General features: G+C 35.6%; 29 protein-coding genes, 3 long non-coding RNA genes and 2 other non-coding genes across 77 annotated transcripts; 14 read left to right on the plus strand and 20 right to left on the minus strand.

Annotated features, from left to right (window-relative positions):
• Window positions 1–8225: 8225 nt before the first annotated feature.
• On the plus strand, window positions 8226–10607 carry EMB1796 (Pentatricopeptide repeat (PPR) superfamily protein). Its single transcript, XM_018118567.2, has one exon. The coding sequence runs from the start codon at window positions 8394–8396 to the stop codon at window positions 10353–10355; it is 1962 nt and encodes a 653-aa protein (XP_017974056.2). The 5' UTR covers window positions 8226–8393; the 3' UTR covers window positions 10356–10607.
• A 2123-nt stretch (window positions 10608–12730) lies between these two features.
• Window positions 12731–16021, minus strand: LOC18605771 (E3 ubiquitin-protein ligase SINAT5-like). Its single transcript, XM_007038988.3, has 3 exons — window positions 15187–16021; window positions 13566–13952; window positions 12731–13260 (listed from the first exon to the last, which is right to left on the minus strand). Exons 1-3 carry the CDS (start codon window positions 15451–15453, stop codon window positions 12898–12900), a joined length of 1017 nt encoding a protein of 338 aa, XP_007039050.1. The 5' UTR covers window positions 15454–16021; the 3' UTR covers window positions 12731–12897.
• A 721-nt stretch (window positions 16022–16742) lies between these two features.
• On the minus strand, window positions 16743–23384 carry CLPX (CLP protease regulatory subunit X). Its single transcript, XM_088804723.1, has 15 exons — window positions 22588–23384; window positions 22141–22202; window positions 21523–21623; window positions 21063–21146; window positions 20438–20484; window positions 20009–20083; window positions 19855–19932; window positions 19585–19641; window positions 19273–19343; window positions 19084–19183; window positions 18882–18986; window positions 18442–18504; window positions 18203–18325; window positions 16979–17134; window positions 16743–16899 (listed from the first exon to the last, which is right to left on the minus strand). The coding sequence occupies exons 1-15, from the start codon at window positions 23176–23178 to the stop codon at window positions 16828–16830; spliced, it is 1785 nt and encodes a 594-aa protein (XP_088660849.1). The 5' UTR covers window positions 23179–23384; the 3' UTR covers window positions 16743–16827.
• A 1082-nt stretch (window positions 23385–24466) lies between these two features.
• LOC18605773 (uncharacterized) lies at window positions 24467–35707 on the minus strand. Of its 4 annotated transcripts, none has more exons than XR_016025360.1 (13): window positions 33146–35707; window positions 32185–32312; window positions 31859–31958; window positions 31370–31502; window positions 31205–31268; window positions 29476–30244; window positions 28045–28371; window positions 26937–27557; window positions 26776–26848; window positions 26608–26693; window positions 26168–26287; window positions 25789–25874; window positions 24467–24979 (listed from the first exon to the last, which is right to left on the minus strand). XR_016025360.1 is itself a non-coding variant. In XM_018117984.2 (13 exons), the coding sequence occupies exons 1-13, from the start codon at window positions 35696–35698 to the stop codon at window positions 24967–24969; spliced, it is 5058 nt and encodes a 1685-aa protein (XP_017973473.2). In that variant the 5' UTR covers window positions 35699–35707; the 3' UTR covers window positions 24467–24966. The 4 variants fall into 4 exon arrangements, 3 of the variants coding, with proteins under 3 accessions (XP_017973473.2, XP_017973472.2, XP_088660852.1); XM_018117984.2 differs by having other exon boundaries at window positions 25789–25859; XM_018117983.2 differs by having other exon boundaries at window positions 24467–24999; window positions 25789–25859.
• A 430-nt stretch (window positions 35708–36137) lies between these two features.
• Window positions 36138–36209, plus strand: TRNAQ-CUG (transfer RNA glutamine (anticodon CUG)). The gene has a single exon. It is a non-coding gene; the product is annotated as a tRNA-Gln (tRNA).
• A 296-nt stretch (window positions 36210–36505) lies between these two features.
• Window positions 36506–37107, minus strand: LOC18605775 (tyrosine sulfotransferase-like protein). The gene has a single exon (XM_088804780.1). The coding sequence runs from the start codon at window positions 37105–37107 to the stop codon at window positions 36718–36720; it is 390 nt and encodes a 129-aa protein (XP_088660906.1). The 3' UTR covers window positions 36506–36717.
• DMS3 (defective in meristem silencing 3) lies at window positions 36506–42200 on the minus strand. 3 transcript variants are annotated; one of them, XM_088804778.1, is made up of 9 exons: window positions 42048–42200; window positions 41175–41318; window positions 40879–40993; window positions 40197–40434; window positions 39590–39781; window positions 39174–39494; window positions 38467–38692; window positions 37237–38344; window positions 36506–37143 (listed from the first exon to the last, which is right to left on the minus strand). In XM_088804778.1, the coding sequence occupies exons 1-8, from the start codon at window positions 42066–42068 to the stop codon at window positions 38315–38317; spliced, it is 1287 nt and encodes a 428-aa protein (XP_088660904.1). In that variant the 5' UTR covers window positions 42069–42200; the 3' UTR covers window positions 36506–37143; window positions 37237–38314. The 3 variants fall into 3 exon arrangements, with proteins under 3 accessions (XP_088660904.1, XP_017973165.2, XP_088660905.1); XM_018117676.2 differs by having other exon boundaries at window positions 37237–38350; XM_088804779.1 differs by lacking the exons at window positions 36506–37143; window positions 37237–38344 and having other exon boundaries at window positions 38604–38687.
• Window positions 42201–42842: 642 nt separating this feature from the next.
• On the minus strand, window positions 42843–60197 carry GMI1 (gamma-irradiation and mitomycin c induced 1). 2 transcript variants are annotated; one of them, XM_018117673.2, is made up of 37 exons: window positions 59642–60197; window positions 59482–59514; window positions 59230–59316; window positions 59086–59141; window positions 58405–58488; window positions 57599–57671; window positions 57079–57134; window positions 56881–56986; window positions 56656–56724; window positions 55671–55757; window positions 54541–54591; window positions 54107–54236; window positions 53927–53988; window positions 53731–53859; window positions 52834–52924; window positions 52693–52727; window positions 51965–52040; window positions 51692–51874; window positions 51343–51501; window positions 51197–51218; window positions 50950–51058; window positions 50743–50850; window positions 50176–50496; window positions 49954–50063; window positions 49536–49713; window positions 49308–49416; window positions 49093–49187; window positions 47808–47906; window positions 47476–47542; window positions 46693–46778; window positions 46317–46598; window positions 46106–46240; window positions 45903–46017; window positions 44258–44471; window positions 43954–44145; window positions 43523–43843; window positions 42843–43253 (listed from the first exon to the last, which is right to left on the minus strand). In XM_018117673.2, exons 1-37 carry the CDS (start codon window positions 60017–60019, stop codon window positions 42983–42985), a joined length of 4779 nt encoding a protein of 1592 aa, XP_017973162.2. In that variant the 5' UTR covers window positions 60020–60197; the 3' UTR covers window positions 42843–42982. The 2 variants fall into 2 exon arrangements, with proteins under 2 accessions (XP_017973162.2, XP_017973161.2); XM_018117672.2 differs by having other exon boundaries at window positions 50734–50850.
• A 4236-nt stretch (window positions 60198–64433) lies between these two features.
• LOC108661088 (uncharacterized) lies at window positions 64434–68409 on the minus strand. 8 transcript variants are annotated; one of them, XR_016025067.1, is made up of 5 exons: window positions 67596–68329; window positions 66819–67412; window positions 66432–66652; window positions 65997–66085; window positions 64434–64614 (listed from the first exon to the last, which is right to left on the minus strand). It is a non-coding gene; the product is annotated as an uncharacterized LOC108661088 (long non-coding RNA). The 8 variants fall into 8 exon arrangements; XR_016025068.1 differs by lacking the exon at window positions 64434–64614 and adding an exon at window positions 68336–68409 and having other exon boundaries at window positions 65919–66085; window positions 67596–67716; XR_016025070.1 differs by lacking the exon at window positions 64434–64614 and adding an exon at window positions 68336–68409 and having other exon boundaries at window positions 65919–66085; window positions 66819–67458; window positions 67596–67716.
• Window positions 68410–72368: 3959 nt separating this feature from the next.
• LOC148763825 (uncharacterized) lies at window positions 72369–76337 on the plus strand. 16 transcript variants are annotated; one of them, XR_016025331.1, is made up of 5 exons: window positions 72369–73036; window positions 73135–73230; window positions 74219–74261; window positions 74347–74456; window positions 75416–76337. It is a non-coding gene; the product is annotated as an uncharacterized LOC148763825 (long non-coding RNA). The 16 variants fall into 16 exon arrangements; XR_016025339.1 differs by lacking the exon at window positions 74219–74261 and having other exon boundaries at window positions 75416–75488; window positions 75771–76337; XR_016025337.1 differs by lacking the exon at window positions 74219–74261 and having other exon boundaries at window positions 75416–75483; window positions 75771–76337.
• A 4041-nt stretch (window positions 76338–80378) lies between these two features.
• Window positions 80379–84372, plus strand: IQD21 (IQ-domain 21). 2 transcript variants are annotated; one of them, XM_007039007.3, is made up of 5 exons: window positions 80379–80610; window positions 80955–81053; window positions 82072–82365; window positions 83026–83391; window positions 83514–84372. In XM_007039007.3, exons 2-5 carry the CDS (start codon window positions 80973–80975, stop codon window positions 84132–84134), a joined length of 1362 nt encoding a protein of 453 aa, XP_007039069.2. In that variant the 5' UTR covers window positions 80379–80610; window positions 80955–80972; the 3' UTR covers window positions 84135–84372. The 2 variants fall into 2 exon arrangements, with proteins under 2 accessions (XP_007039069.2, XP_007039068.2); XM_007039006.3 differs by having other exon boundaries at window positions 80380–80610; window positions 83511–84372.
• Window positions 84373–84971: 599 nt separating this feature from the next.
• Window positions 84972–92749, plus strand: SS1 (glycogen/starch synthase, ADP-glucose type). Of its 2 annotated transcripts, XM_007039008.3 has the most exons (15): window positions 84972–85532; window positions 87543–87901; window positions 88077–88154; window positions 88254–88378; window positions 88973–89054; window positions 89253–89426; window positions 89720–89801; window positions 90145–90236; window positions 90326–90388; window positions 90471–90560; window positions 91067–91191; window positions 91268–91376; window positions 91467–91522; window positions 92007–92046; window positions 92254–92749. In XM_007039008.3, exons 1-15 carry the CDS (start codon window positions 85193–85195, stop codon window positions 92410–92412), a joined length of 1974 nt encoding a protein of 657 aa, XP_007039070.3. In that variant the 5' UTR covers window positions 84972–85192; the 3' UTR covers window positions 92413–92749. The 2 variants fall into 2 exon arrangements, 1 of the variants encoding a protein (XP_007039070.3); XR_016025111.1 differs by lacking the exons at window positions 92007–92046; window positions 92254–92749 and having other exon boundaries at window positions 91067–91145.
• Window positions 92750–93240: 491 nt separating this feature from the next.
• Window positions 93241–94787, plus strand: LOC18605780 (SNARE-like superfamily protein). The gene has a single exon (XM_007039010.3). The coding sequence runs from the start codon at window positions 93576–93578 to the stop codon at window positions 94356–94358; it is 783 nt and encodes a 260-aa protein (XP_007039072.3). The 5' UTR covers window positions 93241–93575; the 3' UTR covers window positions 94359–94787.
• A 2040-nt stretch (window positions 94788–96827) lies between these two features.
• Window positions 96828–101318, minus strand: TAP46 (2A phosphatase associated protein of 46 kD). Its single transcript, XM_007039012.3, has 9 exons — window positions 101029–101318; window positions 100826–100948; window positions 100505–100591; window positions 100210–100314; window positions 99927–100088; window positions 99050–99085; window positions 98873–98944; window positions 97788–98068; window positions 96828–97563 (listed from the first exon to the last, which is right to left on the minus strand). The coding sequence occupies exons 1-9, from the start codon at window positions 101122–101124 to the stop codon at window positions 97317–97319; spliced, it is 1209 nt and encodes a 402-aa protein (XP_007039074.3). The 5' UTR covers window positions 101125–101318; the 3' UTR covers window positions 96828–97316.
• A 4101-nt stretch (window positions 101319–105419) lies between these two features.
• On the plus strand, window positions 105420–109606 carry LOC18605783 (Ribonuclease P protein subunit P38-like protein). Of its 2 annotated transcripts, none has more exons than XM_007039013.3 (4): window positions 105420–106153; window positions 106491–107702; window positions 107932–108845; window positions 109118–109606. In XM_007039013.3, the coding sequence occupies exons 2-4, from the start codon at window positions 106514–106516 to the stop codon at window positions 109454–109456; spliced, it is 2442 nt and encodes an 813-aa protein (XP_007039075.3). In that variant the 5' UTR covers window positions 105420–106153; window positions 106491–106513; the 3' UTR covers window positions 109457–109606. The 2 variants fall into 2 exon arrangements, with proteins under 2 accessions (XP_007039075.3, XP_007039076.3); XM_007039014.3 differs by having other exon boundaries at window positions 107935–108845.
• Window positions 109607–116699: 7093 nt separating this feature from the next.
• On the plus strand, window positions 116700–118624 carry LOC18605784 (uncharacterized protein At4g00950). The gene is made up of 2 exons (XM_007039016.3): window positions 116700–117549; window positions 118302–118624. Exons 1-2 carry the CDS (start codon window positions 116965–116967, stop codon window positions 118377–118379), a joined length of 663 nt encoding a protein of 220 aa, XP_007039078.3. The 5' UTR covers window positions 116700–116964; the 3' UTR covers window positions 118380–118624.
• A 262-nt stretch (window positions 118625–118886) lies between these two features.
• Window positions 118887–120448, minus strand: RKD4 (RWP-RK domain-containing protein). Its single transcript, XM_007039017.3, has 3 exons — window positions 120363–120448; window positions 119745–120267; window positions 118887–119051 (listed from the first exon to the last, which is right to left on the minus strand). The coding sequence occupies exons 1-3, from the start codon at window positions 120446–120448 to the stop codon at window positions 118893–118895; spliced, it is 768 nt and encodes a 255-aa protein (XP_007039079.3). The 3' UTR covers window positions 118887–118892.
• Window positions 120449–123678: 3230 nt separating this feature from the next.
• LOC18605786 (protein ABIL2) lies at window positions 123679–128212 on the plus strand. 4 transcript variants are annotated; one of them, XM_018116701.2, is made up of 10 exons: window positions 123679–124088; window positions 125013–125146; window positions 125743–125825; window positions 125938–126088; window positions 126508–126607; window positions 126714–126806; window positions 126898–126964; window positions 127045–127157; window positions 127299–127417; window positions 127658–128212. In XM_018116701.2, the coding sequence occupies exons 2-10, from the start codon at window positions 125051–125053 to the stop codon at window positions 127826–127828; spliced, it is 993 nt and encodes a 330-aa protein (XP_017972190.1). In that variant the 5' UTR covers window positions 123679–124088; window positions 125013–125050; the 3' UTR covers window positions 127829–128212. The 4 variants fall into 4 exon arrangements, with proteins under 4 accessions (XP_017972190.1, XP_007039080.2, XP_017972191.1 ...); XM_007039018.3 differs by having other exon boundaries at window positions 123692–124088; window positions 127060–127157; XM_018116702.2 differs by lacking the exon at window positions 123679–124088 and adding an exon at window positions 124108–124366.
• A 493-nt stretch (window positions 128213–128705) lies between these two features.
• LOC18605787 (transcription factor) lies at window positions 128706–130426 on the minus strand. Its single transcript, XM_018116911.2, has 4 exons — window positions 130230–130426; window positions 129929–130001; window positions 129765–129820; window positions 128706–129075 (listed from the first exon to the last, which is right to left on the minus strand). Exons 1-4 carry the CDS (start codon window positions 130280–130282, stop codon window positions 128961–128963), a joined length of 297 nt encoding a protein of 98 aa, XP_017972400.2. The 5' UTR covers window positions 130283–130426; the 3' UTR covers window positions 128706–128960.
• Window positions 130427–131461: 1035 nt separating this feature from the next.
• Window positions 131462–135817, plus strand: LOC148763826 (uncharacterized). Its single transcript, XR_016025329.1, has 2 exons — window positions 131462–131638; window positions 132946–135817. It is a non-coding gene; the product is annotated as an uncharacterized LOC148763826 (long non-coding RNA).
• LOC18605789 (alpha/beta-Hydrolases superfamily protein) lies at window positions 132098–137262 on the minus strand. 2 transcript variants are annotated; one of them, XM_088804687.1, is made up of 11 exons: window positions 137009–137262; window positions 136716–136914; window positions 136300–136382; window positions 136021–136121; window positions 135408–135503; window positions 135044–135097; window positions 134284–134432; window positions 133478–133595; window positions 132956–133094; window positions 132566–132743; window positions 132098–132474 (listed from the first exon to the last, which is right to left on the minus strand). In XM_088804687.1, exons 1-10 carry the CDS (start codon window positions 137124–137126, stop codon window positions 132580–132582), a joined length of 1221 nt encoding a protein of 406 aa, XP_088660813.1. In that variant the 5' UTR covers window positions 137127–137262; the 3' UTR covers window positions 132098–132474; window positions 132566–132579. The 2 variants fall into 2 exon arrangements, with proteins under 2 accessions (XP_088660813.1, XP_017973813.2); XM_018118324.2 differs by having other exon boundaries at window positions 133007–133094; window positions 137009–137260.
• A 4583-nt stretch (window positions 137263–141845) lies between these two features.
• On the plus strand, window positions 141846–146876 carry RCF3 (RNA-binding KH domain-containing protein). The gene is made up of 8 exons (XM_007039025.3): window positions 141846–142925; window positions 144199–144672; window positions 144948–145196; window positions 145379–145633; window positions 145865–145944; window positions 146130–146238; window positions 146339–146465; window positions 146572–146876. The coding sequence occupies exons 1-8, from the start codon at window positions 142212–142214 to the stop codon at window positions 146589–146591; spliced, it is 2028 nt and encodes a 675-aa protein (XP_007039087.3). The 5' UTR covers window positions 141846–142211; the 3' UTR covers window positions 146592–146876.
• LOC18605792 (Tetratricopeptide repeat (TPR)-like superfamily protein) lies at window positions 146788–151451 on the plus strand. 3 transcript variants are annotated; one of them, XM_018117829.2, is made up of 9 exons: window positions 146788–146919; window positions 147778–148017; window positions 148291–148567; window positions 149264–149414; window positions 149541–149763; window positions 149849–149940; window positions 150115–150250; window positions 150645–150976; window positions 151152–151451. In XM_018117829.2, coding segments are annotated over exons 1-9 (1704 nt in total). In that variant the 5' UTR covers window positions 146788–146917; the 3' UTR covers window positions 151403–151451. The 3 variants fall into 3 exon arrangements, with proteins under 3 accessions (XP_017973318.2, XP_017973317.2, XP_007039088.3); XM_018117828.2 differs by lacking the exon at window positions 146788–146919 and adding an exon at window positions 147287–147535; XM_007039026.3 differs by lacking the exon at window positions 146788–146919 and adding an exon at window positions 147288–147535 and having other exon boundaries at window positions 148294–148567.
• Window positions 151452–152125: 674 nt separating this feature from the next.
• PTAC7 (plastid transcriptionally active7) lies at window positions 152126–154241 on the plus strand. 2 transcript variants are annotated; one of them, XM_018117830.2, is made up of 4 exons: window positions 152127–152264; window positions 152361–152411; window positions 152502–152567; window positions 153771–154241. In XM_018117830.2, exons 1-4 carry the CDS (start codon window positions 152202–152204, stop codon window positions 154104–154106), a joined length of 516 nt encoding a protein of 171 aa, XP_017973319.1. In that variant the 5' UTR covers window positions 152127–152201; the 3' UTR covers window positions 154107–154241. The 2 variants fall into 2 exon arrangements, with proteins under 2 accessions (XP_007039091.1, XP_017973319.1); XM_007039029.3 differs by lacking the exon at window positions 152502–152567 and having other exon boundaries at window positions 152126–152264.
• A 529-nt stretch (window positions 154242–154770) lies between these two features.
• Window positions 154771–158159, plus strand: TAP38 (thylakoid-associated phosphatase 38). 2 transcript variants are annotated; one of them, XM_088804148.1, is made up of 11 exons: window positions 154771–155232; window positions 155346–155474; window positions 155607–155712; window positions 155900–156010; window positions 156200–156279; window positions 156395–156448; window positions 156652–156768; window positions 156891–156945; window positions 157070–157102; window positions 157197–157243; window positions 157652–157823. In XM_088804148.1, the coding sequence occupies exons 1-11, from the start codon at window positions 154910–154912 to the stop codon at window positions 157689–157691; spliced, it is 1095 nt and encodes a 364-aa protein (XP_088660274.1). In that variant the 5' UTR covers window positions 154771–154909; the 3' UTR covers window positions 157692–157823. The 2 variants fall into 2 exon arrangements, with proteins under 2 accessions (XP_088660274.1, XP_017973977.2); XM_018118488.2 differs by lacking the exon at window positions 157652–157823 and adding an exon at window positions 157841–158159 and having other exon boundaries at window positions 154772–155232.
• A 1122-nt stretch (window positions 158160–159281) lies between these two features.
• LOC148763827 (uncharacterized) lies at window positions 159282–160154 on the minus strand. The gene is made up of 3 exons (XM_088804509.1): window positions 160030–160154; window positions 159864–159916; window positions 159282–159708 (listed from the first exon to the last, which is right to left on the minus strand). Exons 1-3 carry the CDS (start codon window positions 160088–160090, stop codon window positions 159592–159594), a joined length of 231 nt encoding a protein of 76 aa, XP_088660635.1. The 5' UTR covers window positions 160091–160154; the 3' UTR covers window positions 159282–159591.
• Window positions 160155–163128: 2974 nt separating this feature from the next.
• On the minus strand, window positions 163129–167551 carry LOC18605796 (importin subunit beta-1). Its single transcript, XM_018118138.2, has 3 exons — window positions 167388–167551; window positions 164403–166814; window positions 163129–164297 (listed from the first exon to the last, which is right to left on the minus strand). The coding sequence occupies exons 2-3, from the start codon at window positions 166808–166810 to the stop codon at window positions 164099–164101; spliced, it is 2607 nt and encodes an 868-aa protein (XP_017973627.2). The 5' UTR covers window positions 166811–166814; window positions 167388–167551; the 3' UTR covers window positions 163129–164098.
• Window positions 167552–169072: 1521 nt separating this feature from the next.
• On the minus strand, window positions 169073–173588 carry LOC18605797 (ARM repeat superfamily protein). 2 transcript variants are annotated; one of them, XM_018118036.2, is made up of 3 exons: window positions 173443–173588; window positions 170387–172807; window positions 169073–170275 (listed from the first exon to the last, which is right to left on the minus strand). In XM_018118036.2, exons 2-3 carry the CDS (start codon window positions 172792–172794, stop codon window positions 170077–170079), a joined length of 2607 nt encoding a protein of 868 aa, XP_017973525.2. In that variant the 5' UTR covers window positions 172795–172807; window positions 173443–173588; the 3' UTR covers window positions 169073–170076. The 2 variants fall into 2 exon arrangements, with proteins under 2 accessions (XP_017973525.2, XP_017973524.2); XM_018118035.2 differs by having other exon boundaries at window positions 173410–173575.
• A 1301-nt stretch (window positions 173589–174889) lies between these two features.
• On the minus strand, window positions 174890–176638 carry LOC18605798 (Calcium-binding EF hand family protein). The gene is made up of 6 exons (XM_007039038.3): window positions 176155–176638; window positions 175899–176001; window positions 175698–175763; window positions 175462–175617; window positions 175283–175379; window positions 174890–175198 (listed from the first exon to the last, which is right to left on the minus strand). The coding sequence occupies exons 1-6, from the start codon at window positions 176636–176638 to the stop codon at window positions 175070–175072; spliced, it is 1035 nt and encodes a 344-aa protein (XP_007039100.1). The 3' UTR covers window positions 174890–175069.
• Window positions 176639–180597: 3959 nt separating this feature from the next.
• On the minus strand, window positions 180598–183877 carry LOC18605800 (acyl-CoA-binding domain-containing protein 2-like). 2 transcript variants are annotated; one of them, XM_018118513.2, is made up of 6 exons: window positions 183198–183877; window positions 182603–182708; window positions 182383–182483; window positions 181417–181508; window positions 181207–181304; window positions 180598–180906 (listed from the first exon to the last, which is right to left on the minus strand). In XM_018118513.2, the coding sequence occupies exons 1-6, from the start codon at window positions 183701–183703 to the stop codon at window positions 180730–180732; spliced, it is 1080 nt and encodes a 359-aa protein (XP_017974002.2). In that variant the 5' UTR covers window positions 183704–183877; the 3' UTR covers window positions 180598–180729. The 2 variants fall into 2 exon arrangements, with proteins under 2 accessions (XP_017974002.2, XP_007039103.3); XM_007039041.3 differs by having other exon boundaries at window positions 182383–182486.
• Window positions 183878–185524: 1647 nt separating this feature from the next.
• On the minus strand, window positions 185525–189591 carry LOC18605802 (O-Glycosyl hydrolases family 17 protein). Of its 3 annotated transcripts, XM_007039045.3 has the most exons (4): window positions 187559–189591; window positions 186491–187467; window positions 186003–186318; window positions 185525–185839 (listed from the first exon to the last, which is right to left on the minus strand). In XM_007039045.3, exons 1-4 carry the CDS (start codon window positions 187689–187691, stop codon window positions 185817–185819), a joined length of 1449 nt encoding a protein of 482 aa, XP_007039107.3. In that variant the 5' UTR covers window positions 187692–189591; the 3' UTR covers window positions 185525–185816. The 3 variants fall into 3 exon arrangements, with proteins under 3 accessions (XP_007039107.3, XP_088660270.1, XP_088660271.1); XM_088804144.1 differs by lacking the exon at window positions 185525–185839 and having other exon boundaries at window positions 186235–186318; window positions 186453–187467; XM_088804145.1 differs by lacking the exon at window positions 185525–185839 and having other exon boundaries at window positions 186235–186318; window positions 186412–187467.
• Window positions 189592–192112: 2521 nt separating this feature from the next.
• TRNAG-CCC (transfer RNA glycine (anticodon CCC)) lies at window positions 192113–192183 on the minus strand. The gene has a single exon. It is a non-coding gene; the product is annotated as a tRNA-Gly (tRNA).
• A 1940-nt stretch (window positions 192184–194123) lies between these two features.
• On the minus strand, window positions 194124–196691 carry LOC18605804 (Tetratricopeptide repeat (TPR)-like superfamily protein). The gene is made up of 4 exons (XM_018118214.2): window positions 196480–196691; window positions 196057–196181; window positions 195176–195422; window positions 194124–194370 (listed from the first exon to the last, which is right to left on the minus strand). Exons 1-4 carry the CDS (start codon window positions 196598–196600, stop codon window positions 194147–194149), a joined length of 717 nt encoding a protein of 238 aa, XP_017973703.2. The 5' UTR covers window positions 196601–196691; the 3' UTR covers window positions 194124–194146.
• A 3459-nt stretch (window positions 196692–200150) lies between these two features.
• On the minus strand, window positions 200151–205626 carry LOC18605806 (Transducin/WD40 repeat-like superfamily protein). The gene is made up of 8 exons (XM_007039050.3): window positions 205369–205626; window positions 203618–204918; window positions 203400–203490; window positions 203093–203250; window positions 202945–202996; window positions 202260–202339; window positions 202074–202167; window positions 200151–201891 (listed from the first exon to the last, which is right to left on the minus strand). Exons 2-8 carry the CDS (start codon window positions 204791–204793, stop codon window positions 201359–201361), a joined length of 2184 nt encoding a protein of 727 aa, XP_007039112.2. The 5' UTR covers window positions 204794–204918; window positions 205369–205626; the 3' UTR covers window positions 200151–201358.
• Between the last annotated feature and the right edge of the window lie 4655 nt (window positions 205627–210281).

Consider the following 210281-nt stretch of genomic DNA (forward strand, 5'->3'; position numbering starts at 1 on the left):
TAATTATCATAGTAACATGCATAGCTTCATATAATAGTTTTCAACATGGAATAAAACACATATGAACATGCATAATATGATATCCAAATGAATTGCCATTTGACATTTTATCCATTTAGTACTTACAAGCATTAACTTCAACACGTTTTTTATGGGACCAACTGGGGCAAAACCCCAAACCCGAATCAAGACAATTCTTATGAAAATTATGTGAGATTCCCATATTGATGTTTCAGCTTCGTCGAAACGTCCTGTACATACATCTCCCATCTTTATACTGTGTTGTCGACTAAGTCAGCTATGTGTTACTCCAAAAGTCCGCAGGAACTGATATTTATACAATCTAGTAATCTGGAAAGATTAAAGCCGTATCACTCTCTTCAAGAGCAAGTGGGCGACTCTCCTTCTCTGTCAACGTCAAGAGTACTCTAATTTTCAGGATGGTTTACGTCCGATACATCTAATTAATATTTCTTCACGTTTTCCGGCTGCTACTTTACTATGACTTTGGAAGCTAGGGCGATTGCAGAACTATTGCTTTTACTGTTTTTTCTTTCTTTGAAAAATCAGATAACAATAAACTTTGTCATTTCCATGTCTTATTCAATATTCATTACTCTGCATATCTAAGATGATGGACTGTGAATCTGCGTTTTCAAGCAAAATAAAAAATAAAAGTTAGGACGTACTGGTAACCATGATTTAATTTGATCATTTTTGTTGGATGAAGATATTCAAGTTTTGATTTCTCAATGGAGGATGTTAGTTAGTTAGTTAGTTATGATATTATTTATAAATTAGATTTTATTTGATAAATATCTTTTTTTTTTCTCATTTGAATAGAAAAATTAAATATCAATTAATTAAACAAACATATGTGAAAACTTTTGCGTTCACCTCGTCTCTTTGGGTTTCTCTTGATACGACCAGTTGCATTGGCAGCTCCCCGATCATAGTAGCAGCCCGAGCACCGCCGTCGGCCCTATCATCAAACGTGAATAAAATGGAACTCCAGCGCTACGTCTTTTTGTCCAATCAATTGGGTGGTAGGGTCTCTTGCCCCAAAATCCCAATAATAATGTAGTGGCGAAGTACACCCCTCTTCCTTTTTTTAATGGCCATATCTGTAAAGCAGAGAGAGTATTCAACTGAAAACTAGGTGATGTGAGAGTCCGAAATCTCACAACTAAACGACCTATCACGATCTTGATCATATACAAATAATGTATTAGTGGACCATGGAAACTGTTTATTTAATATCTGGAAAGGTGGTGGGATCAACTATCGATAAAGATTGAAGCATCGTCACTCCCTTATACGCCAGTGGGCAGTAGAGTCGTTCTTGCTCTGCACCGATAATGTATGTTTTGACCTATGGAAATTACCGGATGTAATTCTATTCTGCACGTTGACTTATGATTTGTGAGGTTTTCTTTTAACATAATGTCTTAAAAAGTAAGATTTTTTTAATTATTTATAAAAATTAAATTAAATTTTATTTTTTTTACTTTCAATCAAATTTCTAAACTCACATAATATTAGTATTGATGTAATATTATCATGGTCACGGAAGATCAACTTATTATATCACTATTCATAATAAGAAGTTAACATATTGTATTAACATCACATAACAAGTGATGTTTTGATTAACAATAATTAATCAATTATTTATTTATTTAAAAAATTATAATAATCTATTTGACTTAAAATAAAATTATAAAAACTAACGTAATAAAAAAATATTTATTTGAACTGAATAATTTAAAGACTCTTTTAGGTATAATTTTTGAGCTTTTAGAAAGTAGTGTTTTAATTATCTTTTACGTTTGTAATCCAACACACTTTTTTTTTTATTTTTAAAAAGATAACAAATAATAATACTAAATAAATAAGACATAATATTCCTTTTATCTCTTATTTATTTAACTATTTATCTTCTTCTCTTCAATACTTTTATACTTGATATTTTTATTTTTCTATAATTCACATTTAATTTCATGTTTTATACTTTTTGACATAAAAATCATGCAACACAGTTTATAAAGCAATATAAAATACACTAAAATAAAATTTTAATTTGTAAAAATCAAATAAAAACAAACAATATAAAACGGAGAAAGTGATAATCAAAAAGAGTATTTGAACAAATGATACATTATAATAGATTCTTCAAATTTATTGTGATACTGAGTCATTTATGGTGGAGCCATTATATGTTTTCTGTATGTATGATCAGAACCAACCCTTGTGGCTAAGCCATTCCCCCTTTATTCCTAAGGAATTTTGATTCATTTGTTTGGTTGAAAAATGATCCAAGGAATAGCCATTCCATAGGAATGACTTCTTCAAAATCCTTCAAAACCAAAAAATAGCTAATACCACCTTCCTCCATGGTATTAGGTATTCCATAGTTGAGGAATAAATTCAAAAATTAATAAAGATAAAAATACCCCTTACAAGTTTAAAAATTTACAACTTTATTAGTATAAAATATTATTTTTCTCTCTCTCCTCTTTCTCTCACTTGATTCCAACTTTTAATAAAATATTAATATTAAATTATAAATAAAATATTAATATTTAAATTATCAATTATTAATAAAATAAATTATAAATTATTCCTATTTAAAAACAAAATAAATTAAAAATAAATAAACATAATATCATTTAAATTAGATAAACAATATTAATAATTAAATAATCAATTATTAATATTTTAAATAAATTACCAATTATTAATATTTAAAAAATAAAATAAAAAATTAATCATAATAATATTTAAATTAAATAAAATATTAATATTTAAATTATCTATTATTAATATTTTAAATAAATAAAATATTATTAATTTTCAAAAATAAAATAAAATAAAATAATTGATCATCATAATATTTAAATTAAATAAAATATTAATATTTTAAAATATAAATAAATATTAATATTGAAATTATCAATTATTAATATTTTAAATAAATTATCAATTATTAATATTTTAAAAATAAAATAAAATAAAAATTAATCATAATAATATTTAAATAAAATAAATATTAATATTTAAATGATTAATTATTAATATTTTAATTAAATTCTAGATTATTAATATTTAAAAATTTTAATAAAAAAAAATATCACATAAATAATAAATGATGTTTTTGTCTTTTTATTTTTTATTTTTTTCTTATTTCAAAATTATTATTACCAACCAAACACTACAATAAGTTATAATAATTATTTATGTCTTATTCTCTTTGTCATATCAAACTAAGTAATAACTATTCTATTCTATTCTCAGATAATAATTATTCTATTTTATTTCTGTCTATTTTATCAACCAAACATAACATTAGAGCGTCTAAAGGGGGATGTGAAGGAAAATTAAGCACGTGAGACCGACAAAGAAAAGGAGGAAGGAAGAGAAAAGAGAGAGCTGTGTCTGAGTGTGATGAAAAGACGAGGAGCCAAGTCTGATAGAGCCACGCGTTTCTGTGGACGGCAAAAAGGATAACATCTCCACGTTGCACGTATGTGTTGCTTTAAACTTTCATGCAAACACGTGCGACTCGCCCAATTCTCCATCTCCATTTGTACTCTTCAACGTCCACTTAACCCCTGGGCATGAACAAGGAAAATATCTACGTTATGAAATATAATTTAGAAAATAAGTAATTATCTTAATTTTTTTTCTATTAACGGGAGCACCGTAATGTTCAAATGACTTAATGGAAAAACCCACATCTATTAAAGGAAAACTTTAAAAGTAGTAGGACATATAGAATTTGTATGCATAGATTCGTAAATTAATTTGTTTGAACTTAATTTCTAATCGTAGGTCAGCATTGATTATTTAATAGTTTTTCTAAAGTGTTAATAAGTTAAATAACAAAATTGCATAATATGACAATTCTCTACTGTAATTAAGCATGATACACACCTTACTCCTTGATTCAGATTGTTGAACATTATACATTTCCTTTGTTAACAAAGCAACACTCACATAATAATTAATTATTGAGGCCAGTGCACTTGGTACTACAGAAAAATAAAAATGTCAACCATTCATGTCACCAATCCACTGGTGTGTCAATAGATTAATTATTAAGAAATTGGACAATGGAGTTTAGGCTATTGTTTCCCCACATTCAAGAAATTAGTGGATTGGTAAGTTTCACAAGTTTTGCTTTTGATTTTCAAAGTAAGATTGAGTTTGTTCCTACAAGATCTCGGAATTTGACTTTTAATGAATCTTAAATAATTAACGGTGTCTCCACAGCAACAAGACAACCAACAGTTGATTTGATGTAAAGGAAAAGCGAAAAAGAATCACTAGTTTAGGACCCCCAAATGATGGTGCACTTTTTCAGCTTTCCACCTTTCCAGGGTAGTGTTTTCCCTTTGATGATGTGGATCTCTGGATTAAACTCATAATTCAATGATGGAAGATGAATCTCCTGCATGCATATAATATAGAACTTTAGATTAATTAATTAGCAGTTCATGCTAAAATTATTGTCGAAGCATTCTCTGCACCTACCAATTGACCACCGCAGGTCCGCATGCAGCTATGTGTTCTTCCTTGAAATAATTTTAAAGACCAAAAGAACGAGGATGGTGTTTGTTTAAATTGAATAAATTAAGGTTTTTTGTTCCTCAATGATGCATGGGATGAAGTATAAACCAAGCCACAAACTTAGAATAGAGCTACCTCATGTGAGTCATGTCATGACTGTCTCGGTAATGAACTGTCGAGTATTCCCTCCTCCTTTTCAAGTGCCAGGACCAAATAGTTGTGTTTAATAGTGGGGTTTGAATTTCATGTTTGGAAACTAAAAAATTGAAGATAATATTCATAAATTAAATAATTATATTAAAATTTTAATATTTGATAATAACATAAAACAACTAAAACAATAAAATTTATATGAAAATTATACAAATAAATCTTAAAAATTATTCAAAAGAATCAATTTTAATAATTTACTTAAAAAAATTAACTAGTATAATTATAAATAATGTAATAATGATAATAATCTTAATTTCTATATAAATTTAAGAACAAACAAAAATTAACAAATACAATAACAAAAATCTCAATGAGATGTAATCTCCTAAAAAATATTAAAGACTACCAACAAACAATTCAGTGAAGAAACAATTTTTTAAAATTAATCACAAAAATTAAATACAAAATAAACAATTCAACCAAGAAGCAATCTCCGAATAAAAAACTTAATTGTTCACAAAAATCTAAACAAAGAAAAAAACACAACTAATTTGTAAGAAAACAATCAAGCAATCTTTAAATAAATAAGTAATAACTAACTTTGGATGTTTAATCAAATTGCTTTCAACAAAAAAATAGTTAAGACAGTAAATCCTAAATCAAAATATCAAGTAGAAATTATTAAATAAATAAAAAAGTGAAAGTTAAAAATGTTAAAAATAAAATAAGTAAATAAACCAATTTGATCAATTATCATGACATGAAAATTGAATTACTAACTAAAAGCTTTTTACACAGAGAATGCTGGCAAGTCAAAAATAAAATAAAAAAAAAAATTTTTGCTTCTACAATATTTGGTAAAAAAGAAAAGAGAGTAAGTGGTGGTTGTGAAGTTTTGAAAAGATGAGGTTTTAAAATAATTATATTGCAATTGGTTTTATCATTATTATTATTATTTTTAAAAAAATGCAATTGATTTTATTTTAGTCCTTTTTAAATTAGTTTTTGACTAATTGTGGTGGGATATTTCACTAAATAAAAAATTATTATAGAAGTAAAATTATAAAATTTCAAAAAAATATGTTAGAAAATTTGTAAATTTTTTGTAAGGATGAAATTATCAAATATTTAAAAAATAAAAACAAGTTAAAAAAATTTAAAAATGATTGGAAGGGTGAAATTATAAAAAATTTTAAAATAAAAATAAATTAAAAAATTAAAAATTATCGGAGGGGCGGGAGCCCCACTAGGCCCCCCTTTCCAGCGTCTCTGGTGTTCAATTTGAAACGGAGATTGGTTGTACCGGGCTTTCTGTCATCGATCAATGTGTCTGACATGATTTCGTGAGGACAAAAATTAAAGTCGTGTTTAATCATGTAAATTCGTTAGCTGTTGGTGTTTGTCTGTCGGTGACTTAAGCGTCGCCAGATGCGATATGGAATATGTTTTCTTACTCCATGAAGGCAAAAGTTTGATCTGTTCTACTACTAAAAAGAATGGTTTTAATTAGAATTAATTATCTTACTTTTGCAGGTGAAATGACTTTTATATATTTAGATTACCTGCAGGCTTCTTCATATATGAATGTTGTGTTTTTGCCTTTTCTTTTTGATAAGCGAATATTGTTTTTGGCTTAATCAAAAGTATTTATTATGTAACAAGAATTAAGTTATGAAATTAATAAACATTTAACAAAACAAAGGACAGAGTTCTATACACATTCAAAACTAAATTGATAAAAAATCGTCTAAACTAAAGATGAAAATAAAGACCAAACATCAAAAGAGTTACAACATCATCCCCTTAACACTTGTTACAAAAAGAACTCCAAAATACTTCAACCAAAACACCCAGAAATCTTCAATTCTCCTTTGCTTGTATAATATAATAATACTAATAATAATATCCATTGAATTCACATATTAGTGTAATAGAAGCAGCTGGAACCATTATTCATGTGACAGCAAATCAAGCAGAGGTCGTCATCAATATGAAGTTATGATACAAAGTCGTGCATGACTAGATGAATTTATCGGTAGGGCAACACGAGATTCGCTTATTTCACAGCTCACGCCTATCCAAATCCAAAAACAGGTGCCTAACCGGGGAACCGCCTGCACAGCTCAACGCCGGTCCGGAGGCTGTTGCTTCCCTAGCTAGTTGAATTCTGCACATAGTCATTGGGTTTGGGTGGCACCTTGCATGTGACAAAAATGAGACTATTAGAAAAATATCATCAAGGCTTTAAAATATCCTTGGTAGACTTTGATTTGCCATAAAATTTGTCAACCCTATATTAAAGTAATTGTCCAAGTCCCTTTCTCCCACCTCCCTACTTGCTAATTTATCGCATTAATCTGCTGTGTTTCGTCTAAGAAGACAATTTTCTACTGAAAGAGATGTGAGGGGGGGGTGGCCAAATACAATTGCGTGCACACGTACCTTAATTAAGCAATTCCCGTGCATTTGGTGATAAGAAAATCATATAATCAATGTGGGAATTAATAAATTAATGCCAAAGTTCAACTTGGTTCCCTTTTGTTTATCTCCTATTACGTCATACTTGGGCTTGTTCCGTTCATAGTTTAATTATTTGGTGTTTATCTTTTGAGCATGACTTGTCTTAGTAATCAACAGTCGGTTCTCTCCTTAATTAGTTTAAGTTTGAAAAATCATTTGTCCATTCTTTCCCTTTCGACAAATCTAGCTCTCCCTCCAAGAGATGGATAAATTATCATATAATTAAACTATGATGCTTCTCTTAAATCCTCCTCAAACATTAAATTTTTATTCTTTTTGAGATTCACACGTCATATAAGCACCATATGGGACAAAAGTTGAAGATACATATACATTATATTAACTTGTTGATTGTATAGCAATTTTCTAGCCTTTAAATAATTCATATTTTTCTTCAAAGGGAACAGTTCCACCTAATTATTATTATTATATATATGATTTCCGTATTAAACTTTGATTATAATTCCTTGTGCTTATCACACAACTTTATACGCTTATGATGGCTAGAGATGATTAACTTCTCTTATGTTCCACCTTGAATGGTTATTCTATAACTCGTTCTAAAAACTTGGAAAATTTTAGAATTAGCTGCCCTCTATGTGCCATGACCCATGAGACAATCAGATTCTTCTTTTGTTTGAGTTAAATTTGTCAAGTGACCTAACTCTGTTGAATTGAATCAAACTTACTTTTGGCAGAAAATGAGTTTGAATTTAAGGCACATAAGACTTCAAAATTAGGAGCATTGTTTGGATAAGGAGGCGTTAGGAAGGGTGGGTTGGCAATCCCTGGAAGTTGGGCCAGAGCCTTGTTGGTTCTTACACTAAATCTAATGCACATGGCCCAACTCTATTGCAGCCTTCGTTTTGTACTGATCAACCAATGATCTTCAATGTCGCATTCTCCTTTTTAGAAGGACTGATGTGTTGTATCTGTATCATCGCAGAGTTGGGCCAGTGCTAGTTCAAAGTGTGATGGACTAACACCGTGGACCAAACACGTCCTAAACCCTAATCCAATACTCATCGCTTCACCACCCTTAAACCCTCAGCAGAACCCCTCAAATTATCGCCACTGAAATCCCCCCATTTCCGTTTTCCCCAATCAACAAAACAGAAACCCTTGGCTTTCCTCTCTTTCGCCTCACAGAAATGGCTCTCTCCAAGCCAACCTTTCTCACGCATCTTCAAAATTTAGCCAAACGCCACCACCGTTCGCCTCCCTCCTTCATTACCTTCCGCCACCTCTCCTTCAACACCCCAGAAGAAGCCGCCGCCGAACGCCGCCGTCGCAAGCGTCGCCTCCGCGTTGAACCTCCGCTCTCCTCTGCCCACCGCTCTAAGCAGCAGGCACAACAGGTGGCCACGTCAAAACCTATTCAGAACCCTAACGCCCCCAAAATCCCTGAACCCGTCACCGTACTCACCGGCAACCGCCTAAACCTCCACAACAAGATCTTAAAACTCATCCGTGAAAACGACCTTGAAGAGGCCGCTCTGTACACGCGCCATTCCGTTTACTCCAACTGCCGCCCCACAGTTTACACCGTCAATGCCGTCTTAAACGCCCAGCTCCGCCAATCGAAATACGCTGATCTCCTCTCCCTCCACCGCTTCATTACCCTAGCCGGAATCGCCCCCAATGTGATTACCCACAATCTTATTTTCCAAACTTATCTTGATTGTAAAAAACCAGATACTGCCCTCGAACATTACAAGCAGTTTAGCAATGAGTCCCCGGTGAATCCTTCTCCTACTACTTATAGGATTTTAGTGAAAGGGTTGGTGGATAATGGTAAATTGGAGAAGGCTTTGGAAATGAAGGAAGAAATGGTGGAGAAAGGTTTGGCTCCTGACCCTGTTGTTTATAGTTATTTGATATTGGGTTGTGCCAAGAGTGGGGATTCAGATGGGATTTTTAAGCTTTTTGAGGAGTTAAAAGAGAAAAAAGATGGGGTTTTGGAAGATGGGGTGATTTATGGGGGTTTAATGAAAGGATATTTTATGAGGGGAATGGAGAAGGAAGCTATGGAGTGTTATGAAGAAGCTTGTGGGGAGAATTCAAAGGTTAAAATGAGTGCTGTTGCTTATAATTATGTTCTCGACGCATTAAGTAAGAATGGGAAGTTTGATGAGGCCTTAAGGTTGTTTGATAGGATGAAAAATGAGCACAGTCCTCCTAGGAGATTAGCAGTCAATTTGGGAAGCTTTAATGTGATTGCTGATGGGTATTGCGCAGAAGGTAAGTTTAAGGAAGCAATGGAGGCTTTTAGGTTAATGGGTGATTATAGATGTAGTCCGGATACTCTGTCATTTAACAATTTGATTGATCAGCTGTGTCAAAATGGACTGTTGGGTGAAGCTGAGGACCTTTATGGTGAAATGGGCGATAAGGGGGTTAACCCTGATGAGTATACTTATGTTTTACTGATGGATGCTTGTTTTAAAGTGGATAGGATTGATGATGGGGCTTCTTATTTTAGAAAGATGGTGGAGTCGGGTTTGAGGCCCAACTTGGCTGTTTATAATAGATTGGTCGATGAATTGGTTAAAGTGGGGAAGGTGGATGAGGCAAAATCATTTTATGATACGATGGTGAAAAAGCTTAAGATGGATGATGCAAGCTATAAGTTTATGATAAAAGCACTTAGCGACGTGGGGAAGTTGGATGTTGTGCTGAAAATGGTTGACGAGATGTTGGATGATGAAAGTGTTGATTTTAATGAGGAGTTGCAGGAGTTTGTTAAAGAGGAGTTAAGAAATGAAGGGAGAGAAGAGGATTTGACAAAGCTTATGGAGGAGAAAGAGAGACTGAAGGCTGAAGCTAAGGCTAGAGAAATTGAGGCTGCGGAAGCAGCCAAGAGAAGTGCAAAAGCTGCCGTCTCTTCTTTACTTCCATCTAAATTGTTTGGGAAAAAAGAAGATGAATCTCAGTCTACTGCGGCCAATGAAAGCACCATTGAAGCTGCCTCTGAAGGTGAAGTGCAAGCACAAGATGGGAATGCAGGGCCTAGTGAGGAAGCTACTGTTATAGAGTCTGTTGCAGCAGACTCAAATTCAGTGGGTGAAGCTACTGTTGCAGATTCTGGTGCTGTTGATACAAAATCATTCTGATCAAACGTGGTAAAAAAGTGACGACAAGAACGAGAGCAGGTAAATAGCTCGATGGTTTTGAAATGAGAAAGTATCGTCTTCTGTATTCCGTTATGGACACAACATTATCTGCTTGTCCAATCAATCTATTTGTAATTAAGGGATATTGAAAAATCAGGTTTTGATTCACTTCATAGTCTCTAATTATTTGTGGGAATGCGGGTTGAATAATTATTGAAAATAGCACAACTTTTTTCAAAAAGTGCTGCAGATTATATGTTGAGCTCCCTCTTTTTAGTACAGAAATAGTGGCATAGCTTGTACTTAATGGTGGCATTAGAGCCCCCAAAGAATTTTCTTTTATTTTGGTTACCAAGGTCAAAAACTGAAGATAAAATCTTGTTGGGCTTGATAAGTACGTTTCATTTCTACAGAATTTCAACCAGTTTTTTCTTTTGAAGTTGTCGAGTCCAATCCCGAAGTGCTGAGAAATCATAAAGTTTTGAGGGTGAGCAAGGGATTTGATATGCTTTCAATTTCATTGCACCGAGTGCACATATACCCAATAGGCCAATACTTATTCCCCCAGGGTAGAGCTTCTTTCCAAGTTCTCCTTCCAACGTTTCCAAGCATCCTAGGAATTCCGTTTTTGCTTCCTCTTGCATTTCTTGATTTTGTGTGGTTATTAGTTGGTAATTGGACGAATGGGATAGGCCCTCTGTTAGCTCAGGGACTCGATTTCCTATGATCAGGCTTTTGTCAATTTGAGTAGTTAAGTCCTTTTGTAATTCTACTACTCTTCTTTCCATAGCTTGATACGTCCCTAGAAGTCTTTTATCTACAAAATTCAAAACTTGTTATAATATACAAGCTTTTGAAATTAATAGAATTTCTACTTAAAAAAAAAAAACATTATTCATAGAAATAGAAAAATAGGACTTAACACGATGTTTGTCAACATGACTACCTATAAAAGGAAGAGGGAAGTAATGGGGATGTGTCGTTCCTAACTTCATCACTGTATTGAATGATTATCAGGGACTTGCAAATGTAGCGGACTCTTGTTGAACAGATGTTCTTCATTGGACACAGCCCATTTGTTAAACCTTCAGACTAAAAATATCAAAAAGCAAAAAAAAAAAAAAATGCTTGTTCTAGTTCAAGGTATTTCGGTCTCTTATTTATAGCTGCCATTCATTGAAGATGCACGTAAAGACTAGGATCAGGGACCAACCTTGGTCTCATTGCTTATATCCAAACTCCTAAAAGTTAATTCTTCTTAATAAAACAGAAAAATGGCCAGCTGAGAAGGCCATTAATAGGCGCAGTCCCTACTTTTACCGTATGAAAGTCATGAAGATTCTAATGTCATAGCTCAACCCATTTCAAAGGAATAAGCATGTTTACATAGTTGTAAACAAACAGTCCATATCTTGCTAGACTTGCAATGCAAGCAAAACACAATTAGAGGAGGGGAAAGTGACGAAAGTGATGGAGATTGGAGAGTAAAATTTTACACGGGTCATAAATCAAGCCTCCCTCATTATAACAATCAAATGATTACTCTTAGAAACCTGTTATCATCTGAGTTGCAAACATGAGAGAGATCTAACAACCAATGCATTGCCTTGGGTTCCAACTCAAATTGGCTTTATCCCCCTCTGAATCGCATGCTGCAATCCGTCTCTTACTGCACCGCACTCCGCTGGTGTACCGGTACGAAGTGCCTAGATTCAGTTTCTCCAAAGAATTTAATGTGATGGGATCAAGGTAAGTCATCTATCTGCAACGGGTTTGTAAGCCCAGTATTGTACCATATTTATAGCTAAAATTTTGGATTGAAAAATTGCACCGCTAGAAGACTTTTGCTTTAAGTAAACTTGTAATAAGTAAAAAGACGAGAAGCAGTCTAGCAAACAACAATATTTGGGGGCTGCAGAGAAGGTGTACTGATGTTTTCATCAGTAAACATGGGGAAAGGAGCTGTTGGTTTGTTGCTACGGATGGTTTTGCAGCAATAAATGGATTTGATGGCAATCAAAGTAATAAACTGTCTTGTTTAAGATTTCCAATGTCTTGGTCTAACTGCGCAGGGGTGACCCGGAGAGCATGGAAAAAAAAAAAAAAAAAAAACCTGAAACAAAAGATTTCATCAAAAAATTGCAAACTTGCAAAGCTGCACAATGAGCCAGCTAAAAATTTTATAAACCATTTAATCTGGATTTAAACCTAGATTAGAATTAGTCATTTATAGATGTTTTAGGAAAACTTCTTACTTCATCTCAAGCTGGCACATTTTGAAACATCACCAAGTGTAAACAGCTAGAATGACAGGATGAATGAGCTATAGTCAAACTGGTGCATCAGTAAATGGTCATATTATTGCAAACACAAGGTTAGGGAAGAAAATATACTTATTAAACATTTCATAGAAGCTGAAAACTTTTCAAGCCTTCTGAAAACTTCCATCCATTATAACATACCAGAAAGGGTTGGCAGAGGTAGAACACACAGCAGAAAGCGTTCAAAACAAATCAAGTAAAAGTTATCAAAATCAATTCTCTCAGCTACATAAGTTGGGTATGCACACACCAGCATCTGGATTTTGTTGTTCCTTCCATATCCTTCCAGTAACCCTAAGCTTTAGCTCCTTCCTGTCCCCACCAGAGAAGAAAAGTGCCATGTTACGTTGAATAATTAGACCATCATGGCTGTCCCTGACTTTCCGGTGACTATCACGGATGCTACGTGGAGTACCTTCCCATATAAGTTTCCGGCCATTTGCTCCAACCTCAAGGCTGTAGCTATAGTTCCTAGCCTCAATCTCATCACCCATGAAACGTAGAAATGCCATGTAGACTGGGGCCATGCCCAGCTGGAAGGCTTCAAAGTGAAGGCAGAAATATTGACCAAAACAATGGAAGACCTGACAAAGAGCAGATAAGACTTTCAGGCTCATTTTTTGGAAGATAATGACAGACCAGAGAATTTTATTTCTAGGAGAAAATAGTGTTTCTTTTTTTCCCCCCTTTTCGATGACAGAAGGATGTAATGCAGTTTTCTTCAGCTTGTTACAATCTACCCCATTGTATATGACCATCCATGAAATTTCTCATTAAAAGATGTCATGGCTGAACAATAGGGCCCTTTTTATTTTTTCTAACATGTAGTGGGCCATTTATTCAATGGTTTATAAAATGGTAAATGCTGTATAAAAATTACAAAACTTACTGTTAGCATCCAAGTAGCATTTTCCACTTCACGGGGGTTGGACTTCACATAACGATGGTTAAATGTGCAGCCAGTGTGCATGTCCACCTTGTGGTCATCCCTCAGATGGGCAACCAGGAAAGGAATATCCCCAACAACAGAACACTCTGATCCAGCATATGGACAACTGTATGGTCTGTAGTTGCAAATTGCCTCATGTTTGAGTTTGCTGTAATAGGGAAAGATTTCTGGGCATCCTAAATTGTAGTATTTGCAAGGCAATTCAAGGGATTCTGCCACCTTCTCCAATGCTAAACATCTAATATCACCAAGTTCCTGTCTACAAGTGGGGCACCGGTTGTGTACCCTTGTTTTACATGTAGAACAAAGTGTATGTCCATTGTGGCACTGCAAAAAGCTGTATTGTTAAAGAGAGCAGTTTACCTTCTATTATTTACAAATACCAAGATTAAGCTCAGAAAAATTTTAAATTCCTTCTCATTGTTATTATTTTTCTTAAGGTTTTAAAAGGATATTGCAATTAACCATTATTAACAAGCACTGAAGTTTATTATCATGATTCTTCACTCTTATATCATCTACCATTGCTATCTAATCAAACAAGAAATTAGAGATCTCAGGGTTCCACTCCAACATCTCCTATATAAAAGCAAGAAAAAACAAGAACATTCAAACTATCCCAATATTTTTTGTCTCTCTATTTGTTAAAGAACAACAGTTCAACAAGCAAACTTCCAAATCCAAAAAACATCCTGCACCAATCTGAAATATTTCTTGAAAGGATTCTCAATTTAAAAAGTAACTGATTCTCCCCTTTAGAGTACAGCTTGCCCTTTTCCCTCGCCATCTATCTTGGTGAAGTTTGCAGGCAAAAACTTAAAACTATTTCCAAGTTTTCCCTGAAAACTTGAATCAAGTGCTTAGGAATTGATTTACTACACTGTCCATGTAGCACTTCTTAAGGGAAATTACTATTCCAATATCTAAAAATAACCACCTCACTATCAAACTCAAACATGCAATCTAACAGTTTTTTTTCTCACAGAAAATATAAGCCACGACTTGGTGCTTCCACACAGCGACTGCGTATTAGCAGCAAATCAATCCGATAATGGCTAAATCCAGTTTAAAACAAAACTCACAATCCTCTATCTACATATGTTACATCATACGTAGTCCATCATTCCTTTCAAGGCATGAACACAAAACTAATTTCAATTTTACAAACCATGCTTATGACAAATTCATAACATTAATGAAGAGCTCTGATTTCGACCACAGCATGCTAAAGCAATATGTATAAAAATCTATAATTCATGTTAAAATTGAAAAGAAACCATAATATAGACAATGCTTTCCATAATAACAATAATAAAAAAAAAAGCGGGGCTTAAAAAGGAATCTAAACTTAAATCCAACCCAGAAAAAATCTCAAATCAATTTCTTTCTTAGCAACATGAAATAAACGAAATCCCACAGAAATGCACAGCAAATCTATTCAAACACTCGATAAAAAAAAAAATTTTGAACAAAATCAGCCAAAAATACCAAAATTAACAACAACGAAAGAAATGAGAAACCCCCAAAATTGATATACAAAAAAAGCATGGTGAAAACAGACCTGATGAATTGGTGGGTACATAGAATTGGTACAAACAGGGCATTCTAACAATTCATGGACGCTGGTAGCCGGAGCGATCGCCGTTGGACCCACAATATTGTTGATGCTATTAGCATTGGCGGTGTTGTTGGTGCCATTGTGAGGCTTTGAAGATGAGAATTGATGGTGGCCCTGATGAGGGTGTGGATGGTGCAGATTATGGTGATGGATCTCATCCTCATCCATTCCATCTGTGGATGACACACACTCAATACTATCCAACTCCATTCATACACTCCACCCAAAATCTCAGATTACTATTTATTTAAAACAGACCCAAAACAACAAAGAAATTTACAAAATGAACGGTGAACCCCCAGTCCCACCCCAATTTTTTTTTTTTTTTTTTTGCTTTTTCCTGTCTCTCTTCTTCTTCTCTCTAAATTTTCTCTTTCTTTTCCTTTCTCTCTCACCTTTTTTTTTTGTCTGAATTGCAGAATAGAGGAAGAAGAAGAGAGGGAGAGAAGAGAAAAGGGCTGATGAGAGAAAAGATTTGGGAGAGAAAAGACGGATTCCAAAGAACCAAACAGGCCCGCTTTTCTCTCTCGTTAAAAAGAGGTTCTTTTCTTCGTTGGCTCTTTTTTCTCTTTCATTTTTTCTTTAATTTTTGTTTTTTGTTTTTGTTGGTAACACAAAGTCATAAATTTAACATAACATAACACCTTTCTTTTCTATTTCTTTCTCCCTCTATCTCACGTCTATCTACAGTCTCTCTCTCTCTCTCTCTCTTCCAACATTTGGGTTCAAAGTTTACAGATACAGAGCTTGAAATTCAAAGTTTTCAACGGGTAGATGGAGAAGAATCAAACGGTACTGATTGGGTTAGGATTATTATAGAGATAAATAAATAAATAAAAGAGAACAAGACACAACAAAGATGCTAAATTTTATTTTTGTGAAAAACAGTTTTAAGGCAAACATATTATTATTATTATGCGGTTTGCTTTGCTCCATCTACTCTACTCTACTCTACTCCACTCCACTCCACTCCACTTATTAACAAGAGTTTAGTATTTGGATATTTCGTATGTACTCAGTTTCTTAAGCATGTATATATGGCAAAAGGAGAACAATGGCAACTCATTTATTTTTCTTTTGTGTCCTTTTTTGATAGGTACAAGTCATGTCAGTATAATAATTCTACTAGTTTAAAATTTGCTAAAACAAAGTAATAATGAGGCATTATAAGTTTGTGTATTATAATACGGGCGTTGAGGTTACTCTGCAACTGCGTGATTATTGATAAGCTTATTCCCATCGTGGCACAAATCATGACTTGGTGAGGGCGAAGGGTGTGCAATCGAAGTCTACGTAAAATCGATGCCAGACATGAATCATGATTTAATTGGGTTTGCAATCAATACCACCTTATGTGTATTTATCCATAAATAGCGCTCATACAACACTGAATTTCAGTCACTGCATTACTGATATAGCTGAACTGAGGTCAATCAATATCCATAGGGAATGGGGTTGCTTGCTAATAAGGTAAATTAAAACTGCATGTTTCCAAGAAATGATAGTAATTGCATGTATCATCTATTAAATTAATGTGAGCTTATTCTGTACAATGAAGTTACATCTACAATTTCATCAAATTGATCACATGCTGGCAACTACTGAAGGCAGCTCCGTTTCCACCTCAGGCTCCCCATCCGATCCCTCCGCAGTTGTCTGCAACACAGAATTGTAAGTATTACCTCCTCATCTAAACGCAATAATCAGATACAAATGTACCCAAAGTCGTATATACCTCCAAGTCCTTCGATTTTTGTTGTGAAAGGTATCGGTCCAATGCACCTTTACCATAAAGAATCTTAGCCCCAGTTCCACGGCCTTCAGATCCAACGGCCTCCTCATCAACTACTACTGCATCTATTACATCATCACCAGTCCTGACATCTGGAATCTGCAAGTAGAGATATAATAAAATCCATGAAAATAAAGTTGCATGTCTCTTAAAAGCAATTGGTCCACAGCTAAATTGGATTCAAAGAGTCACCAGACGAAACAGAGATATAATCTAACCTAGTCACACCTTGCTCTAAATTGAATGTAGGCAGATGTTCATGTTTGTTTACCCCCAAAACCAAACGTTTAGCTAAACTTTCTGCTGGATTTTGCAAAATCTCCAAATGCATGCCCATGAAAGCAATCAAGCTGAGCAGGAACATGCCACGGGTCTTGGTTTAAATGGCAAAGAAGTTGGGCAGGGGGAGGTGCTAGTTTGGAGAGGAAAAAAGGTCATTAAACAGTCATGGTCCCACTAGAGTGGGGTCCATAGAGGGATGAACTGGAAATGGTCCTTCCATTCAGAGGACATATCACGGTAGTGCTCAAGTCAATATAAGGCCAAAGCACACGTAACAAGATGGTTTTAACTGTCCAAAGCACACTGCTCTAGATGGCAGGATATATAGCGACGGAAACAGAGAATTCCCATTGAGAAAGGCCTTCTTAGATCCAATAAGAGAAGTTTAGGATATAATTCTAATCATGACCACTGCTCTGATAGCTACCAAAACTTCCTTATTTTTTCTGCTTGGGTAAAGCAACATATTTATGCATTCAGGCATTCTTGGACAACATATAGAGTCCTATTAAAAACAGGCCATATCTAGCACATTGCTCTAGATGGTAGGGACTATAGTGACAGAAACTGCAAAGTCCCACTTAGAAAGGCCATCTTAGATCCAATAAGAGAAGTTTAGGATATAATTCTAATCATGACCACTGTTCTGATAGCTACCAAAATTTCCTAATTTTTTTCTGCTTGGGTAAAGCAACAGATTTATGCGTTCAGGCATTCTTGGACTGCATATAGGTCCTATTAAAAACAGGCCATATCAAGCATAAATCAATTTTAAATAACTTTTTTCACTTGATTACAGATTCACTAACAATGGCTTCTGCAACACCGGCACTCTATGGTCTTCATAGTCAACAACAAAAATCAGAATAGCACAACATAGCATACCTCATACATGGAATCCATCAAGATATTCTCCAAGATAGCTCTTAAGCCGCGGGCCCCCGTATTTTTAGATATTGCTTTTCTGGCAATTAATTTCAAAGCATTTTCTGTGATATGCAGTTTGACCTGAGGGAAAGAAGATCAAAGTGAAATCAATTGGCTGTACATGATTGCAGACAAATTAAATCTACTGAGTATGAATGGAATTAGCATTCCAAAGTCAGGACAGAAAACGAACTTACGCCATTCATTTGGAACATCCTTTTGTATTGCTTGCCTAGGGCATTCTTTGGCTCTGTTAGGACCTACAAGAGTATTGGTGCTAGTAAGAGTCATATACGAAGCTGAATTAAACAATTGCATCACTGTGCAAGAAAGGAACAATTTAAAAGAACAATAGTATAACCTTCAAAAACCATAATCAAGAGAACAATTTGCATAGATCATTAATCATCCATTACATGTTTCTAAAAACATGTTGAGAGATAAAGAATAATGTAACACAAGGGCACCTTTTATTCATGAAACCTAATAAAAGAATTCAAAATTTTGACTGCAAGAGTGTCGGCAACCAGCCAACTACTTCCTGCCATTCTTCATCATCCCACAATAAACTAGTAAAACATTATTAGAAAAATATAATTTGCAGACTTGAGAGCACGAAACAAAGTAAAACATTCACCTGAACAAGTTGTTCTTCAGTTAGAGCCAATAAACTGACAAGAACCGGGAAACGTCCAACAAATTCCGGTATCAAACCATATGCAATGAGATCACTACTTTCAACCTGTCAAACACCAGGGGTTCATATAGAATGTGAGTATCTTCAATTGTTATGTCTAAGCTACTTACAATAATCATCTTGAATGTTATGGAGCACTTACAGACTCCATTAAAGTTGATGCCACAGCAGCATTTGTAACACCACCAGCTCTCATGTTTGCACGCACTGGGGCTCCAAAACCAATAGAAGAATCTTGACGTCTGAAATGCATTCAAGAAATTTTAAATTGACATTGGGAAAAAAAAGTTAGCTGTATTTTAAAATTAGTGGACATAAATATTGGTATAACCTTTCTGAAATTGTTTTCTCTATATCAATAAAGGCACCCCCACATATGAAGAGTATATCCTTCGTGTCAATCTGTGAAAAAGTATAAAGAAAATCATCAATAACAAAGTGGTCCCCCATAGAGAGGGAAATGAGTATGAAAATACAGGACCCAGCAAAATCAGTCAAAGGTTTTGTCATGATGAAATCATGATAAAATCTTGAAAATAACAGCCAAATCAATATTTTATCCATGTGCTTGACATAGTTTATACTTTATAATGTAAATAAGTAAACACCCATGAAACACTGTTACTACTCTGAGTGTGTATACCTGAATATTTTCACCTCTAGGATGCTTTCTAGCTCCCTTCTCAGGAACATTAACAATCTGGATCATAAAAAAAGGCTCCATGGGTCAGAACAGTGAACCATTTATTAAGTCAACCCAATTAACTACTAATTAGAATGGTGATTAGTCGGTTTATGGATTGATCTGGCGTTTATCCATAACCAGAGACAAGAATCCTAAAATCCGGTCCCACAGCTTCCGATTGTCATTTAACAGTATAATACTTCCACAGTTAGTAAACCATGCACTTACTGTTCCTTCTAGCATCTTTAGTAATGCCTGCTGAACACCCTCCCCAGACACATCCCTGCTAATGTTAAGGCTCTCAGCCTGCATAGAAAGAAGAAAGAGATGAATAAAGAGCAATAAAAGCAAACAGAATTTTGCAAAGAAGAAGGAAAAGAACCTTTTTGGTAATCTTATCAACTTCATCAATGTAAACAATGCCCTGTTGTGCAGCTGCAACATTATAATCAGCAACCTGAAAAGGTGTATAAAAGAGGATTCAAAAAGCGATTATTAATCAACAACAGGCTTAAAGTACAATCCCAACATATTTCTCATGATAAATAAGAAGTCCCATATACATTATGCTGGCCTCAATGCAAGTGACTTTCATATGCTACTCTAAAACTTTTCACATTTACTAATACTACTTTAAAGTTTCTCATATGAAGACCTATCTGATGCCAAGTTTATATTCCTCCATCAATAATAAAGCTAACTTCAGAAGAGATAGAAAATGAATGCCGTTAAAAGGTATTGTCAAATGAACAAATAGTTGCACTTCAAAGCATTTTAATTCATTTAGAATACATAAGGCTCTCGAATTTACCACAAGGAGCTTGTATAATATAGACTCGACATCTTCACCTACATACCCTGCCTGCACATAGCATAAAGAGGACACAGCTAAGTTCCACGTCACTCTTGTATAAATAACAATAAAATTTCAAATGAAAAGGCATAATAAATAATGAAATATTTTCATAAAACAGATGAAGAATAAAAACAAGAAATTACACTAAAACATACATTCACTCTTAATTTAATCAAATAAACTGACAAAGAAATGGCAAAGGGACAGGGACATAGAGAGCATCAAACTCTGGTATTAAATAGTCCTCCACATAGATCCTTAGGCTGGGAGCAGGGAAGACAGTACAATTATAGGGAAAACCCAGTTTCCTTTCAATGTCTATGTGCTCCATTGAGCAATTTGATCATCTTTGTCAACTAAATTTTATCTAAATAATGTTCTTTTACACTGAGAAGACAAATAAAGAATCCTAGAAGCACATTTATAGAAAGGAAACCAAAATTCCAGGACTAATGAAGGTTATTAATTCTTTAGTGCACAGCTAATTAAATGATAGTGAAAAGCACCACAAGAGAAAATAAATTCAATTAAGCAAGAAATTAATAAGGACATTTAATCACAACAATCCAAAGCCACCAACTTGCCTGAGTCAAGGTAGTTGCATCCGCAATAACAAAAGGAACATTCACAAAGCGAGCCAAGGTTTTCGCAAGTAATGTTTTCCCTGTCCTTCAAACAACGTCAAAAGGGAACATGTGAGACTAGTAACACAACATAGAGATGATTATAATCCAATGAACATTGAAACTACTTGAGCTAACCTAAACTGGCTGGTAAACAATAATAAGATGACAATTTTAGTAAAAAATCAGGAGTGAAAGTGGAGGTCAATGAATCCTCACACCTCAATTTAAATGTTAAAATAAAGAGGAAGACATTGTGATGAATTAACAAAACTGCAACTCAATCAAAGAAAATCTCTCTTGAAATGAACCTATGAGAAACAGTTAACAATCCCTATGAGAAACAGTTAACAATCACAAAGTGGAAATATAGAAATAGAATGCTCAATTCTCACACCAAGTATGATAACAAATTACCTGACCCCGTCGGGCCCATTAAAAGAATGTTACTTTTCTCCAGTTCCACTATATCATCATCTAGTACATCCGCTATATTGCTACCTGAGTCTCCTGCAGGCCTAGCTTACCAAGAAAACATGTTAATAACAGATATTCCCCTTAATGAACACAGTATAAAGAGCAGCAAATGCAAAGACAGACACAAAAATATGTGCACATGAGAATAAAAAGAAGCTGCCACCTTTTGAAAGTTGACACTGTTAACACAAAGCTATCCTTGATATGCTCCAAATTCACTAAACAATACTGGTACAGCAACTGACTGTCGCAACCAATAGGAATAGAGCATAACTAAAGATCTTCAATATGCTAAAAGTTCGTGCACTTTGCTATGAAATTTCCTTCTCTTTTCTCTTCTTCTTCTTCTTCTTCTTCTTCTTGTTCTTTCTTTTTCAAAATATTTAAGCATTCTAAATGTTTCATCTTATTATGTAATCATAATGTTTCTGGACATATGCAAAACTGCATGTCTAACAATTAACTACCTCAACCATCTGAGAATGTTACATGCATAGCAATGAAAAGAACGAACCAGATTAAAACAAGAACTGCATATGTTGAAGGTACTAAACTAACCGCTTCTGTAATGACTCGTGGTATATTCTCATATAGTGGTTGTAAACTGCCACGGATAGAACCTGCATTTATGGCATAACATTAGACCAGAACACAAAATGTAAAGGATTTTTACATGTAGCTTCAAGAACAGTGTGTTTTTCGGTTTTTACCACCTCAACAACTATAAATTATCCGCCACAATTGGCAGAGTGTTATATTATTAATCCTTATGACAAATGCTCAACATAATTCAACGTCTTCATATCAACACAAATTAAGATAATGATATGCATAAAACTTCAAAACTCTCAAATACCATTAAGGAACCAATCAATCAGTGCAGATTCTAATTTCTAAGTACTTTTATCGCTTATAGTAGCCCAAACCAAAGATCATTTTTTGGTGAAACAGAGTAAACTAATAATAATAAAAATCCCAACGCCAATAAAACATGATAACCATCACCTTCTTTGCCCTCTCCTGCCCAATCACAAACTTATCCAACCCTTTACAAATATCTTTCGGAGTCGGAAAATTATGCCCCAAATTGGATCCACCCCAACACCCATCCTTTGAACCCGGCCCAAACCCGCCTCCAGAACCTGTACTCGCCCCTCCTCCCCCTCCAGCTCCCCCTCCACCACCACGGCCCAAATTCACCCCACTAACACGAATCGCAACCCCATCCCCTGGGGGCTGCCAAACCTCTGGTGGATCTCCATAAGAGCTCAACACCGTACAATTACTATAATTCAATTTCTCTCTCAATTCTCTATCGAAATCTTTGTTTAAGCCGCGGGAATTTCTCCTAATATCCAATAACTGGGAACCCTTTTCGACGAGTTCACCCCGAAGCGAGACGGGCTTGAAAGAAGTGAAGTGATAAGGAGTGTTAACAAAGTGGTCGTCCCATTTGGTACGGTAGGTAGTAGAGTGAGAGGAGCTAGCCATGCGACCACAGTGCATGTAATTGGACAGGAAGTGTCTGAATTGAGAGACCGTCAACGAGGCTGTTTCGACGGAAGGTTTGGATCTGAGTGCAGCAGCCGCAGCCATGGGAAGAAGAAAGATAAACAATTCAAGGGAAATTTGGGGGCAACAAAGATAGTAGATTTTAAGGGTTCATAAGAAAGGTTCTTTCAATCAAGGGATTTGAGAAATAGAGGGTTGAATTGAATTGGGTTATTCTTAGATTTTGGGATTATCATGTGTACGAAAAAGAATTCTTTGCTAGAAGGAGATAAACCAGGACGAAGAAGAAGTGAAGAATAGATATATCTTACTCGAAAGGATTAAAAGAAAAAAGAAAAAAAATCAGAAAATATCTAATTACAGAAGAGGACAGTTGAGTTTGGGAATATCTGTCTCTATGTTGGGGGTTAAAAGGGTAAGTTAGAGACTTAAAAAACGACGGCGTCTAAAACACTTAAAATAAAAATAAAAATAAAAATATAATGAAAGATATCGAAATTTTTATTAGCACAAGATAGCAGAGAAAGATATCTTTGTTGAATATAACGTTTAATCCTTCAATTTTGATAAAGAAGTTTTGGTATAGGCTTGGCTTGAGATTGCCTTGACCACTACCAGGGCTGCATATTACCCTTTAAAGATTTGTTCTACAGATATGGGCAAAGATATTTACATCTTGTTGAGGTTCAGTCTGATAACAAATAGTAAGGCCTCTTAGGGTCTATTTTGCATTTAATAATGAAGGGCCAAACGCCTTTCTTACTAGCAAGGGGACATTCCCATTTTTTCAATCATCGATCGCATTTGCCAACCTTACGTTTTGGTCCAAGCTTACAGGCAAGGAGACTAGGATGCTAGGATCTATATCTTTTCACATGATTTTTAAGGATCTTTTTACATGATTTTTAAGGCTTATCCCCCACTAGATTCTTTTTCCTTCAACCAAATTCAGTGAGTTTCTTGTCTTAATATGACATTGACACACTAACCAAATATAAGACTGCAGACAAAAGCAAAGAATAAGGGATGAAAAGATGGAAGACTCTGAAAATACATGGTAGTAATGTAAAAGACACCCTTCTCATACAATCACCCCTACATCCAAGAAATGAAGGCTTGTATTTGGGCAGGTTTGACACAAAAACCTGCTGCAGAATGCAGCAGAAATAGTTAACATCCAAGCCTGCTGGAAAACTTAGTTAAATTGTAGCAGAATTTGTTACTGAAACCTGCTCTTAGAATATCTGCAACTACTTTCTTTTGTGGGTTGGGATTTTATGGTGGGCACCCACCAGCCACAATTAGGCTTGCTTGTGTCTCCATTGGATGAACTGCAAAGTGACAGAGGGCCATCACAAGCCAACAAATCTAAGGCCCAACAAGGAAACACAATCTTATATTAGATAACTTACTAATGTTTACATATCAAGTGAAGCATTGAAGTTGCAGGTAACTTACCTAGTCACCTGTCATATAATTACTAAAGTATCTATTTAATAATTTCTTTTTTTTTTCCTCATGTCTAAAACAAATGTATGCAGACTTAGATAAAAATTCCTTGCTGTTAGCTGTTATAATATAAATAGCCCAGTACTGAAATCCATATCTATAGTCTCTAAAGTCCATTGCAACCGGCTTTGCCAATTTGTCAAAAGATGCTCCGATAAAGAGTAGCTCTATAGGCCAAGCTGATGTCTGATACCCTCCCTACTTATCTAATTGTTTACCTCTATCAACTTCCGTGGGAGGCTTTACTATTGCCATCTTAGAATCAGCAGAAAGAGCAGCATGTTTATACCAATCAACAGGCACATCCCCCAGTGCATTGGCTTGGCAGATGCTTTACACCTCCATCGCAATAGGAAAAAGTCTTTAATGAAATCCCCTTGTCAATGAAATAAAAAACTGAAATGAAAGTAGTAAATCCTTATTTTCAAACATATGTACAGTGTTAATTTCATCAGTCTAGTTTAAATTTTACAAGCTTGATCCAATACATGCAAAACTGACCAGGATGTTCTTTCCAGCCCTGCAACATAGATGCATGTGGCTTAGCTTAACTTCTGTTGTTAAAACTCAATTTCCAGAAATATCCTTGTAGGTGTGTAGTCATAGCCGCTTGGCATTGGGTTCACAATTGAAAAGGCAAGCAAAGGGTTCAAGCTTTGGATAACAGAGAATAAAATTCTAATCAAGAACCACAAATACCTCATTTCACTATACAATCTCTGATCAACCTTTCAAGAAATATGATGGTTTTATTCATCTATTCGATGTTAATAATGAGCCAGATATATGTTCATTTGCCCTTGTTCATTAAAATGAGTTCTTTGCTTTTATGTTGTGATTGGTTCAGTCATAGAAATCCTCTTTAATGGTTCAATCCCCGTCAAATTCTGGTAATAGCAAGCTTCAAGGAATCCGCAATTTTATCAGCTAATGAAGTTCCCCCTATTAATTAAGGAAGCTCTAAGGAATCTGCATATTTTCTCTGATGGTGAATACTAACTAAGAAACAGCGGAGAAATACTCCAGTCAAAACATATTCATTTGAGTTAGCAACTTCACATGTAGCAGCTGCTTAAAAAGACATCTAAAAATTATGCTAAGTCTCCAAACATATTATTTCCGAGAGTTAAACTAAATTACAATCATCAACAGGAGATAAGAGTTAAAGAGCAAACTTGACCTTACTTGAGGTTTGCACTCAGTTTTTTGGCCTCACTTACTGCAAGATTTGCAGCATATATTGCCATCTTCTTCACCTATACAAAGATTACCTTGCATGAATAAGAAACATCTTTATATTTAGTAACTAAAGCAGTCAAATTTGCATGGAATTGAACACCAAAAGCATGACAGAAAGATATGAAATCATGTTCAGTTGACAAACATCTAAAATTTTGTCTCATGAACATCAAAGCAATCTTTCTAAGTAATAATTAGCACTTTGATTGGACAGCTATATATTGCACATTAGTCATCACTTGTTTTATATGACTGAAGAGTAAAATTAACTTAATATGTAGGACCAGATAAATTAAGTGTTGCCTAACAATGAGTCAATTAATACCTCCAATTTATCTTCCTTAGCTCTATGGGTTTTGGGGAGCAAGCGGAACTCTTCTGTCAATCGGATGCATTCTTGCACATTGTCGGGGGACACAAAATCAAGGGCTACTTTAATGCATGACTGGAAAAAAAAGGTAAGATTGTCAACTTGAATAAGTAAAGCCACATCGCAAGGTTAATGAGATCTAAGCTGAAACACTGATAGTGGTTATAATTTCAAATGGATCTACAATACACCTTGCCTTTGAAATAAATAAATTTTTGTAAATACAGATCAGGGTTTGAGTTTAGACAGTCAAACTATCTCAGAGAAACATTCATCTGGGTGGAGGACAAACCACAACCACATCACGTAAGAAAGCAAATTCAGGTAGGTTATCTAGCATTGCCATGTAGCAGGCTTATCAAAAACAGGCCTACTGAATGCTGGAGTATCCTTACCTGTCTATTTCTTACTTGATGTGGGCATCCTGCAGGAATGAAAACAGCTTCACCGACATGTTGCTCAAATGTCCAAGGTTCAACATCTGTGGAACAATTTGCTATTAAAAAGGATAGAGATGATTTAGTGTGTCATGAAAAAGACTTTAAAAATAAGCAACTTCTTACTGAACTCCTCCTTCAGCTGCTTTTTATGTTTCTCACTGAGATAAAGGGTCTGATCATGAATAGGATGAATAACCTAAAGCACATGGAGCACATCAATTTAAAATAATTTTCCTGAAGATATGATCCCAATGGGCAATGGATGAGAAGGCAATGATACGCACAGAATTTACAGGAAGGTTACTTATGTGACGGAATTCTTTCTGATGCTTCCGTAAGTATTCAATTAACTTAGGTACATCCTCCCTACGGAAAATATCCCAAACAGCACCACCATGTGCATTGTCTGAAGACGGATTTTCTGTAACAGACTCTCTAGTCGTATTTGTATCAGGTCTTACAGACCCTAAATCCTCATTTTGATTAAGAGAACCTCCCTCAACGGTATTATGTGTTTGCCCTTCTATGTTGTGGTTATGTTTTTGATTACACATCATTTCCTCAATCATTCCATGTTTAGAATCAAGCTGATGTGTAGATTGAAGTTCTCCAATGGCAGCAGAGTTGGAGCATGTATCAACACCTGGCAAGGAGAAACTACACTCGGCAACATCCTCAATCTTGCCTGCCAAATTGTCTAGTTTTGCAGAATATTCAGGATTCTTGCTTCCACCTTTATGAGGTCTCTTTCGCCGCTTTCTTCCCAATATCTGTGACACCTTCCGTGTCTGACCACAGCAGCGTGGATGCATGTTTTCAGCTTCATATTTCTTCTGCAATTTATCTATGATTTTAGTCTGCCATGGGGGAATCTTCACATCAGTCGCATGTGTCAGCACATTAACCTACATAGGAGAAAGAGAAAAGTTACACATTCCTCATCTGAAGTGGCAGAAACAGAAACAGGAGAGAAATATTAACATCGAAGTAAAATGACAAATTACATGTTGAGAAATTATCCAAATCTTAAACAGGTGAGGAAACAGAAAAGCTTCACAAACCTTTAATGGGAAATAACAAGTGTCCTAGGACACCGAAGATGTATTATTGGCAAGTCAAATAATACATCAAGGAGTAGTTTGAACATTCTCCTAGTAATTAAATGCCAAAAGTTATAAGATCAATGGCATTATGAATGTGCATGCTTCAAATCTGATCAAAACACAGGAACAATTTAAGAAATTGCATTTCTCATATGTAAATCTTAATCAACTAGTTGGTTCTGTCAAAGGTAAATGAACAGAAGAATAGTGATGGAAAATATCAATACCATGGTAGAAGGCAATCATGTGATATACATTATCAGTAGTTAATGTAAAGAGTATTACATACCGCATCAGAAATGTCACAATGTAGTTTTGTCACTGAATCACCTCTGCCAAGTTCTTTCAAAGATCCATAAGCAATGTAAGTTTTGGGCCCCAAATCCGGCTTCAATACAGCAGGAAGTTTGGTAGCAAGATTTAGGATACCGGAATTTGGATGAGTATAATCTTTAAAAGGAAGCATAGCAATAAATTCAGCACCGTGCCTTGGCAAACACTCTTCAAATGAATTTGATGCAGGCCAATCCTTCAACTTCAACATCTCTGGCCATCCATTCCTATACCTACGACCCTCCAAGTAGCCTTTGAAGAACCGCCTTATATTTATTTCAACCTGTGGCATCCAGAACAGACAAACACATAGTTCACATGCTAGGTTGTGCAAAATTACTTTTGGCATAAACCATAAGCCAAGTAGCCTTTGAAGAACCGCCTTATATTTATTTCAACCTGTGGCATCCAGAACAGACAAACACATAGTTCACATGCTAGGTTGTGCAAAATTACTTTTGGCATAAACCATAAGCCAGGTGTCACACAAAGTAGCAGGTGACATCAAAATATTTGCAGGCATATGCAGACACACAAGACAGACACAAAAGCACAGAAAGTACTCAAAAGGAATTAAAATCTAAAAGAAATCTGTATACAACCAATGATTCTAATAAACATTATTACCAATGATATTTCATTTCCTGCTCCCCTCAGCCAAATGTCTTAACAAGGATATGTTTAACTGAAAACCCTTAGATATGTATATACACATAACGGGGTACTCATAGACAGAATCCAAGAAATATCCCAGAAATTAGATAAGTAGAAGTAGAGGACAATGGAGACTGGAGTTTGATACAAAAAAGGCAAACAATAATGAATATGAGACATGCTACGCTAAAATTATGATGTGAACCTTGCCTCTGTATACAAACCATTCACCAGTGAAACTTCGTTTAGTTTTTGAGTCATTGATCTAACACGCCAACAAGGGAATGGAGAAGAGAATACCAATGAGAAAGAAGCACCCATTGCCCTTTAGGGATGAGTATGTATGTCACTATTGAAACTATTAAAAACAATGAAAATAAACATATCTTCTTAGCTTCTTATCTTCAGCTCCATAAGCACTAGGCAAGGTAAAACATGACCTTCACCAACTGACAGCATAGATGATGAAGGCTTTCATTATTCAATTGAAAAATGCTATTCAATAAAAGCTAACACTTAATCCGTTAATAGCGTGTTGAAAACCATTGACCAAATATCTTACATATTTATCACATTACAAAAATAAAGTTCTGAATGTAGTTATAAAAAGTCAAGATGTTCTTTAAGCATAGAGCAAAGAAGGAAAGTGGGAACTTAAATTGGAAATGGTAAACGAAAAAAAATCATGGAATCACCAAAGATGCCTTTAAACATGCAAAAGGTGAAAAGGTACCTCACACCAATCCAAGCAATCAATTGCCTTAACCCTCTTTGCCTCCTCTTTTAATATCTTTTTTGCACCAATGAAAGCCCTCCACATAACCATCGGTTCCCAACTAAGACCAGAACTTTTTTCAAGTACATTTCTAACAATAACAGGTTCACCTCGCATCCAATGCATTTGAAAATGCTGAATATTATCGTCTTCCAACTGGATAACATTCGGGCAGTACACAAAATTGTCATGACTGTTCTCTCTATAAGCTGCCTGCCTAACTTCAAAATTGTCTGCTTCATTTCCTGCAGAGCTGCTGGTATGACACATAGAACACCCTTCAGAAAACTCAATATCAGGTAACTGAAAATTGACAGTAAGTTCCTCAGCATTCTGAATCAGTTGATCAACCAAATTAGCTCCAAAGAAGCGTCTTAGTGAAAGTGTCTCACTACCACAACCGCCCCTTCCTTTTGGAGGACAAGGAATCCTACCATCTGCCTCAGCTCTCCAATCAAGAGAGTTACATGACATGCCAGATGTGCACTCAGTTGACACAAGGCTCTTCCAATCACGTCTTACCGTCACTGTAGGAATCTGGTCATCTGAATCTGCACCTTGACTATTTACTCTTTCAACAGACTGCTGGTGAGAAAATTTTGCTTCATTACCTCCAGGCTGAGATCCTTTTCTAATTTCATGACAACATGTGATACATAGATCATAAGAACAATCAGGATTTGGGCAGCTTCTATGGAAATTGACTATGGATGTATTGCAATTGTCACTGTCGCAGAAGGAGACATTCATAGAAATAAATATCATCAAAATATGTATTGCCTTTTAACACTAGGAAAAACAACAGATATGGCTCTAGTACAATTCATAGCAATACTAAATACTAAAAATTATTGAATATACCCAACAAATCCAGTTTTCTCCGACCAAGAAAGAACTATCACCAAATAATTATTTCTAACAACACAAACTTCCTTTAAAATATCTTTAAAAGCAAAATTAATAAATACATGAAAATACACAAGTCAACAGAAAATAGCAAAAAATGTCAACAATGATGCATGCCACTAATATACAATTTCTCTAATCCAAAGTAACGATCATTAACAAAATGATGAGGTTTCTCAATGGCATGAATTGGTTTTAATTTCCACAACACAACTTAGGACGGGATCAAGGAGACAAGCAAATGACAGAATATGGGCTAAGCTACATCAATTAATCTCATCTAATCTGCAATATCCTCGGCCAACCTTTTTTTAATCTGATCCTACTTGTCAAAATATAAGATAATGACATTAATTACTCTTCCCTAAAATAAGTATTGTCAGAAAAGACTATATGTCCTATCCTCTTAACATACAACCTCATCTTTCAGAGCCACATCCACCATATTCCCTACCACTTTTTTATCTTAAAAATTTAGAAAGACAAAGCTAAACTGCAAATAACCATGGCTCCAAAGGACGGCTTCTGTTTATACAGAACCAGACATCAGTTGTTCCTTCTGTACCAATTTTAAGTTTAGAAGAGATTCAGTCTCATTTATATTAAAGCAACGGAAAATTAAGATGGTAAAGAATGGTAGTTGCTTCCAAGTAAATAACTTGATGGTCCAATAATTGCATGCCATGTTTAATAAAAGAGAACAAAGATATCAGATGTTCAATATAAAAAAAAAAAAAAGCCACAAGTTTTTCCTTGAGCATCAAAGAGCATGAGATGATACCAATAGACCCGATCATCATCATCTAAGACAGATACCATTATATCTTGTTCTGTCAATTGCACACCTATGGAAAAATAAGGAGGCACACATCACTTAGCATTCTGAACCATCCATCTACTATAAAAACCTAAACTTAAAGAAAGCAGTCATATCACATTATAGTACCACGTATACTGGTTTCCAGCTCTAACTCAGCATGTTGCTCCTGTTGTACATGCCGAAGGAGAGGCAGAATTTTGTGTAGCAAATAAAGCAACTTTTGCAATTTGATACTTGTATCTGCTTCCTCATGCTCATCCTGTCAAATTAGCAAGTGCCAGATGGCATCAGAATGTATACCAGGAGAAATGTTTAAAGGTGTTCGAACATGGTAGACAAAGACCTAGGAAATGCTAATGTTAGGAGATCTGATTTTATGGATGATTTCAATGTCAAGAAGGGGTGGGGGCAAAGTGAGAACATGAGATAAAACTATTGAAAAGGTCCTTGCTCCTATTGATCTTACTCAGGTAATGGTCCTGATAGAACATTATGCTGGAAATCAGAGCCAAGTATTCGGAAAAGACTTTGTCGTTGTTGGCATTAGAATGTATAGCCACAAAAGTTTAGCAAATTCAACTGAAAGGAAGAAGAAAATTAATGAAAGGCACATACCATGACAACTAATTTCTCCCTAAGGCATAATCTGCAATTACAATTGCCTCGACAAAATGGACAAGCAGCTTCTACTTCCTCTCTTGTTTTCTCTGGATACCTAATACAATTCATTTGCATTGGCATTAAAACCCTAGGATAAGATCCCTTTCATATTTACAGAACAGATCAACAACTAATCAACGTTCAACTGTTCATGAAACAAAGGTCTAATGAAATATGGAGTAGAATACAGATGCTAATTGAACCAACTTAACTTCCAAAGGCTGAAAAACTTAACTGTTCTTCCAGATAACAAGAAAAAGAACTTCACAAGATCTCATTACCATTTTGCAAGGCACTCATAGCAATAGCGTTTCCTTTTGCATTTGGAACAATTGACAACACTCCTATCAGTCCTCCAGCATTGGTGGCACATCAAACCCCTCCGCACATGCTTCTGGCTGGTATCATCCTGATAAAGAAATCAAGCTATAATAACATGCCACCAGAAATTGAAATCAAGACATTCAGTCACTGTGATTTCACTATAAAATTAAATTGAGACAATTGAAAAGAAAGTTTTAAAGTGCAAATAACTTTTTCTGTCATTTATAGATAAAATTAGTATTCCTCCTTGCTTCATAACCAATGCTTATACATTGATGGGGGAGAAAATAGCAAAATCAAACTATTTGGAACCGCAAAGAAGCAGAAATATTGCAAGAGATGCCCGGTCACTGGCCTCAAATCTCTTTTTAGGCATTTTAGCAAGGAAAATGAAGTAATTAAACAGCCCTTATATTATCTCTTCTCATCTCATGCCACTCAAAAGAAATGTGACTTGCCCTTACAGCAAGGAACCTATATACACCCACCTCAGAACTCCCCAACCAGAACAAAAAAATATAAAGAGCGGGGGTGGAGATAGAGAGAAAGGGAACAATTTACTCCCAAGAAACTATCACTGCAGCCTGTTCAAATATTTTGGAAACTTTCTGTGGCACTCAGAAGTCATACCAACTGTTCATCCCTTTTCTTTTTAGTGTTTGGCTTTCCTTTTGGCAACAGGGCATGTTCTAATGGGATACCAGGATATAAGAAAAATTAGCGGTTTAATGTATCAACATGTTCAATAAACAAAAGCAGAAAATTTCCAATCCTTGCCTGTGACCTTTTCTTACCAACCAACTGTGTGTAATGCTTTGTGGTTTAGTTATTTCAATTACAAATTCACAGGCCCTAAAATTACAATCTCTTTTAAAAACCTCATCAGCAGTAGAAAAACATAGTTACGGAAAGACTCACTGATGAAACTGAAGTTTCTGATTGACTACTAGACTTCTTTTTCCTCCCTCTACTCTTCTTTTGAGCATTGCCAAAATCAGCAGTTAAGCTGCCCCGAATGCCAGCTGCTAGTGTTCTCTTTTTCATGTTTAAACTGCCTTGAAGATGCTTACCTGAAACATTGTGGCTCATTTTCAAATTATTTCCTTCCCCCTGTTCTATCTGCGCACAAGACTTGTTAATTTTATACTTCTTCCTCACAGACACCATGCCCAAAAAAAGTGTTCTCTTATTCTTTGAACCTTTTGGTCGGCCTCGCTTCCGCTTTAGCCCCTCATTTCCACTATCATTCTTGCCAATAGCTTCCCCACTTTGATGGCTTTCTTCTTTTGCAGTAACAGTAGGCTCCTTGTTCTTCAAATCCTCTACACGCCAATCTTTAACCTTAGGACCAATAATCTCATTTTTACCTTCATTAGCACCAGATCTTTCTATGGGAAGTCCCCTACCTTCCTTGTCTACAAGAGAATTCATCTCACACCCACCTGTAATAGCTTCACCAGGCATTACCTTATCTTCCTCCCTTACAAGGGCAGTCCTCACTAATACAGGTCCTTTATCACCATAATAAACCCCCACAATTTCAACAGGCACTCCCTGAGTCTCACTACCTTCGTTATTTTCCTTGTTATCCTTTGAAATTTCAAGAAAACATCGCTTATCCTTTGATTGCAAGGTCTGCTGTACACTTGAAAGTCCAATTTTTTCATCACTACGCCTTTTCTGCTTATTCTTTGAACCCTTTGGCCGGCCACGATTTTTCTTTGGTAGGACATTGTTATTTCCGTTCTGAATTCCAACTGCACCTTCACCACCCTCAGCTTTACCAGACTTATCTCGATTTTCTTCAACAATAATTTTCTTCTGATTCTTAGCACTCTTTGGTCCACCATGCCTCCCTTTCAACTGCGCATTCTCACTTACCTCTCCGGCAAGATTTTTCTTCTCTTTCTTTGGCCCCTGTTGCTGACCTTGTTTCTCTATCCTTTTACCCGCATTATTTCGTCCTGCATCGTTACCGGCAACTTCACAAGGCATTACCCCATCTCCTGCCCGTAGAAAGGTAGTTTTCTCTTTCTCCCAAAACATAGGCCTCAAAGTTTGATCTCCGCCATCATTATTGCCCCCCACAATATGACAAGACATGTCTTGATTCTCACCTGGAAGGCTAATCTCCTTCTTCTTTGAGCCCTTTGGCGGACCTTGCTTCTCTATTGCGCAAACAATCTCATTTCCAAGCTTACCATCACCACCAACTTCACTTAACCCTTCGATTCTTTGTTCGGCAGCAACAATTTTCTTCTTATTCTTTGAACCCTTTGGCCTACCACGTTTAGTCTTCAATTGCACAGTTTCATTTGCCTCTACAGCAACATCTTCCTTCTCTTCCTTTGAAACCATTTCCTGATCTAGATTCTCTTTCCTTCTACCAATATCATCTCCTCCATTGTGGCATTCACCTGAAAGACTTTTTTGGATTTTCTTTGAGCCCTTCAAGGGGCCTTGCTTTTTAACCTTACTATCGCTTAACCCTTCAGTACTTTGTTCAGCAGCAAGAATTTTCTTCTTATTCTTTGAACCCTTTGGCCTACCACGCTTAACCTTAACCTGGCCTCCCCCATCCTTACTGCCTCGATGCATGCCTGCATTTTCAAAGTAGCCACCTTGACCTCGATTTCCCTCGCCAGCAAGATGGGTTTCACATCCATTTCCACATGCAATTTCATCAAACAACCCCTGAATGCCTTTACCTTCCACATTGTCATACTCAGCTTCACCAGAGAAGCACTGGGTTCCTTCAACACCAACATTCAAACCCTCATTTGGTCCACTAAATAGGCCTTGAATTAGTCCATCAGCAAGACCCATTCCACCATTTCCAAATGGAACCCCACCAGACCCACCCATCTGAATTTCTCCACCACCAAGACTGCCAAATATACCATCTACACCAAACCATGGGTTGCAACCTTTGCAATCAACGACCTCACCATTATGTCCACCAGTTTCTCCACCAAACCCTCCTTGAACCCCAGGAGTAGCTTCACCAGACCCACCAATGGCAAGTCCAAACCCAGCTTCAACACCCCAGAGCTTCAAAGTTTCACCCCCATTTACACCACCATCTTCACCAAACCACTCCAAAACACTTTCAACACCACCACTGCCTTCAACAAACCAGCTCTGAGTTCCTTGATCACCATCATTTCCAGCGGTGACTTTGACTTGTTCATTCCCGTCATGCTCCCTTACTTGGTCCACCACCACGGGATTTATACTCCCTTGACCTATTACTTGACGCTTTCGCTTCTTCCTTTGAGTACACATTTGAGTTCCACCCTCACTGCCACTTTCACCAATATTCTCCATATCCACCTTTTTACCACAACTTTGCAAGGAATAGAGATAGTGTTTATGGCATAAAGACTTGCCAGTCAAAGCTCTCCCACTACACCGCCAGTTTGGGGTGCCTCGTCGGTTGCACCGTTGGTATTGATGCTGATTATCATCCATTTGATCATTCAAACCAAGGAAGAGATTTTGAAAGAGAAGTTAATTTTAATTGAAACGTAACGCTTTTAGTGCAATGATAGAAGGAAATCCGAGGCCTACTGTACATCCTATAATAAAGTAAACTAAAATTAAGGCAGTGTTAAATGTAGGAAGTAGAAGCAAGAAAAATCCAAACAAGGAGATTCCTTGGGTCATCAAACAAAGGTAGATGTATACAAATATTTAATGTATCTGCTACTGTTCTGTTAAAGTGGAATTAGGAAAAGGACGCCGAGTGAATTTATGTTTGGTTAAAGGCACAGGGGGTCCACCACTAAGGACAATAGTACTTGTTGTTGACAATTCTTAGGTGGTAAGTGCTTGCTGCAAAATGCCGTAGGCTACAACCGCACACAAAACCCTAGACTTGAGATCTAATATTTCGGAGATGATATCAACCGGTTCCATGGTCTAGCGGTTAGGACATTGGACTCTGAATCCAGTAACCCGAGTTCAAATCTCGGTGGAACCTTAATTTTGTTTTTCAACTTGGGATTAAAATTTTGTTCCAACTTGAAATTCTGTGATCTGACTTCTGCAAGCTTCCTGTTTTTCTACTTGGGATTAAAATTTTGTTCCAACTTAAAATTCTATGATTTACAATGGAGAATTCAATGGATTGGGATTATATCGTTAAGTAAATCAACATATTTGGGCATAGCTTGCACCTACCTAAAGCTTTGAACTTGTCCCTGCACTCTGTTTGGAAAAGAAACACAGCAAGTACCATGAAACTACAAACATTCACAAATAGACGTGAGAAACAGGTTAAAAAGAACTGAAAACACAGTCAAGTCTTCAAATACTTGAATTAAAAGATCTGTATCGTTATTCAGCCCACACATCTTGTAAACAAAAAAACCCAACACTGAATTCATCAGTACAAAGATTTAGCATTTGCAAATTCCGAACCCAACATCTTTTCTTATTTTCAACTCAAAAGACAGAAGAAGAAAAATATATGAAAACATTTTTCAGATTTATTTTTCTTTCAATTTCTCCTCTTCCTTCATTTTCTTCTCCCACCTACGTTTCTTAAAAGCAAGCAACATCTCAGGCATTTTCTGCATCAAATTAGCGGTATTCTCCCTTTTCTCAGCAGATATTCTGTCACACTTGTGACCTTTCATCTTGGTTCTCATCTCTTTCCTCTGGGGATCGTAAGGCCAATCTTGCCCTGCTGAAAGTACTTCCTTGCGGAGCCTGGCTCGACGGCGAGCGCTGATGCCGAGAGGCTTCCACGCTCCGAGTTCCCAATAGCCCCACACCCCCTTTGATAACTCAACTTTGTACTTAGCCAATTTTTCACGCCATGGGTACTGGTATTCCCCCATTGCCTTCACCACAGACTGCGCTGCTTTGCCAGCCATTAAAAATAATTGCTTTTTTCCCCCACCCTTTGGGTCCTGAGATCAAAGGATTTGATTAAATTAAAATGTGTTCAATGAAATTGATTGATATAAAAGATGGAAAATTTGAAGCTTCAGATTAGCACTTACAGGAGAAGGGATGAAGCAAAGGAAGTGTTTTCTTCTACTGAAGCGACACGGTAAGTGCTCGAGGAAGACTGGAGGAAACTAGGGTTTGCAGCAAGCAGGAGAGAAGCATCAGAAAACTTCGATTCGATTAAGAGCTGGGAATTGAAATGGGCAATTTGGGCCCAAATCATTTTTGGGAAAGTACGGGCCACAACCGAAAGCCGTGCCTGTACGGCCCACCATCAACATTTTAGATCAGAACCGGCCTAAGGGCCTAAAACCCAATTGATTCTGGCCTTTTTTTCTTTTCTCCATACTGAAAATAGGGTTGCTGCCAAATATTGTTTGCTGATTTTCATACTGAAAATGGGGTTGCGTCCAATTGCCTTTATTCAGATTATTATTTGAAAATATGAAATTGGCCTTTCCAATTCGGGCCTCGATTTCGGGTGAGAAGAATCTACGCTTCTAGAATCAATACAGAAACTCCAACCCATGTTTACATTTTTTTTTTTTGGATAAAACCAATGTTTACAAATTAAGTACAAATCATAGTGAAAAAAAAGAGATGCAAACGGGACAAAAATTAATGAATTTCCTCTAAAAGAAATACCCTTTTGATGGCAGAAGCACCAGAACCAGAAAACGTACAGCATTTAAAGACCAAAGAGAATATACTGTACAAATGACCAAAATGAGAAAAGAACAAACGGCCAAACTTTGGAAGTTAGGACATGAATGAAGCGAATTAAAATCCTCTTAAAATGTTTACACCATAGAGACCCTGCCTTCAATGAACAACCTTGCGCTAGAATTACCTTGTATCCATATTGAGGACGGAGGGATGCCTTCTGTCTATACCTGGTTCACCATGGTCTACATTTGAGAAACAGTTAGTCCCAACTTCGACAAGAGAAAGCATATGCTTATCAGGAAAAAAGACTCTCAAAGAAGCACATATGCTATTTGCCTTGTGTTATTCTTCTGTCCATCACCAAGGCGGAAAAAAAAAATTTATAATGGTGGTAGAAGCTGAAATTTAGTGTTCCAAGGCTTCTGCACTCATTTTCAATCTGCTAGCTAGACTTCATTGTTACCGTCATCTTGGAGTCAACCTATCTTGAGTTGCCTGAAACTGCCATAATAGTGATGTTATATACAAGAAAACTTAAACAGACACTGCAATTTGCAAAGAAGAAAATAAATGGAAGGCAAAAATCTCATTTCAGTTCAAAGTATGATTCGCATTACCTGAGTTGCGAAGGACGAGCTTTGAGCAAGAAACTTGACAAAGTCTTGCTTCTTTCTTTCAAAATTGAACTTTGCATTGTCCAGCAATGCTTGTTCCCTCTTCATATCCTCTTCCAACTTTTCTTTTCTCCATGTCATCTCTTTCATCTGCTTCTCAGTTTCAATGTAGTTTTGCGGCACATCTGATTTTGCAGAGGGTTTTGGGAATCTCACATCTACCTCTTCGCTAATATCAAACAAAGTCAGAACAAAGATGCAACAGCAAACTAAACTGAAGGTTATTAATCAATAAAATGTTAATCTACAAAAGCAAACATAAAATTTTAATTGGTTAATAACAATAATTAGATCATTTTTCAAAACAACAGGTCAAATGCCTTACAAGCTGCAAGTAAAATGGTTCACAATTTCTCTAAGGTTCAATTTTGTATGAAACCATACTTTTGAAATGTGGAAAATACGTATTCTGATATAGAATAAGTAATTTAGTATTACCAGACAAGTATTAATTATTGATGCACTACAATAACAATGCATTATAAACTTCAACAATCTTCTTACATCCAAAGACAGTTGAATTACAAGCAAACTGCGAATGTATTCCCAAATTGAAGAAGTTTGGAAAAAGCAGAATTTAAAATAAGTGTTCTATATATTTTTCTTTTTTTGAAAATGGAATCTGCCACTTGCCAGAAAGAACTTCTTACCGATTGCCAAAGGAAAATACACCAGAGCTTCTGATCATCCCACCATCCAGAGAGACTGCTCCTTCACTTATGCAAGGGAGAGCAAGAACCATCTCTGCCCTTGTTCTGTATACTTGAAGACGGGAGAACAGATTGTAAAATAAAGTCTCCCTGAGGCCATCCCCACTGGCATTGACACAAAATAAGTTTGAGCTGTCCACTTGAATCATATTCACTGCGAAGCCAAGAAAGCCTGGAGGACACTCCCCATTTGGTAATCTTGGCTTTAAAAGATCAAGCCTCCTCTGTGGGTCATCAGCTACAAAATCACCAGCATAAGGTCTGCAGAGAGGAGAGGACAAAGGAAAAGAAAATAATCTTTATGATGTCCTTAGTAAACCAGATTATGATCAGAAACAAATATAAGAGACTGATACCTTAAACTTTCAAGGCAAATTACATGAAATCGGCCATCTATAGCCCTCCCAATAGAAGCACCAAGCCGGTGAAGACCAGAAGTTTTATCTATGCAGCCATCCTGGTTGTATGTTTCCAAAGCTCTGACACTTTCATAAGTTTTACAAACAATTGCCATCATAGTCTGCACTCCTAGGTACTCCGAGAAAAGCCTACATGTAAATAAAGAAATATAAGGCCACACATCAACCGCGTAAAAGCATTAACAGTTGTCTTGCAACCCTCAATCAAGATGCCCAACTGGGAATCTATTTAATAAACAGGCTGGCTATTCACTAGAAATTCCATAAATTATAATGCAGCACATGCACTCACCCATCACCATTTAAAAACACAAGACATAATGACACTAACCCACCCACACATAAGCTTCAATTCAAATCTCTCCCTCCCACTTTTCTTTTGGCCCCTATGCAAGCAATATATAAGATAGTGGAAGCATAAAGGTATAAGTTTCTCATGCAAAAACATCCAAAATATTCCAATAAATAGATGAATAATAAATTAAATGTAGGTAGGCATGATGCAGGTAGATAAAGAAAATAACAAAAGAAAATTCAAACAGACCAACTAAGATTTTCATCATCCACTTTGCCAAGAGTAGCAACAGCACCAAGTACATCCCTCGTCAAAGTCAGATAAGAAGCCTGAGTGGCATTATGAATTTTCAGCTGACACAGAATTCCTGCTGCTGACTTTCCATGCCGAAGAATCTGTTCAGTTGTTTCCTCCTCACTTTGAAGGTGGGAACAGTTCTCGTTTCCTATCTTAGGTGCACTAGAAGAATGATACTTGCCACGCATAACTGAGAAAAGATCAATTGGTTGCCAGAAATATGGAAAATATATATGCAACATATGGTAATCAAGAGTCAATATATCTTGAAATCATACCATTCAAAAATAACTATACTAGCTGCCTACCATATTTGCACGTAAGTCTGAGTTAATAACATCCATAAAACATTATACTAACATCCAAATTAGAGCAATATTAATAACAAGGAGTTAATGAAGAGCCATATCTTGGCAATTAAACACAAGCAATTTAGTATATCATAGTGTAAGTCCCAGATCCACAAATTTTAACAAAAAGTGCCTTAATTCCTTGTCTTATATGAACTGTACATTTACTCGTTCCGGATGTTGATGATAGCAGCCTGCCCAAATATTTCGGCATCTTAATTTCCTTTCCTGAATTGCAAAATGTAATTTACGTCATGCATGCAGTTAGAAGAAGAGAACTATACCTTGCATATCAAGTATAGAGTCATCCAGCTTGTTCTTCTGAATCTTTAGAAGTTTTATGTTATCCTCATGGTGCTTGATTTTGAGCCCTAACATACGAAGATCATCTTGAAGTTTCTGCACAGATCATGTTATATCAAAATTACTTTAAAAAAGGAGGCACAAACACAAAAAAGAACGTTAAAAACAAGGGAATGTTTGCATCTTTTTATGACTTCTAATGTCGAAAAGAACCATATGAGAATAGATTACTGTTCTTATAGTCTCTACAGAAACACTGTAAAAGAAAGTTCAAAACCTCAGAACTTTGAATAATGGATTTGGCATGTGAAAACCCTCCAATTCGCATTTCATCCCTGGCAACAGAAGAGGCTTCGTTCTGATCCACTTGCATTGGAGTTGTGGGATCCATAACAGCTAAAGGCTTTGGTTGATTTGGAAACTGCAAAGAGTGAGAGTAATCAAATTGCATCTGACAATATCTTTTTGACGGCATAAACACTAGAAACTCATAAAACAGCTTAGGCTTTAACATTCAAAAAGGGATAAAAACAAAAAAGAAAAAAGGAAAGCGTAAACTCAAAATCTAATGGCTTTCAGCATGAAAATGTTTTGCAACACACTTGCTGATTATGACTTGTTTTGTAGATTTCAAAATTCTCAAATGATAAAAACAACCAAAATTAATGTTATTAGGAGTATTTCGATAGCGTCCAAGTGAAACAAAAGGGCACTCCAACTTAAAACTTCAACAATAAATACTATTAACTATTAGCCAATTCATTAACTCAGAAAATTTTTCCCAATCACAGAAAATCTGCTACCACGAAACGTAAGAAATCTTTTCTAAATTGCCGGTTGAAAAAAAAAATCATATCTTTTCCCTTTTCTTTGCTTTTGACGTGTCGGCCTTTGAAATTAAAGCAGTTAATAAGTATAAACAAGGGAAACAAACGCATGCATGAAAGCCACCAAACGCCGTTTGATCCCAGAGAAAATGTCAGGATAAAAGAAGGAATAAATAAAAGAACTTCAAGTTTCAAGTTGTGAATGCACTCGTGCTTTAAATTCCAAAAGGAAATCAATTTTTCGATTTTCTTTCATCTCCCTTTTGGTGACATTTTCTGAGTAACCAAACAGACTGTTGAGAAGAATCGACTGAGTGACCCACCTGGTGGTTGGATGAAAACATGGCTAAGTGTCGCTTTGGCTCTCCCCTTAATTTTTCTCCCTCGGTCTCCTGGTTTTTCTCTTCAGGAAATAGAGGACAGTGAGAATTAAATTTGGAACTTGTACCCGGTTTTCGATGTATTAGGAAATATCACCAGCATCCCTAACTATCCTAAAATTATCATATTTCCACCGCGAAAACTGAAACTTTACTACTGTGCCCTACAGTGATGTCCTTTGCAAATTTAATTAGTATTTTACCTTTTTTTATTACAATCTTGCAATTATTTAATCAAGATAAAACAAATTATATAAAAATATATTATTTATAAATGTTAACCTTATGAATAAATTAAATATTTTGATATATCTTACATAATTTATGATTAAATCAAAACATTTTAATGTAATTAAATATACACTCTAAATTAAGTTTATATCATAAGTGATACGGTAGAGATTTTACCTTGATGCCCTCTCTTGTTGAGAAAACACAAGACAAAAGCTAACCTTTGCTCAAATAAACAAGCATTTGGCCAACCCATCCAGACCCGGACCTTGGTGGTCCAGGCTTAAGGGGTTACAACATCGAGCGACAGCTAGTAGTGGCATTGAGCCTAAACGTCACCCTCCCTTGCCTCGATGAATAAGCAGGGTGCATCACCAAGTCGTGTTTGCATTCTAATTAATCCCTAGGCTAAACCAACCAAAACGTAATGTGTTAGCATTCTTAACCTTTGATGAATAGGTAGTGGAGTAAAATAACAAAAGAATCAGACATGTTAAGCTCTGATGGTTGGGACATAAGCAGCTTCCTCTATTAAAGTTTCAGTTGTTAAGCAAATCCATCAGTTGAATGAACTCAAGTACCAATAATATACCTAGTAACAGATAGTACTAAATAACCATATATACAGGCATAGGTGAGAAATAAAGTCACATGGGAGGGGCTTCCTCGCTCTTAAGTGTATTGGGAGCATATTCCACGTGATAATACTTGATTGTGGAATCCATTCGATCCATGCACTTCTCCAGCTTCATTTTTCTCTTGTTAAACTTCTTAGAAGCTTTGGCATGATTTTCACTTATTCTCTCTATATGCTGCAAGATGCTTCTTAGCTCCAACTTCATTTTCTTAATTTGCTCCATGATTTCCTTGTGTTGCTGAGAGACATGCATCTGAACTGGAAAATGTATTTCAGGATTCCTGAAAGCCAACTCAATAAATCAGAACATTGTACTAGATGACTTGAACAAAATGCCCATAACCATACAAAATTTGCATCCAGTTCTTGGTCGTGCACCACATAAATATCTATCTCCTTACAGTCTTCCTTGCAAATTTTCCAGACAACCAATTTAAACCCTAACATATTTGTGATCCCTATCATTGTTTTCTACATCCATACATACACACATGCAACGAAATGCACCTATGCAAACACTCACAAAGAGGAAGAGATAGGGCATAAACACCTGTATCCAAGAGATATAATTCCATTCTTTCTCAGAATTCCTCCATCCAGAGAGACAGCACTGTGTTTTATGCAAGCACGAGCATTTTCCATATGTTCCCTCGTTTCATATACTTGAAGCTTGCTAAAAAGTCTGTAGAATAGGGTCTCCCGCAGACCATGGCCAGCAGTGGTCAAGTTCTCTAAATGAGGATGGTCTATGTTAACCATATTAACCGCATAACCAATAAAACCTGGAGGAGTGTTTCCAGTCGGTAACCTAGGATCTGGCAACGCTAGCTTCCTCCGAGGGTCACTTACTTCAATCAATCCTGGGTAAGGCCTGCATGTTTCATCATCATTAACCACTAAACTTTCAATTTTCAGCGTCTATACAAGAATAGTTCTAGCAATAACCACTGACACCATAAACAGCAAAACTCCACGCAATACCTTATATCCTCAAGGCAGACAACAAGAAATCTGCCACTTATTGATTTTCCAAGTGCAGTAGCTTCTGCATGAAGACCAAGTTTCCAATCAACTTCTCCATTATGCTCATACTTCTCAAGAGCACGTGCAGCTGTATAGGATTTGCACACAACAGCAAGCATCTGATCTTCACCCAAGTACTCAGCTAAAATCCTGCAACAGAGAAATCCAGGGAAATCCAGAGAAGCTAAAAGTTACAGAGAACTTTTGCAATCTCTCATTTTGTTTTATATAGACATCTTTAAAGACGAAAGGTAGATACAACCTGCTAAGCTTACTGGTACAAACTGTTCCCAGTAGGGCTACCACACCTACTAACCCTTCGATAACATCCATCCATGGTTCTTGAAATGGAAGTTTTTGAGCAAGACTGCAGAGAACAGAAGCTGCAGAATAATCTCTTTCCTTGATCCGTATCATCATTTCTTCTTTTGTGGACAAAAAGTCCAAATTGTTGATTAAATTAGGTTCCAGAGAAGCTGCAAATAGTTTATGATAAAAAAACTACTGGTGTTAACTACCTCATTAATTTGGCATCTTTTCCAATGTAACAAGTAGAATGCACAACAAAATGATAAGTCAAAGCTCCAAACTTCAAATGTATGTTTCAGAAATGGCAGCATAATACTAAATTTTCTTTATCACAACAACATCAAACACATCAGTGGGGAATATGACACATCAATGGAAATTTTCAAGAACCAAAACCAATTGTTAAACTAAAAACTACTGGTGTTAACTACCTCATTAATTTGGCATCTTTTCCAATGTAACAAGTAGAATGCACAACAAAATGATAAGTCAAAGCTCCAAACTTCAAATGTTTATGTTCCAGAAATGGCAGCATAATACTAAATTTTCTTTATCACAACAACATCAAACGCATCAGCGGGGAATATGACACATCAATGGAAATTTTCAAGAACCAAAACCAATTGTTAAACCAAAAACTACTGGTGTTAAACTACCTCATTAATTTGGCATCTTTTCCAACGTAACAAGTAGAATGCACAACAAAATGATAAGTTAAAGCTCCAAACTTCAAATGTTTATGTTTCAGAAATGGCAGCATAATACTAAATTTTCTTTATATGACACATCAATGGAAATTTTCAAGAACCAAAACCAATTGTCAAACTAAAAACTACTGGTGTTAACTACCTCATTAATTTGGCATCTTTTCAAATGTAACAAGTAGAATGCACAACAAGATGATAAGTCAAAGCTCCAAACTTCAAATGTTTATGTTTCAGAAATGGCAGCATAATACTAAATTTTCTTTATCACAACAACATCAAACGCATCAGCGGGGAATATGACACATCAATGGAAATTTTCAAGAACCAAAACCAATTGTTAAATTAAAAACTACTGGTGTTAACTACCTCATTAATTTGGCATCTTTTCCAATGTAACAAGTAGAATGCACAACAAAATGATAAGTTAAAGCTCCAAACTTCAAATGTTTATGTTTCAGAAATGGCAGCATAATACTAAATTTTCTTTATCACAACAACATTAAACGCATCAGTGGGGAATATGACACATCAACGGAAATTTTCAAGAACCAAAACCAATTGTTAAACTAAAAATTAAATTGTTCATTCTATAACACAAGAGTTTCCTTTTTTTTTTTTTTTATTCTCTTGCTATTGGATAAGTTGAACCATTGAAGACAAGATAAACATTTCACCATGCTATCAGTACATTTAAATTTAAGAGGAAGTTTCAGAGAAATTTGCAGATGTTAAATTACTACACCATTAACTTAAATAGACAAAACACATAGAAAACTAATTTCTATTTCATCCATCAAGCATTATCATCATCAACAATCATGTTATTTTATAACCATTGATGTTGAATTTCAAAAAAAAAGAAAGAAAGAACAGTAAAATTTTGTAAACAACCTTGCAAACCAGACACATATCGCTCAATGCTTGCCTTCCTACAATCAAGAGTTTCCAGCAGATGTTCCCATTTTGCAATGCGCTCACCATATTTGCACACTTCATCCTCTAGTTCCTGTGTTAAATTTTAAAAACAGTCCACTTTACAAATTAAACTGCAGTTCTACACAGAAAATATGCACATTTGAAAAAAGTAGCTTTACCTTGTCATATTTCACTAGGGACAGTAGACATCCTACATCCTTGACAGATTGTGACTTCTGCAGGAACAAGCCCTTCTGATCTGAGGGGTACTCAATCTCATCAGACTCAACTTTCCGAGGACGCACAAGAGAAACCTGCACAATGAAATCAGCAATTTTGATGTTGAACTGGTAATCTCAAAATAGACACAAGATCATTACAACTTACAACCTTGACATTGAGATACAGATCCATGTAACGAGAATGAAAAGCTACGAAGCAAAATGGCCCTTCAATTTCAGGAAGGGGAATTGAAGTGACGATGCAGCAGCCATGAATGAATGCATAGCATATAGAATCACATGTTTCAAATGATTCTGAGTTAACTATGAGTCTATGAGATTGGCCATGCTTTTCATCATCATGAAAAGTTTCATCAACAACACCTTGGGAGTCTACAACTTCAAAAGCTAAATCTTCCAGTATAGAGCCAGCAATGCAATGCTCAGGTACCTAAGAACACATGTAATAGTAACAGCATAGGTGAGAGAAATTTGAGTGAAAAGTCTGAAAGATGAAACTGAAACAGAAGCAAATAGATACTAACCACTGATGCAATTCTTAGTTCCCTTTTCTCAGTTTGAAACTCTCGCTTGAAGACTACTTTGCCGTCATGTAAAACAGAGAGAGATACTGCAGGAGAAAGCATGTAGGAAACAATCAAGTATGAAAAAACTAAAATTTATAGCTCACCAACATAAAATTATGCTTCTAGGTTATGGCTTAGTTAATGAGCATGCATTTCACAAAGATCTTTGTCAATCCCTGAAGACATGTAAGACGCATAATGTAACATTTTGCCAGATTTGCCAAACAACACTACGCCCATCCACCTTACGTCACAGAAAGCAATTGCAACTTTACATGTTAGTCCACAGTTTGGGCCAACTATAAATTGTGAAAGAGAAAGAATAAGCTAAAGCTGCTTCTATAAATGAATAAGAACTAAAAAGATTAGCTACCTTCAGATTAACCTTTTCCTTTATTAAGTATTATCAATTAACTTTGTCTTGGAATCACATCTAATCTTTACAATTGTGGATGACCGGATAATCACACTCGCGCACACCAAATAAATGAATTAGAGCCCACAGATGTATGGTCAATACTTAAATTTTGGTCATTTGCAACCTATGTAAGGATCATTAACATTGAGTCCTATGGTATGTGGTGAGTAATGAAAAAACCCTATCAACACCAATCTGGAAAAACTAACTGAAAACTATGAATGACAAATACAAATTTAGTCATAAATATTGCAAGGAAATTTGTATCATAGAGGACCACTTTACCAGGAAAGACCAGTTAGCTGAAGCCTAAAGTTATATACCTGATTTTCCATAACCTGCAGTCACTTCCAATAGGCCCCCAAGGTCAATGCATCCACGGTCATCCACCTACATTTGGAGAACTGCTATCAGATTGCACACTATATATTGAACACCACCATGCTAAGATCTCAACAAGTGAAGCCTTAATCTTGACCACCAAATATCACCATCATGCTCAGAGAGCATCAACTGAAAAATAAGAATTATGACATTCTCTTCCACCTAATACCATACTGAGGAAGATAGCTTCAAACTTTGCTGAATGTCAAATATATTTTGCAACATTGTTTCTTCATAGAGTACAGGTATATAATGTTTTAAAGAACCTAACCTTATACTTTGAGCCTAGATGTCCTTGAATAACAAATCCATCCAAGTGGAACTGAACTTCCGCACCCTCTGCAACATGATTGCCATATGCATCAAACATCTGAGGGAAATAAATTAACATGTTAGTAATATGTCATCATTAACAGGCAATCTACAAAGTTCATATCACATATGCCCTGTTTGATATTTACACCAGCTTCACTAGTGACTTGAAGCTACTAGTTCAGAGCTACTCATAATGCAATTCCATGTGCCAGATACTCAAGATATTTCAAATATTACAACTTAATATCCAGTATATGACTTTTACTCATGTAAAGTATTGAGTTAACAAATGAAGAGATTTATTAAAAAAAAAAAAAAACCACAATTACAAGTCAATGTAAATTCACATTTCAGCAAAAAAATCTGAAAAAGAATGAAATATAGTGCAGGCCCTAATACCAATTGGAGATGTAGCATAATGTGGATTGCACGCCAAACATTGCCAAATGGTTTTACCAATGGATGGTATTTTGTCAGACGTATTCAATGCAAAGATTAAAATGATCAATGCATGAGAATATAAAACCTATCTAAAACAAAAGAACAATCTGTTTGACACATTTTAATTCAAATAAATTTTCAACTTACAGTAACATTTAAGAAAATATGACACTTCATAGCATCCATCAAAAGGGAAAACTCTATGTTCTGTAAGAATGCCCTGCTCATTATATCTTTCAGTTTGGTAAACAATAAATTTGGGATGCATCAGAAGCAGTTTTTTCATTTGATGGCAGGCATGCTACAAGTAATTAAAATATCGGGATGCATTAAAAGCAGTGGAAAGTTTTGCACTTCAATTCAAAAATATTTTGGAAAGGCAATGATATTTTTACACTTTTTATCCGAACTAATGCATTTACTAAAAAAATAACACAGACAAACAGGAAGGGAAACGTAAGAGAATTACTACAACTGAATTGTAAAGCTCTACGAAAGATTCTGCCACATCAATTATCAATTATTCATGATAATTGCTCAGCTCATAATGTAATATGGAGCAACAGAAATATACATAAGTGAACAATTCAACAAAAATAACATCCTAGAGAGCTTGAACTTGGCAACCATGCATTAATTCACAAATGCTTAGGCAAAAAGAATGAGTCAACTACTTTCTTTTAATAATATGGCAAATAAAAGGAGGCTCACCCACCATATGGAGAACCAAACAACTCATCAAAAGAGGAAAATCATAACTAATGCAAATCAAGGGCATCAAAATGATGAAAGAGTTGCACCTCTAGTACGAGCTGCTCAATTATGAAGCCTGGGAGTAATTGGTTTCCAAGAACTTCTGGACAGGCTCTGACATTCCGTAAAGCTCCAGGGGTAACTGATATGTGCAAAAAAATTCAACATGGTAAACACTCAGAACATTGTACCATAAATCAAATAAAAATTTGTTTCTCTAGTACTGCTTTTACATGCAGATGACAAATACACAGCAGAGCACCTTGACATTCAACAGAAATTGACACCGATTCATCTTTTGAATATATCACCAAGGTGGCTGCATAATGAGGCCGCATTGAGTCCAACCCATTACTTTCAATCATGACATCCTGCAGCATTAAGAAAAACCAAAAAAGAAGAGCGGATGAACAGAAAATGACTTCCATATTTCTACACATAGACATGAAAGGTCTTTTAAGGGGAAATAAATTTCATAAAAGATACATACCTCAATATTAAGGACCAAGTTATCGGAAGAAAGGGACGGCTTCATCTGGGTCACATCAACTAGCATACCTTCATTCATAACAAGCTTGATCTTGAAATTAGGAATGGAGGAAAATGGCATCCGATTGCCATATATGTCATAGCATGCAATAGGGATAAGTGCAAAACATGAACCGACCCTGTCCAATGACCATAGAGTAAAATAGGTAAACAAAAATAAGCTGAATATATTTTCTGTTATGAAAAATTAATATTACAGAAAACAAATCTGATGCCGATCCAATTTAAAACTTAAACTCCTAAGTGGTGCCAGAACACAATGTACTTCTAGAAAGAATTATTTTCCTAACACATTTAACATAATTTGGTAGGGAGTTCATTGAACAGCAAATCCGCAACACATATCCTCAAGTTCCTACCTCACATTATATGATGGAATCTTTCCATCACTCAGAAGCCGCCACTTCCCAACCTTAAGCGAAGGCACTACCAGCAGTGTTTTCTTGCAATCCTGACAACCTGAATGTTCCTAATGAATGTGAGCTTCCATTAGATTGCATGATCACAAGAATTTCAAAACATAGGAGATTATACAAATAAAAGTAGGAAACAAAAAATAAAGGGGTCTCTGAATTACTCACAATAGAGAATAAAAAGGTATATAAGCCTGCTACTTGAAACAAGTGTGTGAACTTGCTCCCAATTGGGAATACGTACAAGCCATTAAACCCTTTACGGGACGAAGGTGTAATTCGGCCTGAGTAAATATGTTTAACATCTTGATGGTTCTTGGTTCTTCTAAAATTGACTTCTATTGACATCTCTAAATTAATCTTCAAAATGTCCTTCTGCTCCAAGTCATTTGAAGCAGTAGAAGAACCAAAACTCCTTGGACGAAGAACAGCGACAATTTCCTTTGGTGGAACTAGTCCAGCATGTACTGTGGCATCAGCTGGCAATGCCTAAGACAAGAAACCAGTATTATTGGAATAAGTCATGCTGAAGATGCTTGAACTAATAGAACCAGGGAGAAGAAAAAAATAATAATTATCCCATTGTTTCACCAAGAAGATAGAGGATTGTTTGTTGAATATCACACACATGCAAGTTCATATTGAGATTGCAATCTTTAAGGCTATACATTGACAATGCCAAAATTGTTTGACAGTTCTATTATGAGCAGATAAAAATCCACCAACCCCATCAACCTCCAATTCTTGACACTGTTTCGCATTCAGCAAGTCAATTCTCGAGGGAGCCTTCTGACATTGTTTCTCCAGTTGACAATCCCAATCAGTATCATCAATAGCTAGGCACTGCAAATGACTCAGAATTCACCATATTATGCAAACATATGAAGCAGCTGCCAAGGGGGAGATCTCGTAGCAATATAGGATCAAACAATAAAAGCTAACCTTTCCAGAATCAATCACACTAACTGGAAGAGATAATGAACTGCGAATATCAAAGCTGGCATTTCCATCCTTTACAGAAAGAATAGAGCCATTCGATAGACCTAGTGGCCTTCCATTTCAGAAATGAAAAACATACGTATACAAGTAAACAATGAGGAATAAACACCAAAAACTACAAAAATTTCAAAAAAAAAAAAAACCCAAAAAACTACAAGAAACTTAAAAAGCAGATGCACAGGCAGGTCACCTGCATATAATCCGAGCTTCTCCTGTATAAAACAGATTAATGAAAAAATCAGACATGTCACCAGAATATAAAGATGTATAAAATGCAATAATTAAGTTAAAGATACTGGTAGATTGAACTTCTTCGTGTTTAAATATACTGCTTACCACCAAAATCCCCCTGAAATCCCTCAATCAAAAAATATTCTAATGTAGCATAAACATTGTTCTTATGAAACCCTGCACATGCACCCTTAAGAACTTTGATTCTCTGGCGACGTTTCCACAATACTCCCTTTCTCTTAAGAATTTTATGAACCCTTATAACTGCAAGTTAGAAAGAGGCAATATATGAGTAAGTAATATCAGCCAAAACAGGATGGAAAGAAGCAAATTAATGAACAAATACAGACCTAACCTGATTTAACAAATTTTATCTAAAGCAAACTTATGAGGTTGAAAATATAAAAGGTTATCAAACATTCATATATCATCAACTGCTTATAGATAATGTTACCATCAGATGATATTCCTAGTGCCTTCTTGTTCAAAGGACCAACAACAAGAACTGGCTGATCCTCACCAGACACGATTTCTTCATCATAACTGTCATGCATTAGAAGAAGCCAATCCTGATACTCCCTTTCCAGTTGTAGAAAGGTTAACTGTTTACCGCCTCTATAAATTTCAACATCAACATCTACAGAATCAAAATATCGGATTAAAAAAAATGTAAACTGAGTATAAAATCCCATAACTGACATGGACCCCAACCAAAAACAAAGTTCACCTTTTTCTTTCTCTACATGCCTACTGCCAAAGTTCTTTAGAGCAATGGAAAAAGGATTATGGTGCGCCAGATCAGTCTGCAGAGATAAACAACATATTCATATCGTTATTTAAACTAGTCCAATCCATCAAATTGATTTACTTTGGCTCTTTATACACTCTTTTGTCAATTATCATAAGAATGTTGGTTGTGCACAACCATTTATACTAAGGCAACATATCTTGTGTGAGTGCCCTTCATCTTTGAGCAGAGATTGTTGGAACTGCTTGCGGTAAACAGGGGTGAAGCAAATTTTAACTAAAACTTCACCCTCGAACAAAGAAAATTGCCTTAAAGCGCCCTAATAAATAAGCTCCAGACCAAAAGAACTTGTAAAATGGTTCTCAAGACAACAATAATGACATCATACAGCTGTGTTATAGCATATTTTCCATCATTGCTCTGACTGATCCTGCACAATACCACCAACCACTTGAAAAGTAATTCTCACCACATAACAAAATGCAACATACATACACATCTTTGCACATAAGACCACTATTCCAACAAATATACCAGGACGTCTGGAATTGCATCAAGAAATCAAAATACTGTCTCTAACACTTAGAAGCAAGCCACCTGACAACTTAACTTCCAAAAGTAAAGTAAATATTGACATAACAGCAAGCTATGGCAAATACAAGAACCATCCTTATAAAGATAAAAGTAGAATGAACAAAGTGGCCTACCTTTGATGGTGTTGGATTGAAGCCAGCATCAGTCTCTGCAACCGAAAACGAGTCTTCTTGAATCATATTGTTTTTACGGAAAGTAAGAAACATTGCAAGTATGTATACATATATATTCTCATAAATTTTGAACCACACTACCAACAAAGCATTTAACCCTCAAGCAACATCTTTTCAATAAGTGGGACTTATCCCCCTTGCGCTGCCTCAAATCCATAAAAGGAAGTAATGCCTGTAATGAAGCAGATACATTTTATATTAAATCTTGGGGTTCACACTTTTCAAAAATAAAAATCTCGGGGTTCCCCACCAAACAGCACACCACACTGAAGCATTAATGTATATGAAATTATGGCAAACCAATTACCATTGGTCCAGATGCACAAATAAATATTGAAAGTTACGGTAAAAACCTAGGAAGATAGAGTGATAGAACCCTATTCCCGGATATCTTAAGGTAATTTTGACAATTATAAGTAGAATCTGCACACTTAAATGACCATCACATCCTTTTGTTTCTAGAGTGTCCCCAAACATTTCCTTTTTAAGCCTTCAAATGTACATGTATTTCTCAATTCAGCTTAGGCAGACATCAATAGAACAAGAAACTCTAGAGAGGCTAAGCTAAGGGTCTTAGATACAATGCCACCCAACATACCACCAACATAGTGTACACAAAAGGTAAAATAACTATGAAGGACATTTTTCCAAATAGAATTTAATAGGAGACAACATTGCAAGTGCATCTGTTAAAAGGCAACTTCCTTATTTAGAAAGAGAAAAAATCAACATGCCTTTCAGCCAAAATGGAATTCATCCAAGGAGTTAAAACTCAGACCAGAATTTTGGATGGTAAGATAAATAACTAACAAGTCGTTTTATAAACATGCACAAGAAAAAAGCCAACATTCACCTAATACTATAAAACATAATTTAGTATCTGTTTTACAAAATGCCAAATTCTTTAAGATAATGCCACTTAGCAAATATGACATATGAAAAACCACATTATATTCACAAGCTTAATAGGAAACTAACCCAACGAGCATCTGGAAGTAAACGACCAAGACGTCGAATTGAGACGCGACTAAAATCCTCATAGTTTTCTCTAACTCCACATCCTTCAGCACCCAACCTCTCTAAAATCCTCTCAATATTTTCTTTCCCCTGTAAACTGCAATTTTATATACTTCCAGAAAGTCTAAATAGAAAAGTTAAACAAATAATCCAATACCTGACGTATGGGAAAATAAATACACTTGAGGCGAGCATTTGCCTCTTGAGAAGCCTTTGAACCTGGCAAATATAAAACCTCAGCAGCTTAAAACTAAACAAAAAAACGTTGCTCTTCCATTGACAGCAAGATTGCCATTGATAAAAGCAGTAAATAGCAAGACATGATGACTATCAGAACCTTTGGTTGCAACATTCTCCCTTCTAAGGGAAAAGTGAAGCAGTATACTAAATTCAGGACCATTGCAAGAAAGCAAGTTGGTGATTGCAGCTTCGCCACCATCAATTTCAGTCAAATCAACACCATTAACCTGAACAGCAGCAATTTCCTTGAATACTCCCGAAATTTTTTAAAAGGTTACCAACCACTCAACAATAAGGAGAAAAGGAAAAAAGCATGTCCAAATTAATATCTAGGAGATTAACATAAGATGAGTATAGATATTCAGATAAAAAAAGTAACATTTCATCATTCTTTTATCTTTTAATAAAAAGTTTCCTCATATGGTAATTATATCCTTGCATAAGTATTCTCCCTCCAGCAATTTATATCCCATTTCAATATTTAAAGTGAACTGTAAACAACACAAATCATACAGCAATGATAAGCTAAACCTGGAACTCAACAGGTGTAATAGTCCTGCCAACTTTGGACAACTCATCACACTGCAGGCCAAGAAAGTAATGTATAAGAACCAATTAGGATTCTAGTATAATTACAAAGTTGATTGAATAACAGAAATGTAAAACACACAGAAGATACATTTCCAGAAATTAAAAAAGTTACAACTAAACAATAATATGTAGAAGAAATTGAAATTCAACTCAATGCTTCGAAGTTGAAAGGTATATTTCAACATAAAGCATGATCGAAAAGCAAATGAAGATATATCTGCATATGTCACAGATCCCACATTAACAAAAGATGGTTTTGGACCTATAAGTAAACGCCTTCCTCCATCCCACATCAGTAAAAAAAGAGGTGGGTCTTGGGCTTTTAAGTGAAGGTCTCCCTCCACCTAATAAACATGTTTTTTGCATTAGAAATGTGAGCCCATGACACTTACACAAGCAATCCAACAAATAAGCCCCAATGTAATAGTTAAAAATGCCAAATAGAAAAAAAATAGTGCCCAACTTTTTAATTTGAATAGACACCAGAATTCACTACATGGAACTTACTACTCAATCCTTCAAACATCCAGATCAACATGACTTCTAGACCAAGAAACTGAATTAGCAGACACGACTTTGCACATACTTAGCTGCTAGGAAGTCATATTCAAAAGGGAATAAATGAAGAAAAGATTTATGAAGGGAAAAGATTTCCCTGAATCCACTCTTCGTTAAATGACAAACAAATTCTTCAATTCTTGTGAACTAGTCAACCATAATCAAAACTTTAAATGCAGACCTACCAGCACCTGACAGGCCCATCAAATTAGGAGCAGAAAACATACAAAAAAGAATAAAATCAAAAAATAGAAATAGTTTAGCTCTGCGACATACATACAGCATTCACAAAGCAGCAACCACGTAGATGTGTAAAAAAAAAAAAAAACAAAGAAATAGCACATTACCATATAAATCCCAAATAAGGTTACTAATAAGATACCATAGGGGATGGGGGGAGGTACGAGCACCATGCCATCCGTGACATGATTGACTCCTCAAGTTCAACAACTCCATATTACAACTTTCACATATTACCTAGTTGTGATGGACTTAAAAGATTAAACTCACACCTGAATATATGGAAAGTAGGTGTCCTTAAGCTTGCATTGGAGTTTAAAAATGTCCAAGTTTTTTTGTTTAGGCTTTAATATCTCCACCTGTAAAGTATTTCAAAGAATGAAACTATCAAAATCTAATATATGAACTCAGACAAATTAAAGGAAAACACGTCACCTACCTAAAATGACAGTTATGAACAGAATAAACTGAAAGCCCAAGTAATGCATAATGATACCATAAATCTTTTCAAAGAAAAAATAAGGCACACTACAATATTTGTGTACATGCTAAGCATACTTGTCACAAACAGAGCAGCTAATTGCCAGAAATCTTTGTACAATTTAGCCATAAACGTCAGACCATCCTTCATATAATTGTCAACAAATCACAGCATAAATTTGTAGTGAAAAATCTTCAGCATAAATTGAAAGGGATTTTCAAGATATTGATCCAAGCTACAAAGAACTTTCAAAGTGGTTATAGCTCATGGAAAAGAGGCAGTAAACTCCTCAAAGAATTTATAAAAACCACCTGCAAATCTTAAATAACATTTTCAACTAATTGCTGACCATGCCTTTTCCTAAAAGGTTACCAACTATACGCTGACCATGTCTTGCCCTGAAAATTACCATCCATTCTGCCTATGTAATGTAGTAAAGTTGCAGAGTGTAACCAGTTACACATGTCCAAGACAATTTAATGTTACACATACTAAGAAATGGACAACAGGCAAAATGTCCAAAATAAACAGGCAGAATAGAACAGCAACTATGAGAAATAATATACTTGACTGTTACATCCTAATAAGCACCAAACTTTTTATCCCAGCAAAAAAATGCAATAGAAAATCATAACAAATGGAAATAGCAAACAAAGAAATTCACCACAAGCACATAACCTCTAATATGAAAAATGAGGAACATGGGATCATGGATTAAGGATCTAGCCCTGGAAACAACAATACACCAGGAGTAACGAATGTGCAGCAAAGAAAACCTTTGTAAAGCTCTGATGAGGCGATTTCTCAATTTCATCTTCTGAAGCATCCCTGATGCCACCATCAGTCTAAAGTAAAAAGAAAATATAAAAACAATAATGCAACAAAAGTATGAGAAACTTTCTAGATAATAACACTGCAATTTTCTAAAACAAGATAGAGATAGAGATATTGCACAAAGAATTAATTCTTTAAGGAGATTAGAGCTCAGAGAACTTGCTTACCCTCCAAGAACGTTCAGGATTAGAATTGTTGAGTAAAGCCTCTCGCGCAATCTGTAATGTGTAAACTTTCTTGGACTCTTTTGTCTTGGAAGAAACTATAGCGCAGCTACATGAGAAGAAAAAAAAACCATGAAAATCTATTATTTATCAGAACAAAAAAGGGGTAGCAGCATGATCAATTTTTCAAAGAGGTCATACCTCCCTAGATGCATAGATGCAATAGGTCCTCCATATCCGAACATGCCAAAAAAGGGCTGTATTGTCACAGAAAAACAGTTCTAACTAACAAATTCAGAGATCGTATAAAGAGAAGTGAATTATTGCCATCTTTCATAGTGCAGAGTAAGTTGACATTAAAATGGAGACAAACATCAAATCACCATAAAATCATTTGAACAACGTAATCTCCTTATAGCAATAAATGGCTCTGATCAACAGAAAGATGGTAAAACCCTAAAGGAAAACTTATCCAACACACACTTGCAGCTAATTAGTGAAAACAGTGAATGCATGCCTATTCAAATATGGTAAGGGGTAAAACTAACCGCCATAGAGATCTCTTTCTTTTTTTCAGGTATCATACATGGATTAAATAGACAATCATACCAACTGAGAGCATGAAGAAAAAAGAACAAAGTCCAAGTACGTGCTTTTCATTCGGAGATACTAACGCATACAACCAAAAGAAAACGCAACTGAATTCCACAAAAATTTGTACCATTAAGTATGGAGGTTTGCACCCAATTGCCTGAACTTTAGATAATCTGTTTAGAGAGGCACCCATCTTTCCCCTAAATAAAATGAGCAGAATAAGCATATTTCCATTAGCAAACCTTTAAAATATTGATAATTAAGAAACACAGACAGTAATAGAAATTGATGTGAAATATGGGCAAGTCTGAATCAAATTTTTTCCTAAATTTGCACGATAAAAAATTATGCACCATATCACTACACTCCCACCATTTTAAGAAGTTCATTTGCAATATGCTAAAAATAAAATATGATTAAAAATATTGCAAAGAAATTTTTTAAAAAACCAGGAGCAAACTATCAATTTAGAGCTAAAATTGAAAAACTAAATATCCTTCTCCTTTGGGTCAGCCTTGTTCTTATCTTCTTTCTTTTTTCTCTCTTTAGACAGTAGAAATTATCTTAAACATCCATACAATATCAATTATTAAATTTTAAAAAGTCCTTATAGAAGTAACCAGTGCAAGTTTCCTTCCAAATACATCCCACTGATATTTAAACAAGTTAAGACGGAAAGTTAAATTATGAATGAATAAATTGCAAGCTGAGTTATTGGTTACTAAAAGTTTTTGCCTTCCCAAATTCAAGGAATCTTCAGGTTTTTTGTTTTTTTTTTTTTGCTTGGCCCGGCAGACAAACAAGACATCTAAAATCTGCCCAAAAACAAAAGCATTAGAATACATCACTGAATCTAATTAAATACCCTAAGGATATGTTAATACAACATAAACTTTGAAATAAAGAAGAGCAAGAAGAATTTGTATAGCATACCACTTAACAATAGAGTTTTCATCACTGCTGTCCATTCCAGGCCCAGTGTCAAAAATTGAAATTGTATTCTCCAGAACATTCACACTGCAAAAATATTAAGATGGCCATCTAAAATACTGTATGATGTAAACATTTTATGATGTAGAAATAAGTATAAAAGGAAGGTTGAATTAGTTATATGCCGAAAAAGTAACACATGCATGCACATGATACACAAGCACATAAAGAAGAGGCAGAAAAATGCCTTTATATGATAATTGTGATGGTGGAATACAACAAATTTCAAACAGACACACGCTATTAGGAAAATCCGACATAATATAAAACAATTCAATGTTTGAACAAGACAAATTTCAAACAAGTTCTGAACCACATCAAATATCAACAAAATTGTTTGGGACTAGCAAAAACACATAAATCTACAACTTTTATAGTGTAAATAAACAACACTTCTAAAGCTACTGTAAATGGCCATGATCATTAATTTCAGATAGTAACATATGCAATCAAATTTTAATTAATTTTCACTACACCACCAATTTACTTGTTTGAACTTAATTTACATTTCACTATAGAATAAATTCCAGCTAAAAAAATAATCATACCCTGTATAGAATAATCATGCAGCAATGGAAATGGCCATCATAAATAAATCATCACATTTCACGAGTAAATTCAAACCTTATCAATCTCCTCTCGTTTTTACCATTCAACCATACTGCTTGCAAGGAATTGTCCTGTTAAACGCGTAAAAGAGTAAAAGCGCCTATGCAAAAAAACAAATTAAGGGAGAAACAAAATCCAGAATCTCATGATGAAGCTTACAATCAAATCGGCAAGAGCAGTTTCAAAAGTGTATTCTTCTGGTAACTCCATTAACAAATCCGTATCCGGTGTCAAATCCCACATATTCTGTCCAAGAAAATTCATCGCAGAAGTAAATATGGCCTCTTAGTAAAAGACATCCGGTTATACAAAGATGCAAGACAGGCTTACAACTATCAATAAAGAAAATAAACAATGTGCAAACAAATTCTCCCGAAGAAAGAAGAGAGAGAACGATGGAGAAGACACTACCTCATAAGTATTGGCAACCTCTCCGGAACCATCCTGATTATGTTAACAACACCAAATAAGTATGGGTTTAAAAACATGTTCTAGTTGTGTCATGTCCTTAAAGACATTTTTCTTTAGCAAACCAAAACTGCATAAACAACTTGGCAACTAAAATACTCACATGAAGGCGTAGAATGTGACACTTCAGGGGCTTAAAATGCCGCAACTTGATTCGACTCATTATTTTACCGCCCATGTCACCTTCAAGATATAACTTTTCACTGTTCCAATTTATTATTCTTTTTCGTTTAACCGACTGACGCTGGCTTCTAACGATATAATCATACTCGACCCTGATCAAGTCGATAAAATCTTCAAACGAGATTTCTGGCTTTTGGTTCTTTAAAGACAAATCCACGCTAGTCCCGTTAGGTAACAGGACTTTGAAGCGGTAAACTTCGTTAGAACCATCAGCATCATCTTCATCTTCCAAAACCAACGGCCTCTTCGAAGCCCTACGATGAAACTTATCTTCCATGGCGTTAAACTGACTCTGCATTAAGGTTTTCTTTTTGCAGTTCAGACAGAGACAGATATGGTGGCTAGGGTTTTTCTAGAAAGACTGAAACAGAGACAGAAAAGAAAGGAAAATGAAGAGACTCCTGTCTTCGACTCCGTAGAGCAGAGGAAGGACCATCGGACCGTAGCGTAGAGAGTTGAGTGAGTACTATAAAATGTGAAATATAAACCCGCAGCGCCGTCCGTGATGCTTTCCCTGATCGACACGTAAGCAGGCAAAGGAAACGAACCGCCTTAATGGACGGTCGGATGAAGTTCTTGACGGGTGCGTATCTCGCATAGGTCGCTGGTTAATGGATATTTTGATATTCGGTGGGGTCGAACAATTATCAGCATGAGAGATATGCGCGATGAGCAAGGGCCGTCTTTTTTCTTGACACGTGTAAGAGTACTTGTGCATCGCCCTTTCTTAAAAGCTTGTAGTCCAAGTTATTTGGCTAAGGATCGGACTGGATGGGACCTCATTTCATGGGCGGACACGTGGACAATCGCTGGTCCTGGACTAAAATCAATCTGTTAGTTTTCTCTTTCTTTCTTAATGGAGTATGACCAGTGTGCAACACACGGGCCTCTTTGCAGTCCCTCTTTTTGCTTCGACAGTAAACTCTGATCTCTTTACAGCTCTTTCTTTCACTCTCTTTGCTTCAATATTTTTGCTCTTTCACCCTCTTTACCCTTCATGTTGTCAATTCTAAAAGCTCTAGTTTTTTAAATATGTTATAAAAGATACAATTTTCCATGACAGTTTATGAGAACAAAAATGTAACGAAATATGAAATCAGTTTTGAGTTTTCAAATTATATAAGTTTTAGACGGTTAAAACTATAAAGTAAGGAACAAAATAATTGGAGGCAGAAGTAGGGCCCGAGGGAAAGTCTTGTTTTCACATTATCAATTCTCTTAACCTTGGCTTGGCTTTCACAATTATTTGTTTTCAAGGGCGCATTGCTTTATCTATTTTTTTCATGAACCTTTAGTTTTTCAATGTCGGCCACAAAGAGAGAGTGTTTGGCACTTTGTGTATCTGAAAGTAGATTATTATATATTAATTATTATACTCTTTTAGAACTTTATTTAACACATTATTAAGTTTATTATATAAAAATAATTCTTCAACTATGTGAAGCTTTTGACCATGAATGACCCATGTTTCTTATAAATTACAATAACAAATGAGCTACCTTGATCAAGGTGCCAAACACGCTTCTTTTCGCTTAACACACCTTGATCGAGTGATTTAATTACGTTAATTGTTTAACCACATATGCAGATGTGTTATCTTATCAAAGTATAATGATGTGCTCTAATTCAATTTTAGAGGGGCCTGAAAGGTTTGTAAACAGTAGAGATGAGTTGTATGGGAGTGAAATTCTCTTCAAATAGAGTAGTGGTGAGAAGTTACGTTCTAGCAAATTCAAATTTAACTAATTGTTCAAATTCGGACAACATGATTATTTAGTTAGAATTTTTTATGCATCAATGAATGTATCTAGACATCTCAAGTCTAGATTCTCTAGATATTATGGGGTTATTTTCCCTCCCATGTTCTTCATATACTTAATAAGCTATTAAACATGTTCTTCACGTACTTAATAAGCTATTAAACTATGTCTTAGTTTATGGCTATGAGCAAAAATAAATGATTACTTTTAAAAAATATATAATATAATAATGTGAAATATAGAGTGAAAATTTTGCTATTTTTTAAAGATTAAATGATTAAAACATATAATATTTATAAATATTAATAATCAAAATGTTATTTTATTAGATGATCAAAATAAATTTTTTATAAGATTAATTGATAAAAGGGTAATGTACTCTTTTCTTTTTACTATATATATGTAAGTATAGGTATATAGGAAGGGCTCGATGGGCGCACGTCAGATTAAAACTCTCGGGTTGAACACTCGAAGTGATATAAGAGGACTGTTTTTGAATTTAAAAGCACAAAATTATACATCCAAAGTAGACTTGGGGCATGCAATAGCATACCACATCAATTGTGGAGTTTAGACAGCATAACAATGCTGCATATGTGAGGGACTTCGGACAATTTTTAATAACAAATGTATATAGGTATATATAAAATACTATACATTAGTCATATATTTGAAAAGAAAATATAATTAATATTTTCTTAAAAATTTAAATATAGAATAATGAAGGCATGATCATGACTTAAAATTAGGCTTTTTTTTATAAAAGGGTTGAAGAACGTACCCTCATTACATTATACTTTTTCTTGTTTGATTTTTTATCAAATAAATTTAATTTTAAATAATTATTTTTAAAATATTATATAAAATTATTTTTTTCAAAAAATATGTTTTAAACATTTTTATTTCAAAAAATTACAAATGATATTTTTTAACGTGTTTATGATTTTTAAAAAATAATAATAAAAAATATAAAAACCAATCATTTTGGTATGAAATGAAATAATATTGTATACTATTAAGTTGAATAAAAATTCATTACAATAAATCAGCATGTCATGAAAAGATTAATTTTTTAAAATCCTAATTAATATTTCGTGAAGAATAAAAGTTTTTGATTTTTTGTTGATAAAAATGAAATTTCATTTATAGGAGATCTAGGTGAAGATAAGAGAGTAGGACTTACATCTAAACTTGAATACAAAATTGACTTAAAAGGGAAAATCTGATATCTAAAATCTAGTACACATTTTTTTATACATAGTTAATACTAAAAAGTAAGACATAAAATAATTGGAGGCAGGAGTAGGGCCGAGGGAAAGTCATGTTTTCACATTATCAAGTCTCTAAACTTGACTTTCACAATTTTTTTTTTTTAAAAGCACATAATTACTTTATGTGTGAACCTTTATTCTTTTAATGTCGGCCACAAAGAGTGGGTTCATCAAGTTGTACCATTATAATAATTATTAATTAATTATTACACTCTTTTACAATTTTGTGTTAATTTTATATTTTTTTGAAAAATCACATTGTTAAATATAATAATATATTCATACATATGCAAAAAGATATTGGAAGCATTGAAAGCAAAAAGAATAATAGCAAGTGGCCTTCTCCGCCTGTTGTCAGGAAAAAATTATAACTATGTTGGGTCAAGAAGAATAATTATATGTAGTATTTTTAAAAATAGAACAATTAATTTTATAAACAGTATTAAAAATATTTATATTTTTAATTATGTTTTGCATCTTTGATATTTTATACTTTATAACTGTTGTATTTGTCATCAGGATATTCAAATTCTTTTGGTAACAATTCTCTTTAAACGTTACTAAAGCTAAAGTCCTGTACAGCGAAATTATTGATTTAATAATCTGATGAAGCTAATATATTAGTCTTCATGTATTCCCAACCCTAGTACTTTTGCATCTGTTCTTGTTTGTGTGTGTAAAAGTTCACTTATCAAATATTAAAGTCCAAGTAAAAGTTCACTTAACGTGATAAAAAAATTACTTATCAGATGATTTTTATGATAATATTATGATTTTATATAATTTTTTGAGAAGAATTATTGTATTGATTGTTAATTTTAAAAATCCTACATCGCTTTCAAAGTAAATTAAGATTTAAATCATTTATATTTTTAAATTTTATATTTTAATGAAACTTTTAAATCTAAAATTATTAAATTATAATTAAAAATTTACTAAATAATAAATTTTTACGTATAAAACATATGTTTTTTTATATGCAACCTAATGAAAACAACAAGAGCATTTGAATATTTTATTTATTAATTGATGTATAATTTATTATTAATTGATGACTGACACTTGGCTTCTCCGTGACTTTTGACACACCGACATTTTTAATGCGTTGGATTTTTATATACTAGAATTAAAGCCCTGCTTTGCGTTGCGGCAAAATGAAAGAATATTTATTTCGTTGGATAGAAAACTTTTGAGTTAGAATTGTTTGTCCTAAAATATGTGTTTGTAAAAATATCTATACACAAAAATTATTGTAAAGTTAACCACAAAGCAAATAATTGTTACATGGTTGTTCACAAATTTATGTATTAATTTTCAACTAACTTACAAAAAGTTAATGCTTATGAAAAAAATTAAGATAAAATATAAATTGTTATGAATTGAAATTATATTGTGTTGTTACTATAAAAGCTATTAAAGTAATTTCGTAACTTAAGTAGTTTCTATTAAATTTAATAGAGTAGTAGAGTATAATGATTTGACCAATATATTCCCAGCATTACTATTATATATTAACTTAATTAAGAATAAAGTAACCTATTTTTCATAAAACAACCAACAAATTCGAACAAAATTGAATAAATATCTAAATAAGTTACATACAAAAAAAAATTGAAAAAAAAAATTTTATGCTCAAATACAAAGATAAGAAACAAACATAAAGAAGTAGAAAATAAATTAATTAAAAAATACCAAGCAACTCCATATCATATTCAATTTTGTAACTTTCATGTGCTCTTGTGAATAAATTTCTCACAAACTATTTATAGAAATAATTACATAATTGTCATATTAAATAGACTAATAAGGATAGCAGCACACCGATAAATAATTTGTGATTTTTTTATGCTAGCTGCTTTGACCTAAGCATGTGAAAGAAGAAAAAAAATATTAATGGCAGGAAGAAGGAGAAACTACGGAGAGGTTTACACATGATATTCATTAAATTAAGATGTTGTATAGATCTTTTTTTACAACCAACAATCCATGGATTATAATATAAAACCTAAATGAACGCAAATAAAAGGTCATAAAAAAACTAAATGATTATGAATGAGTAACAAATAAGGAACTGTAAACACCTAAAAAATAAATAAATAAATAATAAAAAATTAAAAAAATAAAAAAAAAAGAAGAGAGGTATGGTTGGGCGTACGCCCCAACCACCACGCGTGATGGGGCTCTGGCCACCAACTCCTTGGTGCCAGAACCCTATTACTGAGTTGTCCAAATTTTTGGACAACCCAGCTGTTAAAAAAAAAACCTGCAAAACCAATTCAAGGGGAACAAAAAACAAAAAGAAACACAGATCAAAAAAATCTACCAGCAACAAGCTACAGTAGCCACAATAGAAAAAGATCCATCCACAAAAAAAGAAAAAAAAAAGAAGAAGAGGGAGAAAGAAGAGGAGAAAAGTGCGACGTCGGCAGGGAGAAAGAAGAGAAAGAGAAAGAGGAAAAAGAAAGGAGAGGCCAGGGAAATAAAAGAGAAGAAAGAGAAAAAAATAAGAAAGAGAAAAGAAAAAGAAAGAGAGAATAAGAGGGGAGTGGCTAGGAGAGAAAGAAAGAAAAAAGGTGAATGAAAGAAGAAAGAGAAAGGAAAGGAAAGAAATAAAGAAAAAAAGAAAAAAGAAAAAGGAGAAATGAGGTAGGGGGCTCCTCACAGTATTTTGGAGAAATTTTTATATGTTATTGTACCTTTGGTGGCTTGCCTTGGCCCACATAGTTATATATTTTTTGAGTTAATCTAAACCTACACAAGGTAAGATCTAACTTGCATGCCTTTTTACTTTAATATTTTTTATTTTTATTCATTGTGGTGGCTCAATTATTTATGTTAAAGACATATTATTAAGAGTATAAAGATAATTTAATTAAGACAAAAAATATATTATATAGAGATTTTGTGATATTTCAAAGTAGAAAAATAACAACAAAATATAAAGTGGTAAATGAAAATATGCGTAAATATTTGATAAAAAATAGATATAAACAAATATCTGAAAAAAATATAAAAAAATACTAAAAAGATGATAATGGTTGTAATAGTAAATATATATATATATATATATATATATATATATATAATTGGGATCAATATTCATATTTAGATACTTGTAAATATAATATGTATATATATAAACAAAAAAAAAAAAAAAAAAAAAACATGATACAAATATAAAAAATTATAAGAAAAATGAGATGATTGTTTAAGAAATTCCATCTAGGAAAGGGCAAAGAGTTGCCTTTTTCGGGTGGATGTTTTTTGGGTGCGAAGTTCGAGACGGATTTTCACCGAAACGTTGGGATAAATCCGAACTTTAAACTCCAATACCTGTTAAGTCAAATAATCGTTGTTAAAACATGACATATATATTAAAAAAATAATAAATTTACATAATATTGTATTTAAACTTATATTAGTTAATTAGTTTAAATAAATATTACTAAATAAAGTTAATTTAATCGTTAAAGAAAATAAATTAATTAATTATTTGATAAGCTATATAATCAAGTAAAATATTAATGAAAAAACGTTAATTAAAGGATATGGATTTAAGTAAAAAGTAAAAAAAAATTATAAAAATAAAAAAATAATCCATGAAAAAAAATAGATAATAATAAACATATAAACAAAATGATAAATTATTAAATACATAGTTGAGTTAATTATGAACCACCTAATTCAATAAACGTGTGCATGTAGACATCAGCATTTTATCCTATCATAGCACGCCGCATTTTTCTTGCAAATGGTGCGAGAATCCCGATGATGGGATTTCTCCGAAGAGCTTGTAGAGACGAGTTCTTCCGGAGATTTCCCTAAGTGAGGAGAATTTCGAGACTTCACCAAAGCTTTGGGATGGTTTTCGAGTAATTTTTCAATAAAAGATTACCGATTCTATTATTTAAAATAAACAAGTCATGACATCATTTTACGCTTGCATAATGTGCATACGTAAAAAAAAAAAAAACCTCAGTCAATCAATTTATTAAAAATTTAATTAATAAAATAGAGATTAAATTAAAAGAAGGCTATATCAAGATAACTTAAGATTAAATGGTACCGTTCGTGGAACGGGCGTCACGGAAGTCTTAACCCTTCTTCGTGAGTAACCGCACTCCCGAACCCATCTCTAAAAATATGAACCAGTTCTCGTTCTTTCAGCGAACCTAAAATTAATTTAGGACTTCGTCGATTAGAATCAGATTAATAGGTGATCAATCACACTTAAATAAAAAAAAATAAAAGATTGGTGGCGACTCCTAAACGATCTAATTGTCTCTCGCGTCTGGCGGACGGGTTCTTGGACCCGCACGCTACAACAGGAACCAAAACAAATTGAAAATTACAATCAGATAAGGCAAGCAAAAATAACAGAAAGGAAAGAAATAGAGAAAAAGCAACTGTTACAAAGATAAAAAATCAAAACCTGATTATAAATAGAAATAGTGAAATCAGAAACATGTGATCATAAAAAATATTACCATAGATTGTGACAATCCTTGTCTTCGGACGTGTAACTTGGTAGTTAATAGATAATTATAATTAAGAGGAGTGGGATAAAGATTAAAGAGAAATATTTTAATCACCTTTACCTTGACTTCTTTTTGGGTGCCTTTACTTCGCACTGAACTGTTTCCTTTAATGCTTTGCCAATCTTTGCCCATCACCAAGAAATCATTCAGAATATCAAATTCAAAATGCTGATAAACGTAAATGTCAACAAAAAAATAAGGAATGACTAAAAGAAATGTAAATAGGTTTGTCACTTAGGCAAGTAGCAAATAAATAAATTGACTGAGCAAAGATGTATAGAAACACATAAGTTGAAGTTAAAAACCTTTGCCTGAATTAATTGGACATCCTTGACCACAAACTCTGCAACTCTGTTATGATCTTCTCTTTAAAGGACAGAACATACATCATTGGCAAGAGCCTCCCCACAGTTTAGGCCATAAAGGCTGTCAAATCAATATTTCCAAAACAAACATAGATCTTAAAGGGACTGATCCAAATGGAATTACTTATAATAAATATAAATAAAATAAATAATTAGCATCTATTTAAACTGTTTAGTAATTCATATTCAACGTTCTTACGTTCATGATCGCATCAATAAACAACCAATGAAAAACCATAAGAGTTTATTCTCAACTGATTACAAATGAAAGTAAACAAAAAAGAATAAGCATCAAATGGCTCATTCATCCACCACAACTGAGAGATACGGTTATCACTATAACACAAAGATACAACTATACAAATAAATAATGGAATGAAAGAAAAATTATTTTTTAAAAATACTCAAATTGAAATGGGAGTAATCAAATTTCTTTATATATATATATATATATATATATATATATATAATGGAATCAAGAAACAACAATGAAAGCAGAAAAAAAGAAAAAAGGGGACAAAACAAAATTGGGAAAAGATAGATAGTAGTCAAACATGGAAGGAAAACCCTTGAGAAGAAAAACGTAAAATCAAAGCAGAGAAAGACACAAAGCACAGAAAACAGGAAAGCAAACCACCCAAACTCAAAGAGAGAAATCACCAACAACAGAGCATACAAACCAAAAAATGAAGGACGCAAACTCGAAATAACATAAAGGATGGCCTTGGAGTAACCAACATAAATAAAGACAAACTCCTCACCCAAATTTGAAAATCAAGTCAAACATGAAACGAAAGCATGAAAAGCAAGCTAAGCACGTCATTCCATTAAGACCACACACGTGTCTCGTCTGAAAAATGCCCGGTTTGAGACACCAAACACATCACAACACCAACTTCGCTCCTCCAACCTTCATGTGGCAAAACTTGGGGACCCCGTTTGAGCATGAAAAGCATATGACACAACACCAAGGACTTGGATGGAAATGGATTCACTGGATTTACGGAGGGTCAAGATTTTTCTTTTCTAATGTTGCTTTAATTTAATTGTGTATTGACTTACTCTTCCGTAAATTGACTTACTCATAGTTTTAGAGATTGAAAACGTGAGCGTTGTCTGAGTTGACACGTGGATAAATGAGGAAGCCCATTTGGGACATTCTTTTACTTATGTTATAGATTTGGGAACATGTTGTTAATTTTGTTAATGAACAAATACAAGCATGGTTTTTGTTCATGCGTACAATATGATGTATATACTTTCACCTCCTTTATTTCAAGTTAAATGGTTTAATAAACAATTCATGTACTTAAGTTTTTAACCAGGAATAAATGTCAATTAGTAAAGAGGGGACCGCTAAGAGGGTCAATGTATATCAAAATAAGAATCCATCACAATCAAGTTGAATTTGGAATATTGATTAACCATTAGCCAAATGGAGTCATTATTAAAGGCATGATAACTTCAAACATGATAATTACCTTGATTGTTTTGCCTAGTGATTCAAAATTTGCTACTGTTGTGACAGAAAAAGGTACGATTATAAATACTACTTCTGTCTTGACAGCTAAGGACTTAATGCTAGAATAACCATTAGTGAAAAATAAAAAATCATGTATGTTAATTACATTACTTTACAAATCTTTTATTAATTTAACTTAAAAGCCTATCAAAATTAGACGCTAAACAAATTTTATCTTTTCATATATACAGCAAGTCTAGCAAAACCAGCACAACAACAAAAACCAAACATATGGGAAAAAGACATATCTCACAATCATCTAATAGTGTGATCATTTTGTTTGACTAAAATAAGAACTTTTTTTTAATATATAATTTGATTTGCTTATGGTGTTTCCTTTCAATTATTTTATTATCTCTTTTACTTAAAAAACTATTACTACTATATATACTACTAAAATAAATTTATCCTTTACTAACTTTTCAATGATTGAAATCAAAACAAATAACTATTTGCAGTTAATATCAATTTATCTTTTTTCTCTACAAATAATTTATCTTTTGAAGGTATCAAATTGAAATTCAATACAACATAATCTATATTTCCTATGACATTTTTTGTAGCGTAGCTACTAGTATCATCTTAGTATAAAAAATAATGGTAAAAAAGACTATCACTCAAATTAAAATAAAAAACCAATATTTAATTGTCTAAATATAAATTACTATCAACCTATGACTAAGAGTTTAGATGAATTTTTTTTTTTGTAAATTTGTCTAAATATAATACTATTACAGTTAAATAATTTTCAACATAAAGATTTTCAACAAATTCACTTGTTATTGTTATTATTTATATATATATTTTAATTTTAATTTTAATTTTAATTTTATTATTATTATGAATTTTTTATTTACTTATTTTATATATATGTTATTCTAAGCCATGCATTTTTACCATAATTTTTTATTACTATCATTATTTTTTATTTCATTTTTTTGTTTTTTTAATATTAAATATAAGTGTCCATATTATATAAATATTTATTTCCTAAAAAAATAAATGCATTTTAATTAAAATGGGCTAGACCCAACACTAACACACCCAAGCAAAAAAGAAAAGGGTTATACCTTGTTGGGCTGCGATTGGCCCAATTCGGTGGCCCGCAGGAGCCCAAGTCTGTTACGCTTGGCCTGCCTCAAGAGATCCACAAAGCGGCGTTCAAAACCCACCGTTTGGTGCCTGTGGGGGTGGTCAAAACGACATCGTTTGGGCTTGGACCTTTCGTCTTCAGCTACCCCACTGAAACGGCACCGTTTTGCTCTTTTTCCTTTGGGTATAAAAACCCCTTTTTAGCTTTTTTTATCCATTTTCCAATTTCTTTTTCTCTCTCTAGCCGCACCCTCTCCCTTCTCTCTACAAATTTTCTTTCTTCTCTTCGCCGGCGCCGGCGTCGGCGTCGGCGTCCTCCCCTCTCTTCTCGTCGGCCTCTCTCTCTCTTTCCCTCTCTTCGCCGGCCTCTTCTCTTCTCTCTCCCCCGACAGATCTCTCTCCTTCTGTCGGCCGATCCCTCTCTTTCGTCGGCCTCTCTCTCTCTCTCTTCTCTCTACTCGCTGGCCGACCCCTCTCTTTCCCTCTCTTCGGCTTCCTCTTCTCTTCTCTCTTAGATCTAACCCCCTCTTCTTTTTTGCTTTTTGTTTTATTTTTTTTTCTTTTTGTTTTTCTGTGGCTAGGCTCTTCTGCTGGTAGATCTAGGTTTTTTTGTTTTTGTTTTTGTTCCCCTTTTTGGGTTTTTACAGGTAGTCTTTTAAAGAGTCGGGTTGTCCAAAAATTTGGACAACCCGACGAGGGGGTTCTGGCACCAGGGAGTTGGTGGCCAGAACCCCATCACGCGTAGTGGGTGGGGGACGGGATGGCGAAGAGATGGCTGGGCGTATGCCCAGCCATCTCTCTTTTTTTTTGTATATATATATTTTTTTCTTTATTTATTTTATATATTTTATTTTATAATTTAAATTTTTTGTTTTAGGTGTCTACATATATGAAATAGAATAAATCAAAATACAAACTAAATATATAAATGAACAAATCAATATGGATAAAAGTTTCGATTAAAATTATAAATTTGTATCATATATTTGTATAAATATAAATTATAATTATAATTAAATAATTTTTAACGTCTATAACATAACTATTATAGGAAATTCAAATTTTAATATAATATTTATATATTTTAATTAATTATAATTGTAATTATAACATAAAAAGAGAATTAGAGAAATATATAAATTATTAAAGAAGTTATATAACCATCTAGATTTAGATTTGTGCTACTCCAACAACGTTGAGCTATTAGAAATATATAAATTATTGAAATTTTATAGAAGATTATGCGAAAGTATTTATGATATATTTAAACTTGAATAAATAAAATTTATGTAAATTAATTATTCATTTTGAGGTTGGAGAGATCAAAGTTATTAAAAATGCTAAATACCAAAATGGCATGCCAAATAATGCTACAAGTACCAAATAAGTATGTAATTTGAATAATTTAGTATATAAATATTTTAGAAATTTCCAGTTATTAAAATTAAACAGAAAATTACTGAAAAAATATTTATGAGATTATTAATTTAATGAAAAATCTAATGAAGAGGAAACAAATAAAAAGATGAAAAATATTAAAAAGAGTGTTACAAAATAAAATTATATATTTAGAAATTATTGATTTAGAAGATCAAAATTATTAAAGAAGTTACATCTATCTCTATCTTTTATATATATATATATATATATATATATCTCAAAGTCTACTTTTTATAGTACAAATGCTTAATATTTGTATTTTTTTTCTTATTGGATCTGCATTCTGCTAGTGTGCCGGCGGGCTTTCTCAAGCCTGAGACCCAAATAATATTTGGGCTTCATTCCACTTTAGCTTGAAACTTCGTCGGTAAGCAAATCGGAAACTAACCCAGCTTATTGAAACTGTCACAGCGGGTCCCTCCACGTGTCTTTATAAGGCCTCCTTCATAACCGACATATGGCAGCTAGGTTTCTTAAGGACCACGGGCGTATCTGGAAACCGCGTTGGTCAAAACGTTCACAGGCCAACTAAAGCCAGCTGTACCTAGCGAATAATCTGGACCGTTCATAAATCTCCCCACCGCTTAATCCTAGCCCTCTATCTTGATCCCTTTTATTCTATAAATAGAGCTCCTCAGATCTGAAATCGACCTGTTACGGAAACGGTGAGGACGCTTGATTGGTGCTTTTTCTGCAGCGTTTGGCTTCTCTCTGTCACTTCGTATATTTGTTTTGGTTTCGGTGATTGTTTGTTATGCCTTAAGGAGTTGGATTTGAATTGCGTTTTCGGATTTTTATTTATTTATGGAAGTAGTGACAGAAATCGGTTGAATCTCGGATATTGTGTTTCCTAGGTAGACTGTTCTTGCCTTCTTGGAATCGACGGTGATCTTGCGATTCTGTTGACGTCGATCCCTTGTGATGACGATTGGTCTAACTCTTAACCTGTTATTAAGAACTGATTAAATGAATTTGTTTTGATATCTGTTCTTCTTGGAGTTTTCACAAAAGCATTGCTAGTGTTCATTGTTGAACGTAATTAAGAGTATTGGCTATCTTTTCATTGGGTTATGCTGTGCAGATGGACAGATGGTTCTTTTGGGTTTCTTTCCCCTGTTACGAGATTTATGGAGTTGGAGTGTTGGCAGCGTAGCTGTTTTTCGTGGACGGAATTTGGTTTAGTCGTTGAGTTTTATATTTCTTCTTGTTTATAATTTTGGAAGTTTAGAAAAAAATATTTCAATACATGGTTTCTGCCTGCAGTGATGTTGCTGCTAATCCTTTTCTAAAGAGCTGATCCTTCAACTTCCTCATGGCCGTTACGAAGGTTTCTCCTTCTGCTTTGTGAATAATATTGTCTTTTGAAGTTCATTAGTAACATGTCAGGAGATAAAGATATTGTTAGTATTTTTTTTGTGAATGCAGTTTGGAAGAGATGAGGAGATAGTAAATGACCGTGGCATACTGCTTTTGATTTGCTGAGATTCCTTATTAATTTGGGATAAACAGGAGTTTTTTATGGTAGTGCGGACATTAGATATATATGCTAATTTTTTATGGTTGTGAGTTTGAGTTTTAATTGTGAAATCTGTGTTCTCTGGCGTTTGCTTATTAATTCCGGATAAAGAGAGGTTCATACGGTTGTTCAAACATAACTTCATATGCTATTTTTTTGTGGTTGTGAGTTTGGGTTCTTGTTCTGAAATCTATATCTTGTTGGGATTTGTTTGTGTTTGTAAGAAGAGAGTCACCAGATTACAAGTTATGTCAGTTCTGATTTTGCTTTCTCTTGGTCGTGATATCTGATTTGCATCCTTGTTTTGAAGGTAGATAGTTTTTTAAAAGTCTAGGCAGCAGACGTGAAGCTTTTTAGAAACTTTTGTTAGCATAATTTATTTCTTTATTTCCGGTTATATTTTCATTAGTTACATTGGCACAAGATGGACTCGTGGAAGATGTAGACATTAAGGACTTTAAACTGGTGACATTTGTTCTTTGTACCTTTTTGTTTTCATTTCACTGTTTCTTTCTCTTGTTTTTGGGCTTGACTTATGGTTTTTGTAGGTAGTTGTTGACAAGAGCAATGTTGGAAATTTTACCTTCAGCTCATAAGACAAAAGTCTATAGTCTGATTGTACAGGTTCTTTTTTTAATTTTATTTTCCACCATTTTTTAGAACCTCTTGGTTTTTAAGACTTCCCATTGGATTTAACTCTCAAGGAGATTCTGTTTCCTGGTTCTTCATAACTCTCTAAAATATTTAGTTTTGGAAAACCATTTGTTGGTACCGAGCTTGAAATGACTTTTTGACCCTTTTATTATTTAGAAGTGTGTTTGGTGTTATCAATTTCCTTTATTATTATGATAAAGGGCAAAGATTATCATAAAGGTCAGATTTTCTTTTGGCTTCTTTTCTTGGTCAGATTTCACTTTGGAGTTGGATTAGTATTTCTTTTGAAGTGGAAGTATAAATTGGTTTCATTGTGAATCTTGGATGGTGTATTTTCAGGACAGTCTTGGAATTTTGAACGTTGTCAATGCAATTGTTTTGGGTAGTATGCCTTGTTATTTGATTTTGCAACGATAGTTTGTAGATCTTTCTGACTTTTTGATTAGATCTCTTTTTCATATTAATAGATGGTTCTTCATTCTGCTGTGTTCGTTTTTGGATTTCCATAATGCAGAGATGGATAATACTGAGATTTTGATGCTATCTACATCGAGATTCGGGCTAAGTCATCCAATAGGTTTTTCTTGTTCCGTATTTGTTTATTTTACTGGCAAAAGCCTTTCTCCTTTCTTTTTTTTAGGTTTTGGAATTTTGTAATTTTTTAAGGTTTTCATGCAGTATGTTGATTTTGATTGATCTTTTGCCCTTATTTGATTCTTGGGTTAGAGGCTGCTCTTAGGCACTATTAGCATTCCACAGGGAGAATTATATCTTATATGAGCTTTGTTATTTCATATCTTTGTGGATGAAGTGCTTTTCAAAAAAAAAATCTTTGTGGATGAAGCTTGGGAGGAAGGTTGGTAAGTAGATGGAAAGTGATAATAGATGGCTACTTAATTGCGTTTGTGTGCTTGGAGTTCTATAGTGATATCTATTTTGTGATTGTAGGTAGTGGCGGATATTTATAGTTTTTCAACTTTTGTTGACTAATCTATAATGCATTTGGGCTTCACTGTCTTGGATTACGGAGTTAATTGGATCGTATAAATGTCTTGAAGGTGTTACTTTGTAAGGAAAGTGATTGGATTTTGTTTAACTGAAAAAGATTCTTTCTAAATCAAGCTTTTTTGATGGTCCTAATTAATGGTTTTTATGTGTAGTCTGAGGAGGTCGATCGGTCTCTAGTAATGGAGAAATTTGTTGCGCTGTCTTCATGTCCTATTCTCTGTGTACCTTCCACCCTTTTTTTCTTTCAAAACTCCATGTCCTTTATGTTCTTAATGCATTGTTTTGGGAAAGCAAAAAACTTGGGATTTGGTTTGACTTTAAATCTTATGAAAAATTTAGAACATTTTTTGATGTGTTTTGACATGGCAGTTTTGACTCTCTAGTCTCTGTTTTGCCTTTTTGTTTGATTTTCTTACTTTTAAGTGTTTAATACTTTTGTTCTTGATGGTTTTGTTTGGTTTGATTCTCAATATTCTCAATCTTGTGTTTAGATGGTAGTGTTGGTAATGGGGCTCTCTGATACTTCAGGTGCTGTTTGAGGTTATCAGTTAGAATTGAAGAAAAGACAGGGATGGAAGATTTGGAAGCAGTGGGTGGTAAGGTGTTTTGTAAAAGCTTATCCTTACACTTTCATATCTCCGTCTTTCTCCATTTTTCAGTTGGATGGTTTCAATTCAGATTTTGGAGTTGGTATTTTGGAGCATTTTTCTGGGATGTATTGGTTGGAAACTTGAATATAGCAATTTGTAGCTCAATGTTTAGGATTGTGAGGGCTTTATTACTAAGAAATGATTGTGGATAATATGGTATTTGGAATTCTGATTGAGTCTATCTGGAGTTGATTTGGGTGTTACTAAGATCAGTTTGTTGTTTGATTGTACAGTATCTTTTAACAGATGGACTGTGGGATTCTCACGCTGGGGTGGATAATTCATCAATTTTGCAGCAGTTTAAAGCTTTTAGGCTTGGCAGTGTTTGAAGAAGTTATTTTGATACTTGAATTTTTGGTGCAGTTGCTGCTTTTGCCTGGTTTTTACATTTCTAATTTCTTTAATCTTTTAGTCTCCTGGTATCTGGGCTAAGAACTTTTTATGGATTTTGTTAGGAAGCTTTCTGCAATGTCTGTGTAACCATACACGTTATGTTGGGAGTATGAAAAATTCTATATATTGGGTTGATGGAGTCTGAATAGAGAAGGGTAAGCAGATGCAGAGACAATTGATGGCCATGATCTATGTTTTCTCTTTCTAATTGATTTAAATGATCTTGAAGTTTTACAGGCAGTGATCATATTGCTTCATTGAACAGTAATTGTTGTAGATCCAGGGATAATTGATGGCCATGGTCTGTGTTGTGTCTTCACTTAATAATTCATAAATGGGGTTCATCTAGGTGTTTAACAGGCAGTTATCACCTTGCTCATAATAAGAACATTAATTTTCTGATGTGATTGTGATGTGGACTTCGATCCTATTTGCATTTCTTATGGTGGGAGAGACCTTTCCAGGTATCAAACTTTGTCATATTTCTTTGCGCATCAGCTTTTGTTTTTGGTAATGTCAGTCTTTCTGGCCTCCAAACAGCATTTCATCAGTAGCGGAAAATGGATCATGGCTTTTATCAGTTTGCTTGATAAAGTCTTTTGTATGCATTGGTTGGTTGGCTGGACATTGTGATGGGGAAATTTGATATCTTCATTTCTTGCTAGTGATTTTTTTTTATAGAAGGGGAATTTGACTTTAATTTTTACAAAAAAAAAAAAACTAATATGTTTATTATGAAATCAAATAATCAAGTAAAAAAAAAAAAAAAAATATATATATATATATATATATATATATATTATAATTGAGAGAGGGGATAATCTTATTCTTAAAGTAAGGGATCATGCATTAATCAATGAATTACATGTTTCGGTGTAAAAAAAATATTTATATTTTTTTCTTAACACTATAAATATTTTACATTTAAATATTTGATTTTTTAATAAATATATGTATTATTATTTTTTTGTAATTGGAGAAAAGAGATTCAACCACTATACTTTAGATAAAATATTATGTACTAACTAATAAATTAAATATTCAATTGATAAGTTATACTTAGCTTATGATTCAGTAATAAAAAACCTCACATGTATCAATTTTTTCAATGAAATACAATTCGTGAAAAATATAAAATTAAAAAGTTCATGCAGAATAAGAAAATATAAATAAAAAATAATATTAAATTATAATTGATAAATATTAAATGAATTTATTTTTTAATAATTAAAAGTTAAAAATTATTGTTTTTAAGTTTTTTTATTCAAATAAATAAAAGTAAAAAAATAAAAAAAACTCTTTAAATGTAAAAAACAACGTATTTTTGATATAAAGTGTAAAAAAATTAATTCAATAAAAAATAAAAAGTTAAAAAAATAAAAAAAAATTTACTTGAATGACACTTGTCATTCAATTGAAGACTCAATTGAAATAAATTAAAAAAAATTAAAACATCTTACTTTTATATATATTATGAATATCATATTATCATTTATTATAATATATCAACATATTAAATAATATAAAATTACAAATAACGTTTTAAGTAACTATATTTAACAATTTATAAGAATGTATTTAATGATTTGATGTAACAAAAAACAAAAAATAAAAATTTTAAATTATTTAAATTATTTCAAGTGTTATCGGGGAAAAAACATTAAATTTTAGCAACCCTCGAACCAAACCAAATCACGGTTTATTCAGCCATAAGGGGCTATGCAGTCACAAGCTCACAGCGTTTTGGGTTGAAGCATGAGTAAAGAATTTTGGGCCTGGCCTGCTTAAAATTTTATTTTACTTTTTAAAAATTAAACCATATTTGTTTTATAATATTAAAAATTTGGATTTATGGATGTAAGTTTGAACGATATATACAAGTCTCGAAGTCCAAATAAGCTCTAATCCGTGGACACTTCCAATTTGGTCCAACTAATTTCAGTGGACCAGATCCCTTCAAGTAAAATAAAACTTATATATTCATTTTACGCAAAAGTATTATATCCTCTTTTAAACGAAGAACCTGTAATGCTAATGAGATTGAGGAGGCGGAAGGCAAAGAAGAAAGAAAGAAGCATGTAAAACAGATTTGGTTGCACCAAACGTTAATGAGGTGTGAAGAAATGTTTTTGTCTCATGATTAAGGTTAGTGGTTGGGGAGTTGTCATCCGAGAGTGGTTGACCACATTTCTTGATTTTAATTAGCCACCCCTTGCTTCTCCCTCAAACCCCAATCCGTAGGGTAGAGATTAACATGTTGCTTTCAATCCACACTTAAAATCGAAAGCATTTCATCAACTGCTAAAGTAAACACCATTTCCAAACCGATGTCTCTACCTCATCTCAAAAAGGTACCAAGGAAAATTTTGTTTGACCTTATAGCTAATTCTCCTCCATAAATAGATATAGATGTGTGTAACAGGGTCAAGCCAATCATTTTCTTTAATACCACAACATATACTATAACAATTTTAGTTTTAAATCAAATTTTTATAGAAGTAGGCCGTTTACCAAGGACCAACTCCTAAAAGAGCAACCGAAGTAATCATAAATAAGACACCTATAATTGAATCATAGTAAAAAAAACATTGATTTGTGTTCAATCAATCGCCCAAAATTCTTGATAAGGCCTGAACAAGGTAGGGTCAAGATCAGGATTGAATACAATAAAAGCTTAGGCTTAGAGCATACATATCTCGTAATTGTGCATGCAAGAGCCGGTGGTCCATGGTTTTTGCAACCGATAAAGTTTACAATAAGGCTACGAGCGATAGGCCTCCAATTGTAAATAAGGAGCAGGGGGAACATAAATATGAAAGGAGCTTGTCACCAAACTCATTTTCCTTTATCGGGACGGTACAGAAGTAACAACTAAGACTGCATTCCTTTCTAATGCAACCCTTTTTGACTTCAATATTGTTTTTTTTTTTTTTTTAATTATTATTATTATTTTTATCTTTTAATGCAAGCAATTGGAACCATCTAACATAGTTAAGCACTTTTAATTTTTCCCCTTTAAACCCCAACCATACTATTTAGAGGTAGGATCCCACAAAGTAAGGTGATAACAAGAACTCACAGCTCAGCAAGCAAAAGAAAAGTTATTCATGTGGTGGATCCACGTTGCCCTTTGTTTTAGGCTCCTTGAACTAGACATTTACCAGTACTCCTGTTTTTGCATTTACTAACACCCCCAACCTCCCCAGAAGGGTGAAAAACAAACTACGACGGTAAAATTTCACCCACTTTTATTACGTATTTTACTCTATGTACGTACTTAACATTTCTTTTTTTTTTTACATTTGTTTTCATATAAGTAAAGAAGAATATTTATATTAATAACACAAAACGTAGGCCTTGCAAATTAAAATCTGACTCGCATGTACTTAATCTGTTCTAAAGGCTGTAAGCTGCCAATTGCAACTCTAAATTTTAACCTATCTATTTATTGTATGGATAAAATATTAACGCACCACCGCTATTTCATGATTCGGGTAGGTGAAACTAATTCTTCATTTATCATTGCATCCCCCGTTGGCAAGGGGTAGAGCTTTGTGTAATTATGTGGAGTTGTGGCCTTTTAAAATTTTGTATATACTATATATTTTTTTAATAAGCTTTTCAAAAAATTTTAATTTTAATTTTTCTTTGACTTTTACCTTCAGTAAAAGTTTTCGTTGACTCCGCCCCTATCCGTTGGATCCAAATGGTGAAATCATTGATAGTTAGACAAAGGTGATTGGTGCACGAAATTAGTATCACTTTAACCAACAAATTAGAGAAATATTGATTTAAGATGTGTTTTTTTTTGTTTTTAATACTAGAAGTATATGGATTTTTTACTTCCCACTAACAAAATTTTACAAAATGTTGAATTCGTAATCGTACTTTAAAAACATATAGATAAACACTATAAGGTATGTGTATTATTGATTTTATATCATATATAAAAGTGTTCATTGATTTTTTATGGTACGTTTGATAATGTGTGTAGCTTTTAATTGATGCTTGAACGGTTCAAATTATTACTACCAGTGGAGATAAGGAAGATTATCCAAAAGAGATTTAATTGATTTTATAAACCTTTGTTGTATAGATATTTAATTTTACAGATTCATGGGCCTAAAAGAAAAGGGAAAAGGGCATTGATTAAGGGACCAATCCAACATGGATTTCATGTGATCTTGGCTTCATGATCGCAAATTTTGCTACAATAAAATAAATAAATGTCACAAGTTGCTTTGGAAAAATACAACTATACCGTAAGATGTTAAAATTCATAACTTAAAAAGGGCAAAACTTTGGCAAAATGAAATAATGACTAGGTAGGCTTGTCTTTACGTGGAAAGAGTCTGAGTGACGTGGCAGAAGTCCATTGGGCGTAACCCAACTGTCATATGTTCTACGAGGTAGACGCCCCGTGATTTTGATAAATCCTATCGGCCGATCGCGCGGGTCTCTGCAGCAGTTGTTCTTTCTCTTTCTAACTCAAAATTGATAAAACTCTCTGCTCTCATCTCTCTTCTCTCTCCATATCACCTATTTTCTCTATTTCAGTTTCTTTTCCACAGCAAAAGGGTGAAGTAATTTCCTTCTGGAATACATGGAAAATGATAGAGAGAATACATGACAAGAATTCAAGCCAACTGATCACATATCAGCTTGCTGTTCTTGTCTCAGGTTTCATCTTTTTCTTTTCTAACCAGTATATTTTTATTTCTTGTTGTTTTCCGGGTTCTGGGTACTCTTCAATCTTCATTCTTGAATTTCAATGGTTCCTCTGCTAAGCATTCTCTGTTTTCATCATTTCTCATCACATGGACTCTCAACCTTGCCCTAATTAGCTTAACTGGAATAAGTGAACATCATATAACTGTGGATTCGTTTCTAATTTCGTTCTTTTCTACGCTCCGACGTATTTCTTCGAGTATATAAACTTTTTTACGAATGTAATGTGGAATTAGTTAAATAGCCGGTTCGTCAAATCTGACTGTGACTTATGTCTCTGTTTTACGATTGTGAAGCTCCTGTGTTCGCCGGAGATGGGGAAGAAAGGGAGTGGATGGTTCTCGACGGTGAAGAAAGTGTTCAAATCATCTTCTAAGGACTTGCCCGAGAAAAAGGTAACTAAATTTTGATTGGTTTAGGATTTTTCTTTGTTAGCTGACTGATTTGATTGCCATATACGTAAGCAATTAATCAATGCCATTTATGTCGGTTCCTTTCAATATTTTTCATTTTCCTACCTAAAATTTCATTTTGAGGCAGCCCTTCAATTTAAAAAGAAAAACAAATATCTACATCCAAAACATTCTGTGGTTTTCTTATCGTTTCCTGTCAACGCTTGATTAGCTATACTCCACAGGATTGCAAGGACATATTCTTTTTGATCTTACACATTTGTTGTTACCATAATAAGAAGCTGCTAGTTTAAGTTTATTTGAAAAAAAAAGTCATCTTAATTAATAATTTTTGTTTATAATTAAATATTTATAATACCAGCAAGAACAAAGTCTACGATTTAATTTTGATATATGAAATGAAACAGACAAATTAAGAATCTCAAATAATTCCCTCATAAGGTGATTTTCACTTTAATAAAATATTTAAACCTGACCATTAATACGGCGAATGGGAAATATCAGAAAAGAAAAATTAAGGTGGAGGTGGATTGCTTTGATTTTCTCGTTTCTTTTTTTGGTTGAAAGATGAAATAATATATTTGATATATGGCACTTATTGATAATTGGAAGGCCTAATATAATAGAATATGTCCTAAATTATTGTACTTCGTGGAACAAAAATGGCCTTCCTTTTCACTGTTCTAACGGCCATGAACACAAGCAAAGCACAATGGTCCCCTATCAATATGACTACCTTGACACATTGTTATCAATGCCACCTAAGCCATCACAATCATTCAATTTGATCATCATGTGCTTGAGATGTTAGATCTCCATCAAGCAATAGCAATAATAATCTGCTCTGTAAAATTTTCCTTTTGGCCAGCCAGCAGTAAGAAACAAAAATTTCATTGTCTTGCTGAGGAAATTTTAGTTAATGTTTCGTTTGTGTACATTGTACAAGCACTATTACTATTGATCAAATGTTTGTACTGAGCAACGCGGTGTGATTTCTCAGAAAGATAATAATGTGGAGAAATGGCCAAATGAGGCCCCGGAAGTGGTGTCATTTGAACATTTTCCGGCGGAGAGTTCACCGGACCTCACAAATGATGAGAGTGCGACGTCAACTCCTTTGCATGAAGATAGGAGCCATGCCATTGCTGTGGCCGTCGCAACTGCTGCTGCTGCAGAAGCTGCTGTCGCAGCAGCTCAAGCTGCAGCTAAAGTGGTTCGATTGGCTGGCTATGGACGCCACTCTAAGGAAGAAAGAGCTGCGACCCTCATACAGTCGTATTACAGAGGCTACCTGGTAAAAACTTAAACCTCCCTCATCATCTTTAATTATCTCTCTCACACGCATTTGCACACGCTTTACAAACTCGCCAGCAAAGATTTGGAAGGATCACAGATCAGACGAGCCACGTTAAATGCAATGTAATTTTTTATGGTTGTTAGCTTCATGATAATTAAAAGAAGTTGTAAGGCACAACTGCGTAGTTCCTGTAATTGTAATCTTATTAGCTATGCACTATGCAGTTAGTAAAATCACGAAGGCATATAACCAAGTGTACCAATAGTGATGCAGAAACAAAGTACTAGCTGGCATATAAGTAATTAGCATAGTACTTGTGGACCTGCACTTTATTGTTTATACCTTGCAAGTTGTAAGGTTCTATGACATCATATTTTCGGGCGCCATGAATGTCTTTTATTAGTAGATTTATATTTCTACCTTTTTTGAACCCTTAGTTATGTAAAATTATACTGGTGAATATCTAGTCCTTGGGCAGCCACAAAATTTGATGCTTAATTAAAGGAATAAGGTGTTATTTAAAATATCTTGGAATAAGATGTTCTTCATCTTTTTGGCACTCTAATTAAGTTCCAGGGAGGAAAGGGGAAATTCTTCTCTTAGGTTCTTTAGAATGTTGCGGATGGTTTAGTTTCAATTTTGCGTTTGATTTTGTAGGCACGGAGAGCTTTGCGTGCTTTGAAGGGACTGGTGAGGTTACAGGCACTAGTGAGAGGCTATAATGTGCGCAAACAAGCACAAATGACAATGCGGTGCATGCAAGCATTAGTACGGGTGCAGGCAAGAGTTCGAGCTCGTAGGCTGCGGCTAACTCATGAGAATCTTCAGAAGACAGTGGACGAAGACGAGGAAGAAATACGAGGAATGGAAGAGCTGGAACGAAAGCCAAAGAGCCCGTTGAGGAAATACGACGGTTGGGATGGTGGGCATCGAAGTTCGGAGAAAGTCAAGGAAAGTGCTTCAAAGAAACATGACGCTGTGATGAGAAGAGAAAGAGCCCTTGCTTATGCCTATAGCTATCAGGTTGGTTAATTGTTAATCATAAGCACTTGAAAATCACTTCGTTTAGTGAAAAATCAGAAATTGTTTGTTTTTGCTTCCCCTGAAACGGTGATTACATTGTCATAATTCACTTCTTGCAGCAGCAACAGCAACATCAGCAACAGCCGCAGCAGCATCAACAACTCCTCATGCAGCCACACCCCAATGGCAAGGATGTTGACCTCTACCTTAACGAGCGAGAGAAGGCGCAATGGGGTTGGAATTGGCTCGAGCGTTGGATGTCATCGCAACCATACCATGCCCGTCAACTAGGCCTTCAAGAGGGTTCTTACATGACACTACCCACCACCGCTACAACGACCGCCACCACTGATAACATGTCTGAGAAGACTGTTGAAATGGACGTTGTGACACAAATGGAATCAAGCCCATACTCCACTCAGCTGCAGGAGCTGCAATCAGGCTCGAATAATGTCCCCAGCTATATGGCCCCAACCCAATCTGCCAAGGCCAAGGTGCGAAGTCAAGGCCCTGTCAAGCAGCAACGTGGATCATATTTACCCCAATGGAACCCATCAACAAAGAAAGCATCAAATTGTGATTCCTCGAGTTCAGGTGGGGGAACCACAATCTACCAGGCCCCAAGGAGCCCTGGCCCAAAGAACAACGGTGCCCGCGTACCGTCTGGACGGCTCGGAGGCTGTAGCCCGGATGCCGGTGGTGGAGAGGATTGGAGGCTGCCTATTGCCGGTCATGGCTGGTGACATGATTTTGGCAGATTGTGCTTGAGAACTGCCGCTATAAGTGTGATATGAACATTTTGTTATATGTTAATATGTTGTTATTTATTGCTTTTTCATTCATGACTTTAGTGATGTCATAAAACTGCCAACTCTGGAGGCTTTATGATAGTATTTGTTTGTCCAGTTATATATTAAGTACACTGATATATTATTATTCTTTTCTATAAGATGGATTGATTGATTGATGCTGTTGCCACCACGTTGACAAGGGATTAAGGGTCTTTTTTATATCTTAAGAACCAGTTTATCTACTTCTCATTTCAAATTATTTTCAGAGTTGAAGTTGAATGGAACCAAATCAAGAGCTAATCTCTTTGAAAACCAAAACTGAACACAAAATTATCTCCTTCGAGCAGATACAAGTCATAATTTTGAAGATAAGATATTTTTATTCAATAAAAAAACTTAAATACACTTCATTTCCATTTTCAAAGAAGCCGGCTTGATGTTTGTGGTTGGAAATATGAAACCAAACCGGGTCTTACAACTGGGTAGTCTATGGCGTACTTCACGTGACAGAGCATGGATCTTCTCCGGAAAGACAAATGAAATCAAAACGCTGTCGTTCAAAAGCGCCAACCTTATTTTGTTTGTTTTCTATCATTGACTTTTCCAACTGCTACTTCTGCAATTGCCACGTCAGGAATGCCCATTCTATCAATGACGTGGCAAAATCCCATCACTTTAGCAAAAGCTCCTGCCGTATGGAGCACCACAGGGCATCCAAATTTTCGGCTTTCGCGCTTTTACTGGGACTCCTCACTCTTAAAACCCCAAGAAAAAGGAGAGAGGAAAAAAGAACTCCCCTCTGTCTTTCTCTACAAATGAAGCAAAGGAAAGGTAGAAATGTGATTTTGTTCTTTTTTGTCTTTATTATCAGAGTCACAGGTGTCTTTCTTTTCTGAGATCTTCCTCTTTCGGTACTACGTATTTCACGATTCGTTTCGTGCTCTTCTCGACTATTCCCCTCTGTTCCTGTAAAAACTGTCTCATTTGCTCGCTAAACTCTCAGTTTTCCCATGGAGTCTCTGACACTCGGTCGTGTACTCTCTTGCAAATTATCCACCAATATATCTCGTAAAGTTTGCAGTTTTATGCCGAGTAAGCAACTGGGTTTTGGTCATTTTTTGAGAAGGAGTTTTAAAAATGTGAAGTTGACGGTTGTAAAATCGGAGGAAAGTGGAAATGGAGGTGAGTTTGGCGGTTTAGCCAACGGCTCTAATTCCAATGCTGTTGAAGAAGAAGAAGAAGAAGAAGAAGAAAAGAAAGAAGACGAAAAGGAAAAGCGTGGTCTTATGCTGGGAATAGACAGGGATGACTCTGGCTCTGTTATTGGCTTGCACTTGATTCCTCCTTCTGGTATTGTCACTTGTCTTCGTTGTTGGGATTTCTTCTTTTATTTGTGTGGTTTTTTTTTTTCCTTCCTTCTCTGTTTTGATACACTACTCCTTGAAACAACCAAATATTATTCAAGATTTCTTTCTTTATAATAAATTATATCTATAAGTCTATTACTTTTAACGTTGCCAGTTAATTATAATATAATGATGATCCTTTGATGATTTTGACTGCTTTTACTTCAGGCGTTTATTTTTTCTCTTTCAATGATTACTAAAACACTTTAAACTCTCCACTTTTTCTTTATGTTTTTAAAGAGAAAGATAAATTGGGTTATTTAATGTTGATACTCCATCCTATGTCTATATGAAGCTGGTTTCTTTATTTTTTTTTTCTTTTTTGATGAAAATCTGGTGCCTTTTCTTTCTTTTATTAATGTTAAAATATATAAAAAAAGGATCTTGGACTAGAAGACTAGAAGTAGAGATCGGCTGATGATTCTAGCTGCAAGTTCCTTTAACACTTGATTTTATTATTATTATTGTAGTTTATGCGTCATTTTGATAGCTGGTAGTGAAACATCGTAAAATCAATCACATGCTCTGCCCCATTGATGGGACCAAGCGAGTACACTTACAGGCGGTGTCAAGTGTCGATCCGCTAAACTGGGCATTTCTCTTTCATCAGGCAAAGTGCAATCGTAGATTTGCGTGCATGTTTTGGTTGAATTCCACGGGCTGGTCCCAGCCATCTATGGAACTGAAATTGACCACTTTGTCATACTTATATAGTATTCCTCTCCGATGGTTAGATTTTGTTTAATTACGTTATTTATTAATGTGCCAAAGCAAAGCTGAGTGAGAAATGGTGATTATTTATTGATGATTCTTGAACTTCTTGCTGGTCAAGATTCATATTAAAGGAACACGGGCTTTGGTAGAATTCGCATTCTATGGTTATTAACTATTCATGGTGGATTCTTCACTGTTATCCACATCACTGTGCATGTGAGTCAACAACTTTCACCTATAAAGGTTACTATTAAAACGTAGGCTATCATTTAAGCCCTGTATGTCGTCCATAAGGTCAAGAAACCAAGAGGTTTTCACGAGGGCATGATATAAAAATTTTTTTTTAAATTGTTTAAAAAAATTTAAGTAAATATTTATATTTTTATTATATTTAATTAAGTATTTATATTTATATTTTGAGTTAAATAAATTTTTATATTTTTTTATTTTGAATCAGATAAGTTTTTATAACTAATAATTGATTTAGTCAAAACATTATTTGTATTTTATATCACATAATGCTGATGTAGAATGCTAAACTATGATAATTGATTATAATGTGGTATGTTGATATATCATAATTGATGATAATATGATATACTAATTTGGCATGATAATATAATTATATGGTATGTTTTATCATCCACATCAATGTCATGTAGTGCTATGTGGATATAAAATGACAAGTAATATTTTTACTTATGGTAATTAATCAATCATGAGTTATAAGGGCTTATTTGACTCGAAATAAAAGTATGAGGACTTGATTGAACGTAATGAAAGAATAAGAGTTCATTTGAATATTCTTAAATAATTTAAGAGTTTATTTGAGCATGATGCCTTTTTACAAATATCTGGCCTCCTAACTAGGCCTTGCCTTGTGAGAATAGTGGTGAACCGATTAATTGGGATATAAAGTTCTACTCACCATGTAGGGGCTATCATATGCAAACTTCTGATTATTTGGAACATTTAAGTACACACATTTTCTCAATTGTCATTGCCAAAGTTGTTCTTTTGATTTAATTTCATTTTTCTAGATAATCCCCTAATGAAAGTTTCTATTTATGTATTCCCTCTAATTGTTGATTCCAGAGTTTACATTATCTCCTAAATCTTGCCACTTTTCTTGACCCACTTAAGTTTGATCTTCTTTGGCTAGTATCTTTAACCATATTTTGTTCTTGAAGATAAAATGGCCTTCTGCTGGCTAACTGCAGTATATTAACTTGAATCCTAGGTGACTATGAAGTCATTGACTCTCATGAAGATGTGACGACTGATACCAAAGAAAAAGATGGGGAAATTGAAGAAGAAAAACCCCAAACCAGAATAACCTACAATATTGTTTTTGTTACTGCTGAAGCTGCACCTTATTCAAAGTCAGGTGGATTAGGAGATGTTTGTGGTTCTTTGCCCGTAGCACTGGCTGGCCGTGGACACCGAGTCATGGTTGTCTCTCCTAGATACCTGCATGGTACCCCTGCAGACAAAAATATTGCAGGTGCTTTAGATATAGATCGGAGCATCAAGATATATTGCTTTGGAGGAGAGCAAGAGGTTGCATTCTTCCATGAGTATAGGGAGGGTGTTGATTGGGTAAGAATCTCTGTTCTAATCTAAAAAGTCTCGCATGAATATGTACATGAGGAGAGATATTAAAGAATTATGTGGGCAATTAACTAAAAGTTTATAACTTTTATTCATCTATTTGTCAAGTTGGTGGAGTGGGAGCAAATTTTAATAATGTGAAGTGGTTTTACTCCATTTTAAGGTATTTGTGGACCATCCTTCTTACCATAGACCTGGAAATCCATATGGTGACAGTCATGGTGCTTTTGGTGATAACCAGGTATACTTCTTTTTCCCTGGTTGTTATTTGCTGAACATGAAATTGCTATTACTTTTCTATTCATTAAATGACAGTCTTTTCTCTTATTTGGCTTTACAGTTTCGGTTTACTTTACTTTGCCATGCAGCGTGTGAAGCTCCATTAGTGCTTCCATTGGGAGGGTATACCTATGGAGAGAAGTGTCTCTTCCTTGTCAATGATTGGCATGCTGGTCTAGTGCCAGTGTAAGATGTTCCCTGCTTATCATTGCATTTTGTTTTCCCCTTTTTATTGGTCTGACTTTATATCTTATTTATTTGCAAGTGTTTGGAACTTGTCAACTTATCAATTAATTAGTTTGCTTCTTCATTCTTAGAGCACTTTATCTTTTTGCTACTTTTCCTAGTGTACTTGTGTGTGTGCTACTATTAATTTCAGCAAGCAATTTACAATTTCCTTTCTTCTGCCTTTCCTTGAATTTGGAATTAAAAAGGAAAGAAATGGGCTGCTTTAAGAATGAGAAACTCTGATTAAATACAAATGTGGAAGCAGGTTGTTCGCCACATCTGCATTAATGATTCTTGCAGCATTCATACTTGTTAACAGAAGAACATACATAGTAGCTTTCCGAAGAGAGATGTATCATCTTTACACTGCTCATGCTGATCATCCCTTATATGATATCTTGGATAGTATATTTTTGTTTGTTTAATGCAGATGATACTTTGGTTGAGAGACAGTTTTTTATTATAGGAACTTGATTCAACATTCATATCATAATCATGTATAAAGTTTGCAATTTTTCTGAGACTCTGGATTTTACATGTTACATTATTCAGGCTTTTGGCTTCCAAATACCATCCATTTGGAGTTTATAAGGATGCTCGGAACATCCTTATAATTCACAACCTTGCTCATCAGGTAGATGCTTTTCTCATGGTTATTCTGTCTTCTTTCTTCTTGATTTTCTCTTTTCCTCATACGCCAATACAGATCTTAAAAACTTGCCTTAGAGGTTTGTTCAGGCTGTAAGACTTGTAAACTGAACTCTTACAAATCATATTGTGCAAGTGCATCCCTGCAATACTAGTTTTAAATATATTTTTTTGTATGAGCAAGGGAGTGGAACCTGCAGCAACCTTTAAGAATTTGGGATTGCCTTCAGATTGGTATGGGGCATTGGAGTGGGTGTTTCCTACATGGGCAAGGACACATGCTCTTGACACAGGGGAAGCTGTCAATATTTTAAAGGGTGCAATTGTGACTGCTGATCGGATACTTACAGTCAGCAAGGTGATTTATTTAACATATTGTGCTATGTTATGGTACATGTACATATAGTCATCTGTTTGGATATGTAATGTTGATAATTTTTTGAATTTTTAAAATGTTATTTAAATGCTATAATTGAAAACTTTTGGTGGTTCCAATTATATATTGTGTGAATCTAACTGAGAAGTCCCAAAATTTTTTCCCACTTGTATTGCTTGTACTGCAATGTCCTGTACTTAATAAGTTTAAATTACTGCTTGCAGTTTTAGTAATTTTAGTAGATGGCTTTAGTCTACTATATATGCTAATTGTAGGGCTATGCATGGGAAATAACAACTGTTGAAGGTGGATATGGTTTACATGAGCTATTAAGCAGTCGAAGGAGTGTTCTGAATGGTACGTGTTCCCTACTTTGTTTATAAGATGTGGCCTTTAAGTTATCTGCCACAACTCTAAAAGGTTTTTGATGTATGCACATGCAAACATGGTGAAGGTTAAATTTCATGCCCAAGTTGCTCCATGACATCCCACTATTGATGGGAACAACATTGAGTAGGACCTTTATCTAGGTCTTAGCTTTGTCCATAAGCTCCTTGCTGGACAAGAATAGGCTATTATAAGAAAATTGCATGCATTGATCATTTGTGGGGGTTTTGGTGTTCTCTAGTCATGTGTATAGTCTCTGATGAAATTAGATGTTTTATAACTGGATACTTCATAAAGATTCAATGATGATCAGGCATTGCGAATGGCATTGACATTGCTGAATGGGACCCATCTTCAGACGAGCATATTGGTTTCCATTACTCTGCTGATGATCTCTCTGGAAAGGTGGTTCATCTCTTGTTTCTAGTATCAGCCATTCATAGTTGAAAAAGTTGCTCTTCTGAATTCTTGTCCCAATCAATTGTAAACTTCAGGTTCAATGTAAGACTGCCCTACAAAAGGAACTAGCTCTTCCAATTAGGCCTGAATGTCCCTTGGTAAGATTTTACTTCCTGTTGGAGTAAACTTGGTAGTGAAAACCTATGCTTTCTTTCATTCTCACTTATGTTGGGATTTAAGATTGGATTTATTGGAAGACTGGACTACCAGAAAGGCATTGACCTGATCCGTTGGGCAACTCCAGAGCTTATGGAAGATGATGTACAATTCGTAAGTGAGTTTTCCATTAACTCTAATAACCTTGATAAGTTCGAGGTAGAATTACTCTGAATTTGTATCATGTATTCAAGGAAGTATTCCTTAAGCTGAATAGCATGGTGACCTGTTTGGTAGTAGTCTATTTTCAATTTTGTAGAGTTAAAAAAACATTTCCCTTATGGAAGGTAAAAGTAGATTTACCCTTTTTGAAAACCATGACTTTGCTGTATAATACCATTCTTCCTTAATACTAATTTTATAGTATAATATCATTCTTCCTCAAATTGGTTTAAAATATGGTGATTTGTTTAAGATAAAAGGGCACAATGTTTCGTTTTTAGAAATGGCCTCTATATGGAATGCAAATCTAGTAGTTGCTGGGCCTTGCTAATTGGGTGCATTACAGATAGGCATCAGTTCTTTAACAGGCATAATCTCATGGCCTCTCTGTGCGTGTTATCATGTTTTCTAGTTATTTTAACTTACAGGAGGACTAATTAGCTTCCAAATTGCTTTAGGTAATGCTTGGCTCTGGGGACCCACTGTATGAGGACTGGATGAGAGCAGCAGAGACAACTTACAGAGATAAATTTAGGGGTTGGGTTGGATTTAATATTCCGATTTCTCATAGGATCACTGCAGGGTAACTGGAAACTTCTTTTTGTTGTTAACATGTTACTAGGGATACAAATAACATATCGTTGTTCTGGAATGAGCAGTTGTGATATACTGTTGATGCCCTCAAGATTTGAGCCCTGTGGATTAAATCAATTGTATGCAATGAGATATGCAACCGTACCAGTAGTTCATGCCACAGGAGGGCTTAGAGTGAGTTAAAACAATAATGAGATTTAGAGCCATTTGCTTTTATCTGGTTTATTAATGTGCATCACATGCCTCTAACTTACTCTTCTTCAGGACACGGTAGAGAATTTCAATCCGTATGCTGGAGGTGGTAATGGTGATGGCACAGGGTATGCAGTCCCCACCTTTTTTGTTGACCTTTCTTTTTCCCTTACTCAGTACAGGCCAAAATTCTTTGTGCAAATGATTATTTTGTGGACAATTTTTTACATAGTATAAAATTTTGTAGTAATCAAGTGTTTAATTAAAATTGAAAAACAAAACTCTATTTAAGATCTCAATTGTGGATCAAATAATCTGTAACATCATCTATAGGTTTTGTTGAAGAATGTAACTGGGTCGATTTTCTCAAGAACTTGATTGTATGTATAGAAGGATGAATATTGTATAAAATTTGAGACTTTATAATGAGACAATGTCAAGCGAAGATAAGTTTGTCTGGTGATTGCTTGCTATACGGAAGTATGATAACTTCTTTTTCCTAGGTGACAGTAACAACATCAACTTCTACACGTATGCCTGCTTGTATTTTCTATAGACAGTGTTTTGTTTGCATGTAGTTTCTCTTATAATGGTTGTCGAATGTTCTGACAGGTGGACTTTTTCTCCCCTTACAAAGGAAAGTATGCTGGAGGTAAGTTAATGTTTAACTGAATTTTACCCTGCAATGGTGGGTCTGTCATTTATCAGCTGCCATTCATTGGTTGAATTCTGGAACTTACTTTTCTGTACCGCAGAATGATCCTATAGTGTTTCTTCTCCATTTCCTGTACCTTTGAATTCTCCTTGCTAAATGGACACACTGCAATTTTCTCTAAGAACTAGTTTGATCTTATTGCAGGCATTAAGAATGGCTATACTGACCTACAGAGAACACAAGTTAACTTGGGAGGGATTGATGAGAAGAGGTTTGCAGAGAGACTGTACCTGGGAAAGTGCTGCCGTTCAATATGAGCAGGTTTTCGAATGGGCCTCTATTGATCCACCTTACATTATGTGAGCCGAAAACAGAAGACAAAATCACAGGAAAAACCCTCAAAAGTCCCAAGACATTCTAATACTCAAGCTCTCACGGGGGCTGTTCATGGCTTAATCAGAGGAAAAATGACGTGCCAGTATAGTGTTTTTTCTGGTCCACATTCCCCTCTGGCTATGAGCTTCCATTACTGTTGCATTGGTTATTCTTTTTGCTGAAAGTATAATTTAGTTTGCAAATGCACTTTTTTTATTCTACATAGCACAAAATTACCGTTGTAATATCTAATATCTATAAACAGAATACTGAAGAAACTATTGCTTTGTGAAATGTTACCCATACCAGACAGAATTACCTTCAAGTGCTATTGTTATGCACCTAGTTTAAAGCTCTACCTTGAAATGCCATAGCTTTCATGGGGAAAACAAGCAGTTGCAGCTATCAGCCCTTGGCCTCCGTGAGAGGGCTTGCTCAGAATCTGCTTTTCTTGTGTTTGTTGCAAGCTAAGGAAAACTTAACAGTGGCGTGCTATCAGGGAAAGGAATGGAACTGAAGTTGAGTTTCTGCAAAGGTATGGTTAATAGCCATGTTTAAGCTTGGTAGGACCAACCCTTGTTGGTTCAGTTGGGTTTGAAACGACACTGCCAAAGTTCTTGCATTGAAGATAAAATAAATTAGAAAAACCAAAAAAATAAATAAAGTATTGGGGGGATTAAATTGAAGGGTTGAAAATGGAACAGCCCCGGGGCCGTCTGAGATTCAGGGCATGTTGGTAATTATATATCTTTCCAAAGGTAATTATTAAACCGCATATCTGCTTACCAAGTTATTGGGAGTTGGGCCGACAAAAGCCGACATTATGAAATTCTTTGGGCATTTCCCGTAATTAGAATCTTTAAAGAAGGGTACTTTGATGAATAAGCGTCGTTATTCTGTTGCTCGAGCTTTTCTATTTTTTTTGTGTGTATTCCAATTTGCAACTATGGATCCAACTGTGTCATTCTTATCCTCCAAACCCTAGCAGAAACATGATACAATCTGCAAAGAGAGGAAAGCAGAAACCAGGAGACAGAAACTTTTCCTTTTCAGAGAGAGAAGCGAAAGCAGAGAGTTTTTCTTTTTTGGGTTTGAGAAATTAGGAATCAAAATCAAAATCAAAGTTGCCATTTGTAAGAAGAGCCCATCAAATGATTTCCAATCCAAATCTGATATTCTATGCCTGCATTGCAAAGGGACCCACAATTCTTGCTGAATTCTCTTCCAAAGAAGAGGGAATCAAATCCTTAGCTCAAAAATGCATCGAAAAAACCCCTCCTTTCCATTCAATGTTCTCTCATACCGTTTCCAAAAGGACTTACACCTTCTTAATAGATGGCCCTTTTGCCTATTTCATCATATTCCACGAGGATCTTGAGAAATCTGAGTCTTTTTGGTTCTTGAATCGCCTGAAATGTGCTTTCGAGGATTTTCTTGAGACTGGTTTGATCGTGGGCACTGATAACATGACCCCGACTTGTCTCCAATCCTATTTCGATCCGATCTTTTCAGAGATAATGGCGTTAGATATGGAGTTGGTAACATCCCCATCAAAAGAGAGTCAAGACCCAAGTTTGGATTCTAACAAAGGGAAGGGAACCGCGGTGGCTCCTCTGTTAGGGAGTCCAAGTAAAGGGTTGAAAAAGAAGAAAAGATTGAGTGGTTTGGAGGTCAACGGAGGTGAGGCTAAAGATGCTGGTGGTGGGATTGGGATGGAGAATAAGGTTGATGTGGCAGATGATTTCAGAGATTTCCCCGTTTCAATGCAAAAAAGTGTTGGGTGTTATTACATGGGTGGGGGTGATAGGCAAAAGGCTAAGCAACTTTGGAGGAAACATGTTTGGGTGGTTTTGATATTGGATTTGGTTGTTTGTGTTACTTTGTTTGGGATTTGGTTAATGGTTTGCAGAGGCTTTCAATGCATTGATGGTTGAAACTTAAGTGTTTGGAATTGTTTTTCTTTCTGTTGTACAATTTGGTGGTCAAAAGTGTGAGTTTGAATGACAAATTCTGTTGACAAGAGAGCATCCGGCTGGTGGACCAAAGAACAGTGTTATGGGAAGTGTAAAAATTGTCATTGTAAGTGTTTGATTTTCTCTCAGTTTTTCAGCTCTGGCATCAACTGCTAATTCTCTTGCGAGTTGTGAACTCTTTTTGTTGATTTCAGAACATCTTATTTTTTCAGTTATTTGGTTCGCAAAATTATATGTAATTGCACCAAAAACTGTTTATACCTACAGGCTATAGATAAACCCTCTGCTGCAATTGTTGCTGGTATTCTTGTCTCTTTAATTGATGAAATATCAGCTTATTGCTTTTACCTTTGCTCCTTGTTGCAATAATATATGTATTTCCTCTTCGAATGTAACAGTTTCCATCTTTCTCTTCACTTTTTCTTTTATGGAATGATTAACCGTTTCATCATTCTGCTTTAATTATTGTGATTTTACCTTTATCACTGGAAATTCTTGGAAAAAGGTTCATATCATTTTTAAGAGAATTATGGACCGTGTGGGTTATACACAAGTAAATAAACTGAAACTGCGTGAGTCCTCTCCATATCAACGTTTCATTGTTTAGGTCTGGAAAATGCCTAAAGGTTTACTCTTTCTACTCGTTAGGTAGCCTAATCCACCCTGGGGTCATCTTTCAACGTAGATAAGAAACACAAAGTTCTTTAAAAAACAAAAAAAAAGAAAAAAGGATTTAAGGAACAATTTGGCATGGTGAAGGAGCAGACAGGGGGGTTGCCTTTGCTAATGGATTACTCCGTACATATGAGGCAAACTTACACTATTAGATTGTAAATTGTTTCAAAGGTTAAAAGTCTGCTGCTATCTTTCTTCCCAACTTGCTTTTAAGAGACATAATTCTAGATTCATTACCGTCTGGAATTGAATTTGTGCTTCTATCAGTACTCCAAATTTCTTCTAGTGTCCAACTGGTTTCCGATTTGCAGCTAGCAGAAGTGCATTCCTCATGACTATTTTCTTGTATGCCTTTAGCTGAGAGAATTTATTCTTTTTAATGGCATTCGGTTCTATGAACTGTCCATTCTCTGTATGGTACCTGACTAACATGGGTATTTCTTCTGCATCAGAATGGTCGATGCCTTATGAAATAGCCAGGTTTCGGTTTTATTAGCAAGAAATATGCTGAGCTTAATGCAACAAGTAACAAGCCTCAATTATCAGTTATGATTCATGCCTCCTTAACCATTGTAAACAAAAATGTCTACTATGCTTTACCCCTTGAATTTTCCTCATACGACTCATTCAGAATCTGCTTAAGACTGGATTGTAGAAGATAACAGCGTAAAATTTGTGGTGCCAATCATTTGCGTACAGGGTTCAAGTTCTTGGGAGAACAGAACTGACAAAAGGTCGGGGATGCATTTTGTCTTTGGACGGTTAAAGCTGTGGCTATGGGGTGATACGGACAGGGATGCCTGGAAGTTAGCAGTGAGTTTGATTTATCATCTTGTCTTGAATCTAAACGTCATCCAATCAACATCATAAATGTTTCTCGTACAATTTGATAAGATCATGAAACTCATTTCCCTGTCTCGTTCCTTGGCAAGAATCTTTTACTCGAGAATATGGCTAGGGGCGCTGAATCGAGAGTAAGACTCTTCATTCCGTGGTCGTATTAATGTAGCGGGCTGCAGCTATTTCCATCACATTTTTACCTGTCGCACTTTCTCCTTTTGAGATGTTCCCAAAATAAATATGTTGAGATTTTTATTTCAAGTCCACTCAGAAAAAGAGAAAGTGACGTTGGGAGTGGAGTTCACTAGAGCTGGATTCAGCAATCAGCACGCTTCCCTGCAATCCTTGCCACAATTTGGTGGGCCAATTGTTGTTAAACAATGCTGTACAAAGGGTATCGGTATTTCTAATCAAATAATGAAACATCCACATGCTCTTAGAGGACTTGTCCTACGAGACAAGGGACAGTTGAATTTCACATGAAAATAATATGCGGTTTCCTTTTAATAACTGAAAAAAGTTTGTTATTACCTGTCACTCGCTGGCTTATTGACACGTGGCATCTTTCAAAGAATCAGTAAATTATTAAATTTGAGAGATGGTTAGATATGAGAGGATAGAGAGGGGTTGGCCAAAAAGTTCCTCTGCCACCACTCCCACCGCCAATTTTGAAGGAGCCAGCCGAGACACAGCCGACAAAGCTGACCAATTTTGGTTTATATTAAATTACTTACTTCATTTCGTAACAGATTGCCTGCATTGACGCTTGGTTCTAGCTAGCGTTGTGATTGTAGAATATTGTATTCTAGTATCGAGTAATAACTGGAAAAAAGGCTTGTTCTCGTAAATCGTCAATCCTTTGAAGTAGAATTAGAAGCAAGAAGGGTGAAAAACGGCAGAACAAGCAGCCAACAATTCAATCAAGAGCAGTTCAGCTTCGATTTCATTATTATTTGCCAACATGTACGGACACCATCCACGCTTTTCAACAGCACAGCACGTGAACTAAGGGTGGGGGTTAGCCAATGAAGGTTTACCAGACGCTCTACGTCTTCCATACGGTGCCAACGAACAGCAATCCACCTTGGGACCTCTGATGTTTCGTGCATGAATCATGCTCCCATTTCATTATTCTCGTCTCAAAGTTTGGCACCTTGATATTTGCTTAAACCCTGAAACAATCAACTCAGACGACAAAATCTGGTAACACCTACACAGGACCAAGTTTGCTCTTATCGACCAATATGAATTTATACATTGCTCAAAGCAAACTGAAAATTTTGCAAGAACAATATTCTATAAGAAAAATAAAGGTTCAGAAAATGTTCCTAAAACCAAAAACCACCAGTAATTTGGTTTGAAAGAATACTTCATAAAAGAAATATGACCAACTACTTATCAGCTTTACCCACAGGGGGTGAGCTTTTTATTGCCAGCACCTCGAGGATTATCATCTTTCCAATCATCCCATGCTCTTGCCTTCTCTTGGGCAGCATCATCGTCTTCATCATCTTCACTTGGTCCCAACTTTGGGCTGTCCTTATACCATGCCGAGTTGGCTTCTTCAAACATTTTTGCATTCCTCTCCTGCCATTTATTCATCATTTCCATCTCCCTCAGACCAGCTTCCTCGATACTCATGGTTGGCATCCTAAAACAAGATAATTGGATTAGCAATAGAAAACAATATATTCAAGAAAAAACAATGTTTTTCTTTACACAAGATCAAAACCAGTATGTGCCCATTATCAAATGTTTACCTTGGCATAACGTGACAAGATGTTTAACAAGAGAATTTAACACTCGAACCCCTCCTTCATCCCAGACAATAAAACAGAATGTAATTAAAAGTAGTATACCAGGACAGGGATTTACCTATGACCAGGTTGGAAAACCTGTGCTGCCATCCTTTGCCTCTCATTTGTAAGGCTTCCACCAATAAGGCTTTGTGGTCCAAAGATCATCGGCTGGTGTTTGTGATCATGTGCCTGTGAAACATTTGCCCTTCCTTCTATAACATCTTGAGCAAATGTTGCACATGTGATAGGTGGTGCAGGTTTAGTATATCGTGCACGAGCTGCAGCATCACGATGCCAGGCCTCGGCTTTCTTGGTGCGATCATCAAGGATAGCCTGAGAAAATCCCTTTTCCCCTTCCTGAAATACAAGTAAAAAAGGAAATGCTATCCATTTATATTCACAAAAGAAACTGATTCATTAGGCATTAACTTACGAAATCTGAGCAAAAAACTAAGAAATGATTACGATGAAAATGAGCTCACATCCATTTATAATCCTCTTTCAACACAAGTTACCAAAGAAGATGACCATGCGCTGGCATTAGCTATGCACAACAAGTTGAGCACTGTTATCTAATCAGTGTCATGGTTGGTATTTGAGATGATGAAAAAATTATAATGGATTGAGTAATGTTTATCATTTAAACAACAATATTATGTTTCAGGTGATGTAGTTAAAGATTTCCAGCAATTTATCGAAGAATTTCCAATTTTCTCCAATGTCAATGGCCTTGGTATGGTAGCAAGCTTAGAGAACAAAGGCAAGGACTAACAGAACTTTAATGTGGTAACAAATTTACTGAACTTATCACAAAAAATTATTTAACTAACCAATCTCTTAAGAGGGGTGAACAGTGTCAATCTTGGAATTGTACATTTATATGTCACCTTCCAAGGCTCAACATCATAAAATATTTGCCTTTCAAAAAAAAAAACATCATAAAATATTTAACTCAAGTAATGCTTTACACCTCCTAAGTGGGGTGTATACTGTCAATCTTCAAGTAGTGATTTACTCAAAGCTTTATACCTTCCGCTGGTGAAAATTTTCAGCACAACCCATCAACAAAAAGTTCACAAGGCAGAGAAGTAAAATCTTTCAGGAAAAAACACAAATAATGAATACAAAGTTAACCTACAGATCATTTAAGCAGATCAATACCTTTAGTTGTTTTTCCTTTATGGCAGAAAGCATTTCTTCTTCCTTCTTTAGCATTTCAAGCAGATCAAAAGCCTACAAATGCAGTCATGTGGCAGAGAGTGGTATGAAGATATCACTATCATGGAAAAGAAATTTAAAGCTTGTACATGGCAGCTTTTATTGATATATAAGACTAACCTTACAAATAGCCAACAAGATAGTTGTAAGCCAAGCCTGCTCAAGGGCAATGTCATTATTTTAGAGAAACCAAAAAGTTTTGTGAAACCTAAGAAGCACAACTAATAACTTCAACAATAAGCACCAGGCATATCATGTCAATTTCAATGCATAACACATTTCTTGTGAACACAAAATAACCAAATTAATTTTCAATGTCAGCTACAGGCTTCATGAAAATGAAAAGGACCACCATCATAATTTTAAGTAAAGAAAAAGGACGAAGGCCAATATTTCCTTTGCTGCATACCAAGGCCAACAGGCCTAGCGTAGTTGTAATTCCCAATAGGGTCCTAGCATTATCCAGTAGGAAAATATAACACCTCAGACGAAAGAATACCAACACTCATATGCAGAGTCATAAAACCTCCAATTATAACTTAGCAAAGTATAACCTCACACACAACATTTCAAACTGCTAGATATCACAGTTACATAGAACATAATTACAATTCTTGCAAGAAATTGCTTATGAGCTATGACAAAACATAAAAGCACAAGAAATAAAGAAACAAACAATTTAGATGGAACTATCTTATGAATAGCCCTAACTAAACCTTCACAAGCACAAGAAGCAAATCAACAACAAGCAAATTCAAAAGAAACCTTCTTAAATAGTAGGCTTAACTAAAGCTTCCTGGTTTTATGAGATAATTGATAAAACATTTGCTCGAGGTTCACTGTGCACCAATTCATGCAATACCTCCCACATGTTTTGTGTATATACAGATATTCCTATGATAAAAATATCAAGTTTGGCATCTAACAGGGAAGTCTTAACAATAATGCTCTATCAAAGAAGAGGTACTTTAAAAGGTATTTTATGCAGACAACTAACCTCCCGTTCCTCCTCCCCGTCATCATCCTGCTCATCCTCCTCTCCAGCCTCAACAGGAGTGGATAAGGCAGCTGCTTTGGTTGAACGCCCGCGCCGTTCCTTCCGCTCCTTTATTTCTGTCAGCTTTGCTTCTGCAGCTCTTTGGCGTCTGAACCGAGCAATCTGGATACAAGCACAAACATAACTCACATGCACCACAACAACATTTCCATTGCAAATCAACAATCCAGAATGCATCCAATAATAACAAAAATTCATGCTATTAGCAAGAATCCATAACTACCTTTAAGGCTCTTCGATCAGCAAAAGAATTTGAAGCTCCTTGTGCAGAAGCTTCCAACTCTTCCTGTGGTACAAGTTCCATTGCCTCACAAAATGAAATGAATTCCTAGAACATACCACAATTTCTATAAGTTCCAATTGACGTACAAGACGAATGATCCTAACAAGTTGAAACAGATTTAAAATTAAAAAAAAAAAACAGTAATCAAACAACATTATTAAATATCATCTCTAATGCTAAACTTTCATAATAAGCTTTCAACCACGCTTTTCTTCATGTTATGAACTAAATTTACCTTCAATTTTGACTGCGAAGTCTTGAGAATCTGTATTCTGTCATCCTGCACAAGCTTTTCCGTCAGCTCTGCAAGATAAAATGGCACCTGTAATGCAAAACAACAGTTAGAACCTGCCTGTTACAGAATAATTAAATTATAGCTTTGAATATTGTCATCAAAATATTCCAAAAACGAACACTCCAAACTTATTTAAGGAAAAAATAAGTAATTACAGAAATATTATAAATGCAATAGAAATAAAAATTTCAAACAAAACTTAATGAAGATACTAAGTACTATTTATGAAAAAGAAAGGGGAATTAAAATAATCATGATTACCAGAAGGTACTTGAGATTGGTGGTGCTGATGTCATCTTTGGTCTCATTAGATGAGAAAAGCCCCAGCTTGCTTATCATGTCCTCGCACTTCCCCAGTACCTCGGATCCTTTCTTTACCAAATCCTGTGGACCCATGAAATTCGCATTTATCAGATCAGAGAGCTGTGAAGGAACATTTAAATCAAGCATGAGAAGGACCATACCTGATCAGCACCGGACTCCGTGGCCGTTATATGGATCTTACGAGCTTGTTCGAAGAGAGCCGGTAACGGCATATCCTCCATTTTGCCTTCACCCATAGGTGACTCTCTCAAAACCCTAGAGTTTACACCAATTCAACTTCGAAAAAGAATAAACAAAAACGAAAATCTTGAATTGAATCAGTAACGATGATATTGAATATAAAGAAAATCACAAGGATACGAATGAAAATTTTAGTTTTCCTAACAGGAAAAAAACAGAGGAGCAAGCTGAGAATGGAACTTGAAGGAGAAGTAGAAGGGCACACCGATCGGTGAAAGCATTTTTATAGGAGGCTATTGTGTGGATAGCGTCATCGCATTCCCATGGGCATCTCCTCCCAAAATTCGCCACGTCACCTATTAAAATGGATATCAGAAATCTAGGCCGTGGAATTCCCTAGTTTTCATTTTCGAATGCAATATCTTGTAAATATATTTTATCATTAAATAAATTAATTTCAAAAGCTAAAAATCAAATTTAGATATTGCAGTGGGTGAGGATTTTCTTCGTTGTTAAAATTAGTGGACAAGTTCCTTATTTGATATATTTTAAAAATATATTTTAAAAGAATACTCTTCGTTATGAAAAAGTAATTGAAATATGTAATACTTTTATTATAATTTGACAACACATATATTCTAAAAAAAATCTAAAGTTAAGATTTGTCTACATCATTTTTATATTAATTTTCTGTTACCTTCTTACTTAATTTAAGGTTATAAAAATTTTAATTTAAATTAATCACTTATTAATAGCGAGTCCTTACTAAATTAATCTATAATTGCAATTTTTAATAATCTCCAATTGAGTAAAATGATAGTGACAAAATTAGTTAAAAAACAAAATTTGATATGAGTAACCTTAATTTTATATTTATTTAAAATAAAGGGAAATTTAATAAATAGTGATGAAAATGAAATAGTGTGTTAGAATTAGGATAAGATACGAGTACATACACAATAATCCTTTCTCCCTTGGATTAGATCGTTTTTCCACCGGCGGTGGGAGCTTCTAGAGTCTACCAGAAAGGCTTGGATTCGCCGCCGCAATGCCACGTCGCTAGTTTCACCAAATGTCATTCAACCCTGCATATATTGCTTTTTCTTTTTTCCCAATCATTACATTTTATGTATTTTGCATGATTACTATAATTTGACAATTTTGTTACAAAAAATTCTGAATTTTGAAAAAAAAAATTTCAATCTAAAACTATCACATTCCAAATTTAAAGAAGGAAAAATCAATATTCTAACATAAAATTATAAGAATATATATAGTTTGATAATGTTTAAAATTGAGATTATAAATTTCAATTTTCAAATCTTAATATCTAGTAAAATAAATAAATGATGGAAAAGAAAATTTATTTTAGTTTATACTTTATGATCATATATAACAAGTAGTCAATTATATTTACTATACACTACAACTCAATGGATTGCTCAAAAATTTGTAGCCGAGGACGTTGCTATTCTAATTTGATTTAAGGATGTTAATAGGTAAATATATTTGTTATTTTTAAAATATTTTGTTTTAAATTTATTATTTAATAGAGTACCTAAATCTTATAAATACTTTATTAAATTTTGATTTTTTTTCCAAATTTGTACCAAAATATCCTTATTAAATATTTGAACTCACTAAATAGCTTATAGAATAAATTTTAAATCAATTTTTATGTATATTATTAATGAAAATCAAATTATTAAATTAAAATTAGTTCATAAAAAATAAATTAGTTGTGTAAAAAAAATAAATTTTAAAATTATATTTAGCGCCTGTTTGATCCTGGTTTTTTTCAACTTATCTACATTTTAAAAGTAAAAGGCAAACCAAATATGTTTTTTGAAAAATTCTTAAAAAAAAAAGTAATTTTTTTGAAAGAACAAAATTTTTCAAAAAAGAGCTTCAAGGAAAAACTTTCTCTTATTTTCTTTAAAAACATATCAATTTTTCATGAAATACTCATCTCTCAATCAACTCCCTCTCCTCTCCTTCTCTTTACAAATTACCATTTTTCAATGTAAATAGTGATCTCCTTTTCTTCTACCTCTCTATAAAAAAACTATTAAAAAACAAAAGATCTAACAACAAAATATCAAAATCTTGAATTTTTTATTCTTATAAATATTAAGAGAAAAAAAAATCTAAAATTCAAAACTGCATTAAGATACTATTTTAAAGTTTTTTCTATTTTTCTCTAAAAATAATTTTAATATTAAATACATTGTTTCCTTTTTTCTCTCATTTTTTTTGATAATTGAAGTATTATAGTCCAATTGTTTGCTAAATCAACAAAAATCTAATATTATTGTTACTATACAAGCTTGAAAGTTATTTCGTTTCTTTATTAATTTATTTGATTTTAACATCTGAAATTATATATAAACTTGAAGTATTACGTTATAACTTATTAAGTGTTTGAAGATGATATGAATATCTTTTATGGTAATTTTAATTAAAATTATAACTTATATAATTTATTTTGTTAAACAGTTTTAATTTAATTATAAAAATTATTATTTTTCATAAAAACTTTATAATAGCTTTTAAATTAAAAAAAAAACTAAGCCAAATAGGTTATTAAAAAATTAATAAATTTTAGTAAGCATTAAATTAATTAAAAAAATTATAATAAAAAATATATATAACTAAAATTAAATATTAAAAATTAATATTTATAATTAAATTCGAGTAGTGGACGTGTTAAGCGTACTACTTAAACACGTAACAAATAACAATTTAACCACTCAAATTTAATCAGAATCTTGAGCTGTCAATCAGATTAAATAATATACAGTAATCAAATAATACAAGATAATTGATTATAAAATACTCATTATTGTCCCTAATTTGATTATGTCAATGAAATGGATTGATCTAGTATGGATTGGAAAACAATGGAACACCAAATTAAGAAATCCGAGCTGGGGTTAAACCCAAAGTCATAAGAAATGGACCCTACAATCATGTGCAGAGCTGGCCCATTACAGTGATTTCATGGCCGATTGCTCACCGCGGGTGAAATAGGGCCCTTCATATTATTCACTGCCGTTTTCTCGTGTTCAGACTTTTACACGCTTTATTGAGCAAAACCCCACATGGAAACGTTTTAAGGCTGAAGGATGACATCTCTTATTCTCGTCCTTGAACAGCAGGCCGTCAAGTCTCCATATTTCCTTTTTTAAAGTCCCATTTTTCCACGCCTCCGTATCAGACAGCTGCTGCTGCTGCTACTACATTTAGTTCCATCCCCATTTCTACCAATTTTGTACCGTAAGAACATGATATGTTTTGATGAGATTGGGAAGTTGATTGACTTTTTTGTTACCATACAGATCAAGTGTGAAGAACAAAACAATAGCAACAGCTCTTTTAAAGAATTTTCACTATGATTATTGAACAAGAATTTCGGGATCAATTATTGAATACTGGACAATATTAGTACAGGTCATTTCAGACCGGAGGGATCCACATCGAGTTGATCATTAATACCAAATCCACGGTGGGAACCGGGTGCTGTGCTCTTAGCTGCCCCACTTAACTCAAACTCCTTTGTGTATTCTTTCAATTTTATTCTTCTTTATTGGTTGCTTTGTGCATAATCAAAAGAATTCAGTACTTGGTTACTCCAAATTCCAAGAGCAGATCTTGGCTTGGGTTATTATAATTAGAATTATGGGATGGTCATTTTGCCTTGTTTACTTTTCACAAAAACAGGTTAAACACAAAGGGGTTTGCACATCCTTTCCTCAACAAGTTCCTGCTTTACAGGTGTCTCAACCAAGGCAGCAAATAGAAGGGGCCTAACGGCTCTGGACCCATGAAGAACTGGCTTCTTAGGTGCCTTCATTATGACGTTTATGAATTTGACAGCGACATTCTTGATTGCCCTCTTTGTTTACACAAAATGCTCCTCACCACCAGTTTTTTGCCCACTAGCCACTGGGAGCTTTCAACAGGTATTAAATTCTATCTAATTGGATGGAGGGGTATCTTTCATGAGGAAAATATTCTTGGGTTCTTAAGGAACCAATTGAATCGTTTAAAAAATTGCGTTTTCCTCATTTTTGGCAGTAATTTCATGAGTATTGACTGTCAGGTGTAATGTTCAAGATTTCTGTTTTTTTTAACACTTGTAGTAGGTTAAATTATGGTAATATATATGACTTGATAACGTGGTCCAGGCAAAATACTTACTTGGTTTATAGTATTTTATATTTTTTTATATAATCCAATATATTGACTGATTTATTATAGGTTGGTAAGAGTTGTGATCCAAAGTCGCACAATATCTTTCTCATATGGTCTTAAATTATTGATAATGAAGACAAAATACTTCACATTTTCAAGCATTCTATTTTCTAGGCTAAGGACACACTCTCTATCAAGCTTTGATAACCGGAAAAGTGCTTTCAGAACTATTTTTGTAGCCTTTTCCAGCAATATTCCCCTTTTGATACCTATAGAAAAAAAGCAAACTTTTGAGCAGTTTTTTTTTAGATAAATTATTATTCTATGCATTACAGTTTCAAACAATAATTCTATATACTTTTTAAAGTGAATGACACTCTGGAAACAATAATATATTTCCAGGATTGGTATAGTATATTTTCTTCAACTCTTTTTCCTCGTTACTTGTTTGTTAGTAATGGTGACAAACCACCAGGAATCTAGAGTTCTTGCTTCCCATTTCGGTCGTGACTCATTATCGGAGCTGAAGAAGGAATAGATGAAAAAGGCTGATGGGAAAGGCAAGTGGGGTTATCAGGTGTGGGTCTGTCACTGAAAACCAGGGGGCAAGCCTTTCTTCCGTTCTGTAAAATGCTTTGTGCTTTTTAACTGATTCTGGCAGAGTTTAGACACGTGTAAAAACACATGCTTTTGGTATTCCCTGATCATTTATGATGGATAACTTCCAAATCAAACTGGTACTTGAAATTTTCTGCAGTTGGGTTTTGCTAGCCCCTTGAAAAGATCTTTATGGAAAACCAACGTTGGTCTCTCTAGGCGAACAGAAGTTTTCCCATAAGAGTTGTGGCCTCTGGTTTGAGTTGGAGAAGGCCTTTCAACCTTTTTGTTCTTGTAAGTTTTACATTATTTTGTCATGGATTGTACAGTTGAGAAGGTTTTTGTGCGCTAACTATGTAGGGTACTATTGTTCCTCCATTATTGTAATGCTTTTTGTATTCAATTATTTGTACTAGATTACCGTGAATATATGTTTCTCTTTTAGTTCTAAATAATTTATGTCTAAATTTATATAAGTGGTTCCATTTCGTAGGTGTGAATTCTGTCCTGTTGAAACAGAGAATGCCTCGAATTTCAGTTTTCTTTCTTGTATTAATTATTTGTTTCTGCTCCTTGATTTCACCTCTCAATTTGATTTCTAACTTCCCTTTTCTACCTACCATTCCCAAAGGTGAAGAAGCAAGTTCCTAAGCAATGGATGAGAAGGGAATCTCTGGGTCATATCTAATTATCTCGGAAGAGAAAAGTGACAGCTTGTATCCAATGTATTTTGGTGTTTCTTGTGCTTTTTTTGCTCTCAGACTCCTCACGGGACCTGAAAAGGAAGATGAGAAATGGTCTGAATTACGAGATAAAATGCTTCAAGGAAGTGCTCAACTCTTGGGATTGCTAGTATGGAGAATCCAGAGAGAAGAAGCCAATCTAGCAAAGTGCGAGCTTCACCAGAAGCTTGAGACCGCTGAGAAAGAGATTGAGGAGTTAAAGAAAAGGAGACATGAAGATGCAAAAGCAAATGAGAAGGTTGTTGGCATCTTTGCATCTCAAGAGCAGGGGTGGTTAATTGAAAGAAAGAAACTTCGGCAGCAGATTGGAGCTCTGATAAATGAATTGAGAGTCCTTGAGAAAAAGAAAAATGAAGAAATTGCTGGCTTGAGTAAAAAATTCAATGAAATGGAGCTCTTGGTGGAGTCTAAGGATAAGGTAATTGAAGAAATGGAGCAGAAGGGGAAGGAATTAGAAGAAAAGGTAATGAAGTTTGAAAGTATTGCTGAAGAATTGAGAGAAACTGCACAGCGTGAAGCTCAGGAGCATTGTACTGAGCTTTGGAAGCACAAAACCGCCTTTATTGAGATTGTGTCCAATCAACGGCAACTTGAAGCAGAGATGGGGCGAGCCTTTAGGCAAGTTGAAGCTACAAAGCTGGAGCTTGATTCAGTCCTAGAGCAAAAAGAGGAGTCAGTATTATTGGCACAAAAATTGTCCATAGAAATTACAAAAATACGCAAGGATTTGGAGCAGAAAGACAAGATTTTGTCTGCAATGCTAAGGAAATCGAAGTTGGATACGGCAGAAAAGCAAATGCTTTTAAAGGAAGTTAAAGTATCAAAGGCAAAGAAGAAGCAAGCTGAATTAGAGACAGAAAGGTGGAAGGCAGTCTCTGAGTCCAGACATGAGAGACATTCATTGAAGGGTATGTTTGCTAAACAAGCCAGTGCAAAATTGGACGTTTCCTCTGGTGTCAAAGAGGTGTCAAACTCTGGCAAAACCAGATCACAGCCGATTGATCTTGTTTTCGAATATGACTATTCAGATTTGAGAACAGACCCAGAAGTCTTTTCTCCTCTTCCTGATTGTCACTCTCCAGAAGCGAATGAGGAATTGGGTGAGAACAATTTCTCTATTATTCTCTTGTTTCACCATAAAAACGTTTTCCTGATGGCTAGCATTGTGTGTGAATAGTTATAATATATGTCTTCCATCTATTCTGTAGGTATGTTTTATGAGATCCACTCAAATGCTTAACGTATTAAGATCAGTATCATTTCTGTATTAGATTTCTCCCTTTTTTTCAATTCTGTGTTTTTATCCCATTTCTGTCCTTGCATTTGAAGTAGTGACAGCTGATGTCAAAAGGTTGGAAGGTTGGGTTCGAGCAGAAGCAGAAAAGTATGCAACTGTAATTGAGAAGAGGCATCACTTGGAACTGGATGCTTTTGCAGAACAAATGAGACTGAAAGATGAGAAGTTAGAAGCTTTTCGTTGGAGGCTGCTGAGCATGGAACTAGAATCGAAGCGGCTGCAGTCCCATGTCGAAGGACTGAACCAGGATGTGTCACAGCTCAGACAGGAAAATATGAAATTGGAGGCCTTGCTACTGGAGAGAGAAGAAGAATTGGATTCCTTGAAGGAGCAGTTTGCGTCACAATTAAAGCCTCTGAGTTGTCAGAAGACTAGCCTATTAAATTTATCACTGCATGAACCAGCATTAACACATGATTCCTTCTGGCCCAAGGTCAAGTTTATCAAGAAAAAGTCAATTGAGAGGGAGCAAGAAACAAAAACAAGTTTGCTAGATAGGCCTCAAGAAAGACATGCCGAGAAAGAAGAGGTAAACCCATCTTACAACGACTCCAAGAACATCAGATTGATAGTCCAATCACCTGACAAGGAGTTTGAAGAAGGGAGAGATATTTCCAACCTAGGTCCAACTCAAAAAGAAACTAATGGTTCAGTGGAAGTCGATTCTGCTGACAAGTCAGCATTACCTGGTCAGTCGTTGGGTAAAACCAAAAATACCCCCTGGAGGATGGATCTTCAAGCTCTTGGAGTTTCTTACAAAATCAAAAGGCTGAAGCAGCAGCTTCTTATGGTTGAGAGGTTAACAGGAAAGCAAGAAAGTGGAGAGGATACGGAAGGCGATGACAATGGGATGAAAGGCTTCCTATCGTTGATATCTTTGCTAAATAAACAAGTCAGCCGCTACCTGTCCCTTCAAGGGAAGACTGATGATCTCTGTAAGCGGATGGTAAGCTCAGATTGATTTCTAATTTTGTGGATGTTGACTTGGCTTTTACTGATCTCAATATCTTTCACTGGTGATCAGCAACTCTTTTTCTACGCAAATTTTTGAACATTTTCTTCTCTATTTGTTGTTAATCACCAGGTTCAAAACTAATTTAGAAAATGAAATAAAATGGTATTTCTTCATTTACTTTACAGTTTCACTGGCATGTATCAGTATTTGCTAGTCAAATAGATTGCTATGTGCTTATCATCATCTTTAACTACAATTTTCAGCATGACAATGATATAGACACGAGTCAAGGAGACTGCAGCACTAGAAAAAAGAACGGAGATACTAAAACACTGGAGCATTTCCTGGAGGAGACATTCCAGCTGCAGAGATACATGGTTGCAACAGGTCAAAAGTTGATGGAAGTTCAATCCAAAATAGCCTCTGGGTTCATCGGGGTGGAGCTAGACAAGTCAGCCACCTTTGACATGAAGCGTTTCGCTGATAATGTTAGATCTCTATTTCAGGAAGTTCAAAGAGGTCTTGAGGTTCGAATAGCTCGAATCATTGGAGATCTTGAAGGGACATTGGCTTGTGAGGGAATGACACATTTTAGAAGGTAGTAATAATAATAATAATATATATATATATATATATATATATAGGTGAAGCTCAAAATTAGAGTTCCATGTCATGTGTCTGCTGAATTCTGTATTCCAATTTTTGTATATACAAATTCCTAATACAATTTACTAAAACATGAATGGCCTGAATTTTACGTTTTGTCCATTTCAAATCATAAAAAAGATGTAACTGCGAGGTAGTTATAGATAAAGAGAAGGCTTAATACATAAAAAAAATTTTAAATTATACATAATTATTCAAATAAATTTTTAATTTTTATTGTGTTTAAATAAATTCTTCAATTTTTATTTTAAATTAAATAAAATTTTAAAATTAATAAAAATATAATTATAGATAATTTCAACAAAAGTTGTCAATTTTTTGTCTGTATGATTTTCGATGTGATATACTATCATGTCTCGATAATGAGTGACACGGTACGTACCCCAATGATGATCGTCAATTGAAATAAAAAAAAAAGAAATATTTCCTTATTCATGAAAATATAAAATTAAAGATTTATTTGAATAATCACGTATAATTAAAAAATCTTTTATATACCGAAGCTTAAAAAGAAATGAATTAGTAAATTTATTTGTTAAACTAATTAGTACCAACTATTTATTCCGAACATTTAATGAAAAAAAGTTGTAAAAAAAATAAGGGATTGATCCCATCATATCTTCAATCAGTGCAGTCGATTATCAAAAGCCTTTATATAGGGGAATGAATGTCAGTGTCAGGTTATAGTCTCAAACTCCCAAATTCCTTTCCTCCTTAGACCGGAAATCTTGATGTTCCTCCACTTCAAAAGTGGCCTAACTTTTTGGTGATTTCATTACTTTTACCAAATTTGTGGGAGACTTATTTGCATCTCAACTAACCAAAACATCTAGAGAAAAAAAAAAAGTCCTCTTCTTTTTATGTAATTGTATTTTTATTTATTAAATGAGTCTTAGCTTAGATATTTTCTCATTGTTTCATATAATCTATAACATATATAAAAAGAATATCCAAAGCTGCTTCTAGATTTGACCACATCACCATAAGATAGTGCAGATTCGATGAGTAAGAGTTCATGATAGGTGAATATAGACTTACAATTGAAATGGTCTAAAAGGAGAAGAATCATGTTCATATTCAATTGAAATGATTAAGTTTAAATCTAGATGAAAAGATAGAGCATTTTGGTATATACAAGATCATCAATATTATTCAATCTGGACCACTGCTTCTGCAAATGCTGCAGGGTCTAGGTTGCTTCATTAATGTTTTTTTTTTTAAATTAAAACAATATTGTCTTTTTATGGATAAGAAAAAATAAAAAGAAGAGGTGAGTTGGATTCATTCAAATCCAAACTGGTTTAGTTTTAGGCTTATTCAATTTATTTTGTTTATGTAATTTTTTTTATGCATGAATTAAATTTATGAAATTACTTTAAAAAAGACATAAGAATGAAAAAATGAAACTATTTTTTGATAAGTAATAAAAAATAAAATAATTAATTGAATAAAGTTAATAATGACTTACTAAAATTATTATGGGATCGTAAAATTATTTTTAGTGGATTAATTCTAAATAATTATGAAGACATAAGATAAAAAAGTAGTAATTAAAATTGAAGATAATTTACAAAATTTTGTCATTAAAATTAAGAAAATTTTAATATGCGTAATTAATATTCATTTTATTTTGACTTTCAAAAAAATATTCATTTTATTTTAATAATTTTATTATATAAATTATGTAGCTTTTTTTATTTGGCTACCTATATAAATTATGTAGCTTATGAATATTGACTTTCAATATATTAAATTTTTTTTAATTTTAATTTAATTTCACTATTAGAATCATCGTAATTAACAAAATATGGTTATATTAATATTAACATATATTAAAGTATAAAAAATCAAATGTTTTTAAAAATTAAAAATTATTTAAATAAACAAATTTACTTAATAAGACATGAGAAAATATTTTTAAAATATTGATATTTTAAAATAATTATCTTTAATTTATTATTATTATTATTATTATTTATAATTTTTCCAAATTAAAATTATTCTCTTTTTGCTATTATTATTTTTATTTATGATATTATGTAATTTAAAATTATTTTTTATTAAAAATACACCTACGCAAAATGGGAGACCACTTTAGTATTTTATAAGGGAAGAAGCGATCACATGGGTCATGGATTAGATTAGGCCCGCTAATCAGGTGATAAATCAATCTCTTTGGTTCGGGCCAAGCATTACTAGGCCCAGAAGGACTCACGAAAGCCCTTGAATGAATAAAACAATGCTAAAGCTAGCCCTCCAAGCCTTTGGATCAAACAACAAATAATGGGTCAAGGCTCTCTACTCCTCCAGAAAAATGTGCAACATCTCGTAATCAACACAGAATGTTGTACATGCTAGTACTGGTAAAATAGCTGTACATTAGTACACCGTACATGCCAATTGGTGAAGATATTGATCATTACTGATCTTCACGTACCGACCAACTATATTCCAAAGTAACCATTAACTTCAAATGTAATATGCTTGCTGTTGAGGGCATTAAGGACTTGGTCAAAGATGCTGATTTGCATTCTAGTTATTCAATGCTTTGGCGAAGGGCTTATTACAACTATTCAAAAGCTAACCACTTGAAACTTCTTCCAAACCATGTAGTTCATCTATTTATTCACTTCATATTAAGTCTAAACATACATTAAAAAAAATGTAAGTAGAACAAAATTCAGCTGGTTTTTATTCTACTATTATTATTTTATTAGATTGAAGGCTAAGGGGTTGATAGAGTCGGATGATAGACCAAATGATAAAAAATAAAGAGGCAAGTGCTGAAACTCTGTCAAATTTCCAAGAAAGGAAATGCCTGTCCTCTTTTCATTGCTCTAGGAAAATACGCCCTTATATCAAGAAAACAAAAATCTATCTACAAGGCAACTGTAATGTTCTTTTCTCCATCCCCTAACAATATATTCAGTTTCAAACATGTACCCTCCATTAAGATCAATGTCTTTACGCTATTGATTGAACCGTTACGCAATTAATAATTTGCCCAATAATTTCCCTCTGCACTCAGAAAATGGCAGACTGGATGACTTTTTCACCAAGATAGAATTTGTTCAAAGCATGTAATCAGCAGACTAGTTCAGATTCCACACTCTATATATGGAGACGGTTCCACGTGAAAAGAAACACTGCAGACTTGGGGGTTGAACAAAATTAGATCTGGCCTCTGTTGCTTACTTGGAAAATTGCCAATCACAAGCTTCAGTAAGAATCCAGACCTTTATGTTGACATAAAATCAACACATTTTATTTCTGCCATCAACTCCCATTCAATGCCCTCAACCACCCCATGCTCGAGGCATTGGTGATGTTGGGTCTAAATTAACATCGATGGAGTCCAACTCAGTACACTTTATACCCCGTATTCTACTTCCATCTTGGCTCGCACGAGCGGCTGACGATGGAGAGTGAGGCAGAGGAGTGGTATCTATATTAGCTAGCACCGCCTCGTTATGTATTTGAGGCCTACATGCAACCTAATTATGCTGATATGATTTGGATATAAGTAACAATAGGATGAAATTCATCGTCATCTGTAGAAAGGTATGGGTGAAACAGAAAGATTGGACCTCTCCAAAACGCATTGATTCTTTTGATTTGTGACTTTTCCTTAATGGGGACCCATACATTATAAGCCAGGCTCATACTAAAAAGCAAATAAGATGTGACCCAAGCAGAGATAGCAGTATCTGTTTGAGCCTTTCAGAGGGTGGAGGAAGATCGTGAGCGGGAAAGGCTTTGCGTGTTCCGTCACGTTGAATATTTTCCTGCATTTCCATGTGCTCCTTATTGCTGCATCATGTTACCATTATGGGGGGTTCCGTTGGGGTTTTAGCAATTAACCAACATCCCTGGTGTAGTAAGATGGTGAACAGAGGCACTTATGCTTCATTTGACAAATGGAGAAATGCCCTGTAAACCAACGTGAACTGTTGGTGAAAAGGTCGCTTGGGCCTTGGCAGGGACCGTGGTGCGGAAAAGAATTGCTGATAAATTTTGTTTTCCAATAAATTTATCACAGTTAAAAATAAATAAAAAACAACATATTAATTTATTTTTATCATAAGTTTAACTTTCTAAAGAGAATAATTGGTTACCATGCGATTATAAAAAAAAGATCGTAAAACTAATAGGAAAATGAAACCTGTGCTTTATAACTGTATTATGGTCTTTTAAAGAGTCACATCTTCTTGTAACATTAAAAACAATACTGTATGGTTTAATGAATCACTTGATCCAATTACACGTGATTGTCTTCCTTCTTGCAACAAGGAATCACCTGGTGCTAGCAACAATGAAAAAATATCTCAATGGACAGACAAAACTCATTTTCTAACACAGCTTCTTGAGTCTTGACTTCGGTCTTGCACAAACCCAGTTTTGATTTGAAAGTAAAAATTCTATTTTTGCCTAATCTCTTTGTGAAGATATTTGCAACTTGTTCATCTGTGTAGTAATATTTCACATTGATTTCTTCATTCTTTAAAGCATCTTTAATTGGAGACTATTTAATTTTGATATGCTTGCTACGATCATGTTGTATTGGGTTCTTGGCAATGACTATTGCGGATTGGTTGTCATGCTAAATTGTTGTCCTACAAACTTGTTTAAAATTCAAGTCATTTAGAATTTTTTTTTAGCCAAAGTGCATGGTTGACAGTTGAGGCACAATTTCAGTAGAGGATTGAGCCATTATTTTCTATTTCTTTGAATTCCGTGCAAATACAATACTTTCAAGTGAAAAACATAAACCTATGGTGCTTTTGACATCATATGGACAACCAACTCAATTATTTTCACAAAATCTCATAAGTTCTTCACTTTCATGATGGATACACTTGGGTTTATATTTCACCGTTCCTTTGACATATCATAGGACTCGTTTTATTACTATCATATAAGTTTCAGATGATGAGGTTGAAGAGCTAAAAAAAAAAGATAAATAAGAAAAAGAAGGGTAGAGAAATAAAAAAGTAAAAATATTCTATTTATTATTTAATTAATTATTATAAACTTTTTAATATTTAATTCTAAGTTTTAAAAATTTTTTATTTTACTTTATTAATAAAGTGACACATTTTAATGAGCTGATAGTGCCAATGCATCAAATATAAATTATATTTTTATTAGTTCAAGTTACAATTTTCATGTGGACAGGGGTTTTATCTTTTGTTTTTGGTTGTGTTACTCCTGATTGGTCCACGGCATGATTTTGTTTGTCCTTGAATGGGGATGCTAGTGTGGCGGCCTAAGGGCTTCAGTGGTTTAGCTCTGCAGGTTGTTTTTGTGTGCCTTCAAATGTGGTTTTGATGAGGTTAGGTGGCTGCTTAACCTCCTGCTTTTGTAAAGTTGTGAATGGCATGAAATGAATGTTTTTTCTGTCTATTAAAAAACAAAAAGTCTTATAATTTACAAATATTTAACTTATTTTTTATATAATAAAATTTGTAAATAATTATTAGTTTAGAATTAATTCAAAACTTGAGCCAAAACACAATCTTATATGGTTTATCCTTTAATCAAAAGTGAGTGGATAAGGGACTAAAGCCATGAACCATGTTAAAAGTTGATTATAAATTTTGGATCACGTAAACCACCTACAAGTCACGAGATCACTTTAAAATCAATCCAAACCCATCGATTCTGAATGGTTTATGAGTGATATTTGGACGTGGATCATTACTAACCATAAGATCTAGGCATTCAAAACGCCAAATACGAGAGTTGCTTGATTGATTTGGCCGTCAGAAGCCTCATATCAGTGTTTTAGAAGTCAATTTGAGTCGCTTGCATACCATCAATTCTTGTCGCCAACAACGAGTGAATGCAAATATATATATATATATATATATATATAAGAAAATAATAAAATAGGAAAATAATAATGTCAAAAGAAAAAATAAATGAAATAAAAGTACAAAATAATTATGATTATTTATTAAATTAGAAAATTATATTTTTATTCTTTATCCATTTCTTGATTATCATTTCACCAATCAAATATTATCAATAATATTTCTCCTGTATTTCATTGTATAAACTAAATTATATAATAATAATTTTTTCTTCTGTTCTATTCTTACATAATAACTCTTTCAGTCTCTCTTTATTTTATTTGGCGAACCAAAACTCTTTGGTAGAGAAGATGTGACATCCATTGGGCCCTGAAGCTCTGCCGACTCAATCAAGTTAGCTTTAGACGGTTGTTTTTTCTATGGAAGTTAAAGATAAAACGCGGCCGTATAGGAATAAAGTAATCAAACATGAAAGCATTTTACTGAAAAGTAATGAGACACGCCGGTTATTCACCAATCTGACTTACTTATTTTAGTCAGATTATTGAAACTGATCCTTGTAATTAAGCTCATCACTCGTTTGATGTAATTCCGTTCCACCAGGAACGGTGTTTCTTTTTTTTTTTTTGTTCTGTGAACAAAATCCAGAGCCTTATAGCTTGAAACTGGTGTTAGGTAAGGTGAGCCTTGAAAAATTTATGCTCTGACGCAGTAAAGTCGCTATCATATCAACTAGAAGCCTTAACTCCTTCTCTCATCATCTCGTGCTTTGTATAGGAAAATTCGTTTAGAAATTTTCGAGATATCCGGCTTTTCTTATACAGCTTTTGACTCGGACAAAGCTTTTGCGTATATGTAATTAGACGTTACAAACACATTGGGATCGACCAGTCTTTTTGGGTAGATACAGTTAGTAGTTGTAGATACATGTGTAATGTCGGCCCTTTTCTTGTTGCGGTAATTTCATAAAAATCTCTTGTTAAGTGGAAATTAGAGGATTTCTAGAACAGTCAATTTCATTCGATACCAACAATCTAGAAAGTATTGAATATAATGTGCTGTACTAGTTGTATTTTTGCTACATAATTAAAACTTGATTACTACGATACTTGCTGGCTTGATTTTCATAATTAAACAAATGATTTGATTAGTTATTCTGGGGCCTTTAGGACCTTTTGGATGTTGTACTTAACTTGACCTGTCCAGGCTCAAACCTAACAGCTTGGTGACTTTTCAAATGATTGATCTTATATCTTAATCTAATCGGGACTGTTGATTGTCACTTTCAACCAATCAAAACTCGAAGGTTTCTCCATACGCGGGAGTCGGGACCCCCTTCAAGCCAGGGGCATTTCGTGAAATATATTTTTTCAACGTACAAACCAAACGGGTAAGAAAAACATGGGCATTTTCTCGTGAACAGGAAGCGCCAGGAGCGTTGCCGTTGTTGCTGTGATCCTCGCAGTTCACATTCATCGCCACCCTCTTTTCTCCACTCTTTTTCTCTATGAACTTTGAAACCCATTTTCTAACTCTATAAATACTGAAAAGCCCTGCAGGAAACAGAACTTGATATTTTACAGTGTGAAAATAAAACGTGTGCATGATCAGGTTTCTAGGGCTAGTGAAAAATGGGGTCAGAGGCAGAGTGTGAAACAACTTCTACACCAAAGCTTTCTCTATATTCATTTCCTAGTAAGGCAAAAGAGCCATCAGGGATGAAAACACCGCCGATCCACACCTCAGTTTCGATTCCGTTCCAGTGGGAGGAAGCGCCAGGCAAGCCTAGGCCATGTCCCAGAACTGATACTACCAGTACTCAATCAAAGCCCAAAAGTGCAAGATGCTTGGAACTGCCTCCGAGGTTGTTAGCTGAGGCTAAGGTTGCCAACATGCCATCTCCAACAACGGTCTTGGACGGGCCTGACACGGGTCGGTTTGTGTCTTACACGTTGTCGTTTCGAAAAGGCGGGTCTTTTAGGATCCCGGACAACAACAAGAGGTTGAATAAGGACAAGGTCATCTTTGGATCGAGTAGGTGGGGGAGCTTTAGAAAGGCTGGACGAATTGTTCAGGGAAGTTTTGACTTTTCATCCACTCCCGTTGTTGATGGTGGTGGAGGCGGCAGCAGCGGTGGCGGTACACAGGTGAACATCACAAGGGTTAGGAGGAAAGGGAGCTTATTAAGTCTTGCTCAAGCTCGGTCACATGTCTTGGTAAGTACTAAAAACCAGCTTTTCATTGATGATCTGTTCTCCTATTAGTTGCTATCTCTTTGCCTTTTTTTTTTCTTTTTAAAAATTTCCACGTAATGTTAGGCATAAAAGAAACAATAATATCTGAGATCAGGTATTGTCTTTACATATTTTACAGTTCTCAGACTTCCATCTGATACTTTTAGATAATTTATATATCTCTTGCTGATGAAATGGTTTTTCTGTTCCCTTCTTACTTGTATATATCAGAACTGAACTTCCCGTTTTAGTTTGTTTCCTGGAAGTAGTTTTGCTAACCTTGACTCTTTTACTTCTGAATTGAAGCACCAAATTATATGACTTAGGAGAGGTGCTAATATCTGTGAGAATGATCTACGGTTACTAATCTTTATTGCCAAAAAAGGGGGCAAAATCCTTTGGTATATTGTAAGGCTAGTACAATTAGACTGCATATCGGATAGTTTTAGACAGGTGAACTGCGCAATTGCTCTTCATATTCACATTCTATTACTACCATTATCTACCAAATTAATGAGCATTTAATTTCGGTGCCAGCATTCTAGAAGTGACTCAACCCCAATGTGAAAGGAATGGGCAAAAGAAAGTATTAATCTATTATGTGCAGAAATTGATATATCTCCTCTGACTTTTCAAATGTACTCTTTCCCCTGACTTTTTAGTTTTCTGCTTCTTGATGACTAGCTAATCATTCAACATATATACATATATATATATATATTATAAAACTGCAGGCAAGCATTTATGAAAGCTTTAAGCAAGTGGTCCCATGGAGACGGGGGCAGGAGAAAATAAAGAAAAAGGGGTCGTGAATGCATTGCGACCGTCTGATGTGTGAGATCAGTTTCAAATTTTGTATAGGAAAAAAATTGAAAATTTCAAGGTATTTCGTTGGTCTCTTATTATGTAATAGGGAATAACTTAGAGCCCTAAGCTTCATAATATGTGATGGATCTGATGGTTTACTTGGCATAAACCATTGGGCAGTTAGGTTTCATTTGTTCCTCATAAATGATATGGAAATTTAATCTCAACCATCTGATATAATGTTGATCAAGCGGGTCTGGTACTGAACCACTATGGACAAGGTAGATCTCTAATGTTTTTGATGTATATAGTATAGATAAACTTCTGAGATTATTACTAATTGATAATGCTAAATTCTACCATGTATACTTATCCAGAAACTTTGATTTGGTCAATTGGTATTTCTGATCATAAATTTCTACAAATGGTTATGATTCAAACATATACTGATCAGAGGCAGCTGTGGTGACTGTACTATATATGACAGAAAGTCAACACTAAACAAAAAAGCATTGCGGTCAATAACAAGCGGCTAGGGACCTTCTTTTCTTGTAATTAGCTTTGAAACAAGCCTGCCTAAGCTTCTTTGTTCTCTCAGTCAATTCCATATCTGGCAGTTTTTCAAGCAGCCTCTTGTGGTCCTCCAACATCATTATCTCGTTAGTCAATCCAAGCTCCTAATATAAAAGTAAAAGACGAATGAGTTCTTGACTTGTAGAGTGGAATACCCATTGTTCTTGTCCAAACAAAATGAAATATTACAAGCATGCATGCATGTATTTAGACATCTATCTATATATATATATAAACAGACAATAATTGTATAGAACAAGTGTTCAGGCTAAGTGATAGAATTTGGTGAAAGCTCACGCATATGGGCAAAGTTGAGTTCTGTTAATATAACGGCAAAATTAACACCACAAACAGTTTCAGGGGTTCCAATTACCTTTTGTTTAATGAGTGTCTGGTCATGTTCGAGACTGTGATATAGCCCTTTTTTTTTTTTTTCTTTAGAGGAAAGTGACTATGATATAACTACTACACCCTTTTTGAGCCTAAGCTAATATAATATACTAAAACTTAAAGGTTCTTTTGCGATTTAATTTCTTGGTGGATGCAGGTAGAACTACATGCAGGCTGTAGCCTACATAGCCTACTTTCACACTATTGTATCTCGAGTGAATATGTTCATGAATAATGAAGAACAAAACTTTGAATTAACCAAAGGTTTCATAATTACCAGCTACTTCTTCATCTCAAGCATATATTGGTTCCACTCATGATATATAGTTTATCCGATTCAAGTGAAATGTGTGTACACTAATTTAGAACCAGAATTTGACTGTAAACATACGCATGCATGTATATACCTTGACATTGTTAATGAGGGCCGTCAAGCTCTTGATCTTCCTATGAGGCCATCTCATGATGTTAAGTTCCCTGCATCTCTTCTTCAACACAGTCAGCCCCACGTTCATCTCTTTAGCTGCTTTCGATATCGGGAAATCGAAATACTTCTGAATCTCATCTAATTCCAATGGGGCAGTCCTCTTCCTTCCACTAATCCTCCTTTGCTCACCATGTCCGCTCGAAGCTCCATAATCACTTTGGATCACAGTCAATGTTTCACTTGAACCACCAATATTAGTAATATTGCCGCAATATTGCCCCAACGGACCAACCATTGCCTTTAGTGGCTTTGCGTCAACCAGGATATCTTCATGCCGTGATGGCAGAGTACTGGTGTTCTCAAACAAGGCAAAGTCACCGCTTATATCTTCAAAATCCTTGAACTCAACATAATTGATTCTGCCAGGCGGTGCGAGTGAATTGAAGTTATAATCATTGAAGTCGTAAAAGCCGTCCACTTCAAAAGGCAGTAATTCTAAAGCCCTGCATAAAGAAAAAGACCCATTAAAGAATGGAAATCTGTAAGTCAAAAGACAACAGTAAAGTAACATAGAACATTAGGCATATGGGCATCTTACGTTCCGAATGGGTTTTCTTCAAAGTTGAACCAGTCAAAATCAGGTGCATTCACCAACTTTGGAAAATTAAGATTCGTAGAATCCATTGAGAGATAAGGAGAGAGAAACGACGGGGGTAGAGAGTGGGGGTGGAAAAAAGGGCGTTTATATATAAACAGGAGGGGGATGAATTATTGAAGTTTGTGCACACGTCTAATGAGTTACACAATTTTCATGGAATGCACTAAATATGATCATTAATTAGTGAACAATTACCAATCACTAATAGGGGCGCTGCATCATGATCCTGATCATCATTTATCTCTCTTTATTGTCCTTTTTCCAAAGATTATATCTCTTTGATTTTACACCTTGCAATTTCAAGCCATAACCTTCCATCATTTATCTCTCTTTATTGTCCTTTGCCAAAGATTATATCTATTTGATTTTATACCTGGCGAGTTCAAGCCAAAACCTTTTTTATCTTTGTGTTTGCAGTCATGCTTAACAGACCCTGAAAACTTGGTATCTATTTCTAGTTCCTACATGAAAGGAAGTATGTTCTAGAGAAATAAGAAATGAACAGCTCTTGCAAGAAGGGGGTTTTTTCTTTAATTTAAGAATTTTTTTTTGGGTTTTTTCCTAAGAAAAGGGAGTGAAAAAGAAGAAGTAAATAAGAGGAGGTTATAGAACGATTAACGAGGTTGAGGTGATTAAATTCAATTAAAAATCGACATAAGTGAGATAGTTACTAATTTAATGACTTTACACCCCCTCATCTTTATCTTCATCATTTTATAATCTTTAAGAGTCAACATTATTGAGATACTGATTCGGGTTTGGCTGTTTCCATGTGGTTAATAATTGCTTATAACTCTTAAACTGGATATTATCGGTTTAATAATTGATATAATATATAAATAAGTTTTTAAATTATTAAAAAAAATTTAAATAAATTCTTATACTTTTATTACATTTAATTAGGTCTTTATACTTTTATTTTGAGTCAAATAAACTCTTATGATTAATTATTAATTTAGTAAAAATGTCATTTGATATTCTATTAACATTGACGTCGAATAATAAAATTTCATAATTGATGATGATATAACATGCTAACATATTATAATTGATGATGATAAGACATATTAATTTGATATGATAATATGGTCATATGATAATTTTCACTTTCCACATCAATACCGTGTGGATATAAAATGAGAAGTGTCATTTTTACTAATAGTAATTAGTCAATCATAAATTTTAAATATTTATTTAATCTAAAATAAAAATACAAAGACTTAATTAAACATAATAAAAAAAATAAAAATTAATTTAAAAACTTATTTGAGCATTATACTGTAATAGTTTTAGAGTTACATTACTATGTTACTCTTCACCTATCTTTCCATTTTTTTTGGGGTACATTTTGCAATTTAAATCTTTGTCTTCCATTGCTATGGGCCAAATGGCGGTAAAGCCCTGATGAAATTGGGTTTATCTTGAAAAGCCTTAAATGTGAAAATTCACCGGACTCTGACCACTAGAAAAGAAAAGAGCCCAAGAAAAATTGGGTCCGAAACTGGACTGGGTTGTTGTGCAGCCTAATCAATTTGTACACCAACCGAACATTCACTACCACAAAGAACATAACAAAGGAAAGGAGAAGCAAGAGGACAAAAGAAAAGAAAAGGATCAATCTTTCCACGCCTCAGTGGGACCTATCCCAATTTCCCACCAATCACGGCATTGATTACTCCACAGAATGCAAACTGGATTAAACTAATCCCACCACTACCGATCGCGAATTCAAAAGTAGAAAGCCTAATTCCACGTCCAGGGAAAGAAAATTCTTTATATAATAATAAACAGTATGAAAGGAGGCTTCACTGCATGTTCATATGATGATATGCATATATTTTGGAATGAAAAATATCACTTGTTTTTCACTTTTTTCCTACCCAATCTAATCTGCCTATATAAAGTACAGGTGGGTGAAGACAAAGAAGTAAGTATTGGCAGTGTCTTGGGGAGCTTGGTCGTTCACATATGCACGACCAAACCATGAGTGTCTCCGAGGCCACGGCTTTCATTTATTTTATCTTATTATATATAATATTTCTTTATTGGACATAACATTCTCACTCCGACAGACACATAAATAAATGTCTCTTAATTTCAAGTTACAACTCTTAATCCTCATTCCTCGCTGCTATTAAGCAGAGAATGGCATGTACGTAAAAGAAGCATTTGTCATATGAATTCGTACTGCTAAAACTATATTCAGAAGTTCTTACAGGTTTGTTCCTTTGCATTTATATTTGTAGGACTTAGAACAAGAGGGAAGGGAATCGTTACTCGTTGGAATTTACAATAGGCTAAGACTCAAGCATGGAATCTGTTTCGGGATCGATTGAAGAAAGCAGCACAGTACCAGCCTCGCGTGCCTTCTAAGGGCATAGTTTGTGTCCTATTTGGGAGATGCTATTAGTGCCCACCTCGCCTCCCCATGGTGCCCAGTCCACCAAAACGTGCGTGGGGTTAGGACTTGGCAGCCTTGCAACAACAGTTTGTTGACTTTAAAATGGGGATGGTTGATATGTTCAATCACGGCTGTGGAAATTAAACCATCAGTCCCCCCGCAACGGGTGGGGAAAAGAGAGATATGGGGTCCCCCAGCCAATGGGGAAACCAGATACAAACCATCATGGTAGTGCAGCACTTCTGCTATAATAGCAAGTCAACGATCTTAGGTATTTGACATGCTCCCAAGAATTTATCAAGTAAAAAAGTCCAAATATATAACTTAAAATCACAGTTGAATTCAAAAACTTAAAGCATCAAATCATGGATCATCATTATATATAATTCTTTTACTTTAGTGATTTCCGAGATTTGAGAACATATATAACACCTGCTCCCATGAATGCTGCAAACTTTTGCTTTCGCTTTGGTTTAAGTAGTGGAAGCAACCTTCAAATCAAACATTAGTGGACAAACTTGATCACTGAAAAAATGTCAAAACAGGGACATAACAGAAGAATTTGGTTAGTCATTATTTATGTCAGACAGGAACCTGTAGTAAATAAATGCACAAGTTTCCTAATCAAACGGTTAAGCTGGATCTGTCGAAGTTCTCTAAAAGTCCAAGCATAACCAAATACAAAAGCCCTCCCCATGAAAAGAGGATTAAGATTTTGATTAAAGAAGTGATGAGACCTTGTTGTTGGGTCATGTAATTATGGCTCAGAATGGGACCATCAGACCAGATAAAAAAAACAATACACTACTACTGCAGAGAAAGTTGGTCCCACTGGAATGGAAAATAATGGGAAACTGGGGTTGCACTATTCCGGCTTTTGCTTCCAAAAGGAGCTGGCTTTTGCTCTTCAAAATCAAATACAAAAGACGTGCTAACCTTGTTGCCTGTCGCTTCTCTCTTGTGTTCTTGAAACAACAATAACCCCGCTCTTTTTCTCTCTTTTCCTTTTGGACTACTGCAAGTTCTTGCCTTTTACGCAGCTCCCAAGCTGTAGACGCCTATGGGTGTTGTCGTTTTCTAACCTTTGGTCAAAAATTTATACACCAAACTGTATCAGTCCCCGTCAATCATTTAGGCCTGTTTATGTCCTATTAGGCCTTGTTTAACTTCTGGTGATTTTAAAGGTTACATGGGAGGTGAGTCTCGGCTTATAAGTTCAGCTGCACAACAAGTGGAAAGAAAAGAACAAGCTTGTATCAGAGGAGGTTAGTCTCTTCAATTTTACTCATATCCCAGCTTCTATTTTGGTAGCTTCATGTTTCTCAACATTTAAAAACATCAAATTGAGAAGAATGGGAGAAGGCGACACAATAAGGCGAAAGCCTGTTTTACCCAGCTGAGCCTGATATAGAGCTATTCGGCTTACTTGAACTGAAATGACCTCTTCACCTTCTAAGAACTAGCTCAACATACACTGATTCACTTAAGAATTTCCTTTTCTTTTCTTTTCTTTTCTTTGGTTGTCTCAGCAAATAAAGAGAGGGTACGGAAAATTTCCAGCTTTTGGGTTTTTAAAAATGTTAATTACAGTTAGAGTATTGCTGAAGATTCAGACAAAATGAGCTTTTTTCCAGTAGTAGGAACTGTATCTAATCCCAGCATTTTAGTTGATTATCTGTCGATTTGTTTTTGCTTTCTGGGTAGTGGCAGAAATGCAGCAACTGGTAAAGTGCTGTCAGGCTTTTATTATTTGTTTTTATATTGCTCAAACTTGGTTAGAGCTTTGTTAATGTTGGGTTGGAATAATTGCCTTTTGTATCTTATTAGTTGTAACTTAGTTTTGAAGTGTTTCAGTCTGTCTACAAGTTTCATGCTTGCTGTTGTCATATTGTTAATGATTCTTTGTGGTTCTTATTTCAAAATTCCCAAGATTCAAATGAGTTTTTCATTTTGACTCTCTCTCTCTCTCTTTCTCTTCCTGACGCAAAGACAAGCATCTGTTGCCATTGATTCTTTTAAGGGTCTTTAGTTTAAAATGCTTAGGGATATAATATATGTGATTCATAGTTTGGTTTGTCAGATGTTAGATGGGCTACTTTTCTTGCTGTTCCTTTTTCCCCTTTGCATGAACCATAATTTTTTTTTTTGAAAGGGCTTGAAACATAATTTGGTTATTTTGATTGTTGTAGATTAGGGCATACTCGGTTCAATCTCCTTCACGGGTTTAATGGCTACAGCTGCTGCAATGCCCATGTCTCGAGAAGCATCCAATTATGATGAGGTTTCCATGCACCAGAGTTTGTTGTTCGCTGATAGTCTCAAGGTACCACAGTGCTTGTATTTTCTCTATCAGTTTAGTTCTTGGGTTTGCAAGATAGACTCTAAGTGGCTTTGAGGATTTAGGATCTCCCTTAAAGCTTAAAATCTTTTTTTTTTTTTCTTTTTGTCTATATCCTGGTCAAAATTTAGCACTTTTAGAATGTATGCTTTAGCATTTTGAAGGCTCAGTACCTTTTCTACTAGGCTAATTACCAGCATTTAAGCATTATTTATCCTAGGAATAAACCTAATCAGGTTTAAAATTTACTGGTGAAAAAGACAATGTTGCAGGATTTGGAACCAAATCCCCCTTCTTGCTCCTCTTCTGTACTACATGCTGAATTGTGGATAGGACTTACTTTACTAACTGAAGCTAAATCAATGCCTAATTTGGGTGATTTTTGTCTTAATACGTTAAGTGATGGATGTTTCTCAAGGTTGTTAAGTCCCCATTGATGCAAGTCAAGTGTCAATGTGCACCCATTTGCCACTTTATCCTGCTACATAATGCATTTAATTATCATAGTTTTCTTACATCTTGGCTTAATTTCGAGTGCAGTTGTCTTTCTACACTGGTTTTCTGATACAGTTTCTTTCCAGGATTTGAAAAATCTGAGAACACAGCTCTACTCAGCAGCTGAGTATTTTGAGCTGTCTTACACCAATGATGACCAAAAGCACATGTGAGTTACTATGATTTCTTAAAGTTCGTGCCTCCAATTGTCGGTATTGGAGTTTATTTACTTTTTTTTCTCCTATTGTTGTTTAAGAAGAACAATCCTCATGTATATGCAGAGTTGTGGAAACATTGAAAGATTATGCCATCAAAGCTCTTGTAAACACTGTAGACCATTTGGGTTCTGTGACATACAAGGTTAATGATCTTTTGGATGAAAAGGTTGATGAGGTTTGTGGAACAGAGCTCCGGGTATCTTGTATTGAACAGGTAAGATCGGATCATTTTCAGTACTTAGTGAGATAACTATGAGACTACCTGTATTTTTGTAGGTTTCTGTTGTGGATGCTTTATGTAGATATAAAAAGGGAAATGATTCACAGATCTTTTTTGTATTGAATGTTACAATTTTTGACATGATTGGAATCATGAAAAAAGAAATTTAATATGGTCAGTATAATTCTTTCTTGCTGGTTGCTGTCTGAGTTTGCTCGAATATCTGATTTATAAAGAAAGATCCCAGAAACAGGACCTCTTTCATATTTTACTTATAATTTTTAATAATTAAAAGCATGGGGGATTATGTATGGATGATTTCATTCTAGTCAAAACACCCGCTGTTCCTATGCCTTAACATTTGATGGTTTACAAAGTACTGAAATTTTCTGTACTTTAATGTGCTATTATAGAGACTAAGGACATGCCAAGAGTATATTGATCATGAAGGAATTTCCCAACAGTCACTGGTGATTAATACACCAAAGTACCATAAACGGTACATCTTGCCAGGCAATTACCCATCTCTATTCCTTTTACTCATCATGTTTTTCCTATTTTTTAACAATTAAAGAGATAAGGATATTTGGATGTTTACAAGTCTTTAATTAATTTTCAGTTGGGGAGACCATGCATGGTGCAAATCGTACAAAGTCAAAATACCTAGGATGCAGCCTAGATGATGAAGATGACTGGCATCAGCTTAGGAATGGTAGTTGCTCTGTCTTTCCTTTTGTATAATTCCTTATATGTTGGACGAGATTCTAATGTAACTTGATTCTACTTGTAATGATTCCTCTAAGCTGTTCGAGCTACGATTAGGGAAACCCCAACATCTTCGGTCAGGGAAACCCCGACATCTTCAGTCAGGTAAATGTTTCTTTTGCACTGCATTAATAACCCTAGTTACTTGACACTGTAATTAGGGGCAGTGATATCAATTATTTTAGTAATGGTTGTTGCAGAAAAGGGCGTTCTCCATCACCTTCTCCACAGCCTCCAGGCCCTCCACAGCGATCTGCAACCTTTTCCTTTACTGCCACCATGCCCAAGAAAGAACTAGGTTGGGATACATATTTGACTTTATTATATTCTCTAACTGCAATTCTATGCTTCTTTTCTTTTTTCATCTTGTTACTTTAAGACCTTTTTCAGTTATGAATGCATGTATATGCTAACTGATGATTTTTGCACTTATTATCAGAGAAGCGAACAGTCTCGCCACATAGATTTCCACTTTTACGTTCTGGATCTGTTAGTAGGCCTACAACCCCAAATAAGAGCAGGCCGACTACTCCAAATTCAGCTGGTGCAAGGCGGCGGGTGAGCATGCATTAGTTACTTCATATGCATTGTAGTTTGAAGAAACTGTATAACCATTAACTAAAATATGTCTGGTTAACTCGGAGAATACCAACTAGTCTGTCAATGAAACATTGCTACACATCTTTAAAAGCATGTTAATGTCAAAGACTAATTTATACAGTGTTAATGATGCTTATGAGTTATAATTCATTCTTCTCTTTGTTCTTTTTCTAACTTTAATTTGCTTTTCATTGACAGTACCCATCGGAGCCTCGGAAATCAGCTTCAATGCGTCTTCAATCTGAGAAAGACAGCCCCAAAGACATTGAACAGTATCCCAGTAAAAGTAAAAGACTCCTCAAAGCATTGCTTAGTCGTCGCAAATCAAAGAAAGATGAGATGCTATACACTTACTTGGATGAATACTGAGTAAAGAGAACTACAAGGCGGCTGATAGAGGGGCCAACAAAATGGCTAGTGATAGAGGCATAGAAAAAAGGGGGTCAAGGTAGTGAGGAAAGACTCTGGACTTGCTCCACTTTTTTACTTTTTCCAGTTTCCTTTGTCGTTTACCTTTTTCTGCTTTGCCACTTTTCTTTGCTTTTTACAAAAATATTCCATGCTGTAAGATAATTGTCATTGTGTATTATCATTACCACTATGATTTTGCAGCCCACGAGCTATGTATACTTTTTCTCTAGTATTCCACAGTTGGCCTGCAATGATGTATTATCATTGTTGAAATTGTATGCGATACTGATCGCAACCTTTTTGAAGTTGTATGAAAGGTTGAATCAATTTTTACTATTTAAAGATTGAACTTCCATCAAAATTTTCAGTGTGTCCTTTGTTTTAACCTAGTTTAAAACAGCTCACAGGTAAAGTTAGCATCACCACCAGACTTTAAGTTGTCCTGTCCCAGGTTACCAACTTACCATTTTTTACCACAACTGCCAGCCAACCACTACCTTCAAAAAGTAGTAGGAGCTGCTGTCAACATTTGAGAAACAGTGCCTATTCTCTCCCATCTTCTTTAACTAGCAAAAAAGGTTATGAAACTCTGATGGGTTTTCCATCTGTCATTCAGTGGGAAGATCAAATTGAGTCGTTGGAATAAAAAATAGCTACTCTCATCCAAGTGAATCAAAGTTGGACATACTTAAATACGTTCTCTTCATTCCCATTTCTACTAACACAAAAGAAAGAGGTGGGGAAGAGAAGCATTGGGCATAGCTTTATCAAAGTTTCATATATAAAGTATTCTTTAAACTGCAGTCAAACATTTAGCTTAGTGATTGATGCATGGTTTATCAAAGAAAAGGGTAAGATTCAAGTTCTTTTCAAATAAACAAAACAGGTATTCTTTAAGCTGATCAACATACATAGTAAGAACCTAGAATGATAATGTCGTGTGGTAAAGGCTAAAGTTACATCCAAGTTAAAATGTCATGTATATCTCCAAAGATGAAGTACAAAAAAGAAGAGAAAAATAAAAATACATTAATGCCAACTTGTTGCTGAAAATCCACATCATTTATGGAAAAAACACAACAATCAGACATCACAATTCCATTCCTGGCCCAAGCTCTTCAATTGTTTTTGTGGCAAGTATGAGTACATCGACAAAAGCAGAAAATGAAGCACGAAGAAACCTTGCCTCGACTGCTTCAAAGTGCCTGATCATTACAAAGCGAGGTAAGGAAAAGGCATTAAAAGTAATAAAGCATTGAACTGTGAGTCATTTCAGAAAATGGATGAAATGAGCAGCAAACAGAGAAGATGATCTAATTAGCTCTGCTAGATAATGGGTTGAATGAGTTTTTCCTGCTGAATTGCCGAAATCATCCCATCAAGATGTCCAATTAAAACCTAAGATCAATAATTTTGGTATTGGTTTTTGGGGAGGAAAAAGCAGAATATATTTTAGACGTCACTACATGATAGCTTTACTAACTGCCATCTGAAACAGTTTTAGGCACTGAAGTTTCTTCTCCCCCTCATTTTGGATCCCATTTGTTGGATTATGCAAAAAGTGATAAGCTTTCCCATCTCTTCACACACCCACCCTAATGCCTACAACTCAATGTTAAGGTACCACTACACCAAATAGTCATGATCTTGAATTTTAGAATTGTTGTGAAACTCTGGTAGTTCTGTTTATGGATTATAAGACTGAGGAAAAAACAGGGTGAAAAAAGGAAAAAAAATAAATAATTTTTCAAACATTATGGAAAAACTTGGAACCAAAAGCTAAACTAAGCCTATGTGAAATCATTAAAAAAGATACCAATCATGCAATTCCTATAACAGAGGAGTTTCAAAGTAATTGTTCAAACTAAGGAAGGTAGTTGGAACTAGTGGTTACACTGAAAGCTTCCCGTCAGAGATTGACATTTGCCTCTTCACTTTGTCTGGTTGCAACTGCATTAGGAAATGGAATCAAATTAGAATCTGCTGAAAACAACGTCTATAATAGTTATGCCAATAGAAAAAAAAACGATTCAGTATAGTTGAAAGGTGAAACATTACCTCCTTATCAACAACCAATGCAGCATAGACTATGGAAGCATTCTCTTCAGACTCCAAATCTACCTCCAAATCACTGCAGATAAGAGAAAAAAAAAACACATTTGCAGAGATATTACGAATGTCTCCCCTGCTATCAAACAAAACCCAGTTCACTGAAAACCCGTAAAACAAGGAGGCAAAGCTAAAACTAAAAAATTTAACGAAGAAACCACACACAACAGACAGAACCAAGAAACTTTAAGTAACCAAGGATGCCCATGGAATTTTCAAAGAAGCAAAAGAAAGAAAGAGAAAAAATTACCAGCTGAATTCCCATTGGTTTGGGGTATCTGACAGTTCAGAGACAGCAGCCATGTGTGGTCTTCAATCTTCCCAACTTGAAGTACTGCGTTGCGAGCAAGAGATATCAGCACTCAGCAGGAGAATCAATAGGGTTTATGGATGACGTCAAGGAAGAAATAAAGAGAGCAGTTGATCCAGACCAATGGAGGCGCATTTGCTGATCTTTAGCCCGAAAATTAGAATTATAAGCCCAAGAGGTAGCCCACTTCTTTGTAAATAATTTTTAGAGTAAAATACACAGAATTAACTTTTAACTATTATTTTATACGAATTTACTAGTTTTTAAAATAATACATGTAAACGGTATTATCACTTAAATATGAAATATCTAAAATACTCTTTTTCGCTTTTTACTCTTTTCTTTCTCTCAGATCGACCGACTAATGACGTTTTTTGCTAGTCGATCATCAATAAAGTAGATTTTTCTTTTGAAAAATTACAATTTTATAATTTTTAAAATTAATAAAAAGTAAAATTATTTTTTCATTATTAATACATCGTCAAATTAACAGTGATTGGATTTATGTGTCAAATAGAGATATTTTTTCGAAATGGAGAATTTTTTTAAAATATTAATGGATCTATATGAAATTATTATTAAAAATTAAAAAGATCTATATATTTTACCTTAATTTTTAGGATAAAATACTCTTATATTATTAAATTTTGATCGAAATTACACAAAAATCTATTAATTTTTAAAATAAAAACTCCCAAAAGTACAAATACTGTTAATAAAAATTTATAAAAAAATTAAAATACTTTTTTTTATTAAATTAAAAAATTATTATTATATTCTTTTTATAAAAAAAGAAGGGAGCACCGATTAGTGCTCCCAAGGGAGGGGAGCACGAATGCTCCCTTAAGGAGCCCGATCGGGGCTCCCAAGTGGGAGTCTTTTTTTGTTTTTAATTAATAAAAAAATTATATAATAATTATAAAAACTGATCAATAGTAAAATTATTTTTTACTCTTATCACGTTAACAAATTTACATAAATATTAATGATAGAGTAATGGCTGAATTTACGTGTCTAGTAAATTTTTTTTTGATGAAACATTAATTTCAAAAATTAATGAATTTTTGTATAATTTTAATTAAAATTTAAAAAATAAAAATATTTTACCTACTTTTTATGTGGACCAGACTCCAAGACCAACCAAGAAACTTAAACTAGACGGACCAAAGACACCAAGCTCTCTCGAGCATATTAGGATATTCCAGGGGTATATGGTATATTTTTGGGCATAATACTAGAATGAATCTTTATTTCTCCCTCCCTCTCGGCCTCTCCTCCCCCATGTTGGGTTTTGAAACAGGAAACCTCGGCTGGCATCAGTATTTTAGCGACCTCGAACATACTTCCAGGCACGTTCTCTTTCCCTCTTATGTATTTCAAGTATGATCTTGTTGTTTCATCAGTATTGTCGTCTTAAAACTGTTCCTCTCGGGAAATTGTTAACCAGTATTTCCTGTTGCATGGCAATTGGCATGTTTTCATCGGTTTGAAGGTGATCCCTTTCCTTTATTCCTTTGCTAATAAGCACAAGCTATCCGCTGGTCCACCAAGGTAAAGGGTAATGCAACAGTTGAATCTTATCAAGTACCCAAAGACCACAAAGAAAAAATAGATCTATCATCCATGCAAGAAAGGGTTACTAGCTATTGTAAATGGTTTATTTGATTAAGACTTAGCTGGTTTGAATCAACTTATAGATGCTCAGATCACAATAAGCATAGAAACCTGTGTTAGCAATACCCAACAATCCGTTTTTCCTTTCCAGTTATTTAGCATTATAAAACACTACTTCAAGAGAAACAGATAAATTTATCAAGGGAAGCATGCATACTTGCCTGCAAGAGACACTCATTAATTTTCTTTTTGTTCAAATACAACGTCAATTGCTATTGGAAACAAATTTTTTTCCTTTTATGGTCATATTTATATACTTTTGCTGCTTGGCACAAAAGTAACTTCTAGCTTTATCTTTCGCTAGTATATATATAGTATCACGGGGAGGGCAGGGAAGAGCATCCTCCACCAACCTAGCATTCTCTTCCACGGAGTGATCTGCCCCAAGTTCGGCTATATTGATCTCTTCATTTTCGAGGTTTTATCGTTCAAGGTTTGAACAATAATATACAAATAAGCCAACAGCCTAATCAAAGGTGGTCGTGCCATAATGGTGACAAATTTATGAAACCTGCAAAAACAAGATACGAGCAATTGAGTCCCCGTTTTGTCTAACAATAAACCTGCTTTTGAACAGAAGGAAAGATAAACTCAGAATTTACCGTTCAAATGGAGATTATGTTAGTGAGGCTCCAACTCTAGCTGGTTTTAGCCTTTGCAGAGCACTTCTTCCATGCTTTATTGCTATCATAAATAGACTGAATATATATAATAGGTAAAAGTGGATCTTTCCTAAGATTATGTTGGTTGCTCCCTCCATAAATGTTCCGCTTGAAGCTTCTGTTACCAGATAAAGAGAGCAAACATTAGACATTAAAAACAAGGTTTATTTGTCAGATCATATAGGATAATCTATTTTATCTGTAATTACCCCCACAAGATTTCTGTCATTGTCATCTTAGTAAATACCCAGAGCCATTCTTATATCCAAGCATGTAGTTAATAGATAGAGAGAGGAATACTAATTATTTACTGCATGCAGGTCATTATACCGATCTGATAATGCAGGAGAAAATATCTTGATTTTTTAGAAGAATGCACACCGGAAGTTTTCTTGGGGAAGTTGTTCCAATCATGAGGGCTCATCTTCATTTCTGATGCATTTATCAAGTCCAGAAGAGCTTTATTAACCTGAAAATTTAAGAGTAATTCAGTCTATAAAGGTTCTTTCCACAGGCAAATACCATAAAATAAAACCGTTAAAAATTCTCATTAATCATTGAGATATATTTTTAGTAATGATGGAACACGGTCAATTTTGTCAAGTTAATATTCTACTCTCATCCATCAAGTAAGTCATTTGCACATGCCAGAATATTACTTTCTGTACACAATTCTACAAGCTCAACATGAACCTTTTGTTACTCTTTCCCACTCAAATTCAGTGTTAAAAATATTTTCAACTTCTTTTGAAAGTGGCTTTTTAGTGCTTTCCACCATAGAAAGATTCTCAAGGTGAACATTCATGATGCCTGAAATCAAGTGGCTGGCTTCACTTAGATGGAGAGAATTACCTCTTCTGTCCTCTCATGACTTACTAGATGCCCCCCATGAAGCTCTACCATTCTAGCAACGGGTTGTAGCTTCTCTGCAAGCCTCCTCGCATGGCTTATTTGAGCAATGACATCTTGCCTACACATTGAGAATGTTAACTTAGTTCACTATCATACATTTCTCAAGAGATAATTATGCTGATACAAAGATGACACTATATTGCGGTATGTGTACCACACAAAACATATCATAGTCACTATCAAACTACAGCTACTAGCAACTAGATATTTTAATACAAGTATACAACAAATACTAAATCAGCTTACATCTTGAATCTTATTTCAAAATTCAACTTGGAACTGTTAAGAGAGAGCTTTCATAAAGTTCACTTTATTTCAAAATTCTCCTATTAGTTCATCTGTCCACTTTTAGCTTTAATGTTGCACTAGCATTCATTGCCGACCAACCTTCAGACACTCTTTAAAGCACATTGAGATTCAAAATTTAAGAGGATTTCCCACACTTGATTTCTATATGAACAAGGAGCAGTAAATATGAACTAAAATACACCACAAATAATGTGCTATGTGTATAGAGGATTTTAAGGTTATCGAGATGATGGCTCTAGTTTCTTTCTCTCACCACAAACTAATCCAGTGGGAAAAAAGAAAAAATCATTCTTGTCATATGTTAAGCGTAACTGAAATTTTAAAACTCAACTCATCAGAAATTATTATATTCAGTTAATAAATAGACTGATATATCCTAAGAGAGTTCAAATATATAAGTATAATTAACTATTTTCAGGGTTATGAAGATTTAGTACCTGCCATGAATGACTGATACAAGAAATTCACATGAATGGATTAATTCAATTTCTGATCGTGTCATTTTATGTGTCCAGCATGCATTGATTTGACCATCAAAACCACAGTTAGATTGCATGCCAGTTGCTGTTATGCCTTTTACATATTCCTGCCAAGAACAAGCAAGCATCTTGATGTTAGCACCTCACAAAGTTGATCTAGGGTTTATATAACAATATTATTGTTGCAAACAAGTTAATAGAATTGTCTTCCTAGAAGCTGAAAAACCTCACATCAGTGCCCCTGTCAAGCAATGATCTAAACAGATAGCCAACTATGTAAATATTTGACAATGATTTCACGCGGGGGCATGATATTAAAAAGCCAGCCTACTGGGTTACTTCTGAAAGATAATCAGTTTGGTATGGTATCATTGAGGGGTATAGAGCATATCCAATAAAAAAAATTCCTGCAACTTTAATATTTTGGATGAAGTAGAGTATATTTCATTAAGTATTCAATCAAACTCAGCTGGGACAGCTAGTTGCAGCATACAGAATAAGCAAAAAAAAAAAAAAAAAAATTTGCTTCGCTCTAATTCATTGTATATCTAATTGGTATACTGTAGTATCATGTATTCATCGCAAGAAAGTCAGACCATCCACTCAAACAAAGATTACTAGTTTCCAATGAACAAGGAGTAAAATTTATCAGGTCTAATTGATTAAAATGATTGTCACTCAATGGCCAGTATCAACTTTCAACTTCAGCATTTCTTACTTGATACAAAATTGCTCTTCTAGTGTTAGATCCGACATATTCTTCAAGATACTCCTGCAATCAGATGTAAAATGAGACTATATGAGTTGCCGTTGTGTATTAAAAGAAAAGTTACATTAACTCATTTGTTTTCAGAAAAAGAACTAACATTTATTCTTGATAATTCCTCAACTGAATTTTAAATTTGACCTTGTTTGACTCAGAAAGTCTTAAATTGGAATAGCAGATCACTATTTCTGAGAGGTATTATACATATGCTAAACAAAGCCTCACTGTCATTACCCAGTAGAATCATCCTAGTCCTCAGATTTACATGAAAATGAAATTGTTAATAAATAACCCCATTAACATAAAAAACCATTACCTTTGAGTAGTGCGTGTCTAAGTCAACCGCTGCTCTTTGTTCAGGAGTCTTTGCCTTTATAAAACGAATTGCAATGGACAGCGTTTTGCGGTCAAACTGCAGCTCATTACAGATAGAACTAAGTCAAAAGGTTGGCCGACGGACAGGAATTAACTTTTGTGTCGCTGTTAGGCTTCTTTCACAGCAACAAAGATATAACAGTGAGAAGTGATATCTGGTGAAACCTGACAGATCAAGGAGTCTTCTTAAATCAGACTGATTTATCCCTCTACTGGAGAGGGAGAGAAAGTGCTTAGCAGATTATAATCACCTTCAACTACAAACAATTTTTTTTTTTTTGGCTTTCCAAAACTGAAAGTGAGCCTCTCTGTATTCTACACTTTTGCAAATGATTCCAAAATGTGTCATAATCTCTACAGTTTTCATTACAGTTTACTAACTATGCTGATAATGGATACACGTACAAACACATTTGATCAAGTTTATGATAAAATGAAGACAAGAAGAAAAAGAAGTCAATTGCCAAGTATTTGTCTGATGGGACTAGCATCAGTGTTCTACAATTTAAAAAGAAATTGAAGACAAGCCCGCGGCTCTTAAACACTAAAAATACCTTTGGAAAACATTCAAAACCTCCACCCGTTACATTGAGTAATGCCAAAGAAAGAATTCTATCAGGCACCATGGCCGCCATCTTACAAGCAATCATAGCTCCTGTTTTCATATAAGAAATTCAAGCCAGGTTATTATTAGAAGAAGATTACAAATTTTTCTTAAATAAAGAACAATTGTAGTTAATACAAAGAATCAATATCAAGAAGAAGGTTAGTGAATTCTCCTGGCCTTAATGCATTCTTGCAATGAAAAGTCCAGTGGATTCACTCTCACTCACCCATTGAATGCCCAAAAACATGGGCTTTCTTCCAGCCCAGATGATCCAATAAGGCAATTGCATCTTTTGCCATAATTCTTGTCCTGCACTCAACAACCAAAAATTTTTTTTTAAAAAAAATCACTTTTCCAGGATCAAACCATAGCTAAAAGGATCGTAGCTCGAATTAGTACCTTTCAAGTCACTTCCAGTGTAGCAAATTATAAAATCCCATACTTTAATCTAGCTTTTACTAAAATTAACAATAAATTTCATTGTAAACTTCAACAAATAACAACTACAGTTTACCCACAAAAACAGGCAAAAAAAAAAGTACTACACTACTACTATTAAATTGCATTAATTAACGAAAAAACAGCAAAGGAGGGATTTTGAGAGTCAAAACAGAAAAAGTTAAAAGGAACAGAAAGACTGACGTGTAGTCGGATTTTTTGGTGGGGACGGAGCTCCGACCCATGCCACGATTATCAAAGGCACAAACCTCGATCCCACCGACCTCATTGTGACCCTCGCCGGGTTCCTGATCAACCGCCATCGTTTCATCGCCGTTGGGCCTATCAGTTCCGGTCAGCCCCTTGATTTGTGGGCCCCATGAGTCGTGTGTCCCCGCCAATCCTGACCAATCATCCGCCAAATATCAGCGACTCAAAAAAATATGATCAAAATATAAAACGAAAAAAAAAATTGAATGGAAAAATTATATAGCAACCAATGATGAGGAGGACTTTGGTAGGGCCGTGACCGTAAGTTCGATAAAAAATCTGGATCCCATTGTTTAGAGCTGCATCGACACTGCTCTGCGTTTTTCCCACCTCACAAAACGGCATCGTGTTCGTGGAGTGGGTTGAGAATTTATGTTCCGCGGAGAGAAAATGGAGAGGTTATAATTTTTGGCCCTTTTGTTTTCAATATATCTGGGACTTGTTCAGATTTCACTGTTCCAAAATAGACAAGAAGAGAACGGGAAGACGAGAAACGACGATGCATACTTATATGGGTTTGAGCGGTTGGATTGGAACACGTGGTGGATCACAACTGCTGTTTGCCACGTAGGATAGTCGGTGGGCGCGTGCTGGGTCAAAGTCATAATAAGTCGAGATAAGCACATGGGAAAATTGAGGTAGCCCAACCATCTCCTTAACCAGTCAAAAATTCGTTATGTTTGATTAAAACGATACAGCCATACAGGTACTAATTATTAGCTTAATTTATTAGTCTAATATTACTTATTTGGTTACTCTTTAATAAATAAAAAGCTTCCGAATACGTTTATAAAAACATAGCACCTAAAATAATTCTTAAACAACTCAAGAAAGGAAATTCAAATAAACTTTTATTTTTTTTATTAAGTTCAATCAATAAAAATACATGAACTTAATTAAATAAAATAAAAAATAAATTTTTTTTATATAATTAAAGAACTTAGCATAGGCTCTTGCCCACTCAAATTATCATGACACCTACTCAAGCGCTACAGGGGCACCTCAGCACAAATTGCCTAGTGTGTTGATACCATACAGTGAAAGAAAATGTAAAGTTTCATGAAATATATATAGACTCCTTATAGGAACTATTTCAGAAATACTGAATCAGTGATGATGATAAAACTACAAAAGCCCTCTAAAGAAAACATATAGAACCATACCTTAATAAACTCTCTGAATTTGGCAACGAGTGTTGCATATCACCCAACATGCGCTGGTTTTCATCTACACTTAACTGAGGTGGACCTTCCCCAATGATGGTTGCTAAGATCAGAGAAGACTTCCTGAATTGGCCAATCTAAAGATGAGGGCACAGTTTCACAATAGCCGGGCAACTCTAGAGAAGGAAGTTGCCCCTTCCTGAAATCCTTGGTTAGTGGTTGTGGAAGATCACAATTTTCAACGTGCTCAACTGATTTTTGAGTAACCATGGAAGCCAATTCATCTTTGTCAATTATGTGCCACGATGGCTCAGTCTTCTCAGCTTGCACTAACTGAGATTCAAAATCAGAAAAAGGTGTCTTGGGCTGTTTTTAGATTAAGCTATTCTGTTCTAAGCCCATTAGATGATCATCCAGATACCAGGAATCCTCCATATGCTTATTAGGTGCTTTTTGTGCATTGCTATTGAGTACTGCATTGGATTCTTCCTTTTTAACAGCCTGATCACTTTCCACACATTCAGCATAGACCTTCTGTGGAACCTCGCGAACACCATCTCTTATACAATGAGAACTTTCATCAGAACAATGATCCTTGCTAATTTGGGGACTTTCATTAAGAAAACCAGCATGCGAAACTTCAAGCTCAATCTGCAGGACATTTAGTTGTGCACACATAAATTCTTTTGGGTTCCCAATGTGGTGTCGCAGTTGCAACTACCACTGAGAGTCAGGAAGTGGGGCCAGATTTTGGTTATCAGGCATGCTAAGAGGGGTAGCCTGACCTGGTCCACTTGCAGCAAGACTATTGTTCCATAAGCATCCAATCTTGATGAAGATGAGGATGGGCAGCCAGAAAACTCTGAAGCCCTTCAAGCATCCTCTTCGACAAACCAAGGGTTAGCTGTATGCTCCCGGGCAGCCCTTGCTTCTGCCGCTGCCATTGCCTAGTCACCTCCACAATCTCTGATGGACTCAACAGTGAAGAAATTAATATCTAATATTATAAGCATTATTCAATGAAACAATAGAATCATCCCCGGTGCACAGTAAGGCACTTTGAAGCTTAAATTTAGTTCCATATACTAATATCTAATGAAAAGGCATATCCCACCTACGCGGGAATCTTAAACCTCCAAAATAATGAACAGATTGTATATCAGACAAATACGAAGCAAGTTCTACATACCCTATGAACACACCAAATGTAAAACAGTGTAACACTTTGAAACCTCAAAAATTACTATGCAAGTTCAATATAATGAACGCAGGAAGTAGAACAAACAAACCCCAAAAACCAGTCCCGAAGTTTCTAACACATACAACGACTAAAATGATGCAAAATTAAACAAAACCCGTCAGAAATTATTCCCCAAAACATTCCAAAACAGATAAAAATATGTTCATCCATTGGAATTCCATTATATTCCCAAAGATTGACAAAAACGGTGAAGAAAACAATTAGCAGGTTCGTAGACAAACTATGGCTTTAAGGAAAATACCTTGTTCGAGGAATTGGTGGTTTTGCTGGGTTTTGCATCAAAAGTGAATTGCATTTGAGATCCGAAGGTACAGAGTGACAGGCAGTCTATCTCCTCCTTCCCTGCGTATCACCGTAACGATGTACTTAAACCAGAAGAAGAAGCGCCGCTTCGAGGTGCTTGTACGCTGTGCTTCGAGTATTGTAACGTGAACTTGTTACTTGTTGCTAATTTGTTCTTTATTATTATTATTATTATTATTATTATTATTATTATTTGTAATTAACATCTTTTTGAATTCGATTGTGAGTTTTGCCAAGATTTTTATCACTTCTAAATACCAATAAATTACCTTTCATGAAAACAACAAAAACCACCAAATAATATTGTTATAGTCAAAATTTTAATTGAAATGATAAACAACAGGTTTTTTTAGAATAAAATGGTAAATAATATCTTTTAATAAATGGTAAATAACATCTCAACTTTATTACATAACAGCAAGATAGTAACATCTAGCCTAAATGAGTTATACTAGTTAAAATTCAGCAAATTTACTGATAATTTTCATTAAAAGTTGTGAATAAAATTAATTAAATCTGAATTACACAAAAAATTTCATAAATAATTTAATTTTAATATTCTGTCAAATTTAGAGATGCCAATGAGTATCTTGTAATTGAATATTTTTACATCATAACAATAGGTTAGATAACTAGGCATAGGAGTGGAATTTATACATTTTTTTCTAGAAATTATTATGACTATTTACTTTCAAAATATGCATTTTACAAAGAAAATCAAGTCTCGAATTTTTCAATCATTAATTACAATGAAAATTAATCTCATGGCTGAATTGAATGATTTAATTACTTTTATCAATCGATGTGATTGTGATTAAGCCAGATAGTGGTAACGTATTCAATGGTCACGTAGAAAAAACTTTGCTAAAACCAAGAAAATAAGTTGATTAAACTTTGGGCCGTGCTATTTGGACCAAAAATAGTGACGGTAAGTCATCCAACATTTTGCTTCATTCGGACATCTTTTCCAAATAATTACAGTCTCCACACTTTAGCACTCGTTTCTCCTTATTTTTCTTTTTGGCAATATATATAAGCAGATGAATTATACTAAATAAATTGGTAACCATGAGCATTATGCAATGAAGGTCTATCAAGCATATACTGAGCTAAAATAAACTTATTCTTTTACCAGGAAAATGAGTTGTATATCCCCTCCAGATTAAAGGGATATATAACCATCCAGATTAGCTTTATTGATAAGGATAAGAATGTTTTAATACAAATCCTGAGTTCAATATTTTCTCTTCTTATGTTAGGCTACCTATTAGGTTGTGATCTCATCAGATTAGTTTTGAATGGAAAAAGTTGGTCATACGAGTTGGTGATCTTCACATGACCCTCATCATGGGACTCTGACCCTAGAGCCCTGGACCATACTAACCTCTATTTAATGCTAACACGAGGCAATCTTATTATTAGCAAGGGAGCAGCAGTTCCAGGATTCTGAGCCCATTTTCGACCTTGTCCATGGTTTCCGAAAATCTGTAAAGTAGTGTTGAGCACTTCGCGGCAGGCTATTTATTTTCCACATCAACAGTTAGATCTACATTTTCCTGCTCATCATGATGACACTTGCCCAAGACGGATTCATTATTATGAAAAATCAAATAAATTGAAAGGAGGAAGGAAAAATTCAAAGTCTTAATTTTGATACCTATTACTTGCAGTCAATCTATCAAGTCTTAGTCTCAATTGTCAGAAATGATCTTCAGTAGAAGAAGACAAAGAAGGTTGTACAGCCCTTACCTCCCATCTTAACTAAGTTCTCTTGCTCTCTCCATCAAAAACAAGATATCATAAACATAAATAATAATAATAATAATAATAATAATAATTACTTTTGTTTTTCAAGAATAATAGTAATAAATGTTAATTAAAAATAAAAGAATAAAAATTGTGACATTAAATAAGGTAAAATAGTACAAATTTTAAAATTAAAAATTTAATATCTCGTATTTAAATTATTTTAAAAATATATCTTTTCAAGTTATTGAATTCATTATTTATATTAGTACTAAATAAATGAACCAATTTACCAACAAAAGTAAAAGTTGCACAAAGCACAAATAAATGTTTACACTTTACATGTAACTCCTTTTTTTAAACAGTCCAATGTCCCTCCACCCTCACCTGAGTACCCGAGACAGGAGAGGCTAATAAATAAACAAACAAAAACCCCGTACGGCCCTTCAAACACGGACTCCAGTGATTAGTTTAAATTTGATTAAATTTATTTTTTTCTTTTTTCCCAAAATGAAAAACTAGAGTCCCGAAACGGCGTCGTGGAAGACCTGCTTACCCCGAGATGGTACTCGTTATATATTTGCCCGCAAAGAAAGCAAAGTATCCTAACTGGAACAAGTGAATAATCTTTTGCAGCTCAAACTGTGTATGACTCGGCTAACAGCTCTCCTCATCTCAGATTCTCCATCTCTAGTTAGGTTTCTCAGTCTCACTTGCATTTTCTTGAAATTTCCTGAGAAGCAAACAGAAAAGAGCTGAAGGGACAGTCAGACAGACGGCGTAAGAGCAAAGCTTTGCTACTCTCAAAACCCTAGACCCGATCCATGACAAGGAGCAGAACCATCATCATCGTCATCGGCCAAACTGTTTTGAAACATTGACAAAAGGACAAGGACTGAAATCTTTGTGAATCGAAAGTTCAGAACCTTAAAAAGGCTTTAGTTTAGTGTTTTTTAGATGGAGAGATCTAGATCCAAGAGGAACTATTACTACGACCAAGACTATGATGGAGAGAACATGGGTAGAACAAAACCTCGGTACAACAACCATCACTACCTACCCAACAGTCACCGCCACCGTGGCAACAATCCCAACAACAACAACGGCAACAACGGTCGACCGTCGAATAAAGGCGGTAGCGGCGGCGGAGGAGGACAAGACTCTTCCCTTATGGTAACCACGAGCTACCGCATTCTCTGCCACGACATGAAAGCCGGGGGCGTAATCGGCAAATCAGGTAGCATTATCAAGTCCATAAGGCAACACACCGGCGCGTGGATCAACGTTCACGAGCTGATTCCGGGCGACGAAGAGCGCATCATCGAAATTTCCGACACGCGCCGCCGTGACCCTGAAGGGAGAATGCCGTCGTTCTCGCCTGCTCAGGAGGCTTTGTTCCTTATACATGAGAGGATTCTGGAGAGTGATTCGCAGTTTGGGTTTGGCAGTGGCGGAGGAGAGGAGGAGGAGGATTACGGAGGGGTGGTGAGAGGAGGAGGGAATAGGGTGGCGACGAGGTTGGTGGTTTCGAGGATGCATGTGGGATGTTTATTGGGGAAAGGAGGGAAGATTATTGAGCAAATGAGAATTGAAACAAAGACTCAGATTAGGATTCTACCTAGAGACCATACGCTGCCCCGTTGCGTGTCCATGTCTGAGGAGATTGTTCAGGTCTGCAACCAAATTGCATTTGGATTTGGATTTAATGCACAAAAAATGGGAAGTTACTAAATACTAATGCATGGGGTTTTTAATATTTGGTATGTTTAAATTCAATGGCTTAATGGAAATGATTGGGCGGTTAAATATTTATTTATTGATTAAAAGATTTCAGGTTTTGATTTGAGAGTATTGAGCTGAATCCAAAATCCTGGTTTGAATGAATGTTACCCGTGGATTGTAGGAGTTACTAGTGTGATCTCCATGCATTGCTTTTTCCCTTAAAAAAACCTGGACATCTAAATATTAAGCAGCTAATTACTATATGCCATTGGCAGCAGTCTTAAGTGCTGCTTGATGAACCGATTTGTACATTTTAAACAATTTGCCCTTTGCTGAAAAAAAGACCTGTTCTTTCTTCTCATCTGTTGTTGATTCAAAGAGGCTTAAGCTCTTCAGAAGGTTTTATTACAAATTTACTTCATATATTTTTAGCTGGTATATTGTGTCAAATAAGAATAATTTAAATTACTTGGGAATTTAAACTATTTGTCCTGTTCTGATTGTATGCCTATGAACTTCAATCTGTTGTGTCTTCAATTTTCTTGAAGTTTTTGATTGTTGCATCGTGCAATTTCTTTTGTACTTTTTGCTTTTGTTGATACTTGGTATTTTGGGCAGTGCAAATGTCTGTGTTAATGAGTTTTTCCTCTAATAATAGCTCACTGAAAAACCATTTCATGCATTTTGAAAGCTGTTGTTTTGCATTGACATGCTCAACATCATGCTTCTGTGTTATTTGAATGTATCATCCATATCAGATACAAGTTCTTTTTATTTTCTCCCAGCAGTTCTATAAGTATTCTTTTTATTTTGGTAAGTACTAATTATTCATATGAATGCTACATAACTATAATAATCTCCAGTTTATGCCATTTTGCCAGTGAACCATATATCTATGATTGCTGACGAAGCAGTCTAAATCTAGGAATTGTATGCTGCTAAGGCTGCAAATTGGTCACAAAAGATGGATAGTTGAGAGCCATGCATCTTAAGTAGTGTCCATGCTGCATTGCAAAGAATAAGGCTTCTGATGTTGCTATCTACTAGGAGTGGTTTTGCTACCAAAAATGAGTATTCTAGAAAGTTTTTCTGGTTTAAGATGTATTTAAGCATATGCAGTATGCACTTCATGCTTTCCTCCTAATTTCCCTCTGGTGAAAGATATTAATGTTGTGACAGCATTATCATATGGTAATTTTGTCTAATGTTGTTTTTCATGCAGGTTGTGGGGGATGTAAATGCTGTTAAAAATGCTATAGCAATTATTTCATCACGCTTAAGGGAGAGTCAGCATCGTGACCGCAGTCATTTCCATGGGCGAATGCATTCACCAGAGCGATTTTTCCCTGATGATGATTATATTTCACACGTAAACAATGCATCACGCCGATCATCTATGGATGGGTCAACTTTTGGTTCGCGGATGCCTGCTGCAAATTATAGAGGCAATAATTATTCCTCACGTCCATCTGGCTTCATTGAAGCTGGGACTGCTCCTGTGTCTGACAGTGGACAGCCTCTTTATGGTGATGATCTTGTATTTCGTATACTTTGCCCTATTGAGAAGGTTGATAGTGTTTTTGGAGAGCCAGATGGCATAGTAGATTTACTTCAAAATGAAATTGGTGTGGATGTCAAGGTTGCTGATCCTGTGACAGGGTCAGATGAGCAGATAATTACCATTTCTTCTGAGGAGGTACTTACCATCTCTCTATTGTTGTTTCATGACACATGGCCACATGGGTGGATAGTTGTTTGTTTGTCCTATAAAGCTCTTTCTTCTTGTGTATGCCAAATTTTTTTGGGGGTGATAAATTCTATCAAACTTTCGTTTATCAAATTAAATGTTGTCTTTTGTAATGTTTAAACACTTGAAAAACATTTTTAAAAAAATTGTTCATTCCTTCTGAAATTTGAAATACATAGTTATAGAGGTTTCTAACTTATCTTTGGCCTTTCTTTTGTCCTTAGGGTCCTGACGATGAGTTGTTTCCAGCTCAGGAGGCTTTATTGCATATCCAAACTCAGATTGCTGACCTCGTTCCTGATAAAGATAACATCATAACTACTAGGTTAATTGTTCCATCGAGTGAAATCGGATGTTTAGAGGGAAGAGATGGATCATTATCTGAAATGAAAAGATTAACTGGTGCAAACATACTGATCTTGTCAGGAGAAGAACTTCCTTCTTGTGTATCAGGACCTGATGAGATTGTACAGGTTTGCTACTTAGATAGCTTAATTCTTTTGAAGCATTGAGATCTTAGCTTCTTGGTGCTTATACAATCCAGATCAAAGAAAGGGTTCAAAACCTGGGGTCTATTAAATTTAATAACTGAGGGCAGGCTGATTGGATTGATTTACCTTGTGTATTCTGAATGGCATTTTGATATACTCTACAGATTGTTGGGGAGATAAAGGCAGCTCGAGATGCTCTTGTTGAGGTCACATCACGACTACGAAGTTATTTATATAGGGAATTCTCTCAGAAGGATACCCCTCCAGCTATCTCTGCGACAGCATCTCTTGGGAATGTTTCAGCACTGGAGATTGCTTCTCCAAACTTAACTCCAGTGCGTGATAGTCAAACTGTCAGTGATCCTCCTACTGGAACCTATCAGAATGTGCTAACCGTGGCAATGCCACCATTATCAAAGGTTGTAGCGAAATTCCTTTGGTCTTAGTATTTGTTTTTGTGTGTTGTTTATGTAGTCAAAAATTAAGTTCCATTTTTCTTTAGCTCCTATGGGTTATTTACTGTTCTTGGTTGTTCACGTGGTGAGTAGCTTGAAAGTGATATATAACTAGTGACTTGTTTTGGTAGTTTTTCAGGGCTCTTCCTCTGTATTCTAAGAACATAATTATAATAACTTAATTGTTATTTATAGGAAGTTGTGAACTCTGGCGCTGAAACAATGAAGCAGACTGAAAGTGAACGCCGTGAAGATATACCAAGTACAATTAGCAGGTGACTAAGTTTTGCATTATTTCACTCTTATTTTTTATAATGAAGGTTGCATCGCACACTATTATTTTTTGTTGCTGCTATCTTTTAAAAAATTTTATTTAAAGAACAAATGTTCTTTCAATCGTTAGTATTTTAGAGGGTCCTTCTGATAAATAGTGCTTCTCCTGCTTGTAATATTCTATCAGAATCCCTGTACCACTTGTTACGAGGAGTACGCTTGAAGTTGTCATACCAGAGCATGCTGTTCCCAAGCTCATAACAAAATCTAAAAACAAACTGGCACAGATCAGTGAGGTAAGCATTGATGCTTTCAATTCCCTAGTTAATTTATGTTAACTTTGGTTCAATCTAATTTCAAATCACTGGTCTCTTGGTTTGTGTTTTCTGGGTAAAGTTGTCTGGTGCCAATGTAACTCTGGTACACGATCAACCAGACGACACTCAAAAGATCATTCAAATATCAGGTACTCCAGAGCAGGCTGAGAGAGCCCAGAGCTTGCTTCAAGGCTTTATTTTAAGCAGTAAGTCTCTTTGTATATCTGTATGTTTGTGTGCCTTGTATAACTTTTCCTTCATTTTGTTCTTCTACACTGGTGTCTGACTGGGCTCTTTCTCTTTTCAATTCAGCGCAAGAAGATGGACCTTAAGCTACTGCTGCTAGTAAGTGGGGCTAGAACTCGGAGCTGTCTGTATGGGGACAGTGCTGTTAAGATTTTCCCTAGAATCCGGATGTATAAATCTGGTTCCCTGTTATTTAGGCACAAAACGATTTGTATCTCTTTTACTTAGCCTCTGTTTTAGATTGCTGAGTGTTGGAAGGGTGAGAAAGCTCCATTGTAAATGTAACATGGGGAGCTCTTGGTCTAAGTTTTTCCTGCAATGCTTCAATTTTCCTGAATGAAGAAAGACCGCAGTTGATTTGTTGTTCAGAATTCTGCTTTTGCATACACTTTGCCATTGGCTGCTTCTATCAATGTAAGTTTTTATACTTTCAAATTCCGTTTGCTTGGTTTATACTTAAATCTGTTTTTAAACAACATAAAATATTGTCGACTGTTTTACTACTGGAAGTATACAACACAAAGTCACGAACAGCATTCTGCTACTTGGTTATCAATACCTGTTTGTTAATTGAGTCCGATTATCACTATGTGAACCACGACGAGACCAATATATTGGAATTTTTTTCATTTAAAAAAAGAAGAAGTGAATATATATTTTTAATTAATTCTTAAACATTCATACAAATAGACTTCTAAAATAATTAGTATATAAAACAAATTTATGAGAATTAATTAGTCGACACCCGGTAGATGATTTCTTTTGTTCTTTAAACTTTTGGTTTCCGCTGCAATTTGAACCGACCCTACCAGACACGGGCCTATAACATCTCAGTGTCTGCCCCACCCAACCGCCTTCATCTCTCTGACTCTGACTCTGACTCGGTTACCAACCCAGTTAGCCAGGAAACTCGAAGAAAGAAGAAAACAAAACTACCAAATTGCGAGCTTTTCTTCTCTCATTTCAACTCTCTTCCCACTCTCATGGCAGCTTCTATCCTTATCCCCTCTCCCTCTTTCAACACTTACAGGTACCCTCTCTGTTTGCTTGTCTTTGTACTCTGCACATATATGTACGTATGTATCTGCAAAAAGTTTTCGAATTCACTTTTGGGTGTTTTTATCTGGGTTTTGTAATGTCACGAACTGTCTCGTGGGTCCTCTTTATTCAATCTTTGCATAGTCTGGGGGGGGGGGGGGGGGGGGGGTGGGTGGGTGGGAAATGAGTTACTTTTTATCCTTCTTAATATTCTCACCTTTCAAACTATTTCAGGACAAGTCAAGTGTCTCTGAACTTGCATTCACAACACTGGCATCAAAGCATCAGCCGCTTCTCAGTATCTCTTAAAACCCACAAATCAAGTCTCAAGCTTTACATGATACCTGCTATTCCGATTGTCGCCCGCCAGTTTCTGTTGAAACCTTTTGCTGCAGTTGACTCATTAGAAGCACATGTCTCACCGGACCAAAATTGTGCTGCTTCGGGTGTTTCATCTCAAAATGGTTTCGACAGGTGGGAACTTATCTTGCTTACCCATAATTTTGCCCTTATTTTGATGTTACTGTTTCTTAATTTACCTTTCCTGGACACCGGAATTCTTTTGCTTCTGACTCGTGGGCTTTGCCTGAAGTGATGTAACGTCGGATGACACCTTTGGTTTCAAATCTGACCATGAAATGATCTTGACATTGTTCTGAGTTCATCATTAGCAATTCATTATATCCTTCTCTAGCAAAGCTGAGTCTACAAAAATTAAGTAGCTGAAAAACATTTGTCTGTTATTAGCAGGTCTAAAACATTGCTCGACAAAGCAAGTAACTCCTTGGATGGCATGAGTGACTTTGAGAGACAGCTGCAAGAGCTATTTAATGAGGTCAAAACATTAATTATGACTGGGAACAGGAGTGATGCTCTAGACCTACTTCAAGCAAATTATGAAGCTGTAAAAGAACAGATAAATGCAGGTGCTAAAGGCATAGAAGAAGCTGCTATTCTTGATGTTATAGCCTTGGGTTACATGGCTGTTGGAGAATTGAAGTTTGTTCACCCTCTGCTCAATTTGGTAACTTCCTTTTTCTTTGGAAACTAAATTTTCATGTGCGTGAGGCCTCTGTTTGACATGATAATGTACGTGGGTACTAATAACTTATTGATGTGGTCGTAGATTGCTAAATCGAACTTTATGCAAATGCTTATAAGTTTCATGTAAGGGTTGGAAGGGAATGGAAAGTTATTTGTTATTGCTTTTTCTATTTTATCTGGGTTAATCTGGTTGTATAGTTGTTAGACGTAAGTGGATTAGATGGCGCTAATGACCAATATTCACAAAAGGTATGTGCAAAATTATATTCAGATATTTTGAAAGCCATCCTAGATATTCTTTCTGTTTCAAGAGTGATATTCATGATAATGGGAAAAAAGTCATTGAAAGTTTAGTCTTAAAGTCAGGGGAGCTTCATTTCTTTTTCCTCATTTAAACTTTGTGAAGTACAATTTATATTTCCTTTTTACCTTTTTTTGGGTCCTTTCTCGTCTTATATTTATAAATTCATATGTTGGTTTTCTGTGTGGCAAATAGGTTATAAAGATTAAGTACCACTATCTGCTATGTCCAAGGCAAAAGTGATAGATAAATGGCTAAAAAGTTCTGACTGCAATAAAAACTACTCATTGATGTAACAGTCACTCATCAAGAGAGAATTAAAACTTTTTCTTCTCTGCTTCACTTTTCTTGATGCAATTATTTTCATGATGGCAGATTAATGAGGTTATCGAGGATCAAAAGGATGATGAACCTCTTCTGGACTCGATACTTTTGCATATGGGAAGTATGTATTCAACTTTGGGGGAGTTTGAGAAATCCATGCTTGTCAATCAAAGAGTTACTGATATTCTAGAGAACAGACATGGTAATTGCCTCCTTTTTTGTGCCTTTATTTTTTTAAAAATTTTTTGGTGTTGCTTATGAGCTTCACTCATTCCTTTTCGCAGTTGGTTTCTCTCAATGATTATCTAAAATTCATGTCTTCTCCTAGGGAAAAATAGTGTTTTTCTTGTCACACCACTGTTGGGGATGACAAAAGTTCTTAGTTCTACTGGAAGAACTACAAAAGCAGTTGATATCTATCATCGTGTGATAAAAATCTTGGAATTAAGTAGAGGCACTGAAAGTGAGGATTTTGTGGTACCTTTGGTTGGACTTGGAAATCTTTTAATAAAGGAGGGCAGAGCTACAGATGCAGAAAATGCTTTTGTAAGGTAAGTGAGCATATTCTTTCATATTGATTTGGTTGTAGTTTTGAGTTCATTGTTCACTTGTTATGTGCTTTTTTTCCTTTTTCAGAATTCTAAATATATATACCAAGTTATATGGGGAGAATGATGGAAGAGTTGCACTTGCTATGTGTTCCCTAGCCCATGCAAAGTGTGCAAAAGGTAGCTTCTGTAATTTCTCTGTCCCCCATCCTCACCCCCAAGCCCGAAATAAATAAATAAAGGATTTAAAGCATTTTTGGGGCCCTTGCATTGTTTTTCAATCATAAAACATTCTTCAGCACTTCAAAAACCTTTAAATTGCAATTATAGTTTATCATGCCAGTTTTCTTACAGGGAATGCAAATGAAGCCATTGATTTATACAAAAAGGCTCTCCAGATGATAAAGGATTCAAGTTATATGCCTTCAGATGATAGCCTGATGGAGAATATGAGAATAGATTTGGCAGAACTACTTCATGCCGTGGGAAGGTAAGTTGGATACAAAGTTGCAACTAAAAATCTGCATGCATTCAGTAGATTTATATCAATGGTTTTCTCAGCCTTTGTGATAATTCCATCTGTGGATGTCCCTGAATGTGCTTGGATGGGGAGCATTGTTCACATGGGATAGCATCTATAATGAGGCTGAAAAAAATCAAGTGGCTGCTGTATGCCATTAGGCCTGCAAAATTTAGAAGTGTCTTTCCTTGAAGAAAATCTCATTCAGAAGCAAAAGGAATTATAATGCATTACTTTTTGATTATCTGATTATGCAGGGCAAAGTTTTAGCATGTCATAGTAGTAGTCTTGTGCTTGCATTTCCTATTATACAGTTTTGGTAAAAGCATAGTCTTACTTTCTGTTGCAATTTGTATGCTGGTAGGGGAAGAGAAGGTCGGGAGCTGCTGGAGGAATGTTTATTGATCACTGAGAAGCTTAAAGGAAAAGACCATCCCAGCTTAGTTGCACACTACCTAAATCTTGCAACATCATATTCACAGTCTAAAGATTTTGTTATGGCTGAACGCTTGTTGAGGACAAGTTTGGAAATCACAAAAAAGGCTGAGCGGCCTGACAATCCATCCATCACTTTTCCATTGTTGCATCTTGCTGTCACTCTTTACCGTTTAGAGCGGGATGAAGAAGCTGAGCAAGTAGCACTTGAGGCTTTACATATCCGTGAGAAGGCATTTGGAAAAGATTCACTGCCTGTTGGTAAATGTTACTATCTCATTTACTTGTGCTGAGTTTGATTAGGCTAAATATCATATCATCTTGATGATTTTAAAGAATTAGTACATCATTAGAAGAAAATAATTGAAGTTGTTGCCCTGATTGCATCCTGATTCTACTACTATACATTTTGTAATGTTCTTTGTTTTTATGGCAGGGGAGGCTTTGGACTGTTTGGTGTCAATTCAGACCAGACTTGGGAAGGGTGAGGTTGAGTTACTGGAGCAGCTGAAGAGAATTCTGAGGATACAAGAGAAAGAGTTGGGCTACGAGAATGAGGAGGTTATGATAACACTAAAAAAGGTTGTATTTTACTTAGATAAATTAGGGAAAAAGGATGAGAAATTTCCCCTACAAAAAAGATTGTCCAGGCTTTGGATGAAATACAAACAGGTTGTTCGATATTAATATGGCATTTTCTCATTTTCCATAAAACAAAAAGTCATATAGTTTGCAAGTTAGACCAAAATTCTTAATTGATATCAAACCACAATACAAGCGTTCAAGTTTACACTTTTGACAAATTTCCTTGGCAAAACCCAAAGTCAATATCATCGGTACAATAAACCTCACAATCCCTATAGAATTGAAAGCTTCTTCTTGCATAGACACACTGGTACATGGCTGAGCGATTGGCAGAAGTATGAAATGTTACTTGGCCACAAATCCATCTCCCTTGACAGCTAATAGGTGGAAACAAACCCATATCAAGGTCATTTCTTCTTGATCAAGACTATGGAAGAGAAGCTAGCATTAAAGTGCCAATTACTCCTTATGAGGCTAACTGTTAGCCTATCTATGTAATTCCAAAACAAGCTCTCATTCTCGAGTTTGGTTGCATCAAGATACGAGGCCAAACTACAAAATTGATTTGGGTCAGTTTCTTATGGAAGTTAAAAACGTTTATGAATGCTTTGAAAGCAGACATAAACAGAAACATACCAATGGTAGCAGTATCATACGTCTTGAAGCCACCTGCATGGCTTGTTTTCCCTGTGACTTGGATTTAAACAATTTGGTATATGTTCCTTCCTTTCTGAATTTTGTAAGGGAAGTTGCTGCCACGTCGACATGTTGACCAAAAGTCAGGATATGGTCATTTTGTAATTTTTGGACGTAATTGGTGGCATTTACAAATGGAAGGGATTTACCATCTGTCTCTGGGAGCGTTCAAGAGTTAGTACGGGGCAGGGGCAGGGGCAGGGCAATGGCGTTTGCTATCTCAAACCCAACCTGCATTTCTTCTTCCATTTCACCTCTACTTAAAACGGTAAAAGATTCAAATCCTTTTTAACTTTCCAATTTTGGCCTCACCATTTACTTTGTTAGTCAATATTGATTGGATTCCTTCGTTGGTCTGACGCAGGCGAGAGCAGGGACAAATTCATGGCGTCTCAACCCCAATTTAAAGTGTCAGGTTTATATTTGGAAATTCATTTTGTTTTCAGAATTAATTTCACGTAATTATTTTTAATTTTTGTAATAAATAAGTTCTTTTATTTTAAAGTGTCAGGTTGTTTCCCGGTTCGAAAGCGAGGGTGGTGGTCGCCGTGTTTGGCGCCGGAGAAAATTGGTACATGGTCAAACTTGCTTTTTATTTCTTTCTTGCATATAAGATAGTTATTAGTATCAATATACCAGTAAATTGAAATTAATCAAAAATGGATAAGAAAAAATGGAATGAATTTTTGTACTTTCTGATGGATATGTTTAGTTAGATTCATGGTGAAGTAATGTTTAATTGCTTTGAAACTCAGATGTCTTTATTCATATCTAACTAAGAATTTGGATTAGATGAAGGTGCTGTTTACTGTTATGATAATTTATGGGATAGAGTTTGTGAAGAAAAGTTTGATGTTTCTGTTGAAACATTCACCAACAGAGTTCAATATAAATCAAATAGGTGTGGGAGACTGATAGTTTTTGAGCATTCACCCTTTTTCTCATTCCCAAAAATGTAATTTCATGCTAGAAATACAGTTTAGAGACTGAGTGAGTAGCTTGTGGTGGGCTACACCTATACTCAAGCTTAGAATAGTTATTCTATTCACAAGGTTTTCTTCTCATTCATCTTCTGTTTCTTTCTGATTCAAAATTTTCCGGAAATTTCAATTTGGTGTTGGTCGGATGGAGGGTAATTGTGGTCCCTATTCTTCTATTAAATTCATAATGTCTGAAATTCTGTTGTTGCAGCTATTTTTGTATCTTAAGAATGAAACTTATACCGACATAAGTTGCTTCGTATTTCTGAATCTTGCTCATTGTTGCTTGCGTTTCACTAAAATTGGAACAAATTAGGAGTTGAGTTACAAATGCTGGTATAAGTTTTACATTCTTATATATGATGGAAATCTTCCAGTATTTAGGATTGAGTCAAGGTTCTCTACAGTTCTGAGTTCCCCAAATAATTTTGTGACATGTCTATCCTTGGTCCATTGTTTTTTGAAAGTGAGTAATTCATTTCATCAATGAACTTTACATACTATCCAAAGTGGTAGCAGAGTGACATCACGGAGCTGGCAGACAAGACCCTGCCCACTCCAAGTGAGTCCTGAAATCAAAAAGTATGTGATCCCATCAGGTTGTATATGGGATCAAACACCGAAAACAAGACCACGTGAATCAAAATCCAGTCAACCCTCCAGTTACCCAAAGACAGAACCGTTCCCATCTATCCTTGGTCCCTGCTTCAGTAGAAATATGTTGTTGTTATGCAAGTGACATGCTCAAAGGCATTTGGTTGCAATGTTGATGTGGAAATTTCCTCTTCATTCAGACAAAGAAGGATGAGATGTTGCAGTACAAGTTGGAGCGAATCCCTTTCCTGGAGGAGCAGGTTAGGAAGATAAGGGAAGGAGGAAAGCTCTTGACAATGGACATCGAGCGACTGTTGCTATCGGAGGACAACAGGTTTGATTTTGTGAATGATGTAGCAGCTGAGGCCAAAGATTATATTGAGAGTAATCGGGATGAATATGGAGGTACCAAAAAAGCTATACTTCATGTGCTCAGTAACCGTGTCAATGATTCTGGCTTCTATCGTCCAGATGCATATGCTGAATCTGACCCTTTCAAGCCTGGACCTACTTATTTGAAGGAAGAATTTACATAAGTTTTGTATGTTAGTGTCCATTGTATTCAAGATTTTCTTCCTTGTAATTTCATTCCCTCGGATTTAATGCAGTGGTAGTTCTTTGGAAAGAATTAGTGGTTGATTGAATAAATATAATGTAATCTTTTGTAGTAATTCCTAATTCTTTTTGTAATTTAAAAATAATTGGAGAGGGTCAATGTTAAATCTGGTTATAGTATTTCACTACTTTGTATTTTCGTGGAAATGTAGTACTAGAATTTTTGGAAAATGACTCCATCAACAGATCTGAGTCAAGTGGGAATGAAAAGGGTAAACGATGTGTACTCAGACCCTAAGCCCAATATTAACTTGGGCTTGGTGCAAGCCCAGATAATATGACAATATTGACCCAAGTCTTACTTGACACGTGTAATTGATGATTCAGACCTTTTATCTGTCCCTTTTTGCCCTTTTTTATAGACCTTTAATGAAGTCATCTCTGTCTAGCCGAAGAAAAGGGCAAATAAGGATAAAAAAACTTCTGCTGTATGCAAGTCTCTTAAGCATCTTCTTAGATATTCGCCAATTGAAGCTGTCACTTAAGCTGACGTGGCTTTATATGAACCGCAGAATATTCACTTACACTGTGGTGGGAAAGTCCGTAGGAGATCCTAGCTCACTTGGAATATAATCCGTTAAATCAGTTAGAGGCCTAACTTCACCCTCTTATCTCCGACACCACCACAATCACAGAGAAGATTCTCATCCTTGCAAGCCGAAACTCGAAACTCCAACTCATCCGTTGGACTCAGAGATTCAACTCACTGAGTCAACCAGAAGCTATGGCGTTATCGAGTCCACAGTTACAGAGATTCCTCTCAACCGACTTCAATTTCACCTCCAACACCAAATCAGCCAACAAGAACCACCTAACGACCACAACTAACATCAGAGCCAGAAGCCCCTGCCGTTGCTCTGCGATTGCAATTGACGCTCCTTCTTCGCTAACGGACGTCGCGGGGATCCGATGGGGATCCACGAGCGTTCAGGGCAGACGCGAGGAGATGGAGGACAATTTAGTCATACGATCGGACGGCCTTGACGGATTCTCATTCGCTGCTGTCTTTGATGGCCACGGTGGCGTATCTTCCGTCGAGTTCCTCAGGTACGATAAATATTACATGCAAATGACTAGCAATATTTACTTCATTCCATGAACTTTTTGCATAGTTTATTGCGATTTAATTTTATAGCAAGAGATGGTTCTGATGAAAGCAGGGATGAGCTGTATAAAGAGTGTATTACCGCTTTACAAGGCGGATTTCTGTTGAATGGAGGAGATTTTAATGCTATTAGGAAGGCGCTAACGAAGGCTTTTGAAAATGCTGATAAGAAATTGCTAAATTGGTGAGCCAAAAATCGATGCTTTGAACCCACAAATATTGATAAGTCTTTTTATCTGATTTTGTAGTCTTAATATGATTGTAGATTTTTGTATATTACTGGTTGAAGGTTTAGCTGGTGTTTCATTTTGTAAAGGCTTGAAACGATTGGAGAAGGTGATGATGAATCTGGTTCAACGGCCACTGTTATGTTAATAGGAAATGAAGTCCTCTTCATTTCTCATGTTGGTGATTCGTGTGTGGTATGGATACCTATTCCTAGTTCCTTTTATATATATTAGAATCCTTAATTTACATATAAAAAGACTAAACTTTTTGAGTTTCTTGTATAATAGTAGCATTTTTGGGAACTAGACAGAACACCACCTTTATTCTTTAAAAGGGTTATATCACTTTTCATTCTTTTTCTCGGTTGATACACTGATGTAGGTTCTATCTCGTGCTGGAAAAGTGGAAGTGTTGACTGATTCTCATCGACCCTATGGAAGCAATGAGACCTCTTTGCAAGAAATCAGAAGAATCAGAGAAGCAGGTGGATGGGTGTGTTTTTTCTGTTCTTGATTTTCTTTTCGGCACTTGCTATCTGATCTTTAATCCTTTCTGGTACCTGAGAGTTCTCACATCTTAAAATGTATAAAGACTTAAATCAAAAACTCCGGAGCCTCAGTGACGTTTGGTCTTACTCACATCGCACGGCTGATTATAAGTTTTTCCATGCAATGTCCATAGATTGTCAACGGAAGGATTTGTGGTGACATAGCTGTATCTCGTGCTTTTGGTGACACTCGATTCAAGACAAAGAAGAATGAGTTGTGTTCTTCTCCTGTCCTCATTTTAAAGAATTTTTCGTGATAATTTGTACATGTTCTGTACATTACACTGTGTGACTCCATCATAATGTTAATGGCTTGGAATTTTGCTCAGAATGCTGAAGAAGGGAGTTGAGGAAAGGAGATGGTCTGAAAAATTTATTTCTCGGTATATCTTCTGTGGATATCCTTTCTTAGTTTCATTTTCCCCCTTTTGTTGTGGGTTCTTGCTTTACAAGTTAGTTTAATTAGAGTCACACCTAGCTCAAGTGGTTTTCTATAATTAGGATAAGTCAGATAGCTGTTTGGTTTATTTCAAACATGTTTCAAGCTTACAAGATTGTTTGGCCTTCAATGTTTGTGCTCTTTCAGAATAGTGTTCAATGGAGACTTGGTCATTGCATCTCCAGACACTTTTAAAGTAGCTCTCGGGTCAGGTGCAGAGTTTATCCTGTCGGCATCTGATGGGTTATGGGACTACATAAACAGGTATTTCAAGCTATGCTTTTAACTCTTGCTGCTGTACAGGCAGTTTCTTTTACATGGGTTTGCTGTATGTTCAATTGAGAGAATAATGTTACTCTTACATACCTACTATTTTCTTCTTTCAGCTCAGATGCAGTTGCTTTTGTTAGAAATCAACTACGAGAACATGGAAATGTTCAGGTACATTTTACACTGTACCATATATGACCATGTCATATCTGTCCAGTTCTTATCAGATCCATTAGCTTTCCGATGATATTCTTTCATTGGTTTAGTCATAACTTTCCCCTTATTCCTGATTCAGGTAGCATGCGATGCACTTGCACAAGCCGCTTTGGTAATTAATAGTAATTTGTTTCTTTTGATTCATATTACTTATATATGTTTGTACGCAAGTTCCAGTAACGTTAGAATCTTATCATAACATGCAGGATCAAGGCTCTGAAGACAACATCAGCATTATCATTGCTGATTTAGGGTATGTAGTTGTTTTCACTAGTATGATTGCTGTTATGCTGGGAGTTTAAGTTAAGCTAACAGATTATTTGAATCAACCTCTACTGGAAAACTAATCGTAGCTTTTTTTTTCTCATATATTTTTTTTATAGAACTAATTAATGGTTAGCAATACAGTATATAGTCTTAAATTAACCATTGCCAATACTTTCCCACTTTGAAGGCTTCTTGCGCAGCCACTGGCTGAATGATATGAGCAGTATATGATCTTCAAACCCAGAATGAACAGTCTATTGTCCTTGGGCTTAGTCTGTTATTGGAACTTTTATTTTCTTTTCTATTTTTGTCCTCGTAGTCTAAATATGTTTCTTTATAATGAAAGCATTGCATGTGTTCAATGACTTGAGTATTGCTTTTTCTGCATTCCAAGATTTCACTGGGGAAAGAAAATAGGAAACGCAAAGAAATGACTAATAAGTCAAAAACTCTACGGGTCCTGCTTGTCTCTTTCAATTAAGTGCATCTGAGTTTTCTGTTTATGGCTTTTCATAATTCCTATTAAAGGATCACCCACTCCCTCTCTTTAACTTTGGTTTCGCTTGCTTTGACCTTTGCACAGGCAGACCGACTGGCAGAGCTTGCCACTTGAGCAACAAAATTTTCTATATGAGTTAGGCCAAGCTTTAGTTACAGTTGGGATTGTATCACTTGGAATATGGTTGTCATCTCAGGCTTCTTTTTGATATTGGGTGACCTGTTGTATATAGATCAACATAGATTTCACAGTCTGTATAATGAAATTGTATATGATGCTAGCACTTTTTGGTAAACTTGACCTAGGCAAATTTAATAATTCTCAAAGAATACTATTCCGTTACTTGTCTTTCTCTGTATTGGTTTTGGAAATTCAGTAGTACTGACTGTTATTGCCGTGGAAACTTCATTCCAGTTTATGTGTAAGCCGTTCTTACCCCGTTCAGGTACAAGATGTACCTTAAGGCTTAAGCTATAGATGAATTAAAGAGAAAAAGAAAAAGAAGAATAAAAAATAAAACTTCTGCTGTTGAAATGAGGATAGAAAAATCAAAGGTCACTCTGCCTTGCAATATTCATATAAACAATGAAAATCATTAGTCAAATGGGTTCTGATTGGTGCCCGCCCAAGCACTACATATCAGCCTAAACAATGGTTTTTGAGGTGCATAATGAATTCTAAAAGGTCCAGGAAAATACATATTGTTGACTTGAATTTCTGAAATTGAAGCTAGGCAGTCAAACATGCCATCATTAATAGGGAGAAACTTCGTAAGGTGGAACAAATTAGGATCTAATTTTATAAGTACAAGTGATAACGTTGAGTTTGATATCAACACTACTGTCCTTAATTTCTTTGTTTTCTTTTTGCTTTCTATGTATAGGAGAATTATTATATAGAAAATTCAAATTCATTTTTTAAAAAAAAAATTGTAATAAATAAATAAATAAATAAAATAAGATTAGATATTGGGATGTTGTTGCAATGATCCTTTGATTTAGCATATAATTTCATGACTTCATCATATGTGCTATCAATAATATAATTCCATCTTCAGAACAATATTCCTCGTATCTCATCTAAAGACTATACATAACCAATTATATTCATTCTGCCTTATTCCTTAATATTTCTTTTTTTGGTTTTAGAGAAATAAGATGTATGAACTATTACATACATAGTTCTAAATTACTTCTCTGCATGGTGTTTTTTTTTTTTTCAGAAAAATTTATTGATTAAATTATCTAATGAGAGACAACTCTTTCTCATTTACTTTATCAATCATTCACACATCAAAACTCAAATTTGTAAGATCTCGAATTTCCAATCCAAAAAAAATAAAAGAAAAAACCGTAAACTACAATTAATCACTACCATTATAGACGTATACTTTCAATGTTAGGCTTTATTAATTGCTATTTGGGGTAGCCAATAAGCACTGCTAATGGTGAAATTTGAAATCAACACATACGCTTTGATTTGTTTTCTAGTCTTGGGTTTATGTATATATCTCATAAACAACTGATGAGGAACAAAGTAGGAAAGCTTCATTATTTATTCTTAATATATGGTTATGGCAGGCAATAGCCTGGGAAGTACAAACATAAAATCACATCCGCAGAATACAGTGGCAATAACACAGTTTTAAGAACATAATTATACTACACCCCCCCGAGTAGGGTTTGTACTCTTTTGTTACTACTCACTTAACTGATCTAATAACTCCATAATATATATATTATGCCTTGCCTTTCTATTGCTAGATGATCAAAACCTCTTAAAAGAGAGACAGCGAGAAAAGAGTTTTTCTTTTTTCTAGTTAATTCATGGTTTGATCAGGGCTTGCCAGGTTTTTTCCTTGGGTCATGCTTAGTATTGGCACCTGTATCATCATAATCCAGCATTGCACCCAGCATCAACAGCTTCCTGGATGGATTCGTTTGGATCCCACCCTTCATAAAGAATTAAAATCAACAGCATTAGTTATCCCCAAAGATACAAGAACTCCCACATTTCGAAATACAACATATATTTATACGTGCATTAATTATTATTCTGCATTGGCAATGATTATCAAAGCAAGCAGATGTGAGGGATTGTGGAGTACCAGATGAAGTGAGTATTTGGCCTGCATGCCATCCTGAAAGGCAGCAACGGTGCCTGCAATACAAGTCTGGTCAGTGACATGATGATGTTTTGGAAATTAATACAAGGTCTGGTGCTGACATACAGAATTAACAAGGAGAAGAATGTACACTTGATTAGAGTATTACCACAGGAGAAAGGCATGAGGAGCAAAGACAGCAAAAGGAAAGCCTTGAAGCAAAGAGCCATGGCTAGCTGCGTTTGATAGGGAGGGGGGAGGATGTGATGAGTTTGCTGGAGAGGGGTTAAGGTTGGGGAGGGGAAGGTGTGCTTTTATTGTTGGTGTTTGAGGTAGGAAAATGTGGCATGGAGAGAGAGCTGTTGTCATGGTGCACCCCACCCAATAGCAACAGAATCATGATGAGTTGCATTACCCCTTCTTTTGCCCACAACCCCTAAAGTCAACTGCACTGTTTTCATATTTATAATATATATATATATATTGTTACATCACACAAAGTGCACAAAAAGCATTTGTTAAACTTATATGCATGTCGGACAAAGGGAACAGTCGTTTGCATGGCTCAATCTATATCTATACCCATTCTCGGGTTGCCCTTTTTTCCGGCTGTATTTCTCACCCTTTTCCCAACTCAATCCATCTCCACATTAATTTACACTATCAATAATTTACCCTAAAATCATCTCTCTTTCTATATATGCTACTAATACTTTTACTTTAGCCTCTCATTTGTTTCAACGGTGCACGTTACTCAAATAAAATGTAACATCCCATGTCTATCTTCTTGATAAAATTACACTAAAAAATTAATTCTATTTATTATGTGGATTTGATTTTCATTATATAATAATAATAATAATAATAATAATAATGTAGTGGGGGGAGGGGGGAGGTCAGAAATCCTTCTCCTGGATTTGTAATTCCGTGGTACCAAACACCACTTTATTGAATAGTGGTTTTGATCCTCATGTTTCGGCTTTCATCACTTTCCAAGGCAATTAGATGGAGACAAACAGGTTAGTGGCCTACAGACGAAATCAAATGCAAAAAGCATTTAGGATGTTGAATTTTGGCGAGAGCCATTAGCGGGAGCACTATCAAAAGAATAAAACAAAGCAAGGGATGGGGGGACAACACAACACTTTGAACTCCCAACACTAATTTTAATTTAATCATTTATTAACATTAAATTAAAAGTGTAATTAATCATCTTTAAGGAGACCATATGTTGGCAAAATGATGCTTTCTTATACCCAAATTGATTGACTAATAAATAAAACCTTAATTTCAAAGTCGTCGAGAAGGAATTAAAATCATTGTGTATTCTTTTTAATATATATACATATATATATATAAATAATTAGTCATAAGCATACACAAAATGATGTATGTAACATACATGTAAGTGTTTGATTTATTGATTGATGTATGATTTTTTACTTAAAGAGTATAGTTTGAATCATCATTCCATCGATTAAAAAAAATATAATGTATGTAACATATTTTGTGTTTTTAAAAAATAAAAATGATGGGTTTAATTTTAAATTTAGACTTAAAAAATAAGGAAATTATTGCATATTATTGTGATATTTTTGAGAACTGAGGCAAGGGAAGCTGAATGATAAAATTAATGGTGGATATTTTCGGGTATCAAATGGTTCAACAATGGCAGGAATTGGTGAAGTCACTTACAAGAGTAGTACTGCTCAAAGTGGCATATGCTATTCATTGTGGATGCTTATTACAATATATGTTTTCCTTTTTTTTTTTTTGTTTGTTGGGTTACTCCCTGATTTTTCCTCCATTACCCAATAGTTTGGGTTTTCGTTGCCTTGTACGGCCATGAAAGGTCCTGATGAGAGACATGGAAGGATTTACCCAAAAAAGAACAAAATTGAGACAACTCGATGCATCCCCCCCTCCCTTCCTGCCTAAATTTATTAGATAGGGGTGGTGGCGGTCATATCACAGCAGGTCACAGCACATTCTCTGAACTACCTTTAAAGGGGCATAACCTGCCATTTCCATCTCTTTTCCCACTAAACCTCTGCCACCTGTTCGGATGCCACAACTTTGATCAATGTGATGTGAGTCGAGGCTTTCTCTAACATCTTTTTTTAATTAAACAAAATAAAAATAAATAAATTTATATTATTTTTATTTATACATAATATCAGTAATTAATACATATCTTTTCCCTCTTCTTCCAAGAAAGCAATGCAAGTTGATCTTATTTTTCGGTACAAATGTTTGTGAGAGAGGCAATGAAAGCTATCTTCATAGCTCATGCTGACAAATTTGACAACAAAAGTATGTACTAAATTCGATAAATTAATCATGATTTACAATTTCTTGGATCTTTCCAACCAATTGGAACTGCAATTTCTAGTCATAAACAAAAAGGCCTTTTGAGGGTTTGAAAGGTTTATACATACCATGACAGCAACCTTTCCCTTTTCAAACCCTCATGTAGTGTAAGACAAGATGGTGAAGATGGAATGTATCAAGGGCAGCAAAGTGCATCAACTTGTTCTCTTCATAATAAGATCATTTGGGTTTTTTCTTTTGATCTTTTTCAAACTTCTAAATGAAGTTCAGGTCTGATCATTACAAGGCCTGAGTGATACCAATACCTTTTGGTCGTGAATTTCATGTGATTTTTTCACTTCATCTCCGAGCGTCGGTTACCAAAGCCTTGTAAAAGATTGCTGCCCAAATTTAAAGAGAAGCTTGTTTACTAATGATCAGATTTTTAAGATTTAACAGGATGTTGGAAGAAACTTTATCCTGTGCGTGATAACTAATGGCTAGGATGAACTCGTTAGACTACCAAATAAAGTTTTCTCAGCTTTACAAAAGCATTAGCTCTATATTGGTGTTGGTCAGTTTGTTCTTATGAAGCTTGGAATTTGACCCAAGTCCCAAAAAAAGACGAAATAGTCAAAATCTTTGAATAGTTAGCACAGTTCGAGCCAACTTTGAGGTGGGGTATGAGTGGTTTGAAGCAAATTAGTGGGATGAATGAGAAGCCATATCCCATTCACAGGGTAAAGTTGACTTCTATAGAACCAGTCAAAGAGGCCGCACTTGAATACTTGGTCAGCCTGTGAAATTTTCAATTTTCAGCCATTATTAAGAGCTCATCAGATGAATAAGCATCGGTTCCACTGCGATCTTACTCTTTCCTAATCCATGAATCACAAAAGCCACATGGGTTGCTTATTAGGAATATTCTCACTTGGAGCCATTGAGAAAAAACCGCTAATGCGAAGCAAAAAGGCAAACCCAGAATTATCTCATTCGGCCCTACTAATGTCAGCCCAATTTGTGATTTACTATCACTATGTATAAGCAGTGATAACCAAAAATTCTATTATACAATCTGAAACAACGGGAACAAAATTGTATACCCAAAGGAAATGCAAAACAAATAATTTTATGAATGCATGATATTGAACAATTGACTCGAGACTTTTGCTAACAATTCAAATTTATAAAAAAAAAAAAAAAAAAACCGACAACAACAACAATGCAATGCTGGATGGAATACTCCCAATAGCATGCTGTATGTGGCTAACCCCCAACCCCACCGAAACAAAATATACAAAAGCAGCAGAGGTGATTAAATGCAACCCAGCCACTGACGTATCATACTTAAAAAATATGAAGAGTTGAACTACCAAAAGAAGGGGTTGAGTAACACTCAGAACCAAAACTAGGTGATGGAAGGACAATGGTGGAAATGCAGTACTTGTGATGTCTTGAAGTGCTGCAGCACTTTGAACCAAATTCTCAGTCATCCACTCCAACAACCTAAATTTAATTGGAGAAAACCACACCAAGGCAAAAATGATGTTTGTCTTGACAAATGGGGCGTAGAAACAGCCCGTGACCAAGCTAGGTGACTAGTCAGTCTTTCCCACATGTCACAGTTACTGATCCTCCCCTACTTCAATCTTTCAGGACCAACAGATATTCTCTCCCCCAGTTTCATGGAGACCTTCATCAACTTCTCTGAAACCATCTTAATCCACTTCCTCCATGACAAAAGAAAAAAAAAAGGAATCTGACCCCATGATGATGATGATGCAAGAGTTAGTGACAACTTGAAGACTGATTACTTCTGTTGTCTGACAAAGGCGATGACTTGACACATGCAATCCCAGACCCTCAACTCAACACACCCAAATGCATGGACTTCCAAAAGAAAATAAGCATGCTGAATGGCAACACCCTCAAACAGAAATGGCACGACTAATGGCCAACTTGGCCCATTCAGCAGATTCTTTAATCATAAGGTCTTCAGAAGACAAGCATTCATTTAAAAAGTCTTTGCTTGACGGGGATTGCTGTATCAGAGAACCAGCATGACTTCCCAATGTATCAGCTAGATCTCCAAGGACTCCAATGGCTGTCTTCATAACCACATCATCCCTATAGGCAAACAAGTAACATAAAAAGATGTTATTAACCATACATCAAAGGACATGTCATGCAATAAAGTAAAAGCCTAAAAGAGTAACTTTTAGTAGAACTCACATGTCTTTCTCAATGTATATGCTATCCAAGAACTGAAGGATGTGAGATGCATAGGGAATCAAGAGCTGGGTTTTTGGAGAGTTCTTAAACCCTTGGAAAACCCCAGAATATGCCTCCAGAATTCCATTTCTCAGTGAATTTGTGTACTCTGTCAATTCATCATCACCTGCTGTATGGGTAGACAACTCTGCTGCACTCTGAAGCGCGGACATGGCCCACATTAAGTACTTTTCAAAATACTCCCCTACGGCCAATGCAATGTCGCCGAAGCATGAAAATATGGGAGGTTTCACAGAACGATGCAACTGGTTGCTTGATAAATTCTTGAGAAGTTGTGTCATAATCCCGTCACAGTAAGGCACAATTTTTTCCTCTATTGCCCTGGAAATATCACCAACAACACCAACTGTGACAGCACAGACTTGGTACTCCTCAAAATTCTGAAGACCCATCTCCAAGTACCTATAAAACTCTGGCATATACTTTGCAAAATCTGGTCCTGTTGCATAAGCAAGGGCTCCAATGGCAAGCATGGCCTCCTCGTGTACAGTGGCACTCCTACAAGCAAAAACCCTAAGGAAAAGCCCCATTATCTGATCTGCATACTGCATGAGCACATACTTGGTTGGTTCTGATGAACCAAGCTTCTGAATGATGACCTGTAAACACCCACAAAGAAGGCCCTGCAATTCACTTTGCTTCTCCCTTTCATCAGAAGACAGTTTCTGCCCCTCAAGGGTGTTATGAAGCTCCATCATGATTACAGGCACCAATTGCAACACCAATGAAGCTGTCTCATCGGTTGAACACCTCACCACTTCATTCAATGTCTCATAGGCAGCAGTCCTCAGTCGGGATTCCCCAGCATCTTCTCGATGAGTAACAGTGAGAAGGGACTGGACAATTTCTTGGAAAAAAGGAGTTAAAGGAGATGATGGACCCACCTCCTCATAACCTTGAGCAAGAAAATAGAGAGCACCACAGGCTTTCTCAGCAACATTTGGAGTGTCCTTCATACTCTGCAGCAGAACTGTGACTATCTGTTGGCAATTTGCCTGAGTGATGATAGGTGAATCTACAGCAGAACCATGAAGGAATTCAAAGATCCGTCCAAGGGCCCAGGCAGTAGTGTCTTTGACATGGCTATTGGGGTCCTTTGTCAAAGCACTGAGCATGAAGGTTAAGGCAACATTCACAAGAGATAGCAACTTTTCAGGGGAAGGACCCTCCAAGATTGAACCAAAGGCATAAGTTGCCGCCTCCCTCTGCCTCCAATCTGGTTTTGTTATATTCTCCTCAATAAATGGCACAACAAGAGGGACAATATCATCTCCTACAGTCCGCGCAACCAAACCTAGACAGGTTCCGCCAGCCATTGCAATATTCCAAGCCCCCTCATCCTGATCCTGATCCTCCTCTTGCTTCAAGAGAGTCTCCAACAGCATAGGAACAAGAGCAGGGAGTGCCTGCTTGATAAAGTAAAAGCAAGGAATATCAGAGTCCCCAGTGAAATCACTTCCATATTCTTCCAAAATATCTATCTCCTCATCACATATTGAACTCCAGAACTCAATGGCTTGAAGTGAGACAGGTTCCTCATCTTCCCTCACGGCCTTTGCCGTGATGTTAAAAATATCCTGGATATAAGGAGCTAGTTTCTCGTAGTAAGTTGATGAAATGGAAACCAAACACTCGAAAGCTGCCTGCCTTATCCTCACTTCTGGGGATAGTGTTGCCTCACAGACAACTCTCATTATATAATCACGCTCCATGTCATTGCTGAAATTTGCCTGAGCAAATCCCAGTGCATTGTAAAGTGCCCTTGTAGCAGCAAGCCTCACATCAGTGTTTCCTTCTGATGCACTCATACCTTGAACTACAGCAGTAAGTATTTTATTCACTTGATCTTGATCAATAACATCAGGTGAGACCTCCTCACACATATACCCAAGAGTCTCTAAAGTGGCTTGCTTAGCATGAGCTGGTAGCTGATGAACATTTGATAAAAGCAAACTTATCAACTCAGGCCACTGTTTCTGTGGCAACTCAATGCCAGCAACCTTGGCAATAACTTGAGATGCAGTTGACCGAGCATCAGATACTGGAGAAGACAGAGTCTTCAGTAAGCATGCCTTAATCTGGCTCTTTGCATTGGTGTCCAATGACAACCATCTTTGAACAAGCTCAAACTTCCTGTGCTGTTCCTTCGCATCCAACGCATTCTTAAGTATCAAACCCGCTAATTTACGTGTTTCAACAGGCTTCTCCTCATTTGCCAACTCCACAGAAAGTGACAGCAAGAAACCAGGAAGGTTCTGCTCCTGGAACTGTTTCAAGCTTTCTTCAGCAGTCTTGCGCACAGCTCCATCTATAGATTGTGCATTTAAAAGCACCTGTGTAACTTCCATCACCCTAATATTTTGAAAAGCATCAATAATTAAAACAAATAGATACACAAATTCAATAAATAAAGTAACATATATATTCCAACACCTCGATTCTGAAAACACATCCAACCTAAAGGAAAACCCAAACCCTTAAATTTGTTGAAGAAGAGTAAAAGACAGTAACAAGAATAAATCAAATGCAGCGATTACATCAAATTGATCCATCAAAACGTTATTGTCAGCTCTACATACATACTTGGTAACTGATAGGATCACTCAAATATTCGGGATCAATTGTGCCAATTTGACATTAAAAACTTAAACTTTAAAATTTGGCAAATAAAATCAAACAAAAATCCCAGATCATAATAGATTTAAAATAAATACAATAATACTTAGAAATTCTATCGCTCAAATCTTTCCCAAAAAAGAAAAATCTAATCCTCTAACTAGTACTACAAATAAACAACACCCTAAGATTAAAAAAACGAAAAAGGAGAGCGGATCAATGCATTGAATATCGAATAACCAAATCACTACCCAAAACCCTAATTACAAGCAGAAATGAAACTTTAAGAGCGGAATTCGACAAAATTACCTTAAAATTCACGAAATTCGATGCAGATTTTACTTTCCACCGATCGGAGAAGGCCGAAAGGGGCTGAGTAGAACCCTAGTATTAGGAGAGAGAAAATGAAAAAGGAAAAGGAAAAAGACGAATAAGAAGAAGATGGAGACGCGGATTCGGAGCTGGCCTCAAGTAATTTATACAAATCTATATTTTTATATTATTTTTTAGGGGAAATGTTAACTGTACTACTTAACTTGATAGTATTACTTCTACGATACTGTCTTCTTTTTTTTTTAAAAAAAAAAAAAGGGGTAAATTTGATGCATTAAATGAAAATTATTTTTAAAAAGAATAATGTAAGTAACTTCAAAAGTGCTTATAGCCATTTTCTCATTTTAACTTAATATTTCAGGATTTTCTTTATTAAATTGTGCCAAAATTGTGTACATTTTATTTTATTTTCAAACAATTACTGTGTTTTCAATATTTCACATTAATTTTAGTAGTTTTTTATATTTGAATTTAAAAAATAGAATTTATCAATATTATAAAATAAAAAATAAATTTGAATTTAATATCTCTGATATTATTTCTAAGGGATGATTTAAAAAACAGTTTTCAGAAATTAATTAATATAATAGTATTTAAAAATGTCGTCGTATTGATGAGTAGAATGATTCTAAAAAGAAAAGACGAGACGCTTACAACACTTAACAAAACGGGTTCCGCAAGGTGTCTCAATGGGGCCACTTTTAAGCTTTGTTTAATCTTGCATGGGGCAACTTGGTGGTAATTAAGATTTGCTTACGGAAAAAAAGTCATCCTGGTTAACGGTTAAGATTGCTTTATAAGAACCTACGTTGACATTCAAGTCTTCTCGGTCATCTTAAGCGGACCGTCCAAAGACGTTAGTAAAGTTTTTGGATTTGTACTTTGTAACTATAGAGTTGGTTTCTGAAGCAGTTATACTTTATATATGGTAAGGCCACGTTCGGTTGACAAAGTGCGTTTCTTGTTTTCCTAGTAATTAATACCATTACTAAGACAGGTTTTAATTACGTGAACTACATTTTAGTGTACCGAGTGCTCTTCATTTCTCATGTTCGTGACTCCCTTGTATGGATTCCTCCCATTCCTAGTTTCTGAGTTTCCTATTAGCATTTTGGAAATTTGACAAGTGATCTGGTCTCACTCGCATCACACGGCTGAAAACAGACGAAGATTCTCAAAGGAAGGAATTGTGTGCTTTAGGTGGCACTCAATTCAAGACAAAGGAGGAGTTTGGTTCCTTCCTCGTCCTCATTTTGAAGATAATTTTCATAAAAATCTATATATGTTCTGTTCATTTGCATGTCTACATCATAATGATAATGGTTTGGGATGTTTTGCTCAAAATGCCCAACCAGGGAGTTGAGGAAAGGAGGTGGTCTGATATTTTCTTTTTTCTTGATATACCTTCTATGACTTCTTTCTTTGGTATCTCTTCTATGAATTGAATCCTTTCTCACTTTTTATCTTTCTTTCAAGCACCACATTATACCCTAATTCATTAGTCCTATGGACCAAATAAACTACATTAATAATTTTAATCTGGAAATGAACTAAGACTTACAAGAAAAGGCGTAAGAAAAGCAGCTTCATTCCTTGGAGGGAAATGCAATGCAAGAGCTACAGCCCAATCAAATTTAATCAAAGCTACAGAAATTCTAAAATGAAGCAAAAAGGCAACTGCCCTATTTAAGCATTTAATCAAGATATACATTGCCTCATCCAGCCCTTTTCATGTCAAGCCCACATTTTGATATGGTATCACTTTCTATAAGCAGTGACAACTAAAAATAAAATTATACAATCCCAACTCTGAAGCAACGGGAAAAAAAATTGTATAATGGAAGGAAACAGAAAACAGATAATTTATGAATGCATGATATTGAACATTTGACTCAAGACTTTCTAAAAATTGAAATTAAACAGAAGAAGAAAAAAGGAACAACAATAATGCAATGCAGGATGGAATGATCCCAATAGCATATGCAGTATGTGGTTAACCCCAGACCCCACTGAAATAAAATATACAAACTATGCAGCAGAGAATAAATGCAACCCAGCCACTAGTGTATACTTAAGAAATATGCCGACTTGAACTAGAAAAAGATGGGGGTGAGGAACGATCAGAACCCAAACTAGGTGATGGATGGCCAATGGTGAAATGCAGCACTTGAGATGTCTTGAAGTGCTGCAGCACTTTGAACCAAATCCTCAGTCATCCACTCCAACAACCTAAGTTTACATGGAGAAAACCACACCAAGGCAAAAATGATGTTTGTCTTGACACATGGGGCGTATAAACAGCAAGTGACCAAGCACCTGACTAGTCAGTCACTCCAGCTTGTCAGTTACTGATCCCTCCCTACTTCAATCCTTCAGGACCAAAAGATATTCTCAACCACAATTCATGGAGGCGCTCATTAACTTCTCTGAAACCATCTCTATCCTCTTCCTCCATGACAAAAATATGGAATCTGACCCCATGATGATGATGATGATGATGATGATGATTGATGATGATGCAAGAGTTAGTGACAACTTGAAGACCGATTACTTCTGTTGTCTGACAATGGCGATGACTTGACACATGCAATCCCAGACCCTCAACTCAACACACCCAAATGCATGGACTTCCAACAGAAAATAAACATGCTGAATGGCAACACCCTCAAACTGAAATAGCACGACTAATGGCCAACTTGGCCCATTCAGCAGATTCTTTAATCATATGGTCTTCTGAAGACAAGCATTCATTTAAAAAGTCTTTGCTTGAGCGAGATTGCTGTATCAGAGAACCAGCATGACTTCCCAAAGTATCAGCTAGATCTCCAAGGACACCAATGGCAGTTTTCATGACCACATCATCCCTATAGGCAAATACATAACATAAAAATTGTTAATAAAAACACATCAAAATTCAAATAACAAGCCATTCAGTAGAGTAAAAGCTAATAAGAGTATCTTTCGGTAGAACTCACATGTCTTTCTCCATGTATATGCCATCCAAGAATTGGAGAATGTGAGGTGCATAGGGAATCAAGAGCTGAGTTTTTGGAGAGTTCTTAAACCCTTGGAAAATCCCAGAATATGCCTCAAGAATTCCATTTCTCAGAGAATTTGTGTATTCTGTCAATTCATCATCACCGGCTGTATGGGTAGACAACTCTGCTGCTCTCTGAAGTGCGGACATGGCCCACATTAAGTACTTTTCAAAATACTCTCCCACTGCCAATGCAATGTCGCCAAAGCATGAAAATATGGGAGGCTTTACAGAACGATGCAACTGGTTGCTTGATAAATTCTTGAGAAGTTGTGTCATAATACCATCACAGTAAGGCACAATTTTTTCCTCCAATGCCCGGGAAATATCACCAACAACACCAACTGTGACAGCACAGACTTGGTACTCTTCAAAATTCTGAAGACCCATTTCCAAGTACCTATAAAAATCTGGCATGTACTTTGCAAAATCTGGTCCTGTTGCATAAGCAAGGGCTCCAATGGCAAGCATGGCCTCCTCATGTACAGTAGAACTCCTACAAGCAAAAACCCTAAGGAAAAGCCCCATTATCTGATCTGCATACTGCATGAACACATACTTGGTTGGTTCTGATGAACCAAGCTTCTGAATAATGACCTGCAAACACCCACAAAGAAGGCCTTGCAATTCACTCTGCTTCTCTCTTTCATCAGATGACAGTTTCTGCCCCTCCAGAGTGTTATGAAGCTCCATCATGATGACAGGCACCAATTGCAACACCAATGGAGCTGTCTCATCGGTTGAACACCTCACCACTTCATTCAATGTCTCATAGGCAGCAGTCCTCAGCCGTGATTCCCCTGCATCTTCTCGGTGGGTGACAGTGAGAAGGGACTGGACAATTTCCTGGAAGAAAGGAGTTAAAGGAGATGATGGACCCACATCCTCATAACCTTGAGCAAGAAAGTAGAGAGCACCACAGGCCTTCTCAGCAACATTTGGAGTGTCCTTCATACTCTGAAGGAGCACAGTGACTATCTGCTGGCAATTTGCCTGAGTGATGATGGGTGAATCTACAGCAGAACCATGAAGGAATTCAAAGATTCGTCCAACAGTCCAGGCAGTAGTGTCTTTGACATGGCTGTTGGGGTCCTTTGTCAAAGCACTGAGCATGAAGTTTAAGGCAACATTAACAAGAGGTATTAACTTTTCGGGGGAAGGACCCTCCAAGATTGAACCAAAGGCGTAAGTTGCCGCCTCCCTCTGCCTCCAATCTGGTTTTGTTATATTCTCCTCAATAAATGGCACAACAAGAGGGACAATATCATCACCCACAGTCCGTGCAACCAACCCAAGACAGGTTCCCCCAGCCATTGCAATATTCCAAGCCCCTTCATCCTGATCCTGATCTTCCTCCTGCTTCAAGAGTGTCTCCAACAGCATAGGAACAAGCGCAGGGAGTGCTTGCTTGATAAAGTAAAAGCAAGGAATATCAGAATCACCAGTGAACTCACCTCCATAATCTTCCAAAATATCTATCTCCTCATCACATATTGAACTCCAGAACTCAATGGCTTGAAGGGAGACAGGTTCCTCATCTTCCCTCACAGCCTTTGCTGTGATGCTAAAAATATCCTGGATATAAGGAGCTAGTTTCTCGTAGTAAGTTGATGAAATGGAGACCAAACACTCGAAAGCTGCCTGCCTTATCCTCACTTCTGGGGACAGGGTTGCCTCACAGACAACTCTCATTATATAATCACGCTCCATGTCATTGCTGAAATTCGCCTGAGCAAATCCCAGAGCATTGTAAAGTGCTCTGGTAGCAGCAAGCCTCACATCAGTGTTTCCTTCTGATGCACTCATACCTTGAACTACAGCAGTAAGTATTTTATTTACTTGATCTTGATCAATAATGTCAGGCGAGACCTCCTCACACAAATATCCAAGAGTCTCTAAAGTGGCTTGCTTAGCATGAGCTCGTAGCTGATGAATATTCGATAAAAGAGAACCTATCAACTCGGGCCACTGTTTCTGTGGCAACTCAATGCCAGCAACCTTGGCAATGACTTGAGATGCAGTTGATCGAGCATCAGCTACAGCAGAAGAGAGAGTCTTTAACACGCATGCCTTAATCTGGCTCTTCGCATTGGCGTCCAATGACAACCATCTTTGAACAAGCTCATATTTCCTGTGTTGTTCCTTAGCATCCAATGCATTCTTAAGTATCAAACCTGCCAATTTACGTGTTTCAACAGGCTTCTCCTCATTTGCCAACTCCCCAGAAAGTGACAGCAAAAAAGCAGGAAGGTTCTGCTCCTGAAATTGTTTCAAGCTTTCCTCAGCATTCTTCCGCACAGCTCCATCTATTGATTGTGCATTCAAAAGCACCTGTGTAACTTCCATCGCCCTAATATTCCTGCAAGAACAATGACAGAATTTCAAAAGGTAATACAATAAAGCTTAAATATTCCAACACCTAAATCCTGAAAACGCATAAAAGGCAAAAAAAAAAATAAAGGAAAAAGAAAAAACCGTATTATGAGTAACACTATCTGAACTAAGGGCAAACTAACATGAAACCGAACCTTAAAATTAATCGAAAAAGTGTAAACGAAAGTAACAAGAATGAAACCAATGTGCCGCAAATAAATCAAATTGATCCATCCCTATTGTCATTTTTACTTACATACTAAGCAACTGATAGGGAACACTTAAATATTTGGGATCAACGTAGCAATTCGACATTGAAAACTTAAACTTCGAAATTTTGGCGAGCAAAAATTCAAACAAAAATCCTAGATCACACTAGATTTAAATTAAATACAATAACACTTAGAAATTCGATCGTTCAAATCTTTCCAAAAAAAAATTATAATACTCTAATTAGTACTACCCTAAAATTATAAAACAAAAAAGAAAGCGGATCAATGCATCCAATATCGAATGCCCAAAATCACTATCCAAAACCCTAATTACAAACAAAAATGAAACCTTCAGAAAGGAGTTCAACAAGCTCACCTTAAAATTCACGAAGTTTGATGCAGACTTTACCTTTCACCGATCGAGAAGATCGAAAGCGGCTGAGCTGTACAAAACCCTAATAATTGAAGATAGGAAATGAAAAAGAAAAAAAAAGGAAACGGAGAAAGAGGAGAAGGAGAAGCGGATTTGAAGCAGGACTAGAATAATTTATACCAAATCTATATTTTAAATCATTTTTTAAATAGTATATTTGTAGTATTAATTCCTTTGGCTGTTTTTGGCGAGTACGCGTTCCACAGGGTGTCAAAGTGGACCCACCTAAAAGTTGACCGACTTTTCTACGTGGGCAATTTGGTAATTAGGATTTGCACATGAAGAAAGTCAGCTGACTTAATGGTTAAGGTGGCTTTAAAAGAAACACAGTTGACATCTGTCATCATATGGTACGGTTAAAAAGTTTAGTAATTGTACAGTTAGATTTTCTTACTTCAGCAGAACAAGCAGTCTAATGTCCATTTATGGTTAAACTTTTTCTTAAAAAGATTAAAAAAAAAACAAAAGAATTAATGCAGAAAATCTAGTTGATAATGTGGGTCTTTTTTTTATTTCTAGTAATACCATTATTAAGACAGATTTTCAGAAATTAAGTTTAATGAATATGATTAAAAAAAACATGAGCTTGTTATTTAATGAACATGTATCAAATTTCATCTTAATTATTGAAGCTTGTTTGATGAAAATTTTCTTTTGCATGGAATGATAACAAAGATAGATAAAAATTAAAATCCATCGATTTATTTTAATCAGTATTCATACATAGATCTAATAAATTTTTATACGACATGAATATGATACAAAATTAAATAGATTTAGGTTTAAGATAATTGTGTTTCGTATTTTAATTGTATCCCTTGTCTTAAATGTGTCAAATATATTTAATCCATTTAAGATATATTTAATTATTTGTTTTATTATGTATTCCTATAACCTACTGCCTATTTCATTAATCATGTACATGTGCCTATTGACACATTTATAACCCAATTATCACCCGTTTAAATCTCATATAAATATTTTATTTATTATAATTGATGATGATAGTGGTAGATTTTTATTATACTTGATGAATATTATTGTTTTATTAGTAATTTTTTATGATTATTAATTTTAAATTTGACTAATGAAATTCCATTTTATTTATAATTATATGCATTTTAATTTAATTGTGTTTAAACTTTTAATCATGTTAATCATTTAAATAAGTTACAAATCATGTCGTTTCATATAAAATTTATTTTTTTCTAATTAATAAACGTGTTAAACATGTTATGTTATATTACATGTTTTATAAATGTATTTGTATTAATATTTAAGATATTAACAAGTTTAATTAATAGCATATTTGTATTTACTTATATAATTATTAATATTTTATATTTTCATAACATGGTTAAGACACATGAACTTCAAAGAAGCCTTAAAAAAAAAAAAACAAAAGAACAATATTGGTCAAAGGAAGATGGAGTGACAAATTAATACAAAAGCTTTTGCTCTATTTCTGATCTGTTCCCTTGTCTATTTACAGAAACACAAGCCAAAATTATTGGACTTGGTTTTCTTTTATCATGTGCTGGGAATGGGATGGGATGTTACATAATCCAAATCCAAAGCATTGCATGAATTACGTTTCTAGAGACTAGAGTTCGTCATGGTCATCATCATAGTCGTCATCGTCGATGCTGTCATCATAGAGTGAGTTGTAGAATATGCTCTCGTGATTGAGAATCTCTTCCATGGTCAAATTCCCATCTTTGTTATCATCAGCCTGGAGTCAAAACAAAATTCAGAAACCCATGGAGTATTTTACAAATTCAAACAATATCATTATGCAATTATTAATTGACTTCACCTCGTAAATCAGATAACTGGTGTAGTACTTGGCGTAAAACAGTTCACCAGGGTAGAGATAACGGAGTATGGGTCTCAATTCATCCAGCTCCAGGTATCTGCAAAAGGGCTCAAAGTTGTATAGATGGTTATAAATTTATAGGATCACCACCAGTTATTGGAGGAGAAAATAGAAATTACTTGTCTTCGTTGATATCTAGCTCTACGAATTTCTCTTCAGCTGTGGGTGCAAGAGCAGCAGCAGTCTCGAATTCAGCATAGCTTTTGTATATGTTGTATGCGTAATCGAGAAATTCCTTGAAGTTGAGTTTGCCATCGTGATCATCGTCCATCCGTCTGCTCAATCAGGGAAAATCATCATAACTTTATCCAGCGCAAGCAAATGATAGAAACAGAGAAAACGTGAGGAAACAAACTTCATTTTTTCTCTCAACAGCCATTTCTGAATTTCTTCGTTGTCACTATCCTCCGGATGTAAGAAACTGTAGGAAAAAGGATTGGGTAAACCTGATCGATATAGCTTTGCAGTATTGACCAAAGAAGCCAACCCACCCCCGCCCCCGCCACCCACAAAAAAAAAAAAAAAAAAAAAGAGAAAACCGAAAGAAAGTATTTACTCTTTGAATTCGTTGAAGTCAAGAGTCCCATTGGAATTCAGGTCTGCATTGTTAAATTGCTCCATCCACCATCCAGCTTCACCGTGCTCTTTTCTATTTTTTGCTGTTCCACATTCAACTTTTCAATTCATATGCAAAGAAATCTTATTGTTGCATCTATTTGGCTATAATTAAGGAAACTAGGAACATTTTATATCAATTACATTAAACATTTGAACCCAGATATAGCCAAAGATTTCAAAGTTTCTTTCCTTACCTATATCATTCTCGTTAAAATGAGGCAGATACTCGCTGAAGCTGATAGCTCCATCCCCATTTTTATCGTGCCATGACATGACTTTATTGGTTCTAAAACTCAAACGATCCATTGCCTGTTGCCCAATCCAAGCCCCTAGCTCCTTGGCACTGATTAAACCATCTTTCGGTGCACTGTCTAGCAAAGGGAACAAAATCATCAACCGCAGAGTGGTGTTTAAAGTTCCGTCGTCGCCGAAGAACTCGTCGGCGTCTGCAACCTCAGGAACATAAGAAATGTGTTCCGGATCAACGTGATAGCTCAATCCTTTTTCTTCCGCCGATCTCTCGAGTCTTGCGACCAGAGGGTCAAAATGTGGAGCTTTGTAGCCAAGGCGGCGACTCAGGCCTGAACGGGTATGATGACCATGCCGTTTGTTTTGGAAGAACACGAATAAAATGATGAAGGCGGTGGCCAGAAAGGTGTAAACCACCGCCTTCGCCATTTAATAGCTTCCACAGGGATTAGGGATGAGTGGATAATGGTAGCATAAACAATAACAGGAAAGTTCAATGAAGTTAGATAATGATTTTCCCGTCTCTTTCTTCTTCTTTTTTTCTTTTTTTTTATTATCCATTGAAGTCAATGAACATGGGGTGGCGGGAAAAACGGTTATTGGCAGTTAGAATCGAGAGGCATATACATAAAGCACTCAAATTAGGGGGGGTTTAAATTTAATTCAGAGATTTGGGTTTTCTTTGATTTATTAGGCTTTTTAACTTTACTTTGTTTTCAGAAGCCAAAAGGAGAAAGTTAGACAGGCATGCTAATTCTTGCCTACTTCATAAAATCTTCAATGTTCAAATCTGTGTAACACTTTTGACATTAGCGGCCAAGGTTGTCCCAACACAAGGCCTGTTCTGATCGGATTACACTACCACCAATGAGCTTTATTGGTCCACGTCATCATGAACGACAAGTTCCAATGTCCGAGGTTTGAACACAAACACACCGATTGTTGCGGTATAAGCTACCATGTAAACCTCAGTTAACGACCAATGTCTCTGCACTCTAGTCTATCAAAGATGCATTTCTCATTAATTAAGACTAGGAAGCAAGCGAACAAAGAAGAAAGAAGAAAATCGTGGAGCTTCTTCACTTGGCTCACTATTGCAAATTAAAGAGGAGGCCACCAAGTTCGGGAACGGTAATTGGGACAGACCTTGGCGCGACTTATTCTTGTGTTGGTGTGTACAGAAATGGTCATGTTGAGATCACAGCCAATGACCAGGGTAACAGAATTACCCCTTGGTGGGTGGCATGCCATATAGTGACAGTGAGAGATTGATTGACAGGTGAGGCAGCAAATAATCAGGAGGCTGTCAATCCTGAGAGGACCGTCTTCGATGTCAAAAGACTTAATCGAAGAAAGTGAATATTCTCAGTTTATAATTTGTGCATCAAATAGCTGAACGGGGTTTTTGGCTGATTTGATGACAGAGGGGTTCAGAAGGAAAGCTTGTAGCATGCAAGATTGTTAACAAGGATGGGAAGCCTTGTATTCAAGTGAAAATTAAGGATGAGGAAACCAAGGTCTTCAGCCCTGAAGAGATAAGTGCAATGTTTCTTACAAACATGAAGGAAACAGCAGAGTCATTTCTTGGAAAGAAAATGAAAGATGCCGTCGTTACTGCTTCAAATAACATTCTTTTTTATCTGTAGAAGTCAGATCTTGTTGACTTACAAGGTAAACTATGGTTTCTGTTTCTGAAGGTTGACGTGAATTTGCTTGTATAAATGTCAGCAGCTTACTTCAATGACGCACAAGGGCAAGCTGCAAAATGATTCCGGTACACGATTGCTGGACTGAATATTGCTAGAATAATCAATGAACCAACTGCAGCAGCCATTGCCTATGGTTTGGACAAAAGGATAGTGAAAAGAACGTTCTTGTCTTTAACCTTGGCGGTGAAACATTTGATAATGGTGCTTTTGAAGCTCTTACCACAAATGGAGATACTCATTGGGGGAGGCAGGCTTCTTTCTGGCTACCACGTTGCTTCGGCTGCTAACCTCTCAGTTGAAAATTCGACAAAGAATCAGGACTAATGCAGACTAATATTTTCTTCAGGAGAGGATTTTCATCGGAGAATCATGGAATACTTCATTAAATTGATCAAGAAAAAAAAAGAATGGAAAGGACAACAAAGCTTTCGGAAAGTTAAGGAGAGAATGTGAGCGAGCCAAGAGAGCACTGAGCAGCCAGCATCAGGTCCGCGTGGAGATTGAATATCTGTTTGATGAAACAGATTTCTGAAACCACTTCCTCAAGCTCGATTTGAAGAGTTGTATAACGATCTGTTCAGAAAACCATGGGACCTGTCAAGAAAGCCATGGAGGACGCTGGTTTGCAGAAGCACCAGATTGATGAAATTGTATTTGTTGGTGGAAGCACTTGAATTCCCATGGTTCAACAGCTTCTTAAGGAATTCTTTGATGGGAACGAACCAAACAAGGGTGTGAACCCAGATGAGGCCGTCGCGTATGGTGCTGCTATATAGGTAAGTATCTAGAGTGGAGAAGGAGGCGACAGAACCAAAGGTAAAAATTCTTTTTCCAAATTTCCAGTTTCTATATCTCTTTCCTATTGTTGATCAAGCAGGTTCCGGAAGCTGAGAACTGACTATTGTTTTTGTCATCAAATGTGCTTCAGATATACTTCTACCGGATGTGGCACCGCTGACCTTGGCAACGAAACTGTTGGTGGGGTGATGACCAGGTTTTTGACGGTGAAAGGAGTCTCACAAAGGACTACAGGATGCTTGGGAAATTCCATTTATTTGATATTGCTCCAGCTCCAAGGTGAATAATTTACCATGGCTGTCATCCATCTGTTTTAAGAAAATTCACGTCCTGGATCCTGTTAGCAAGGAAGGTAACGGTAGTTCTCTGCTTCCACTAATTTCTGGATTGTTTAAGATTTTGGATGCTTGTAAATAGATGTGGGACCGTTTATGATACCTTCACTGGTTGGTCCTTATTTTGGCTGTGTTTTTTGTAAGTCAGGTTTGTAACTGACTGCTGTCTCAAGTCAGATTCTTTTGTAAATTACAGGGACTCCCTGTCTTGATCAATGAAAATCCTTACTTATTCAAAAAAAAAAAGAAAATTCATGAAAATGCGTGCCAACTCGTTTGTTTCAACAGAGGAACCCCCAGATTGAAGTTACATTCGAGGTAGATGCAATGGTGTATTAAACGTTAGGGCAAAAGACATGGCCTCGGGGCGGCGGTCTGAGAAGATTACAATTGCCAATGACAAAGGTAGGTTGAATCAAGATGAGAATTGACCGTATGGTTCAGGAAGCAGAGCAGTTTGCCGAGGAAGACAAGAAGATGAAAGCGAAGATCGATGCTTGAATAGCTTGGAGAACTATGTTTACAATATGAAGAACCACATAAATGACTAAGACAGGCTTGCTGAGTCTGAAGAGGAGGAGAAGATAGATTCAGCAATTAAAGACGCCCTGGAGTGGTTGGATGACAAGCAAAATGCAGAAGAGGAGGACTTTGCTGAGAAGCTGAAAGAGGGGGGGTTGTCAAGAGTAGAGAGACAGGGAAAAGGGCGAGGATTGCTCCCCTGTATGCTTCCTATTTCACATGTTCAATTTTGGGTGGGGAAGTGAAAATGACAAGTTTATTAAATTTACATTTTAAAACATCTATCATTTTAATAATAAATAATTTATTTAAATTTTTAAATATATTTTTAAATATTAATATATGATACTGTTTTTATTATCTAATAATAAAATAATAATTAAATGAGCGAACCAAATTGAACTAAAATTTGATAACTTAAAAAAAAAAATCATATGAACCCAACTCAATCCACCGATGAACACTGCTTAACATGTCCATGTATTAAACTTAAATTTTGATATTTAACCATAATTTTAAGGATTAAAACCATATTTTCAATAAAATAATTGTAAATCAAACATTAAAATATTATATTTTTAAAACTTTAATCCAAAACTTTTTCATTTATACCAATGGCGATGATATTAAAACACCAAACACCACCTTAAGGAGCTGCCCAACCGTCCAGCCGAAGAGGCAGAGTTTTGTTATCGATTACACATGGTCCTCGTACATTTAAATCTCAACTCCCACCAACAACCAGTTAGGTTAACTGCTCACAACCCCCACACCGTCCACGACATAACGGTATATATAACAAAACTCTGCTCAAACCCTTCGAAGGGAGACACCCGCGTTGTCACTAGTCCGCATACTTTAACTAGATCAGTAACTGGTGATATAGTCACACGAATGAATAAACCTCTCTCTTTTTTACCACCTTCAAAAGAAAGCATTTGAATTCATTTCACTGGCTAAATATTCTCTTCAATATAATTAGGGAGAAAGAGGGAGCAGTAATTAAGAAGATGAGGGCAATAAATGAACAACATAGTGCCCCACATTAGCATATAACTATGGAAAAAGAACAAAAGGTTGTTTATAGCCATATACATCCATGAGTAATTTGTCAAGAACTATTTTAACTGAAAGCAAACTCAGGATAACCCATAGGTTAATCGGCTTTGCCTGCACATTGCAACCAAGGCCAATCCAACGCACACAGGTCAACTGGAGAGTTGCCATCATCGTCCTCCATATCTTTGTCTGCATTTTGTTTCACAAGAAATTCAGCAATGTCTTCCCTCTCACACACAACAGCGTAATGCAAGGGGGTTTGGCCTTCATTGTCCTTCCAATAGAAAAATAAAGATTTTAACAACACTGATGACAACACCAGAAACAGAGAGAATAATATATGAAAAATATTGTGCACCATTGAATAGGTCCAAGCTGACGCATGAACCACCCAAAACTCTTATTTCTCATTTACTTCAGTACTCTATTGAAACATAAAACATTGCAAAGACAATATTTCATAATTTTTGTCATGCATTACAGACCCATCAAGAAAACTATGAGTAGTTTCAGCAAGCAAAAAAATATCAGGGAGTAAAAACCAATTAATTGTGACACCAACAACAATAACTACCTTAGCATTCACATCAGCATTCCTGCTAACAAGTGCTTCCGTAATTTTAAAATGGCCACGGTCTACAGCCCAATGCAATGGGGTCCTGCCTTCACTATCTGCATGCATCATAAGCAGAGAGCTTAGAAGGTTATGCAAGTCTTTCAAATCCCTGGTATGCAAGTCTAGTTCTTTCTTTAAAGGAAAAAAAACAGCTTCATAGAAACAAACCTCGCAAATTCACAGAAACATCACTTTCAATGCATTTAAGCAAATTATCCAGTTCTCCTTCTCTAGCAAAAGCATGAATAGCATCCATTTTCCTGAAAAAGAATAATCCTTTAGCATTCCCATCAAAATTCTTAGTTACTAAAGAACTATACCCTCTGATCTGAAGGAAGTGTTAAAGAATTTTTGGAGAAGGAAAGTTTAATTCATTAATGAATCACTTACAAAAATGCACCCCTTTGTCTAACAGGAACCATTTCATAGTCCAAAAAAGCACAACCATATTAACAACCAGCACATAGTGACTTACACTATACCTAAGGCATCATAAATGAACAAGTAACATCAATGCTTGTGAAAGAGATTCAGAATTCCCTACAAACAGCAAAAGATGAACCCATAATGCACAGAACAAACAGTAAAATATAACTATCTGACTTATGTCCAAAATCAGACTTGAAAACATAAATCCTGGAAGGGGCACATTCCATTTTCATAGTCCATAGTTAAATGACCTTTGACTGTGGAAGGTTCCATAAATATATTGTATTGGATAGGAAGATGATAAGTAGAACCACAACATAGTATAACAAGAAGAGAATTTTACTATCATGAGTAAAAAAGTAAACATGCTTAATTATACCTCAAGAAAGGAAGAATTTTTTCTATTCAAATTTCCATATGACTCTTGCATGTTTAAAACCGATTACTCCATCACAAACAACAGTAACTTCAAAGACCTACATAAGTTTGCTCAAGCAAATATCAGATATCTATAAGATAAATCATCAACCGCACAAATAAATTCAAGCCTGATCACATATACACAACTAAAGGTCGAGTTTACATCAAAATGTACCCAAAAAACAATTCAATTGGTATTCTCCTAACTTGTTAACCTCAGTGAGACATAAATAGACCTAATAAATAGCATTTAAAAACACCCGATGGAAGTTCCAAGAACCTTACAACTCATTTCCAGATTCCTCTTCATACACAAAAGAGCTAAAAACTGGTCCCATTGGTCCTTTGGCATCTCTACTTGCAGCATTTTCAGCCCCACCTTTGCTCTTCTAGGAACAAAAGTTGATAAATCAGTAAATCAGCAACACAAAAGGAAAAAAAAAGTAGATAATAAAACAGTATCAAAAAAACGGCAAGATAGCAACAGAAAAGATTAAAATTGCACCATAGCTGAACCAGCAGCCCAAGTTGGATATAGCTCTGTAACGATGTCAATGTATTTCTGCATTGCTTCTTCTGGAGGCATAGCACCCAATTTGTGCCATGCTTGCCTAACAAAAATATGATATCCAAATTCAAATATTAGGAATGTAAATTCTCAAGCAATTTGCAATCATTTAAATGTTGAATTATGTAGTAGAAACAATTCTCAAGCTAAATGGCAGTGCCTCACAATGTGGGAGTAATAAAAGAAGAAAAAAAAAGGACAAGCAAACTTTGCCGATTGAATGAGAAAACATGTCAATTATCATTCATCACCAACTTTACCCAAATGTCTACTCATAATAAGTGCTTCAAGAAAACAAGCTGAACTTTGAATCGTAAAAAGATCAAAGAATACACTTCTCAGAACCAAGTGAAAACTTTTATCAAAGAATCTGTTGTTGCCAGCGAAGCAAATTAAATTATACTCAGCAAGCTCAGTTGTAGCATTCACATTTCCCAAAATAAGAAACAGCCCACCAACAAACCAACAAAAAATAGACGAAGAAATTAGAAAAGAAAAAAAAAACAGAAAACGCCAATAAGCACCGTCTTACCACTTAGCACGAGTCGTCATTTTCAAAGCAGAAGGCTGAGGAGCAGTGCAAGGACCTTCAGTGGCAATTTTGTACAAACCGTAAAGCTGCAACTGCACCTCACTCGACACCTTCTGCGACAACCGATCCGCCGCTGCCGCCGCCACGAACGCCGTCGCTGCACTAAACGCCTCATCCAGCTCCGTACACTCCACCCCTTCCCAATCGTCATCGTCGTCATCATCATCACCATCGTCATCACCACCATCACTCTCGTTCCTAACACTTCCCACTTCGGCGATCACCGAATCCGCGTCGTGATGTCCCCCGAAATCAGTGCGGACATGCGGGTCGGATTCGGAACCCGAGTCGAGTTTGTTGTGGGCTTGGACATGGGCGGTTCGGGCTCGGGCAATTGAAAGGTTATCTTCTTTGAAAGAAACGACTAAGGAGATTAACTTAGCGAGGAGATAAGAGAAGAGAAGACCTATGAGTATTGATTGCAAAAGCTGTTGCCAGTCAGCCATGGAATCCACCAAGATATTTTTAAGTAAAAATTAAAAACCCTAACCCTAAAATTTGAGAGTATTTGTACGGACAAAAGCGTAGGGAAATGAAAGCCTAGAAATGGATCATCTTGTCATCGGAGTTAAACTAAAACCCTATAAACCTTTTGAAGATCGACGAAAATAATTTTCTTTTTCTTTTTTTAGCTTTCTTTATATTTTTTACTTATGTTCCTTTTGGGCTGGGGGACCTCTTTTTAGTAGTTTTAAGAGGACGAAACTTTGGCGCCGGAGGAACAGTGTGCATCCTATTAATAGCGAGAAGAGAACTATTACGTGGGTGTAGTGCGCACCCTAGAATTGGATCAGGTGTTTCGCGGACTATGGTTATTTCTTTTTTGTTAGACAGGTGGCTTGTTTTTAGTCGTTGAATTTGGTGGTACTGGTAAAAAAAATATCGATCTCTCTTTGTCTTTATCTCCGGAGAGATGGTATATCACGTGTTTCACACGTGATGTATCAGAACTTTTAGTTCACTGTTGTTGGCCTTTATTATATTTCTTTATGTGGTTGGTTAATTCTTACAGCCTTTGAATAATCTTTTATTAGAAGCCATGTGTTACAACTTACTAATATTAATGCATTAATGAGTTTTGATATCACCCACTAAGTTACGTAAATATTATCACGAAATTTTGACATAATTTAATCATAAACAATAAAATCTTCAATCACAATAAATAAATATAAAAAATTGTTTTAAATATCTATACTGCATTTAAAATTCATAGCTGAATTGATTTTTATGTTTGGAATAATTGGTTGAATTGTAAAATAATTTATTGATTGATTTATTTAGTTAATCTTTGATTTATATTAAACTTCACACAATAGTAACAACATAGAGGTTGGTAATTGTTTAATTATTATTAGTATAATTTATACTTTTACATGTTACTTAATAATCAACCTAATAATTATAAACAGTTGGAATAAACGACCTTTAGGATTTGAATTTAAGTTTTTACATAATAATAAAATGGATCGTTTTTGAATTGGTGTCCCCATGTAACTAGTTCAATCAGATCGGTAGCAAAAATGAAAAGACTTACCACTATGGGAATCTATCTCAAAATCTTAAAGCAAAACCATCTTATGTTGTCTATGAACATAGTTATGCTATGCGTGAGTGTGGGTATGCAGTTTGCTGCGTTCATAGCCCAATTTAAGGAGGGTTGAGGCGAGGAACCGAATCCAGCCACACTTTCTATTTCGGTTGCGGCCCACAGTCAACTCTTTCTATTCGTGAAGAAACCGCAAGCAATTGACTGGAGGGGTCTGTTTCAAAAATGTTTTGTGAGAAGCCAACAGTTTCGCTGATGCTCTAGCAAGATCGGGGGTGGAGAGAGGGGACATGTTCTCGGCTGTATGGTAGGGAAGGAAGTTGCAGTCTGGAACTTATATGAAAAGATAATATCAGCTGATGTGTTCTGGTTTTGTAAACAACTGGCAGTTGGAAGTGGCAAAGGTGAGAAGTCCGAGTAAGGAATCCCTCTTGCTGTCTGTGTCTTGTATTTTTGTTGGTTTTGTTATGTGAATGGAGATCGGGGTAAAAGGGGAGCAGAGCAGGCCTGCTGTAATTCGTATGCTTCTGCTTTATGTTGTGTAGCTCTCAATTAAGGGAGTCTGCGGTTGATTTTGGACATTGTGATATGGGGGAAGTTTCTGTTGCTGTTGTTCGTTTTGTACCATTCCAGAGATTTGGAATGCGTGAGCTGTTTTAATCTCTTTATTTAATGAAAGCATATATTGTTTGAAAATAATAATAATAATAGACAAGTATTCATCAAAGCGCACGGAATTATACCACAACATAATGTCGATTCAAGCATTACATCTTTGAGCTAGTAAAAAATTTGTGTATATATCTGGAATGTAATTCGCTGCGAATACCATCACCATATGACCATGCGTCTATGTCTAGGCATGTTACATCCCTCCTCCCTGTTCCTGTTTTCTTGTCTGTAAAGGAACTATAATAACAAAAGCGAAAACAAAATTGAAACTGATCAATCATTCCTAGTTCTATGCCCCCTGGTTGTCTGATTGCAACAAGCTGTCCTCTCCATCAGCATCAGTATTGACACTTTCCATAGCCTGCAACATGAAAAGAACAAAAAAGGGTTCAGAGAAAGTTTGTCAAAGATGAGCTCTAGCAATCAAAAATATGCTACTAGCTACTAATTAAGAACATGGATGCATCAGAAAGACAAGGGTGGATAACAGGGCAGTAAGAAGAGGTATTCGTGATCTTAATTACTTGGATCAACGTCTGTGATGGCTCCAGTTTGCTCAAAAGCACAATCATACTCTTTCCTATCGGTGGATTGATAGTAAGCATTCATGGCAAAAGCTGCATGGGCTCGAACAGTGTTAGGAAGGAAGCAAGCTCCATCTTCTTGAATCGGTCCACAGTCCAAACCCAAACCGCACACATAATCAATATTTCTTTGTAAAGCATTTTCATCCGCGCCCGTTTTGGGAAGACACCATTGTTTTCCCTCAGACCTTGGCGTAGGATTCACCGGCGCCGCCGTTGGCACTGGGGTTGGGTTGTTAGGAATGGATGATCTAGCCTGCCAAAGACAAACCACAAGAATAGATAAAATTCATTAATCATTATCGGTAAATCAATTTTATCTAATTAATTCATGAAATATATTTTTCACCATGATTATTAATTATTAGAAGGCTGGCTGTAATGACTAACAAACATGTAACATGGTGAATATTGGGGCCGGCAGCTACCGTGGGCCTTAGGATCCCGACATCATAAACGGGTGTCATATCTGGTTGGAAGAGCCCGAAATTCCTCTCACATGTAGGCCCTGGCTTAAGATTTTCATTGAAAAGCGCAAAGATGTAGGTCTCGAAAGTCCGGTTTGGCATTAGGGGTGTGCCAGCACCAGATGCTACGTGCCGCATGAGATTGCCATTGTATTCAGCTGCACTCTCTGCATCAACACCAACTTGGGTCGAATCCCCCATGGATGGCCAACCAGTTTCGGCTATGACAATCTCAAGATCATCAAATCCTACGAATTTCATGGCTGAAAAGACCGCATCTAATTGAGCATCTAACATGTTTGTGTAATGCAGCTCTGTGTTTTCATCGAACACTCCTGCATTAGGCCGAAACAGGGCATAATCAAGGGTATCAGGTGAGCAGCCAAAAAATGGATAAGGGTTCACCATGAAGGGTGAATTGGTAGCTCTAAGGAAGCTAAGCAATGGTTTGAGAACATGAGTGTCATAGCCTTGTCGAAACTTTCCAGTGGATGGTGGGCTTGAATTTGAGAGAATGCCTAGAGAGTGAGGTGTGGAGACTTGGATTCTACGGTCTAGTGAAGCTTCAACAAGGGCGGTGTGGAGGGTTTGCACAGCTGGAACAAGACTTCCTATTAACAGTTTGTTTGCTGTTGATATTACTTCATTGCCTACTAAAATACGGACTATATTCGTGGCTGGTGTGTAAGGTTGGATATTGTCTTCCACCCATTGTTGAGCCAAGTTTAGCTTGGTAAGGCGAGGGATTTGATCATTTGGAACAGTTACTGTGATAGCAATGCCAGTGTGGGCAAAGGCTTTTAGAATGTCAGGGTTGGCGTCGAAGAGCCTAACGCGGTTGATGACCGTGGACTCTAAAAGGAAATGCGCCACTTGAGCTGGTGGGGGAAGATTGTTCGCAACGGTGCCATAGTTTATCCCAATTGTCCCTTCGACTCCTAGAAAAAAAAAGATAACCACACCAATTAATCAGTTATACATCTATGTTGGTACAAAATTTTTGCAAGTGGAATATCATAGTTTTCATACCTCGGACGAGCGTTGATGCCAGAAAAAATAAGATGGCTGCGACCAATACAGAAGAAAAGACAGAGATGAATTCTTTCGCCATGGCTTTGGTGGGTATGGGAAGATGCTGAATGATGCATTGGGGGCAAACCATGGCTCAAGAAGTGGAGTGTGAGATACTTTTCTTTGTGAATGGGGGAAGGTCTGGATGCCGTGGCATGAACCATGTTTGCAAGAACTTTATCGTTTGCGCCTGCTTTAGATGTAACTTTGGATTATACCTTTTCCTTTGATTCTGTTACATCATTCTCCCTTTCTTTGCAACGGAATTTTTTTTCTTGCAACCAAGTATGGGCCAATCTTGACAATGCGAACCGGGCTTTGTGTAGTAAATCAGCTTGGTATATTGAAGTTGAAGTGTCATCGAGACAACTAATGAAACTTGTCAGATCTTACTTTAGTCCACGGCAGGGGAATAATCTTTTCTTCCATGCTGGAGAAGGTATCAGCTGTCTTGAGTTCCTTATTAGCTTAAACAATACGATATTCTTCAGCTCCTAATATAACCAGTGAGAATCCTATCAACTCTCACAACGCAGTATAAGAGAGCCTAATATTCATTTTTATTACTTTTTTTTTTGAAAGTTCAATATATTGAGGAAAGGAGAGAACGAAATTCGCCCCTAGAGAAAGCAGAAGATTTTAAACTGTTGTCCCCAAGTCAAGAATAACACTCCCGAATCCCGGTACACAAACAAAAAGCTCTGTCAGTAAAAGTTCAGCTTACAAAACCTTGCTGAACTCAAGTCCCCCATCACACCTATACAATTATAACCCACCTTAAAACCAGAAACAGACACTTTCTCAGCCAAACCCAAAAATACAGTTCAACCAAGAGGCTCAAACAAAAAACAACCCCTCAAAAGAAGAAATGCCAACTCATTTTTATTACTTATTTGACCTTTTTTCACTGAATTAAGCTCTTGCTTGTGGCCTGTGTTTGCGAATCAAAACTATACTAGCAGAGCTTTAGGTGTCTATAGATTTGATTGTACCAAATAAAATTTTGAATAAAATACAGTCGGAGAAGTCGCATATATCAGCAATGAAAATGAAAAAAATGTAACTAAAAAATTTAAATATTTCCATCGAAGCAGAATGGAAAATGCTGTTGAGAAAAAACAATGAAATCCAGCTCTAGATTCATCGTACACTAAATTATTACTGAACGTTTTCCCCGACAAGTACCTTTTCAGCATTTCACAGCTCAGCCAGTTTCTCAGCCTGTCACTTTTTTATTGGTTGGGCAAGCCTTGTTCTTATCCTTTTCCTTCCCATTAATTTCTTGGCATTTGTCTACATCAAAATGTCCAAATGCATTTGAAACCACTCATGTTACCACTTATCCAGAGCTACTCGATGAAAGGCATTTTGATTATTAGTTGCAATAGTAAAAGCCAATTCAACCCTACCAACAAGTTTGATTACTGTTATTTGATAAATGATAATCGGTATTACATGATATTTGATTCAATGATGATTTATGTATTTTTTTTATATTTAAAAAACGGGTTTGAATCCTTTTTCTTTAAAATGAAAACAAATGATAATGATTAAATAAACAATGATATAATGATTTTATGCAGGGGAAAAATCCTCTAGAGAAACAAGGTGAGATTTGTCCACAAAAAAGGGGAAAGAGGACGAAAGAAATTAACAAACAACATTGTTAGCATCAAGCATGTAAGTGTTACCCACTTCAGTTTTTTGTCCCTTCCTTGGTGAGATGCTAATAAGCATTAAGTCTAACTCCAACCAAGATATATGAAGCCTAACTAGCCAGGCTAACAGAGAGCAAGCTCCTAAAACTCACCATATAGTAATGATGTTATCAGTTCTGAGGCAAAAAGTTTGTAGTAAGACTCGATCAAATACTAATAAAGTTTTGTGTGTGTGTACGCAATGTGCTTTATTTGTTTATCTGCATTTTGATGGCAAGAACCAAATACTAAAGATCAGTTGCATCTAAAATTTGGCGACACTGGAAAGTGGGAGAGTTTACCTTACATAGGTACTTACCTACGCTTTTAATATGAGGTGCAAAGGAAAGCAAGAACAGCCTGGTAGAGGAACTTCCACTTTTAACATTGCTTGTTCAAATGAGCATCTCAGAAACAGAAGCATTATCAGCCAAACTTACAGTAAACAGAGACTATATATATAGACTATACTCTATATTTTGGACTGATATACATGCAAATGCAACTGTGATTGGAATACTCATTTGAGCAAGAAACATTACAAAGAGGAATTAAGTTACTTTCTCTTCTCTCTCTCTCTCTCTCTCAACCTTTCTCTGATCTGGATCATCCAACACTGATGACCCCTAGAATCTAAGGCCCATTGCTATAAATAGAAGGTCCAAGTATGAGGAGAAAAAAAACCAGTACAGATTGCTGAATTACCAAAATGCCTTTGCCGCAATGAGGCATGGTAAACAGAGAAGAAAAGAACTGCTTGTTAGTTGTTTGTAATTTAAGCCTGTTTAATTTTCGAAGGACAGTTTGGGAAACTGACTGATTAGGTGCCATACTAATGAAGGGGCTGGTATATATCGGACGGTGCAGAAAATAGTTGGAGATTGGACAGTCAGTTTAAAGAGTCTAAATGAAAAGGAATTGTAGTTGCTGAAAGAATGGCAGCTCAAGATTATCAATCCCAACAACCTAACCACCATCAGTCAATTCGGAGGGAAAATAAAACAACCACCTATGGTGACAAATCTTTTATCATTTCAGAATCATTACCTGCATGCCATCTTTAACAAATGGTAAATTCTTTCTCATCAAAGCTACTATTCCCACCAATATTTCCTTTTGTAATTTTGTCTGGTCCATTGTTTGCTCTATTACAAGTATTGTTTCATGTGAGGTCAGCATCCACTGGAGAAAGATATCAAGTCTGCTGCTGCATTCTCAGCAGTTTTAATCTAGGGAAGTTGTGATTCAATACGCTAGTATGTGTCTCCTTTTTCTTCCCACTTTCCAAGCAAAAAAAGATGGTACGGTATATACAGAATTGCTATTGGCTTTTGTGCCAGTTTGACCTGGGCTTGATTCAAAGTGATTGAAGTGAGAATGGAGGTTGAAAACCTGTCTGTTGTAAGGAAATGTAAAATTCATTATCGGATTTGATTTTAACAAGTATTTGTAGACACTTGTCAACTACAGACTGTACTGCATTACCAGATGAATAAGGCCCCCCCCCCAGTCATATCAGAAAAACTAAAGAGAGGTGACCATTCAGCTTCTAGTGTACAATTTCAATATGGGGTTGGTAAATCTAATAAAGGAGTCTACTAGGCATATGAAAGGATGTGGGCGCGTTTGCACCGACCTTTTTTAAGAAGTTGCCCCATCCTCATTAACTCTGTCTTTAACATTTTGGTACTCCTGCAAAATGGGAATCACCTAAAGAAGCCATACCTTAGTTCCCAAATCTGCCTTTTGGGGTAGGTAATGCAATATATAGCAAAGTATAATTTCTATTTGAGCTGCTGTCACATCAATTACAACTCAAGTGAATCACTTGAAGTGATGCCCCGACGTTATTGAGTTCAAACATAATGGAGAACATGCAATTTTAATTATTATCTCTGATTAAATCTTATAGATACAAAAATGAATCAACATTTTGATGGAAAAATGACGGCAGTAGTTATAAATAAAAACATGGCCTACCTCTTTAAAACATTACAGCAACATCCTTTCTAACAGTAAAGCAATAACCATTAAATTTCCAAAATGTAGGCCACTGGTATTTAATGCAATGTGCAATTATTCATCCTGTCTTGCTCGTTTGATTATGAGGATGCAATTTGACAAGAAGCGACGAATTCAAGATTTTGAATAAGAGTTGATTAGAAGATAATTATAAAAATAATAAAATTATATATATATATATATAATTTTAAACTTATAATAATAAAAAAATTAAAAATTAAAAAGTGACAACGGTCTGTCACCAACGTGACCTTCTTGACTTTTACCTTGCTGACAAAGGTTTCGAAGAAGGTACAAACCCAGGAAAGAACAAGCCACGGTACCCACTTCTTTAATTTCGCGAAAAGAAATTCTAGAATAATCAAAAGGATGGTAACATTTCTAACAAACAGACACTGATGTTAATAAATTTTTGTATTTTGTACACGTAACTAAATATTATAAAAGGGATAGAGATAGAGAAGCCATTTTCATTTCAAATAAAAGCAAGATGTCTTCCTTTTTAAAATATACAGCAAGATCCTTTCTAAAAAGCACGTCTCTCCGTTTACTTTTTTCCTTAGTTAATAGCACGTAATAATCATTAAATTTCCTAAATGAAGGCCACCGGTATTTGATGGGCTATAGAAAATGAAATGTACAATTATCCACGCTTTCATCGTTACTTCACGGCCACACCAAACATGTGCGGGTCAGCCGAACAATGGTTACTCTTTACCCACCATTACTGTCCTCGTCAGTTACCCCGGTCTTGTAAAACACCATATTGCTTGGACTGTTGTAAAATGGGAAATGCGCATCCGGGGAATCGAACCCCGGTCAGTACCGTGGGAGGGTACTATGATACCACTACACTAGATGCGCTTGTGCACTACTTGTTGTTGGAAAAAATGCTTGTCAAAAGAAGAGTACGTTGATATGCTGGTTGTCTCCAAATCTTCCTCTGGCAAACTCTTCCTTTTTCATAAAGTAACTTTGTCAAGCAATAGCTTACAGATACTAACTCTTATGTTTCGAATCAAAAGGTGGACAATCCTTTCCAAGGATTACTAATTGTATATATTTTTGTACAAATTGCGATTCATGATTAATAAAAAAAGTAAATACATATAAAACTGTGAAGATTTATTATTTAATTGACTCATTTACGCATGATTCATTTCATTATCAACTTTTTAACAAAATCATTAATGTAAAACTATTCACTATTGGATTGACCTTTAGTTAGATGACCAATCTCTTTCGTACGGTTTCCAAGATTTTTTGCTCTTGCTACTAATAAACAGGAGTAGTCGCTAACTTCGGTTCATACGAAAAGAATTGTCGGAGGTGGAACATTCCGCTAAGGCATAACCCATTTAATTGGAAACTTGGTCAGTGGAGCATTTTCTTGGATGTAGTCAAATCAATCCAACCTCACCATTATTCTGCCCAGACAAAGCCACTTGGAAGAAATCAACTAGTGGTACATACATGTCTTCTTCTTTTTTTCAACCATTGCCAGTCGAACATTTGGGCTTCCCAACCACATTGGAGGTAATTTTGGAAGGGATTTGCCCCCCCTCCCCCAAAAAATTGAAGTCTTTCAAATGACAAGTCTTTTTTGGAAAAGTCGCTGTCAAGCACGAACTCTTCAAAAGAGGTTTGCTTGATATTAATGCTTCCCTTTGCACTCTGTGTAATGTTGAACCTAAGACCTCTTCTCACCTTTTCTTCACTTGCTCAGTTTCTTGGAACATTTGGATGCACAATTGTAGCCTTTGGGGGCTTAGTTGGATTCACCCGGGTGATGCCACTAGCTTCTTTGTTTCTTGGCAAAACAATAAACCACCTTATGGTTCTCTTGAAATATGACACATGCTCTTCTTCTCTACCTTATGGTCAATATGGCTTTGTAGAAACAAAACCCTTTTCCAAAGTAAACAACTTGATGTGAATCAGATGCAAGACATTATCCTTGTTAGATTAGCCCATTGGTGCAAGGGCAAGTGGCCACTCAACCACATTCTAACATCTCACTTCCTTTTCGAACCTAGTCGAATCAGTATCAATATTAGGAAATGCAAAAGAGTCATCTTTGAATGGATGAGACCATAACCAGGTTCCTTCAAACTGAATATTGATGGCTCTACCTTTGGGAAACCAGGGCCTGCAGGTATAGGTTTTGGGGTGCCATTAAAGACTACAATGGTTTCATTAAAGGGGTTTTGTCTTCTCCATTGGCATCAAAGACTCCAACTACGCTAAGTTTCTTGCTATCAAAGAGGACCTTTCTTTCTTCTTTTCTTCACCTTGGGCCTCTAGCACTCTCCATATTGAAGGTGATTCCAAAAATACCATCACTCGGGCATTTGATCACAACTCTGTTCCGTGACACATGAAGTTTTTATTCAACTGTATTGAAGCGTTCAAAACAAGCTCCAAAGATCTTACTTTCACTCACATTAACAAAGAGGCAAACACTTTGGCTGACGGGCTTGCAAAAGTTGGGACTATCAGGTTCAATCGTTTTTCGACTTTGTTATAATCCTTTGAGCTGTTTTGGATAACGAGGGTGCTCAATCTACCATGTTTGCTCACCTAGTTTGTTCACTCAGTTGAGTTTGTGAATTTCTAGGTATTGTCTTGTTGAAATTTTTTTCCTTTCTATTGTTGTGGCTTTCCTTTAAGTCTATCTGTTTAGAACTGTCTCTGGCAGTTTATCTTTGTATTGCCTGATCTGGCTTTGCTTATTAATGATCACTTGCCATTCAAAAAAAAAAAAAATTGCAGCCTGCAGTAGCTAAACAAGACAGAAGGAAACGTGAGAAAAGAGAATAAGCTGCAGTCATCGACAACCCAACTCAGCTCTTCCATCAGCACTGACACTTATATTTGTACATAGCTTCTGAAGATCAATGTAACCTATGATGGTATCTTCAAAAACTGCATCTTCAAGCTGAGCATTATTAAAAGTAGAACCAGATAACACAGTGTTCTTAAAAACAGCTCCTCGGAGATCAGCTTTGTCAAAATTAACTCGATCCAAAACAGCATTCGAGAAGTTTGCACCTGCAAATAATTTGGTTATTGTTCTTCTATATAAACCCATGCCATGATCTTCAACATTTATGCTGTCTACGACTGCAAATGAAAGTTTTTTCACATATTGCAAAGTCCTCGTCTTTTATCAATGAGTCTTATGTAGAAAAGCACTACCATTTAGTTCTTTAAAAAAAAGTGCAGTTGTTTTGATAGATTTGTCATTTACAAGTAATTTTGAAGAACTCAATAGAACTCAAGGAAGCTATTGAGGCAAGGATTTTGAGACATGCATATGTATGAGTGAAAAGCAACAAAATGAGTTTAAAAACTTCACTCTTCATTGTTCTCGTTCTTCCAGTAGTCCAGCATATACAGAATTATGGATGGTGGCATTCTAATTTCAAAATAACTATACATAATTCAGATGTTTTCTCACATTTAAATGTTATTTAATCAATGTCATCTTCCTTATCATGACCACATCTTGGAGATATGTTGTAGTCATAGCAATCAAAATAGATGGATTTTATTTTTGCATTTGTCTTGTCAAATAGTGGCTCTCAACACATAGTAGTTTTCTCAAGGACTTCAATTCTTTTGTGGTGCAATCGCAGGATGTGCTCAAAATGATGATAGAAAGCATTAAACAATCATTCTTTACTTAAGGCCTACAATCAAATGCAGTTAACCAAATAATTGTGCCAAAGTTGGTCAAACGGATAATTTGCATGAGTAGTCTTCTAAGAAAAAATTAGCATTGGTCGAACATTTTGATCTTTAGTGAGGTGGGTGGTTTCAGAGAAGGCAACAGAAAGAAAATACAGAAGATTACCCTTGAAGCTAGCTCCAACAGCATAAGCCTTTGACATCACGGCTTCTGACATGTCTGCACCATCGAACTTAGCATCTGACATGAGTGCTGCTGCAAGAGACTTTCCCTTCAGGTTGGATTTTTCATTAGTGTAATCACAGAAGCGCAGATCAAGGGGCTTATCATATACACCATTTGCCTGACCTATTGTATTACCAACAAATGCACGCTCACATCGGTTGGGCTCTGTTGACAGTGGAGGCAACCTCTGCATAGCAAACATATTACAGTTTTGTAGCCTTTAGTTATCTTGAAATTAGTAATTATTATGATCAACGACATTGTTGTTTGGAATCACCAGAGGATATGGGAACAGTTATTCCCCACAGGCACTCTTACCAAGTAAATCAGTTTGTTTATACAGGATAAAGGACTTCTGGCAACTTAGATGACAGTTGATAGTAATAATTAATTAGGCAAGTTTTCCTATAAAATTCATTTTTTCTTAGTTCTGGCCAAGATAGGAAAGTTATGCATGCATCAAGTAGATCAGCTGATCAACAAACGGTTGACTAGAGTGAGAGCTTTGCTCTGGCATGAAAACATAAACACAAGAAATAAACAGGCAAGGTAACTTGAAGTTTCAAATAACAATTAATTGCAAGAAGGCTTATTGCCATGCATTAAAATTTAAAAAGCCTACTACAACCACTTAAAGTGAAACTAATGGAAGCAATCAAGAGTCCCTAATTTATGATGAATTGCTAAGGTTTAAAAGGAACTGTGTCCAACAATTTAGTGTGTCCCATGCAATTCTTAAACTACGAGCTGTAAACCTAAGCCAAACAAGTCATAGGCAAATATGCTTAAACAGACCCAGAAAAATAGTGCAGGTATTCAACCTGATTTGCTGCAATTACAGGTGAGGCAGTAGCAACAGCGCATACGGCTAGAAGGCCACAAGCTACACTCCTCAGTTCTTTAAACGGTGATGAGCTTTTCTCGGTCTTGGAAACACATTTACTAGCTGCTTCCATGATAGAAAACGTTAAAATAAAAATCTTCAGGAACTGAAAAAAGTATATTAGCTAACAAGGCTGCCCATTAAGTTTCAGACAATAACTCAAATCACAAACTTGACTGTCACCACAGACATCACCAACAATTGAGATTATCCCCACAACAGGAATTCCCTTTTTATTTTCTTTTTTTACGACCGTTACTTCCCTAGCTTGATCCATTATTCCCACAGTGAAAAAGAGGAAAACAATGAAGAAAAAAACTAGTACAGAATTCGGAACGTTTTAAGAAAAAACAAGGCATACCAGAAGAACAGTTGATTCTGATAGGTAGAGGGAGTTGATGAAGAGGACAATGGAGGCGTTTCGTCGATAATTGTCGCAAGGATAAAGCGTTCTGGGAGAGTGGAGTTGAAAGGGTCGCCATTTCTGTGTTGTATGCTTTCTCTTTCTCTCTGATCTCCCTATCACTTCAAGTCCATTGCGAGTTTATCCATTGATGATGGTTGTAGCCGCAGCAGGCACATACATCTATCTGACCTGGCATGACACGTAAGATTATGTCCTTGGCAGATATTCAGTCAAATTAACTGTTAGGCTACCTATAATCAATGGACCAAGCAGGCCTGCCCAAGCCCACAAGCCTGACACATATTGGACAGAGCTTGGGTTATTGTTTTCAAACCTATAGAAGCCCGACCAAAATTAGTTAGGGATTAGGGCGTTGTTTACCCAAAAACAAAAGAGTCAGAAACCTTAAATAAAAAGTAAGAGGCAAAAATATGAAAAGCAGATAAAGCGTACGAGATAAATTCGTCTGGTTTATCTTTGACCATCCGCTTCCTCTTCAAGCTTAACTTAGGGCTTTTGAATTTCAAGGCCAAGAAAGATAATAATAAAGAAAAAGCAAACATACACTCAACGCCGAAATCAATCGGATAATACTTCTGCAAGGAAACCAAAAAAAAAAAAAAAAAGAATGGAAAATCAGGGCAGCTGTTTGTCTTACATGGCTGCGTGGTTGGGAACGAGTGTGGCCCAAGCCTTCTTCGCGTCGCTGGAACGTTGTTCTTGCATAAACCTCTCTACCTCCGATGATGCCGATGATTCGGAGGCCCACGATCGCCCTCTCATGTTCACCAATTGCTCCTCCATCTGCTCATCTGTTACCTCTAGGACCGACAACCTTCCTCCCAACGACGTCGTTAATCTCCCCGTCTAAATCTTGCAAGCCCTTTCTATTTGGGAATTGTATGTAGGATTTCGTTTCGTTTCTCTTTTTCTGTGAATCTTGATATGAGGGTCGGCTTTTTTGTTATTATTATTATTCTTTTGTGGTGTTTCTCTTTGTTCAAATGTTTCCTTGTCTTTGGGTGTTTGTGAAATTTCCAAAGCGATCTCGTTTATTGACTGAAGATCTTCCTTTAATTTCTTCGAAATCATTCGTCGGAGGATGAATTTGAATCTCTGAAATTTTATGTTGTTCTCTCTGGGATTTTTTTAATTTTGTGATTTAATCAAAGATTCAATAGCTAAGATTTATGATTCATGGCGAAATGTTTTCTTTCTTTCTTTGACAATTGCATCTGGGTTTAAGTCAAGTTGTTTTAGCAGCAAGCAACAATTAGCTTCTCCCTTGATTTCATTTGGCTACATGTCTGTGTCCGATGCGACATCACTAACAATTTTTCTTCCAACAAAACAAAGGAACATGCCTCACGATTTGTGAATAATCATGATTGCTAATTTGAAACAGTTGATGCTATCCAACCACCAACAAACAATGCAAACAAAAATTTAATTTAGTAGGGCCCTGAAAAACTTAGCAAACCCGAAATTTTAATCCTCATTCACCTAAAAATGCATGGGGGTTCTTGTTTTCCTAACTCTATAAGATTAGACATGCCGTAAAAGAAAGCATTAAGCTAGTATTTTTGTTCTTTAAGAAAATTGATCATTTGAATTGAAACTATGCTGATGTGAAAGGGAAACAGATGAATCAGATTGGAAAATTGTACTTAAAAAAAAAAAAGGGTTTTTCCATCTATGAGGCATTTGAAGCATTAAAATTCAATAGTCCTAACTAGTATGTCAAAATCTTACCATAATTGTGGAGTTGAGGAAATTGATTGCAGGCTGTTTTCTTGTCATAGACGTTCTCCAATCTTCATGATTCATGGTTTTCAGCATCAATTGCCTCAGGCACTCAGGAATATGATCACCTCAAAGAAAAGTGAATTCCATGTAATTATTTAGAGTCGATGAGATGTTCTACCCGCTAATATTTCCTTTTTCTTTCTCTCATGACATTTTTTTATCCAAACTTGTTTTTCTCCTTTGGTTCTCTTTAAACAATTGTTTCTTCATTGGAAATAATGGCATCCAACTACCCCTGATATTCTTCAAGGGAAATTGAAGCCTGCAGTTCAAGTAAATGAAATCCCCCCAAGTAGCTTGTTTTGAGTAAAATGCCTCTTTAGTCCTTAGCACCAAAACAAAAAAGACATAGCCATTGGAAGCCCTTTAGGCCTACGGCCTGATCATGACCGAAGCCTTCTGCTCCTTTTGGGCTTCGTTTTCAGCCCTGAGTGGAGATTGCCCTGATCAGCTGACCGAATGCCTTTGATGTGGGCTGGGGTTTATTAAAATATGGGCTCATAGGAAGAATGGCATATTTGTATTTGTCACCTAAACAGCTCACTGTGGTTGCCTTAAAATTAAAAGTGAAGAGGAAATAGGACAGGTAAACTTGGTGAAAACTTGCCTTTCGCCCTCTAAGAAAAAAGTCCTTTCAGATCGTTTTAAAATGAAAAAGAAGGAAACAAGAAGCAGTGCAAGACAGCATTTGGAATAGCCGATTGGATAGGCTAATGGCCTAATGTTGGCAACCTACCAGAATTAGGTGTTTAAAGGAAATAAAGAGGAAAAGAGAACAGAAGACAGCATGATTAAAAGATAATCATTGCTTAAAAGATCGATTAAAGGGTATAACCAAAGAGATATCACATGTCTTTTTGTCGGGAGCTTTTGTCTGTATCTAGTACTAACATAGTTTTCTAAATCAAAAATTAAGAAATGTATCACTCAGTCTCTTGTTCTGTCTCATGTGATTCATCTTCTAATATTTAATACAATGTATTAATGTCGATAACTGATTGGATTGTCTTATAATACTGCTGGCCTAGCAAAACAGAGGGGGAAAAGATGTACATTGTCCTCTAATAATCATACAGTCCAACAAATTAAGAAATTAAGAATACCAAGCACTCTGTCTTTTCATAGATTGCTAGATATCAAAGCCAACACGAAAGGGTATTAATTTAGGTTAACCGCTAAGACTAACACACTTGGCTTTGGCCCTTAATAACTAATCATGTTTGCGCTTTCTGGTCCCCTAATTATGGTACCTTGGTACGCGTTAATATCAATTAATTTTGTCTTAGTTCGCTAATCATCCGCTTTTGTCTTTAACTTTTTCATGGATTGGATTTTCCTGAATGTGGCATCAGCAAGCATTTGGTGATATAGTTGGTTTAACTTTTATCTGGCAACTATGCCTTGTTCCCCAAGGTGATGTTTCATCATGAGCAGAGCTGATGCTTCAACTTTGAAATTAGTGGTTTCATTTATTGTTATTCTCGACATTGATCCCAAATTTTGTAAATTGTCTTTGGCCTTGGATTCTTGTCCTGTCAGTGTTTTTACCATCAACAACTTTTGTGACAGACATTGCTTTATCATCTTTAGTAAACCTGTTTCGCTGAGCTTCTTTTACCAACAACCATGGCCGTTCCTGTATCTTTTATCAACAAGAAACCAACTTTTACGGTTTTACCGGCAAGTGCAAAACAGGAAAATGAAAATCTTCCATGAAAAAGGTTTAGGTTATATTTTGATGTTTGGAAGATAGTTGACCATAAAATCTGAAAATGGGTAATGGCAGGCAGTGCCATTTGAAGTACATGATAACATGGAAATGCTAACACCACAAAAGCTTCCTGCTTCTTTGTACAATGAATGACACCGCATATATACTGACTACAAAAGCTTCTTGCTTCTTGTACAATGAATGCCACAGCACGTATAATGATTTACTTGGGAGGAAAACCAACCCAACATGTTTGAATTTATTTACAACAGTAGATTAGAATTACATTTGAGCTAAACTCAAGCCATTGCTGATGGAGTCTAGCATTTTCAAAAGGAAAAAAGGTAAAAGTAGCTCTGTCGGATGTTAGTATAGATATCAAATCAGTACAGCTATGAAACGTGTTCGCAAAACTGAAAAAGGATCATTGGCAACGAAGCATGAATAGTGTTAGCCGATAGTCAACTGCAGCCATTAGGGTAACAAACACGCCATGAAAGGAATGGCCTGGAATTGTGCTCTGCAAACAAACAAAAACGGTATGCATTCAAGCACTAGAGTCAGCAGGGAAGCCCATTCAGTGAAAAACAAGACCTGGTAAATTCCACCTCCACGACCAGGTTTGAATGGCCCTACCATGAGGCAGACCCAAAATGGCAGACAAACAATTCAATCATGCAAAGCGGCCAACATATGATAATGGTGAAGCTCCCCACCATTTTTTTCCCCTGAATGAACTGCAACCACCACTCTGGATTCCTACTCCTATTTAAGAGAACAAAAGAAAGAGGTTGTTCTACAAGGCCCCACAGGCCACAGGCCACAGGCACCTCCTTCTATTATACAAGTAATATCTCAATTGCCGTCTCCTAGCACATGACTTGTATAATCTTTTCGGGCAGACAAAATTTCTCGAGTAACAAATCAACCAATCATAAATTTAACCAAGGTATTCAGATAAGCTAACCTCGGCCACTTGCTCCTTCCAAAAGGGATTTCACTGCAACCATAGAACAGCCGCCACTTGTTGTGACCAAATTCAGTTGCAGACCACCTCTGAAAATCTTAGATGGGCCCTGAGAAAACCTCAGATTCTCAACCATCTATCTGAGTTGTGCACGCCCATCAACCATTCAGCCCTGAACATGCCATGGCAGTTGATGCTGTCAATCTTGTCAATCTCAAAATCACTAGTCCCTATTCAAGCTCAACAAGGTATCTGCAGTAGTAAGTCAATCAATGTAGGCACCAAATATATCAACTGTACTATTTGGACATATCTTAATTCTCTGATTCCTTCACTAAGCCACCAGTGTTTCAAACGGGGGCTGGTAAACCATAATTGAGGAAGGATCTTATTCTTCCATCTGACCCTGCTGTCACTATAACAAGACCCCATGCATGAGAACTAAATGTACTTTGGCATGAAGTTTTTAGAAACTTGTACTGGGATTTATGCATTGAAGATGACACAGACATTGGACTGGATGAAGGAAGCGTTTCCTCTGGCCAAGTCGCAGATCCCTTGGGAAAAGACTCCAAAAAGTATTCATTGCTCAGAGAGAAATAAGAAGGTGAAGAAAATGGTAGGTTTTCTGGTAAATTATCATTCAATACTTCAAACTGCCTCCCATTTTCCGAGTTTCCATTCAGGCCACTCCAAGGTATTGCAATAGATGCATTGGCAGAGAAGCGCTCACAAGGTCTTATGTCTTTAGCCTGAGAGAGAGTAGGCTCATCCTGAGCAACACAATTCCATATATATACATTGGCATCCTCACAAGCTGAAACAATATGCTTCCCATCAGCAGTGAATGATGCTAATGTCTGGTTTCCATTATTACGTACTCCTGAGGAGTGAGAAAGAGACATATTAAATTAGGAGAAGAATAAGACTAAGGAACGCAAAGCTTGTGTTTCAGATTCAGAGTTTAATAAATGTAAGAAACTGAGGTGTCCAATTGCCCAGGTGATGCAGTTGGAGCAAACAGTTATTATATGATTGAAAGTTTAGAGAAGAACAGGAATATACCCCTGTATTTGCAGATCACATTCAGTCCTTGAAGAATTCTAACTTGTGAATCAGCACAAGTAACCATTACTTTGCTTGAATCTTGTGGTAAAAACTGAAAAGAATAATGTATAATGAGTGAGAACTGCACATCTCAGCTATTAAGACAAGCCTATGGTGACCAAAAGAAGGGACGATAATAAATACCTGCAAGCCAGTTATCCTTCTGCAGGTTGACTTCTTTTTCCCATTTAAGCATATATAAGCATCCAGTTGCAAGTGATTGTCTAGATAAAGCAACATAAAGGTTAGTTTTTAAAAAATCCATCCAACTGTAAATGCCACTTCATGAAAGAAACATATTTCTAAAGCCCATGCAATCATATCACTTTCAGAGGAAAGTCCAAACTGTTACATTTGTTAGATATTGCTAAGCACTTTATTTCCAATGCATACCACAAACGTTTTGCATACCGGTAAGATCACTTCCCAAAAACAATTTACTTCTAAAGCCAGGTAAGCACAAAGCTAAGTAAAAAGATTCTGTTTGACAGATTTATTATTTACACCAGCTCCTTCAGCTGCTAGGTAATGATCTAACAAAGCCCTACTTGCAACGCTAGCAGGAAAGAACATTTTCTCCGAATCCAATTATTGCCTGAGCTTCTTCAATCAAAGAATTTTACAAGCTTGCCCATTAGATAATTTTATTAGTCCTCCTATGTTTAAAGATCGTTTCTATAACAACTTTTAAGAATCAAACCAAAAGCACTCTTCTTGGCAAATTAATAATCCCATATACATATCAACTGCGTATTTCATTCATAAAACTGATGAACAGAAATCAACCAATCACATGAATGGATATCAAATCATATCATAGAAAGCATACCTGACATATTGTAAAAGCGACAACTGCCTGTCATTGAGCCAACAATTCCTCCCTGCATAAATAGCAAAAAGATGTTTTACATCAAAGTTCAAACAACTCGACCATGTGAGTGTAATTCCCTAGAAGATAAAGGAGCAAGAAACCAAACCTGTCCATCTGGGCGATAACACACTGCAGTAACTATATCTCTTACATCAGTCCAGTCTACAACCTGGCAACCAGAAATTGCCCAAATGCGTACTTTTCCATCTATTGAACCACTAATGAAGTAATTGTCATCCACAGGGTTAAACTGAACACAGGTTACTGCATCACATTATGAGAGGTAATCTTTTATCAGGAGTCAGGACGAGATCATGCCCAAACTACAACAAACTTACTTATCCTTCAATTAGATAATTACATGTTAAAAAATGCACGCACACAGACAGAGAGAGAATCAGCCAGAAGCGCACCATAATTACTGTGCGAAAACACTCTGAGGCAATGGTCACATCCTACTTGCCACATACGAACAGTTTTATCAACTGAGGAAGACAGCAGATACTGAAACATGAACACAGAAGTCAGACACATTAAATGAGAATCTTACTTCAATGAAAAATTTTCTTTACCCATTTCTCTTATTTGATGGGTGATTATGAAAAACATGTACATAAATCGGTTGACTCACATTTTTCTTTGACCATGAGAGATCCAAGATTTCACCACTGTGCCCATGGAACTCGTGTAATGGTTTCTCCAATAGCCGGAAAACTTTGGGAGGGAAGATAACACATGCTGAATCAGAAGTTTTCCTCAGGCTTCTTAAATTGCCCACCTTTTCCTTATCTACAAAGAGGGGTTTCAATTCGGAAAGGTGATTCACTGTGAAGTATATGCAGGAAGGATCTATTTCTGGAATGTCAAGGTCGTTGCACCTCTGATCTTCCACCACTTGCCATATTCGCACAACACCATCTTCACCAGCACTCGCTAGGTACTGCCCATCAGGACTGAACTTCATTGACAAAATTGGACCTTCATGGGCCTGGATATCTTGACCCTTATAGAGCGCAGAAAGTTCCTTTGTTCGTTTCCTGCATTGGTGGACCTTAACTCTATGAACCTTAGGCCCTACAATTGAATCATCTCCAATGGCTCTCAATCTATCATCTTCAACCTGTCTATCCACGACGCATGCTATGGAGCGCAATTTACTCAACCACCTGTTCTTAACTCTCTTCATTAATCCTTCTGATTTATTCTGCTTCTCAACTTCCCTCTCCCTAAGTTGTTGAAATGAGGGTGATGACACAGAAAGGTTCTCAGACTCTTCACCTGTTACCAAGTGCTCTGCACCCATTTCACAATCTTCACTTGTCTTCCCATCCTGACCCACTTCATCAACATCACATACAGCTCCCCCACCATCATTTCCTTCTCTGCACACGAAATTACCTCGCGAACTGGACTCCTCAGACAAATCAAAATTATCATTAGACCAACAAGACATTGAAGAACGACTCGAAGAAAATTCCTCTTCAAAGTCAGATGTTCTCAAAACAGCAGCACTGGTTTCCCTAAGTCTGTCAACTTCTCCTTCCAAACTAGGTTCATCTACTGAATTCTCACACAAAATTCGATCTAAATGCACTCCCATCCAATCCAAGAATTTACTCCGTCGTTCCTTAACACTCCGAGGGCTACGAATCCATACATCATACTGGAAACTACTCTCAAACCAATTATCAGAACCAGAATTCGGATCAGGTATCTCTATGTAATTAGTATTTAAACCAGACATTGTTGCAATATGCTCATGAGCATCAAAAAATGAACGTTCTTCGTCTTCTCTTAAGCTACCCATTATTCTTTGAGTTCAACCCATGAAACCCTCCTCAGACAGAAAAAAAAAAGCACCTTTTTTTAAGCCCTAGGCAATGTGGTAGATTCTAAATTCCTTCCACACAAGCAACCCCAGGAAAAAAAAAGCTGAAAAGAAAATGCAAAAACCAAGAAACACAGAACACAAGATCAGTTTAACAGAAACAAAGACTAATTATATAAAACAAAACAATTGATAATAATACCAAAAAAACAAAACCCAAGAGATCCAACATGGATCCCAATCCAAACCCATTGAACCTGGTCTTTTCCATTGAATCAAAAAAATCCAAACTTCAATATAGAAATCCAAACTATTTTAGTAACAAAAAAGAACGCAAATTTTGCAAAATATTAATGGGCCAAAACAGTTTTCAGCACACAGAGATCAAACGCCATTTATATAAATTGAAGATCTTATGATTACATTTGAAGAAATGTAATAAACCAGGAAAACAAAAACAGAAAACATTTAAATAATATCATTACAAAGTGATCCATTTAAGCAAAGGGGAGATTTTGGTTTATATACAATGAAGGAATATAAAATTGGCTTACATGGGGATGGGGCTCGTTTTCTATGAGATTTCTTTGAAACTGAAGGGGGCATAGATCGAAGCATCCATTAAAAACGTTTTTGGAGCTTTATGAACTCTCTCTGTCTCTCTCTCTTTCTCTCTCTCTCTCTCTCGGGGAAGCAAGGGGAACACTGGACAGAGAAACGGATATAAATAGACATATAAATATAAATATAAAAAATCAAATCAAATCTACAATTAAGAATAAAATATAGTAAATATATAATAGTATGAAAAAATGGTGGTAAGGGTAAAACAGGAAAGAGAATAACTCCCTTGATATTCGTGAACTGATGGACCGAGAAACGAGATTACCAGAGTAGGGTGTGTGTTTGTGACTTTGTGTTCGTGTATTATTATCCACCTATTTAAATAATTTATCTTTGTTATATGCTATGTAGTAGCATATTCTCTACCATTTATGATATTATTCGCATGCTAAATATTCTATTTTAGCTTGCAATTAAGCACTTTCTTTTGCTGGTATTAAATTACTCTTAACAAAAATATTTTTAAGATAAGCACAAAATTTTTTAAGATTCTCTAACAAATGGAAAATTCTTTTTCTCATGTATAATGCCTTCATCTTAAATGATAAATTGAGATTATAATTCTAGTCTAGCACATATTCCTCTTCACAAGAGGAAAATACGTAATTGATTGCATCAATCCTTCGTACTCCAACTATATAGTTTCAATACCCTTCACCTCCATCAAAGTATTGAATTGAATTTTCCGACACACTTTTTTTTTTTTTTTTTTTTTTTTGCAAAGGATTTCTCGTGATTTTGGGTAAATCAAGAACATGTAAAAGCGTTCATAAAATGTTGAAAAGGCAAATGAGACCATCAATTGGGTATAAAGGGTACCCCTCATGTACCTTTTTATCTATTTTCAACATTGCAAGTGGAGTTGGTCGATATACAACTCTCTAGTACAACGAGAGTCAAATGTCAAATATTTGACCTTGTCTTTGTCATAGGAATTTTCATATGTCATGGTCATTTAGTCTTTAATATTCTTATTATCTCGGTTACTAAGTCTTGATTAAGTAACATTGAATTGACAAATCAGTTTCTAGGTTTCAATAATCATATAAATTCTTATACATAGTTTTATATTGAGAAGGTGGATTAACATTTAATAAACATTGAGTTCATCAAATGACTAAATCATATACTATTACCTTAATTTAATTCTCTGTGGTTTCGATTAGATTAACATATCATAATGTTAATACTAATAAAAAAATTATTAATATGAAAAATTAAAGTAAGATGATGTTAAGTATTTTAAAATAAGAAATGATTGGAGGCATGCACCTGTAATTAGAGGCGTGGGTGAGCTTTACTTACATGTAATATAATTGGAGATGGCCTAACTCATGACACACAATACATTCTCATTCGGACATTTGTGAACATATTTCTTTTATTGATGGTCTGATCATTGGGTTATTTTTTCTTTTGAAAAACAAAGTCAATTGCATTGAAGAAGATGATCCTTACACCATATTCCAATAGCAACCCAACGCAGTACTAAAACCAATCCAAATACAGTCACATTTTAACTAAACATTTACACCATGTCTTGTTTGATTTGTCACATTTTAACTAAGACACCATGTTTTGTAAATTCATATGCTAAATTATTAGTATCTTGAAAAATATGTTTGATGTCACTCTCTTACTCAAGATTTTAATTTTTTAATGTGCAAATAAAGTTTTTCAATTTTCATAGAGTAATGTGAGGGTTTGAAACTCAACTCACTCGATTGAGATTTGAGAGAGTCATTTTTAATTAAATAGACCATGAGAATTTGTCCATTTTGAAGCGACGAAAACACTAAATGCTTCTCATATAGTACCTAATTCATTTATAAATTTGAATCATTAACACTTACTGACTTATTTAAAAAATATGAATTTAATGTTACATGTCTCATCAAGTAACATTTTGTCAATTTCTATAATTTTTTTAAATTACCTTTTGACGAACTATCGACATTAAATTTGGAAGTGACATTAAGAGGGTATTTTCCACACGGTGCTCATCCTCATTTGCTTTGTCTACTCTGGGACCACAGCAATTAGGACCCCGAACTAGATCCGTGATTGAATTTTTATCAGTAGGCCGCCTAGCTAGCTCTGTGCCAAGAAGCAACCCTCAATTAGTCTGATTGGAATTGGATGTGAAATTTGGTAATTGAACCACGTCGAACTCCTCACCAGTTGCATTAAATTAAACAAAGCGATATAGAGATAAAGATGTAATTATTAAAATAATTTGATTGTTACGTTGTTGAACTCAAATAGTTACTATATATGTTCAATATATGAGAAATGTTCCGTGGAATATCTGCTCTTAACTATTGAAATAAGAAGAATCATAATATGAACGAAATTGGAAATATTATATGTTAAAAAGAAAAAGAAGTATTTGTATGACAATAGTTCAAATTAAAAAAAAAAAAGAGCTAAAAATGATCATCCGATATGGGTCGGACAACAGTGAGCTAGGAGCCTGGCCGACCGGCAAAAAGTTTGATCCATGACTCCTCTGTTGTTTTCAATCTCACTCAATTTAATGGTCTTTGAAATTAGGTGAACAATGCCAGGCTTCCTCTCCTAGCTCAAAAATTACCCCTTGAGCAATTAGCCGGGGGTGGGCATGGGCATTTTTGTCTCGACAAATGTAATAAACCCTAGACATCTTCCCGTATTTCCACTTAACATGATTCACTGACGAGTCAAAGATGTCTGATTCCTTAATAGGGCATGGCTTCTTTGCCCATCAATGTGTAGCCTTTCAATCATTCCATATGTGCAACTTCAAATTGGGCCCCATCTCAACAAACATTATGTGCTATATTCCTAATAATTGAATTGTGGTGGAGAATTTTTTTATTTTATTTTTTTTCAAGTAAAAATAATGTGATTCATTTGATAATTGAAGTATGATTTCTGATTATTGTGTGTCGTTGGCACAACAATATTGGACTATTATTCTCTTAAATAATAATTGAAATTTAATTAAAAATAAAGTTAAAGGTAAATTTACTCAAATCAGATTCTTGAAACAAGTTAACCTAATATTTTAGGTCAACTTTAGCAGGGTTCTTTTGTGTCCATTAAAGCCATACAAAACCCTAAAAAAAAAGTCAGAAAAAGCAAAAGTTACCCTCGTTTGTCTAATTGATCAAACATTTCACATAAGTTGGTTTGATGAGTGTTGAATGTTGCCATTATTTTAATTTGGAAGTGCTTAAGTCATTGTCTTATAGCACAGGGAGATACTTGTTGAAAGGGTTTCGACTTTCATTATTGGTAATTATTATTTGGACAACAAAGTAAGAAATTAAGGAAGTTGGTAATGAAGGACACCCCATTACTAAGACAAGAAGACAGAAACTAGACAATGGTTCAGTTAATTCTACATCCACCTTTCCCTTAAAAGACTTTATTATTGAAAAAGCAAAGTGAAAAGAGAAGTTTGGCAATTCGAGGACACCCTAATTCTAAGACAAGAAAACACTAATTGTATACAAGGTTCAAGGTACTTCTGAATCTACCCTATCCCATCAAACCCCCCCCCCCCCCCCCGCCCCCCTCCCCCCCCTTTTTTGATCTTTTCAGTCTCAGTATCATACTTGTACCAATAAAAGAACACCTCTTTGTTCACGATATAAATAGGGGAATAGGCAAGTCAAAATCTACAGGATTAATTATTGATTAAGAACCCCCCCCCCAACAATAATTGCAAATTTGCAATGAAATTCTTTTGTGAAACGAATAGAGGGGGAAAGTAGTAGATTACATTAACCCTGCATTGCTGTTTTGGAGTAGAAGATCAAAGAGAACCTAATTCAGTTGGTACCTGTACTTTGCTATAAGACCTTATTTTGAAGGGTAAGATGATCAGATGCTTAAATATTGTTATACTAATAGTTAGATGCATTAACCTTACAAACTCTTTTTTTTTTTGGTAGTATTAAAAAAAATCCCAATGCAGAGAGAGAGGGAGGGGGTATCCATGATCTTTGACTAGAGATTGGGAGTATAAGTTAAAATAATGCATCTCTCTCTTGCTAATTGGAGGACAACTAATACACTTTGACAGCTTTCTTTGAGCTATGACATTACTTGTTTAATTTTATGGAGTCTTCAACTAGAATTAAACTTGTTCTTTTTGAATGATTTGGCTGGGCATAGCTTGTCCAAGATACCATAAATAGTTTTATTCCAAGTCAATTTTATTTTATTATTATAACAATGTGTGTGCGTGTGTGTGTATGGTGTAATTAAGGCCAATTGGTAATGTACATTCATGTGGTAAGCATCGAGGTTGGGAAACTTATAATAAACCAGCTAGAACTACTATAAACAATGCAATCTGATTCTTAAAAAGTCGCAAAGGTTTCTAATGTATTAGTTGAAAAAGAGAAGTTCCTATATAAGAGCAAAATGACTAACACGTTTTCTCTTAACCAGCGTCATGCATGAGCAAATTAATTACTTTAAGAAAAAGATTTTCATACTTTAAAATGAAAAACAGGCTTCCATGGTTTATGCAAAGCTTGCCAAGAGAATATATGTAGCCAAAGTCTCTGGGTTGGGAATTGGGATCATTGCTTTCGGGCACATGAGCGCCATGTGGCATGCAGTGCCACTACAACTTGTCATTTATGGGCTTTGGTAACCACAAAACTGGCCAAAACTAAAGTTGGTGCACCAGCACACACCGACATTTACATGCATGACTTTACGAAAAATATATATTTAATTATTTACGTACCCTTCTGATCTGGAAAATTCCAAAGCCAATCAAGACCTTATGTTTATCACTATATGGTTATGCAATGAAGATTTCATTAGCTTAGTTCAGCTTGACACA

Source organism: Theobroma cacao, chromosome 3, assembly GCF_053813885.1.
Source record: "Theobroma cacao isolate CCN51 chromosome 3, ASM5381388v1, whole genome shotgun sequence".
Classification (NCBI taxonomy): Eukaryota; Viridiplantae; Streptophyta; class Magnoliopsida; order Malvales; family Malvaceae; genus Theobroma; species Theobroma cacao.

Coding starts and splice junctions, on each gene's coding strand:
- LOC18605773 (XM_018117983.2), bottom strand. CDS start 35,698: ATGGATGATAATCAGCATCAATACCAACGGTGCAACCGACGAGGCACC. Junction 31,503..31,858: donor GGGAGAAATTAGTTGTCATG/GTATGTGCCTTT, acceptor CTAATTTGACAG/GATGAGCATGAGGAAGCAGA. Junction 25,860..26,167: donor CTAAGGAAGATAAATTGGAG/GTATTAATTGAC, acceptor ATCTTTGTATAG/GTGAAGAAGATGGCAATATA.
- LOC18605783 (XM_007039013.3), top strand. CDS start 106,514: ATGGATGAGAAGGGAATCTCTGGGTCATATCTAATTATCTCGGAAGAG. Junction 107,703..107,931: donor AGAAGCGAATGAGGAATTGG/GTGAGAACAATT, acceptor TTGCATTTGAAG/TAGTGACAGCTGATGTCAAA. Junction 108,846..109,117: donor ATGATCTCTGTAAGCGGATG/GTAAGCTCAGAT, acceptor TACAATTTTCAG/CATGACAATGATATAGACAC.
- LOC18605775 (XM_088804780.1), bottom strand. CDS start 37,107: ATGGCTGGCAAAGCAGCGCAGTCTGTGGTGAAGGCAATGGGGGAATAC.
- CLPX (XM_088804723.1), bottom strand. CDS start 23,178: ATGGCTGCGGCTGCTGCACTCAGATCCAAACCTTCCGTCGAAACAGCC. Junction 21,624..22,140: donor CACGAGTCATTACAGAAGCG/GTTAGTTTAGTA, acceptor TTGGTAAGCTAG/GCCTGCAGGAGACTCAGGTA. Junction 21,147..21,522: donor AATGGGCCCGACGGGGTCAG/GTAATTTGTTAT, acceptor TTTGAAGGACAG/GGAAAACATTACTTGCGAAA.
- EMB1796 (XM_018118567.2), top strand. CDS start 8,394: ATGGCTCTCTCCAAGCCAACCTTTCTCACGCATCTTCAAAATTTAGCC.
- TAP38 (XM_018118488.2), top strand. CDS start 154,910: ATGGCGTTATCGAGTCCACAGTTACAGAGATTCCTCTCAACCGACTTC. Junction 156,769..156,890: donor TTATGGGACTACATAAACAG/GTATTTCAAGCT, acceptor TTCTTCTTTCAG/CTCAGATGCAGTTGCTTTTG. Junction 157,103..157,196: donor CACTTGCACAAGCCGCTTTG/GTAATTAATAGT, acceptor CATAACATGCAG/GATCAAGGCTCTGAAGACAA.
- LOC18605789 (XM_088804687.1), bottom strand. CDS start 137,126: ATGCCGTTTTGTGAGGTGGGAAAAACGCAGAGCAGTGTCGATGCAGCT. Junction 136,122..136,299: donor TGTTTTTGGGCATTCAATGG/GTGAGTGAGAGT, acceptor ATATGAAAACAG/GAGCTATGATTGCTTGTAAG. Junction 135,504..136,020: donor GTTTTGAATGTTTTCCAAAG/GTATTTTTAGTG, acceptor AATGAGCTGCAG/TTTGACCGCAAAACGCTGTC.
- RCF3 (XM_007039025.3), top strand. CDS start 142,212: ATGGAGAGATCTAGATCCAAGAGGAACTATTACTACGACCAAGACTAT. Junction 146,239..146,338: donor AACTGGCACAGATCAGTGAG/GTAAGCATTGAT, acceptor TTCTGGGTAAAG/TTGTCTGGTGCCAATGTAAC. Junction 146,466..146,571: donor TCAAGGCTTTATTTTAAGCA/GTAAGTCTCTTT, acceptor TTTTCAATTCAG/CGCAAGAAGATGGACCTTAA.
- LOC18605792 (XM_018117828.2), top strand. CDS start 147,489: ATGGCAGCTTCTATCCTTATCCCCTCTCCCTCTTTCAACACTTACAG. Junction 148,568..149,263: donor TTCACCCTCTGCTCAATTTG/GTAACTTCCTTT, acceptor TCATGATGGCAG/ATTAATGAGGTTATCGAGGA. Junction 149,764..149,848: donor GCAGAAAATGCTTTTGTAAG/GTAAGTGAGCAT, acceptor TTCCTTTTTCAG/AATTCTAAATATATATACCA.
- LOC148763827 (XM_088804509.1), bottom strand. CDS start 160,090: ATGGCTCTTTGCTTCAAGGCTTTCCTTTTGCTGTCTTTGCTCCTCATG. Junction 159,917..160,029: donor CCTCATGCCTTTCTCCTGTG/GTAATACTCTAA, acceptor CTTGTATTGCAG/GCACCGTTGCTGCCTTTCAG. Junction 159,709..159,863: donor CCAAATACTCACTTCATCTG/GTACTCCACAAT, acceptor TTCTTTATGAAG/GGTGGGATCCAAACGAATCC.
- LOC18605771 (XM_007038988.3), bottom strand. CDS start 15,453: ATGGAGTTGGATAGTATTGAGTGTGTGTCATCCACAGATGGAATGGAT. Junction 13,953..15,186: donor TGTACCCACCAATTCATCAG/GTCTGTTTTCAC, acceptor AGCTTTTTGCAG/TGCCACAATGGACATACACT. Junction 13,261..13,565: donor ATGCTACTTGGATGCTAACA/GTAAGTTTTGTA, acceptor GCTCTTTGTCAG/GTCTTCCATTGTTTTGGTCA.
- SS1 (XM_007039008.3), top strand. CDS start 85,193: ATGGAGTCTCTGACACTCGGTCGTGTACTCTCTTGCAAATTATCCACC. Junction 88,379..88,972: donor CATGCTGGTCTAGTGCCAGT/GTAAGATGTTCC, acceptor TACATTATTCAG/GCTTTTGGCTTCCAAATACC. Junction 91,377..91,466: donor ATGCCACAGGAGGGCTTAGA/GTGAGTTAAAAC, acceptor ACTCTTCTTCAG/GACACGGTAGAGAATTTCAA.
- PTAC7 (XM_018117830.2), top strand. CDS start 152,202: ATGGCGTTTGCTATCTCAAACCCAACCTGCATTTCTTCTTCCATTTCA. Junction 152,265..152,360: donor TTTCACCTCTACTTAAAACG/GTAAAAGATTCA, acceptor GGTCTGACGCAG/GCGAGAGCAGGGACAAATTC. Junction 152,412..152,501: donor ACCCCAATTTAAAGTGTCAG/GTTTATATTTGG, acceptor TTTATTTTAAAG/TGTCAGGTTGTTTCCCGGTT.
- LOC18605798 (XM_007039038.3), bottom strand. CDS start 176,638: ATGGCGAAGGCGGTGGTTTACACCTTTCTGGCCACCGCCTTCATCATT. Junction 175,764..175,898: donor GACTTCAACGAATTCAAAGA/GTAAATACTTTC, acceptor TTTTTCCTACAG/TTTCTTACATCCGGAGGATA. Junction 175,618..175,697: donor CTGTTGAGAGAAAAAATGAA/GTTTGTTTCCTC, acceptor CTGATTGAGCAG/ACGGATGGACGATGATCACG.
- LOC18605786 (XM_018116701.2), top strand. CDS start 125,051: ATGGCTACAGCTGCTGCAATGCCCATGTCTCGAGAAGCATCCAATTAT. Junction 125,826..125,937: donor AATGATGACCAAAAGCACAT/GTGAGTTACTAT, acceptor ATGTATATGCAG/AGTTGTGGAAACATTGAAAG. Junction 127,158..127,298: donor CATGCCCAAGAAAGAACTAG/GTTGGGATACAT, acceptor ACTTATTATCAG/AGAAGCGAACAGTCTCGCCA.
- RKD4 (XM_007039017.3), bottom strand. CDS start 120,448: ATGGATTCTACGAATCTTAATTTTCCAAAGTTGGTGAATGCACCTGAT. Junction 120,268..120,362: donor GAAGAAAACCCATTCGGAAC/GTAAGATGCCCA, acceptor TTCTTTATGCAG/GGCTTTAGAATTACTGCCTT. Junction 119,052..119,744: donor CCCTCATTAACAATGTCAAG/GTATATACATGC, acceptor CTTTTATATTAG/GAGCTTGGATTGACTAACGA.
- LOC18605802 (XM_007039045.3), bottom strand. CDS start 187,691: ATGGTTTGCCCCCAATGCATCATTCAGCATCTTCCCATACCCACCAAA. Junction 187,468..187,558: donor GGCATCAACGCTCGTCCGAG/GTATGAAAACTA, acceptor TTTTTTTTCTAG/GAGTCGAAGGGACAATTGGG. Junction 186,319..186,490: donor TCGGGATCCTAAGGCCCACG/GTAGCTGCCGGC, acceptor TGTCTTTGGCAG/GCTAGATCATCCATTCCTAA.
- LOC18605800 (XM_007039041.3), bottom strand. CDS start 183,703: ATGGCTGACTGGCAACAGCTTTTGCAATCAATACTCATAGGTCTTCTC. Junction 181,509..182,382: donor GAGGAATCTGGAAATGAGTT/GTAAGGTTCTTG, acceptor ATTCTTTTTCAG/GAAAATGGATGCTATTCATG. Junction 180,907..181,206: donor ATGCTGATGTGAATGCTAAG/GTAGTTATTGTT, acceptor TTCTATTGGAAG/GACAATGAAGGCCAAACCCC.
- DMS3 (XM_018117676.2), bottom strand. CDS start 42,068: ATGTTTTCATCCAACCACCAG. Junction 39,782..40,196: donor GATGATGAAAATCTTAGTTG/GTCTGTTTGAAT, acceptor ATTTACATGTAG/GCTTTTCTCGGAGTACCTAG. Junction 38,351..38,466: donor GCTCGTCCTTCGCAACTCAG/GTAATGCGAATC, acceptor CTATTATGGCAG/TTTCAGGCAACTCAAGATAG.
- LOC18605804 (XM_018118214.2), bottom strand. CDS start 196,600: ATGGCGACCCTTTCAACTCCACTCTCCCAGAACGCTTTATCCTTGCGA. Junction 196,182..196,479: donor CAGAATCAACTGTTCTTCTG/GTATGCCTTGTT, acceptor TCATGGAAGCAG/CTAGTAAATGTGTTTCCAAG. Junction 195,423..196,056: donor CTGTAATTGCAGCAAATCAG/GTTGAATACCTG, acceptor TTTGCTATGCAG/AGGTTGCCTCCACTGTCAAC.
- LOC18605806 (XM_007039050.3), bottom strand. CDS start 204,793: ATGGGTAGCTTAAGAGAAGACGAAGAACGTTCATTTTTTGATGCTCAT. Junction 203,491..203,617: donor TCTCATGGTCAAAGAAAAAT/GTGAGTCAACCG, acceptor TTCATGTTTCAG/TATCTGCTGTCTTCCTCAGT. Junction 202,340..202,944: donor TCGCTTTTACAATATGTCAG/GTATGCTTTCTA, acceptor TGCTTTATCTAG/ACAATCACTTGCAACTGGAT.
- LOC18605784 (XM_007039016.3), top strand. CDS start 116,965: ATGGGGTCAGAGGCAGAGTGTGAAACAACTTCTACACCAAAGCTTTCT. Junction 117,550..118,301: donor AAGCTCGGTCACATGTCTTG/GTAAGTACTAAA, acceptor ATAAAACTGCAG/GCAAGCATTTATGAAAGCTT.
- LOC18605787 (XM_018116911.2), bottom strand. CDS start 130,282: ATGGCTGCTGTCTCTGAACTGTCAGATACCCCAAACCAATGGGAATTC. Junction 130,002..130,229: donor AACCAATGGGAATTCAGCTG/GTAATTTTTTCT, acceptor TCTTATCTGCAG/TGATTTGGAGGTAGATTTGG. Junction 129,821..129,928: donor CATTGGTTGTTGATAAGGAG/GTAATGTTTCAC, acceptor TTCCTAATGCAG/TTGCAACCAGACAAAGTGAA.
- GMI1 (XM_018117672.2), bottom strand. CDS start 60,019: ATGCAGAGTCAGTTTAACGCCATGGAAGATAAGTTTCATCGTAGGGCT. Junction 59,317..59,481: donor AGGTTGCCAATACTTATGAG/GTAGTGTCTTCT, acceptor TTTCTTGGACAG/AATATGTGGGATTTGACACC. Junction 57,135..57,598: donor GCAAACCTCCATACTTAATG/GTACAAATTTTT, acceptor GTGACAATACAG/CCCTTTTTTGGCATGTTCGG.
- LOC18605780 (XM_007039010.3), top strand. CDS start 93,576: ATGATTTCCAATCCAAATCTGATATTCTATGCCTGCATTGCAAAGGGA.
- LOC18605797 (XM_018118036.2), bottom strand. CDS start 172,794: ATGGAAGTTACACAGGTGCTTTTGAATGCACAATCAATAGATGGAGCT. Junction 170,276..170,386: donor ATATACATGGAGAAAGACAT/GTGAGTTCTACC, acceptor ATTTGCCTATAG/GGATGATGTGGTCATGAAAA.
- TAP46 (XM_007039012.3), bottom strand. CDS start 101,124: ATGGGTGAAGGCAAAATGGAGGATATGCCGTTACCGGCTCTCTTCGAA. Junction 100,089..100,209: donor CTGATCGAAGAGCCTTAAAG/GTAGTTATGGAT, acceptor GCTTGTATCCAG/ATTGCTCGGTTCAGACGCCA. Junction 98,069..98,872: donor TAAAGGAAAAACAACTAAAG/GTATTGATCTGC, acceptor CTTGTATTTCAG/GAAGGGGAAAAGGGATTTTC.
- LOC18605796 (XM_018118138.2), bottom strand. CDS start 166,810: ATGGAAGTTACACAGGTGCTTTTAAATGCACAATCTATAGATGGAGCT. Junction 164,298..164,402: donor ATATACATTGAGAAAGACAT/GTGAGTTCTACT, acceptor GTTTGCCTATAG/GGATGATGTGGTTATGAAGA.
- IQD21 (XM_007039006.3), top strand. CDS start 80,973: ATGGGGAAGAAAGGGAGTGGATGGTTCTCGACGGTGAAGAAAGTGTTC. Junction 81,054..82,071: donor AGGACTTGCCCGAGAAAAAG/GTAACTAAATTT, acceptor GTGATTTCTCAG/AAAGATAATAATGTGGAGAA. Junction 82,366..83,025: donor CGTATTACAGAGGCTACCTG/GTAAAAACTTAA, acceptor TTGATTTTGTAG/GCACGGAGAGCTTTGCGTGC.